This window comes from Muscardinus avellanarius, assembly GCF_963383645.1.
Source record: "Muscardinus avellanarius genome assembly, chromosome: 8".
NCBI classification, from domain to species: Eukaryota; Metazoa; Chordata; class Mammalia; order Rodentia; family Gliridae; genus Muscardinus; species Muscardinus avellanarius.
The window spans coordinates 117,160,665-117,447,135 of NC_137794.1; the positions used below are offsets into that span (position 1 = coordinate 117,160,665).

The 286,471-nt window shown below is 51.1% G+C and overlaps 1 protein-coding gene across 2 annotated transcripts; it reads left to right on the forward strand.

The window, feature by feature from the left end:
* Positions 1-80,979: 80,979 nt before the first annotated feature.
* SMOC2 (SPARC related modular calcium binding 2) lies at positions 80,980-219,574 on the forward strand (the record flags this gene model as incomplete). Of its 2 annotated transcripts, none has more annotated exons than XM_080699836.1 (13): positions 80,980-81,063; positions 126,256-126,427; positions 138,833-138,939; positions 139,910-140,009; positions 148,340-148,387; positions 151,570-151,653; positions 153,078-153,152; positions 177,402-177,588; positions 183,257-183,339; positions 210,410-210,512; positions 212,495-212,769; positions 217,310-217,347; positions 219,557-219,574. In XM_080699836.1, the coding sequence occupies 13 exons, from the start codon at positions 80,980-80,982 to the stop codon at positions 219,572-219,574; spliced, it is 1,374 nt and encodes a 457-aa protein (XP_080555962.1). The 2 variants fall into 2 exon arrangements, with proteins under 2 accessions (XP_080555962.1, XP_080555963.1); XM_080699837.1 differs by having other exon boundaries at positions 151,603-151,653.
* Positions 219,575-286,471: the final 66,897 nt, after the last annotated feature.

Sequence of the window (286,471 nt, forward strand, 5' to 3'; positions counted from 1 at the left end):
TAAATATCTCCTGTAACACTGTTTTTTATTTGTTTGCTTGTTTTTGTTTTTTGTGGTACTGGGGATAGAACCCAGGGGCATTATACCTCTGAGCTCCACCCTCAGACCTGTTTTTTGTTCTTTATTTTGAAAGAGTGTCTCACTGAGTTGTAGAACGCCTCACTAAGTAGCTAAGGCTGTCCTCCATCCTCCTGCCTCAGCCTCCCAAATGCTGGGATCACAAGTGTGCCCTGCCATGCCTGGCTCCTTAGACGTTTCTGATGCATTTTATTGTGTAGTCTTTTAAAAACCCGTCATCTAGCAATGAGTCTCTCTTTCACCTGTTTTTCTATCAGTATGGTCTGCATGTCAGGTCTTATTTGGTCCACTCTGCCCGTAATCTAACTGCCTCGCCATAGCTCTATCATCTGCCACCAACCTCACTCGCCCCGCAGACATTACTGCTCAGCCTCACCTCCATCCACTGAGCCGCGCTCTTCAACCCGCTGCTGAAGCACAGCCGGCTCCTTCTTTGCTTTTTCAGGACGACAGTGAAGCTACAAAACTTGCCCCGGGACTCCGGGCCTTTGCGCTGGTTTCGTTTCTGTCAGCTGTGTTCTTTAAGACGGGATTTCTGATGCTAGTGGGTGTGTGTAGTTTCATCTTAATATTGTAAGATTATTTCTCATAAAGCATAGCGTCACTAGCAATCAGTTAGAGGGAAAACCCCAAAGCTTGTCTTTTTGTTGACTGTTTTAGCTTTTTTGTTGTTGTTGTTCTGACCAGCAGAGCTAAGAGGAAGAAGGTTTACTTGGAGTTCATGGTTTCAGGGTCAGTCGATGACCGGCCTGCGGAAGCTGACCCGGCTCAGTGTGGGGTGTGGTGGTACCCGGGAAGCAGAGGAGGAGACGGGCCAGGGACGGGTACAACCCCCCAGCCAGGCCCCAGCTCCAATCCTGGCTGCATAATCTGACACACAAGCTTTTAACAGGGACATTTCATATCTAAACTATAGCCCTGACACTGAAGTACCTTATTTAACCATTTTTCTCACTTTGACTGGTAATGGTGCCTCAGATTTACTCAACATCTGCACATATTTCTGTATGCTCATGGGTAGCTTTCCCTTCTTCCACCGAGAGCTGCTGCCCACTTCCTTTCCTCACTGGCCTCCGTTCTTGGGGGCTGTGTGTGAGGCCACCCTTGGATGGACTGTGTGCTCCACGTGTCTCCCCAATCTGCGGTTTATTTTTCCCATGTCGTGGCACACCGGACGTACTGGCACCGACTGCTCGCCTCTCCCTCTGTGTCCTCGTGACTCTTGTCTTACCGTAGGCGTCCTCTCTGGCCTCCTCTAGGAGCGTTTTCTCTGATGCCGCCTGCCCGCTAGTGGTGTGGCTTGCTGCTCATCCACCCAGAGTCTGTTTTTGTAGATGGTGTGAGCTCGGGCTCTGAGGGCCTCCTGTGTGACTCCTGGGGAACCTTTGCTGCTTGGTAACCATGCTCCCTGTCCAGCTGATTTCTTTCTTAAGTATGGTGTGTGTTTCTGGAGATCGATCCCAGGGACATTCTACCACTGAGCTACACCAATAGCCCTTTTTATATTTATCCTGAAACAGGGTCTTGCTAAGTTACTGTGTGCTGGCAATCCTCCTGGCTCAGCCTCCCAAGAACTGGGATCACAGGTGCGTGCCACTGTGCCCAGCTCAACTAATTCTTATCTGTGTTTTTATTTTCTATAAGAACTACCTGTATAATGCAATAAAAGGTCTAAAGACTAGTGACTCTTCTTGACCTACAAAATAAAAGCTAACAGCTTAGTTTTATCTTAAAGCCCCTCTATTGTACAGTAGTCAAGACAATGTTAAAAGTGAAGAAACTTGTAGGTGTTCTTTGCCCAAGACTTGATAAAGAGGATAGTAGCTTATTTATTTTTATTAAAGGAAATGACACATTAATAACATTATAGCTAATATACATTGGCTTCCAGCATGTTAAACCAAGCATATTAAATCAATAATTATCGTATTGCTGAAGGCAAAAGGGGATTTAGCAATTAGAGACTGCCTACATTTCACCAATCAGCAGGTGGCTTTCCTTTATGTATAGAATGACCTCCTAAGTGCTTCTGTGTCTCTGACTTCCTCGCCCTGTGGCTGAGGTAGGAAGGCTCAGTTCACTACCGTCTGTGCTGGGCTCCGGGCATGGGGTGCTCCGGTGTGCAGGGCTGCTGCCGGTGCTGAGGAGGAGCCGGGTGGCCTCCCTTACCCGCCACGTGGCGTGCCTGGTGCAGGCTGGGGCCGGCTCTGTGATGGAGTCCGCTGTGGCTCTGCAGAGACAGGCGTGGAGACCACGCTCTTAGGCAGCCGAGGCGGCCATTGTCTCATGAGATCCATCCGTTTTCATGGTGTGTGCCACGTACGATCCTGGTTTGGTTTTGCAGAACAAGCCAGATGAACTGCCCAGTCTGAAGCCCCATGTAAGCCCCATTTTGCCCAGTCGGAAGCCCGGTGTAAGCCCCATTTTGCCCATTCGGAAGCCCCGTGTAAGCCCCATTTGGGCTGGGTTCCCCGCGGATCCTAATGATCCTGAGACCTCGTGAAGTGCTCGTATTTTGGGTCCTCAGTGTCAACTGGGCTGAAGGATTCAAAAGTGGGTCTTGCCATCCTCCTGTCCGTGGTGGGCGGCCAGAGGCCGGGGCTCCCACAGGCGCAGTTCCAGGGGACCACTCCAAAGCCTCCCACGAGGATCCGCGGGGCTCCAGGCCGCTGGCGCCCAGGCGGCTCCTTAGCGGGAGCAGGCGCGGAGAGGCGTGGCTCAGATCTGCCCTGGGGTTTGCCTGAAGCTGCAGAAACCTCATCCAGTCACAGGGCTCCTCACGCCCCGGGGTTCTCAGCCTTTTCTCTGGACCCCAGTGCGGAGATGTAATGAACGTCTGCGCGATTAAAGCGGCATTAATACGGTACTGCGACGTGGCCTGCTGTTTGTTTACCACGGGACGAAGCCTTAGCGCAGCCTCTGTCCTCTCTTGGTGTTCCTTCTCTATCACAGCACTTAGCCGACTGTGGCGGGATGCTTCATCTTAACTCCTTTCCTGACCCCCCGTGGCGGACCGAGTGACTCTCCCAAGACCTTTGAGATGCACACCACACGTGGGAGGGCCGCAGGGGCCTGTGCATGCCCCCACGGGCGCAGGTGGCAAGATAATGCACACTTTCGTGTAGGCGGCTGGAGAGATTGCTGTGTGCATGTGAGTGTGTGTGGTGCATGTATAGTACACGTGAGCCTATGTGGTGTGCGTGCATGAGTGTATATGTGTGTATATGTGTGTGCTCCACTGTTGAGAAATAAAAGGACACAGTATGTCCTATAATTGAATGGTAATGCATACTAATTATGTATTTAAATGTTTTAGGACTATAATAATAAATCTACAGCCTTTCCTGAGGAGGGACCGTGATTAAGATAACACTGCCTCCTGTCTTCAGCCGCACTGTTTTACTATCTGCACATGTGCTCGGGATGGGGAAGAAGACTTTGCACCTGTTGTCCCTCTCTATTGGCAATATTCTGTACGCTTCCAACTGCACACTGTGGGGCAGAAGGCCCGTGGCTGCCCATGTCTATTAGAGGATGCACAGCTCTTACGAGGAGATATCTAGGGGTCTACAGAAGTGTCACAATGCCATGAGTCAGCTGTGGTTCCTAGGACGTGCCCACTGCTGCCCTGTGACTGTGATGTCCAGGTGATGTCTGTGGCCATGCCACGGAGACAGCTCCTGGGAAAGCCGAGATGATCCCTACTCGGTGGCTGGGCTCATGGGGCCCAGCAGCGGCCTCCCTGCTCTCCTGCGGCCACCAGAAACATTTCTTGTCTGTGCAGGAATGACCACATGGACAGTGGGGAGGGCCACCTGAGAGCGCGCTGGCAAGGTGCCTCCGCAAGCACGCCTGCTCCACGCTGGCCTTCCAGAGGGTCCTGTGCGCATAGGATCATCGTGCAGATCTCGTGGCTCCTCTACATGTTTTGCTACCTTTCCCACCTTAGTGCGTGGTACACACGGTGCCTGGCATTCCATTCGCACTTGCACAGTAGCTAGTCAGTGGGCCCTCTACCGATGGACATGTACATAATGGATTACTTCTCACTATTCCGAGCCATCACCATACAGGTGCTGGTCACGCTCCTCCTGGCTCCAAGGCCTCATCAGTACAGCGTGTGACCTCCAAAACTTCCCCAGCCTCAGAGGACTTTAAATTAGTGTCCAATCAGAACATCATTTCAATGACTGTTACGTACTTGTGAATTTTCTTTGGTAGTTTTCTGTCTGAATCTTTTACAAAAAGTTTAATTGGTGTGAAGCCCTAAGCTGAAGTCCCAGGACCACTAAAACTATCAGCCCAAATAACCTTCTCTCCTTCAAGTTGTTTCCGCAGATCCTTGTCACAGGATGAGAAGTTGTCCAACAGCGGGTGAGGGCGGTCTCCCCTTCCATCGTCACGTCCCCAAACCACGGCACGCGTTCTGCTTCCCTTCCTGATGTGGTGTTTACCCCATTTGTGTTTGCTCATCTTTACGAATACCTGAGGACAGGTACCCAGGCAGGGGTGTAGGTCAGATGCAAAATAGCAGCAGGCTTAGCTTCCAGGATTCTAGGCGACGTGTCCAGAGACAGGCTCTGTCCGTTATGAATAGGGATTGTCTGCCCCTGAGTAAATGTGTGCTGTTGAGGGTCTTCTCCTTGCTGTCACCCTGCTGGAAAGCTGGAGGAGAAGGTGTTAGGTTGAGTCTCACAGACCCTAACTGGAGCTTCCTGGAAGGATGGGGTGTTAGCTCCCCTGTGCCATCTATGACCTGAAGCAGAGGCCCCACAGAAGTTTCCAAACAGGAAATTCTTACTGAGAGAACATATTTCCTTTGCTTTTTGGCTCTTCTATAGCAGCCAAATGAATGGTAAGAGATCATTTTGTTTTCAAAAATTAAGTCAATAAATTAAAGTAATTTCCTCATCCTCCCCATGTTTCCAATGAATATTTTTTCTTTTGTCAAAACACATGCAACATGAAGTTGAACCTCGTAGCCACGCCCCCGAGCACAGTCCAGTGCGTTTGGTGTGCTGACATTGCAACGTCTCCCTGGACAGAAGCTCTTCCCCTTCACCACCCCTCAGCCCCGGCTGCCAGCGCAGTGTTCACTCAGGAACCTTTGCTGGGTTTTTGCATGGGGGAGGGTTTGAAGAGAATAATTGAGGTGATGGAGAGGTGTCAAAGACAGAGCGGTGGGTGCCTGCTGGAAACAGTGAGGCTGCGCTAGGTGGGCACTGGCACAAAACGCGGTCCAGATCACTTTCAAACCCTCTTCTGGCATCAGTCACATCTCTATCCCAAGTGGGGCTTGAGACCTAGAAGGTGGCCACCGTGGAGCAGGGTGGGGGGGGCACGGGGAGCACTTTGACCGTCTCGGGAGCCATCACTGGCTGGAGAGCAGAGGAGCTGCTCCTTTCCTCCTGTTGATGGTTGTACAAGGAATCCATCTGATGCAGCAGCCAGGGCCACGGATTGGCTCTCATCAGGGACATTTCTGAAGGAAGGGCCTGGGTCTCTGGCTGGTCTTTGGGTCACTTTTCTCCTGGTCAAGGAGCCAGACTCCATGCGAGGTTCCCGTGGGGAAGCCATTCCTGGGCTTTGTTCTCTCCTCATCACCCGAGCTGAGCGTGCAGCCCACAGGTTCCCGCGAGGGGAGCGACCTGCTTTGCTCAGCCCCTCGGGGTGGGCAGGCCCGCCCAGCGCTAGGCCTGTGCTGGGCGCCCGGGTGGGGTCTCCAGGGCCCAGGACAGTGCCAGCCTCCTCCAGAGAAGGCAGAAGAGTGTTGGGTTGACGGGCCAGGGCCACGCCTGCAGGCGAGCTCCTTCTGGTTCCCACAGGGGCGCGACCTCCTCTTCCCCTTGGTCTTGAGTGGGGAAAATGCTCTTTGATGAAGCAGTGAGCTCGTTCACCAACCAACACTCTGGGGCCACGTTGGGCCCTGCTCGGCAGGCCGAGTGCTTATGGACTCCTGCTCTTCTGCCAGAAGAAACACGCCTGCTAGCTGGCCTCGGCTTGGATGGACTCTCAGGTGCAAAGAAGCAACAAATGTTTAGTATTTTATTTTTTATAGTACTGAAGCTTGAACCCAGCGCCTCCTACACTGTTACAGAGCTATACCCCAACTCTTAACCTCAGTTTAAAAAATATTTTGATAGATACCTAGTAATTGTACATCTTTGTGGATACAATGTGATGTTTTGATAGGTGTGTGCATTGTGTAACGGCCTTATCAGGGTAATTAGCATGCTACCAGCTCAAGCAATTATCATTTCTGTATGGTGAGAACATTCAAAATCCCCTGTCTAGCTGTTGTGAAATACGTAGTACATGATCGTTGACCGTGGTCACCGCCAATCCAGCCTGACCTCAGGCCTGTGCAATGCTCCCCACCCTCCTGCCAGATGGTGAAGGGAGAGGCAGCTCCTGAGAATGCCGGACTGTCTCTCCTGCCCCACGCCCACTGGTTGGGGCCCCTCTGCTCCCCAGCGCATCCTGCTTGGGGGAGGGCACCCCGCAGTGGGTGGCCATGGGCCACCTGTCCACCGGCCTGTGGACTGTCTTCACCTTAGCCATGGGCAGAGCCCACGTGCAGTCACAGCCACAGGATAGAAACCGAGTGCGCACGAGCCGGGCAAAGGGTAAGGTGCTCTGTTCCCACTGCTTCACAGCATCTCCTCAGTCCCAGTGGACTTCGAGGTCCCATGTGGAGTGAGCAGGCCGCGGGGTGTGGTCCTGCTCCCCGTGCCAGTCATGTGGGACTGGAGCAAGGCCCAACCGGTCTCGGCCTGCAATCGCTGGGCTACTTCTAAACTGACCAAGCTCCTTGCTCCCAGGATTTCACCAGCTCCCTGCTTGGGAAGGGCCTGTGAGTGGTCTCCTTTGGAATCTCTGCTGATCTGCTGGGGCATGGGGAGTCACCCCTGCTGGGCCACTCTGCTGAAGATTGACACTGTCCAGGCCTGTGCCAGGCCCAGGTCTTCCCTCCCATGAGGTCCTGGGAGCCCAGACCTCCAGAGGGCCTGAGCAGGGCCCGTGTCTGCCCTGAGAGGCGGCATGACCTCCCTGCGCATCCCTGCCCTGTGCCTGAGCTCCCTGCTGGGAGATGCTGGCTTCCTCAGGGTAATCAAGCTGCCAAAGCTGTTCATTAGTTTTGTTTCGAAGGTGTTGTGAAAGCACCCAGAGGCGTTCCAGCCAAGGGAGTGATACTTTATTGATAAATAAAATTCTGGAACCAGCCACCGTGACCCAGGCCTATGGCTTAATCCAGCTGTGCAGCTTGCCCTTAGGCGACAGGGCCTGGAGTCCTGGCCCGCCCGGGACCAGCGCGGGATGGGGAACTCCAGGAAGCAGCACAGAACTGCAGGAGGGTCTCCAGGTGAAAAGCCTTCCTGTTTCTTAGGGTTATTATAAATGATGGTATTCTCCTCTCTCCACCTCCCAGAACAAGAAGGAATTATTTTATGAACCAAAATGATTGAGCCAAAAATATTTATCCTGAGCCAGCATAGACATTCCAGGTAGGGGGCTCTTCTTGCTGGCTTGGAATCCCAGCACCGACACTCCCCAGTGGCAGGGCGATAGGTGTGTGAGCAGACACTGAGCTCATGGGTGGTTTTGAGGCTTGAACGGCTCGGGCAAGTGCGATCCCGCACGTGGCGAGCTCTGGACACACATTAGCTGTTGTGAACACGTGAGCATCGGGCTACAGTGAAGGGCGGGGCCATTGTCCTCTAGGGGTCCTGATCCAGGGAATCGGGGAACACCAGCAGCAGCTGGTGCTGGTCCTGGGTTTGCAGTCTTAGTAAACGATCTCAGGTGAACAGAGACCAGGTGGAGCCAAGCAGAGACCCAGGGCAGGAAGGGCACAGCCAGGCGGTGGGAGGAGCGGCAGGCTCAGGTGGAGGAGCCCTGGGGACAGGTCATGGGTGGGCCCTCCAGGAGGCAGCTCTGGGGACACGCGGCCCCCCTTGGCCAGCATGAGAAGAGGAGGCTCAGAGGAGAGTGTTTGGAAGGAGCTGGAGGGGGCCTGTGGGAGCGAAGTAGGGAAGGGTAGAAGCAGAGCCCCTCTCAGACGCCTTCCCAGTGATGCTGATGGCCAGCCTGGGGAGCTGGGTGTGAGGCCCAGCCTGCTGGGATTGATGGGGAGGGGTCCCGTGTTTCAGAAGAGTTCTTTGCTGCTGAAGTTTCAGAGATAACTGAACAATGGGAGCTTTCACCGAGGGGAGTAATTGGGCTTGGAGGAAACTGTCAAGTCCAGAGCAAGATGGAGCTCTCTGCTCGAACACGAACACATCGACCAGCCACTCAGAGAGCAGCGTGGGCGCTTCCTCCACTCGGCACCAGCCCAGCCACCCTCTCACCTGGCCATCCCGCCCGCCTCGGCTGGGCTGCCCAGAGCCTCGGCCGAGCAGGGTCTCCCAGAGGAGGGAGAGACGCCATCAGGAGCCACAGGTCCACGGGAAGAGCTGTCTGCCTGGAGACAGGACACAGCACCTCTGTGAGGCTGTTCTGTGAGCCCTAATTTTTTAGGATTTTTTAAAAAATCTAAGCCAGGCATGGTGGCGCACACTTGTAATCCCAGCATACGGGAGGCTGAGACTGGAGGATCGCGGGGACAGCCTTAGCTATTTAGTGAGGCCCTCTGCAACTTAGTGAGGCCCTGTTTCAAAATAAAGAATAAAAAATAGGGCAGGGGATGTAGGTCATAGGCCGAATGCCCCTGGGTTCCATCCTCCGACCCACAAAAAAATCCAACCTTTACCTTACAACAGTTTAATCTCTTTCATCATATTCTCTTCTTTCTTTCTTTCTTTCTTTCTTTCTTTCTTTCTTTCTTTCTTTCTTCCTTTCTTCTTTTTTTTTGCCATACGAGGGATAGAACCCAGGGGCATTCTACCTTTGAACTATACCCCTAGCCCTATTTTTTATTTTGAAACAGGGTCTCACTAAATTGCAAGGGCCTAAGTAGCTGAGGCTGTCCATGAACCTGGATCCTCCTGTCTCAGCCTCCTGAGTGCTGGGATCCCAAGCGTGCGCCCCCACGCCCAGCTTCAGTTTTTTATCTTTTCAGAATATTCTAGAAATCTTATTCTACTTAGGTCTGCCTGACCTTGTCAGGGCTCTCAGCCTGCTGATGGAGGCCTTCTTGGGGGTTTGCTCACCAAAACTTGTCCTCTCCTGGGCCTAGTGGTTTTAGGTCGTGACCCTGTGTCTTTGAATTTGACCTGAGGAAGCTGTCCTTTGAGAGAAGTTTCACTTCCTGTAGCATTGTCTGCTGGGGACTGGGGAGCCTGCCACCCAACACCCTCAAATTACATGTTGGCTTTGTTTTTTCTGGCCATGTAGGTTGGACTCTGAGAGTGAAGCCTGCCTGATCTTCTGCTTGGCCTGGAGCCAGTCACAGCTGGAAGGCGACCATCCTCTGGCCTCCCTCTGCCTACTCTGGGTCCCAGCTTTAAAGCTCAGGCTTTAACTCACGCACTCGGCCCCTCTGTTATGGTGTGGATAGGATGTACCCTAAAGGGCCTGTGTATTGATGTTCAGCGGTGATATCGGAAATCAGGAAGGTTCTAATCTCATCAGTGGATGAATCCATTGTATAAATATACTGGGTGGTGACCTGGGCAGGTGGGGTGTGGCTGGAGGAGCCGGGGCACTGTGGGTGTGGTTTGGGGATTGTAGGTATGTCTGTGGAGCCTGTTTAGCTATCTCTGCTTCGGGCCTCTGACGTGAGAGCAGAGCCGTTCTCTCTCCTCTCTGTCTGCTTTCCACTCCCATGCCCTGAGCTCCAGAGACTACCTGGCCTATCGTGGACGGAATCCCCGAAATCTCCAGAACTGTGAGCAAGCAAATCTTCCTTCCTCTGAGTTGTGGTTGTCAGATTCTTTGGGTCACAGCAGGAGATCATGACTGAAACGCCTTCCATCAGGATCTCCTCTGGCTTCTCTGCCAGCCAAGGTGACCCAAGTAAGGCTACTTCTGTAATTTACGGGAGGAAAGCAGTATGTATCTCACATGCTCTCTCTCCTCTTTTTTTTTTTTTTTTTTTTGGTGGCACTGGGGTTCCTGGAAGCCCTTCTACCTCCAGGCTACACTCCCAGACCCATTTTATATTTTTATTTGGAAACAGGGTCTCTTAAACCAGTGCGGCTGGTTTCTAACCAGCGCAATCCTCCTGTCTCCACCTCCCAAGCGCTGGGATTACAAGCGTGCGCCACCACGCCCAGCCACACACTCTCCTTTTACACTGCACATCTCAATCTTAACACATCTGCCCCACACCTGGGGAGGGGAGGCTTCCCAAGAGCAGCCAGGAGAGTGGACTTCATAACCAGCACCGCCCTTCCACTCAGCAGCTCCACACCAGGCTCCAGGATGTGCTCCTGTAAGAAAGCACTCGACACCGTTTCCCTTCTAGAGAGAAGGTCCGCAGGGGCAGAGGAGCCCAAGGCAGGCTCTTCGGCCAACACCAACACCGCTGAAGATGGAACTGAAGGGCATGGCAGATACTGATGAGGATTTCCTCACACACAGGTGTGACTTTAATGGAGAAACGTTAACTCTGACAGTGTCCAGGAGCATCACTGGCCCACCAAAGCTGTTCTGGTGAGGGCTGTCTCTTTCAATAGCATCTTCCCCCAGGTTTCAGGTGGAGGTGCACTGGCCAGCTGCAGGTTAAGCACGGCCCTGGTATCACACCCACCACGCAGTGCAGCGCTGGCCGGGGAGAGGAACGGCACAGCCCAGGGAAGTGGTGCGCCCTTCCTTCCTCCTCAAACCATGCAAGCAGATGAGATTCCCCAAGTGCTTGCTTCTGAATGCAAAGTGTTTCTTTTACCAGAGCATAATAATGATCACAAAATAATTTCGGGTGAAGTTTAAAACAATTACATTGATTTAAAAATAAATTACTTGGGTAGAGGGGTGACATCAAGCTATTTAGGTGTGGCCCTGCTGATGTGGACAAGCTGACGGGCATCCTGGAGGGACGGAGCGCCCAGCACGATGCCGGTTGATGGTCCACAGCTTGAGAAAGGATGTTCGCTCATCCTCACACACCCAGAGCTGGGTGCCCAATGCATGGTGTGCACATTAATGAGAAGTGTGTGGAAAATAAACATTCAGCACGGTGTCACCCAGAGGGAGAGACCCTTGTAACAGTGCTGTGCTGTTGCTCAGAGGCAAATGACCTTCGATTCAAGGGTTTCAAAATGATTAATTCACCTGTATTTTTACAGAAGCCTCTTGTGTGTGGGGGACGATGACTGTGGTACTGGGGATCGAACCTGGGGGCATTCTACCTCTGAGCTACACCTCTAGCCCCTTTTATGCTTTTTATTTTGAAACAGGTTCTTGCTAAGTTGCTGAGACTGCCCTCAAGCCTGAAATCCTCCTGTCTCAGTCTCCCAAAAGCTCACAGGCACCCACCACCATCTTCTGTTAGGTGTGGAGTGTATTGCGCCCACTTAACAAATGGAGACACGGAGGCTAAGAAAGGTTGGATCTTTGCCCAGGATGCCTCTGCTTGCCACCGATGGGCCTCCCTCGCCTGCGCTGTGTTCCGGACCCCACACACTCGCCCCATTAGGGCTTTACCTCCCTGCCTGCACAGGTACTCTACACAGCACTCTTGCTGAAGCAAACTTAAAAGTACAAGTTAGTTTTGGTAAGACAATATTCAATAGTTTCATAATAATGCAATTTAAGGTGTATTCTTAAAAATCATAAAATAAAATATGACCATGTTTTATTATTTTTTCTTTTTTTCGTTTTTCTTTCTTTCTTTTTTTATGGTACTGGGGTTCCTGGAAGCCCTTCTACCTCCGGGCTACACTCCCAGACCTATTTTTACATTTTTTAAAATTTGGAAACAGGGTCTCCTAAGCCAGCGTGTGCAGCTGGCTTCGAACCTGCGTGATCCTCCTGTCTCTGCCTCCCAAGCGCGGGGATTACAAGCGTGCGCCACCACGCCCGGCCTATGACCATGTTTTAAAGCTCCCCAAAGGAGAGATGGATGCTCACTCTTGGAACACACCACTATTTCAGCTGGTGTTCCTCTAGCTAATTTCTCAGTACCTGAATCTCACGTCTCTGCAAAATCGAGGCAGAACATTTTCAGCCCGTGCAGAGGTGGTTCCAGGTCCTCGTGACTGCACCGAGGTCTCCTGAGTGGGGCCGCAGCCGCGTGTGCCCCTCCAAGACTGGCACACTTCTTGAACTCTGCCTATTAGAGATGGCACTTTGATGGCTGTCCCGACGTATGATCTTATTTTCATGTGTAGCGTATTTTTCCTTAGGTGAGATTCCTTTTGTGATTTACAAGTAAACAGAAGTGAGTATTTCTATAGCTCTTGCAATCCATTGCCAGCCGTCTTTGGGAGGCAATTGTCCAGCTGCTGGACATGTCAGCCAGCAAGATGGTGAGGGGACGGGTTTCCTGCCATTTGTCTAGAGAGCATGCTGTGGTTTTTAAAACGTTCTTCTAATTGATGTCAAAGATAGGGTTTCAGTTGCACCTCTATCGCCTGTCTGGGAATGTTGGATTTCAATAAAACCCTGAGTTAATGGGAAGAGAAGAGGGAGGGCTTTAACTTAGCATGGTGGCCCGAGGGCCCACCTGCCTGTGCCGGGGCTGAGGGTCCTGATGGTGCTCAGCACTGACCACCTGCTGTGGGGCTCCCACAGCCCCAGGAGGTTCTCCTCCCTTCCTTTACAACACCAGAGGGGCTCCTCTCCCGGCACCCTGCACGAGTCTCCTGCCTGGAATCCTGCAGTCTGAGTCGGCGGAGACGTCGGAGCACGTACTTTAGGACCCAGACACCCTGCACAAACTTGCTTCCCAAACCCATGCTGAAACTACCAACACTTTGAAATCAGGCAGAAACCCGAGTCTTAGGCCGGCAGGGCCACCCTGGGGTGCTTGGTGGGCCTTGGCTTGCCTTCTTCTCGGGGAGTTTTCTCCTCTAGTGGGGACAGAGTGCCCCCTGGTGCCCATGCGGGAGGCTGCAGGGTCTTCAGAGCCTCGCACTAGGAAGAGGAGCAGCTGCAGAGAAATCTCCCCAGAGAGACAGCAAGAAAAGCCTCACTTTGAAAATTAGAGTGAAACTTCCATGTCCCCAGTGCACTACAAACTGGGGGGGTTTCAAGCCGTTTCCCCGCTGATGGGCACTGCGCTAGGAAGGGGTCCGCCGGCTCTGGGCTTTGGGTACCCCTCTCTCTTTCCCATTCTTCCTGCACATTTGGGCTCAGATGACCATTGTGTAAATTCAGGCTTTGACAATAACGGTTTTCCCCCAACTGTGGACAAGTTTCTTAAGCCCTAAGCTGCGCTTTCCCAGCTGTGATGAGGGTAGAAAGGGTGAGCTTCGCAGGGACCAAAGCAGACCCAGCGGGTCCGCGGCCCAGCGGGTCCCTGGGCGGGGGCAGCCCTCAGCAGGGTGTCCCAGCCTCTTGGGTGTTGTCATAGCCCATGTGGAGGGAGTGGAGACTTCCAGTATGGCTGGCCTGCTGCTTGCAGAGCCTGCTCTCCAGCCACCGCAGGGCGAGCCAGACTTTTGGTAAGGCTGGAAGGGGGAATAGACCTGGGTCAGCACCACCCAGAGGCCGACACACCGCAGCTGCCAGCCACTCCCAATGCCCACTGCGATGCCGTGAGTGCCTTATGACCAGCAGAGCGGGCTCCTCAGTTCCCATCTATTTGCTGGCCTAGCTTATGTCTACACTGACTAACTTTCCTTTATGATAATTAAGATTGGGATAGGCTCATCTATGGTGAAAAATAAGCTCGGGAGGAAGATGGTATAATTGTATCGAGGTGGTCTTACACTCGTGGGTAGTTCTAGAAGAACAGTCTTCCTGCACTAGTGCAAAGGACCTCAGGCTGCCTCTAGGTGGGTCATGTTGGGCAGAGGTGTTCCCTCAGCTCCACACTCATCACTCAGAAGGAGTCGGCTGTGCGTGTGTGTGTGTGTGTGTGTGTGTATGTGTGTGTGTGTGTGTGTGTGTGTGTGTGTGTGTGCGCGCGCGCACATGCAGGAAAGACAGGGCTGTGTCAGGATGAGGAAGGCGGTGCAGGATCCACACAGGGGTTCCTCTTCCCAGGGAAGAACAAGGTGGTTGCCTAGCAACCCAGGCAGCCCCAGTGAACCGCAGGACCTCATCAGCCCCATAGCACCCAAAGGAGAGGATGGCCGGGGTCTACCTGGGCTAGCCTTCCACTCTGCTCTCAGTGTGGACACAGTTTGGCAATCTCAGATAAATGTTCATTAAAACAACAACAACCTGGTTGCTAAGTTATTGTTATTACTATTAAGTGGTTTCTTTAGTCTGGCTAACAAATACTATGTGTGTGAGACAAACACTCTTCTGATTTACTTATCTACTCTGCTGAGTTATTTCTCATGCACAGTTGAAAAAGTCTGCACTGGTAGGTGTGGCCCCATGGAACGTTGGCCTTCTGTGGGTCATCTGAGAACAGTTCATATCCATGCAGGCTTTTGCCCCGTGCTGGCTGGCGACTAGGGCCTTTGTCCACCTGTCCTGGAAGCGCTAGCCACATTTCCAGTTAGACCACATGTCCTGGGTCCTGAGCGTGGGAGGGGATGGTGTCCAGTGGCTTGGTAACTACATCTCTAAGTAGCCACTCTGTTGTGTCCAGTGGAACTTTGGATTAATTGCAGGGACTCCACGGCTCTTGGGACCTAGTAAGAGGGAAGCAGGTGTGACTGCACCATGGCAGGAGCCCAGTGCTGCCACTGTGGGAGGCCTCAGCATGTTCACCATGGGGCCAGAGCACTTTGGAAGGGGCCCCCACCCCATTAATTTGGGCTATGAAAGGTCCCCAGAAAAGCTAATGGGGTGGGCATGCAGAAATGGTTAGGTGAAATAATTAAATAACCGATAATAATTAAATCAGGACTCTATGAATTAATCTATTCCATGGATTAATAGCTTGAATGGATTTACTGGGCGGTAACTGTGGGCAGGGGCATGGCTGGGGTGGGTCACCGGAGGATGGCTTGGAGGACCCTCCCTGTCCTTGGCTGCCTCTCTCCTCTTTCTCTTCCCCTTTCTGCGATGGGCCGACAAGAGTTGAGCAGCTTTCAGTCCACCACACACTGCAGCCATGATGCTACTGCCTTGGAGCTGGCCAGCCATGGCCCGAACCTCTGAATCCATGAGTCACATAAACCCTTCCTCTTGAAGTTGTTCTTGCCAGGTATTTTGGTAACAGCAACAGAAAATCTAAAACACAGATCATAACCAGAAATGAGGAATCATTAAAAAACAAGCTCCCCTTACTGAAGTCATCTATTTGAAGACTTGGTTGAGGGGAAGTCAGGCAGCTCCTCTCCCGTGAGGGATTCTCTCTCTTCACACTGGTAGAATCCAAAAGACCTGACCACACATCTTAAAGAAAGGAAGAGCTCTGCTCACAGTTCTTTGGAGGTTCTGCTTTCAGTCCATGTGAGGCCGGGGTCTGAAGCTCAGGGTCTGGTGAAGGGCAGGGGAGAGAGAGAGAGAGAGAGAGAGAGAGAGAGAGAGAGAGAGAGAGGGAGGGAGAAAGGAGGGAGGGAGGGAGGGAGGGGGAGAGGGAAAGAGAAAAGAAGAAGAAGAAGAAGAAGAAGAAGTAGAAGGAGAAGAAGGAGAGAAGAAGAGGAAGAAGAAGAAGAGAGAGAGGAGACAGAGGAGAGAAGGGAAGAGAAGAAAGAGAGAGAGAGAGAGAGAGCACTAGCTCAAAACTCTGTTCTCACGTCTGGCAGCTGGAAGCAGAAAGAAAGTAAGGAAGACACACAGAGAGAGAAAAACCAGAGAGCAGAGAGAGCAGAGAGAGCAGAGAGAGCAGAGAGAGCAGAGAGAGCAGAGAGAGCAGAGAGAGCAGAGAGAGCAGAGAGAGCCTTTAGAAGGCTGGGGGACCTTCTAAATTCAATTTTTTTACATGTTAAGAAAGAAAAATAATCTCAGCAGGTGTGGAATTCATCAACTACTCTTGATCAAAATAAATACAAGTTCATACAAGCTAGAAATGGAAAGTTTCCTCAGCCTAGTAAGGGGTGGTGTTGTGTTTAAAATTTCAGGTTAAAGCTTTATAACAAAGTTCTATGAGAGTGCAGTGCAGTGTAGTTGCTAATGAATAAGTTTAAACTTTAAGTCTATCAGCTAAGGGCATCCGCCCTAGCTGAGAGCATCTGCCCAACCCAAGGTCTCATACCGTAGATAAGAGACCCTCTCTCAAGTAACCTTCTCTCATGTGACCTGTTATCTTTGGAAACATCTGTGTGCTTCCTGTAGCTGCTCTAATGTATAGAGTTGTAAATGCTAAAAGTCAAGGCTGATGTAATAAGAATGACTTTGCAACACAATAGTAGATAAGATACCCCCTACCCCTACCCTGCTATCTTAAAAATGCCCTGTACAAGTTACCTTTACTTATTGGATGGAAGCTATAAATTCAAAAAGCATCATCAATGATGTAAAAGAATTGTTATGGGTTGGGAGAATATGGTTGTGGGGAAACTGTTCCCTGGGAACCTCTGCGAGGGTCCCGGGAAACACTTCCCCCAACCCATAACAAAACCCAAAATGACCAAAAACAAAAAAACGGCGGGTTCTTGTCCTAAGCTAAGAATAAATATGCATAGCTTGGATAGTTGCTGAAGATTTAAAGAAGTTTATTAAAAAGATAGAAATACAGAAAATAGAAATACAGAAAATAGTTATAGCCCCATGTCAAAATGGCATGAGGTGGGGAGGGTGGCCCAGGTCAACTCACCACTCCCCAGATACAGCACGTGGACCGGGATTTTTATACCCATGACCTCCATCTTGTTTACGTGATTCTGACGTAGTGAATGTCCCTGTAAGGTACCTCCCCTTACCTTGTAAGGTGCCTCCCCCCACAAGGTGCAGCGGTGTCTCCTTTCATGAAGGTCGACCCTCCTACCATCTTAGCTGGCTTATCATGTAGATCTGTCTTTGGATAGAGAAAGGCCTAGCTCCCCTCTCCTATTGACTTGCTAATTACATTTAGCTAAGTCTACCTAAGTTTCAATAGCTGTTTGCTTCCTGACCAAAGCCAAGCCTTTCTCTCTCCAGGTCTGCTGCCATTTTGACACAATTATTTTTGAAATATATCAATAATCAGAGCTTTCTCAAAACTTCCTGGGCCATTCCCAATACTGGCCCATTCCCCCCTTTGTCTAGTAACTTCCTGACACCTGTCAGGCCAAAGGTAGATACAGAAAATACATTTTGACATTTACAATTTTACAAACATTTAACACGAGCTCGATTTACATTAATTTTCCCCCATTTCTATCGCATGAATGTACCCCTCAGGAAAGGAATAAGGACATTGAGTCAGTCATAAACTGCTTCAAGCTGAACAGGGGTGAAGTTGGGGGGCCCAGCTTTAGGGTAACATTCATGCATGTAGTTGGCATGGGGGAATCAGATGGGTCCATGCCGTGTGCATCTATGACCATCCAAAGGGCCTCAATAGATGCCTGTCAGGTTCTGTCTGTCAGAAAGCTTTAACCCTATGAGACAACACTCACAATACAGGTCAACCATGAAAACCTTAACATAGCACTTAAATGAGAAATTAAAACCTATTTTGCTGACTTAGGCTGAAACACACAAGGGTGGGATGTATTTAGTTTATTTTGTGCAATGTGAACCCAGAAATTAGTGCTGTGGAGACCTGAAATAGGCTTTGGAATAAAGATTTTAGATGATTTGATGAGCACCAGGTCACCTGGACAAAACAGAATTTACCCTTTTCCTCTGGCACTGTTTGAAGTTTACTTAAGACTTGCTGGTCAGCTGACAATAAGGTAACATTGTTATCTAGGACTATGTCCCAGTCAGAAAAGACCTAAAAGCTTCCCCTGGCATGAGTGAAACCAAGCTGCCAATCTTCACCTGGACATGTCTCTAGATTGCTTGCCTGGTAGACTTAACACGTTTTTGGAATTAATTTCTAAAGCAAATTTCAAATCCCTGTATGATATGACTTAGTCTCCTGTAACTTTTTTTCGGTAAGCAACCTTGAAGCCAGTTTTAAAGAATTATTACAGACTTTGGGGTCTCCCGATTTCACTGCCAAAACTAATCCTCTAGCCTTTCTATCCATAGTGCACCCCTGCTGCTGAACCCTAGCGCTTTTCTCTTGGGAATACATAAGTGGTAGGCTTATTAGAAACCTACACCCTTTTAATAATCCATCTTCATCACATATGCAAACAGACATACCACAGACCCTCTGCAACTTACCACAAACCTTCTGCAACTTGCTTTAACCCTCTTGATTTTTTATCCTGGTCCTTTCTTTCCCATTTGGGACAATCCTAGGATAAAACTTACAAACAAACAAATATTCCATCAATGCTTTACAACTTACTTTAACCCTCTGAATTTTCTATCCTGGTCCTTTGTTTCCCATTTCGGACAATCAGGATAAACCTTGCAATATGCTTTCTTAGTCTCACAAAATTTCCTTTCTCTGTATTTACCAACATATAAAGAAATACACCTATAGACTCTCTACATCTGTCTTTTGTTGTTACATACAAGCAAACCCAAAACAAAGCATACCATTTAATAATGTTCATATACCAGCAGTTAAAGAAACCCATTTAAAAGATTTAAGTGTTACTTTAAACCTTATGAAGTTAAGAGCATTTTAAAGTATTGCATTTGGCATTTTCCTAACTTAAAAATTAAACTATAGATAACATGGGGAATTAAGACATTAGATAAATACAACTAGCACCTTAAAACCTTAATTTTGCAAAAGGCATATTAAAGACAGTGTATATTTTATTTGACCACACACCTAAAAACTGTATCATAAATTACCATGGAAATCCACTACATCATAAAAACATCCCTAGTGTCTTAAAACATTGATTTTGTCAAAAGAAAATAACTTTATTTAACCACATCTCACAGGAGTCTAATTGGACAATGTTTCTGAAGTTACCAGATTAACTAAGGCTGATTGAGATAAAAAAATGTATCTTTGAGCAATAACTTTAGTGCAGCCAGCAAAAGGGAAAAAAAAAAACCCCTTTTGTTAGCAGAGGAGCTGACATCTCTGGTATGGCTAGGAGTGGGAGAACAGAAGGTCACCTTGGACTCAGCAGGCTAATTCTTGAGTAAAGAGATGGCTCAGGGCTGGCCTGATAAGCCCCCCCCCCCAAGCTTTTGGACCCTGGGCCAGGAAAGAAGGGCCTTTTTTTTGGCCTCCTGGTTGAGAGCATCTACTCCAGAGATGCCCTTGCTTTCCACCCTCAAACAGACTTGAGCCTAGGCTTCTGCATTCAGCCAGAATTCTTAAATGGCTTTTGTCCGTCTGTCTTTCCCTTTTCAAGTCCCCGTTAAACCAAATTGGCCGCCTGCAGTATTAGACTTTGTCTGAGGATGGCCTTCCATTCTACAGGGTTAAGATTTAAGAATGTCAACACCTATTGTTTGAGTTGATGATATCGCTCTAAACTCAGCCCATAAAAAGAAGAAAAAAAAACTGCATATGGACAGATTGAACTTTAAACTCTTCCTCCCCGTACTACTGTAGCCAAGGCTGCCACAATTGTCTCAAAGCTGGAATCATTAAAGAAATCTGGGTGGTCTCTGAAGTTAAAGAACAGCTGAAGATAAGCTACTTTAAACCTCCCTGGCTGGGTCAGGTGTCTTTGTCCCCCAGCGCATACTGTGGCCATACTTGGGTGCAGAAAACAACAACAACAACAACAACAACAAAAAAAAACCACGAGAGCTTTCTTAGCATTTGGGATCCAGCTTTTCCTCCGCTTTGGAGAACACATGTGAGTGGAGATCCATCCGACATTTACTTTGGATTGCTGGGATCCCCCTTGAAGAGACAGGGTGTGGTTCTAGTGGCCTGTCTGGGCAAGGTCGCCTCCAACTTCCCAGAGCCTCCCACTCAAAAACCAATGAATTACGAAGCATTTAGGATATACCCCTAGAGCCAGTGGTCCAGCTGGGGGCGTCCAGCGTGGACCGCATGGAGCAATACTGTGGCTGTACTGCCCATCAGAAAACCGGGGCAAATATGGAGTTAAAAGCCACCTCCTTCCTGTTATGCCCACGGACTTTCACAGTACCTATCCTGTCTCTCAATGAGGTTTTCTAGCTGAAAAGATTACTATTTTCCAAAAAAAATTGGTCTTATTAATTTTCTTCCTTGTATCTATTTCACTTCCAAGGGGCCTCCGAGCTCCCAGCCACCAGCAGCCGGGCGTGGCCTCCTCCTGAGCTCTCTTTCCTGAGGGCTTTTCTTCCTGCAAATGGAGCTGTAGCTGTCTGTTGAATGCCAGACAGTGTCCCCCCAGGTGTGGCCATTCATCTAGCAAGACCTGCCTGGCTGAAACTTTTACAAGTTTTTTTTCCTTCTTGAGCTGTTGGAAAAGCTTACTCATTATGGCTTCCACTAGTTGCCAGTGACTATGACCTGCCATAGCGACCAACAGGGTGCACGTGGCTGCAGTTGCTAATGGCCACGCTTCCTAGACCCTGCTGCTAAAAACAAACTTATCTTCTGCTGCTATAAACAAACTAACTTATCTTCTGAGAACCTGTTTCTAACCACTGGGGGAAAAAAAAAAAACTTACTACCATTTGCCATTTGCCGGCTTGCGTCTCCTGTTTGGGGAGCTTTCTCTGTCCATTCCATTTACCCTCCTTTAGCTTATTTCCTTAGAACCTGTTTCTCATTGCTGGGGGAAAAACTCACTGCTGTTTAGAAATGGGTGCTGGCTAGCGCCTCCTGTTTGGGAATTTTTCTGGAGGTGGGCTATGGGCATTTCTTAGATTTGACCTTGTATAGGGCTTTTAAAAAGAGTATCCCATCTGTGCTGTGGACAGAATGGATGGGCACTCATTGGGCCTATCAAGCCTATGCTATTTAAAGGAGTTTCTTCCTGGAGGGGATTCGACCGCAGGCTAATTCCTTGGCCGGGGGTTCCCCACGAAGCAGAATTGCCTCCCAGGTGCCGGAAGATCACAGTCATTCTGGGAGAACTCCTTAATGCTCCAGGAAAGTACATATCTTTTGGGGTGCAGTGGTACTGGGACCACTGACGAGATGCCCTGGAAGTCACTTTCAGAGATGCCGTGATTCAAAGGCTGCTCCATAGCTGTTTTAAAGCTCAACAGCTGGAGCTAAAACTGCTGCTGCCCGCCAACCCAAAGGCCAAAAAGTCCCATGAAAAATACAGAGCCACGGGCCCCACGTTGCCCCACGAAGTTGGGTGCCAAAAATGTTATGATTGGCGCCCTTAGAAAGAGGTAAAGCTGGAGCTTAGAGCAACGCACCACGCCAGAGTGACGTAGTGGGATAACCCAAAAGAAAGTTAGCCCCATGCTGGGCACCAAATATGTTACGGTGAAATGTGTTCAGTGTGTGTGTGTAGAAGTAATTCCCCCAACACCATCACTCAAACAGAACAACCGTGGATTTTTGTCCTAAGTTAAGAATAAATATGCATAGCTTGGACAGTTGCTGAAGATTTAAAGAAGTTTATTAAAAGATGGAAATGCAGAGAATAGGAACAGCTTCATACTAGACTGGCATGGAGGGGTGACTCGAGTGAGTACACCAAAGGGATCACACGTGGACTCAGCCTTTTTTTATACCCATGACCTCCATCTTGTTCGCATAATCCTGACATAGTAACCATCCCTGTAAGGTACCTCCCCTTAACCCTGTAAGGTACCTCCCCCAACCAGGTGTGGCGAGGTGTCTCCTTTCCTGAAGGGCAAGGTCAAACCCTGCTCCATCCTCCCTAGATCATCATGTAGATCTGTCTTTAGAAAGCCAAGTCCTAGCTCTCCTCTATTGACTTGTTAATTATTTTGATCTAGGTTAATTTACATTGGAATAGCTGCCTGTTTTAGGCAGAAATCAAGTCCTTTCTTTACCCATGTCTGCCGCCATTTTGACACTACTATTTTTGAAATATATCAATTATTTTCTTTAGAAATATATTATTAGTCAGAGCTTTCTCAAATCTTCCTTGGCCATTCCCAGTACTGGTACAAGAATGGCTTGCAAACTGTTGTACAACTGTAAAAGAATTCCCCCCAAAGGGCGATCTTGGCCCTTGCCGCTTTTGTGGAGACACATGAGCTTGGGTCCAGGTTTGAACTGATAGGGTCCGAGAATCGCCCCCAACCCAAATAACGAAGAACACACCAAGGATGTAAGGTACAAGCAGGGTTTATTGTGCTGCAGCTCTTTACTGGCAAGCCAGTGGTTGGAACTCCTTCACAAGCCCATCTGCCCTAGGGAACCTGCTGGCTATCAGGAGCTCCGGGGTCTGAATTTATAGCCCCAGAAGGGAGTAGTTACACACGTCAGAGCCCACCAAAATTGGGACACGTCAGAGCCCGCCAAAATTGAAATACAACCAATCAAATAAAAAGGTAAACAAGTACAACCAATAATTTCAAAACATGCACCCACACACTTGAATCACAGCAAATGATTTTAAAAGACAGCCTGTCTACATCACTGTCCGCCAAGGACTGCTTATCTACCTTAAAGCAGTTACACAAGGCACACAGATGTTCTGGAAGATAACAGGGTCACAAGAGAGAAGGTCACTTGAGAGAGGGTCTCTTATCTAAGGTGTGAGACCGGTTGGGCAGATGCTCTCAGGTAGGGCGGATGCCCTTAGCTTTTCCAGGAATTCTCCTGTAAGCCTTTTCCAACTTAGATGCCTGCCTGCGACTTAAAATTATTACACACAATATTATTGATCAACATTATTAGTTTGAGCAATTTCTTAGCAACTACACCGCACTGCACTCTCATAGCACACTTTGTTATAAAACTTTAACCTAAAATTTTAAACACAACAGAACCTGTAATAAAGTGTGGCTTGACGGACTAATGATTGGTTATGGACAGTTATTCTTGCCCGAATACACTACAACAGTGGGGTGAGACGCTCCAGGTGACCCGACATGGGTGCTGAACGGCTGAGTGGCCCCGGGCCCGGGAGATGCCACTGACGCTCTGCGCCACGGTGCCCAGCGCCACGCTGAGGTGCTGGCCATGACAAGGGTGCTCACCGTTTCTTACGTCATGCCATTTTATTTGTATTATTTCCTCATAAATAAACCTGGATGGGATGGAGTGTGCCATTTTATTTTCAGAAAAGAAAGTGTAATGGAATCTATAAATATACTAGAATGAGTATTTGGCAAATTCCAGGATTTGAGATCAGTATTCAAAATAAATTCTGTTTCTATATGCGACAACAGATACTGAGAAATTGAAAGAGAAGCTGAAATTCCATTCAAAGAAATAAAACCCATGGCATACTGAGGGATCGGCTGACAGTACAGGCAAGGCCCATGCACAAAGCTGCAGGACTCCGGGAGGATGAGGCAGACACTGCAGGAGACAGGAGCGGGCGCCGCCTCCCGGGAACCAGCGCCCAGCGCTGCGCCCCTGCACAGCATCAGCTCCTGCTCCCCAGCGGGCTTGTCTCCAGCAGGCAGTTGCCTATTGACACTGACAGGGCGGGGCTGCGGGGTGGCCAGCAGCACAGCAGAGCTCACAGCCCATAGGACAGCTCCCGGGGAGGCCGGCTAGTGGAGCTCCAAGCCTGGAGAGGGCTGGGCTGAATAAGTCCCTGGGCCCACGCACTCTAGCAGAGGCAGGGCGGCCCCTGGATGGACACCCATCAGCCCCGTCAGGGGCTGGGTGGAGCGGGCAGTGGGGTGCCACCCACCCATCCTCCATGGTCCTCCTTGGTAATCGGGGCAGGGCTCAGGCTGACCGTGGCAGCTGAGCACTTCAGAGACCTGGTTCAGTCTGCCCAGTTGCACCTCCATCAAGCTAGAACATAATAGCAATAATATTAAAAACAGTTATCTGTAACAATTTTTCCATGTGTCTGCTGTCAACTTAAAATATAGTCAGTTTTTATTTGTTTTCAGTTTTGACATTTGCTATCTTTTTAAATTTTCACTTTATGTATAAAGAGGTATGTGCTTCTCAAATCAAAAATCTCTCTCTATCCCCACCCCTTGTACCCAGTTCCTTCCCCTGCCCAAAGGTCATATTTTTTGGGGAAAAAATCTTGGTTTCTTTTTGAATGGATTGTTTTCATACACACACATGCATGCACACACACACGCTGCCCCGCCATGCCTGGACACCTGGTGCGGGCGTCGCGGTGGGGGTCAGAGGCCTGGCTGTGACTTGCCAGGCACTGTTTGGGCTGAGGCCCCTGCTGGCACCAGCCCGGCTGGCCCACCGCGCTGGGAGCACCCGGGTTGATGCTTCACCTGTTCAGCCTCCTCCTGCAGGTTACCTCCTGCCCCGGGGCTGCAGACGCTCCCCTGGGGACTCTGGCCTGTTCCACCCAAACCCTGGGTCCTGCCCAGGCTGCATGGTTCCTGATCAGCAGACAGCCATGCGTGCCCAGCATGGCTGAGGGGGCCTGAGCACTCTTCCTGTGGCCTTATCAGTACCCAGATCCAGACCCACCTGTGCACACCTGCCTCTCCTCTCAGAGCCACCCCAGGCTACCTCCCTCTCTCGCCCGAGGCCAGGGCGTTTCCTCTGAGGCCTTGGGATGCTCTTTCTGCTCCTTAGGCCCCAGGACAAGGTGGAGCTCAGGAGCTGACTGACTTCCTTGAAGGAAACACCTTTGCCCCCTTAATACCTGGCCTGATGTCTGTACATTCCCACCTGGTAGAGAGAAAGAGCTCATGTCCTTTCTCCTCCCAAAGTACCCGTGACCCACTGATCATTTAAGAAAACTTAAAAAATTTATTCAACTTAATTTACTAAATTAACTAATTTAAGCTGGGTGTGGTGGTACAAACTTGCGATCTCAGTACTTGGGAGGCTGAGGCAGGAGGATCGCAGGTCCATGGCCAGCCCTGGCTACTTAGTGAGGCTCTCAGGAACACGGTGAGACCTTGTTTCAAAATAAAGGATAAAAAAACGGCTGCAGGTATAGAGTTCAATCTCTCTCTAGTACTGCAAAAAAAAAAAAATTAATTTAAGAAAATTAAAAACTAAGTCAAGTCTGTCATTTTAAAACTTCTAATGTCGCAGTCCTCAAGTAAAAACAGCTAGAGTGGATCAGGGGATCGACATGATTATCCATCTGTCGATTAATCAGTAGACACATACAGAGACAGGGATGGAAGGGAATGGAGACGAGGGAGAGAAAGAGAGTTCATCAGGGCCAGTATGATGAGCCGTCGATCGATTATCAACAGACGCACCAGAGAGACAGTGATATTGGGCAGCGGAGACAAAGAGGGAGGGAGACAGCTGGATGGCCCTCGGGGCCTCGGGGCCTCACGATGCTTCAGTAAAGACCCGCTGGCTGTGAGCGCGTCTCTAAGCGTACACGGTAACAGAAGACATTCCCAGAGGACCACCGAGAGCAGCCCTTCCCCAGAGTGAGGAAAGTAAATAGAGCTTTCCTGGACGGCAGGGAGCAGCGTCCCTTGTTCACATTGTGGGTGGCTCCCATCCTTGGAAGTGGCCCGTGCGCGAGGTGATGGACTGGTGCTCTAGGGCAGGCTCGATGTTGGTAGAATAAAATAGGCTTTGTTCCTCTAGAATCATTCTGGCATGGGAAGTTGCTCTTTGTTTAACATATTAGATGGTGTTGGATTAGTCTGGCTTTAATGGGGAAAATACTCCATGTGAGAAGGAAGAGCAACCCAATGCCACAACCCAGAGGGGAATGTGTCCTCTGAGGCCTTGGGATGCCCCACAGAGCCCAGGACGCAGTAGGCGGGTAGGCCAGGCCTAGAGGCATGGAGCCAGGCCCCACAGAGCCTAGGCCCCGAGGTGTCCCAGTCCCCACAGAGCCTAGGCCCCGAGGTGTCCCAGGCCCTACAGAGCCCAGGCCCCACCGAACCCAGGCCCCACAGAACCCAGGCCCCACAGAGCCCAGGCCCACAGAGCCTAGGCCAAGAGGTGGGGAACCCAGGCCCTACAGAGCCTAGGTCCCACAGAACCCAGGCCCCACAGAGCCTAGGCCAAGAGGTGAGGAACCCAGGCCCTACAGAGCCCAGGCCCCACAGAGCCCAGGCCCCACAGAACCCAGGCCCCACAGAACCCAGGCCCCACAGAACCCAGGCCCCACAGAGCACAGGCCCATAAAGCCCAGGCCCCACAGAGCACAGGCCCACAGAGCCCAGGCCCCACAGAGCCCAGGCCCCACAGAGCCCAGGCCCACAGGGTCCAGGCCCCACAGAGCCTAGGCCAAGAGGTGGGGAACCCAGGTCCAACAGAGCCCAGGCCCCACAGAGCCCAGGCCCCACAGAACCCAGGCCCCACAGAGCGCAGGCCCATAAAGCCCAGGCCCCACAGAGCCCAGGCCCACAGAGCCCAGGCCCCACAGAGCCCAGGCCCCACAGAGCCCAGGCCCACAGGGCCCAGGCCCCACAGAGCCCTGTCCCACAGAACCCAGGCCCCACAGAGCGCAGGCCCATAAAGCCCAGGCCCCACAGAGCCCGGTCCCACAGAGCCCAGGCCCACAGAGCCTGTCGGGAGAATGCAGGGGCCTCCTCCCATTCAGAAGGGCTGAAAGCAGAGCTCTGAGTTAGCCAGGCCCAATCGGGACAGGCACACCTGCAGCTATTTTGGGGTGATGAGGCCTCGGGAAAGTCCCCTGAGGTACAGGCTCTAAACATCTCTCTGCTCTGTCCTTCTTTGTCATCCTCTCCCCGTTTGTAGGCCCACTGCGACTTCTAGGACAGAACCAAATTCAGGGGAGACAGCAAGCCGGGAGGTGGAGGGAGGCCCCACCACGCACTATTCGCTCCCAGGACCATGGCTATTCTGCTTTTTTTTTTTTTTTTGGTAGTACTGAGGATGGAACCCAGGGGGATTCTGCCCCTGAGCTATACCCACAGCCCTATTTTTTATTCTTTATTTTGAAACAGGGTTTCACTGAGTTGCAAAGGGCCTCACTAAGTAGCTGAGGCTGGCCGCGAACCGTGATCCTCCTGTCTCAGCCTCCGGAATGCTGGGATTACAAGCGTGCGCCACCACGCCTGGCTGCTATTCCGTTTTGAATCACCTGTAACCACACAGGCCCGGGACAGGCATGGCTGCCGGTGTTGTCCGTCCATGGGATCCTCGCAGTCTTGACACTCATGTGCAGTGTATCAGTCACTACCACTCAGCCCCAGCACCAGGCTCTGGTCCTCCTGCCATGTGTCCGGTCAGCCAGGACTCCCTTGTCCTGGTCTCACTCACAGATTCCTGGGCCCACCCCTCCCCCGTGCCCAAGATTCCTGTCCAGCCAAGTGCACGTCCCACATGGCCTCGTTTCCTGTCCCCCTGCCATGGGAAGAGGGTGTCTTACCTTGCTGTACCCTGCATCCCGCAGTGCTGGGCCTTGAGGGGCTGAGGGGTCTTTTTTTCCTGAAGGAAGAGCAGGTGCGAAGCCTGGAAGGCAGTCTGCTGCACCTTCAAATGTGCCCTCTGTACTTAGATGAAGAACACACACGTAGTAGCTTCTTGCTTATACTCTGAAAGGCTCTTTCTTTTTGATATTAGCACTTGAACCCAGGCATTCTTCTTCTTCTTTTTTTTTTTTTTTTTTAGCAGTACTAGAGATGGAACCCAGGGGCATTCTACCTCTGAGCTACACCCTGGCCCTATTTTTTTTATTCTTTACTTTTGAAACGGTCTCACTGAGTTGCAAAGGGCCTAAGTAGCTAGGGCTGTTCTTGAACCATGATCCTCCTGTCTCAGACTTTTGAATGCTGGGATGACAGGATGCGCCACCACTCCCAGCAGAACCCAGGGGCATTCTACCTCTGAGCTACACCCCTAGTCCTTCTTATTTTTTAATTTTGAAACAGGGTCTAAGTTGCTGAAGCTGGCCTGGGACCTGGGGTCCTCCTGCCTCAGCCTCCCAAGTACTGGGGCACTGGTGTGCGCCGTGGTGCCTGCCTACGGCTTCCAGCTTTGCTCTGCCGGTGTGCAAGCCACGCCAGCACTGCCGTGCCCATGAGCGCGCCCAGCTCGCACGGTCCTGCTCTGAACGGAGGCCCTTCTGCACGTGGATTCCCGTGAGCACACTCTGTGGCATCTGTTCCTGAGCCATACAGTCCAGCGACTCCATGCAGCTCAGTGTCACGTCAGAACAAGGAGCCGCTCAGCTGTGGACCTGTGCGTAAGCTCAAACACACACTTGGAGCTACTTTGCTGATAACACGAAATACTGTCTCATTATTGCAGCAAGGTGCTCACGAGTCAGGTGAGCAAAGGAAGAGCATGAGGCCTCAGTAAAAATTAGTGAAAACATGTCTGGAGGTGGAAGGCCCAGTCTTGAAACCTCCTTCAGGAAGAACTGTGGACGCTCCTGGCTGGGCCCGGCTCATGTAGCACCCCAACCCGCCACCAGGGAGCGCCCACAGCCCACGCTGCACCAGGCCCGAGCCCTCAACCTGGTCCCACCCTCCACTGCTGATGGGGCTGGATGGGGGCTGGAGAGCAGGCCTTGGGCCGTCTTTCTCCTCCCTTTGCTTCTGAAGGCCGGCTGGCACGAGGCACGCCAGGATCTGCAGAGCTTTATGGTTTAGACAAATGCCACACAAAAGAAATGTTATTTTGCAAAGCTGGCTTGTAATGAATACGTTGGTGAGAAATGCAAGGCTGGCTGACCTCCTTTCTGTCATTCTAAACACAAAGAGGCAGAAGCCAGGCTTGGGCCAACGTGGTGCCCCTGCCGGAACGTTTGCAGCAGGTGGACTCAGGGGGAGAGAGGCTCTCTCTAGAGGAATGTGTCGGGAACAAGCCCCGCCCCACCCGGACCACACCCCCACTGGCTTTAGAGCCTGCTACACTGCTACCGCAGAGACCCCAAGCTTCAGCAGCAGGGACTTGAAGGTGTGGCCCTCAAGTCCCTGACCGCGGACTACAACGCCCCTCCTGCTGGTCCCTGACTGTGGACTACAGCGCCCTCCTGCTGGGCCGAAAACTTGCAGTTGTGTATCAGCCTGGTTTCCAACAGGGACGCCTGCGGAGCAGCTAGTCTACCTTAGGGCAAGCGTCCTCCTCCTATGGCCCAGACTGGGGGATGATTGAACCTAGTCACTGTGTGTGGGGCTTGACAGCCAGGTCACTCCCTTCAGACGAGGAATACGTGCTCCATCTCTCCTTTCCCTGGTCCTCACTAGAGCAGCGGCCATCCTGACACCATGAGCTACTCAGAAAACCCTCAGTTGTCAACAGGCTGTGGCCGTTCCCTGGCCCCAGCTCTGACCCGGAGCTGCATCCCCAGGCCAGCGTGTCTGTCCACGCTCTTCCCGGCTGGTCACCACAGCCCTGTGAGGAGAGTCCAGTAGTCCTGTCCTGGCCTTTATTTAAAATAAACGCTGAGTATTTTATCATGAAGGTTTGCGTTAATTTAGGTTTTATTTATTTATTTATTGCGGTACTGGGGATGGAACCCAGAGACATTCTACCTCCTAGCGATACCCCCAGCCCTATATTTTATTCTTTAGTTTGAAACAGGTCTCACTGAGTTTCAAAGGCCTCGCTAAGTAGCTGAGGCTGGCCACGAACCTACACATTCCTCCTGTCTCAACTTCCCAAATACTGGGATTACAAGCGTGCACCACCACACCCGGCTTAATTTTGATATTTTAAAATATAGTTTAAATGTCATTTGTCATGGGCATGGCTTTTTCGGGCAGCATGTCCCAGTCCTGTGGCGCCTATTTCAGCTTCTTCAAAGGCTGATGGTGGACAGAGTTCTGTCATCTTCCCCCAGTGCCCCCTTTTATGATGCTGGGATGCTTACAAGAAGAAGAAAGCCAGGTCCTGCCAGGCCTCCTTTGGAGGCTGGGCCTCTCCTGGGCTGTGCCAGGCCTCCTTTGGAGGCTGGGCCTCCCCTGGGCCGGGCCAGGCCTCCTTTGAGGCCAGTCTCTCCGGGGCTGCTGAAGGCCCCCTTCATCCCCCAGCTCAGGGCGAGAGCAGGCTACTTCTGCCCGTTCCCCGCGGTGCTCGTCCCGGGAGGCTCCACCAGCCCCTCTGGCCTCCGTGCTTCCCTCGAAGGCTGGTCTCAGTCCCAGTGCAGCCCTCCTGGGACACGGTGGCCCCACCTTCACTGTGTCCATTTCACAGCGTCCAGCAGAGTCACCAGCAGGAAGAGGACGTGGACAGCGGGGCCGCTGCCTGGCCAGGCCCTTGCCTCCGCTCTCGCACACGCGCACCGCCGCCTGCTCCCGTGGGATCCTGTCCACTTCACTGCCCTGTCAGATTCTGGTGACGGTCACCGGGCTCTGACAGGAGGCAGAGCTGGGCTGGGTGGCCCTCAGGGCGGGGCCGGCTCTCTGGGGCCAGGACTCTGCAACCCTGGGCTCTAGCCCAGGGCGCCAGGTGCTCCGTGGCCGTGGCTGCATGGTTCTAGCCTCTGCCCATCTCCCCCACAGCCTCCAGTGAGCATCCATCTCTGCGGCCCGCCCGTCCTCTTGGGATACCTGCTACTGGTCAGGGCCGGCCGGACACCAGCGTGGCCTCACTTTACTTGGTGACACCTACAACGACCCTACTTTCAAGAAATATCGCATCCACAGGCGGGGACTTGGACTATCTCCTGGGGGACACAATTCATCCTAACACGGGGTCCGCTGCGGGGTCAGGGCCTGGGAGGGCGTCCTCTGTCCTCAGCGCTGAAGCCCGCAGCCTGCAGGAGCGCGCCTCTACCGCTAGATGGCGCCGGCGGCCAGGGCCTGGGGCGTGCGGCCCCCTCTGCGCAGAGGGCCACTGATCCTGCCACAGCAAGCCGCTCCCTGGCGGACTGCCCGTGCTCTGCTGCTCTGAACCAACGAACGGCCACAGACAGGTGTGTTTTCCTGTCTTGATTCTGAAGAGACCCACAGGCCGCCGGGGCTGGGATCCCGGGGTCTGCACACAGGGCTGGGGATCAGGCTCGGGAGCAGCTGGGGTCTCTGTCTCCATCTGGTGTGGGCGGGAGGGTGGGCATGCTAGAACTCCTGTGGGAGGGAACATGGCCGCCAGACAGGAGCAGCAGAGCAAGGGCCAGGAGGGCCAGAGCCAGTGGTTCAGAGGCACACGGCCACAGGGGCGTCACACCCCCATGGTGCACACATGTACACGTTTGTGGCACCATCCACACGCACCCACCCTGCACACCACCAGGAGGAGCCTGGCTGTGGCAGTGTCACCAGCCCGGCTGGGTGTGTGGCCAGGCACTGGCCCGGGGCTGCGCTCGTGGTGACGAGATGGCGGAGCACAGGTGTCCTGCTGGGGCGCGGGCCTCCTCACACCTCTGGAGTCTCTGTCTCCATGGGGCAGGCCAGGGGTGGAGCCAGGTCCCCTTCTCTGTGGTCTTGTCTCCTTCTCCAAAGACCAGCCTCATGGGAAGTGTCCTGACACAGGCCGAGCTGAGCAAGGAGCCACGGCCGCTCGGTCCCCTGAGGATCCAGGAGGCTTTGCGTGAACATTTGTGCCCGGGGCCACGGCCCCTTGGCCCTGCAGGCAAGCACAACCCTCAGAACCTGGGGCAGCTACTCTCACATCTTAATTGCTTGGCAGGTGCGGGTAGCTGGACACACTGGGCCTGGCGGGCGGTTATTGATAAGGAAGCGTGCGCCTGTCAAGTGGCAGGTGATACTTCCTCTTGCTCTACTGGGGACGGGCTCAGCTGTGAGCCGAAAGGAATAAAAGGAGACCATTGTAACTGGGAAAGAAAACAAACCATCGAGGCCTCGCAGCAATTCAGGAACACCTGTGTTGACTCATCCCGGCGGGCGGGCGTGAGAACTGGTTTTCCTCTGGTGCGATGATGCTTTATTTGCCTCGAAACGCCAGTGTCTGCAGCTCCTGGTCTTCAGAAAGCTGACGGCAGCCACAGCAGCGCCTCACGGTTGCCTTCAGCCTAGGAAGGTGCGCGAAAGTCGCTGTTAGGGAGACCGCTGTGCTCAGGTTTGGGGTCTGACGTGACCCACTCGGAAGGGCCTGGCTTCCATAGAGGTGGAAACGGAGCTGGGACTGCGCCTGTGCTTTCCTGCCCCTCCCGAGGTGAAATCCCTGGAGTGTGATCCACCTAAGAGCACGACTCTGTTCCCAGGGCTGGCACCGGGCTTCAGGGCGCCAGCCCCTCCTCCAGGGCTCGGTCTCCACCTTTGAGGCAGAGACACATCCTGGGTCTTACACCTGGCACCGCCCTGACCTTTGCCACCCTGAATTTATCTTCAATGTTAGTTGCAAAGTCATCGCGTCTCCTGATTTCTGTTATATATTCTTTGAGCTTAGCACAATGGCAGAGTGCAAACCCGGACCCCTGGAAGCTTCTAGACAATCTCTGTGGGCAGGTTCAGGCACATTGCGTGGCAGACATGGCTCGAGTGTTCTTTCAGTACAGTGCTTGAAGCCCAGGAGGAGAGTTTGGCGTGGCTTTTCCAGCAGCGAGTGAGAGAGATTCGGGGGAGGAGGAACAGACCTCAGGCGGGACCAGGCACGGCCACCCGCTGGTCGCTGGGTCCCACGCTATGAGGCCCTCCCTGAGCAAGCCCGGCCCCCAAGTCCCAGCCCAATGTGGCATGAATGGCCATCAGCTGGGGCTCAGCGCAGAGCGTCCAGCACAGGCCCACAGGTACTGTGCCGTCATGAGAAGAGAGCCCGCCACGGTGTGGGGTGCCAGGGCCGTGACATTGCCTCCTCCCCTCCCCTCTAGAAATGGTACTTTTGAAAGGGGCCCCTCCTCACAGGGTTGGTCATCTGCCCCAGCGTCTCCAGAATCCCAGTTTCCCCCTCAGAGGCTGGGGCAGGGGACTGGCCGCTCCCAGGGACTAGCCCCACCTCGGCGGGGCCAGCCCCACACCTGTCCACTCCCTCTGGGCCCAGTGGCAGCGTCCGCAGGGTGGCTCAGATGCTGAGTGTGTCCTGGCCTTCGGAGGCGCCGAGGCTCCACCAACCCTGCTGCCTCCGTCCCCAGCTGCACTCCCTGCCTTGTTTGTTGGACTTTATTTTTTGGTACTGGGCCTGGGGTACTCTACCTCTGAAGCAGGCTCACTAGGTTGCTGAGTCTCACTACTTGCTGAGGCTGTCCTAGAACCTGTGACCCTCCTGTCTCAGCCTCTCAAGCGCTGGGATTCTAAGTGTGTACCACCACACCCGGCTTACTTGTTGGACTTTTAAAGAGTAGATTTTGCAGAATGGTTCTGATACTGAGGAAACTGAGTCCAGTGGTTTGGCCTCCTAAGTCTGGACCTCAGTGGTCACTGGTGCGCTCGGTCCCTCCTCCTGGAGTCATGGGGCCTGAGTGGACACCAGGCTGGCTGTCCCACAGGAGACTCCAGTGGGTGAGCAGGGGTGGGGTCAGATGGGGGATTAAAACATGGATTCTATGACTTTCTAGCTTTGAGAACAGACAAATTGTGGAGGCCCCGAGGAAACTGTGAAATGAAGCTGATAGCACCCTGCCTGGGGGCGAGAGTTTGGGAGCCATGCTCCTGCCCAGCGGTGGCATGGGGTGGGGCGGCGGCCTGAGCACCTCCCTGGTTGCCTGGTCCTGGAGGCCCCCGGCCTCTGCCCCTGCTGGGTGGACACATTGCATCTTCCCCCAGGCCCTGGGCCGGGGGGACGGGTGGCAGCAGACCCTGTGCCTTTGACAGCACAGCCAATGACCCCTAAGGTGACAGAAGGCTGGACCGCTCCGTGGGCAGCCGGCGCCTTTGTGACGCCGAGTCAGGCCAGCGCGGCCGTGGTAAGGTGCTCCAGGTCAGCGTGTTCTGCCCGCATGGGCTCAGGGCTCCGTTCTGGTTTGAAAATGGCCATGGGTATGGAGCAAGAGAAAGCTTAGAGCCGGGAAACCGTATTCAATCTTGAGCTCTTCTCAAATTTTATTTTTTTGGTGGTACTGGGGTTCCTGGAAACCCTTCTACCTCCAGGCTACACCCCAGACCTACTTTATACTTTTTTTAAATTTGGGGGGACTTCCGGGAAGATGGCGACCGAGAAAAGCGGGGCTTAAGAGTCCCGCTAACAACCAATCTCCATTACCACAAAAAGAGCGCCTCTCATAGCCAGAAAACACCATCACCAGAAAAACAAAAAAACCACCAGGCTCCAGAGAGAAAGCGGACTGAGAACAGAGCTCAGGGCCACAGAGGAGACACACGCGCCCGAGGACGCGGCAGCAGCGCCATACTGCCGGCGGCAGCGGCGAACTCAGCGGACTGCTACAGCAAGCCGAGGTGAGCCGATGCGGAACAGCCAGGCGGGATCTTTCGGCGCAGACAGCATTTAAAGCTCCCAGTGGCTGAGCTCAGCACACGCTGCAGGAATTCAGAGTGGAAATCAAAACCAGAGAAGAAAAAATACGCCAGCCTCATGGCCGAGGGCGTGGCAGAGGCGCCATATTGCCACCGGCGGCGGTAGCAGCAGTGAATTCACCGAATCCAGTACAGCTACATCTGCGTACTCAAGAACAGTGAGTCAAATTGCGGGCCACAAAGGAGAAATCCCAGTATTGTGCCTCCTGGGACTTGACCCAGTGAGGGAGTGGTGGTGGCAGAGATATCACACCATAGGAGAGCGTGCAACCTGGCACCCCCCCATAGTTTAAAGCAGCCTCTATTCACTCCCTGGGTCGGAGACTCTGTGATACAACCCAGTAAAGGAGTAGTAGGGTCTGAGATAATACAGACTCGAGATCCAGAGCACCTTAAGTGAAGCCATAGTGACCCAAGGGAAGAACCCAGAGAAGGCACAAACCTCCGAAATCATGGGAAAGAGGAATAACACTGAAGTAATGAATGTGCACAACCCCACAACATCAGAACCTGATAAAACAGAAAATCAGAGATTTCTAGAAGATCAAATCAGGAAAATAACTGTAGAAATAATAGAGGTGCTTCGAAAAGAACTCAGAGAGAGCCAAAAAGAGATAAAGGATGCAATTAATGAAGTAAAGGCCTCAATTCAAAGCACAAACAACCGATTAGACCACATGGAGAACAGAATCTCGCTCTTAGAAGATGAGCAATCCAAAAATGAATGCATAGTTTCTAATCTAGAAAAAGATATCCAACAGCAGGAATCTGACATTGAAGAAATATGGGTCCATCTTAAGAGAGCTAACCTAAGAATAATTGGAATAGAGGAGGGAAAAGAAAGTGATACCAAAGGGATCAACAATCTCTTCAAGGAAGTAATAGCAGAAAATTTTCCAAATATAGAGCAAGAGGTTGATACACAGATCCAGGAAACTTATAGAACTCCCTTTAGACAGGATCCGAGAAGAGGATCCCCACGCCATATAATTGTCAAAATGACCAATGTGGAAGCCAGGCAGAGAATCTTAAAGGCAACAAAAACAAAGGGCCAAGTGACATTCAGAGGCAAACCAATTAGAATCACTCCAGACTTCCCAAACCAAGTCATGAGAGCCAGAAGGGCTTGGAGTAACATATTCCAAACTCTGAAAGAAAACAACTTCCAGCCAAAAATTTCCTATCCAGCAAAACTTTCTATCAAATTAGATGGAGAAATAAGAAGCTTCCATGACAAACAGAAACTGAAGGAATTTATGTCTTCAAAACCAGCGCTAGAGAAAATACTCAAAGAGATTAACTACAAAGAAGAAATAGGTAACACTCACCAGAACCAGAGAAACAAGAGTTTCCATCCAACAGACAACTAAGATTGGTTATCTGTGGAGATTCATTATTTATGTTAGTCTTTTACCTATCTCTAAATTGTATTGTTTGCCTTTATTGTTGTTAATTTTTAGGCTTTCTAGTTGGAATATTAATATACCTTCAGATATAGCATTTGGAAATATTTTATCCAATTCTATTAGTAACTTTTAACTCTGTTTACATTGTCTTTGGATATACAATATTTTCTTTTATTTTTTAGGGAGTTTGTATATTCTTCTGTTGCCTGTGCCATTGAAATCATATCCAAGAAATCACTGCCAATTTCAATGTTGTGAGGTTTTATGACCCAGATTTTCTCCTAAAAGTTTATAGTCTTATGATTTATATTTAGGTCTTTTATCTAGTTTGAGTTAATACTTGTATGTGGGATTAGGTAAGGGTCCAATTTTATTCTTTTCCATGTAATTATTATTTTTCAACAATATTTAGTTAAAAGATTATTATTTCCACCACCAAATCTTCGTGGAAACCTTGTCAAAAATAACTTGACAATATAGGGAAGAAGTTAGCTCTAGGCTTGTATTTAACTCCAATGGTCTATATATCTGCCTTTAGAACAGTACTACACTGTTTCAATTATTGTAGCTTTATATGGTTTGAAATCAGAAAATATACATCTTCTAGCTTTGTTTTTGCTTCGAGATTGTTTTGGGTATCTAGAGTCCATATTCCATATCAGGACAGATTTTTTTCTGAAAAATAAATATATGATAGTTTCACCTAAAAAAAAGAAAAAAATATTCTCTGGTAAGAAAGAAAGCAAAAAGAAATATTGAAATGTTATCTTTAAGTCATCAAAAGCTTGGTATCAGACAAATGAAACTGTTATGTGAGATTATCATTTGTAATTTTGGATAAATTGCTATAATACTAGATGTCAACCACTAAGCCAAGCATGGGAGGGAGGGATGGGGAGAGAATGGGGTGGGGATCGGGTGGGGGCTGACTGGGCGATGTGTGCATGTATGTCTACAAAAGTTTGTATCCCACTATGATGTATGAATACAGTGCACCAATAAAATAAAATTAAAAAAAAAAGTAAAAAAAAAAAAAAAAAAATAAATAAATAAATTTGGAAACAGGGTCTCTTAAGCCAGCGTGGCTGGCTTCGAACCTGCGTGATCCTCCTGTCTCCACCTGCCAAGCGCGGGGATTCCAAGTGTGCGCCACCACGCCCGGCCTCTTTTCCATTTTACCGGTGGGATTGTTCCCTGGTGAATCAATGCGGATGAGGGCCAGGTACAGCCTGGCCCTCCCTGGCCACTGGCTCCTGCCTGGGGTGCCGGGCTCTGAACCCGGAGTTCAGTGTGAGAGCAGTGAGGAGCCTCTGACTCCGAGGCTAGGGCCAGATGTGGACTCTCCGCCCATCTGAGCGTGGAGGCTCGGCCCTGAGGTAGCTCCGACGACCCCTTTTCTGGAAAGTCCATCGTCTCCTCTGCCTGCCCTACATTAGCCAACGTAATGGTGCCCGCACGTTGACAGCCTGGTGTGTCTAAGCTGATAGAACCGTTCCAGAACCCCATAAAGGCTGACGTCTATTATTTCTGTAGTTACAACTTAAAAGTAAAAGACTGGCACAGTGGAGGCCGTCACAGACACACGTGGTGAAAGACCCTTGTGCAGGAAAGGCCTCTCTCAGGGGTTTTTGTTTGCTTTGTTTTGGTTTTGGTTCTGCATTTTCGTACCACAAGATGCTAAGTAATCTGCTGATGTAGTGAAGCATGTATTTACTCCCCAGAGAAAACTCTAGGGAGGGTTGGCCTCCTGAAGCCACAAGGCAGGGAACTGAATTAAGGAGAAAGGCCCTCAGGCTCTCCAGCCGCAGGCCCCACCTGGGGCTGAGGGACCACACGCCCAGCCTGCTGGGAGCGTCTTTGCTTAACTCACCCCTTACAGAAATGGCTGGAAACTCGTGTTCTGGGTGATGAGGTGTGTGACACGCAGGCAGAAGATCCTGAGCTTGCTGGGTGTGGTGATGCACACCTTTAATCGTAGTACTTGGGAGGCTGAGGCAGGAGAATCACAGTTGGGACCAACTCCACAACCTGGAGAGATCCTGTTTCAATATTTAAAAATTACAAACATAGCCGGGCATGGGGGCGCACGCTTGTAATCCCCGTGCTTGGGAGGCAGAGACAGGAGTATTGTGCTGGTTCGAAGCCAGCCTTGCTTGCTTAAGGGACCCTGTTTCCAAATAAAAATATAAAAATAGGTCTAGGAGTATAGCCTGGAGATAGAAGGGTTAAATCCCCAGTACCACATACACAAAAAAATTACAAACACACACACACACACACACACACACACACACACACATACACACACACCCCAAATAAATAAAATCCTGGGCTCACATTTAGACCATTCACTGTTTACACTGTGTATGTTAGTGATTTCTTCTCTTCTCACCAGCCTGCAAATTTCAGAGACAGAATCAGTGCTTTAAAGTTGGGCATTTGTGGCTCCCCTCAATATGCCCTGGGCCACCAATGGTGCCAAGTCCTGGGAGCCTCCTGTCTGCTGGTGACAGGCAATGTCTCCGTCCCTTCTCGCGTCCACGGGGGCCCAGCCAGGCCCAGCGGGGCTTTGTCTCTGAATCCCACGCTCGGCATCATGGGAAACTCAGCATCTTGGTGTATCTCTCCCTGGGAATTCCTTATCTGCGGCCTGTGTCTGCCCCAGGCCCTGCAGCCGCAACATGCGACATTGATAGAACCGTCCCGAAGCACGCCTGGCCTCTGCCGCGAGGGCAATCACCAAAAGACGCTCGTGACATAGGCCAGGCCGCGGGCCTGCGCCCTGCGGAGGAGGTGTGAGAGTCCGCCCCCTCCTCGCTCAGCTTGATGGATAGGTCTTTCAGGTTTCCGCCTGTGCTGGAACTAAACACTCCGCAGACTCTAGGGCCAGAGTTGCAGATCCCCTTAGAGCCCAGTGGGCTGCACCGCCTCCGAAGGCTTTCATTCTGACTTTCCCAGTCTCCGCTCACTCCTGGCCTTGGCGTGGCTACTGCACCCCAGGTGCCTCAGGGGCTCAGGGTGAAGCCAGTGGGCGCCCCTCCAGCCCCTGGCCACTCCATGGGCATCGTCTGCACAGGCCCAGGGGCTTCCCAGTTGTCCTTCGGCTATTGAGAAAATGAGCACGGGGCCGAGCGCTCTCCTCAGCTGCCGGAGCCTCACCCTGTAACAGACCAGCGTCCTCTCGCTGACTCCCAAGTCCTTCTAACATACCAGGTACGTTGCTCAGATTTTCTCAAGTGAAATGGCACGTCTCCCAGGGACGTAGATCCCAGCGTTCAGGGCCCGATCTTGTCCAGTCCCCAAAACACTTGCCGGAGGGGGACTTTCTCAGGAAGATGTTGCTCTTAAAAGACACACAAAGAGGCTTTCTCTTGTCCACTCAGTTTTTCCAACTCGATACGATGCTGTGTCCCAGGGCTGCCATGTTACTCTCTGTCTGGAAATTTCTCCTGGGAGAGCTGGGGGCCTTCAAGGGGATGCCATGCGGCTTCTCCTGTTTGTGGTCTTCTTCTGTAAGGCGTATGAGTTTCCTTTTGTGGTAGTGACGAGCTACCACTGACATGGTGACTTAAGATAATAGACTTGTTATCCTGCAGGTCTCGGGATCAGAAGCCCCAGGTCAGCTTCACCGGCTAGAGCTGGTGTCAGCAGGGCGGCAGGCTGTCCTGGCTCCCTCGCCTGCAGAGGGCCACGTGTCCTGCCGTCTTTGCCTTCAGAGTGCTCGCTTCAGCATCTGCCTGGGATGTGGCTTCTCCTGCGCGCTTGCAGCCAGCATGGCTCTGCTGCTCTCTTTCTTGTCTTACATGTGGGGCTGCCCGGAGCATCCAGCTCATGATTCTGAAGTTGGTCACATCTACAAAGTCCCTTTGGCCATAGAAAGCCACAGTCCCAGGACCCAGGGGCTCGGGGACACCTTTGGGGGCAATTATTCAGCCTTTCACACTGGGTCATCTATTCTCTTAGTTAGAATGAAGGCCGTGTGTATTCTGTTTCAATCTGCCATATTAATTTCGTCATAGCCCTGGAATTCCAGCAGTGGCTCACCCAATACCATTCTGGTGGTGATAATCAGGTGTGCTTGCTGACTCCAGCCCTGGATGTGGCCACGTGTCTTCCTGAGGTCAAGTCTGAGGAGACTTATTTAGAAAATTACCTGCTTCTAAGGTGCTGGGCTGTGGGCACTTCCCACAGCCGCCAGTGACCCTCACAGAGGAAGAGCAATGAATCACTGCTGCCATCACATTTACACCACCCACAAACACTAGGGTCACTGGGCCCCAAGGAGCTCTCAAATAGCAATGCGAGTCAGAGTCCAGACTATTTTCACCTGCAGTATTCCAGGGATTTGGCCTGATGACAACCGCTGTGGCCTCGAGGCTGCAAACACACAAATGGGTTGTGTCTACATCGGACTCGGCGGCCTTTAGCTTTGTTCCATCACTTGTTGTCTGGAGAGAGACCAACACTGAGGCCTGAGCAGGGCTGGTGGAGGTGCAGTGATGATGCAGATAAATCAAGCACGGCCCTGTCTCTTCTGCCCGTTGGTGTCTGAGTCCTGGGCTGCATTGCTTGGCCACTGTCTCAGGAGGACCTAAATATCAGTAGGTAACTTCTCCTGGGATTATTTGTATGTTCAAAGGCACCATACAGAGATGGCGACAGAGAAAAGTGGGACTTACGAGCCCCGCTAACAACCAATCTCTATGACCACAAAATCAGCGCCTTTCATAGCCAGAAAACACCATCAGCAGAGAACACAAAAAATGAAATTACAAGGGACAGAGAAAAAGAGGGCTGTAAATATGAGACACCAGAAAGAAACCAGACTGCAGTGCTGTGGCCAGACCCGTGGCACGGAGCGGCGGGCGCCATCTTCCCTTTCCGCACCAGGCCCCAGAGAGGAGAGGAACTCAGAACGGAGCTCAGAGCCACAGAGGAGATTCGTCTTCCTCACACCCGAGGACACGGCAGCAGCGCCTTACTGCCAGTGGCAGCGGTGAGTTCACCGGGCGGCTCTAGACCAACCACTCAACAGCCCACCAGGCACCAGAGAGGAGCGGCGGACAACGAGCCGAGGTGAGCCGCTGCGGAACAGCCGGGAGGAATTCAGCAGATTTTTCAGCGCAGAGAGCATCTAAAGCTCCCAGTTGCTGGGCTCAGCACACTCTGCAGGGACTCAGAGCACAGCTCAAAACCAGAGAAGAAATATGCCAGCCTCATGGCCGAGGGCGTGGCAGCAGCGCCATATTGCCACCAGCGGCAGCAGCAGCAGCAGCAGCGAATTCACCGAGTCCACCACAGCTCTATCAGCGCACTCAACAACCGTGAGTCAAATTGCACCCCCTAGAGGAGAAATCCCAGTACCGCACTCCCAGGGACTTGACCCAGTGGGGGAGTGGCAGTGGCAGAGATATCACACCATAGGAGAACGCCTAACCTGGCACCCCCCCCATGGTCTAAAGCAGCCTCGATTGACTCCCAGGGTCTGAGACTCTGCAATACAACCCAGTAAAGGAGTAGTGGGGACTGAGATACCACAGACTCGAGATCCAGAGCACCCTAAGTGAAGTCGTAGTGACCCAAGGGAAGAACCCAGAGAAGGCATAAACTTCCGAAATCATGGGAAAGAGGAATAACAATGGAACAATGAATGCCCAACCCCACAACATCAGAACCTGATAAAACAGAAATTCAGAGATTTCTAGAAGATCAAATTAGGAAAATAACTGTAGAAATAATAGAGGTGTTTCGAAAAGAATTCAGAGAGAGCCAAAAAGAGATAAAGGATGCAATTAATGAAGTAAAGGCCTCAATTCAAAGTACAAACAACTGATTAGACCACATGGAGAATAGAATTTCGCTCTTAGAAGGTGATCATTCAAAACACAAACGCATAGTTTTTAATTTAGAAAAAAAAATCTGACAGCAGGAATCTGACATTGAAGAAATATGGGCCCATTTTAAGAGAGCTAACCTAAGAATAATTGGAATAGAGGAGGGAAAAGAAGGTGAAACCAAAGGTTTCAACAATCTCTTCAAGGAAGTAATAGCAGAAAATTTTCCAAACATAGAGCAAGAGGTCGATACACAGGTCCAGGAAACTTAGAGAACTCCCTTTAGACAGGATCGGAGAAGAGGATCCCCACACCACATAATTGTCAAAATGACCAATGTAGAAGCCAAGCAGAGAATCTTAAAAGCAACAAAAACAAAACAAGTGACATTCAGAGGCAAACCAATTAGAATCACTCCAGACTTCCCAAACCAAGTCATGAGAGCCAGAAGGGCTTGGAGTAACATATTCCAAACTCTGAAAGAAAACAACTTCCAGCCAAAAATTTCCTACCCAGCAAAACTTTCTATCAAATTAGATGGAGAAATAAGAAGCTTCCATGACAAACAGAAACTGAAGGAATTTATGTCTTCAAAACCAGCACTAGAGAAAATACTCAAGGAGATTAACTGCAAAGAGGAAATAGGTAACACACACCAGAACCAGAGAAACAAGATTTTCTATCCAACAGACAACTAAGATTGGTTTTCTGTGGAGATTCACTATTTATGTTAGTCTTCTACATATCTCTAAATTGTCTTGTTTGCTTTTATTGTTGCTAATTTTTAGGCTTTCTAGTTGGAATATTAATATACCTTCAGATAAAGCATTTGGAAATATTTTATCCCATTCTATCAGTAACTTTTAACTCTGTTTACATTGTCTTTGGATATACAATTTTTTAAAATTTTTTTAGGGAGTTTATTTACCCTTCTGTTGCCTGTGCCATTGAAATCATATCCAAGAAACCACTGCTAATTTCAATGTTGTGAGGTTTTATGACCCAGATTTTCTTCTAAAAGTTTATAGTCTTAAGATTTATATTTAGGTCTTTTATCTATTTTGAATTAATGTTTGTATATGGTGTTAGGTAAGGGTCCAATTTTATTCTTTTTCATGTAATTATTATTTTTCAACAATATTTAGTTAAAAGATTATTATTTCATCCACCAAATGTTTGTGGAAACTTTGTCAAAAATAACTTGACAATATATGGAAGAATTCATCTCTAGGCTTTTATTTAACTCCAATGGCTTATATATCTGCCTTTATAACTACTATACTGTTTCAATTATTGTAGCTTTATATGGTTTGAAATCAGAAAATATACATATTCTAGCTTTGTTCTTTTTTGAGATCGTTTTGGGTATCTAGAGTCCATATTCCATATTAGGATAGATTTTTTATAAATAAATGTATGATAGTTTCACCAAAAAAAAAAAAAGAAAAAAATGGGAAGGAGGGATGGGGAGGGAACGGGGTGGGGATCAGGTAGGGGCTAATTGGGCGATGTGTGTATGTGAGTCTACAAAGTTTTTTTTCTTTTTTTTTTTTTTACCCCATTATGATGTATGAATACAGTGCACCAATAAAAAAAAAATTAAAAAAATTAAAAAAAAAGGTACAGTATGGATGTCTACTCACACTGGAGGGCCTGTGGTGATCCCGGTAGACCTTGCCGTGCGGGCTCTGGGGACTCCGCTGGTGTTTGCTGCCTTGATTCTTTTGCTTCCCTGATTGTCTCCTCCGAGAACCATGGCCGTCCCCAGCCATCCTTCCAGCTGCTCTGCTTCTCCTAAAGCCATGCCCCCCCAGGGCCACCAGGGGCTCCCTGCCTGCTGTGGCTTGGATGATAGTTCCCCCCCAAACCCTGTGATGGAAATGTGGCCCCCAGGGTGGGCTGTTGGGAGACGGTGGCGCTGTTAGGAGGTGGGACCCAAAGGCAGGTCCTTGGGTAATTGGAGCAGCACCGTCAGGCTTTGGGTCTCCTTTGTCTTCGCTCCCTGGTTCAGAGGCCAGTGCTCCCTCCAACATGTGTTCCCCACGGTTACTGCCTGTCACGTCACTGGGGGTCCAGATGGGTCGGCCTGATCATGGACTATCACCTCCCAAATGGCAGTTCAGAAGAAACATTTTCTATTGTACATTAATTATCTGAGGTATTATGGTATTGTGATCGAAAACTGATTAACACAGTAATTTTTTCCAGGAGTGGGGTTGTTGGCTTTGTCTCTATCTGACAGTGCAGAAGAGCCGGTGGAATTGGTTTACCAAGGAGTTTTAGAGTTTGTAGGAGCAGGCTAAAGAAAGCACAGAGTGCTATATACTCAGACCTAATAGGCAATTCTGGAGGGGACTGGAAGATCAGAAAGCTGATAGAAATGTGGACAGAAAGACCATGCTGGCGAGGTTTTGGGTGGAAAAGAGCACTCCTTTGGGCACTGGACTGGTTGTCATCTTTATTACACATGGAAAAGAAGTTGGCTGTACTTTACTCATCCCTGAGAGTTAGTAGGAGGCTAAGCTTAAAAGTGATGGACTAGTTTATCTGGCTTAGAAAATCTCTAGGAAGCATAATATTCAAGCAGTGGTGTGGGTATCATTAGATGCTTTCAGCTGAATTTACAGCAGTAAAGATGATCAGAAATAAAGAGGAGCAGGGAGAAAGAGCTAAAACATTTTCATATTGGTCAAAAAAGGAGCCTATGTAAAAGTATAGCCAAGCAGTTGCATTTGAGAGTGCCAGTAAAACGAAGCCAGAGGATTTGTACTGGGATATAGGAAAGATGATTCAGATTGCCATCACAGCCTAAAGGTGGAGAAATGCAAATTTTTCAAAGACCTCCCAGGGCATAATTGTTCCAGAAAGAGCCCCAGGGTGCCCTGCATGCCCAGGATTGCCCAAGACTTGGATTGATTTCCTGTGTTCAGCCAGTGGAATGTTCCAAGGCCATTGCAACCCAGGTTCAAGTGGCCCAGGCACAGCTCCGACTGGTGGGACCTCTCAGTGCTGTCCACGTGGGATGCAGGAGTTGTGAGTCATAGAAACTTCTAACAGCGTTTCCGAGGAGGTCTGGCAGCCGAAATGTATGGCAGCTGTAGGCAGGCGGTATGCATAGCTGTGGGTGCATGCAGCCTCCCCGGGAAAGACTGCAGATAGCAGACTGAACCAGTACAAGACAGTGGCTGCGCCCAGCAGGCTCATGGTGCAGAGCTGCCCAGGCCTGTGGAGCCAACGTCCTATCACACTGCCCCAGAGTTGGACGTGGAGACAGCATTTCATGGTGCCCTGCTTGGTTTGACTTGCTCTGTTGCAATCCCCCCTTCTGCTCCCCATTCCTCTCTTCTGGAATAGGAATGTTTACCCTGTGACCATTCCACCATTATATTGGATGCACATATCTTTTATTTTTGGGGGGCTCACAGCTGGGTACTCCTTGGTTCTTGGAGGAAATGATGAATGTAAGCTTCTGAGCAGTGAGAGAACTATTAAGACGTAGGGGCCTCCTGTGGATGGTCAGAATACATTTTGCCCTGTGAGATGGACTGAACATTTGGAGCAGGGGTAGGGAGATAGAATTGCCAGAGTTTAGCCAAAGGCTCATGTGTTAAAGGCTTTCTCTCCAGGGTGGTGGGAAGTGGAGAAGTCTTTAAGAGGTGGGGTCTGATTGTGGGGCATGCCCTTCAAAGGCGCTGGGCTCTTCCTCTTCCCCTGGCTTCCTGGCCACTAGGAGAGGCGTTTTCTCTGCCTGTGCCCCCAACATTGCCATCCAGCCCCCCAGCGATGCCCCAAGTGATGGGCTGCCTGATTTTGAAGGAAAACCTCCAAAACCATGAGCCAAATGAAGCTCCTCACTTCTGTCTCCCTCCCTCCTCTGCTTCCTGCCCTCCCTCCTCCTCCCACCCGTCCTCCTCCCCTATGTGCGATACCCTAGCCTGCCCAAGCCTCTTTTCTTATGAACTTACTATCTCCAGTGTTACAGTGATAGACAGCTTCCCCACACAGAGCTTCCTCTGCCTTTTAAGAAGGTCTCAATGCTCCAGCGTGAGGAAGGGCATGTTCTACTCACTTGAGTATTTTTAATGGCACCCCCCTTTTCTGTTTTTAATCAGAAGACCTTCACTGATTAGCTCTAGAAACAAAGAGAGTGGGTTCACGGAGTGTGTGGTGGACGGTCCTGTGTGAGGGCCTCTGGGGATGCGTCTGTCAGACTTGAGCTCTCTGTCAGGGCAGAGAGAACATGTTTTTCCAAGTCTAAAACCACTCACAAATCATGGGTTATAAGTTACAAGAACAACAACAATTCTGTCCTGTCCAGAGCTGAAACACGTCCCTCTTCTGCCTCATAGATGATCTGGGGGCCATTTACAGTGGGGCTCTGGAAACTGGAGGAGACAAGTGCTTGGGGCGGGTGGTGGCTGTTGCGGCTCAGGGCTCCTGGGCCAGCCCAGGGCACCAGTAAGAACCCAACCACCAGCGAGTGCCAGGGGGGCCACAATGGGGAATCAGAAATGCATGGCTTACATTGCCCTTAAAATAAATATCTGCTGAGGAATTAAAGGGAAATGTTGTTGGCCAAGTGCATTTGGGTTTTAATCAAACCAAAGTTATGTGAAAAACAGCCTGAAATACTCAAGTAGGAGGCCACAGACGGTGCCCGCGAGTGTCCTTGGGCTGAGGCGTGGACGGTGATACGGACCCAACTCTGGCCTGCACGTGGCCTGGGCCTCCTTCTGCACCTTCTGCCCTGATGCACAACGCCCAGCCTGATCACTAATGTATTCACGCTTTGGCTAGGGACCGAGATGAGTTTATATATCTGGATCTGAAATAAACATACCCACCAGGAAAGATGTTTTTCCCAATTTTCCTTCAATCAGAGAGGCCAAATATAATCCTTTTGCTAAACGGAGAAGATTGCACACAGCCTAGAAAGCACCGGATGAGGGAGACAACACTTAGTGCAGACAGCGCCCACTGGACCTGAGATAATTATACAGCCAACGGAGGACGGGGCTAGCTATAAGTACACGGGGAGGCATGGGCACGCCGGGCGGTGCCTGCGTGCAGTGAGAGCCCGTGCTGATTTGCCTGGAGACCTGGCCCCAAGAGGAACCGCTGTGTGTGGGAATACCCCAGTCATCCTGCCCTGAGCCCTCACCTGTCAGAAGGACAGAGGTAGAACATGGTTCCGACTCTTCGGTCCTGGCTTTGCTTTGGCACCAAGACCTAAATGAGGTGAGATGTTCCCGCTCACTGGGAGTGGCTGTAACATTTGTAACCCCGGCATAGCCCCCAGGAAAGGCCTCTGCCCTGTCCTTGGAAAGCCAGACAAATACCTTGATTTATATTTGAGATAAGAACCTGTGTGGGTGGGAGAAGGAAGTAGCTTAGACACAACCGCCCCGCAGGCAGAACACCACCCCGCTGTGGCTGCTGGGCTTCCCAGCCTCAGGTCCTGCAGAGCAGCAGAGCCACACCAGGCTGCGGCACCAAGGCTCCTCCAGGGAGGCCAGCGGGGCCGCCTGAGAGAGGCCGCCCAGGGGTGCGGCTCCTCTCCCAGCCTCCAGGTGCAGCTTCTTCCCGACTTGAAATGACATGACCGGGCTGCCCTAGGTCTCTGAGATGGGGCAGTGTCCCTCATTCTGCTGAAAGCGGCCCATTCCCCGTGTGGAGCGCGTGAGAACCCCTGCACCAGGGTGTGTGTGCTGAGCGGGCGCTGGCTCTTAGAGCAACCAGCAGGCCCTCGGTTCCAGGCTCTGAAGAAGATACACCGGGGCCTCTGGCCCCGAGCTCGGCAGCCCTGCCCAGGCTGGCCTGGGTTCGCTGGAGGACTCTCACCCTTGATCTGTGTGAGTCCTGGGGGCTGGTGCGAGGGCACAGGCCCTCTTTGTCTCCGCTGTGGCTGGCCTGGCAGTGGTTCCCAGCACCTGGCCGGCCTGCCACACACCTGGGCTCAGCTACTTCCTTTTTTTTTTCCAGGAGGGGTGAGGCCAGAGAAAAGGCGAGTCTTTCTGGGAACCAGGTGAACCCTCTGCAGGGCGGCTTCCAGGGTGCACTTGGAGGCGGCGTCATCAGTGCTGCTGTTATTATCGAATGCCGGGCTTTCTGCGGGATTTTGCCTACTTCATGCAGCTGGGCCGCCTCGGGCATTTTTCTGTCGGTTTTAACTTGTCATATATGTGTATTTTAAACAGCAACAGCAACAACAACAACAACAACAACAACAACAACAACAACAACAAGCACTGCTGGCTGCTGCGACTGCCTTGCCTGGAATGTTTGCACAGACCTAAGGTCCTGGCTGCTTCTGAGCGGAGCTGCGGCCTGGCTCTGCCTCCCTCTTCAGAGGTCCTACCCTGCACAATTTGGCCCATCCTGCATGCTCCTGGTTCCCCTGGGTCTCGGTGCCCCTCCCAGAGCTGCCTCTTAGAAGCCTGTGCTGAGGGCCTGGGGTTGTGCTGCTCCTGCTGGAGAAACCTGAAGCAGGGCAGGCCGGCAGGAGCCACCACCCCACCCGCAACCCACAGGGGGCCTTCCTGCCTTGCCTCCACCCATAGCGGCTGGCCATGCAAGACAGCGGCCACAGGAGAGGCCCAGTGTGCTGGCCACAGGAGAACCGCGGGTTGAGGGGCGCATACTTTGTAAAACAGGCCCAAGCCCAGGGCTTCTCTGTCTAGCCGCCATTCCCAGAGGAGGGTCTCAGGCCTGGGGCTCCACCTGTTGCTTCAGGAGCCCCTCCTGGCTCCAAGTTCCCCCAGGAGGCTTGGACGGCCATGCTCTCTGCCAGGCCAGCTCAGAGAAGAGTTTGCTTTATCATTTCTGTTTACTTTTCTGGGCACATTTCTTTTGAAGAAGGAATCTGTGTCTGATGCTTAAAAAAAGTAGTGTTTGGAAACCCTTAGGCCTCAGTTGGCTGCTGTTACTTAGTGAGCTTAAATAAACACTGCTTCGCCCCGTTCCCTCTCAGCTGAACACGCATCCCCATCTGCTCCACCCTGTGACAGCGGCTTGCTTGTGTGCAGGGATCCCAAGTGCACGGGCATCCCAGTGGGGAGGCTGACCATGCCCTTTGGGGGCCAGGAAATTCAGCTATGTGAACTGAAGCCCAGGGACACTGCCCAAGCAAGCGACTTTTGAGTAGACAATAAAGGTCTAAAGTATTATCAGATGTGCAAAATGCACAGGTCACATATAGAGATAAGCAAGTGCCTGGGGGATTTGACGAAGCCAACATTTTATAAGCATCCACCATATGTGAACCCTTTTTTTTTGTGAGTCGGGGGATGGAACCCAGGGGCATTCTACCTCCAAGCTACACCCCCTGCCCTATTTTTTATTCTTTATTTTGAAACAGGGTCTCACTGAGTTACAGAGGGCCTCACTAAGTAGCTGAGGCTGTCTGTGAACCGCGATCCTCTGGTGTCAGCCTCCCGAATGCTGGGATTACAAGTGTGCCCAGCACGCCTGGCTGTGAACCCTCTTGATATCACAAACAAAAGTAGCTTCCATGCCCGGGGCCTTTGAGATGTGAAGGATGGTAAGAATGTGCAGGTATTTAAGATATTTTAGTTCTCTGCACAGAATCAGTGTGCATAAATGTGAAACTAGTGATTCCCAAAAGTTCTCGCATAGTAAACTCTGTCGGCCTGCCTCCCTCTGACATGCACGACTGTGAGTATGCTGCGTGTATCATGCCAAGCACCATGGCAGCAGCCTGCAGGGCCCACGTCCCCTCAGCGTCCTGGGGCACCTGGGCTGCCTGGTGCTCCTGGCCTCGTGGGGCGGGCCGGGGTGCCTGGAAACAGCCCCGGAGTGATGTTCCCTGGTCTTGAGGAACAGCGCTGTGGCCTGCGCTGTGCCTGGTGCCCAGAGCCCCATAACACTGTTACGGCTGTGCCACCTGCCCATCCCCACCCAGGACCGCCTCCCACGTGGAGGGCTTTCACCCAAACCCTGGATTTTGGGGGAAACTGCAGCGAGACAGTGAGCTTTGTGCTGTTTACACAGCAAGTCAACAGAAAACAAAGGGACGTCCAGAGGCTGAGCAGCAGCCTGTCGGCCCCACCGTGGGGAGGGCGCAGGTGCCCCACACCCTCTTTATTTAGTACTTATTTTATGGACTATTCATTTTCTTATTTATTTAGCATTTTGGTACTGGGATTGAACTCAGGGGCATTCTATCTCTGAGCTACACCACCAGCTTGATTTTATTTTTTGTTTCGAAACAGGGTCTCACTAGTTTGCTGAGAATCTCGCTGCCTGTTGAGGCTGTCTTTGAACCTGCCGTGCTCCTGTCTCGGCCTCTTAAGTACTAGGATTGCAGGCGTGCACCATCATGCTCAGAATACATGTTTATTTAAAAAGGGAGAGAAAGCACAGAAAGGTGTAATGGAAAGGAAGAAGGAAGAAACGAAAGTGGCTTCATATTCTTGACACCTAAAGACTTCTTACATTCTAGTCCATATACTAACACACAGGTAGGCCTGAGCATGCACACACACACAGGCACACACACACGCACACACACCAATGTGCTCACATGAATATACATGCATACATAGCTACGGGAACATGGGTACACACCCATACCTGCAAGGAACACACATTGTATGCACTGCACAGGCAAGCACATGGACACACTCACAGATGTGTGTACACGCATGCATATAGGACACACGCGAGTGCGATAAGAATTCTCCAGAGCAGTGAACACACGTCAGTGACGTTAAGCGAAGGCTCAGGGTGCCGCTCTTTCTCGGGCTCAGATGCTCGTGCTGAAGACCGGCGATGGCGGCTGGTCCTCCAGGGCTTCTGAAAGGCCAACAGGAGGGCGTACAAAACACTTCAGGCTGCCTGTGTCATAGAAGTACCAATGAATACCAGGGCTTGTGTGGAGGTGCGCACTGTGAGTGTGTGCAAATATATATGAAAAAACAACACAGAGGCCACACTCGGGCGGCTTTTTTTGGCACGGTGCTTTTAAAATTTCCCATGTATTGTGAAGTCAGTCCCCGATCGTTGGGGCAATCTTGCACGTTTCTCTTGTCCACGAGCCTCAGGAATCACCTTTGTCATGAATCACTGTGGAGATCTCTGGTGATGTCTTCAGTGTGTGGACTTTGGAGCTGTATTCTTCTAGCTGCGGGGCTGCCTGGTCGTGTCTCGGGATTGATTTCAGACCTGAATTCCATCGTGACTCTCCAGGAAATGGTGTTCCCCGACATTCCCTCCTTTGCGCCGTAGAGACCCGTGCCGCCCTCTCCCTTTTCCACCGTTTAAAATGGGGCTTGACGTGGGGGGCCACGTGGGCCTTGTGGATGACCGCTCCTCACTTCGTGTTGACTGGTCCTCCTCTCTGGACCCCTTCCCAACACAGGCCCTTTCCTCCTCATTAGAACCACAGTTTCACCTATAGGTTATTATTATTTTAAATCTAGCAATGTTGATAATAAGGAAACTGAGCTTGGTAGGTATTGTCATCTGAGACACCTGATTACCTTCCTCCAGCAATCTAGAATGTAGAATGAGAAATGGCACTCCCTCCGGTGTCGGCCCTGCCACTCATCACGTTTGGGGATGGCTCTCTCCTGCTTCTGCGCCCAGCAAAGCTCTCCCTGTGATGGAAGAGTCAGACAGCGGGAATGGGCTCAAAGCACTAGTGTATGGTGAATAATTGGGCCACCAAGGGGAGGAGGCCGCGTCTCCTGTGGCTTCGCCTGCCCTCTGTCCTGGGTGCTGTGGGCACTCTGTACCTAGCACCCTTGGAGGGTCCTCTCACGGGGCAGGACGAGTGAGGCCACCTCTGGTGCTGGCTGGTTGTGATGGATGGTTCCATCGAGGTGGGGCATCGACTCTCCCCACGGTCCTGCCCAGTGTCCTCTTCCCAGGTGCGTCTTCTCCTCCTTTTCAGCTGTTCACCCTCCTTCCTTTGGGACCATGTCCGGGAGCAGAGGGGTGCAACGACAGCCTGGGAAGACGTGTGTCCAGCGATGAGGTGGCCTGGGCCATCTGCTGTGGGACGCATTTGGGGGTGCATCAGTCCTGCTGAGTGGGCGAGGATGGACGAGAGCCCCGGGAAGCTGTGTGGCCGAGCACCCTGCTGCGTCTGCTCCTCGTGGCGTGTTAGAGAACGCAGCCTGACCTGTAGCCAGTCCCGCTCCTGCGCCTGGTCTCAGCTGTCCTCCGCATGTGCGTCCAGAAAGCGGCTAATATAGCTTCTGCAGGGGCACCTGCTCAGCGGGGTGGGCCGTTCCTTCCTGCTCTAGGAGGCGCTGGGAGGAGCTGGGATGGGCCGCGCCCACCTGGGTCAGAGCAGACTCCCAGGCGCGTGTCCAGCGTGGACTCTGATGTTTGGTGTTGTTTCATTCTAGACAAATCTCAAGGCTCTGCTCTTAGGAAAAGGATTCAGAGGCCGTTAAGATGCATCTTTGGCACTAGCTTTAACATTTGAAGGAAGCAAGTGTAGCTCAGTCAGAGTCAGATGCAAGGCCTCAGCTGGATCCACCACTTTGAAAAGGGGGGGCTGAGTGCCCGGTCAGAGAGCGTGTGGAGGTGGAGGAGAACCAGGGTTTGCATCACCTGTAGTCAAATGGGATGCACACAGGCCAGGCCTGGGGGCCCGCCTCTCCCTGGAGCATCACAGACAGGAGCGTCTGCCAGGACAGTGGTCCTACTGAACCCCCCTCGTGTCCAGCACAGGGCCAGCCCCAGTCCAGATGATGCTCTACCTGGGTAGGGAGCCATGGCAGTCGCTTGTTCTTGATGGAAAGTAGATTTTTTAAAATCTTGAAAAAACGAATATCCCTTTTCGTTTTTTTCTTTCTTTCTTTTTTTTTTTTTTTTTTGGGGGTCTAGGGATGGAACCTAGGGTCATTCAACCTCTGAGCTACACCTTCTGCCCTATTTTTTATTCTTTATTTTGAGACAGGGTTTCACTAAGTTGAGGAGGGCCTCACTAAGTAGCTGAGGCTGTCCGTGAACTGTGATCCTCCAGTCTTGGCCTCCCGAATGCTGGGATTACAAGCGTGCGCCACCGTGCCCGGCTTCTGTTTTCTTTTGATGTCTCTAATTTGCAGTAATACTGTTTGGAAGTCACTTTAAAAACTGTTAGAAGATGCTGGGGCGGAAGGCACCTTGGTAAGGTGGCCCAGTTCTCAACAGCGGTCCCGTAGTCTTTCTGTCCCAGACAGGGGTCTTCAGCACCTGCATGCAGCCACCTGGGTTGTTCAGCTGGAGCCTGACTCCTCCCAGGCCTCCTTACCTATTGTGCCAGTTTTGTGCTCGGGACTCCAGAAAGAGCATTTGAACAGGTGTCCTAGGTAATGGGCCCCAAGAACGTAAGGACCCCTGACCGTGGCTTGCGGAGCCCTTGGGCTCACTCTCCTTACAACCTGTGCCTGGTGTTGGTGATGTTGGTGCCCATGTGGGTCGGGGCCAGGCTGCCTGTGGCTGGGCAGCCATCAGCAGGGGGGCTTGGCGGTGCATGCCAAAGGATCCCCATGCCCATCACAGGTTGGTTTCAGAATAGAATACACAGGCAGATCTGGTTAAAATACTAGATCTCTCCCAGATTAGTTATAATGCTCTGGGCAAGTCTCATTTCTTTGAAGCTTCTTTGGTGTTGAAAGAAATAGCAGCATGCTTTTACAGTCCGTTGTAAACTAGGGACTGTGTGTGAGGCCCATACGGAGCCCCTGTGCCAAAGTGAGCTCCAAACAGTGGAAGGAGCCAGTGTGGAGCGCGTCCTCCACACCGAGCCTGGAGAGGCTACCAGATTCCAGCCAGGGCCAGAGTGGATTCTTTAGTAGATCCACAGTGTCATAGAGTCACCAAAACAGTGGTAGCCAAGTGAATTCATCAACAGATGAGTGATCTAGTGACAATGTATTTACCAACAGATTAACAGCTTCCTGGATTCACCAGAAGATTAATAGTGTCATGGATTCACCAACAGACTACTAGTTGTTCTGAGCATTTGGTAAGATAATGGTTATAAAGTGCTTAGCTCTGTTGTTCTGAGCATTTGGTGAGATAATGGTTATAAAGTGCTTAGCTCTGTTCTGAACACAGGGATATCAGCACACTCTGAGAGCTGGTGAGGCGTTCTGGGGCCGGTGCCCCGTCCCCATATCCACATGCAAGTCCCAGGCTGCTGTCTAGACTTCTCTTTTGAAGCCCTGAGCATAGACAATACAGTATAAACTCTTTAACCTAATGTCCAGTCACTAGACCCTCATTGTCATCCTCAGGGAACTTCTGCCTAAGAAATTCTTAACAATGCAATTACTCCCACACAGTTCAGTCATGGAAATAAAAATGTAATCACGGGCTAGGACCAAATAAAGATAACACATCAAGGGGACCAGATGTGTCATTACACTGAGACGAATGTGTTAAAAGCAAGTCTTGCAATGAGCCAGGGGAGGATCAACTGACCTCCTCTCTAAAGGACACGTGGAAAGGTCCCTGAGATGTGGCCTGCACACCATCTACGTGGGAACATTTCCTAGTGACTTTTCCCCAGAAGTATTGATATCAAGCCCCAGACATTTCCTGTTAATAAAAACCCTGAAATGTGTGTAACTGGTTCCGTTGGAGCAAACAGCACGAGTTACTGAGGCCAGTGGAATGATGCTCTGAGGGCCAATTCTGAGGGGCCAGAATCCAGACTGCATGAGGTCAGGCTCTTGCTGGACATCTCAGAGCCCAGGTGGTGGGAGAGGAGTGTGCTGCAACGCCCGGGTGTCGTTCTGAGTGCTGCGCCCGGAGCCCAGTGAGCACATCCATGCCAACGACCGAGATAACTGTGTGTGCCCAGGCACAGAGACGTCTACTACCCTGCCAACCCATAGCACAGTCCTGCAGGGAGAAGCCAAAGAAGATGTGTACATGGATTCGTCTTCACTTGGGTGTGGGCTCTGGGGCTTTCTGCAACTGCAAAGGTGGCTGTGTTCATTCGTTTATGTGCTCTCATCTGATGTCCTCTGTGGTAAGTAAAAGGCCTTTTCCAGACCAGTGGTTGGGGTTGGAAATCAGCCGAGGACCAGAGAGAGTCTATCTGTCTTTTGGCAGTGCATCCGAGATGTTATAGGAAACGAATAAGGACTGGTTCACCTACCCCAACAACGAGCACTCAGTTTTATACTTCAACCCAGCAATAGGCCAACAGGCCTTCCCCAGAGGGCTAGGTCTGAGCCTGTATTCCTCAAAAGAGGAGAGACTGCCCTCCACCCCTTGGGCCCTCAGCAGCAGGGGGTAGAGGGCCAGGTGCATTCTGCCATCTTCCTGGTCTGCTACAGAAGGTCTGGCAGCAACTGCCCTGGCTGCACAAGGTCCTATGTCAGGAAAGGCCAGCCTGCCACCGCTGTAGCAAGACACCTGAGCACTGAACTTGGGAAGAGGAAGGGTTGATCTGGGGATTCTAGCCCGTGACCGACGGGCCCCATCACCTTGGGCCTGCGGAAGTAGTGCCTCATGGTAGGAGTGGGCGACAGAGAAAAGCTGTTCACTTTGTAACCAGGAAGCGAAGCGGAGGGAGACAGCAGGGCCGTCTAGTCCCACCCAAGAGTGCCCCCAGCGACATAGTCCTCACACCAAGCCCCAGCTCTTACAGGCCCCACTGCCTCCTTGCAGAGCCAACCTGGGGCAGGCTTTAACACACGAGCCCGGGGAGGACATGTCAGATCCCAACTATGCAGAAATAACACAGCCTCGCATTAATCTTGGTCAGTAAAGACAGCCTAAGTAATAGATTGGAGGTAGCTAAGGGTTTGATTAGTAAACTTTAAGACAAAAGCCAGATTATTTCTCAGAACAAGGACTAAAAATACAGAGAGGGAGAATGTGAAAAAAATGTGAAGCAGCGTGATCAGTCAAGCCAGGCCTGACAGCTCCCCCTCAGAGCAGCCGCGGGAAAGAGCAGGGCCCAGGTCTCAAGAGCGCACATATCAGAAGAAAGACTCCGAGCTGCAGCACATCACAAACACCAGGGCCAGAAGGACTCGCTGAGTGCAGAACACGGTCGACTGCAAAAGTCACGCCACGTTGCAGTTGGGCGAAGCGTGGATTGACAGACATGATCGGAAGATTCCAAACACGTTCGGAAAGAAGAAACCACGCCAATTACCAAAAAATGGGAATCAGGCTTGCAAAAAATCTTACCATAAAAATCCCGTGCTTGAGGGAGTGAAAGAGAAATTTCCCTGAAATCATGAGAGCGAGTGTTTCTGAGCACAGACTTCAGCACCTAAATCAACCGCTCGCGAGTGTAAGGGGGCGGCGAGGAATTTCCAGCTGAGAATAATAAAAATTCACCTTGTGCACGCACACTGATCGAAAAGGAAGGGTTACCTCCAGCAAGCCACGGAAGGAATCCGAAACACAAGATGTAGACTCAGAAAGAACTGAATGAACCCAGGAAGGCTGTGGAGGGAGATGGTGCCAGCTCTGGGAGCATCCCCACAACGCCAGCTGCTTGGAGTGGGAAGCGGGGCCCTGGAAGGAGGCCTTCGAGGAGGAAGCGGCGTCCCGCCAAGCACTGAGAAGGACAGAGAATTTGCAGGTCAGCCGCCGCAGGCTGGAGACCCAGGAGGGTCGAGGGTTGCATTCTGGTGAAGAGGCTGGCAGGCTCCGGGCCTGGACCCTGGAGGAAATGGCCTTCCAGTTTGAGTTTCAGCTCCGTATTCACGGGAGCAGCCCCTCCTGAGCTGCCGTCTTGCTCAGCCTTCAACGGATTGGATGAGGCCACCCATTTTAGGGAGAGCCGTCTGCTTCACTCAGTCCTTGGATTCGAGCACAGGTCTTGGCCCAGCACCATCAGAGACACTCCTCAAATAATGTTTCACACATATTTGGGCACCCCAGAGCCCCTCTGGTTGACACATACAGCTAACCACAAGTTCACTCCTTACGAACACGGTCCTATACACCTCTCCTCAAACCTTCTCCAGTCCCCAAATAAAGATCATGATAGGGTTATAATTCCGCCCACGGCGACAGAGCTATCCTGAGTGCAGCCTCCTTTCCAGGGAGTCTTAGTACTGACGGCCGCTCTCCCCCTGCACTCCCCGTAACTCAAGAGCATGATGGGAAATTAGCAACACTTAAACACTATGATCTAAAGTTACTTAATGGAACAAGAGAGAAGAAAATAAAGATACTATAAACATATATTATGTAATTATATTTAGCACAATATAATTATGCATGAATTAGCTCCTTACAGATCTATCATAAGGCAGAATTTTTACCTGATTATCTTCATTTTGGAATTGTGTTTGGCTCAGGAGGTGTGTGTGGGTAGCGAGTTGATGGGGGAATGAATTGGGGTTAATTCTTTGTGCCACCTTGAGGGGCTATGCATGAACGTGTACACACACACACACACACACACACACACACACACTGGGACGGAGGGCTCACAGCAACCCCAGTCCTGGCTTCCGTCACGGCTGTGCGGTGCGGCACCACACCTGTCCTGCACGTGTTGGCCGGCAGGAGCTCCTCAGTGGCCCTGGCTCTTGACCTATGGGGTGAATCATCCTCTGCCCTGAAGGGTCTGGTGCAGCCATAGTCCTTTCTGGATCAGGTCACTGAGGTTTCTGTGGACCTAGTCCCAGCTGTGGTGACACTGAGGTGCCCCACGGGTCTCCTATATTCCACACACATGCTTCCTTTCCCCCGTCCCTGGGGTGCAGGGCCAGTTTCCCCTCGGGACTCGAGACAGTCACTCAGCCAGTGCCGGGCTCCCTTCTCACGTGGGTCAGAGGTGCAGAGAGCCAGGTGACACGTAGCATCATCACTTGCAGGTTGATGGAGTTGCGGCCGCATCTCCTGGTCTCCCTGCAGAAACACTCTTTCTTTGGAAACTAAGACCTCTAGGTCAGAGGACCGCAAGGATTTGGGAACAGGGCCAGAATGTTTCTTTCTTTTCTTGCCACTCCAATTTCCACCCCTTGGTTCCTGGACCTGTGTCCTGGCTGCAGGAGGGAGCGCACCACATGCCGGTCACTGGCTGCGGGAGGACCTTGCCCGTCTGCAGGTGCTCGAAGCACAGCTTCAGGGGTCCACACTGCCCTTGTTCAGCCAGCTGCTGCACGCTCACTGGCAGTGACGGGGTGGCGGCTGGGGAGATTGCTGGCTGGTGTCCCCAGAAGGGGCCAGCCCACCCTTCTGGGTCAGCTCGCCCAATTGTTTGGCGGAGTCATCCTCTGCAGAGGCCACTCTTTGGTGGAATTGAGATGTGATGCGGTGTCTTCCCACTTTTGCCCTTTCAAGGTGGTTTGGGCGCAGAGCACTTCTTGAGATTTCCCTTTCCCCAATTTCCCAATCACGTTTCCCCCCATGACCATCTGGCTGAACCACTGGGTACAAGGCACAAATGGCTGTACATTGCAGGTCTGCAATCTCTCCTTTCAAAGAACAGCGGCCCTCCCTTCCCCGCGTGCTGTTTGCGGGGCATTTCCCTTTATTCTGTCTCTCAGGGATGCCCCAGGGAGGGGCTGGAGTGCTACATCTCCCCACTCTTGGAAGCCCCCTGCATATTGGGCAAAACTGTCTGAAAACCAGACAAATGGTCTCAGTGCTGGCCGGGAGAGAGAAGGCTCTGTTCTCTGGGGGTCGGCTCTGTCCTGTAACACTCGTGCGGCCCAGGCCTGGCTGCAGCCATGCACACCCTCCCCTTGGTGGTATGCTGCTGAGCGCAGGACTCTGTGGCTTGAAGGTCAGGTAGCCCATCCATGACTGGCAGCTCAGGCTGCCTGGTGAGTGGAGGCCCCAAGTTCAACTTCAGCAGCTGCCAAGGCAGGAACTGTTCCTGGAAAGAGGAGTAGTTATCACCAAGGACAGACGCCCCGCCTGCACGAGCTGACCTCCGCACAGCGCCTGCCCAGCCTGGCACCTCTAGCACCATCAGACCTCTGGATCCTGTGGCCAAGTGACTGGATCTGCACCAGGCTCTTGGCCTGCGTGGGCCTCGTTCTGGCCCACAGTAAGAAAGAGTTGTCGTTCAGGCCCCTGGGAAAATGTTAACACACCCAATGAGGAATGCGTTGCCTCAAACCTCAAGGGCCCGCTCAGCATTGCCACCCCCTCTCAGCCGTAGGGTGTGCGAGATGCCCCACCCCGCGGCACCCCAAAGCCTTATCTTTGTAGGAGCCCCTGAACTTTAATCACATGCTTGCCTTACCAGTAATTCCAGATGAGCACTACATCTTGCTTGCCGGGGCCACTGTGGTGGGCCAGCGAGAGGTCTTGTGGGGGCAGTGGAGATCTCTGTGGGTGAGGCTGTGATAGCTGGCTGCAGGAGAATCGCTGTGCCCTGGAGGTGGGGCAGAGACGGTGTGTGCTGGCCTGGCTGGCTGAGAGCAGACTGCTTCTGGCAGGCCGGGGAGCAGGCGCGGAGAGATAGGCATGCATGTCTGAGACAGTGGACGGGGATGTGCTAATCTGCCCCAGCAAAAAGACCGCACAGGCAGAGCAGCTGCAGCGGAGGTCAGCACCTGGCTGGGCTTCTGCTAACCATGGACACCCTGCAGACCCACCTGTCCACTGCACAGGTCACGTGGGAGATCACAGCATACTGGAAAGGTGCGCCCGTGTCCAGCCAGGGACCTGGCCCCTAGAGCCTGGATTCACTCGGTGTGCAGCCCCTCAGGGCCTCTTGAGCTTCTGGTTTCTTGGGCAGAGCTGCTCCGCCTCCACTTGGCCTCCCCTAAGCAGCCTCCTGCTCACCACAGGGAACCGACGCAGGGCTGGGGGTCTATCAGATGCTAAGTATGTTTATTTCAATTATGCCTTCTGGTCCAGGGGTGGCCAGGGCCTGGACTCAGTCTCGCCGCCTCTCCTTACTCAAGGTGGCCTGGGTCTGTGGCCTGGCTCAGGCCTGGAGCCCTCGTGGCGGCTCTGCTCAGCGAGCACAGCTGCAGCCTCTGGGATGGCTGCTAGAGCCTGGGCGCACCCCTGAGGCCTCAGAGGCCAACCCTGCCCACCTCCTTTCAGCCTTGGCTTCAGGAGCTGCGACCTACCCCAAAGGGCCTGCACCTGCCTTCTGCGCCCTGCCTGAGCGCAGCCCTGCTCTGTAGAACCTGGGGCGAACGGTGAGTGGGGCGTAGCGCCTGCCTGCAGCTTGTAGTGCCCGCTCCTGGCTCGCCACTGAGGCTCAGCTAACGGTGGCGGAGTGCAGAGCACACTAAAGCTCCGAGAGGACCGAGGAGGGCATCCGCCTGGCCTCGGCGACGAGCTCCTCTTCCTCAGGTGTCTCGTTTGGGTAGATTGTCAAACGGCGTGACTCCACAGCGAGTGGCCTCCGCGAAACAACAAGATATAAGTGACCTCTACTTTCTTGGTGTTTAGAATCAGCAGAATCACCTTCTGGAAGAGGATAGGATGGGTACATATAGTTACACGGGAGGAAGAAGGGAAGGGAGGGAGGGGGGAGGGAGGAAAGATCTGACCTGCAAAAAGGACAGGAAGGGGAAAGGAAAGAAGTGTGGGCCACTCACTCCTTAAACTGTAAGATGGAACCTAAAGATACCATCTACAGTTGAGGTGTTGGGGAGAAAAAGCTGTGGCCCTTAATGTAAACATGTTAAATTCCTTAACTTTCATGTGTCAGTAGACAGCATATAGAATCAATCTCATGTAAGACAGAGGGTTCTTCTCCTCTGGAGGGCAACTGGGAAATATGTATCAAAGGCACAGGTGCATAAATATGCACTTCCCTCGCTGCCCCACCTTCCGATTTCCCCTGGACCCTGCAGGCATGTGCAAAGGTGTGCAAGCACTCAGGGAGCCCAGACTCCAGCACGAGGGGCTGGCCGGAGACCTCGGCAGGCCCCAGTGGCACATCAGGGGCTGTAAGAGGAAGGAGCAATGTCACAGCAGCGGCGTGCAAAGTTCTCTGAAATACACTGTTAAGAAAAAAGCACAGTCTTGAACCGCAACAATATTGTGCCATCTTTAGTGTGAGAGACTGAAGTAAAAAATCTGTACTTGTATTTGCCTTCTATGCCCAGGGAAGCTGTGCGTGGGGCAGAGTGGGGCGGGCTCGACTGGGGGGCGGCCATGGGTCCTGGACAGGGAAGGCAATCTCACCATCTCCATTTGTTTGGACCTTGATGACATATTGTCTCCAAGTTGCAGACTATGGCATCAAACCTGGCATCCTCCGGTCTCAGCCTCCCACAATAACACTTTATCTATGAAAATGATCAAACAAAGATGACAGCCGCTGCACTTGGTCTGTGAAGTACCCACAGGCGTGCCAGCCAGGATAGAAGCGCTGCCTTCCACGCTATGCTCTTTGGCATCAGCTAGGATTTTCTTAACTCGTGTTCATTATTACTTTAATGGCTTTAAAAAATTGGAGTTGCCAATGCATAGGGACATCTAGTTTATGATTTGTCCGCTAGCTGTAGTGCCTGTTCCTCTGTGACCCACAGACTTCACAGAAAGGACTCCCGTGTGCAGTGTGCACAAGCCTTGCCTCTGCAGCCACCGCCAGGAGCAGGAGCAGAGAAGGTGATCCTGTGATGCTTTGAGCCTGGGAATGGTCCTGGGGGAAGCCGCAGGGCCAGGAAGCAGAAGGCCTGTGGGCTCTCTGCCAGGCCTCTGCACACCCTGTCTCACCGCCCTCCCGAGTGGCCCCAGCTTGGGTGGGCAGGGCCCAGGGGTGGCCCTCAGTTCAAGGGCCTCTGTGGGTCTCCGTCCATGTGGAGGGCACCGCACTCTCCTGAAGGGTGCTCACGGAGTGACTCAGCCTGGTCAGGAGCTGTGTGCTCTCTTTCATACAATAGGAAAGCTGTTCCTTTCCTTCAAAGAAAACAAACTTGCGGCCGACTACTTAGCAGAGCTTGTCTGTGTCTCCCAGAGCGAGTGTTGTTTACCCACGGGAAGGGGGCGGCCTGACCTCCATCCCGCAGGCGTCCGGAGCCAGACGCTCACCCACACGCTTCCTCAGACGTGCGATCTGAACACCTCGGCCGTGTTTGTGGAGCTGACAGGCTTCGACTCTGGGAGGGAGCCCTGCCGGGCCGGGCGGCCTGCTGGCGGCCAGCAGGCAGGAGGGAGAAGAGCTGTGTCCTGGCCGCCCTAGCGGGTCCAAGCTGGCCTCCTCCACACACAGCCTTCCCCAGCCATGGGTCCTTGTTCAGAGCCCCAGGGCTGGCACCTCTCCTCCCTCATGAACACAGTGAGGGCCAGTCCTCCCATAACTGGATAACGCCTGGGGACTGTAGGGGCTGCTGGGGTGGTGGCCCGACCACCAGAACCAGAGGCTGGGATTTGAGTCTCAACACAGAATGGGAATCATTTCTTATCCTTGGAAACGACCACAGGTCATCCAACCTCACAGTGTACAAGGGTGAAGTGAATTTGATGCAAGTAACGTGCTCACAACAATTGTTCCCAGGCGCACGCCATCCAGGCTCCACGTGGGCCCTCTGCACCTGGCATTGCTTTGGGCTGGGCACATCCTGTGCTCAGCACACACGGTGGGAAGGTGCGTTTGCTTCTCCTTCCACAGAGAGGTGGCTCGTCCCAGACCCAGAACAAGGGTGGTGCTCAGCCCCTGTGCACAGTGGCAGCAGCCTGGCTCAGGAAGGATTTGCAATCGTTGTTTCGCACAGAGGATGGGCTACATGGTGCTGAAGAGCAGCTGGGTGTGCAGGGAGGTGTGTGCAGGCAGCGCGGTGTGAGGCCCCTCAGGCCAGGTGAACCATGGGAGTCTGCGTCCCAGGGTGGAGGAGCACTTGTCCCGGCCCCAGGGCCGGGGACAGCTCGGCATGGAGAGGGTGCTGGGTAGCCTGGAGCATGGCCAGAGGGGATCCCTGTAGACAGAGCTCTGGTGCAGAACACACCGTCTACTCACTGTTCTCTTGTCCTAAGACATAAGTGTTACTTTCTTTCAGGAATCTGCTTGCCTCTCCTTCCATACTGCAATTCTAAATCTTTGCACACAAAAAAAGGCAAGGGAGAAGCTGTAGCTGAGAAGCCTCCAGGTGAGGACAGTACAGAGAATGTGGCCAGTGGAGCAGAGGTGTGGACAGGAGGGGGCCATCAGCCCCTGCACATGGCCGGTGCAGCTGTCCATACTGTGGGGGTGGGTCTGGCCATTCTTGGGTGCCCTCTGGGGTATACCTGTAAGTTTTCTTTTAAGTCCTGAAACTAACACTGAATGATTCATTAAGAGGCTCTGAACCATAATTATAGAATGAATCATATGACATTTTATAAAGATTTAACTCAAATATTTATAGGAAAAGCTAAAAATATGCTCAAAGCTCCAGTGTGGTCAGAGATCTAGTCAGAAGGCAAACAGACAATTGGTGCCATGAACCGGAACCATGGCCCGCCTGGGTTGAGCTTGGTGCCAGCCCTCCGTGGGCCCCGGGTCTCACAGGGACTCAGCCCAGGCCGCAGGTGTGGCTATCCTGCCGGCTCCCTCCTGCCTGGCCAGGCTCTAGCAGGGAACTCGAGCTGGGCTGTGGCCCTGGGGTTGGCGCAGACTGAGAAGTCAATGCCAGTACAGGTTGCATCTCTGTCTTCCGTGGTGTTGGTCTTATGTTTAGCAAAATAGAGAAGCCGGGGATGGTGGCACATGCTTGTAATCTCACCATTAGGGAGGCTGAGACAGGAGGATCACAGTTCTCCAACAGCCTCTGCTACTTAGGCCCTTTGCAACTCAGTGAGACGCCATTTCAAAATAAAGAATAAAAAATAAGGCTGGTGGTGTAATTCGTAGGTAGAATGTCCCTGGGTTCCATCCCCAGTATCACACACACATACAAAAGGAAGAAAAAAAAAGAAAAAAGAAAATAGAGAATATTTCCCCCTACAAAAGGCCCATCTCAAGTTCCCTCCTCATATGGTAAGCATGAGATTCAATTCTGGCTTTCTGGGAGTGTGACCCAGAGAGGTGATTTTCCAAGAGAAATGATCCTGGAGATGCCCCTCCCTTCCTTCCCGTGGTCAAGCTTTTCATGTTTGTCAATGGTTATGCTCAGGTACTTGAATACAGAAGATTCTTTTGGGAAATGAAAGAGGAAGAGGCAGCTTCCCAGCACCACAGGTCTCTTGGGAATGGAGGGCTGGGGTATTGTCCTGCTTTGACCTCTGGGACATGTAGGGCCCACCACAACAGGGCGCCTGGGGGCTCGGCCCAGGTCAGGTACAGATGGCCTGGCAAAGCTGACCTGAGACCCAGCTGTCTGCTCCCAGCACCACCTGGATCTTCCTGTGCTGCGCTGACAGTGCGCCCCAGCCATGTGGCTTCCACAGACGTTTCTGTTCTGGGCTTAAGAGGCTGGGAGTTTGCAATCCAGATACCGGCCACTCTGGCACCTAATGAGGCTTCTTCCTGACTCCCAGGCCCTGCATGAGGCTGGGTCCGCATATGCCAGGCCTCTGTCTGCAGAGAGCCACTGCCTACCAGTGCTGGAGCCTCTTCCTCTTCTATGAGGAGCTCTGAGGCTGGAAGCCGGACTGGCACAGCAGGTGTAGGGGCTGGGTCCTCCCATCAGAGTGCTCCCGGGGTTCCTCAGTTTCTGCCTGTGCCCTGCAGCTCTTTCCCATACCCGAGCCCCTCGTAGTAGCTGTGGCTTTGGGAAACCCAAGCAGAAATCAAGGCCTGGAGACCAGGGCCTGGCCATTCACTCTGCTGTGTGCTTGGCTGATAGTTGGTGCGCGTGTGCTTCCCAAGGCAAAATTACCTTCCCACCAAGCGTTTGAGGTGTGGCACTCGCCGTTCATGGAGGGTGAGCAGGGATGAGGCTGGCACAGGGGGAGCCGCCGGTTGATCCCCACCTCCAGCAGAGCCCTTCCTCCCCGTGGCCGTGCCCTGTCCAGCCACACTCTGCTTGGCCCTCCCAGGAGTCCCCCCAGGTGCCCGCTGAGGCTGCGGGGTGCTGCTGCTGCAGTGTAGACTAGGGTACCCAGAAGGCCACCAGTATCCCCAGCAGTGCCCGCAATGCCCCAGGTGAGCCTGGACCCCTTGGCCTTTGAAGATTCTACCCTGAAACTCAGCTTGGCCCTCTCCCTTCCCCCAGGGCTGGATGGAGAGGCCTCTGCTGTTTGAAACGTTTTGGCTGCCATTTGCTTTTCTGTTATCCTTACCCCTCTGACTGTATAGTTTTGAAAAGTCCCTCTACTTGAATCAGTTGTTTTAGAGAGAGAAAAATTTTAGGTTTAATCCAATTTCGCCTTGCAGGTCCTTGGTATATCTTTGTGTTTGCTTCTGGGGTACAGTGACGACTCTCCTGTTGTTACTCCAGAGAGTAGCATTCTAGCTGCTTCACAGGCGGTTCTGAGCCTCTGCTGCGTAGCCACCACAGCCCTGCCGTGGAGGCCGGGCTCTGAGCCTCTCTGCTGCGTGGCCACCACGGCCCTGCCGTGGAGGCCGGGCTCTGAGCCTCTCTGCTGCGTGGCCACCACAGCCCTGCCGTGGAGGCCGGGCTCTGAGCCTCTCTGCTGCGTGGCCACCACAGCCCTGCCGTGGAGGCCGGGCTCTGAGCCTCTCTGCTGTGTGGCCACCACGGCCCTGCCGTGGCACGAACATGGCCAGGACCCCCAAACTCACGTTGAAGTGGCCTGCCTGGGGCATGGTGGAGGTGGGGCTGGGAGAGGCACCAGGGCCTGTGGAGAAGTGAGTGTCCTCATTCTGCCGAGGTTGATTCCTGAGGCAGGAGTGAGCCTTGTGGCCTCTGCGCTGGCTCAGGGACCTGAGGGCATGTACTGTCACGTGAAGCCACCCTCGTACCTCTGTGCCTGCGGTCTCTGCTGCCCGTCCAGCTTGACCATGCTGTGAAGTAGCCTGAGGTCCTCCCTAGACAGAGCCTCTGATCCAGGCCTCCCAGCCTCCACCACTGTGAGCTGAAATTAACCTCTTTCCTTTATAGCTTACACGGTCTCAGGGATTTTATTACAGCAACAGAAAATGGACTGAGACAAAGCCCAAGTCCCTCTGTTCCTGCACCTGCTGGGTTTCCTCCCTGTTTCCTGGGCACCCTGCTGTGAGGAGGGACTGCACAGCCCTGGCTGAGGCCACACTTGGGAGAATGAGCGGATCTGGAGGGCGCAGGTAATCACAGCACAGCCTCTGCTGCCCTGGGGGCTGTGGGGAGGGGCTCTCAGGACGGCCCCTGCCTGGGCTGCCCTGTGTCCCGGGCACCTCTTACTTTGCCACCACTTAATATCCACGAGGAATTCCCAGCCTCACAAAGCAGAATCGGCTTGGGAGTCTCCAGGACATTCTCTGTGTTTGGGGAGAGAAGCAGAGTGTTGTTGGATACAGAAAACGACCATGTCCACGGATAACCCGGGCAGTCTGCGAAGAGCCCAGACGTTCCTCGGAAGCATGTGAGTCGAAGTGATTCGGCTCTACCACTTAACAGGAATGTTGGAGAGCAGAGGGTAATTTTTAAAAATTCCCTCTCCAGTGACTCAAAAGTAAAACACAATTTTGTTCAGTCTTAAACATTCACAAAAATTACCTCTTTTGGAAAAAAAAAGAAAAGAAAAGAAAAAAAAACAAGTTTAAGTAGCTTCAGCCAAAACGTGTTCAGGAAGTCAGGGCTCCTGAGTGTGGGTTGGTGCTGAGCAAGTGCAGAGGGAGGCGCAGGAGCCGGCCTGGCTCTGTGTGTTTCGCACACCGGCACGCCCTGCTCCCTTTCCTGGCCTCAATTGTACCACGACCCCGTCCCAGGAAGGGGCGAGCTGACCAGAGTAGCACACAAGCTGCAGCTCCTATTCTGGACTAAAGTTTGCTCTTAGCTATTTAAGATGCTGTTTGCAGAAGTCTAAGGGCTGGGGGGCAACCCCATGCTCAGCCTATGAGTGGCCAGTGCTCCCCACCCATCCCTTGACCCAGTCCTACCTCCTTCCCCAGGAGAAATGACCTCATTTCGTCCTGTAGTCCTTGGAAAGGACTGTCAGTAGTTCCCTTGGAAAGGTCACACGTCCCTCTTTACAGCTGCTGTGACCCGTCCTCCTGCTGCGGGAGCAGTCTGCTCTCGGCCCTGCGCAGAGCCCAGCAGTGCCTCCTGAGGTGGCCCTTGTCAATAGGAAGGCCACAGCTCTGGGTGGGGGGACCTGCCTTCACTGAGCAGAGATGGCACTCCTGGCCTTGGTAGGCTGGTGCTGAGCCCCACCCAGAAGCTTCAGGGGCGGCCCTGGAGCGTCACAGAGCAGAGGGCTTGCTGGGTTGTAGAGCAGCTGCAGTTCTGCGCAGGCTCCCAGGCCTCGGAGGCCCTGCGGCTTCACACAGCCACGTCCAGTAGCCAGAAAGAGGACGTGTGGCCTGAGGTACAGCTTCACGAAGACTCGAGGCCCCAATCTGCACCCCAGCACTCACGGAGCAGGGCACGGCTCGCCCCTCTGAACCACAGGGGGCACGGGAGGGAGCAGGTGGACCCCACCCGCACGCGGTGCTCAGACAGGCACAGGCTTCTCGGAGAACAGCTGGGGAGCCGCCGCCAGCCCTCGGGCTCCCCTGTCCTGCTGCTCTGAGTCTCCCGAGTCTCCCTCAGATGCCAGGCTCACATTCTGGACTGGCTCCTGGACCCCCTGGAAGTTTCTGGCATGGCGCCAGAACCCTGCGCAACACACGCTCAAAAATCCTGACCTGGAATCACATTACAGGCTCTTGGCAAAGAAGAAATGCGCCTTCATGACAGAAATACAAACAGCTCTTGGCACACAAAGTCTTCATTAGATGTTTATCAAATAATTAAGAAGCTGGCTGGGAACAGTGCTGGTTTACCAGACAGCTCCCTTGTAGGTGATAGAAGAAACTCGAAGGCTGAGAGCCTGAGATGCCACTGCTCCATCTCTTGCCCGGACGAGGGGCTTGTCTGGAACCCCACATGCCCCAACAGTGCCACTGCCTGGCCCTGGATGCTGCTTGCGACCAGTCAAGACTCCTGCCAGCGGGAGCAAGGACTGGCCCACGGCCCTGTCTCCCCTGTGCAGCCTGGGGCTGTGCTGGGGTTGGCCTCATGGACGGGCCCTGCTCCACATGTAGGAGGGAGGGGAGGGTCCTTGGCCAGGGAAGTCAACAGAAGCAAGGGTGCCGCTATAAATGGAACACCTCTTGTGTAGTTTCACGCTACAAGTTGACACACCAACTCCTTCCCATCTGCCCTTTGACAAGAGGGACGCGACTTCACTGGGGATGAGTTCAGCCTTTATTTTTGAAGGGTTTCACGGAGATGCTGGTGCTGCCGCAGGTGCAAAGAGGCTTGCCGCCAATCCCCCTAAGTCTCTCCTCGCTCTGGCTGGAGGAGCTGGTGCTCTGGTGTCCTGAGACCTGGGAACAGAACAGCTGCGGGAAAGGTAGCTGGTTCTTGGCATCATTTTGAATCTACTAAAGAAAGCATTGTGGCCTCTACACATGGCGTCCACTCCAGGACGTGCACAGGGAGCCCCGGCAGCCCCGCTGTGGTGGACTCAGACTCATGCTGTCCAGGCAATGCGGAGGGGAGCGTCAGGTCACTCTAGAACCCTAGAGAAAACACGTGGGCTGCAGCGCTGTAGACAGTGGGCCGGGCTGGCTGGGGCCCAGGCCTCTGTGGCTGCGCTCGCCCCACTCCAGCTGTGCGGACACAGGCAGCCCCGGTGTGCGGCCCTGCTCATGAATCCTGCCTTTCTCATCTGAAACTACCATCAATTTTGCAAAGCAAACTTACTTTGAGACATGTCAAAAGCTGTACATGTCCCAGGTGGGCCAAAGAAGAGGCAAAATTGGTGTAAAAGGAGCCAAGAATTTTCATTTGTTGATGAAAGGTAGAATTACGTACCTGGCAGTCGCCGGGCTGACTGAGGGTGAAGCAATGCTTTCTTCGGGACTGTTCTGAATGCATTTGCTATGCTGGGCTCCAACAGAGATGCTATTCACATCTGCTGTGGCAGACCTGCCTTCCACTTTCTCTGGACGTGCTCCGAAGCCTGGGCTGCAGTCCTGAGTCCCCGGAAAGCCCCGGCCCGATTCCAAAGAGATTGCTAATATTTTAGCAGGGAGTAAACATCTTTGGATGTCTTTTGTTGTCTAAAGCCAAAAAAAAAAAAAAAAAAAAAAGGCACCAGAGCCTTCGAGAGGGCCAAGAGGGGGAGAAGGGAGGAGCAGAGGCCGAGAGCGAGAAGACTCGGAGTGGGAGAGGCTGAGGCGGCGGCGCCTGGCCCTGCTGCAAAGGCTGGCGCCTGGGGAAGCAACAGGTCGGCTGCGGGGAGGCCGCTCCTGGGCTCCTATGAGCTCTGCTGCACGAGATGGGGATGCCAGGTGAAAAGTCCCCTGTCTGTGGGCCTCTTGGCGTTCCAGTGCCTGTCAGATGCTCGTCAGTGAGGTTTCAAGCTTTTCTGATCTTTGCCAGAGTAAGGTCTCCTGCCTTCTCCGCATCGACCCCAGCCCAGGAGCCTTGCCTATCCTTCCCTTTTCTGTGTCTCTTTTATGTCCGTGCATGACAACTGTACCCACTCAGTGGCCCAGAGTCAGGCTAAGCCCTTCACTGGTGCCTCCTGTCACCTTCCTCCTTATTCAGTCCTCCAGCAAGTCCTGCCCATGGCCCTGCACAGCTCTCTCAACCCTACTCCTGGCCCAGGACAGCACTAGGTCTGGCTGGGACATTGGTGGGTCTCTGGTTGATTCTGGCCCCTTGATGATGCTCAGAGCCCAGCAAGATGCCTCCAGTTCCTAAGGAACAAGTGCCTCCGTCTGTCCCTAGGGCCTCATGGATGCCCACAGGCCTGCCTCGCCCACCCTCCCCCAGCCAGACAGGTGTGCTGCCCCTGGCGGCCTCTCTTGCAGGACAGTTGTCAGCCACCGTTATTAACAACGGCTGCCACACTGTACCGTGGACTCCCAGGACTGGCCCCTGCCTAACTGACCCCTGAGCAACGGCTTCCCATGCCAATCCTCATCCCCACACTCCAGCCCCTAGAGGCCCCCGCTGAGCTCCCTGCTTCTGTGAGCCTGACGTTTTGGATTCAGTGAGGTATTGTCCTTCTGTGCGGCTCATTCGCTTAGCATAACGGCCTCCATGCTCATCCACGTGTCCTTCTTTGTGAAGGACGCACACGGTTCCATTGACCATATGCGCTGAGTCTTCAAGACTTGCCTTCATCTGTGGACGGACACCTCGGTTGCTTCCATATCTTGACAGCGGTGAACATCACTGAGGTGGACTGGAGCACTCGTTAGGACTTGGGCTTCATTTCCTTTGGTGTGTACCCAGAGGTGAGATTGTTGGGTGACGTGATAGTCCTAGTTTGGGTTTTGTGAGGAGCCCCACACTGTGCCCGTCCTGGTGGTACCAAGTTACATTCCCATCCAAAGCACACAACGGTTGCTTCTTCTTCTCATCTTGCCAACACTGAATTGTGGTAATAGCTGTCTTAACCGATGCCGCATAATACCTCAGAGTGGTTGTGATTTGCTTTTCTTGATTATTAATGACATCGATGGCTTTTAATATGCTTGCTGGATATTTGTCTTCTTTTGAGAAGTGTCTACTCAGGAACTTAGACTATTTTTAATTGGGTTGTTTAGAGTTTTTGTTTGGTTGTTTTTGCTACTGAGTTCTTTGAGTTCCTTAAGTATTTTATATATTAACCCCTTACTGGATGTATGTTTTAAAAATATTTCCTCCCATCCATGACTTGTCTTCTTTGCTCACCGATCATTTCTTCTGTTGCGCAGACCATTTTGCTTTTATGTCCTCTCATTTGTCTAGTTTTTATTTTGTTGAAAATTTCATGGATGGACCTATATCCCGAGGCTTTTTCTAATTTTCTCTTCTGGTAGCTTTATGGTTTCAGGTTTTACATTGGATTTTTTATTTGAGTTGGCTTTTCATATACTGTGACATAAAAGTTCAATTTATTCTTCTGCCTGAGAGTATCCAGTTTTCCCAGCACCATATACTTGAACTATCTGAAGTGACTCTTCCTTTCCTTTTGTGCGTTTTTGGCACCTTTGTTGAAGATCTTTTGGCTGGAAATTGCCAGGCTTTCAATTATATTCATTTGTCTACTTTTATGCTAATGCCACACTTTTTATTATTACTATGGCTTGTCCTATAATTTGAAGTCAGGAGGTGTGACGCCTCCAGCTTTGTTCTTTCTGCTCAAGACTGCTGTTCCAGTCCATGAACATAGGATATGGCTTCATAGATTACTATCTTCTTCAGGTTCTTTCATGAACATACATCTATATATTTAAGATTAATAACTCTCCCAATGGCGATGGTATCATGATTGCATTTGAGGACTGTGAAAACTTTAAGAAGCTTAGATGACTGTTCTGTGCAGGATTGAGACACGGCCAGTTGAAAAGAGAAGAACTGAGTGATCAGGTTGACCCAGGCCTTTCGTATGCCATGAAACATCTGAGCAGAAAGACGGCAGATCCCCACAGCACACCTTGACATGAGGTTAACTTATTTTTATATCTAAGTAGATGATATCCACATAGTATAGGGTTAAAGAGGCGCAGTGGAAATCAACCTCTTCTCTGCGGTGCTGATATGTTAGTGATGTGCTACGTCTCTGTGATGGTGAGCAACAACATTCAATTTGGGTCTAACAGAGGGATAGGCAGAATAATTCAGAAAAAAGAGTTACCAGGGAACGAGCATAATGTGCGTGAACAGAATGTATGTGACCGATTCAGGCACTCATTTGTAAAGCTTCTGAACTCGGTTTGTCGGTGTGTGGGACCTTCTGGGCCAGGCAATATCGTCACAGGTGTCTGTAAAAGCAGGTTGTAGTCAACTCTGGAACTACCTTCCTTCCTTCCTTCCTTCCTTCCTCCCTCCCTCCCTCCCCCCCCTCCCTCCCTTCCTCCCTCTGTCCCTCTGTCCTTCCCTCACTCCCTCCCTCCCTCCATCCTTCCTCTTTAGTTTCTTCTTTCTTTCCTTTCTTCTTAGCTTATAGATATTCAAGTGCTCTAGGACTCATAATTAAAGGGCTATTCTTCCTCCACAAATTAATTTTTTTCTTTATTGAAAATCAGTTGGGCACATTTTACCAGTCTATTTCTGTGTTCCACGGAGATATGCATCTATTCCTCCACCAATACTGCCCTGTCTTGAGTAATATAACTAGCAGGCTTACTGCTGAGTTGAGGGATTCCTCCCAGTTCCTTCTTCTTGATCTCATGTCTTTCCATATCATCTTATAATGAGATTGTCTATTTAAAAAAATTGTTGGTGGTTTTTTGAAAGTCCATCATATTAAACCTGTAGTCGAATTGGGATGACCTGACACCCTTGCTGTGTGGCGTCTTCTGATCTATGAACATGGTATGTACCTTCATGGCTCCTGTGTAGGACTTCTTTGTTTTACTTTATCAGCATTTTATAAGTCAAGGATACAGATACTACATGTGTTTTGTTAGATTTTTTTGCCAAATATTCATTGCATTGCTTTGGAGTGGTTATAAATAACATTTTTATTTCCATTTTCACATTTGAGACTAGTAAATAGAAATGTGGCTGATTTGTGCATGATGATCCTACATACCACGAGCATTTTAGACTCCTTTATTAGTTTTGAGGATTTCTTTTGTAGTCCCTTGGGATTCCCCATGTCCACAGTCATCTCATCTGTCACAGGGGAAGCCCGCCTTTTTTCCCCATCCTCTAGAGCTCAGTCTTTCTCTCTCTTATTAAGGGGGCAGGAACTTCTCATGATGTGCTGGAGAGAAGTAGTGAGAGCCGACATTTTTCTTTAGTTTTGATCAAGGTGAGTAAGTGTTCTTCTGTTCCTAGTTTGCTGAGTATGTTCACCACAAATAGTTACCTTTGTTTTTACTGCTATTTTAAAACCATGGTTGGCTGAGTAAGAGTTGGTTGATGACTAGTAAAGCAAGTCCACTTTGCCTCAAGTACCAGACAAAGCAGCACTACTCCTGTTTTCCCTCTACTTTTAAATCCCACAATATTGAACGCCAGACCTATGGAAAATTCTCCCTTGGAGCTAGGATGCCAACAAATTGGAGCCAGAAACACAAAGCCTAGAATGAAATATAAGTAGTGGCATGTAAATGCTAAATTATGAGTATGTATTTTCAGTCGAAAGTATAATAAAGTAAGCACGTACCAATGTGTAGAAGAAGAGTACTCTAGCACTCCAGAGCTCCTTCCCGCCCGGGTGTTCCCTTCCCTTTAGAGACCGGCAGGGTTTTGATGCCTCTGGTGCCCAGCACCTTGCTGCACTCTATGAGACCCACCCACATCGTGGAGGGTCATCTGCTTGTGTCCCTAGACATCGAAGCTTCAGGTTCTTAATTTCTATATCCTTACCCTTACACACACGCACATACACATTAGTACATAGCTTTACCATTCTTTGGCTATTACAGCTAAACTTACCTAAGGGTTGTAAGATGGAATGGGAGTCATTGAAAGCTCGTGGCATGCTGAATTACACCTTCTCATTCACCCATTCTTTACTTACTTCTAAATGTGCCCAGAGCACCAGCAGGACGCAGCCTTGAAAAGATACTTTCAGTCTTCCTGCCCTCCCTTATGGAAGCCATCAAGCAGAGGGGAGCGCAGAGGATACACATATCCACGGTGGAGCTGCCACTCTATGAAGACCTCGATTTCTTATCTCTCTTTGAAGGTGGGTCCAGAAGCCTAGTGTTGCATTTTTCTTATTTGGGGCAAAAATAACAAAGCGAAGCTTAACCTATCACCGGCTCTTGCTGTCACTCCAACAGCACAGAGCTGAGTGTTCTTGAAAATTCAAGCATGCTCCTCTGCGCTGTGCCCTTCCGCATCTCTGGGATGGAATGGCCCTGGAATCTACTTGTGAAAAAGTGTTGTGTCCTAAGTTAATTGGGGGCATTTTTTTCTTTTCATCATGGTGGATGAAACGATGGTATACTTTTTATCAATAGCAATTTATAAATGGCAACGTTTTCCAAGTAAAAAATAAGTAATCCCAGTACTTGGGAGGCTGAGACAGGAGGATTGTGCAGGTTCAAAGCCAGCCTCAGGTACTTAGTGAGGCTCTCAGCACCTTAGTGAAACCCTCTTTTCAAATAAAAAAAATATAAAATAGATCTGGGAGTGTAGCCTGGGGGTAGAAAGCCCCTGGGCTCCACCCCCAGTAGCACACACACACACACACACACACACACACACACACACAGAGTAAATAAATAAGGGGCAGCAAATTGACAATGGTGAGGCTAATCATCACTAGTAAGTAATAAACAAACCAAGCTCCAGCGTATTCTTCTTGGACCAGGCCATTTGAAGCACACTCTCTTTCTGACAGTTGTCCAGAGGTGGTGCAGTGTCTGGAGCCCTAACCCAGCCACCTCCACGATTAAGCGCTGAGCTGACGCTGACGCTGGAGATGCCAGAACATCACTCTGTCGTCAATTAAAGCGCAGATTTCTTTGCTGTCCATGAACTAAACAGGCTCCTTCCAGAGAACAGTCAGGATCTGAGTGCTAATAATTCTATTTCCTTCTAGGAAGCCAAGATATACCTCCACAGAATTCATTTTTGAGTTTTTAAAAATGCATCTCACATGGTATTGAATAGCAGGCATCTCGCCCCGCCGTGTCATCTCAGTGCTGCCATGCTGGACTGGTGTTATTGTTTAAGAAAGTACCGAAGATACTCGGCCATGGAAAAGCAGACTTGGGACACAAAGAAAACGGTTCCAGTGCTGAGCAGAGGAGAGGGCACCGAGGAGAGGGGCACAGGCGGAGGGCGGCGGCTGTGGCTGCCACCGCACCCCTGCCACGTCCACAGCAGGTCACCTTCAGGTGCTGCGCAGCTGCAGCGCCCCCAGCGCACATGCAAGCCCATCGAGTTCAGCCATGGCAAGCCCACGTGCACAGCCGTCACGGAGCAGCCGCCTGCAGGTTTCCTCAGCCTGCGTGGATGTCATCTGTCCATTCAGGTACTTTATGGGAGAATAAAGAAAGAATAAATTATTGCATTTACAGTGAAGTGTCACAAAAAATAAGAAATCAGATGCTTTTCTTAAAGTGCAAAATATTAGGGAGAAATGGGTGACAGGAGGAACTCTAGATGAAGAAGGGACCCTCTAGAGGAGCAGTGAAGGTGACATATGTGAGGGGATAAGAGGGAGGATAAGGGAAACTCTTTAAAGTACTCTTTAAGTATACATGATGTACTTAAACATATCAAAGTCAGTCAGGAAGCCAAGCATGGGTAGGAGGGAGGGAGAGGGAAGGGGTTAGAGGTTGGGGAGGGGCTGATTGCGTGGTGTGTGCATGTATATCTCCACAAGTTTTTTTTTTTTATCCCAATGAGATGTATGAATACAGTGCACCAATACAAATTTATTAAAAAAGAAAGAATAAATTTGGAGGGAGGGAATGGGGTGGGATTGGGGAAGGGCGAAGTGAGTGATGTGTGCCTGTACGCCCCCAGCATCTTGTACCCCATCAAGATGTATGACTACAGTGCACCAATAAGAATTAACCAAAAGTTAACTAGAATGGTGATTAAATATCTTTAAAATATATAAATCTGGTTTTCTTTGGGTTTACAGAACTAGGAATAAAATGTTCTGAAAATCACTAGCTGAATCTCCACTTTAGGTACTGTTTTCTAGGGACAAAAGGCTTTAAAGAACTTGCCCAAAGCAGCACGTGGTGGTACACGTCTATAATTGCAGTACTTGGGAGGCTAAGACAAGAGGATCACAGGTTCCAGAACAGCCTCAGCAACCTAGAGTCTCAGCAACCAAGTGAGACCAAGAATATAAAAATGACTGCACATGTGGCTCGGAGGTAGAATGCCCCTGAGTTCAATCCCTAGTACCAAGGACAAAGAAAAGAACTTTCGCGGGATGGAGACAGAATTAGCCAACACCAAGAACACCAGGCAAGCCCCTGATGACTGCAGCCCGCGACAGAGGGGTGGAGGGACAGTCCAGTTGGTGGTGTGAGGCCTACAAGCAAATACTTTCGCCTCGTTCTATTCACAGCTGTGGCCCAGGCGTTGGTCTGAAAGGCCTGCAGACTTCCCTGCTTGCAGGATGTGCTGTGGTACAGGATCAGGCCAGGGGGAGGGCGGCCCAGGAGGGTTGAAGGAATTCCATCCTGCCCAAGAGGGGCAGGGAGGTGGTGGAGGAGGGGCCTGAAGGTAATTGAAAGCTCTCTTTATTGGAGTATCTTCTTACACTGTTTTCTGTGGGTGTAGATTGTATCTGTGTGGTCCATGCTATCCCGAGTATTCCTGGCAAGCTGCATTTCTGTTACCATTTTAAAACGTTTTTTTTCCCCTCATATGAAGAAAAGCCTAAGAAGAGACTCCTGGAGTGTGTTGAGGAGGAGGGAGGGGGTCAGAAGGCAGCGGAGGTCGCTGAGTCTAGGGCGCAATGGGCTCTGAATCCACTCGGGGACACGCGTTCATCTCCTGTTACTTTCTTTCGGTGTGTCTTTTTCACTTGTTCTGGAGTAATGCTCTCCCTGTACGTCATGTACTGAACGAGTCTGTTCACCAATAGAAAGCAATCACGGCTCTGTTCCACCAATAGAAAGCAATCATGGCTCTGACCGCGTGACAAGGCTTCCCTGGCGCGTGGGCTGCGTGCGTCTGATGCAGTTGCTACGCGTCTGGACTCTTCCATCCCATTGGTTATTTGGGCGGATGTGTCTCCCGCAGCAGAACTCTCCCCACAGAAGGTGCCAGCGTCTCCGGGTCTTTAGAGGGACCATTCTCCCTGTGAGTGTGGTAGGTTTGTATCTGATTTTGTGAAGCAGGGCTTGCTTTGCACACAGTAAGCCTTAATTTGGAAAACACTAGGACAGGATTGAAGCATTGGTCACGATCAGCTGCATGGTGCTGGATCCTCTCTGATGTGCCAAGCAGTGGGTACGTCAGTGCACATGCATGCATGCGCGGGTGTTTATGTGCATGTGTGCGCGCGTGTGCATATGTGTGCATGTGCATGCACATTTTTGGGATGAAATATCATAGCTTTCATCATACTTCCAGTGGGTTTTGATTTCAGAAAGCTGACGAGCTGACTGCCTCATGACCAGGAGCAGACGGTGGCCCAGCAGTTCCGGGCTCCCCCACAGGGCCTTCCTGCAGGGTGCTGCAGGAGACCCTGAGCACAAATCCCTGAGAGCTGTGCTGCCCTTTCTCCCTGTGCAGCTCTGCGCAGGTCCTCTGACCTTCTGGGTTTTATAATCATCTGTGAAATACCACTTTTCAGAGTCCCCGTGGTTGCGAATTAGATCAATGCGGGTAAAACACCCGGCACATCTGACTGTTTATTAAAAATTCCCACCAAGTGTCATCATGGAGTCTGTCATGGGCATGTTAAGAGGGAGGAGAAGCTTGTTCCTCGATTCATGACGGAATCGAGCCAGAGGCCACGTGGCTTCTCTATCTCATGTGTCCCCAGCTGGAGAATGGCTCAGACTTCCCTGCTGTTTCCCAGAGCACAGCACCGTCCTGGCCTTGGTGGTGCGGGCTGGTGCACTCAACACCCGTCCCGGCTTGTCCTGTCCTGGCCAGCGCTGTCAGGGTGCTGGGGTTTCTGGTGTTGTGGACTTTGCTCTAAGAACCTGGGGTGGACGAAGGGGGCAAGTTAAAGGGAGGTGCGGGTCCTGAGAGGGGGCGGGCGTAGCTGGGTGTGGTAGCACACGCCTGTAATCCCAGGACTTGGGCGGCCGAGACAGGAGGATGGCAGGTTTGAGGCCAGCCTCGGCAATTTAGTAAGACTCTGTTTCAAAATTAAAAATAAAAAAGATTGAGGAGATACCTCAGAAGTAGAATGCCTCTGGATTCAATAATCAATTGCACAAAAAAGAAGGCAGAAGAAAGAAAAAGAAGGAAGGGAGGGAGGAAGGGAGGAAGGAAGAGACTTCAGAAACCCCAGAAGCTGACAACCCTCTGGTTCATTTCCCTAAGGGAACCCCAGTGAGCTGAGAAGCGTCCCTCCCCAGGATTAAGTGCAGAGAGACCAAGACACGTCCAGGGGAGGAGAGAGCGGCAGCGGCGGGGACAAGCACGGTGCTGTGATGTCAGGGCGCCCTCGCTCCCACCCTGTCTCACTGGACACAGCGACGAGGCCATAACTCTGGAAGCCACTGAACGAAGGGGCACGGGCTTAACCTCATACTCAGCGTAGCCAAGTGGGCCACTGTCTGACAGACATCTTCTGGCTAAACACACGCAAGCCAGAAATAATAAACTGTATCACATCGACAAGAGTAAAACCCCTTTGCAGTGTTAGCACAGTAAAATTGATTTTGAAAGTAAGCCGCTATTAACGACTGGGAAGGGACAGTTAGCTGAGAGTGGTTAGGGGAGGCCGAGTTCTTGGTAATTAGCTTCTCGTGTTCTTTGTCCTTGTAACTCCACCAGGGACAGAAATTCAAACTCTGGACCCATAAGCCCCTTTTAGGATGGGCCTGGTGTCAATTCTAGATTTAGAACCACATTTTCAAGAGAAGGGCCTCCTTTCTGTCCCCGAGTGTCCTGGGAAGGCTGGAAGTAGTCGCTTCCTGCTTAGCCCTGGAGGATGAGAGGCTGAGGGGCCCTTGCTCAGAAGCCTCTGACCTGGCTCTCACACCAGCAACGACCTCCTAGGGACTGCCCAGGACAGGTGTCACTGCTAGTGCTTTGTTTTTCAGGACTGGGGACGGAACCCAGGGACATTGTACTCTGAGTGACACCCCTGGCCCCATTTCTTAGTCTTTTTACTTTTGAAATAAGGTCTCACTGAGTTGTGAAGGGCCTTGTTAAATAGCTGAGGCTGTCTGTGAACCGTGATCCTTCGGTCTCAGCCTCCTGAATGCTGGGATTACAAGCGTGCGCCACCACGCCCGGCTAAGACTGAGACTTTTGAAGACCCTTTCAGCCCCAGAGGAGATTGTGCCAACTGAAGGCCAAATTCCATTTTCTCAATGGCCCTAGAAGTGGAGTTTGGAAAGATACTTAGTTTCCATTTTCATGGGGAAAAGAAGAGGTTTATTAAAAGCACTAGCAAAAGGTTGGGCGTGGTGGCCACGCTTGTAATCCCAGCATTCGGGAGGCTGAGACAGGAGGATTGCAGTTCGCAGACAGCCTCAGCTACTTAGTGAGGCCCTCTGCAACTCAGTGAGACCCGGCTTCAAAATAAAGAATAAAAAATAAGGCAGGGAGTGTAGCTCGAAGGTAGAATGCCCCTGGGTTCCATCCCCAGACCGACACAAAAAACAAAAAAGTCCCGGTCTTGCCTCCTCTGCCAGTGTCTTGGTCAAATCACTCCGCTCTTCTCCCTGGAATTCCCCGAGGTCTCACAGTGGACTCAGGGGAGATATGCCGAGCCTCCTGCGCCAGGCATTTTCTTCTGCTATCTGTACTTGCAGAGGAAGGGGCCAGGCCTGCCAGGACCGAGTTTTGGCCTTTGGATGCTATTCCGATCGTGTGGCTTAGAGCTAGCGGAGGCCTGGGCCTGCTTGTTCGGCTCCGTGTCTGTGTCTGTGAGATTGGAAGGCGTGGGTGAACTCCTGACCGCCACCCCTTGAGTGCTTGAGTGCGTGAGTACTGCAGCCCTCTGGGTCCTGCAGAACACCGCTCATGGCCGTGTGTCAGCTAGCTGAGGGTGGCACTCCAAAGTAGAATGGAAAAACATCTTTAGTAGCAAATACTTTTTTTTTTTTTTTTTTTTGCAGTTCTAGGGTTGGAACCCAGGGGCATTCTACCTCAGAGCTGCATCCCCAGCCCTATTTTTATTCTTTATTTTGAAACAGAGTCTCACTGAGTTGCAAAGGGCCTCACTAAGTAGCTGAGGCTCCACGAACTGCCATCTGCCTGTCTCAGCCTCCCGAATACTGGGATTACAAGCGTGGCTACCATGCCCAACTGGCAAATGCTTTTAAAAAGAGGTATGCCAGCTTCGAATGTCATTTTCTTTCTCCAGATAAAATTGTAGAAGTAGTTAGTGGTAAGCAGTATTTGGTTCTTTTAGTTTGACTTTAATTTTTATTGGTTTCCTAATAGAGCCTTGTTTACTTAATCATTCCCAGCTGTGAGCTCACCTGTCTCTCTGGGCTCAAAAGCCGTCCCCGGGGTTTTATTATAATTTCCTTCTATGTCCTCAAACCAGCAGGAATGTGTTGAGGTGCTTAGTAGATTCCCTGGGCTTTGGAATTTGGAGGAGAACTCAGAGCACCCCTCTTGGAAAGAGTCATTTCCTCCCGTGGCTGAGGCCCAGGGCCACCCCTCCCCAGGACAAAGGGACCTCTCCAAGGCCCCTGCAGGCTGGACAGCGCAGCCCGCAGCAGGGCTGTGCCTGGCCCTCCCACACCTCTCGCCACACAGCAAGCCTGCCACCGGATGGCAGCTCAGGTGCAGCCTTGTCCTTCGGAGCCCAGGAGTCCAGCCATTCATTGTTCTCCCAAGTCTTCACACTGCTGGCTTTCTGTGCGAGACACAGGACCTTTTCCTGTAAAGTTACAAGCCAAGGCTAAACTATTTCAGCAATGCTGTCTGCAGTGGCTGCTGTCCAGGGCTTGGGTGTGCGGAATTCTCTCAGTTCCCACTGCAGTCTCCACGATCTTTGTGAGCCCCACATAAACACCTGGCTCTGAGGAGCTGTTGAACGCAGCCTCTGTCCACCCAGGGTGCTGGACGCTGCCACCACATCCCCATCATGCGGTCTGGGATCCAAGCTCCTGGTCCAAGGCAGACCCCTCCCAGACCCAAACTCCCCAGGAGATTGACCTGCACAAAGCAGCGTCCTGTATGGCCTTCCTGGATGGCATGGCTTCGCAGCTACCCAGGGAGCGCCAGCTGCTCAGACCTGGGGGAGGGCTAGATTCTGGTCTGTGGGAGGTGTCCCTGGAGTCAGGAGTCTGGGGAGCTTGTGGCTTTGGGGACCCGCCGAGCTTCACCGGAGTCTGAGCCCCGGTGGGTGAGCAGGGCCCGCGGCAGGCCTGGCCTCCGCAGGAGGAGCAGCCCCTTCGGCCAGCCGCCAGGAGCTGCGGGGCGCGCACACGTGGGTTGAGTGTGCCGCACACGTACAGTGAATGCGCCTGTGCGCCCTGCGGGCTCGAAGCCAGGCGGCAACGGCCCGGGCGCCCAAGCCCAGCCCCGACCCCGTCCCCGCCCGCGGACCCTCTCCCCTTCCTCGCTGCTCGTGGAGGGAGCCGGCGCCGGGAGGTGGGGCTGGGGGCGGAGAGGGGAGAGGCGGGCGGAGGGCGGGTCCCGGAGGCTCGGAGGGTATTTGACAGCGGCTGGGCCGCCGCGGAGAGCTCGGAGGGCTGGTGCCGGCCGAGCTGCCGAGGTCGCGCCCGGGGCGCAGGGAGCGAGCGCGGCCCTGCCGCTCGGCATCGTCCGTCCGTCCGTCCGTCCGTCCGTCGGTCCGAGGGCACCATGCTGCTGCCCGGGCTGTGCTGGCTGCCGCTGCTCGCGGGGCTGCTGCCGCCCGCGCCCGCGCAGAAGTTCTCTGCGCTCACGGTAAGCCGGCCCCTGGCGCTCCCGCGCGGGCAGGTGGCGGGGAGCAGGTGGCCGGCGGCCTGGGGCCGGGGGCTGCGGGCGGGCGGCTCTGGGTGGGCGCGGCCGGGGGCAGGCCTCAAGGCGGCCTGGGGACCGACGCCCACCGCGGTCCGCAGCCGGGCCTGGAGTGCGACGCGCAGGGCCGCCTGCCCGGGCTTCACCCCCTAGAGACCCTCGGGGACCCTGCCAGGGGAGCGATGGCGTCGAGACGGCTCCTTTTCACGTGTCCACGCGCTGACAGAGGGCACAGAGAGCACCCTTGGCCTCCTGGGTCCGGTCCGCTCCTCCGCGGCGGCGGGGCGGGAGGCTGCTCCCCGCGGGCACCCATGTCAGCCTCTCCCAGCTGCAGCCTGCTCGAGGGGCGCGGGCCAGAGCCCAGGCCGAGCGCCAGGGCTGGGAGGTTGCAGCGCCCAGCTCGGTAGACCTCTGCGCCTGCCATGCCTGCGAACCCGTAATTAATGCAATCTGCAGAAACGAAAACATTCCACTTAAGTGTGTTTTTGAACAAGTGCTTGAGAAAACACGAAGGTAAGAGAGAAGGCCGGTGTGGACAGGGCCTATCCAGTGGCTGGGCGGCCCAGGGTCACTGCTCGGCAGACAGGAGGATACCAGGGAGCTGGTTCTGCTCCTCGCAGTGAAGCTGTCTGGTGCTGCTGCTCTGGCTTCCCTCCTCGTTCTCCTCTCCTCCTCCTCCTCCCCTCCCACTCCTCCTCCCCTCCCACTCCTCCTCCTCTCCTCCTCCTCCTCCTCCTCCTCTTTTCCATTTTTCTTCCTTCTTCCTCTGCTTTCTGCCCCCCCTCCCCTGCAGTGTGAAGGGGAAGGCGTTAGTGAGTTCATGCTCATACCTAAAATCCCTCTGGGACAGCCCAGGTCCCTGCCTTGTGCCTCACGAATGACTGCTAGATTAGGACGCGTAGCTGGAAACCGAGCCTGCTCACAGGCTCCATCTTCTAAGCCCCAGCAAGGACCCAGGGAGAGTATTTCCTGTGTTTACACAGGTGCATGCCTGCATCTGCGCACACTCGCACAGGTAGACTTCTGGACACACACTCACTCCTACACATGAGCAGAGCCCCTCTTAAACTGCATTCACAGCAGCAGTGAGGAAACAGGACAGCATCCCCCAGAGCTACAACGGCTTCCTGCAATGGCCACAGACTTTCTGAACGTGAACTGTCCTTCCCTTGCTGTCCTGGGGTGGGGCGCGGGCTGCTGGCGAGTAAAAGGCTCAGCAGCTTTTCTTGTTTTCTTCCCCCCTCTCACCCTTTGCCCCCTGGGCTCCCCTGAGGACTTCCTGGGCTGCAGCATGCCAGCTACCTGGGGGGTCCTTGCACAGGAGTGGAGCTCTCCCACACAGGAGTGCCCATTCACTGGGCTCCCCAAGAACACCACTTAACATCACATCTGCATCAAAAGTGCTGTTTCCTTTGCATCCAGGAGAAATACTTAAAGCTATAAACTGTTTGGCATGCTAAGTCAGAAAAATCACGACGTTGGGTAGCAAAGTCCCAGGTGGGACTGAAGCGTGATGGTTGGTCATGGGGAGATGTTAGCTGCCCTGGGCTTTCTGCAGCACTAATCCCTTTCCATGTCACCTTTTGGGTTTGGAACGTCCCTTGGGTTCCTGCGGCCTCCACGCAGAGCCTGGCCCTGCTCTACACGGTTCCCACGAGTCGCAGGCTGGGTCTTGATGTGCGGCCTCAAGCAGTTCTCTGATTTCTCTAATTTTCAGTTTCCTTATCTGTGCAGTGGGGATAATGTGATGATGTTGCTTAGCATGTAATGAGGATCCAAGACAAGGCCTTTGATGTGCTCCCTCTAGCCCATGCTCCAGGGCCCACACTCTCAGCTCACACCTCACTGAGGTGAGCGTGTACCGGGCAGGCTCTGCCCTCTGGGCACACCACTGGTGCTTCTGTATCTGCCAACCACGGTGCGGTGAGGTGAGCCAGCTGGGACGACCCGGGCAAAGAAGAGCAGATGCTCGGCCTCAATCTCATCTAATCTCTCCATGGCCTCACTCAGAACCAGGAAGACCCAGGCCTCTGTTCGCAGGCTTAGAGTTTGCCAGTCCTGGGCCCCCACTCCTGGGTTGTGCCTTCTGCCCCCAAGGCAAAGGCACTTTGTGGGTATAGTGCTGCTAGCTCAGGCCCTTGGTGCCCACCCCATCACCTCACAGACGCTCCCCAGTGAGCCGGTCGATCTACTCGGTAAGTAGGCATATTTCTCCCATCAAAGTCACTCTCTAGAAATGGCACCATAGGCCGCTGTGTCTTCACTCCGTCTCCATCTTACTGATAGCTCGCATCGCTTCTGGCCACCTCTCAGACGTCAGGGCTGTTTCCATCCAGCAGCTGAAATGACATTCTTAAGTATTTAACGTGCCCTTACCTGGAGCCGCACTTGCGTCTTTCTTGAAGAAGTAGGTATCTTCCTAGGCCAGACCACGTCCACATTTCATCTTATTTCTGCAAAGGACTAAGACTGGGGAGTCACTTCTAGGAGAATTTGTGGTCACATGCAGTTACCTTCACCAGAGACTAGACACGGCCACAGCGGGTGAGCTGGGCCGTGGTGCAGGTGTGGACTTGACGGGCCGGCCACGAGGTCCTTGTGGGCAGGGCGCATCACTGCAGTTCTTCCCAGGAGCTGTGGTTGGAGCAGGCTGATTCCCTTTAGAGTTGGCTAAATGGTGTTTAGCCCACACTCGGGGTGCCAAGCCGAGTCCTGCCTTCTTGTGCCTTTGTGCTCAGCCATGGGTGACGTCCAACTAGGTTCGTAGCCAGGGAATTTAAGCTCTGAGAGGCTCCTTAAGGGCCCTGGACTCTAAGCTGGTCTAGATGCTCCTGAATTCAGCCTGCAGTTACTTTCCTTCCCTTAGAGGGCGCTCCTTGCATTTCTTTTGCGTTGCCTTTAGGAGCCATAGGACCCCACCTGCCTTTTCCAGCCAAACTCCACAGGACTTCCAGTGTGGACATCAGCTCTCGGGTGGGGTCTGGCACATGGAAAATGCCTACTAGCGTAGCAGGAGTGTTGGAATGGTGGCTCTCTACCCGTCTGCATGTGTGTATTTTGGAAGAGAAGGAAAATTGCATTGGCCCACATAGGAGTTAGAAGAAAGCCTGACTGTCGGCCAGTCTAGGAGAGGAGCTGACCCAATGTCCTGAGGGCCTCCCACACCCAGGCAGCTGTGGTCTGGCGTGGGCCGGCTGTTCTGTTTTAATCTCCTTCCTCGATACCGGTTATCCAAAGGGATGGTGCGTTGTACCTTCTTTTCCCTGAGCGCTCAGCGCACATTTGGTGCTCTGGGAAGACTGTTTCACTGGCCAGTGAAGACAGACCACAGAGGTGGCTACGGAGGAGGGAACTTGGCATGGTCAGGACTTGCCAACTTAGAAACCCACTCCACAATGCCTACACACACGGGCAGTTTGAAATCAAGATAATAAATGAAATTATGAACAAGCTCAAACCTAACAGACTGTGCAGTACAGGAGCAAGGCTGTGGCGTGGCTGCGAGGGCCAGGGCAGAGCAGGTTTCCAGGCGGCTCTGCCTCCCATAAAGCCCGGTGATGCCCCAGGATGGGGCTGCGGGAAGATGGGTCAGGGGTTGGAGGTCAAGGGTAACGCTTGTAAGGGTTTGAGTTCAGAAGCACACAATTCCACACACACAAGGCACGGGTTTTCAATGATGGATTTTCACTAGGATCTTGAAGTTAAAGAAGATTTAAGAAACGATTTTCTTTTCTGTCAGAGTTAGTCTAGAGAAGATGAAAACTGCTACTGATGTATTTCCTCAGTTGCCGTGCTGGGTACTGACTGAGGCAGGATCCCACTGTTAATTGCTGTATGTCCTGAGGGTATAAGAAAATGTTCATATAATGAATATTCAGCTGGAGCCCCCAGGAGCAAAAATTTCAGAATACGAATTATTTGTTGAATCCCAACTTCATATGGCTAAAAAGAAATTAAAAGTGAAAAATCACAGACATTCTTATGTGGTTTTATGGGCGCAGGCTGAAAACCAAGGGGCAAAGATCGTCATAAAACACAAGTAAGTAAAACCAAGTGAACTCACATTTGATTTTCTGGATTTTGAAAAAAAGAAATTGTAAGTGGAAATTTCATTCTACAAGATCTGGGCAAACTGGACACAGAGGTGTCCTGGTGCCCTCTCTTTGGTCCACCATAATTATGCTCAGACTTTCGTCACGTGCACAGCGTGGCCCCCGAGAGAAGAGCGGGGGCTCCGCACTGCTTCGCTCTTCCCTCTCTGTGGTTCAGCGCCTGGCTTGCTTTCTCTTTGTTGCTTCTGCCCAAGTCACAGCCGGCTCCTCCTGCTTCTCCTCTCACCATCTGCCACCATTATTGTGGTTATTCCTAACCGTCGCTGGAGTCCCTCTGGAAGTTCCTTGGTTCTACTTTTAGATTCCCTCAGGGCCCTCCGCTGGGCTCTGTCCTGGCGGGGACGTACTCTGCAGGAAGCCGTCTCAGACCTTCCTTCCCCAGCCTCAGGGTGCCGACCCCTCAGAGCAAGCCCCCGGGCCCAGGGCAGCTTCTGGGAGGACCTGGACAGTGCTAGGGAGGAGGTCCCAGGGGCCCGAGAGCTGTAGGTGACCCGCGACCTCTGCACGTTGGCCCAGTGGCCCAGGCTGTCCCTAGGACATTCTCCAGGAAGGCCATTTCTCTTGGACATCCGGGTCTGTTGGGTATCGTCACTTCAGGGTGAATGAGTTCATCAGTTTGTTGAGGAAAAGGTGCCGTTGCGTTTAAGTTGAACTTGTCCTCCCCGGAAGTTGTTTATCCTTTATTCTGATTTGCGGCCAAGGTGCTAAGAATAAAGGAATCTGTCCTGTGCTCCAGGGGAGGGCTCCCACGGGGACAGTCTTTCTTGGGATTCAGAAATCCCTTGCTGTCCCAGATGTTGCCTGTGCAGCTGAGCCCACAGTGGGCCAGGAAGATGGGGTCCCTGCCCCAGGCAGGCCCGGACGCCCAGGACTTGTGAGTGAGGGTGGGGATCAGCAAGGCTGGGAAGGGCGGAAGAATGGCCGGGGAAGAGATTCCTGGGATGCGCTCCCTCCTGGTGCTCGCCTGGGCTGGTGCCAGGAGGGGGAAGTGTGCTGGGCCCCTCCCTCCCAGGAGGCTCAGAGGCAGAAGGTAACTATGGGCGCCTCTGTTGAGAATGCCCAATCACTTTTTAAAGTAAAACAGAAATTTCTAAATAATTAAGGAAATTTCATCATTGCTTATCATTTTAAAATAAAACTCCAGGAATTTGAATAAAAACAAGCAGAGTTTAGTGGATTGTTGATTTTTGGTAGCAGATGAATTCATTCCGCATAGGCCCTGGGTGTGTGTAATCAGGACTTTTTTTTTAAGAGCAATTAAAATTAATTCTAAAAATGGGCCTTTGACAAAAGCTCTTGGTGCCCTTCCCTGGTGTGGGGCCACAGGCTTGGGACTGTCAGGTGAGTGGCTTTGTGCATGTTCACAGCTGAGCTGGGATCCAGGCTCCGGCAGGCCTGCTCCTGCACATGGGGCACTCATGGATGTACCGGTAGGCTTTAGTAACTTTAATATAGCTGGAGACCTGTGACGCCAGCCTCACCGTGCTGTCACTCAAAACAATCTGGTTGAGCATTTTGCTGAGCCCACCTCCAGGGTCCGTGAAGGCCCCACAGGCACGGCTGTATTGGGCCAGGCCGTTGCTGTGTCCCATGGGCCACTGGGCTGGGGCGGCCCTCCTGCACCCCAGGGGCCTGTGAGTGCCGGGGGGGACAGAACACAGGTAGACCTAGATATGCTTGTGTATCGGGAGCAGGGCAGAGAAGAGCAGAGAAGAGGAGAGAGAGGAGGACGGAGATAAGAGGAGGAAAGGGAGATGAAGGTCAGTTCCACCTAGGGCAGAAGCAAACTGGTCACGTGACATCTTGGGCCTTTTCAAAGGTGGTCCAGGCCAGGGGTCCTCTGTGTTTGGGAACAAGTGCAGGTAAGAAGGCTGTGAACTTTAGAAATGACAGCCAGTGCAAACACAGAACGTCCCGTTCTCCTGCCTTTCACGATGGAGTGACACTTGTCAGAGGCTTCTTCAGGGACCCGAGTAGCAGCCACCATGGGCATGCTGCGAGGACCGCAGCGCGGGCGGGAATCACTTGGTGTTGGGTCGGCCCAGTAGCGGGTTAGCAGGACCTGGCACCGTGTGTGTTCCAAGGGCCCTTTGCTAAGCATTTCAGGGTATGCTCCAGACCTAGGGGCCTCACCCCTCCTCAGGTGCACCTCCCTCTAGTGTGAGCCCTGATTCTGCTGTGCTGATGCATGCGGGGACACTGTGCCCCACTTTCCCCTGCCATCCCACCTTAAGGAGTCAGCTCAGGGCGAAGGTGTCCGGCTCCTGTCCTCCCTCTTGACCTCTACCCAGACCTTACAATCCTCATCTTTAAAGCGTGTGGCCCTTGACACTAGACATGCCATTCAAAAGTAGTTGTCACTGAATAGCAGAACATGGGCTTAGGAGATGGCGTCAGCTCCTGGTTGGCTAACAGTTTTAAGTGGCTTTCTGATCTGTGATGCTGGTAAGCTGGTCAGCCCCAGGACTGGCTGAAAATCTCTGGACCCACAGGTGGTGCTTTCTGTACGTTCCTGCTGGAATGAGGTTTGCTCCTGGGTTTGCTCCTGGGTTGGAACTGTCCGCTGGGGTTGCAGACAAGTGGCGGGCGTTGGCCTCCTGCACCCTCGAGGTGGGCCTCTCTGGGACTCAGTCCCCGGGGTGAGCAAGGCATTCCCATGACTATGTTGTTACTGCCCCTGGAAAAAGGTCCAGGAGACTTGGCTGGGTGTGACCCTAACCCCATCAGCGATTTAAAAATCTTCATCTAGAAAATGCCAAATTAGACTCCCAGGTCCACATAACTGGGGATGCTGGTCTTAAGAGCTTACACTAATCCAGTAATTGACACTGTGGTCAGGCCGATTGCCCGCCGTGGGTGCTCTCGCGTGCGCTCTGCACCGTCTCCTCCTCGTGGGGACTCTTGCAGAGGCGGGAAGGCATCCTGCTCAGCAGCAGGACCATTGCGGCCGGCACCTGGGCTCTGGCGGGGTGAGCTTCCTGACTCTTCCCCTCTTCCGAGCTGCGGCGGGCCGGCTCTCTGCTCCTGCACGCCCTGCCTGCCTGGTCCCCAGTGCCCGCCAGTGGCTGGCAGTATATCCTGCGCATCTGTAGTGTAGATTTTTGGAAACGCCTCAGGGTAAGGAAGGTGAGTGATGGCCCGGCCTGAACATACATGCTCAGGCTCCTCCAGCAGATACAGATGGTAATCAGTTCTCCATTCTTAAAAGCTGTATCTCTTGGAGGGGCTTGCCAAAGGCAGATCTTTCTTTCATCCAGGTGGAGGTGTGAATTCTGCTTTTGAATTCTTGGCGGCTCTCCTGCCTTTCCACTCTTCCTGCCCATCCAGGTGCCATCCTGGATGGTTCTTTGCAAGATGTGGTTTCCAAGTTCGCATGAATCAACCACAGGAGGGCGCCCCGGGATGCCTGCTCTTCAGGGAGGGGTCTGAAGGGGGCGCTGGGGCTCCCAGCTCCAGCGAGTCCTTGCCCATGAACTGCAAAGTAGCCCAAGGGTGTGCCACTCATAAGGTTCAATTTCCCAGTTTTAGAGAATTGACTCATGTGGCATAAAACGCTAAATTAGGGAATTAAAAAACAGGGTCATTTTAATTCGATGTTTCTAGTGACTTAATTTAGATGTCTGGGATATGCATGTTAAATTTAGTATTCATACCCAAATATCAGATAAGGGTGTTACGTTATTCAAGCAGAATTTTTGTTTTAAAATAACTCAACTCAGGGAGGGAGCGGGAGGGGGGTCTGCTCAGCTGAAGGCTCCTTAGAGATGACCTATTTTCTCTCTACTGTAGTCAGTCCACCCAGGGGAGGGGACTCTATTGAAGGCAATGCCTGAAGCTATTTTATTGGATAATTTAATATTATATTTCACTGCTTTTCAGGGATGAAAGTCCTCAGATATGTCAGTTGTTGATAGACTTTTAGCCCAAACCTTAGCAAATCAACATTCTATGCTCAGGAGTTTGAAACTTCTTTCCTATCAGGCCTTTCTGAATAAAGCTTCAAGCATGCGTTATGGACATACTCTGGAAGGATAAACTGCCGGCTTCCATTTCTATTTAGATACATTCTTTATTAAAATTAAGATTGTGTGTGACGGTGCGATTAGATACATTCTTATTGAACCATTATTATTGAACACAGCCTTTTTGGACATCTCCTTAATGCGTACATTATTTCTAGTTACATTCTTATTGGGTAGATGCTTACTGGGTGCATTCTGCTGGAGTACTGATTAGCGTTTGGCTCACAAACCACTTATATTTCTCTGTACACCCAAATCAGAAGAAAATTTAAGAAAAGACTAGTGGCCTTGTTTAGGTTTACATCACTGCCCTTCGCTCATTCCTACAGCGTTTCTCTTTCTGCTCTCTTCCGGCACATTAGTACCAGACATATCTGCAGAATATTTGAAAAGAATCATTGAAATGGCCCAGAACCCAATTCAGAGTCCAACCTAATTGACTTTAGACTTTTTAACCACTTCCCCCCACCCCCCCAGTTTCCTTCATTCAGAACTTGAAGTAGCCACCTGTAATTTCACAGAAGTAGGAATGGGAACAGGATTGACTTGAGAACATCACTGGCTTGCGAGTCCCAAGAGCAGGGCTGGCCAGGGTCCAGGGGCGGGTTTGCAGGTGAAATCCCAGGCTGTTGAGAGCAACAGCCTGGCAGGTAGACAGTCTGCCTCCAGCCTGGGGCTTTGTTAGTTTATTCAATGGCGTTTGCTAATGCAGAGACCTTTCTGCGGCCTTCACCTTGACCAAATGGAGCCAGTCTGATTTGGGCGGCACAGGGTCTCTCCCGCCATGTCCTCGGGGGCTCTGGGGCTCGCGCCAGCCCTTAGTGCGGGCGTCTCAAGGGAACGGTTCTCACTAACACTTGGCAGCAAAGCTCTTTGGGTGCCAGGCCTTCCTGTTTAGGCAGTGGGCCTGGGCGCAGAGCGGCCTTCCCACCTGAGCCTCCTCGCGAGTGCCCTGTCCTTGCTGGGGACGTGGTGGATGTGGTCAGAGCAGGTCCTACGCATGCACATGCGCCATGAGAAACCCACTATTGCTCCTAAGGACCTGCAGGAACACAGACACTCGCTCTCAAGTTCACGGTGCCTGGCGAGGCTTGCTGTGTTTCAGGGTCCCCTTTAATACTTCTGGACAGAAGACACTGTCGGGGGAGCAAGAGTGGGCTTTCCAGAGAGGATTCTCCCTGCAGCCTACCAGGCGGGGAGGGAAGCATGTGTTGGAGGAGGGAGGTAGACACCTCTGTGGTGCTGGGAGCTGTGGGGGCTCCGTCATCTTGCTTCTGCCTGAGCTGAGGGGCTCCGTCATCATAAGCTCTGGGGAAAAAGTAAGCAACCGAGCAAAACAGGCGCTGTGGGAATTTTTAAGGACCGTGTACAGGCCAGTGGACACGTGCTGGCAAAACACTCAGTTTTTCCTTCTGCCCTTAAGGTGCGATTTGGGAGACAGGGCTCAGGCAGGGCCCCTCCTGCTCCTGAGATGCTGTACAGGGGCCGGGTCCCTCCAGCTTGCCCTGTTTCCTGCAGGCCTGGGTCCTTGAGGGGTCAGGGGAAGGCATGTAAACACAGATGGAGGGACAGGACTACCTCAGGTAACCCTGTCCACACCGTGTGGTGCGTGGGTCAGAGCAATCCTCCACAGCAGCCCGGCACCCCCACCTGTGATCCTGCACCCCTGTGACCCTGGGGCTGCAGACGTCCCGCCCGACTCTACTCTAGATCCTGGGTGCAATGGTCAGTGCAGCTTGCTTGGGCTTACTTAAGTTTTTGCTGTGCCTAGCGGTGTCTCCTAACCACCAAGTGCCTAGGCTACCACTGTGCCCAGGGCTGCAGTTGCTAATCACATCTGTGCTAAAATAATCTTCCCAGGAGCTGGGCAAGCGAGGCCTAGGACAGGTATGCCAGGCAGGGGACACCTGGCTGCAGGATTGAGAGGCCCCCTGCCCGCCCTCTGCCCTTTGCTCTGAGGACAGTGAGGGCAGAAATCCGTCTGGCTGTGGGCGGGAGGGTGGCAGGCGCACTTGACAGTGTTGGGGGCTTCCACACCATTTTCTTCCTCCCCCCTCTCTGTCTAGGCATAAGGAGCATGCCCATTCTGTTTCCCCTTCGTTTTGTAGCTCCTCTGCCATCTTTCCCTGGTGAGAGTCAGCCGGGGCTGGCCTGCTCCATCTGCCCTAAAATGGAACTCAGTAGCCCTAAGTACGCAGTCAGATGTGGAATTTAGTGTGAAATGGGCCTCTTGGACTTTCTCCAGGAAGACTTAGCAACTGGAAGATTGGAGAGACTTCCCTGGCAGGTGTGGCCCCAGGCGCACGGGCGTCCAGGACAGAGGACCTGGCTCAGGCCACCTGCTCCTGGGTCCTCAGGGGGTCCCTGTGGGCAGCTCCGTGGGCTTCCTGGTGGATCACCTGCCTGCCAGGCCTTGGGCCATAGGGCAGTAGCTTCAGTGGTCTCCCCTGGGCCCAAGGCTCCCTGTGGGTTGGACCAGCTATCGGGTCTCAGTCCTCCGTGCCATGACATGGGAGAATGTCCCCTCAGCCACCATCCTGGTGACCTTGGTCTGCCCTTGTCCACAGCCCTAGCCTTTATTGCCACTGCGTGGATGGAGTCTGGCCTCTTAGGGGAAGGACACAGGTTCAAAGAGCCCTGGCACTTTTGGGCTAGTGGTATTTGTTTTTATTTTTTAGGTTTATTTGGAAACAGGGACTCACTAGATTGCTGAGAGCCTCACTAAGTTGCTGAGGCTGGCTTTGACCCTGCAATCCTCCTGCCTCGGCCTCCCAAGTACTGGGATTACAAGCGTGCGCCGCCACGCCCGGCTTGGCTAGTGGTGTAGGCATGCCCTCTGCCCGGCTCACCTAGGGGTGTGTGGTCAGGCCTTGTAGCTGCGGCCCATTCGCTTTCTGCCCCTCATCCTCTCCAGAAGGCTTCCTGGCTTGGTGAGGTCTAAGTGTCAGTCCTCCTGTGCAGGAGCAGAGGGCTGAGTGTTTAGTTAGGCAAGTCACTGTACTTTCTCCCTGTAAGATGATTAAAAGCTAACTGGTTTTGTGAAGTGTGCCTTGCAGATGAGCATCACACGGCAGGACAGTGTTCTGGAAATTAAGTGTTCTGCTCTATAATGGTGGAGACTGGGCGGTGACAGTTAACAGTTGCACAGTGCTAAGCCGGGCGTGGGGCCACACTTGTCATCCCAGCCCTCGGGAGGCTGAGACAGGAGGGTCGCGGTGCGTGGACAGCCTCAGCTACTGAATGAGGCCCTCCGCAAATCAGGGAGATCTTGTTTTAAAATAAAGAATAAAACATCACAGGGTGTAGCTCGGAGGTAGAATGCTTCTGGGTTTCATCCCCAGTACTGCAAAAAAAAAAAAGTTATACAATGTTAAGTATACTCTGTGTCCTGTTCAAAATGGCTCAGCCATATTAGCTCCTGTTCCTACCCCAGCCCTCACAGGAGACATGCCATCATTCCCATTTTTCAGGTGAGGAAGTTGACACACAGATGGATTAGACGGTGTGCAAGGTCACACAGCCACTGGGTCCCAGGCTGGGTGAACTCCTGGCCCAGTGGCGGTGGGAAAGTTCCAGCAGACAACTCTGCATAGGCGAGGAGCTGAGAGCCAGGCCTGGACCTTGTTGACAGTGTCTAGAGTTTTGTGGACACCGTCCTGTCGAGGTCATGAACTCCTCTGGATTCATGGTGGAGGAATCTGGGTCATTGACAGGAAGCACCCCGTCCCAGGACAACCTGGAAAGGATGTGCCCTGCAGCATCTGGAGGGAGCATCCTCAGGACACTTGGAGCACGAGCAGACTTGTCATGCCTGGGGAGACCCGAGGGAGAGTTGAGGAGAAGAGCCCTGGAATCCTGGCTGTGGGGGCGGGGGCCGCCATGCAGCCTGGCTGGCCCGCCTCTCTGTTTCCCATACACTTCATCTCTGAATCACAAGTTTTTCTTCCAAGTGGTAAAAGTTTGGCTTCTGTTATCTTGACCAATTGATGCTTCTCTCACTGAAAATTTGAACTCTTTGGAGACCCTTCGAAGATACCCTTCAATTTTGAATGAGATAAAATTCCTGTTGGCTGCTGGGTACCTCAAAAATTGTCTCAGGGTGTTTCATTCACCCAAATGGAGATGGACACACTCACGTGATAATTAAACACTTGGGTGAGCATGTGTTAAGTGACCACAGAGCCCCCGGAAGTGGCAGGCATCTAGAGAGCATGTGGGGCACCCTCCAGGGAGAGTGAAGGGATTCTAGAAGCAATCTAGAAACAGAACAGACATCTGGGAAATAATGGTGCGTCCCACCATGCTCCCACTCAACATAACCCTCTGTCTTTTGGGATATCCTCTGCAAGATTTTTGCTTGCATGATTTTTAAATATAGCTATTAGAAGAATGTACACCAAATTATCTTTTTTTAAACCAAGTAACATTTCCAGGTAAGACAGGTGTAAGGGGAAGGGTCTCTTCTAGCATTCGCCCCACTTCTGGAGCCTTAGAAGGAGTTTGTCATCTGCTCAGCCGTGCCTGCATCTTATTATGGGAAATTTGAGCCCTGGTGGTGTGGGGGAGCCAGGTCAGGCCCAGGTGCTCGGAGTGAGGATCGCATCAACTTGTGTGGTCAGTGCCCCCCTTTGATGTTGACGCTGGCCATGATCTTAGCCTGGGAACCCTCGTGGTGCCGTACACTTATTACTGTGAAGGACTTACCTTGGTGAAAATGTGTTACTGAAAAATAGCTTTACTGGTGAAACTAAAAATGCAGAGTAACGCTGACATCACTGTGGAGTTTTCTGGTTCAGATGCTCTGCCCTGGGTGGGCTTGGGAAGGCGGGGGTCCCAGGCACAAGAGGGGTGCTGAGCAGAGAGGCCCAGACTGGGCCACATTCTGGTAGAAAGAGTAATCAAAGGAGCAGCTCATCCCAGGGTGAAGTACACGCTGTGAATTGCGGCTCGGTCGCTTGGTCAGTGTCCGTTGGGTATGTTTTATAGAATCCTAAGAAAGCAGCTCAGGAGGAGGCTTTACATGTTTCCAACCTTTTGGCTGAAGACAGCAGTCACTGCTGCGTCTCCCGTGGGTCTCATGTGCGACGGTCTGGGTTCTCCTGATACTGTCTTTCATTTTGCATTTTTCTGTAGTATGACACATTTTGGGTGTTGTCTAAAATCCTGAATATTTTTTCCTCTGGTAGCACATTGTGTGTGTGTGTGTGTGTGTGTGTGTGTGTGTGTGTGTGTGTGTGTGTTAGTTCCTAGGGATTGAACGCAAGGAGTGTTCTCGCCCTGAGCTGAACCCCAGCCCTTTTTATTTAACTTATTTATTTATTTATTTATTGTGATACTGGGGATCAAATCCAGGGACATTCTACCTCTGAGCTATAGCCCTTCCCAGCCCTATTTTTTATTCTTTAATATTTTTTTTATTCTTGTTTTTTTGAAACAAGGCCTCACTAAGTTGTGGAGGGCCTTCTAAATAGCTGAGGCTGGCTACAAACCTGCAATCCTCCTGTCTCAGCCTCCTAAGTACTGGGATTACAAGCATGCGCCACCATACCCAGCTATATTTTTCTTATTACATCTCATTTACTTATTTATGTATTGATACTGGAGATTGAGCCAAGGACTGCTTTACCCTTGATCTATACTTTCAGCTAGCCCTTTTTATTTTTTGTTGTGAGACTGGGTCTTGCTGAGTTGCTGAGGCTGGCCTCGAGCTTGCGGTACTGGGATGACGGATATGTACCACCATACCTCCTTCCACATTTAATAAGATAGAATCCTGCAGGTTGACATAAATGGAGACATAAATGGTTCTTATAATCAAATTGGGCAAATCAAAGCCCAAACAGACACGTGGATGGCAGCCAAGTGGCGGTGTCCTGGTGCGCTCGGCTCTCCATCACTGCAGCTGGGGCACCGCGGGGCTCTGTCCCTGAGGTCCCCAGGGCTGCTGGTATCTGAGGAGCCCTGTCCTCTTCAGTGGACAGTTGGCAGGCACAGTTCACACAGCAGCAAGGGGACACCTTGGTCTCAGCTCTTCACCCTGACCCTGGCCAGCTGGGTCTTCTTTCCGACAACAGAGGATGGTCCAGAAGGTCCTCCTCCTTCAGGCAGCCGAGTGGAGACCAGCGTGATTGTGCAGGGAGGGGCTGTGGGGAACACTGGTCCAGAGTGAGGGAGGCGTGAAAATGTGGCGCCAGGTGTCTGGGGTGGGAGGCAGGCTAGGGTGCTTCCGGGAGGGACCAAAGCCTACGGACGGCTCAGCCTGAGGAAACGCATCTTCAGGGCCTATCTGGACTGATCTCTGGAGCTACCCTGCGGGTTTGGCGGAGTCCAGGCAGTGGCTGGGTATTCTGGGGGTGGCAGGTGGGCTCCCAGGGGAAGAAGGGATCTCCTGTAGGAACCCCAGCTAAGGTAGACCTGGGATCTGCTTCTGTGTTATTTAAGTTTTACTAACATTTCAAATCTTCCTTCACTTGGATAACCGCGCTGGTCAGTGGGCTCTCAGACTTCCTCAGACTACTAAGGGACAGGGTTGTCCTGCTCCCAAGACCCCAGGGGAGGTCTTCCGATACGTTGTTCCCACGCGAGGGGTAGATGAGTTCTCTCTAGGAGAACTCTCATAGAGTCAGATCTGTGGATAGTCGTTAGGTTTTTTCTCCTTTTTTTTTTCTCCTCCTCCTCTGTGTTCAATCCCCAGCACCACAAATGATGATAATGATGATGGTAATAAGAAGGAGAAAGGGAAGGAGGAGGAGGAGGAGGAGGAGGAGGAGGAGGAGGAGGAGGAGGAGGACTTTCTCCCATTATGTAAGAAAAACTCAATAGTAAGAAAACAAAAACCCCAATAAAAAAATGGACAATGAATCTGAACAGATATGTCTCAAAAAAGACATACAAATGGCCAATAAATATATGAAAAATGTCAAACATCATTAGCAATCAATGAAATGCAAACCAAAACAACATTGAGAGTCCATCTGAGCCCAGTTAGAATGGTAGTTGCCAGGAAGGCTGCACCGGGCATGGTGGTGCATGCTTGTAATCGCAGCACTTGGGAGGCTGAGACCGGAGGATCGCGGTTTGCGGAAAGCCTCCGCTACTTAGTGAGGCCCTCTGCAACTCCTGCAACTCGGTGAGACCTGGTTTCAAAATAAAGAATAAAAAATAGGGCAGGGGCTGTAGCTTGGAGGTCGAATGCCCCTGGGTTCCATTCCATCCCCATATCTAAAAATAAAAAACAACAAACAAACAAACAAACCCCCCCCACACACACACACAACAGTAACTCTGGTGAGGGCATGGAGAAATGGGAACTCTCGTTTAGTGCCGGGGCTGCAGATTAAGGCAGCGGTATGGAGATGAGCAGGGGAAGGAACGGCGGTATGACCCAGCCATGCCACTCTTGGAGATTTTCCTCAGCACTGAAATCAGATTACTCTAGGGCACACACTTTATAACAGCTCAACTCACGCTAGCCAAACTATGGAACCAGTCTAGGTGCCCATCGATAGATGAGTGAACTATGAAATTATGGTCTATACACATGGTGGAATTCTACTTGGCTATAAAAATTACCACAATTATGCCATTTGCAGGGAAATGGGTGTAAATCGAGACCACTCTGCCTAGTGAGGTCAGCCAGTCATGGGAGTGAAGGCCGCGTTTTCACCAATATACGGCAGCCGGAAAGAAACTGGGAGACAAGAGGACCTCAGATAGGGAGTGGAGACCCTGGAACAGTGCGGGAGGGGGCGGAGCGGGGCGGGGAGGGCGAGCTGATGCATGAACTGTCAGTCATCCTCCGCTCAGTCATGAAGTTGCTTGTATGGATGTAAAGACCACCTGTGGGCTGGGGGAGGCGGGGGAGGCGGGACACACAATGAGTGCTGTACCGTGTACGTGCTTGTCACTCCGAAACTCACGGCGAAACGCGCATGTATAATTACAGCGCAAACCTTTTAAAGAAAAGTTTGTGGGAGTTTCCTTAAGGCAAAGCCATTCTGGATTATAGGAGAACAAATTGAACAAATTATTACTTGGTGATTTTTTATTTATCTATTTTTGTGTGTGTGTGTGTGTGTGTGTGTGTGGTACTGGGGGTGGAACCCGGGGGCTTTTCTACCTCCAGGCTATACTCCCAGACCTATTTTATACTTTATGTGGAAACAAGTTCTCATGAAGTTGCTGAGAGCCTCACTAAGTAGCTGAGGCTGGCTTTGAACCTGTGCGATCCTCCTGTCTCAGCCTCCCAAGTGCTGAGATGACAAGCGTGCGCCACCACGCCCGGCTTATTATATCTTTTTCTCCAAAGAATTCTTTGTTCAAAGAAGCATTCTGTGAAAGGCGGGGTTGGGATGGAATGGGCGCTCTGGAAGGTGTGCTGTCCTGTGGCACCGTGGGAGGGGCTGGGTGGCGAGGGCTGTCTCCACCCTCCCCTTGCTCTTCTCAGAGTGCTTAGAGCCCCAGAGTCTCAAGCAGGAAGCATACGTGCCATCACGCTGGTGCACACGTGTGGTCAGGCTGGGCTCTCTGCATTTGTCCCAGAGGACAGTCTGCAAGCCCTGCTCAGGCAGGGTGCACCTGAGGAGTGTTTACGTCCATGGGCCGGCGTGGGAAGGACCAGGGCGAGAGGAGGCCAAGAACAAGTCACCCCGGACGCTTGGCTTCCCGGATGTGTCTGTTGGCCAGGGATGGTGACCGGTGCGGTGAGACTGTAAATCCTGTGCGGCCAGCGGCCTGGCCTTCCGGACGCCTCTGCTCTGAGCACGGAGTGAGGCTCTGCTCTGAGGCCACGCAGCAGACTCCGGCCCAGCGGCCTTGTGACCACAGCGGTGGACCTCAAACGCTCAGGAGCTCCGGAGCATCGGAAATTCTGAGTGCAGAGTGAACATGATTACCACCCAGATGGACACAATCGAACTGAAGTAAATATTGTACTCCCTGCCCAGTGAATTCTAGGGCATGTGAGCTGTATCTCAAGAAGGCCATATAAAACAATGTATTTTATCTGGATATTTTCCCAGTTAACTAAGAAACATTTCCCATTCGATGGTCGTAATGTGGATTATTCTTGCTTAGATTTATTTAAAATATTTTTTTGTGGAACTGGAGATTGAACCCAGGGGCATTCTATCTCTGAGCTACACCCCCAGCCCTATTTTTTATTCTTTATTTTGAAACAGGGTCTCACTAAGTTGCAGAGGGCCTTACTAAGTAGCTGAGGCTGGCCGCAAATCTGCGATCCTCCTGTCTCAGCCTCCCAAGTACTGGGGTTACAAGCGTGCACCACCACACATGACTTTTTAAAGATTTCTATTGGTGCGTTTTAATTGCACGTGACGGGGGACTCGTTGCGACTCATTCACATATGCACTTGACCCTGTTATCTGTTATGAAAGGGTTTACTGCAAAGGAAGTGGATATTTAGCAAAAGTATAAATCCACCCTATTCAGGGGAGGTCTTGATTTCTTTTTAAGAGATGCTGACTGCCTCTCGCTGACCTTGGCCCTCATGAGAGCATCTTCCAGAGGCTTTGGTTTCTGCTTCTGCGCGTGCTTGGCTCAACTCACAGGGACACTGGGCGGCGGAGCACGGAGGACTCTGGCAGATGTGGCCGCAGCGGCGAGGGGTGGAGGGCGGGCGCTCTGCTGGCTTCAGACACTCTGGAGCATACACACTAGAGCAATCCCTCACAGCCTTCCAGCTCAGAGGTTTACAAAGCTTTCAAGAAAAGGAGCCCTCTCTTCACCAGGTGCAGAGCCCCTCAGGAAGGACTTAGCACCTGCCTCTGCCCCTCCTATCCTCTGTGGTATCATTTAAACATGATTCTGGCCGGGCGTGGTGGCGCACGCTTGCAATCCAGCATTTGGGAGGCTGAGACAGGAGGATCGAGGTTCACAGACAGCCTCAGCTGCTTAGCGAGGCCCTTTGCAACTCAGTGAGACCCTGTTTCAAAATAAAGAATAAAAAATAGGGCTGGGGGTATAGCTTGGAGGTAGAATGCCCCTGGGTTCCATCCCCAAGTACCGTAAAAAAATAAAATAAAATAAAGAAAAAATAGGGCTGGGGTGTTACTTGGAGGTAGAATGTTCCTGGGTTCCATCCCCAGTACAGAAAAAAAAAGAAAAAAAGAAAGATGATTCAGTGCTGACCTTGGCAATGGCATTTCAGTCACTCGGCGATGTGCCAGGAGTCCTGGTCTCTAGTATACAAGGCATGCTGTCCTCCCTCCGCAGTAGCTGGGCTGCATGCAGCAGTGCTTGGTGTCCTGTGGGCACACCGTCCTGCTCTCTAGGAGGGGCAGCAGCGCCTCCCAGCACTTCCCGTGCTCCTGGATCTAACGGGAGTCTGAGTTTGTCCTTCCCTCAGGGCTCCAGGGCTGCTTTGCTTCCCTTGAGGGTGGGCTGGGAGATGGGGCCTTTGTGCAGAGACAAGGGCTGCCTCCTGAGGGGCCGCCATCTCCTCTGGCAGCCGTGCAGGGGCAGGAGGCAGGCTGAGCGGAACAGCGGGAGCTTTTCCTTCCTTGGAATTGTCCTGGCTGAGCAGTGTGTTTGGCAGCAAGGAGCGTTTGCAGACTGAAATGAGGGCAGCCTTTGCGAGGGGTAATTTGGTGTCTTGTAATCAGGTGTGGGTGTGCGAGTGTACATAAACAGGAAGACTTGTTGAACCGAGGGTACCCATAGAATTCAAAGGGTCAGGATGGGGTGCAGAAGCAATTTTCTAAACCTTACTGTTTGTAAACGGCCTCAAAATCAATAAACGTCAGCCAATGAACTCATCATACAGCTCCAGGTCTGTTCTGGGAGCCGTCGCATGCCTTTGTGGTAAAACAAACCTGTGGTTCTGCCCCAGTGTGCCTGGTCAGTGCGGGTGAGGTTTAGAGACGACAGCCCAGACGCCCGCTGTGCAGTGGGCTCCCTCGAAGTGCTTCCGTGTCTACGCAGAAAAACTGGATGGAAATTTCCAGAGCCTTCAGTGAGTGTACATGTGTTGTTCCTCATTTCTGGACTGGTGGACTGAATTAGAAACAATAATTTTCTCTGTTTGATCTGTTCAGAGAAAATACATATGAAATCTAAAGAACATCCATTTCCCCAGAACTGGCCTTTGTACGTGGATTTGAAGCCAGGCTCATATCTGTCACCAATCCCAGTACTTGGGAGGCTGAGACAGAAGGATCCAGGTCTGAGGCCAGTCTCAGCAACTTAGCAAGACCCTCGGCAGCTTAGTGAGACCATGCAAAAATAAAAAATAAAATAGGTCTTTGAGTGTAGCACTGAGGGACAATGCCCCTGGGTTAAATCCCCAGCACCAAAAACAGTGACTATAATTTTGGTGGAGTCGAGGCAGCCATCCATCGGCACTGCCCTGGGCGGATGGACCCTTGCTCCGAGGCCCGCCGTCCTCCTCCCCAGGCCCGCGGCCGCCCTCCCTCCCTTTCCTCCTAGCGGCTTCATGTCTTGACGTCTGACCTTCCATGTGTTTGAGCTGATCTTTGAGTCGGAGAGAGGTAGGGCTGATTTCACTCTTGGCTGCTGATGGAGCCCAGCGTGCTCTCCTTCCAGTGGGCCTCGTGCCGTCTGCAGGCTGGCTTTGGGGGTCTACACAGCAAGCCCTTCAGACACAGGGCCCCACTCCCACTTCACAAAGCATCTTTGCTTTCTCATGAAAAGGTCTGCTGATTAAGCTACTCGCCACTACCTATGTAATTGTTATATTCTTTTAATATTTTATCTGGAAACAGGGGCTCACTAAGTTGCTGAGGGCCTCACTAAGTAACTGAGGCTGGCTTCCAACCTGTACGATCCTCCTGTCTCAGCCTCCTAAGCGTGGGGATTTCAAGCGTGCGCCACCACGCCCAGCTCAAATTCCAATTTTTAAACTTGATCTCCTTTGACGTCGTATTGTTCTATATTTGAACAAGGATAATCATATTTTAAGAGGATATTAATTCCTGGATTCCATGAGGATTTTTCTGATGTTTTATTTCTTAATGGAATCATATTAGACTCACTGAAGCACAGATGCCCAAATACTGACAATGAGCAATTTATTCAGATTATTATCCACTGTCATTTGAGCCACTTCTGTGATAGTTTTTACCAAAACACAAGACAAATAAGGGCTATCAGATGTGAGATGCTGAGTTCCTTATGTATACATTGTTTTGACTAAATTTTAAGTGATACTGTGATTTCCACATCCACAAGTTATTCATTAAAGATTTTTGTGTGTGTGTGGTACTGAGGGTGGAACCCAGGGGCTTTCTATCTCTGGGCTATACTACCAGACCTATTGTATACTTTATTTGAAACAGGGTCTCACTAAGTTGCTGAGAGCCTCACTAAGTAGCTGGGGCTAGCTTCGAACCTGTGCGATCCTCCTGTCCAGCCTCCCAAGCGCGGGGATTACAAGCGTGCGCCACCATGCCCGGCTAAAGAATTATAAAATGGAGGCAAAATGCACATAGGCTCTGTCATGTTATACACTTCTTCACTGTCACAATTTCTAGGTGGGTGGTTCAGTGTTATTCAGCGCATTGCTGTTGTGCAGCAAGACCCAGGCATTTTGTACTCATTAAAAAGGATTCTCTGTCTCTCCCACCCTAGCCCCTAGACCTCCAGTCCCACTTTCTGTCTCTACAGTTTTGACTACTCTCGATATTCATGTAAGTAAGTGTGTTTCAGAATTTCCTTCTTTATAAGTGCCGAATAGTACTCCACTGTACATGCGAGCCACCTTTGTTTATCCATCCCTCTGTCAATGGGCACTTGGTTGATAATGCCACTGGGATACTGGATGTAAACTCTCCCCTCAAACGCCCATTTTGGTTCTTGTAGAGACATGCTCAGAAGTTGTGTTCTGAGTCACACAAAGTGCCCACGCACAGTTTTCTCTTCCCGTCAAAGTGGGTAGGGATTCTGGTTTCTCCGTGTCTTCCCCACACTTGTTACTTTTCTTTTCCTTTTTCTTTTGGTTAGTGGGCATTCTGATGGTAGAGCAAGGTGTTCCCTCTCAGTGTGGACTTAAGTCGCCGAGTGACTTAGGATGTTGAACATCTTTTCATGTACTTGCTGGCCATTCACATACTATCTTTAGAGAAATGTCTGTTCAAGCCCTTTGGTGCTTTCACTGGGTTGTACGTGTTGCTGCCAGTTTATAGGAGTTCTTGGCACACCCTCGATATCTGCCTCACTCAGATATGCGATCTGTCGATTTTCTCTCCCACTCCGTAGGCTATCCTTATTGTGTCCCGTGCTGTGATCCAATGTGTCAATTTTTCTTTGATTGTGCTTTTGGGGTCATATCCAAGAAATCATCGCCAGATCCAGGGTCATGTAGCTTAAGGTATACCAGGCTTCCGTGCGGGTTTTTCGCATTTAACTATGGGGAAAATCCTTACCTCTCATTTTGAAGAACTAAACTGGAGCGTATATGTTGAACAGGCATCAGTGACCTGTTGAGAAGCCCCCCGCTTCTCCTTCCCTGCTGTAGACCCCACACCAGCAGGCCTGGGCCAGGAGGCGAGCCTGTGACCTCACAGCAAGCTTCCTTCCAAGGCTGGAACCCCTTTGTGCCGTGGAAGAGGCTTTTTCAGGGTTGAGATGAGTGAGATCGAGCTTAACCCTTGCGTGTGCGCCTGTGCAGGCTCTGCCAGAGCAGGGTTCTGGGGAGGAGGGTGGGGACGATGGAGACCACGTGGGCTTCCTGGGCCCGGGTAGGCACAGGGGAGCTGGACCATGTGGGATCTGGAGTTGGGTTAGCATGACTGAAGGCACAGATGTTGGGGGAGGCACCGCACAGGACCCCGTCCAGCTGCCAGCTTCTGGCCAGCCAGCCCCAAGCCTTAGTCGCTCCTTCCACTCGGGGGTTGAGTTCTTATAGGACTTGTTTTATTTCTAGCTGACACTTACAATGCTGCTAACATGTAGTAACATGTAATGTAAGTAACATGTAGGAAACTAGCTTCTGGTACTAGGACTCAGGATTCAGAAATACTTAGAAAATAAAAGAAGGAATGGGAGATGGATTTCACTAACGCCAGACTCAACCACTTGGTAGTGAGTTCACAGACCTGCCCAGGTCTGCGGGGTAGCGTCTCGCCCTGGGAAGCTGTGACCTGGCCCGGCGAAGGTCAGAGGCTGAGGTCAGGCGTCGGCACACTCATGACGTGATGGCGATTTTGGGGGTACACATTGATCCTCAGCTCCCATCATATCTAACTAAGAACTCAGCACATAGCACCAATGATGTCTGCACCCACTAAATGGGACATGGAAGGGGTGGTTTCTATTTTTATTGGATGTTTGGAGAACTTGCTATTTTTTGAAGAACTAATGCTTTTTTCTTACTTTTGTACAGATACATAGCCTCTTGGGTCAGGAACACATTGGCTTACACTTTAGTAGGTCTTAAATATTTTAGAAGTTAAAACATTTTTAAAATGAGGTGTGTGAAAAATGAATGATGTTTTATTTTTGTTTTATTTTTTATTTTTTTGGCAGGTTTGGGGATGGAACCCAGAGGCATTTGACCTCTGAGCTACACCCTCTGCCCAATTTTTTATTCTTTATTTTGAAACAGGGTTTCATTGAGTTGCAAAGGGTCTCACTAAGTAGCTGAGGCTGTCCGCGAACCGTGATCCTCCGGTCTCAGCCTCCCGAATGCTGGGATTACAAGCATGTACCACCATGCCCTGCATGAATGATGTTTTAAAAGAAAAATTATACCGGCCTACTGTAGAAACTGTAAGAGCACCAGAAAGCAAGCACAGACCTCCTGTAGTACCGTTACCCAGAAATACAGGGCTCTCAGAGCTCTGTAGCCCTGAATATTTCACAACTATTTTTTTAATCTATGGGGTGTGTGTGTGTGTGTGTGTGTGTGTGTGTGTGTGTGTGTGTATGTACAATATATATAAAACTGAGGTCAACTTTGCATTTTGAATATTGTTTGACAACATGTGATAATTATTTTCTACATTTTATATGATAGTCAATGAATGAATATATTCTGACGTATGGAATCGTAGTCACTTATTTAGGTAAACCTTGATGGTCTAACTCTTTTTCTACCTTCCACCTGTTGGAGCGTGAAAGTGTCTGTTGGGCTTGCAACATGGTTCTCAGCTATTAAACATGTTCAGATCCATGTCAGGCACTTACAGCTTTGCCTGGAAGGCACGGCCAGTGGCTTTTCATGACTTCTGTTTTTTACTTAGAGAAATGACAAGTCTGGTGGGAAGGGGTGTGTGCAGGGTGGACCTTTTCCTTTCTCCTGCGGAGATCTCAGACCTCAGGGACTCCAGGGGAGTTATGGGCCAGCATTTGTTTTTCTGTATTTCCCCTTTCAGGGGTCAGACATTCGAGACAAGACCATTTAAAGGTAACAGCACACATGGGGAATATCAGAAGGTGAGCACACATGCCCAGGGGAGGTGCGGCTCGGGAGAGACCAGAGAAGGCCCAGGGAGAACTTTGGGAGGTCCTCGGCACTATGTCGGCCTGTATCCATAAGCAGTAAACACAAGCACAAAACAGAAGAGAGCAGAGCTCAGGGAGCAGTGGAAAAAAGAATTTGATTTCCAGAGTTATTATGTTATCAGATTCAAATGTCCAGTTTTCAACAAAAACAAAATCACAAGGCACACAGAGAGGCAAGAATGCCCCATTCAAAGGAAGAAAATGAGTCAACAGGAAAAACTGTCCCCAATAGCAGTTCTCCTTGGCAAAGGCTTTAAAACAACTGTCTTAGAGATGCTCAAAGACTAAAGAAGTGTGGACAGTCAAGAAGACAATGTAGGCACAGCATGGAAAGCCAGCGAAGAGGTCGAAGACCTAAGGAACCCAGGGAAGAATCCCTGGACTTGAAAAGTAACAGATGAAAACTTCACTCTCCAGATTCTAAGGCAGATGAGATTTGAGCAGCCAGAAGAGAGAATCAGCAGTCAAGAGGACAGAACAAGGAGTGTGTTGGCCCTGGAGAAAACAGAACACGGAGTGAAGGAAATTGAGCAGGGCCTGAGACACCTTCAGGCGGGCCCGCAGGGCACCAAGGGCCCCAGGAGGGTGGAGAGTGGGCCGGGGGCAGAGAGAGCGTCTGAAGAAATAAGGGCTGGAAACTTCCAAATTCGACAGAAGATGTGGATACAGGCGTTCAAGAAACTCAGTGGACCTGGGTGTGGTGGTGCAGGCCTATAGCCCAGTACTTGGGAGGCTGAGATGAGAGGATCGCAGGTTCAAGGCCAGTTTCAACAATTAGACTCTCAGCAAAAGATTGCTTCAAAAAATAAAAAGGTCTAGGGGTGTAGCTAGTGGGTCGAATGCCCCTGGGTTCCTCGTTACAACAAACAAACAAACAAACAATCAACTCAAGGAACTCTAAGCCAGAGACAGACACTGAGACACCTCATGGCCCAGCTCTCGAAGGACAAGTTGAAGAGAGAATCTTGAAAACAAGGAGAGAAATCACCCTCACATACTGTGTCCCAATGAGGTATTCAGCAGATTTCTCACCAGAAACTTTGCAGACCATAAAGCAGTGGGCTTATATTGAAGTGTTAAGAGGAAAAACAAAAATAGAAACAAACAAAAAACCCACAAAAACCTGTCAACCAAGAAACGTATATCCAGAGAAAGATCCTTCAAAACTGAGGGAGGAAGTGAGACATTCTAAGGTGAGCAAACAACGGAGGGAACTGGTTATCGCTGGACCCGCCAGGCGAGAAAATCCAAAGGGGGTTGGCAGGCCAAAGCCCAGGGCCGCGGGATGGTACTCAAAGCTCTGTGCAAATGGGTTTCAGTGAAGGTCTACACAGGGCACCTAAGCTGATGTTACTGTAACGTTTTCTCTACATGATTTAAGAGATAGTAGATTTAAGGCCGGGCGTGGTGGCACACGCTTGTCATCCCCGCGCTTGGGAGGCGGAGACAGGAGGATCGCGCAGGTTCGAAGCTAGCCACGCGCTGGCTTAGGAGACCCTGTTTCCAAATAAAAATGTAAAAATAGGTCTGGGAGTGTAGCCTGGAGGTAGAAGGGCTTCCAGGAACCCCAGTACCACCAAAAAAAAGAAAAAAAAAAGAAAAAAAAAGAGAGAGACTATAGGTTTAAAATTATTAGTGTAAATGCCTTCAGGTTTGCTTTGTGACTTGGCTTTTTATTCTCTACACAATTCAAGTGACCAGTGCATTAAGAGTTACTAGTCTACGCTTTGTTGCCCACGGTGTGTGGAGATGGGGCTTTGTAACATCAGTGACTTAAACGAGTGGAGACAGTACTCAAGGGTTTGTGTGCTACTGAAGTTGAGCTGGTGGACACTTACATTACAGTGTTTTAACTTTAAATCTCCCATGGTAATCACAAGAAAAATAGCTAAACAATATACACAGAAGGAAATGAAAAAGGAGTCTAAATATCTTAGTACCAATCATCAACTACACACAAAAGAAGCAGGGAATGAAGGGGAAAATCGCTGCGAGACGCCGAGGAGGAGATGTTAGAGTGAGAGGTAAGCCATAGCATGGCAGGCACCACTCTAAACGTAAGGAGTGAATCTGCCCCACCAAAAGCCGTGGTCAGCAGAATGACAGAAAGAGTGGTCCAGAGGCATGCTGTTTGCAGGAGATTTACTGAGGAGCTTATGGCACCCGTGTCCAGAGTCAGAAATAAACTGAAAAGGAAAACTTGAAAAAGATGTTCCGAGCCAATAGTAACCCAAAGAGAGTAGCAGAGACTTACAGATGCAGTAAAACAAGCACAAAGGAGGGGATTTAGCGATAAACACTGGACGAGTAGGAAAGACCTAGCAGCCTGACAGCACAGCTTAGGAGCTAGGAAAAGAACAGACTGAATCCAACACATAAGGAAATAGACAAGACAGAGAAAAGTCAGGGACGTTGAACAAGTCGGTTCTTTGAAAAGATCAGAGAAACTGATAAATGTGTAGCTAGATAGACTGAGAAAGAGGGTAGAATACACAAATTAGAAATAAAAGCAGGGGCATTGCTACATGGATAAAAGGATTCTATGATCGGACTATGAGTAATTGAAACCAACACATTGTATAACCTAAATAAAATGAATAAATCCATAGAAACACAAAACCCGCCAACACTAAATTATGAAAAAATAGAAAATCTGAGTAGACTTATAACTAATAGAGATTGGTCAATAATCAATATTTTCTATCAAAGAAAACCCTTAAGCCTAATGCCTTTACATGTGAAGTTTGCAAAACATATAAAGAAAAACTGATAGCAGTTTCTCTCAGACTCCCCCAGTTTAAGAGGGAATATTTTTGACCCATTTTCTGAGACCGGCATTATCCTGATACCAATGCCAGAAATCTACAAATTATATATTTTTAGTCATTTGATTAAAATTTATTTTAACAATTATGAGTGTTGAAAAGCAAAAAATACTTTGGTTAGCAACATTCTTGGATTTCAGGAGAATTTGGAATAATAGGTCACTGCAACGATCTCATAGCATTTTGCAGATACAGAGCAAGGACCCCCCCACCCCCCGAAGATCTCTGCCTAGCGTGGCGCTACATCTTCTGTATCTTAGCATCTTCTATTCTGTGTGTGTGTGTGTGTGTGTGTGTGTGTGTGTGTGTGTATGTGTGTATGTGATATTTTTATACTTTTATTGGTACACTGTAATTATACATCACAGGGAGGACTGAAGCCATGTAAACAAACATGCACGCCGGTCTTGGTGTGACTCCCTTCAGGTCCTACCCTGGGTCCACGTTAGTGAGCGCGACCCCTCTACTGTGGGTGTAGCGTATCTGAGCTGTCTCTTCCATTGCTCTTTTCTCTTCTTCCAGAAGGACTCTGCCTCTCCACACCCCTGCTCCTGCATGGCCGCTCTCTTCCTCGTCTAAAATGGCGTTTGCTTCCCTATTCTCTCTGGCTTCCACATTTGAGGAAAAACATTTGACCCTTGACTTTCTGAGACTGGCTGATTTCAGCATAATACTCTCTAGTCACATCTCTTTTTCTGCAAGTGACATAATTTTGTTTTTTATGACTGGAAATCCCATTGTGAGAACACACCTTTAGTATTTGTTCATTCATCCTCGACAGGTGCCTAGGTTGGTTCCTTGACTGGCTATTGTGAATTGTGCTGCTGTACACATGGCTGTGCAAGTATCACCGTAGTACTCTGACTTTAATTTTCTTGGAAAGATACTAGTGAAGGGCCTCTGTACTGATCTCCATAATGGCTCTACTAGTTTGCCATCTCACCAACAATATATAAAGGTTTCTATTTCTCCATATCCCCACCAGTATTTGTTATTATTTATATTCTTGATGATTTCCATTCTAAATGGAATTATACAATATTCTTTATAATTGTGATGCTAAAATTTTAACTAAGATTCTAGAAAGCAAAATTCAGTAGTATATTAAAGGTATTACATATCATGATCAAGTGAGATTTATTACTGGAATGCAAGGATGGTCCAATGTATAAAACCTGATCATGCAATATAACACATTGGCAGGACAAAGAATTGCAAAAACACACAATCATCTCAATAGCTTAAAAAATGAATTTGCAGAAGTGTATCACACTTTCATGATTAAAATATTTAACGAATGAGGAACAGAGGAAGCTACTCGAAGTACCTTATATACACTTTCATGGATAAGACATATCTGAAAAATCCCATTGAGAACATCATCTTTGGCACAAGAATAGAAGATTCCTTCAAGATCAGGAGCAAGATGGTGCATCTGTTTTCACTGTGTTTGTTCAATACGGCGTGGTGGGTCCTGGCCAGAGCAGTTAGATGAGAAAAAGAAGCAGCCAGCATCCACTGGACAGAAGTAAGATCTCCTCTAGTCAGAGGATGTGTTTTTATATGAAAATATCCCTGAAGAGTCCACCAAGGCCCGTCAGAGCAAATGAGTGAATTCTGCAAAGTTCCCAAATGCACATTTGAAACACAAAACAACTTGCATTTTTATACATTAACAATGAACACCCTGGAAAGGAAATTAGAAGAACAATTTCATTTATAACAGTGTCAAAAATAATAAAATATGCATGAATAATTTTAAGGAAGATACAGTGAACATTATTAAACAAGACTGAAAGAAATGAAATAATACATTACTAAATGAAGACATCTCATGTCCATGGGTTGTAAGAAATGGCATTGTTATGATACCAATAAAATCCAGTGAAATTTTACAGGTTTAATGCAAGCACTGTCAAAATTTTAATGCCTTTTTGTTCTTGTGGAAGTAGCAAAACTCACCCTAAAAGAGACCCTGAATACCTAACACATTTTTTTAAAACAAGAGCACAGCAGGAAGACATTGCAATTCCTTGATTTAGACTTGCTACGTAGCTACAGCAATCAGTCAGTGTGGTACTTTTACAAATGCAGGTGTGTAGACCAAGGGACTAGGTTAAAGGGCCCAGAAATATGCTTCGTATAGATGGCCAAGTGGTTTCTCTCAAGGGGCTCAAAGCCATTCAAAAGGGGAAGGACAATCTTCAATACATGGTGCTGAGGAAAGTGGATATCGCAGGCAAAAAACAAAGTCGAGCTCTTATCTGCCCCATATGTAAAAATCAACTCAGTGGCTCAATAGCCTGTAAAAAGGTCCCGAACTATAATATCTGAAGAAAACAAAAAAAAAGCTTCTTACCACTGGATGTGGCCTTGATTTCTTCAATCCAATGTCAAAGGCACAGGAAACACTAGAAAAAATAGAGAAATTGGGTTTTGTAAAACTTTTTAAAAATGTGCATATCCAAAGACTGCCAACAGAGTAAAAAGGCACATCACAGGATGGGAGGAGATATTTGCAAATCATAAACCGGATGAGAAGTTAATATCCAGAATATTCCCATAGCTCCTAAATTCCAATAACACATAAACCACCTGAGTAAATAAAAATGGGCAAGTGACTTAAATAGACATTTCTCAAAAAAAGATCACAAAAGGCCCTAAGCTCATGAATACTCAACCTAGCTAATCACTGGGGAGATTCAAGTCATCTACAGTGAGAGGCCACCTCACCCATCGGCATGGGTGCTGCAGTCGGGATACAGGACTTCAGGTAATGGAGGGGACACCCCGTGGCGGGTGGAGGAGTCTGGGGATCAATGAGGACACACTTTTCCTGGGGCTGTGTACACATGTGAGAGCACATGTGCCAATCTCCTTATCATGTGCAGGGAAAGGAGGGAGGGACAGGGAGAAAGCTTTGCGCCCTCACTACATGGTGCTGGAAGCCACAGCGCAACAAGGAAAGGATACTTAAACACAGAACAGGCGTGGCGTGGATGCGGGCACACGGGGACGGGCCACTCTTGGTGGGATGTAAAGTCGGTGACCACTGTGGAAAGCAGGTTGGCAGTTTCTCCAACCGTTAAAAATAGAACTCCTGTGTGATCCAGCAATTCATCTTGTGTGTGGACTTGAAAGAGAGTTGGAAGCAGGGTTTTGGAGGGAGATGTGTACACGCGTGTCCATGGCGGCGCTCTTCACAATAGTCAAAACATGGAAGCAATCCAAGTATTCACCCGCAGATGAGAGGATAAGACAAATGTGTTGTGTATGAACTGGGGAATAAGTCCAGCTTTAAAAAGAAAAATAATCTGACCCACGATATGCCACGGGTGAAAATGCTGGCATTATGCTGAGTGAAAGGGGGCCATAGTCACAGAGAAAAGTGCTTGACTCCGCTTGCACCAGGGGCTTCAAGTCCCCACAGTTATACAGACAGAAGGCAGATTCTGGCGGCCAGCGGCTGCAGGCAGGGCACCGGGGAGCCCATGTTTGATAGGTGCAGAGCTTTAGTCTTCCAGGATAAAAGGCTCCAAGTTCTGCAGGTGGGTGGTGTTGGTTGCTGCATAGCTTTATGACTATATTCAATAAAATGCTAAGCTATGTGCCTAAAATGGCTAAGATGGTAAGTTTTGTGTGATGTATACTTCAGTATGATCAAAATAATTGGAATACAAACCACACTGAGATATCACTTCAAACCTACAAGAATTAAAAGTCAGAAAATAACAGCGTTGCCGGGAGTGGTGGCGCACACTTGTAATCCTCACGCTTGGGAGGCGGAGACAGGAGGATCGCGCAGGTTCGAAGCCAGCCGTGCTGGCTTAAGAGATCCTGTTTCCAAAAATAAAAGTATAAAATAGGTCTGGGAGTGTAGCCCAGAGGTAGAAGGTCTTCCAGGAACCCCAGTACCACCAAAAAGAAAAGAAAAGAAAAGAAAATAACAGTGTTGACAAGGATGTGGGAAAAATCCTTGCACACTTCGAGAGAAGTGTAGAATCATCCCAGGGCTGTACAGTACAGGTTGGAAGTTCCTCAGAGTGTGATTAGAGTTGCCTTATGATCCATTCCTGGGTGTGCACCCACGAGACTGGGAAGCGAATGTGCACGCACAGACACGCACACGCATGTTCACAGTAGCGTTGCTCAGAGGCCCGAACCATGGAATCAGCCTGAAATTCATGCATAGATAAATGCCTGAGTAAAATGTCCAAGGCAATGGAATACTATTTGACCATGAAAAGGAGCGTGGCGGGGACGCACAGTGCCACTGGATGACCTCAGGACCCTTCTAGGGTCCTACGGCTCTTTGTCAAATCCATAAGGCCTCTGTATAATAAAGGCGATGTACAGCACTCACAACTGAGTCCCAGAGAATACAGGGAGACACGGGGCTCCACCCAGGTCTCCCTCGCAGCTGCGCACCTCCCTTGGTGGGCGCCTTGTGCTGTCATGGCAGCTGGACTTCTTGACTTTGGGATGTGGGGACTTGAGTGTCCGTGCCCTGGCCCAGCAGTTTCTGGCAGAGGCGGGGCTCTGAAAGCAACCGGTGTGGATGAGAGGCCGAGTGGGTCCCTCAGGCGCAGCATCCTTCCCTGAGTCCCTGGAGAAGATCTAGGAAGAGTGCCGGGCCGCCACTCCCCGAGGGGCTGTGCGCAGTGTGTGGGTTGAGGACAGCGCTTGCTCCTGTGAGCCTCTGCCCGGCTCTGGCCGCTGCACAGTCCAGTGTTTCCAAAGGACCCACGCATCCCCTCGTGGAACGAAGGAGAAAGTAACTACAAAAGAACAATACGTGTCTCGCTATGCCTTCTCAAGAGCTGGGGGCACCTGGGCAGGAGCGGGAGGCCCCGGTGTGGCTGGGCTGTGGACGGCACTGGAGCTGTGGACCAGCCTGGGGCCGTGGACGGTGCTCTCCTCACAGGGCTCCGGGCTGCGCCGAGCCCCCCTTCTGGGAGCCCGGCCAACGCGAGCTCTTCCAAACCGATGGTGATTCACTGATCCGGCTTTGGAGGCCGATCTGTGGAAACCCATCTGCCTTGCTGTTTGTTCACTTTCTGTTGTGGTTCTACAGCGCTTTACAAAGAAAATATTGCTAATCCCAACTCCCTGGGCTTCAGCGCCAAGCCCTGCAACTTCTCCTTGGGAGTGAGGGCTCAGGGTAAGACCTCAGCCTGCGCAGAGTGCCTTTCCTGGAAGAGAACACCCTCCAGGCAGCATGGCCCTGCACCGGGCTCATGCCCGCCTCCAGGACTCTTGAGGAGGCCTTGGTGGCCTTCAGGTGTCAGGCCAGGCTGGCGGTGGGTGGTCTTGCTCCGGGGCACCCCTGGGAACACAGGGTGGACCAGAAGGGTCAGCTGGATGCTGTGGCTGAGCGCAAGACCCGCCCCACACCTGGGCCGCGCCCAGCTCAGCCGACTCTTCAGCCACCTCCCGCCTGAACTTGTTTGTGAAGCGGATTCAGGCAGTGGATTGAAACTGGGTTCACTGCACCCTCGCCCTGTCTCCTCATCTCAGTAGTCCCAAGAGCTGTTGCCCTCCAGAGCAGAGGCCGATCTTCTTGTCCCTTGCAGAACCTTCCAGACACACAGGACCCCGGAGGCCATGCTAAGTGGGTGGCCTTGCAGCAGTGGCCTGGACGAAGCAGCGCTGGTCCTCCAGTGGCTCGGCTAGCTGCCTCTCTGGGCCTGAGGGGCCCACCCTGCTCACCATGCCTCTGATGAGCTCTGCTCTGAGAAGGCCCCAGTCCTCTCCTCCCGCTCCAGGTGTCCCTGGCCGTGGGCACTTGGCCCGCATCCCACCTCCAGCCGTCTTCTCCTGTGTTCTGGGGCCATTTTCCCCTTGCCTGCCCGCATCTGTTTTCTCTTCTTATGTGGACACTGGGCTTCTGCCTGTGCTGTGGCCTCTGGAACAAGCTCTCCATGGCAGTCCGCGAAGGGAGAGTTCAGGCTTTGGACTCGATGGACCTGACAGAGCCCTGGACACAGCCCCTAGCTTCTCAGGGACTGGCTGCTCCTACCAGGTACATGGCCCTGCTAGAGATTTGAGGTCTCAGGTCAGGAGCCCCGGGGCCATGCAGGAGTGTCTGTGGGGCCTCCCTTGGGATGTTGTCCCTTCAGTACTCTTCCCAGCCTGCCAAGCTCACTGCAGCTGAACCCACGAGGTCTGGGCTGAGGCTGTGTTTGGGACTGCCGGTCCTGCTCACCACCACGCAGGTTCTCGGGGAGTGCCTGCTGCCCCACTGCGCAGGCCCCAGCACTCCTGAGCTGCAGGCAGCGCTGTAGGGCCCAGGGCCATGCCTTCCCTCTGAAAGGTCGACCCTCACTCAAGCTCTGGATAGGTCACCCCTGACAGTGGGAAGTCTTTCTGGGGATCCTGTCCAGCTACAGTGGGCCAACCCCCTCCACAGCAAAGGCCGTTCCTGGCCGGCCTGCCTTGCCCTGTTTGCAAGGAATGCGGTGATTTTGATCTAGGTCCAGTCAAAGTTGGTGAACTCGAGGCACAAAGAGGACAGCACAGATGAGGCTGAACACAGCTTGAGTTGCTTCCATTATAATTACAAGTTAGCTGGAGAACCAGTGAATGTAAAGAAAATGTGAAGATGCTTCTAGAACAGCTGAATCGCAGCGTGCAGGTGCGGGTGCGGGTGCGGGGAAGGAGGAGGCGGCTCCAGGGGCCCAGGACGTCAGCTGGCCCGGGTGGGTGGAGCACAAGGCCTGATGGGGTTTGGAGCCTCAGGGACACCCTCCAGGTGGACCCTTTAAGATGAGGATGAGGAATCCGTTCATGGCTGGCGTCCACTGAGCATCCCATGTGCACCGAAAGACCAACATGACCATTACTCACCGCAGCAAAACATTTGATGACCATTTGGAACACAAACTAAAATTGATTCGATGCTCTCATGAGAATATTTATACATCCAAGCTGTAGGAACATTCTAACCTCCTCAGACGCAGATGCAGAAAAGCACTGAGTTTACTTAAATGGGATTTTACTTTTGTTTTAAAGAGACGCTGCACAGGGCTGTGTGGCCAGCAGCAGCATGCAGTGGAAAGCCGGGGCAGCGTGACAGCCGCGGGCAGGCCGGGGACCCAGGCAGCAGTGACAGCCCGCGGGCAGGCCGGGGACCCGGGCAGCGTGACAGCCGCGGGCAGGCCGGGGACCCGGGGCAGCGTGACAGTCGCGGGCAGGCCGGGGCCCCAGGGCCAGGATCTTCTTGTGTCTGTCTTCTTTGCAATAAGTCTGGTTTTTGCTAACTAAATTGGAATGCTCTTGTTTTCTTCTAACAGCTAGTTTCCATGTTCATAGATACATTGCACAAATACACTTTTGCTTTAGGTATAAAAAGGTCCACCTGCACACAGACCAGGGCTTGGGTCAGCTTGGGGAAGATGTTTTTGTTTTGTGGTTTTTATGCAAATAATAAAAACAAGTCTCCTAGGAAATGTGACTACTTTTAATTTAGTCAGAGACTGGTGAGAAGCAGAGCTCTCATAAGATTTCATGTTCGATTGGGTTTATGGCACACTTCAGTACTGCGTGGTGATCACTGTTGAATTTCACTTTTATCACTAGTTTTGAAACATCAGTTTACAATTAAGATGTCCATTTTATATTATTTTATCAAAGAGAAACTTCTGGCCTCAATTCTTTCCAGTTGGAAGGACATTGGAAAAAAAAATCCCAACAGCTTCATGTAAACATCACATTTTTCAGCTGGACCACAAGCTCTTATTCCGGACACAGGCTCCAGTGATCCATTTGTAATGAGCAGAATACATGGTGTTACAGTTCTGAATCTCACACAGGCCCGATGACCAAGTCCTTGCTCTCTGGAAGAAAGCCCTAATCCCACTCAACTTCCAGTAATGATGTTTTTACAGATCAATCTAATAATTATGGGTTTTAGTTTCTTTCATAGTTTTGTTTTTGGCACCAAAGTACGAGTTTTAGCATAAAAACCCAAGTCAAAGAAAGAAGCAGCTCCCAAAACTACTGGCTTTTCAGATGCTGTAAGTTAGTGAAACACCACGTTTAACTGTTCTAGGGCTACTTACCAGTTCTTTTCAGTTCTTCTTGCATGAGAGGGTCAGCTGCCACCATAGAATCCCATGCACACAGCCCAGCACCTCTGGCCCGCTCCAGAAGGCCAATGAGCCTGCTTAGACAGAAGACTGTCTCCCCAATTTTTACTTGTGAATGAGAAGTTGCAGGTCATATTTGAAGGAGCAATTTTTCATGGGAGCAAAACTATGAAGCTACCTATTTAAACCAGAAAACTTCTGATTTAAATTGTATTTAGCGCCCTCTCTCTCTCTCTCTCTCTCTCTCTCTCTCTCTCTCTCTCTCTCTCATTCTATCTCCTCCTCCTCCTCCTCCTCCTCCTCTTCCTCCTCCTCCTCCTTCTTTTTCTTCTTCTTCTTCTTCTTCTTCTTCTTCTTCTTCTTCTTCTTCTTCTTCTTCTTCTTCTCCTTCTCCTCCCTCTCCCTCTCCCTCTCCCTCTCCCTCTCCCTCTCCCTCTCCCTCTCCCTCTCCCTCTCCCTCTCCCTCTCCTTCTCCTTCTCCTTCTCCTTCTCCTTCTCCTTCTCCTTCTCCTTCTCCTTCTCCTTCTCCTTCTTCTTCTTCTTCTTCTTTTTCTTGGTGGTACTGGGGTTTGCACCCAGTGGCATTCTACTTCTGAGCTACAGCCCTAGCCCTATTTATTTATTTAATTATTTATTCACTTATTCATTTTTGCAGTACTGGGGATGGAAGCCGGGGGCATTCTGCCTCTGATCTGTACCCCCAGTCCTATTTTTTATTCTTTATTTTATTTTATTTATTTTTTATTTTTGTGGGTCTGGGGCTGGAACTCAGAGGCATTTGACCTCCAAGCTACACCCCCTGCCCTATATTTTATTCTTTATTTTGAAACAGGGTCTCATTAAGTTGCAGAGGGCCTCACTTAGTAGCTGAGGCTGTCCTCGAACTGCGATCCTCTTGTCTCAGCCTCTCAAATGCTGGGATTACAAGCATGTGTCACCACGCCCAGCTTTTATTCTTTATTTTAAAACAGGGTCTCACTGAGTTGCAAAGGGCCTTACTAGGTAGTAGCTAAGACTGTCCTCGAACCACAATCCTCCTGTCTTGTTTTTTATTTTGAAACAGGCTTGCTAAGTTGCTGAGGGGTTCACTAAGTTATTGAGGCTGGTCTAAAACCTGGGATCCTCCTGTCTCAGCCTCTCAAATATTACAGGTGTGTGCTGCCATGCTCAGCTGGCTTACACAGACATTTCTTTTGGACATGAGGTTACAGTGGCCCTTGGGATAGACAGTCAGAGGGACAGATGCAGACGGTGGCAGGGCACGCCTGCATTCTGACTTATCTTGGTCACTGTGAAGAAGCGCTTTCCGTGGGGTGGGGCGGGGTGTTTCCAGGCCTCAGCTTCCCACTTGCACCGGGGAGGGTTTGCTTTCCCTGGCCCCAGGTCAGTCAGGAATGAATGAGATTTGTGGGAGAAGCTTTTGAGTTCCGGCTCCACAAGTGGCACTATAAGACCGGCTCTTGCTAGCCCTTCGGGACCTTGCAGGGGGTGCAGGGGAGGAGCTCTAGGCTGCAGTGTAGACAGCTCTGGAGGTGCCGTTGCACTTGCAGGTGACCTTGCCACAGAGCGGGCCCCAGTATGGATGGATGTTGGTTCAGAATTCCTGGAGCCCACAGCCCTCCCATGGGGGGGTATGGGTGGTATCTGCCCTCATGGAGAGATTGTTTGAGAATGATGGGAATTGAGGGACAGGTTTCCAGAGCCAGAGGAAAGCTTTTACCCAGAAAATGATAATAAAAAGGTAAAGACCAAATTGCCTTTAGAACAGACACCCGGGGTGAGTTTGGCTCTACAATAGCATTGCAATTAAAATTGTATTAGTCTGGCATATTAAAATCATCAAAATGTGAGGGGTAAGGCTAGTGCCTGGGCCAGTGAGGCCGGGATCAGAGCCTGCCAAGAGGCAAGGCTGGTGCTGGGGCCTCCGAGGCCGGGATCGGAACCTACTGAGGGGTGAGGCCGGTGCTGGGGCCAGCGAGGCCAGGATTGGGGCCTGCCATTTGGTGAGGCCGTAGATGGAGCCAGCAAGGCCAGGATAGGAACCTGCCTAAAGGCAAGGCTGGTGCAGGGGCCTCTGAGGCCGGGATTGGAGCCTGCCATGAGGCAAGGCTGGTCCTGGAGCCAGAGAGGCCAGGAACAGAGTCTGCCGGGTGACCAGGCCGGTGCCGGGGCCTTCGTGAGTGGGATCAGAACTTACAATGCAGCATACACAGAGAAATAGCAAAGAAAAATAAAATATCAGATGCTCTCCCTAATATGCAATATATGGGTAATAGGAAGGAATCTAGTGGAAGAAAGGGCCCCATGGAGGCACAATTAAGGTGACCAGTCGGAGGGGATGGGAAGGGGGAAGATGGAATCTCATTAAAACGTAAGGTATAAGTAAACAAATACACCAATGCTAAACACTAAATCAAGCATGGGATTGGGGGGGGGGAGGGAGTGGGATGGGGATTGGATAAAGGCTAATTGATGATGTGTACTTGGATATCCACACAAGTCTTGTATTCCATTGTGATGTTTGATTACAATGCACCAATAAAAATTTATAAAAAAATAAAATCATCAAAATGCTAGGTTGTAAGTCATAGTTAAACTTAGCTTTGGACAAACAAAGCTGACAATGTAGATATGATTGTATTTTTTTAAGTATATAAATCATTTAATGATGAATAGAAAAATCTATTTCACCTGATTATTTCATCAAACATCAGACCAGTCAAAAAACAATTCTTTATTTTTCTTTTCTGGTATTGAGGATCGAACCTAAGGCTTTGCAGGGCAGGACCTATACACCGAGCCACATCTCCAGCTAGACCTGTCTAGTTTCCTACTGTCTTGATGGCTGTTACTATTTCAATTGGCTTTTGCCAGCCAGTCTTTGGACAAGCACTTCTGAGAAGTGGCCCGGCGCAGCATGACACTCTGCTCTGCGCTCTAGCCGTTTTCGTAAGCCCTGCAGTATCCCCTGTGAGTTCATATCCTGAAGTGGAACCGCCCCAAGCCATTGGAGCCATTCCGAGGTGGCGCAGTGACTCAGTTTCCATCGTAAACCTCATTGTTTTCGTGGCTTGACACGATTCCAGGCGTTTTGGTCGACATCTTGGCAAGGTTGTTAAATAGTTTTAACAGATGTTAAGAGTAGTGTTTCCTCTTAAGCGTTCTTAGTAAATACATTAATCAGGAAGCGCAAAACCCCCAGGGGGACCAAGGCACTGCGCAGGTGGGACCTGCAAGCACGGGACGCACACCTGAAGGGCCAGCGGAAAGCGGGTGCAGAAAGCCGTGTAGCTCCCCTCTCCCCTCTCTTCTCCCAGCTTTCTAAATTTAACACCCAGAATGCGTGTTTTATGGACCTTAATCGATGCCTTACTCGGGTGAAGGGCCCATGGAGGTCCACTGGAACTGTTTCCTTCCGTGGTGATGATCGAGGGCAGGAGATGAGCCAAGCTTCACAGATGCAGGCTTCGCTCCCTGTCCCTGAGGGCTGAGTCTTCTTGACTTACCCTCTTGGAATTTCACTGATTTCCTGGGGCGGGGAGCCCTAGGACTTGGAGTGGACATAAGTGGGGAAGTGGTTTGCTGTATGCTGATGTTTTCACATTCTTTCCCCAAGGACAAGATGAGCCCAACCCCAGCCCCAAGCAGCTGCACGAGGGCAGGGCACCGATGCCCTCCGGTCCCAGGTCTCCAGGAATGGGGACAGGTGCTCAGCCACAATCGGAACTGCTTCTGGCTCGCCCCGTGCCCCCAGCCAGTGAACCCTGTGGGCGGGATAGAGCCTCTGCCCTTCCCAGGGCCCAAGTCATGAGCCCGCCCGCCCAGCGGGCACTGCTAGGGACCGTGGAGTGCCTGGCTCCAGCAGTGCCCTTCTCTGGCCTCCTGGGTGGAGACCATGCTTGGGAGTGCGGGCCTGGTGTACGGGGCTGAGGAAGGCAGACACTTTTCACCACAGTGCCACATGCAGGTCGTGTGAACTCTGTCCCCACGGGCTCCTTTTCTTCTGGAGATAGTCCTGGTGCAGACCTGACTGAGGAGTAGCATCTGTGGCCACTAGTTCCCAAAGCCAGCCTGCGTCCTGGGACAGCACGGATGGCTCCGGGTCACAATCAAGGGCTGCCCATGCAGGGCTCTGTCTGGGAGGGTGTCGCCCCCCGGGGCTGCTCCCCGGCCTCCCTTGGGGGAACCCAGTGCCGTGGCGGTGTCCCTGGCCTGGCAGGAGCCCCAGGAGCTGGCCCTTCTTGGAGCTGCCCAGGGGCTTCCCCATCTCCTCTCTCTCCACCATCAACTTCTAAACTGCTTCAGGAGTCCTGGGGACGCTCTTTGTTCCTTCCATGAAAAGCTCTACTTTCTCTTCTTCCTGTGATTACTTTCGATAACTCTATAATTAAAAGTGCAAGTATTAATACTAATTTCCAGCATCTTGGGTTTTTTTTTTAATTGTTGGGCTTCCTGGAGCTGATTTTCACAGGCCTCATTATGACTATGCTTTTCTTCAGCACTTCATGGAGAAACCCTGGGCTGAGGGGCAGGGGGGCTGAGGGAGCGCCCTGAGGAACAGAGGGGCAGGGAGCACGCTGAGGGGCAGAGCTACCACTTAGCTCTAAGTTCCCGATTGCTCTCTCTAAAAACCGTTTCTGTTTTTTTTTTTTTTTTTTTTTTGGTGGTACTGGGGGTGGAACCCAGGGGCTTTCTACCTCCGGGCTATACTCCCAGACCTATTTTATATTTTATTTGGAAACAGGGTCTCACTAAGTGGCTGAGGCTGACTAAGTAGCTCAGGCTGGTTACGAACCTGTGCGATCCTCCTGTCTCAGCCTCCCAAGCGCAGGGATTACAAGCGTGCGCCACCACGCCCGGCTAAAAACCGTTTCTGATGCTGGGGGTTTTGAAACCGACTCAGTCTAGCAGGTTTGTCATGGCCATGGGTGGCCGCTGAGGACGTAGCATGCAGGCACTGCTAACCCGCAACAGAAGTTAAAACTTGATTTCACTTTAATTAACTTCAGTGTGAGGGGCAGCATCTGGCTCAAAGTTTCTGTACTGGACATTGCATGTCCAGGCAGATGATTCAGCTGAACTGCAGACGGGGCATCATGACCCCAGCCCTGGAGTTCTAGCTAGAGAACCATGAATCCTGGCGGAGCCGGCGCCTCGCAGCAAGAGTGAGGGGGCCTGAGGGGTGTCTGGAGGCCTGCAGGGGCTCCCAGCGCCCCACCTGTCTAGCTTTGAGATTTCGTTCCTGCATTCTGTGGTGGCCACGGTGCTGGGGAGGGGTTGCTGCACAGGACTCTGCTGCTTGATGTCTGAGAGACATTCCCTTGGAAGGATTCCATGCCTGGGTTATCACACGGTGTAACAAAGAAAATTCCAAGAATCTCTTTCTATATGTAAACAAAGTCAGAGGAGAGCTGCCCGACATACCCAGCACCCATCTCTGCCGGGGAAGAGCTTCAGGAGGGCCGGGAGCAGAGGAGCTATGCTGAGGGCGGTGGCAGGCCCCCAGTCCACCCAGGTGTCCTGTCCAGGCCCCCTCCCATGCCATGCCGGTGAGCTGAGACTGAGTCCCGGAGCCCCGGCTGGGGAAGAAGCCCAGCCCAGCTGCTCCTGGAAGGACCCTGGCAGAGGGGAAGGGCGAGCCAAGTCCAGTGCTCTTGTCTGATTCTCCTGACCTCACAGTACAGCTGGACCACCTCTGGAAGCAGCACTGGCCCTCGGTGGCCCCTGACTTCTCTCAGTTGCTGTGACTGAGCCATGGCCTCAGCCCCTTGACAGCGTTCCTGCCTGAGGGGCAGCCTTCATATTATCCCGGCGCCTGTGAAATAGAAGTTTGGGCACTTTTGGGGGGATACTGAGGATTGAACATAGGAGTAGTCCACCTCTGAGCTATACTCTCAGCCCTTTTTATTTTCTTTGTTTTGAAACAGTCTTGCTAGGTTGCTGAGACTGGTCTCAAACTTGTGATCCTCTTGTCTTAGCCTACCAAGTGTTAGGATTACAGGCATGAGTCACCACACCCTGGCTCTGGGAACTCCACTTTTTTGAACCCAGGAACATTCTACCTCTGAGCTACATCTCCAACCCTATTTTATATTTTTATTTTGAAGTATGGTCTCACTAGGTTGCAGAGGGCCTTGCCAAGGTGCTGAGACTGGCCTTGATCCTCTGATCCTCCCGTTTCGGCTTCCCAAGTACGGGAACTGCAGATGTTCTCCAACCCACCTGGCTCAGAGGCCTTTTTTTATCACAGAAAAAGGATTCAGATTTCCCCTGGATCTGCTCCTCTTCTGCTCTGTGGTGGTGGCTGGCTGTGCTAGGGTGAATCTGGTGGGGAGGGACCTTCCTGCTGGAGGTAGGTGGCGGAAGCTCTGTGGTGGAGGCCTGGAGCCCCTCGGGAACTCCAGATTCCAGTGAACACACGAACTGGACACTGCCCAGCCTTTGTTCAGAGACCAGAGACCCCTGACCTTTTCAGGACATGTCCACACTGTAACCGGACCCGCAAAAAAATAAATAAATAAAATGAAAGTGGACACCGGCATATGTGAGTCTCACAGCCTCCGCCCCTTCCTCTCTGGCCACCTCCCAATGTGTTTGGGTAGAGAGGGGCTCTGACTGAGCTCAGGCGTGGTGTCCAGTGAGGATCTGTTTCTGCTCTCAGTCCTGCAGTTACGGCTCTTGGTGGCAATGACCTCACTGTATAATGTGGTCTCCTCTGAGGCTTGGCACAAAAGCAGGGTCCGCATCTCAGCTTTCAGCTCTGCCCCTGGCTTCCAGGTTCCTCTAATATTCTCTAACATGTATTTTAGTGTAATTTGCCCTAAATGCTTTGAAATGAGTAGGAGCCGTATGAGAGAAACTCGGCTGAGTGCCCTTGAAATGTCATTTTGTCCAGATTGCCTGTGATGGTCCTGGAAAGTGAGGGCAACGGAGAAGATGGTGCCTATCCCTTGTTGGTTACACTGCCCCAGAAAGTACAGAGGCCAGCAGGGGCTGCATGAATTATACATTGTAAACACAGAGAGCTCTTTCTTAAGTAGAAAAGATCATCGGGGCTGCGGGCTGCTGCTGTTGGATAAGACAGTATTTCCCCATCTCTTCCGTGTTCTGGTCCTGCGGCCAGCAGTGTGGTCTGAGCCTTTGAGTGTACGGCCAGGGCTCCTGGGGGTCACATCACCTTTTTTGCATGCAAAACTTCCCAGGTTCTCCCGAGTCTACTGAACCCAAGACTCCAGGGTGGAGAGCAGGAGCCTGCGCCCCAAGGCCACTGTGGTTGTGGCCGTGTGCAGGCTGGGTGCTCTGGAAATGGAGCTCGACTTATGCTTATTCTCCAAGTTGATTTCTCATTTGGAGGCACTTTTGATTGTGCCTCTTTCCCCTGGTCACTGGGGATCCCTCTGCGGGTCAAGTGCTTGATGCCTGTGTCACTGAAGGTGGGTCCATCTGATGTTTCAGTATTTGTCAATATGTGTCAGTATTCGCCTGATGCCAGCCTAGAGACCCGTGGACCATGCATGAACTGCACAAGGCTGTCAGAAGTCAGGCTTGTTTCTCCAACACAGTTCCTGCAAGAATTCCCATGTGTGTTGCTACCTGTAGTGTAATCCCCCTTCACATGTAAGCAAAAAGTGCTTACCTGTTCCCTTGTCTATAGTTTGATGTGAATCCTATTTTAATTCACTTATTTTGAGGTGTCGTATAATCTTCGACACCCCAAGTAGCTGTGGGGCTCATTTGCTCATGGGGATCGTCCACTGTGTAGCAGGCAGAGCCCCGGCCTCTGACCTCTGCACGTGCAGCCAGAGTCCTGATTAGAAAGCCATTTGCTTCTCTGTTTCCGCCTGTGTAAACTGGGCTAAGAGCACTGGTGCGGACATTCTTGGACTAAGGGAGATGACCACATGGGCAGCTTCCGGCCCAAAGCCCAGCAGCCTTAGCTGCACGGAGGTGCTCAGGCTGTGAGCGGGGCAGCCTAACAGATGAAATCACAAGAGGGCCGAGGAAGAGGGCAAGCCAGGGAGAGGATGGGGAGTGGGAGAGCGAGCCCTCTGTGCCAACGCTGCTTTCCCACTTGGTATTCCTCATCCTCACATTGGCTCAGTCATATGGCAAGGGACAGCGTCCCGTGGGGCCCCTGCGGCTCCCATGGGGTACCTGCTCCCATCTCCCTGAGGCCCGGCTCTCCCTTGGACCCTGATTCCTATGTTAGTTTTCACACCATGCTCTGTAGCCCCTGACACAGGCCCTGGCCATTCCACAGTCACTGGACGTGCTTACGTTAGCATAGCTAGCTCGAGGTGAAAACACTGAGCACAGCCAATGGGCTGGCAGGGCTTGGGCACCCAGGGCCCAGTGATGGGCCGCTCAGTCTCCTCCCTAGAGAGGCTTCCCTCCAAGGGCCGCAGCATGGCTGCTCGAGAGGCTCCCACCTGCTCTTGCAGGCTCCGGACCGGGGGCCTTCCTAACGCTGCAGCTGGGACTACGGGAGTGGCCAGTGTTTGTCTGACAGTCCTTGGACTCTCAATGGGGTCTTAGATAAGGAACTGGTTCCTTCAGCTAAGCTGCTGAAGATAGTACGCATGGCCCACCGAACCTGTGCAGACGCTCCCGGTGATCTGAAGTGTCCACCGAGACCTCGGATCAGAGCAGCTCTGGCCTCTGGGTGGAGGCTCCGTTTCACTATCCTGCAGCGTGTCTGTCTAACTTACATGGTACAGACACCTCTCCTCAGATGTGTGAGAACGGTAGCTGAATGTTGAGTAAGGCTTTTCGTTGTTGTTGCTGCCAAAGTTAATTTACTTGGATTAAGGTAATATCATCCACATTGTATCTTACTAGGAAGAATGTAGAATAGCAAAGTTCTTAGTACTGAATCTCAAATAAACATAAATCTGGATAATTATAACCTGAGAGTTTCCTTGAATTATATCCAAGAAGAGCTACCAAGAGGCAAAGATATACTTTGTCATCACTGAAATGAATATAGACGTGGAGACAGGGAAGGGAAATAGATAAAAAGAAATGTTTGGGGAAAGAGGAAGAGACTTGCAGAGCAAGAAGGCCAGCCAGACACAGGCCTGAGCCCAGCTGTGGGGTCGGGAACCGCTGGCTCGCGTTCTAGGATGGGAGGAGGACGGCCAGCTGGGGAAGGTTGGGTCAGGGCACCAGAGCCAGTGCGTGCTGGGGAGGCACCTAGAGAAGGCTGTATGGCCTCAGCACGCAGCAAACGCAATAAGAAAGAGAAGCCCAGCCACGTGCCCCGGGCTTGTCATATTCCTGTCCTGAATCTGAGCGTGGTGGCGGCTTCTCCCTCGCCAGCTTGTCCCTGGAGGCCTGCTTTGCAAGGTGGGATTCTCCCTGCACTGGGGCCCAGAGGTGGCGCCCGCCTGCCCTGCCCTGCGCGCCCGACATCTCCAGGTGTTGGGATCCCTGCCTGCTGGTGCCGCCTCCAAAGCCCCCATGAAGACTTCACTCCCTTCACGACCTCCTACTTCAGCTCCCTTTCTCCTGCTCGCGGTGTTCCCACTGGAGTTGACCGTGGCCAGGACGGTCACTCAGGCCACGTGGTAGAGCTGGAATTCCTGTGCGCATTGGACGGTGTGCAGCAGGAGGGCCCAGGACTCTGGCAGGGGAAGCCTGCTGGGTGGGTTGCCAGCATAGCACACCAGTGCCCGTCCCTGGATGCCTGCTCCGAGCACCCGGCGTGGATCCTGGTGAGGAGCTGCCCCTGGCCAGTCTGTCCCCCGGGTGATGGTGGGCGCTCGGTCCTTCCCCCTGCAGAGCGCTGTGTGGTCTGGGGCACAGAGCCATCGAGAGGGAGTGGAAGGTGAGCGCTAGAGAGGGTGTCCAAGGAGAAAGGGCAGAACCAGCAGGGGCTGCTCCCGATACCCCATGGGTATCAAGGATATAAAAGGAGAAAGCCAAAGATCAGACAAGGAAACACCTGGGCCCGTCCATGGAACTGCGCCCGGAAACCGTCTTGTGGGACCCTGGGGCGAGCCCTTCTGCCCATCTGCAGCGGGCGCCCCAGTGTTGTCATGGAAACATGCCAGCTCCCTTGGGGGCGTGGGGTCACTCATTTATACACCAAGCACTTGTTCAAAACCAATAATGGACCCACACCAGGACACAGCTGGGGGCCCCGGGAGTGTAAGTGAAACTGTGGTACCATTTAGGGAGGAGGAAGGCGGCTCTCCAGTTCCAAGCAGGGCATCATGCCGGACTTTTGTTAGGTCTAGAATAATGGAGCAGTGTGGCCGGCCAGTCCTGAGGTTGACTAGCAAGGCACACACAACCCAAAGGAGAGCCACGGCTGCTCAGACCCTGGGGAGCAGATCCTCCCAGAGACGAGGCCCGCGCCGCCACTCTGCCCACAGCAAATGCGGACCCAGGCAGTTAGCAAAGCAGTGAGGCTTTTGACACGGCGACGTCTTAGAATACTTGAAGACTTGTGCCTGGGCTTCCTGCCTGAGGTGGACACGGGAGGGCAGCGTCCTCGCGGTTCCTTCTCGAGCATTTGCGTGGTGGCCACAGTAGGTGACCTTGTGCTTTGGGCTCCTCAACAGAACACTTCTTTACATTTTCTTACATTTTTTTCTCTCTCTTCCCCAAGTTTTTGAGAGTGGATCAAGATAAAGACAGAGATTGCAGCCTGGACTGTGCAGGCTCTCCTCAGAAGCCCCTCTGCGCCTCGGATGGAAGGACCTTCTTATCCCGCTGTGAATTTCAACGGGCCAAGTGCAAAGACCCTCAGCTAGAGATCGCTTACCGCGGGAACTGCAAAGGTAAGGGGTCTGGGATCTGCTGGGTTTGACTACCCTGCAAAGAGGGCGAGGCGGTCGTCACAGAGCACGATGTGCCATTTATTTATTTATTTGTGGGGCCTGGGGATGGAACCTAGAGGCATTCGACCTCCGAGCTACACCTCCTGTCCTATTTTTTATTCTTTATTTTTAAACAGCGTCTCACCGAGTTGCCGAGGGCCTCACTAAGTAGCTGAGGCTGGCCGCGAACCGCAATCCTCCGGTCTCAGCCTCCTGAATGCTAGGATTACAAGCGTGAACCACCGCGCCAGGCTGTGCCATTTATTTTTGTATTTGTTACATTTTAAATCTAAAGGCTCAAGAGTTTTATATTTGTAAGGATAAAGAGCAATTTCTACAAATTTCAAAGCAGAGTCATTTAGAAGAATTGTTTAATGCTCCTTCTTCGTAAGTGGTTCTTGCTGTCGTGAGCGAATTCACGTGCATTTCAGGGCCTTTCCCCCAGTGCTGTGACATTCTTACCCAGATTTATCGTGTTGTTGTTGATTTCGGCTCTTCCTCATTTTTCACTTTGGCATATGCACAGATGACCTGTACAGTTTGGTGCTGATTCTGCCCTGGTAGCTTTCAATTTTCATGAGTTAGGAATCCCCCTTAGATGTGACACTCATGCTTAGAGCAAGCCATTGAACCACTTTCCACATTAATGACCGGTTTGACTCAGCGAAAGACCCGGGTGCTTCAAACACAAATAGAACCCTTTCACAAAGCCATCTACCTTCTTTTTCTTATTCCCTGGGAAACAAGACCACACAGGCTGAAACTGCCTGGGGGGTGTGCTGGGTTGATGGGCTATTAGCCCCAGCGGCCTCTCAGCTAAACACACTGCAACCCGCTAACCACCACCACGCTATGTCGGGCTCCTAATTAACCCGGCTTGGAGTAGTTTTCCCCTCCTTCCACAATGCAATATACTCGGTAGACAGATTGGGGCTACTTTTTAGATGACAAGACAGAATTTTGCCAGGTCCTTTAGCCCCAAGACATTCTCTGATGTGGTCATTTGAAGGTCATGTACTTGTAGCTGTGGCTTCTCAGCACAGGGGACAGCTAAGGTGGCCTTGGCCTCTGAGCCTGGCCTTTGCACGGCAACACGCCCTCCCTATGCGCACACTGGCTGCCCTGTCCACAGATGCCAGATCTGGCGCCCAGATGTCCTCTTGGTACGTGCGTGCAGCTCGGCCCGTGACCCATGGCTGCACGCTATCCGGGGCTTTTCCTGCCATTGTGGCGTGTTCAAAGGCAGTGTGGGAGTCAAGTAGCACTTTGAGGCTACAGGAAGGCCAGGGCTCGAGCCAGGTGGTCAGGCATGTAGACCCTCCAGGAAAATTCCAGGAAGGTCATTCTACACCTGGAGGTGTGGAGAGAGTGGTGCTGCAGGGTTAGACTGGGTAGGAAGAAGCTGCTTCTCAGATGCTGTCAGGTGATGGTGTGATTTCCCTCCTGTGGAGGTAGTCAAGGGTCCCAGGGCTGGACCCAGGAGGTCCTGTAGGGAGCCGCAGGTGGAGCCAGGTTCTGAAGGGCCGGAGTGTGGGCTGCTGGGGTTTGTACTCACCTTGCGGCCAGTGGCAGCCATAGGAAGGTGTAGGCGGGACCTGGGCAGATGCACATTTAGCTGGATGCTGAGAACGCCCCACAGTGGGCCACCTGACCACACCTGTGCTCCTTCCTCCTGCCGTCCGCTGTGATGGGCTGCAGGTAACTGAGGTAGTCACATCCAGTCTGAGTGCTAAGCTCATGTCTGCTTCCAGGGGAGGAAGAGAGCAGCTACTCTCAGGTGGAAATATCGTTTTACTTCGTTCACCAACCTCCATATGTTCCTGGATTTGCAGGGATAACAGTGCCGTGAAAACATATTTTATCCATACTTTAAATAAACACACAGATCCATTCCAAAGCCTCAAACAAAGTGTGAAGATGTCGAGATGCGCGTCTTGTGCAGGTGGGCAGAGCCGCACGGTGAGCGGCCAGCCCAGGGCCTGGGGAGCTGGGGCTGCGGAGCCGCCTGCCAGGGCTGAGGGAGCCCTGCCCCTTAGAAAGGGCCGGGCAGAAACTCCAGTGGCAGTTGAGAAGACCTGGCACAGAGAAACGGAGGCAGATAGAGGAGATTTTCACCAAACTTTAACCACCTCCACATAATAGGGCCTCGTGTAACCCGTGAAGAGAAGAAACATCGCTAACTAACAACGGTCTTCACAAATTACACACATTAATTTTATTTTTTTTTGGTGGGGGAAAATAGTTTTAAAATGTTGAAATACAGATGTAAAGTGCTTTTGATAGAAAAGTTCTATAAAATAAAGATGAGTGTAATTCAAATTAATAGCATTTGAAATTATCCTATCAAATTATATACTTGTATATACTTTCTACAATAAAAATAGATTGGAAGCTGGGCGTGGTGGCGCACGCTTGTAATCCCTGCGCTTGGGAGACTGAGTCAGGAGGATTGCCCACGTTCAAAGCCAGCCTCAGCTACTTAGTGAGGCTCTCAGCAACTTGGTGAGACCCTGTTTCCAAATAAAAAAATATAAAAATAGGTCTGGGAATATAGTCTGGAGGTAGAAAGCCTCTGGATTCCACCCCCAGTACCACCAAAAAAAAAAAATAGATTGGAATTTGAAGTTTAGAGGTTGCAATACTCTCTGGCTTTCCTTGTGATGGGAGAGGAACATACCATTGAAGATACATGACTTTTTCTTTTTTTTTGGCGGGTCTGGGGATGGAACCCAGGGGCATTCTACCTCTGAGCTACACCCCCTGCCCTATTTTTTATTCTTTATTTTGAAACCGGGTCTCACTGAGTTGCAGAGGCCTCACTAAGTAGCTGAGGCTGTCCGTGAACCGCGATCCTCTGGTCTCAGCCTCCCGAATGCTGGGATTACAACATGCGCCACCACTCCCGGCTAATAAATGACTTTTAAAAAATTATAAATTATTTTTTCATTTCCTAACCACAACAATAAGCAGAAAAACACCAGGCGTGGTGGCACACGCTTGTAATACCAGTGCTTGGGAGGCTGAGACAGGAGGATCACACACATTTGAAGCCAGCCTCAGCTACTTAGTGAGGCTCTCAGCAACTTGGTGAGACCCTGTTTCCAAATAAAATATAAAATAGGCCTGGGAGTATAACCCGGAGGTAGAAAGCCCCTGGTTCCACTCCCAGTTTCACACACATGTGAAAAAAAAAAGCAGAAAAGAATTCACTGAATTTCATTTACTGGGAGCTATATCATTATTTTGTTATTATAATGTTTTTCTCAGTGGCATTTAGGACTTAATGTTATTTAGTTTTAATTTCCTTGGTGAATACTTGAGGAGAAATCTCACATTAATTTGCTGGATGCATACACATGGCACACACGTGCACAGACACACACAGGAACGTGCGTGCACACATGCACACACAGGTGTGCCCACTCATTCGGGCCCCAGCACCAGCAGAGCTCACACAGTCCTGGCGCGTTGGGCTGAACAGCCCAGGCCCGCAGGCAGCTCAGCGCTCTGTGGTTCTGACCTCATACTGTGGGTCCTCTGTGAGCTCTCCCACGGGCTCCGAATGGGGTTCTCAGCACTGGTGGGTCTAGTGGGCTCCCAGTCTTCTCTTGGAGCAACCCCTTGGATGTTCCCCTGAAGAGGGCATTGTGAGCTTCTCCTCAGACAGTCCTCAGGACGGCTTTTCCTCCTTGGTTGCTCCTGGGCTGCAGTCTCCAGCAGCGTGGGTGTCAGAATTCAGGGGCGCTTGGGAATCTACCTGTCATGGTACCACCTGGAGGCTGGAGGCAACTGGCCCCTTAGTGCTGGACACAGCCCTGAGTGCCATCCCAGTGGACCTCCGGTGTGGGGCTTCCTGGGGTGCTGGGTGGTGGGAGCAGCTCGGGGGCACAGGGCCGGGCGCGGGTCCTCGGTGGGCGCGGCGAGGTAGCCTGATCACCCAGTGCCTGATGGCGGGCATTGTGCACCGTCAGCGTGGGGCCCCAGCGCCTGGGCTACCGGCCCCCATGGCTGCTCAACCCCAGGGAGCGGTTCACTTTCCATTTGACAGAGAATGAGTCTGCTGGCTTGTTTGGTCTGAGTATTCACATAAGGAGCATTTCCCAAACCCAAGGGCCCAGCGCCAGGAGAAGTGGGGCGCTCTGTCCCACGTCTTCCTTTTGCGACCACAGCAGTCTCCTTGCTGCGCTCTCCTGCCTGCCCTTGCTGGGAAGGACAGCTCTCCTGCGGCCTGCGGGGCCTCTCCCCTTCCTCAGCCACGTGGGCTCTGATGTAACTCTGTAGACAGCTTCCAGCTTTTCAGCCTTCCCTGCCGAGGACACAGAAACAAACAGTGGAAGAATAAATCCAAACAGAGAGGGTGCATTTGGGAGAAACTTCTAGAAGCTATTGCCTGGGCAGTCTTACCTGTGAAAAAAGATGGTGCTGTGGCCATAGCCTCCCTAAGCCTGCTGTTTAGACCCTTCGCTTAGGTTTCCCCAGCTAAGAGTGCAAGGAGTTGGCCGTGAGGTTGAGCTGAAGCCTGGGCCTCGGCGTGGCCTGCTGAGGACTCCCTGACGAGGCCAGGCCTTCGTGGGCCTCGGGGTGGAAGTCCGACCCTGGGCCTCCTGTCTGCCATCTGTTGAGGTGGCATCTCTGGGCCTTGGACTTCAGATCCCTGCTGCAGCTCCTCAGGGTGGGAGCTGGACTCCTCTCCACAGGGAGAGAAAATTTCACTTGAATACAGATGTCATTCTTGGTGGGTCCCTGGTCAGTTTACTTTTTCACACCTAGCTTAGTTTCTCTGGATAATTCCCTTAATTGGAAGTTTCATACCATAAACCTGTGACTCCTAAACATGTGGCAGGGAGAAGCAGGCAAACAGAAGGCTTCCCTCCAGGTTTAAGTTTAGCTGAAGTCAAAAGGGTTATGGTGGCCAGGCGTGGTGCACACTTGTGATCCCAGCAGCCGGGAGGCTGAGATGGGAGGATCGCACTTTGCGGACAGTTTTGGTGACTTAGTGAGGCCCTTTCCAACTCAGTGAGACCCTGTTCAAAAAAATAAAGAAAAAATAATAATAAAAAAGGGCTGGGGTATAGCTCAGAGGTAGAATGCCCTGAGTTCCATTCCTAGTAACACACACACACACACACACACACACACACACACACACATACACTCACACACACACACTCACACACACCCAGAATTATGGTCAAGGCAGTGGGTCTCAAAGCCCTGTTTCTTTAGGCCCCACCCAGGTGTGGAGCGAGCGTTAAACCTGCTTTAAGATGTTGGCTTGCTGTCGTGCTCTTGGGGATCAATGGCACCGTGCTCCTCTGACGCTTTCAGCAGGCTGGGGCTGGGGCTCTGAGGAGTCAGGCTCAGCCCTCATCTTGCAGGTGACAGACACCTTGCCACCACAAAGGGCTTCCGGTATGTGGCAGAGGTCTTCCCTCACCTGGGTCCTGGTCTCCGTGGGGACAGGAGCTTGTTATGGGGGTGGGCTCCTTCCATGGACTGTTTTACCCTAGCGAGTGTTCTATCCGATCCCCTAAATCCAGCGTTTAGCACCCGCCACCTACCCCAGTGCATCGCAGGACCAGGGGACAGATTGGGCGACACTGCGTGGAGAGACCCAGGTGCCAGCCCTGGGGCTGCGGGACTCAGCAGCTCCTTCCTGGTGTCTCCTGAGAGCACCACAGTGCAACAAGGCCCAGGCTGGCACTCCCTTGCAGAAGATGACGGAGGAGCAGGAGATGGGGCTGGGCCTCGCCTGGCCTCCTGCGCAGCGGGCGTGGCCGCCCACAGTCCCCAGTGGCCCTGGTGATGGAGCCGAGCCCTCCCGCAGCACCCAGGGCAGGCACAGCCTGTGTGGGCATCTCACGTGCTCGGCGGTGACAGTCTGTGGGCTCGTCTCTTTTAGATGTGCTGGCCTGGATACAGCAATTAAAATGTCTCGGTCCACATTTAATTAAATAGGATTAAGATGTTTTATGGCTTCATCTGATGATCTAACCATTGGCCTTGACGGAAATTGCAGTGGTTTGCCCGCATAGATTTTTTCTCATATTTTTATAGAAATTTGTGGAACTTGTGTTTTCAGAACTCAGCAAACACATTAATATTTTTCTTTTGATCTGAGACCAGTGGAGCTTTCTCTTCAACAAAATCTCTGGCATCGAATAAAAAAGAAAAAAAAGTCACACCCCCAAGACCTTGGAACTATTTTGAGATTTCTGGAAACAAAATCATAACAGATATCTGACAAAGCAACTTCCCTGGAGCCCTCTGGACACAGAGCCCCACAGTGAAACCCCGTGATGGAGAGTGGGTGCCACCGCTTCCGGGCCCCCCGGTCAGTGTGGGAGCCCCAGGCGCCCAGCACCTGCGCTGCATGTGCTGCTGGTGGGCGAGCCCTGCGGGCAGGTGCACAGGGATGGCGCTGGGGAATGGGGAAGGAGCGGGCTCAGGAGGAGGTGTGCGTTCTCGCCCTTTGCCTGGTGGGCCCAGGAAATACCTCAGAGAGTTCACAATATGTGGAATCCTTACAGAGAGGTGTGCGCTGACCATGGGGCTGTGTCCAGGTCTGCTTGAGGGCCTAGAGCCAGGCTGTCCAACTCCAGACCAGAGCCAGGTGTGGCTGGCCCCGGGCGCCATGCTGACCTCTCTGAGCTGGGCATGGCGCAGGGGTCTGCGCTGGCTCTCATCCTACGGCCCGGAGCTGGATGGTGAAGCCCTGTGTTTCTTTTTTTCTTTTTTTCTTTTTGGTGGTACTGGGGTTTCTGGAAGCCCTTCTACCTCCGGGCTACACTCCCAGACCTATTTTATATTTTTATTTGGAAACAGGGTCTCCTAAACCAGCGCGTGAGGCTGGCTTCGAACCTGCGCGATCCTCCTGTCTCCGCCTCCCAAGCGCGGGGATTACAAGCGTGCGCCACCACGCCCGGCGTGAAGCCCTGTGTTTCTAACAGCACAGAAACAGGTCAGAGGCCGCAGCATCTGGTTGTTTCCTTTGAAGGTGACGGTGATGTGGGAGGTCCCCAGCCACTCCTTCTGGGTCCTGGACCCAGGAGGCACCTGGCACCAAGTGTCCCTCAGCTGTTATCCATATTGGGCCTTCAGTGAGACCCGCGTCTCTGTGGGAGAGGCATGACTGTGCACCTATGCACAGGCATGTGTGTGAACTCTGCGTGTGTGTGTGTAAATGTGTGGGTGTGACTACAGGTGTGAGTGTGTGCCCGTGTGAATGGGTAGCGACTTGTGTGTGAGTGTAAACTGTGAAGGGGTATGTGAACTGTGGAACATGTCTGAGCATATGAGGGGCTTGGTGTGTGTATGAACTCTGAGTGACTTGTGTGTGGGTGTGAGCTGTGTGAGTGGTGTGAGTATGTGGTGTGTGTGTGCGGCTGTGTCTGTGTGTGAATGTATGGGTGTGCATGTGTGGCTGTGTCTGGCCTGGTGTCAATGGGTGAGCAGGTGCACTGTGCAGCAATTCTCCCTCTGCACACCAGGTCAGTGTGTGGCTGTGCACTCCCTCCGTCCGCAGACGCGCTGGCCTGCCGCGCTCGGTGTCCAAGTGGTGACCAGAAGCACAGGGCTAGCCATGGTGGGCGTGGAGGGTAAAGGCTTTTCCGGGCGCTCAACACGCCCTCCCTAGAGACAGAGCACCCTCCCAGGGATGGGCGCACCTGCTGGTCGGTCAGGGCTCTGAGATGGAGAGCGCTTGACTTGTGCTAAAGCTCAGGAGGTGCCCTCCCCTGTGCCGAGTCCGGCCCTCAAAACCACGAATGGGCCAGGTCTGGAACCTGTGGAGCTCGGTGTCTGCCTCCACCACGCCTGTCCAGGCACGGCCACCACTCTCAGGACGGCCATTTCAGAGCCACCCCGAGGAGCACACCTCCCTCGCCACATGCTCCTGCGCTGGTGCTGAGGTGGGCCCCTGTCCAGGCCCGCAGGGGGTCCCGGAAGATGGACTTGAAAACTGTCCTGGACTTCAGAAAGCGCACTTGACCTCAGCCCTGGCTCTACCTACCTGGTGACCGTGACTCAGTGCATCCGAACCTCCATGGAAAGATGTCTGATGTGTTCTGTCTTCTCTGCTTTCCAAGTGTGACATCAAGTCCATCCAAGTGTGACTTCTGTCCTCAGAGTCCTGCCTACTGCCACAGGAAGCTGGGGCACCTCGGCTAGGGTGACCCGGGCCCCCAGGAGGCGCAGGAGGACTGGCGTGTTCTGGGCCCCCCGGGCCCGGGCTCCTAGTTCCCTGGACTCCCATGGTTTAACATCGGGTCTTAGAAGCTTCTAAAATCTCCTATAACTGGTCCTTTGGATTGCTGCACTACAAAATTTCCTGTTAAGTGTACGGCCAAGCCATCTCTTCTGATCATTGCTCAATACTCTTTTGAGAGATTTCAGCAAAGAAGAAAATGATTTGCTGCCTCTTTAAAAGAAAACCATCCTCAGAGCCAACCTTCATAAAACTCTGCTGTCTTAGGAGAAGCAGGCTTGGTAGTGAGCACACTGGCAGGTAGGTTTAATGACTGATGCTTACCGGTTGTACAAATCCTGCTGTCTTATTAGAATCTATTTTACTTTGCAATTGAGAAGAAAAAATACCAACAGGTAGAAAAAAAGTCAACCAGGTAGAAATCAGCTGCTTATAAAACTCATTCATATTAACAAACATTCATCAAAAAACTCTGATAAAGTCTTGTTAGTGATACTGAACCTTAATGGATTCTTTATTTATAAGGTCCTAGCTCTTTCAGGTAATAGCAAAGGTTTATAAAGCATTTGCCCAAATTTGTATCAAAGAGGTTTTCTTTGCCTTAGTAAAGAGTAATTGTAATTAATCTTCCATTAGAAGATTAAATCAGTGCATTTACCTGATTAGAATACTTATGTGATTTTCAGTTAAGGTGAATTTCCCTAGGAGACAGACATTCGCCATAGCTTAAAATGTACTGTGAACCAAAGTGCTGTGATACCCCAGGAGAGGTAAAGCAATTTTAAAAAGGCCAGATAAGTGTCAGGAAGATGTGGAGAACTGGAGTGCTTCTGCTGTGTTTTGAGGATTTACAACTCTAACAGTTAGAGATAAAATGTTCAGAGTAAAATCTTAGTAAGCTTACTGATTGAGAGTTAGGGATCCTCCTAATTTTTAATTTAATGACAGGCATAAAGGATAAAAGCAGGGTATACATGTATCATCTATAAATGAAATCAAGGTGGGGATGTTGAGCCTTCCTATCCCATTTTCTAAAGAGTACAAAATAATTTTGGGATAGACACACAGTGGAATTCTGCTCAGCTGTAGAGGACAAAATTATGCCATGTGCAGCAAAAGGACGGAGCTGGAGGCCATTAGGCTGAGAGCAGCCAGTCACGAAGCACAGGGCTGTGGGCGTTTCCTCAGACGCGGAGTAACCGGACACAGAGGGTGCAGAGGAGGAGGAGCAGCCCTCGGCAGGGACAGGGGGCGCAGGGAGGGCAGCGTGGGGAGGGGATCTGATGGAGGAAACAGTGCAATCGACGCTCCCCACATGCGCAGAATGATCAGTGCCAGGCTCAAAATCAAGTCTGGGGAAGGACAGGGAGAGGACCCGGAGCTGGGAGAAGCTCACCGAATGCGGAGTGCGTGCCTCCCTCGGGACTTCATTGTCACGCAGGATCACAGTGCACCGATAATATCTTTCAGAGTTTGGGAAGGTGGATAGTATTTAGATTCCTTTAGAGGAGGATGTCCACACATTACACACGCGGTGGCTCCCACTGAAACCAAGGCTCCGAGGAGACGTTCTCACTTTTGCGCTCCCCTCCCCTCTGGCTGTGCTGGGGTGGAGGGGGTCCGCTTGTCTGTTCCGGTTCTTTTCTGGAGTGAAGAGGCTGCGTGACGGACACAGAGCCCCCGGCGTGAGGAATGGCAGGAGGTGGCCGGGCCGCCTTAGGCAGGCCCAACACCTGGGTTTCAGGTGGTGACCCAGATGCCTGCTGAGGGCGGCGGACCAGACCCTGTCATTTATGCTGCTCTCTCCATTGTCTGCTTTGAAGACGGGTCTGCCCCATGCTAGAGCAGACTTGGAATTCACTGTCCCGTCAAACACAAGAGCTGCAGGTTCGAGACCTGTCTAACCAGTGGCAAATGTGAAGTCTTTCAAAGAAGTCCAAGCCAACAATCGAGCCCAGGAGTTGTTTGAAAATTTTAAGCTTTTAAAGTTTTTTGCCATGTCCCACGATAGTTAAAATATTGGGAATAATTTACGGCTCCATCCACACCTTAGCAGGCTGGAACTTGTCACTTTTCCTCTTAGAAGTTGAACCACAGGTTATCCTAAAAAGTGTGGGGAGTCCACAGGCAATGATCTTCCTCAGCTGATGAGAACTACACTGAAACCACACACTGTTGAGTGGGAATCCAGCATGGACGTGAGGCCCAGGCCCGGGTAGAGGAGTGCTCCTCAGCCACGCAGGCCTGCAGCACCCATGCAGAGCGCCCAGCACTGCCGCCAGGGCAGGAGAGGGGCCCCACAGAGGCCTGGTGGGCACGCAGACTCCGAGTCCCTGCCAGCGCCCCTAACCACAGCACATGAGGAGGTGTCTGGAGACCGAGTGGACAGCGTGTGAGAAGGCGTTCTTCAGAGACCTGGACACTTGTCATCCCAACCTGGAAACACTCACACCATCGGGAAAGCCACCTGCCAAGGTTGGGAATCCAGAGCGCTGTGTCGTATGATGGCCCCAGGGAGACGGGCTTGGGCTCTCCACTCCTGGGCGTGTAGCCTGGTAGTAGGTGTTAGGACCTTCTCCCTGACAGTGGACTGCCTGTCCCCAGGACTCTTGCCACCATGGCAGGCATTGAGAGATCGTCCCCGTCACTGCTGGACCCAGGGCTCTGCTCCTTGGCTGCACCTGAAACCAGTGCCAGAGACCGAAGTATCTGTGGCCCTCCGACAGCGTGGAGCCATTCCGACGGCACCCGGGGTGCAGAGAGGTCTGCTCTGGGGCCCTGCAACTGCCCTCGCGTTCGGACTTTCCTGCCTTCGCAGTTCCTTCTCAGTATTTTCCAGAGCAAGATTCTCCTTTTTGCTGTTGAGTCCTGGGGGCCACTGGGCAGCAGGGGGCACGGTGCGGCGGTCCCAGGACAGGCACTGCGGCGCCTCGTCCTCACACTCCTGGATTGACTTGTAAGAACACGTTCATTGTGCACTGTGGTTACACATCCTGGTGAGGGTCAGGCACACGGTGCTTGGTGGACTGCCCTTCATCAGCCCTTCCCTCTCTTTCCTCTCCTGCCTCCCTCCCCAGCCCTCCTGGCCTCACTCGACACATCGATTTTCCCTCCAGCTTCCCCAGCGAGGGGCACCGGCCTTCTGAGACTGGCTGATCTCACTGGGCATCGCATCCTCTGCCCCAGCCACTATCCCGCTGATGCTCAGCCTTGCTCTTCCTGTGACTGAGCAGAGTTGCATCATGGGTATAGATACACGTCTTTAGCCATTCATCTGCTGATGTAGGTCAGCACCACAGTTTGCTGTTTTGAGTGGTGGGCTCTAAACACAGGTGTGCTCATGGCACTGTGGCTCGGTGACTGTACTCCTCTGGGACACACGAGGAGCAGGGCGGCTGGGTCACACACATGCTGCTTCTCTCCCTGGTCTTCCGAGGAGCCCCCGCTGACCTCCGTGGCGGCTACACGAGCTCGCAGTCCCAGCGCAGTGTAGACGAGTCTCCATTCCTCACACCCTCACCAGCATTTATTATTGTGTGTTCTTGACAATTTCCAGCATTTATTATTGTGTGTTCTTGGCCTTAGGCGGGATATCAGTGTGGTTCTGACTTGCATGGCCTGCGCAATGCAGGTGAGCACCCGGGGTAGGAAGGGGAGCTGGGAGCCAAGTCAGAGGAGGCAGGGGCTCAGTGGACCGCAATCCCATCCTGGGGCGCTCAGACACGGTAAAGAGATGGGGCCGCACTGTGGGTGAAAGGCCCTGACCCGCGGCTTCCGCACACCCCTCCCTCTAGATCAGTCCTGCTTGGGTGGGGCTATGGTCTCCACACTCATCCGGCTTGCATCTGGCATAGCCCCGTGGGCCCAGGACATTCCGGAAGGCTCTGACCGCGAGCCTTCATCTCCAGGAAGCGGCCCACTGCTTCCCACAGGCATGCTTGGGAAGTGTTCCTGGCCCCAGTTTCCCTCTCCTACAGCCTACCCTGCGCGTCTCCCCTGCAGGCTACTGTCGGGGTGAGGCCGGAGTGTGTGGCCAGAGGCCCTGCGGTCTGCCCAGAAGCCCCGCCACGCTGCCACGCCTGACCCGCACCTCTGCCTCTCATGCGGTCTGTTCTGCCCTTCCTGGCGCGGCCTAACCCTCTGCCTGTTCTTTCCTGCAGATGTGTCCAGGTGTGTGGCTGAGAGGAAGTACACCCAGGAGCAAGCGCGGAAGGAGTTGCAGCAAGTGTTCATTCCTGAGTGTGACGCTGATGGCTCCTACAGCCAGGTCTCCAGCTTGCTGGGGCGGTCGGTGGGCTGAGGAACTGGGAGGCAGGAGAGGCTGGGGAGGAGGTCGTCTTTCCTTGGTTCAGAAGTTAGTTCCTAGGGAGCCACGTGCAGATGGAGGGGCGAGTGGATGCCATGCCTCACATGGCGCCCTGCCCACCCTGCAGCCGGCCCCCGCTGCTCCTGGCCCGCCTGGCAGCGTCCTCAGCAAGGCTCCCAGCCACACTGACTGCCTCCACTGAGAACTCAATTCTGGCTGAGTTGTATGCATGGGCAGCTGGCGCTGTGAGCCTCCCTGCCAGGGCAGGCATGGGCACCGAGACGCAGCAGCTCATGGCTGGTGCCAGGAGCTCACCAGGCCAGGCCTGAAGGGCTGAGGGCACATCAGCCAACAGCAGCCTTGATGGTAACTGGGTCTCTGCTCTGTCAGGACTGTCCTTCCTTACCACGGAGCCCACAGCGATTGGTGGGAGGACAGGAAAGGACAGGGCAGGGCCCTCTCTCGGTGACAGTTGAGTTTCATCTGCTCTACCTGACAGGGAAGAGCGCGGGAGGTGGGCAGGACGAGGCCGTCCCCCTGGCTGTGGCCCTCTCAGGAGGAGCCCTGGGGAGACCCAGAAGGCACCTTGGAAGAACATACTGTCTTCAGCACTGCCATGGCCAACAGAGGAACCCCAAGCAGCAAGTCTCCCCACTTCCTCAGGCCTCGGTTTCTCCACTTGCGAAAGGCAGGCCAGGGCTGCATCTGGAGGGCAGTGAGTTTCGTTGGGTCCTCCCAGCACTGAGCAGGGCTCAGGAAGCCCCACGCTCAGGTCCCCTCAAAGTCTGCACACCCCCTTCTAGCCAGGATCTGCAGGCACCTAAAGAGGCTTGGTGGCCGGGGCTCTGTGTGAGGGTCCGCAGAGCCCTTGGCCCTCAGCCGGGCTCCACACCCATCCTGGAGCGCTCACCTTGCTGTCCTTTCTCGGCAGGTCCAGTGTCACAGCTACACAGGGTACTGCTGGTGCGTCACACCCAACGGGAGGCCCATCAGCGGCACCGCCGTGGCCCACAAGACGCCCAGGTGCCCGGGTAGGTCCGACCCCATCGCTCTGGGGAAGACTGTGTGGCTTCTTCTCACCATCCTGTCGTGTGTGCTTGCTGTTCAGTTTGGGTGGAGCTGAGCCACGTGGCAGTGGGCTTAGGTTACCTGACAGAGTCGTGCTTACACAGAGAAGAGAAGGAAAGCCCTGGAGCGCTGCGTGATTTGTAAGTCTTAATTTTAAACAGCCACAGGGACTATAGTCACTGGTAGAAATGACACGGTGTTTTCTTTAGCGAAGAAAGCAAAAAATTTCAGGGTGTGTGCATGCATGTGTGAGTATGTGTGTGCATGTATACACACATGCATATGTTTTCAAAGAGAAAGCGGGTCATTCTTCATAGGTCAGTTTCCACTTATCTTATTACTCATAAGAGGTCTTGATGTGCTGAAAATGATAACATTGGCAGGATAATACTCTCTAAACTGGTCGTTTCTCCATTAATATTTTACCAAAAAGGCTACAAATGATTCAGATTATTTTTATTTGAAAGCGATCTAGAGCCCACATTCAATTAATTTGTTGGGAGACCAATCAGATCTAGGAAACTATTTCATGAGCTAGCCATCAAAACTCTTAGGTTATACATACGAAATAGGCAAAACTTATCATTGTATGATGAAATAAAGGACAAAATCTTTTTTCACTTTTCCATGTAAAGTTTTGAAGCATTTGCATTTAGAGTTTACTCTGAGACTTTCTTCTCTTTAATGGCAGGCATCTTCTAACAGAGATTCTCTTAATTATTAAGGGCACCTCTGGAGCTCATCGAAGTCAGAATACAAGTCATGGCCACGAATGGTTTTGTAAGGGCAGCAGTAGTAACAAGCAGCAATACAAACCGCGCTATTTCAAGTGATGAGTTACTGCTTAGAAGCCTTGTGGAGCCGAGCGTGGTGGGAGGCTGAGACAGGAGGCTCGCGGGTTTGCAGCCAGCTTCAGCAACTTGTGAGGCCCCCCCCCAACTTAGTGACCCCATTTCAAAATAAAGAATAAAAAATAGGACTGGGAATATAGCTCGGAGATAGAATGCCCTTGGGTTTGATCCCCAGTTCCATAAAAACAAACAAACAAAAAAGCCATGTGGAATGTGTTATGTAGAATTCGTTTTTTTCAAAAGAGTTTTCCATCCAATGTTTAAAAAGTGCTGAAAAACTATTTTTAGTGAGCTAGCATTTACATGTAGCTGTTCTTTTCAAACTCATGGAGGAAATGAAAGAAAAGGACAGCATTATTGAGTTGGCTTCTGTGCGAATCCCTTGCTTTCAAAAACATGTTCACGTGCTTTTAATTTCATCCACGCCGCAGCCTTCGGAGCGGAGTCTTACTTACAAAGGGGAGCAGAGGGAAGAGCCATTCCTGTTTTCTTAGTGATACTGTCTGAGAAATTGAACAGTGCCTGAAAGACCGTTCTTAGAAAACCATGTGTGAAACGCGGTGATTTTGTACAATGTCAGCGTGATGCTGTTTGTAGAATCCCGTCACTGGACCATTTACTCCAGTTATTCTTCCTAACCAGGTATCAGTAACATTTGACTGCATGGAAATTCCCCATTCTTCACTATTTCCACTGATTTTGGGTCTGAGGAGTGGATCAGGGAGGAAAGTATTCTGTCCTTTTGTTTAAATGTCTGATACTTACTATGTGGAAAATGCCACTGAGTAGGAAGCAGAATGTTTTAGATTAAAGGTGCAATTTATAGGGGGCGTGTTTCCCTGGAAAATGGCGTGTCCTGTGGGAGGGTGTTGACTTTCTCCTGGCCTGGCTCTGTGCCTGTGTCCCCCCATCAGCTTGGCCAGTGCCATTCACACCTGGTTGGTGTGACCAATATGTCCCATGAGTCCCCCGGAACTATGGAAAAATTCCTCTAATCACCAGGCCCATTTCATGCTTTTATTCTGAAAATATGTGGGTGGGAAGGCCGGTGGCGAAGCCAGCGCTGTGGGAAACCACAGAGATGCAGGACTCGTTGACAGTAGCTTGGGATTTAAGGGCGAGTCAAGGGGAGGGATTGAGTGTACCTACCCCTCGCCAAGAATTTAGGATCCATGTTTGCATAATATACTTCTTCCTTCCCACCTATTGACAGTCTTCAGAAATAATGCAGAAAAGTGGAGTGAGGGGGTGAGGAGGACATCATGTGGCCTGTGGCTGCTGACAGGCCTCGCGGCCCGGCAGCCTTCCCGCTAACACACGAGCTCTGAGCAGGCAGCCGACTGCCGAGGCCAGCATGCACGCCCAGCCCTCCGGACGTGACGGAGCGATTCCCTCGCATCACGAGAAGTGGGCAGCGTCAGCTTTCAGCAGGGTCTTAAGTTTACACCAAGTTTGCCATATGGGTACACTCCATACAAACTTGAAAAATCAGGAAACTAGGTGAAAAGTGAGGGAGAGGCAGCAGCTGTCAGAGCATGAGTTTATTAGGAGCACACACAAACACGTCATAACGGGGCACGTGGGGAGCGGGGACGTGTCACGGGGGAATGCCCTGACCCACGTCCTCCGCCTTCTCAGGCGTCCTGGAAGGCCCTTAGAGATTGTGGATTTTTTTTTCACAACTATGTATTTAAGCCATGAATGAAAATACTCGAGTTCCTCCCATTCTGTAGCTCACAGAGCATTCTCATGAGGGCTGCCTTCATGGGCCCACCTACTGCCTCCTGGTCGTTCCTGGCGCTTTTACTAGCAGCACTGGCCAAACTAGCAAAGCCAGTGCTCTGGCGTTTACACTCGACACACGTTAAAGGTGGCCAGGAGCGTGACAGTCACAGAAGCCACATGCAGAGAGAGCCTCGTAATATGGCCAGGAATATCCAGGGAGGCATCCTGGAGGAGGCAGTGCCCACATAAAGACTAGCTGTCCAGGCACGGGAAGGGGCAGGACGTTTCATCCCATCATTTACTCTGAGAGAGACAGGTTCCTAGCCACCGGTGCCATGATGCTTGCTCCTGTATCCAACGTAGGAACCAGGGAGGGAGGATGGCAGGCGGAGGGTGCCTGTAGAGGTGTGAGGACCCAAAGTCACTCTGGGCTGTTCTAGGTGGACCCGCTGCCTGGCCTCCCAGAGCCAGTCTGTCTTTACACACTCCCCAGAGCCCTGCCGAGGTAGACCCACTGGGTCTGCAGATGGCTTCATGTTCAAGGTTTCCCTTCTTGGCACTGAAAATGTTCAAGGAAGATTAGACGGCAGGGCATCCGTTAGTACGCCCTCCGTGTCCTCCGTGCGGGGAGAGGCCGGCTCCAGGTGCCCCTCTCAACACCCAGTTGGGCTTGATTAATATGTACTCTAGGGATTCCCTCCTCCTCCTTTCCTTCCTTCCCTTCTTTTTTTCTCTCTCCTTTTCAATTTTTTCTCTCAAAATTTGAAGACTAACATTTTTGGGACAGGAATAAAGCCCCAAATCAAAAGGATTTCTTTCCTCAAGGGGAACTTTTATAGCTAGCCTATTTTCTGTTACTTGGAAACATCTTCAGGGTTTTAACCTCATCTCTGTTCTGTAACTGTGTTCCCTGGCCAAGAGCCCATTCCTGGCCTGAGTACAAAATGGTTTGCAATATTGCAGGCTGAACCTACGTGCAGGCATCTCTCTCTCTCTCTCCTCTCTCTCTCTCTCTCTCTCTCTCTCTCTCTCTCCTAGAGATTGAACCGAGAGACATTCCACAAATGACATGAAGTAAGCTACCTCCGAGCTACACCTCCAACCCTATTGTAGTTTATATTTTGAGGCACAGGGTCTTATTAAGTTGTAGAGGCCCTCACCAAGTTTGCTTAGGCTGGCCGCCAACCTGCAATCCTCCCGTCTTAGCCTCCCAAGGACTGAGATACAGGCCTGTGCCACTGCTACCACTCCCAGCAAGAATTCTTAATATCAGACGATTCAATGAATCTGAGTTATGATGTTGAAATCGACTCAGATTTGGAGTTAGAAAGAAATAGAGAGCTTGGTAGATGCCCACCATGAGATCCCACCCTACCCCTGCCTAAGATAAGGCCCTGGCCCCATGCAGATCTGGCCTGCACATCAGGTGTGTGTGGCCCCTCATCACAGCAGAGAGAAAGCCAGCACTCACCCTTGCAGTTGGTTCTCTCTGCTGAATCAAAATTTAATTATGTACCAAAATTAATAACTAGGTTTATTTCCTGAAGTGTTAAGGAGTCTCGTGCTGGGCTGGGCAGGGAGGTGGTCCTGTGAGGGCTCTCCACGCTGCCTGTCTCTGCTCGGCAGCCCACTTCTTACCCTCAGGGAGCTCTACTTGTGAGTTTGGAAGGCCCAGTTATAAATGACAGAGGATCCTGAATTTGACTGAATAAGCTTTTGATATAGTATGAACATTAACTACAATTCCTGCATTTTTCTTCAATGCCTAAAGTGTTGGCCTCCATGAGACATGATGGAGCGCCATTCTCGTGGGAGAATTCTCAGTGTTCTGTGAACAATTTTGCCTCAGAAGGAGAAGTCACAGGGGTCTCCTTTCTTATTCACAAGCCTCTCCCACACTGGGCTAAGGACTCGACGGAGCTGAGGCACTCAGACAAATATCCAGAACGGGTAAATCCCCGGACACTGAAGTCGACAAGACAGCTGTGGCTGGTTTCTGACTTTTCCAAAGTATTTATAAAAACCACTAAAGTACAAGTTTGATATTTCTTTTCTTGAAATTTTTTTTATTCCTCCCTCAAAATGACCTTTTTTTTTGGGGTCTAACAGTTTTCTTCCTGCAAAGTGATATTCATTAAAATTAAATATTTCAATACATTTTGGCAAATAAATGTAAGGACAAGCAACTTTAGCAAGAAATAGAAAACGTATCTAAGTTTAACCCCTTTTTGGTAGAATGAAAGCCAGGGAGAAATGAAGCTGGCAAGTCTTCAGTGCAGACTTCAGGAAAGGCCCGAGTTTGGCTCTTACTTGTATTTTATGTAAAGGGACTTTGTTAAAGGCAAGGACGTGAGTTATATGTGCTTGTAGCCTGCCTTCTTTCTATGCATCCTCAAAGACCCGGGGAAGGTGTGACCGGCCAGATCCGACGCCACACAGGCCGCTCACCAGAGGCTCCAAGGTGCGCGCAGCCTCCTGCATCAGCTCAGTGGCTGCAGGGAGCCAGCTCCCTCCTTGCGTCCTGGCCCCTGGCATTTACTTAAATAAATCTGCGTAGGCGCAGGCGCAGGCTGGCCCTGAATGCAGGAGCTCCAGCTGGGAAGGTCAGAGTCGCCGCCACTGGGACCACAGGATAGCTGAGCCCGGTGCCAGTTCTAAACTTCCTTGACCCCAACATTGCTGAGTCCTCCTCCTAGGATCTGGGAGACAGCCACGTAGTCAGGTGCTACCCTGATTTAGGAGAAAACCCAAGCCACACTGCTGGCCTCGGTGACTTCAGCCTGTGACCTTTAGGCGCCCTCTCAGTGGTCTTTTGACAGAGGAGTGTCATGGGTGGCTGGCTCTCGGAACTCTGATGGCACCTGGTCCCCATGCTCAGTGGCTCCGTCGTCCTGGTCGCGTGTCCCCACACAAGCCTCCCATGACTCCCTTGTCACCTCCGGGCTGTCCATGCCTTGTGGAGCAGGTGTCTGAAGTTGAGCCAGGACTCTGTGACCTATCGGGTGTCTTCCGCAGGCCTCCTGAGACTCCACCCCAGGCCCTGGTCCTGCCAGGCAGGTGGGTTTTCAGAAGGACCTGGGGTTTTCAGAGGAAGCTCGGGGGCCTGGGGTGCCCTGCTGCCTGTGTCCCGGGACAGTGGCGCTTTTGCAGGCCCTGCCCCTGCTGCCCACGCCCGCTGTCCACTCCCGCCTGCTCTGTTCACTGGTACCTGCTCAGAGTGGCCTTTCTACTCTCCAAACCCAGTGAGCTCCTGAGGGCTGAAAGCACACAGAGGCCGTCCAGAGCACTGAGTGGCCTGCGGTGCGTGAGTGGTCAGGATAGAGCCTGGCGGGACGAGGAGCCTCACGGTGTCAGCCGGGCACAGGATCATGCTGGATAATTTCTGTGTGGCTCCTCCCCCAGGACGAGGTGGAAAGCCCTGGCCAGCGGCTCACGGGCATAGGAGTTGGACAGTTGGACGGACGGGTGGACAGATGGTGGATGGATGAATTGTGGTGGCAGATGGGGCCAGGGATGGGCCACTGTCCCCCCAGTGGCTGTCAGGAGTTGACTCCTTGCTCTAAGTGGAGACAGCAGCACCCCTTCCACACTGTCCCCTCTAAATAAGCACACGTGCAGGGAAGGCAACTGGATATGGCTCTGTGCCGTATTTAAGTGACCATGCAGCGCCACGGTAGGCTCTCTCTGCTTCACTGACCATGAGATGTTGTGAACACACCTTATCTGGGTGCTACTGAGGAACTTGAGGTTTCAAGAGCTGAGGTGCCTGGCCGGATGGCGGAGCGGGGGCCGTCCATCACTCATGGTATCCATAAAACCTCTCCCATCACTCTCATGCCACGCGGGATAGAGAGTGACAGGGCTCCAGGTGCGGCTGCAAAGAGCCAGCATCCGAGAGATGCTGTCCAGACGGGAAGAACCTGGGCTCGCCTTCCTCCCTTCCTCCCCACGTCTACCTCAGAGCTCCATTTCCTCAACAGCTTGTGGTAGCCTTCAGCTCCTTGGGCAGGACGCCCCCCTCGCTGGCCGCTGGCCACTCTGTCCCCACTGCCCTGCTGGAGCCAAAGCAAGCGCCAGGACCGTGGGCCGAAGGGCTCCCATCCCGGCTCCCCTCCCTGCCTTACTCTGCATTTGTGCAGCCTTCCCCTGCAAGGTACGCACGCATTGCTAGGCCAGCCTTCACAACGGCGTCTACGGGGGACAAGAGCTTACAAACGGAAGAGCTCACTTGTGGCTGCCGGGATGCTGGTCTGAGGCGCATGGCGTAGCAGGCCCTCCCCTCCCGCCAGGTCTTCGAGGCGTAGCCGTCCAGCCCACGGTTTGGCAGAACTGTTGCCCGTCTGCACAGGTCATACATCTCTACCACTCCTGTTTTAGGCCCTTTGCCTAGAATCCTGCCAGCTCAAACACCTGCCTCTCAGCAAATTCCCGTCTCCAGGGAAGCACCAGGAAGAAGAGCTGTGCTCCGGGTTCTAGGTCCAGGCTGTGTGCAGGGTTGTGCTGTGCGTGGTGACGCCGCGCTGGTTCCGAGCCCTAGGCGGCAGGAGGGCTGGCGGTCTTTGTCCCAAAGCCATTGGAAGACCAGGGAAATTCACTGGCAAGCCCAGGTTGCCTGCAGGGACACGTGGGCAGGGGTGTGCTCAGGGACACTTGGTTCTGTCCTGAAGTTCTCTCGCACATATGAGGAACAAGATAGAGTTAATTTTGCATGGATTTATTTAAGTAAATGCTGGTTGTATTTAGGAGTCTGACCAGCGGACCCAACGTTGGTTGGCTCAGAGGGAGAAATATCTCTGGAGGGCAGAGTAGAAAACGGTCTGTGCTGCCTTCTGAGCTCCGAGTCCTCCGGCTTCCCCGCCGGCAGCGTGCAGCGTGTGTCTTCAGATGACAACACGTCATCTTCATCCGGCCGAGAGGCTCTCCTGGGGGGCGGAGGCTGCTTATTATTTCATCTGTACATTCCACTCACAAATTAAACCTCGCATACTTGTGTTCAGTGGTATTACTGAAATTCTACCATTTCCAGTCAAAAGAAGGAAATTCTTCTGGCTCATCACAGCAACACATGGTACAAATAAACAGGACCATTGAGTAAGAAGGTCAACTCTGTAGGAAGTCTGGATCTGTGAAGAGATGGCACATGAGAAGGAACCAGGGTGTGCAATTATCTTTAGTTGCTTAACTTTTAATTATTTTATTTGGTACTTGGGTTTGAATCTAGAGGCAGTCTACCTCAGAGCTATATTCCAGTCCTATTTTATTTTTAATTTGGAAACAAGGTCTCATTAAGTTGAGGATGGCCTCAAATCTGCGATCCTCCTGTCTCAGCCTCTCAAGTACTGGGATTGCAAGTGTGGGCCGCTGTGCCTGGCTAGCTTTTAGTCATCTTAGGAGACATTTCTTTGTTTATCTGATTTGCCTGGCACCCTGCATGGTGTTTGTAGGTTATTGGACTCTTTTCGTGAGACACCATCACCGGTGGGCTGTCGGGTGTCACCTGCCTGTCTCTCAGCATCGGAGTGGGGCCTAATTGGTCTTCTAGTCCAGGGCTACTGTTTTGTAGCAGTGCAACCTCAGGGTTCTGGAAAGTGCGTGTGGCTTAACTAGAAAGCGCCAAGCCTGGTGAACTGACCCCAGTGGAATGAAATAGCTGTGTCTTAAATATTAGCAACCATCTGATAGTGAAAGTAATTTCCTTTCTTAATTTCTTATTTTAGGTTCTATAAATGAAAAGTTACCTCAACGGGAAGGCACAGGAAAAACAGGTAACTATCAAAATGAATTTTTATGTTGGTACAGAAGAGTTAACCAATCCAGACTCTGTAGTAACTTCTCAAGTTAAAATGTAAATGTTCAGTAACAGCAATGAAAGCTGAAACAGCCAGCTACTTCTTTACTTATCCAACAAGCTCAGCCCTTGCTCTGTTCCTGTGTCCACCTATGCCCCTGCCTTGGCTCCTGGGGGCACCTCTGGGGTGTGTTGGGCACCCAGAGAGCCCAGGAGCCCTCAGGCTATTGTCATGGGTTTAACAAAAGTAATACCCAAGATTAAACAACAGTGCTGGTTAATAGCTGAAATGAGACATTTAAGAGACTCCAGTGGAGGGAAAATGAGAAGTTCCCAGTGCTCTGAGATTCTGTTTTGTTTCCTTGGTGCCAGCTGTAGGGTGCCCAGGGCTGCTCAAGGCACAGGAGCAGGTGCCTGGCTGAGGACACCGCTGAGCAGGCAGGGAGGGGCCTGGGGTTGGAGTGGGGACAGGCACAGGCTCCTTCCCAATCCCTGGGCCACAAGTGCATCTGCTCATCCTGGGAGGCCAGGCCCTTTTCTAATTGCACAATCATGGAGCCATGATTATGGGACCCCTGAGGCCCAGAGCAGATAGCTGTCTAGACATCTGCAAAATACACACCAGCAATAACGTACCCGACTCTGCCATGCCCAAAGACCTCACTGTATCATTGAAAGACTTATTTAGAATGCTCTTTTTCAGTTTGTAGAATATGTCTGAGATATGTTCCTTATTTCATCTTATTTTATTAAAAATGGAAAAATAAGAACAAAATACTCTAGTTGTGACTGAAAATGCGGAAGCATGTGTTTTGGTGGTTTTAGGGCAGCAATTTTTAAAAGATCATTCAACAATAAAGATTAAAGCTTTTTGGTGTTACCCTTAATACATTTTATAAAATCCTTCACTTTTATTCCGCAAACTGGGAAAGACAGTGGAGTCAGATACATGGACATGGGGGCGGGCCCATTTCAAGAATCTAGACCTTGAACGTACTATATAACAGGATGATGGGGGCAAGGCAGGGGGAGACAGGGGCTGTAGTGCAGTAGTGATGCCCAGGGCCCTTGAGACCTGCACTTCACTCAGCCCAGCCCAAACCCCAACCCTAAACCTAACCCAAACCCTAACCCTAACCCAAACCCTAACCCTACCCTAACCCTAAACTCAACCTTAACCCTAACACTAACCCTAACCCGAACCCTAACCCTAATTCTGACTCTAACCCTAACCCTAACCTCATCCCCAACCCTAACCCTAACCTCACCCTCACCCTAACCCTAACCCCAACACCAACCCTAACCCTAACCCAAACCCTAACCCTAACCCTAACCCTAAACTCAACCTTAACCCTAACACTAACCCTAACCCGAACCCGAACCCTAAACCTAACCCTAACCCTAACCCTAATTCTGACTCTAACCCTAACCCTAACCTCAACCCTAACCCTAACCCTAACCATAACCATAACCATAACCTCAACCCCAACCCTAACCCTAACCCTAACCCTAACCCCAACACCAACCCTAACCCTAACCCAAACCCTAATTCTAACCCTAACCCCAACCTTAACCCTAACCCTCACCCTCACCCTCACCTTTACCCTCAACCTCACCCTAACCCCAACACCAACTCCAACCCTAACCCTAACCCTAACCCTAACCCCAACCCCAACCCCAACCCTAATCTTAACCCCTAACCCTAACCCCAAACTTAACCCTCACCCTCACCCTCAACCTCACCCTAACCCCAACTCCAACCCTAACCCAAACCCTAACCCCAAATCCAACCCTAACCCTAACCCCTAACCCCTAACCCCTAACCCCAACCCCAACCCCACCCTCACCCTCACCCTCAACCTCACCCTAACCCAAACTCCAACCCTAACCTAAACCCTAACCCTAACTTTAACCCTAACCCCAACCCCAACCCTAACCCCAACCCTAACCCTAACCCCAACCCCAACTCTAACCCTAACCCTAACTCTAACCCCTAACCCCTAACCCCAACCCTAACCCCACCCTAACCCTAACCCTAACCCTAACCCCTAACCCCTAACCCTAATGCCAACCCTAACCCTAACCACACCCTAACCCGAACCCTAACCCTAACCCTAACCCCTAACCCTAACCCCTAACCCTAACCCCAACCCTAACACTAACCCCAACCCTAACCCTAACCCCAACCCCAACCCTAACCCCAACCCTAACCCTAACCCTAACCCCAACCCTAACCCCTAGCCCCTAACCCCTAACCCCTAACCCCAACCCCAACCCCACCCTAACCCTAACCCCAACCTCAACCCTCACCCTCACCCTAACCAGGGTGCTTTTCAGTGCATCAAGTCAAGATCACTCCCCTGACAGGTGCCTTCCATGCAATGGGTGTGGCCCTCCCTGTGGCCCACCCTGCCCACTGCACCTGTCTTACCCTTCGTCCCCCCCACAGCTCGGCTTCTCCTGGGTGCTATTCATCTGTGTCATCCTGCTCATATCTCCTCTGTGTGGGGCCTGAACATGAACAAAGATACAGAGAGTCATTGGGCCCCAGTTGCTGCCTTTCTTTTTTTTTATATACTGGGGGTTGAACCCAGAACCCAGGGGTCTACCTCTGAGCACTACCCCAACCCTTTCTATTTTTCCTTATTTTTGAAATAGAGTCTTGCCAAGTTGCCGAAGGTCTCATTAAGTTGCACAAGCTGGCCTCGCACCCACAATCCTCCTATCGGCTTCCTGAATGTTGGGATTACAAGCATGTACCACCATGCCCAGAGTGCCTTTCCAATTAGCAAAACAGGGGATGTGTGAAGCTTGATTTTAGCTGCCCTGACCCTGCGCGCTCTCCTCTAATACACCCAGCGACCTGAGTTCATGACTTCGCTGGCTTGGGTCTCCGTCAGGAGCCAGAATCCGCACCCCCGATTTCCCCTCCCTTCTCCCCACCCGGCCCATGGCCTGGTGTTGGTCCCTGGTTCGGAGCCACACCCCGTGTTTCTGGCAGGGGCAGGTGTAGAGTGTGAGGCGCCAGGGCGTGGTTCCGAGTTCAGCCAGGCTGGGCGCCAGCGTCCCACTTGTACTGGGTGGCGGGGGTGGTCTGGGGCTGCACGTGCTGAGCTCATCCCGTACGCACACTTACGTAGCTTACTCTCATAATTGTAGTCTCCTTGCAAATCTTTTCCGTTCTGAATTCAGATGATGCCGCGGCTCCGGCGCTGGAGACACAACCTCAAGGAGATGAAGAAGGTGAGTCGGGAGAGGGCACAGGCTGGGCGGGTGCGGAGCTGGGTCAGGGGGAGCCAGGGTGGCGAGGGTGCCCTCGGGACGGGTTGTGGTGTGCCAGACACACACGCACACTCTGTACAACCTCACTTGTGTATGGAATCTAGACAAGCCCCAAGCCCAAGCTCAAAATCAGAGTGAGAAAGTAGGTATCAGGTGGGGGAGTCGGGAGCCTTAGTCAAAGGAAACCCATTGCATCCCTGGGGATGAAGGCGTCCAGGGCCCAGCGCGCCGCCTGAGGACTCTGCTTGGCAGTGGTGCGTTGAATGCGGAGCGTTTTCAAGACAGTAGACTTTTTACTGCAACGTACTCCCGTGTAACTTACGTGAGATGGTAGATGACCCTGATGTGGAGGTTAAAGAGAGCATTTCCCCACATGTCTCGGCACACCCTGCTGATGGCTGTGCTCGCCAGCTCCCGAAGCACCTGCTGTTCCTCTGGTGATTTTAAATGCCGTGGTGCTTCATTCAGCAGAATGCTGGGCGAGTTATTTCCTAGTACAAGTTTGTGAGTTGAAAGTTTACAGTGTGGATTTTATGTCATGTATATTTCAGAAAGGAACAATAAGTCCCTGCTCACATTTCCTATCTTACTAAGTAGTAATCACGAGGATAGATATCTTATTTTGCCTTTACTAATTGTCTGAGACATTGACCAAATTTTGAGGCCCAATGGGACCAGAGTTGGAAGAAATGACTGCGTTATACGCGCACCGAGGCTGGCGTGCGGCACAGCACCAGGCCGGGCTGTTGTGACGACCGCTGTCTCTAGGGCACAGGGCCGGGCGCCTCTGCTGCCTGCACCCCTCGTCCTCGGTTCCCACTCCACAGACCGGAGCTCACAGGTGCCCATCCGGGTCACCTGGATGGTGGCAAAGGTCCAGCCAGGGGCCCTCAGTGCCCTCAGCACAGCCGCTGACCCCACCGTAATTACTCGGTTATATCTGCTTCACAGTTAAAACAGTGCATTCTTGAAGTCTTACACAAAAATCACACTTTAGGTTTTGTACTTTGTGTCAACTCTTTCAACTGAGCATAAACCTGCATATTATATGAGTGACTTTCTTTCCCTCATGGGATATATCTTTTGTACATTGAGCTATTTTCTAAAATGCAGTTCTTTTAAAGTGAAACCTGCCAGCTTTTCAATAACTTGTAATTACACTTTGGGATAAAAGATATGCTAAAAATAATATTTTAGGAGGTATTTTTATCATTTCTTTTTGTCTCATGCCTATGTGATCTTTGCAGCTTTTAAAAAGATACCATGTGCCCTTACTTATTACGCTGATTATTTTTTTACTTTTAAGCTAGTTGCTGAAATCTTTGAGGAACCTTGTGCTTTATTGATGAATTAAACATACTTTCCCCTTTGTCTCGATTAACCAGATATTGCATCACGTTTTCCTACACTCTGGACTGAGCAAGTCAAAAGTCGACAAAACAAGACCAACAAAAATTCAGGTAAAGTGCAGCCAGAGTTCATTTTATAGAAAGAAACAACTTAGGAGTTTTAAGTGTATTCTTGTCCTGGGCTATGAATTGTGGAAGTAAATTTTACATCTTGACCACCAAAATATATTAAAAATTTTGGTGTTTTTATTAAATTAAATTTTCTAAATTCTGCAAAAGGGTTCTCTATAGATGCCAAGCAAGCTGTAATTATAGGTATAAAAATGGAAATGTTTATTAATAAGTATTTGCTTCTGACCTAATTTTAGGGATGGCAAAACAATGGCTAATTTAGTTTAAAATCCTCCAAGTGTGTGGCTCATCTTCGCTATGAAACCATGTTTGACAGAACCTTTGACTTTTTGAATCGACTGTTTTGACATTTCGTAGACAAGTAGTGAGTTGTTTCATCCGTGGTTAGTGATCTTGACCGGTTTCATGAAAACCGATTCCTTCTGTAACTTTTACTGACCTTTGGTTGATGGTCTAACCTTGTCCAATGGAGCGTCCGCACATACATTTTGGAAGGCTCAACCTTCCAGACTTGTGTAGCTTGGTGACTGAGCATCGGCGACCCCGGAGTCCCCGTGATGTCTTGATGAAGGATACACGGGGACTCCTCAGAGCCGGCTTCCTGTCTGTGTGGGCCCTGGGGCTCTGTTTTTCTTCAAAGTGTATCTTAATACCCACTCCCAAGAATGTAAAAAACTTACAACAGTCCAGGATGGTAAGAGTGTCTGGACGCTGTCTCACCCACACACACCCCAGGTGTGCATTTGGAGAGGACTCAGGAGCATGGGGCTGGTGCCTGGCTGCCACCTGGAGCCCAGGCAGGGCCTACGTAGGGCTGTTTGTGGGCCAGGACGGTGCCTGGATGGGCCCAGGGTGTCCTTTGTACCTCATTTCTATCCCACGATGATCCCAATCTCTGCTTCCAAACCCTGAGCTCTGACTTGCTCTGGCTGAGACATCTACCTCTGCCTCTTGGCTGACCCCAGAAGGGGCAGAACGCAGAGGTTGCACCACTGAATACGTGTGTATAAAGGCAGGAAACTAAAAGCCAATTTAGGAACTTTCCTTTTTATTTTTTGTAGAAATGATAATTCAAAACAAGTTATCTTTATTGTATAAAATATCAAACTATATATTTCTCTCATAAACTTTAGAAGCTGACTTTGTTCCATTACGTTATCTGATTTGCTTCTGTATAGTACGATTAGCAGATGGGAAGATGATTGCAACACTATTTCAGGTTTCCTGGTGGGTCTTCACTGTGGCGGTGCCCAAGCTTCATGTGCAAAACAAGTGATTTTAGCAAATACTGTCACTGGAAATGTACACTTTTACAGCCTGTTTAATTGCCAGTAGGATCTGGCAGATTAAGTTCCAGGAAGCCCAGAGAACATGTCTCCCACTGGCCCAGCCAGCTTTCTAAGCCGTCAAGTAGCCTGGCAATTACAGTTAACCCGTAGGAACAGGACAGGTTTCAGTATGGAATGGGACTGGAAATAATGTTTCAGGAAGCACTAGTGTGCATAGTCACCCAACACCATCATTTGATTTAAACCTGCCACACACATTTGATTTAAACCTGCCAACATGGACACTGTGTGGACTTGGTGACACAGGGCAGGCCATCTCTTGGCCATGTCGTGTTTACTGCCAGTCATCTAGGTATAGCTTCTTTCCGAGGGTCTGAAGAAAGTCAATCCGGCTGGTATTTAGGAACTAAAAATAGCATTCTACTTATTAAATTTAAACTGAAATGGAAACTCGCCATCAGGATTTCCACAATGACCATGGCTGTCATTCAGATTCCAAACGTCAGAAGAGTTGTATTTGTGTTTATTTTTTATTTTTAAAAGCCGCTTATATTGATAATCATTTGGGGTAAACATGAGTACATTTACTTAACAAAACATAAAATTTCCTCACTTGTTCATCAGTCTTATTTTGAAGATTGTGTCATTTGTCAGTTCTTTGATAGTTTTTTACGGAAAAGGCCAGCCTGGAAGTTGTTGCTTGTTTTTCTTCCAGTGTGTCTTTATATGGGCGGCAATAGGATTTCCCCATGTGCTTCCAAGAGAATAATGTGACATTCCCGAGTGTGCTGGGGGGGGGCGCGCAGTGCGGGGGGGGGGGCGCGCAGTGCGGGGGGGGGCGCAGTGCGGGGGGGGGCGCAGTGCGGGGGGCGCGCAGTGCGGGGGGCGCGCTGAGCTGGTGTGATCAGGCAGGCTGAGGGAAGTGGTGCTGGGGAGGGGCCCCTCTGTAAAGAGACCCGAACTGCTAATCCGTGAAAATTCACGCCTTGTAGTTACTCAATAAATATTTACTAACTTAACTATTTTACCTTTGTATATTCTATGGACACTCTGAGAATACCGCTGCTCTTTTTTAAAAAATAAGCAAAAAGTTGCCAGGTGGATCTGTAACTAGCAAAGACACAAGCTAAGTACCATTACATGTTGATTGCTGTAATTATATTGATTGAATTCAAACTTAATATTGACACATGTGTGATTACTCTCCTCTGGTTCATTTATTGAGAAAAGCATCAATCTTACTATGTGAATCGGTGTGCACTAAATAAAAGATTAAGTCTGAAATAGCTTTTTTTTTTTTTTTTTTTTGGTGGTACTGGGGTTCCTGGAAGCCCTTCTACCTCCAGGATACAACCCCATGGGCCACACTCCCAGACCTATTTTTTAAACTTTTTTTTATGTGGAAACAGGGTCCCTTAAGCCAGTGAGCCTGGCTCCAAACCAGCGCGATCCTCCTGTCTCCGCCTCCCAAGCGCCGCGGGGATTACAAGCGTGCGCCACCACGCCCGGCTGAAATAGCTTTTTAATTAAGAGCACATTCAGCTTCCGTATCCGTGTGAAGTTGAGAGTGTTAATTCTTCATATCTTGAATCATATTATATTCAGATTTATTATATTTAGAAGGTACACAAATTAATTACAACTTTTTAGTCAGATAGGAAGCTTTTCAAGTTTTTTTTTTTATGGTATTGGGGTTTGAACTCAGGAGCATTCTACCTCTGAGCTCTGCCCCGGCCCTATTTTACTTTTTATTTGGAAACAGGGTCTTACTAAGCTGCAGAGGGCCTCACTAAGTTGCTGAGGCTGGCCATGAATCTGCCATTTTTCTGTCTCAGCTTCCCAAGTACTGGGATCACAAGTGTGTACCACCACGCCGGGCAGCAAGATTCTCTTAATTATGGAAATCTATTCACCTACCTATTTATTAAACAAATATAAATCGTATCATGCTCTCTCCTGTGACATAGTCAGTGATTTCCAGCTCTCTGCCGCACTTTTAGAACCAACCGAGCATCTTGAAAGAGGAGAGTATAGTCTTTCTTCTGGTTGGACAGTGTGTCAAGTGCATCCCAAATAGGGCTGCTCCTGAACCTCACATACCAGTGCGCTTGGGGTCCTGTGGCTCAGCAATAATGGGCAGTATTTCCTCTAGAAGAAAGGGAGAAACTCATGACATGGAGACAAGGCGAGGAAGGCGGGCTGAGCTCACGGTAGTTGCTGAGTTCTGGGAGGAGTGCAGCCGGACTCCAGCTGCCGGGATGAGGATGGCGGGGTGGGAGGGAGGAGCCGCAGAGGGAAGGCCAGCCTTCTGAGTGCTGTGGGAAGGTCATCCATTGGGAACAGTGGACTGGACGACTGTCCTTACTCAGGCTGCGTTCACACTAAGTCTGTGTGGCACAGCCCCTTCCTACCGGGGCCCAGCATCTTTTGCAGAAGAAGAGACGAGATCCAGACTGCTGCTATCACATCATTTTCAGGTGCCACAGTCTCTTCCAGAATACCAAGAACCAGATACCACCCCCTATTATTTTCCTTAAATTCATGCCAAAAACTGCATCTCGAGTTCCATGGATGAGTGTTTGGGGATCCTGCTATGGGCCGTTTCCTCCTGAAGGGAAGGTACAGGGCATAGGGACCACATGTGTGGACTCAGGAAGCATCTATGGAGATTTCTTTGCACCAGAATGTTGTTCTGAGTCGTGCTTTGGGCATCCTCCGTGGAAGGTGGAGAGGTGAGGCTGGGCATGACTGCCAGGGAGGGACGTGGGCATCCCACAGCGGCTCCCCTCAGAGAGGAGACAGTCAGCTCGGGCCTGCACAGGCCCCAGAAGTCCTGACACCTTTTGCCGATGATCAGAATGGCGTGTGCTAGCCGTGGGATCACACCCTGCCTGCGGGGACCTGAGCTCCCTTTGGCCTTTTGAAAGGACCGTCATGCCAAGGCAATGAACATCCGTGGCTGCTCTGCCCCTGGGGAGCAGGCGTGGCCTTCGCCAGCGTGGGAAGCCCCAGGTGGCCCCGCTGAGTGCTGGCTCAGGACTGAGTCCTCCCCAGACCTCCTGAAATCACCAGGCAGGGAGGACCAGAGACCAAGGGGGGGGCTCCATGATGGGGAGGGAGCCATCACCATAGGTAGAGGAGGAACTCATGAGCGAGGGTCCCCGGCCTCCCGTACCCCTTCCTGGGTCGGCGCTCCCTGTGGCCGGCCGGTACCTCTGGCGTGGGGGGTCCTGGGTGACAGTGGGGCTTGCAGCTGTGGTCACTGAGGTGGTCAGGACTGGCCCCTTGCCCCTGCTCAGTCTATGCCCCACCCTTCCTCCTCAATCTCTGCCAAGTCACCCTGCTCCAGCCCCCACTGTCCCCAGGCCACGAGGACAGATGTCATGCAAGCTGACCTCACTCACACGGAGGCAGTGCGGGCTTCCTGGCGCCTCCTGCAGGTTTGGACATCCTGGGATCCGCCAGCCAGGACAGAAGTATTTTTGTCAAACCTGGGCCACGATCGATTCAGACTCACACCTGCCACCCCACACTCCCCGTGGAGACGCAACCGCAAGGCACAGGGTGGCCACGGGCTGGTGGGCCGGGGTCTGCTTCCAGGTGGCTTATCCAGGTGGGCAGAGAGGCTGCATGGGGTGCCGTGGGTGGACCCCTCCCTGCCCAGAACTTCACTCTCTCCTCCCCTCTGGTGGGCACCAAGTACTCCGGAGGGTCCCAAGCAAATGTGGGCAGGGTGGGGGTCGGGGCGCCTCTGTCTGGTGCTGAGGGGGTGGTGCCTCGCTCTGCCAGCCTGAGGGGAACATGCCCCCATAAACAGGCCAGTTCTCTGCAGTGGACGGTCCTGCTGGAGGGGTGCTGGTTACTGTGGCCTCACCATCCTGCTCGCCAGACCCTGCTGTCAGCTACTCCAGGCAGGGTGGTGTGGAGGTCAGAGCCTCTCCCCTCAGGCCCCACCAGAGGTGCCCTGCCTGGGGCCCACACCTGTGCCACGCCTGGGCCATGGCTGGTACCCTCAGCACAGTGTGGTTCGGCTGTGCAGGAGGGGTGGGACCCGGGCACCGGGCGTCTTAGTCTTATAGCATTGTTATTTTAAATCCAAAGCTGGCGATGGCCCCGTCTGCTCTCTCTCTCTCTCCCTCCAGGGCTCTTCCAGAGGAGTTTTCTCTGGGAGCCAGAGGACTGAGCCTCTGCAGACCTCCCAGGAAGGGTCTCTGCCTCTCGCTGCAGCCAGGACACGGGGCTGTGCCGCCCCCATAATCCTCTGTCTTTGTCCTTTCATTTACTGTCTTTTTTTTTTTTTTTTTGGTAATACTGGGGTTCCTGGAAGCTCTTCTATGTCCGGGCTACACTCCCAGACCTATTTTATGCTTTTTTTATTTGGAAACAAGGTCTCTTAAGCCAGCGAGGCTGGCTTCGAACCAGTGCGATCCTCCTGTCTCTGCCTCTCAAGCACAGGGATTACAAGCGTGAGCCACCACGCCCGGCAACTGTCTTTTTAAAGTTTGTTCACGAGCTGGAAAAAAATATATATAGAGGCCCCTGGTTTTGTCAGCTGACAAAATTGTCCTCCTATTTGGGAGAAAAATCTGCTTTCCTCCCTAAAGCATTAAAAACAGCTGCTTTATGTCCAGGAGGAGATCCTTGAGGTCCAGCGTGTCCCGCGGTTTTATGGGACCCCCTCCATGAAAATATTTTTCCGCCTTATTTGGGGTTGATAATTTTTGTTTTATTACACATATTAATACTAGTGCCAAAAGATAATCATCTTTTAATTCTGCTTTAAATCATGCTAAATTGCATTCCCTCATGACAAATAATACAAATTACGTTTTCTTTCTTCATTTCTAAGTTTGTCCTTGTTCTGTTTTTCAAACATAACATTATAAAAACATCAAAATACAATTAGATTCTCATGTTATAAAGTATGGTCATCTTGAGATTAAAATATGAAATCAAATCGTTCCTCTTAACTGTGGACTGCAAAAAGGTTGTTTAGAGCATGAATTACTCTACTTAAGAAACGCGATCACTGAGTTTATTCTGTTTGCCTAACTGTAGAAGGAGGTTTTAATTTTGGTCATATTTAATTTTTCAGATTTCAATATTCAATCAAGCTGTGGTTAAAAAGTCAGAAGGCAGCATTTCAAGGCAGAATATACGAAAACTAGGTGGCAAAGCGAGGGATTACATCCTCCCCCGGGAGCTCATAGCTGCCCACCACCACAAAGGGCATTGGACTCCATCCTCTGAATGGAGATGCGCTTCCACTCACCACTGAGTTCGTGACTGATTTGAAGTGTCCTCTCTCTAAGCACAGCCAGGGTATCTAAAGTGTGTAGAGATCCTTACCCGCAGGGCAATCACCGCGTGCTTGAGCACCCTCACCGACTCCCCGAGATGACTGGGTGAACCTGGAGCTGCCCTCATGGGCGAGCTCAGTTTCCAGACTTCGAAGTGGCTGTGTGGAGTTCAGCTCAGACCTGTGCGTCCGTGTCTCCTGGCACAGGTAGGACAGGCAGGTTCATTGTGAAGCCCGGGGCCTCGCCTGCCCCCAAGACCCGTCTGCCCGATGTTGAAGAGGCCGCGCCTGCATCTGCCATGGGGCTTGTCCTGGGAGCTGGCCTCTCCCTCCTCCAGGCCTGCACTGCAGGTGGGAGGTGGCTCTGGCAGTGGTGTCCACTTTGGCTCCTGCAGGAGAGGCTGTCCACCTGGCTGTCTAACTTGGGAAGGCCACACTGACCATCCACAGGCCCAGCCTGAGTGAGGCTGCACTGGGAAGCCACCTGCACAGCCCCGCCTCACAGCACAGAGGAATTCAGCAGGCCCAGCAGATTGCAGGGGGCGTGCTCCTTCTCTGAGAGGGTGTGGAGGGATCCGAGCCTTCTGTAACAGGAGCCCGACTGTTGTCCCTCAGGGCCTGCCTGTCCGGCGGGGAGGGCCCTGGGCTGGTGCTCACCATCACTGGGACACGGGTGCAGGCATTTATCTCTGGTTTCAGCCCTTGCGGCTAGGATGGCAAGATGCGGCTGACCCGCAGGGGAGCCCAGCATGCAGGCCCATCGACTCAGTGACCCCTGTCAGCCTACAGGCACAGGACTGATCACCAGGTGCGCACAGACAAGAGTGCAGGCCAGTGGTGGGGCTTGTTGTCGTGAATCAGCAGATGATTCTTCGCCATTGCACAACACGGACTGTGAAGCCGTCCCAGGGAGGAAGAGATGGACGAGGGCTCTGCCGAGCAGGCGGCTGGCAGGCAGGACGCCCATGCTGTCCACGCCGGTGAGGGCGAGGATGAGTTTTAGTTGAACTCTCTGAGCCGGTCTCAAAAGGCACCTCTGCTATCAGTGGCCGGCTGGCTCTCGATTGGTCTTTAAGCCAGCTGAGGGAAAGCCCAGAGAAACAGTCACAGCGGGATCTGCTCAGCACCTGGCCCTCCTTCTGCCGAGTGGTGCTCCAGGTCTGTTCTTCTGAAATACTCCGGTGAGATGGGAGCCGCCTGTGGCCTGTGAGGGTGATGGCTAGGGAGTCCCGGGGGCCTTCTCACCCACCCTTGACACCAGTTTCTTTCCGCACGGGGATGGAGCTTATTCATGCATGTGAAATGCAGTCTGAAGCCCAGAGTGAGAATTTCCACCCCTCCCACAGTTTAGTGATTGTTTTCATGGCCAAAGATATTTTATATAAAGTAGTTATTTTTCATCAGTGATTTTTTTTTACTATTTTTTATGAAAACCAGGCAAGTGCAATTTAAGTTGACAAAAAAAGTGTCTTATGAGCCGCCAGCGCTGTGTGTCACCGCCGCAGGACGGAGGACGCTGCCTCTGCACGTGCTCTGTGCCCCCTAGTGACTGCCACGCTTCCCGCTGTGCCCTGTGTGACGGAGTCCGTGCTTCCAGCACGGTTCCGGCAATGCACGCTGCTCATAGAATGTGCCATTTAGGATGTTGTAACAAGCCCTTGTAATAGGCGATAGGCCTTTAATTTGCACATCTGTGGATTTAGCAGGTCCAAAGTGGAAACGCTGAGCTAATGAGCGTCAAAGGGCTTTCCGCAGTAGTTATTAATGTTCGATCGCATGTAGGGCAGCTTTGGCTTCGAGGAACGTAGGCTGTGCGGTGTCTGTGCATCACTGACGGGAAGACACAGAGGACCAGGCGGTGCTGCAGTGAGGAGGAGATGCCTGTTTCTTGATTTATAGTGAAGCCTTAACCAGGGAACACGCCCTCCCGCCCTGTGTTTTGACTGCTCATAACTTCTGGACTCAACTGGAGAAATAAATTTTCCAAGATTACCCTCAACTAAAAGGCATTTTCCCCCCCTGTGTTGAGAAACTTGGAAATAATTTTGTTTTTCTGTTTGGGCATGACTCTGAATTAAGAAAAAGAAGGACACTTCATTTTAGAAATCAATTTGGAGGACTGAAAAAAAAATAAAACAGTTCTTTTCAAATGCTTGGTTGAAAAGACATTTTATGAGCTCAAGTTTTTTTTTTTAATTTAAGTGTTTTTCAATTATTGTATTTTCCCATGAATTCTAAAATATTTTATTTAAAGCCATGGCTTTAGTTTTTAAAATAGCACTGTGTTAGAACCGAACTCACATAACATGCCATTAAGGATGTATATGAAATCCTAGGTTGAAGCGGCGATGAATCACTGTCGCTTAAGGACTTTGTCCCACGTCTCACCACCACTTTCAAACACTACTGCCTTCTGTTTCCCATTTGTGCTTTTTATTTGTAAAGTAAATTAAAGTTTTTCTGGTGAATTGTAAATTCATGGTAGGTGCTCCTAATATAAGTATCTATGAGTTCCTACAGTGTTTTGTAACATTTTAAGCCATTTTTATAATTGACTGGGTGCAGACTTAGAGTCTGAGCCAACTGGAAAGCGGGGGAACCGAAACAATTTAAGGGTGCAGTCGCTGTGCGCGAGTGATCAGTCAGAATCGGATGTGGAAGTTACATTTTCGTATCTTCTTCAGATGTAGGGCAGCATTTTATTTTGAATTTCGTGTTTTACTTTGTGGGGCAGCTCTAACTTTGTAGTGAGGTTGTGCAGGGGCCGAGTTCCTAGGCGTGCTCCCCGCGGCGTGCACACTGCCTGGCGTGCTGGTGTCCCAGCTGGCCGAGCGAGCGGTGGCTCAGTGGGCTAGCTCCATGCAACAGGGCTCGCTCGGTGTGCTGCGCTCTGTGGGTGCGGCAGGTGCACGGGCCGTGTGGCGAGGCACTGCTGCCTGGACGTTGGTGTTCCACCTGGCCCTCCTCCCCCTGGACACCGCTGGTGTGTTTAACTGTTTCACATTTGCCTTTTCTAGAAAGTCGTGTGGCCGGAATCTTGTCATACATCGCTCCGTTCGCTGGGCGATGTGCACTTAAGACCCCCTACCTTTCCATGGCTCAATACCTCGTTTCTCTTGAGTGCTGAATGATGCTCGGATGTCCACATGGGACAGTTTATCAACTTACCTTTTGAAAGACTTCTTGGTTGCTTCCAGTCTGGGGCAATTATTAATAAAACTGCTTAAGTATTCACATATAAGCCTTGATGGCAAGGACATGAGAGGCCAGGTATGTTGTAGAAGCTGTGGGAGAGACAGCCAGGGGAGCTGGATGGAGTCCACACCTGGCCACAGGGTCCTTCTGCATCGATTTTTGACTCTGGTGAGGAAGGGCCAATTTTCCCCAGTTCCTTTTTTTTTTTTTTGTGGTACTGGGGTTCTGGAAGCCCTTCTACCTCCGGGCTACACTCCCAGGCCTATTTTATATTTTTATTTGGAAACAGGGTCTCCTAAGCCAGCGAGTCTGGCTTTGAACCTGCGCGATCCTCCTGTCTCCGCCTCCCAAGCGCGGGGATTACGAGTGCGCCACCATGCCCGGCCACTTTCCCCAGTTCTCAGTCTTGGTCGGGCTGTACTTCTGCTCCTCTGGAAGGTGCCCTTTGGAAAGGAAGCAGAGGCATTGGAGAAGGTTACGAGTTGAGTCAGCATGCCTGCAGTGGGCAACACTTGTAACAGGACACTGTGGGCATTTACAATAGCCTGTAATGTCATAATCTTGAAAGGGATTGGAAAAGAAAATATGGGGAGAGGGAGGAATGGCTGATAACATCATTTCAGTGACTGAGAAGTATATTCTAAGCCCTTTTCTGCCACAGAAAATCTGTGTATTATCAGCAGGAAAATCTCTAACCTTTCCTGGCACTTCTTTGTGTCTTATGTATTTGTGTGGATGCAGGCAGCATGTTGTTAAGAAACGCTGTTCTCTTTTCTCTCTTCATCTCCATCTTTTTTGAGAGCGCATAGCTTGCGAGGACGGTGGTGGCTGGTTGAGCGAGCCCTACGTTGGCGCTGGACGAGGGAGCCCGCTGCTGTGCAGGGCCAGAGGACCGACGCGAGACATTTGCAAGAGCCTGAGAACGAGTTTTGCATAAGCACAGATGTTCCTGTGTTTAGAACAGCAATCGAAAGTCACTTCTTGCTTAATACAAAAGTTATAAGTGTTTATTTAGAGTATGAGGAAATCCTAGCAAAGGAGGGATGTGAGCAGAAGGTCTCGTGGCTCCAGATGCAGTGATGACTTGGGGCTGGCGCTGGTGGAGACCCTCCCAGCAGCGGCGCCAGCACACAGTGTCTGCATTTACCCTCCCCATATCATTTACACTTCACCTGCAGTGCAGGCATTTGTCCACACCATCTGTATTTTTCTGTAGTAGTGTTTCTTAGTGTGGTCCATGCACAACTGTCTCAAGTTGTTGGCAAATGCAACTTTCCACGCGCCGTCTGCTAAGTCCTCATCCTGCACGTGGGTGTCAGAACTTTCAATTTTTGAAATGTCCTCCAGATACTTCTTATATTTTGGAACTATTTGTGAGACACTTCCCTACAGTATTTTACTTCTATGGCTCCATTTTAAACCAGTGTGTGATACAATATTGCAATTTCTTGAGAGTAGATTCTTATTATAATTCTAAAAGGACTAAAGGCAGTGGGCGGGGTGTCACTTTCCATGGGGCTGTGGTTATCCTGGGCTACATGGGCTGAGGACCAGGTGGAGCTGGCTAGGGGACTCGCAGGGGAGAACTCCTACTGGGCCGTGTTTCTCCTTCAGCTGTGGCGCTCTCCCCACCTCTCGCTCCTGCTTCTCCTCCGCTCCCCTCTCAGGCCGCCTTCTCCAAATCCCACCCTGCCACAGCACAGGGGAGTTTTCTTTTTTTCAAGTAAAAGTCCCAGGTTTTATTTCCAGTGACTGTCTTAGGTCATGGCTCATTCCTGAACCCAGGGATGAGCAGAGGGAGGAGAAATGTTTCCTGGCTGTGGTGGGGTCACAGGCCCCTCCCTGGAGTCAGGGTGCATGGCCTCAGGTCTCACCATGGGGACAGTGGCTCCCTACCCTCGAGGATCAGGAAAGGATGCGGGGCAGGAAACACAGCCATGTTCTCTGTGGACAGGGGATGTGTGGCTTGAACTGGTGTCAGGTTGGCCCAGCTCCTGGCACCCAGTGCTCAAAGGCAGTGGCCTGTGACTGGCTGCCAGAGCAGCCAGACTTCTGGGTGGGAAGACCATCTGAGGACCTGAAGGCCTGGCTGGTGGACAGAGAGCTAGACAGGCAGGACTACAAGACACCCGGGACATGGGACAGAGCGCGGGCAGGTAGGGCATGGATGGCCAGCTCAGCGGGCCGGGGAGGGCTCCTGAAACTGCACTCCCCGGGAGCAACGTCCCCACGGAGCCCTGCAGAGCTGGAGGACCTTGCAGTGTGTGTGATGTCACAGAGGTGAGGTGTGAGGGTACTCGGGGTGGTGGGGGAGCCAGCATCCTGCATGCACTGAGCTCAGAGCCACCCCTGAAGCACCGATGGCCAGAGGAAGCAGTAGGCCTTGGCTGCCAGCGGTTGGTCAGTGGGCCTCCTCTGCCTGGTCACAGCTGCCCGCCCGGGCAGTCCTTGAAGAGGGCACAGGAGCATCTGTTTGGACAGGACAGAAACGAGGCCTTATTAGGGGGCTGAGCTGGGTGTTTTCACTGCACGGCTGCTGAGCCACAGAAGTTAAATATTTAGGATCTGCCCTATTTGAGCAGTTCTTCCTGAGCTTTCTGTGGTTTTCTCCCTTGTCAGGAAGAGCCTCCAACCCGGCCAGGCACTCAGGCCCAGCAGCTGGCTGCTGTGGGGCATGTGCAGCGACACCGAGGGCGGCCTGGCCGTTTTGGGCAGGCTCACCCACCCCAGTGTGGGTTTTCACAGGGAGAGGATTCTGCACCGCCGCCGTGGCCTTGGGATAGTGGCATCCCTCGGCAGCCTTGGGGCCTTGGCCAGTTGCTCCCTGCTGTTCCCGGGTCCTGGCCAATCTGTGGTTACTCGGCCCCTAGTTTGCTTTTCTGGTGAATGGGGTCAGGGATGCGCAAATTTACACAGCCATTCCGATGTCTGGCTCAGGCTCCAACACAGCGCAGCATCGGACCAGCACCTGTCCAAACCCTGTTGAGACCTGGAAACTCCATCCCAATGTCCCCTGATGGAATCCAGGACTGAGAGTTTGGCTTGTGGAAGGGCCCACTCTGGCCACAGCTAACCCCATCCAGTCACTCTTTCTTCAAGTCCTGTGCTGCTTGGGACGAGGAGCAGCAGGGACTCCCGGTCAGGAGTTGGAGGCTGAAGCCGTCTCCATGGGAGGCCGGCGGGTGGTGGTCCCTGTTCACAGGCTGGTAGGATGACTCCAGGGAGCCCGCCCATGGTCCTCAGCAGCTGCTCTGCAGGGTTGAGCTGAGGGGCGTGGCCAAGTGGGGTGCGCTGTCTGTGCCCCTTGTCCGCGCCTGTAACACAGCAGTAGCGATAGCAGCTAGGAGCTGAGATCTAGCCAGGTAGTTGAGGCTAGCTCTCAGACACTGGTGCTGCGCCCACGAAGCCTGCAAGGTTCTTGAAATTTTCCTTGAACGAGGTGGTGAGCAAGAGGACTCAGGTGGGAAAAGGCCCACAGAAGTGGTTCTTTGGATCCAGAGACTCGGGAGCCTGGTACGGATGGTCCCTCAGGGCCTTTTGACTCTAATTTCACTGGAGTCTGGCCGTCTCTGGGTCACCTCCTGGCAAATGGAGCATGCACCTTTTCTCTGTCCCCTTTCTAAGAGAACAGCCCTGGTGCAGGGCTGAGGGCTTGGGGACTTCTTTTAGAATAAGTGACACTTTCCTCAAGCACAAAAAGGGCAGCACTTGGTGTTTTCCAAAAACCCAGAGCTCCTCCAGAGCTGACAGACCCCTTCCCAAAGGCAGGCCCTGCTCTAGGGCACCTTCACATGAATCTGCTGAGCTCTGTCTCAGCATGCACCAGGGTGACTTGAAGCTGGATGGTGCATTTCTCTTCCTGCTGTGAGTGTTGGGGTCTCTGCAGACCTCCATCCTAGGACACACGTCTCCTGACTGGCTTGCCATACGCTCTGACACGCTGCAGAGAGGGTCCTCAGGCTCCACGGGCCGGGGGGGCATCCTGCTCTGCCTGATCCTACAGTAAGCTGGAGGTTGGGGCTGCTGTCCTCCTCCTCCTGACTGGCTACAGAAGGTGAAGCCACTGGTCTTGATGAAGGACTTTTCTAGAAAGTGGGGAGTGTTCTAATTCTCTCTGTAAGGCATCCAAACATAAAATCAGACTGCTTATCTCAACTTTCTTTAAATAGGACCAGTCTCCTGACTACAGAATCGGAAAGGAAGAGAACATAACCTTTCTGTGATACATTTTCAGGAGAATTTTGTGCTTACCTCAATAATCCCTGCCCTTGGGTGAAAACAGACAGTGTGGTCAGGTCCCCAGCGGTGCGGCAAAGACCGTCCCACTCACGTGGACACAGGCCCCGGGAAGGACATGGCCATCCAGGTGGAGTCACCAGGAGGGTCTGCTGCCCCTCGGCGGGGTGAAAGATGGTGCCCGGGCCTGCAGGGGCCCCATGCTGGGGCGGTGGCGGCGGGGAGTGGAGACTTGGAGCACCATGAGGATGTGGCTGAGTGAGCACGGGAGAGGGTAGGGATGGCTCAGAGGCCAGGTGACACCCGCCCCCTGCCAGCCATGTTGGTGATTCGCATTGGCAGGAAATGTCGAAACGCGGATGTGATGGTCCAGAAATGGAACATCCTTCAGAGAAGGTCACGCGTTGGCAGTGCAAAAGCGTTCAGGGCGAAACGTCTGAATCGGGGCTCTAACCTCGTTGTGGATGAGTCCATTGGTTGACTGCTTTGTGGCACTGTGGTGGTTGGGGTGTGGCTGAGAGGTGGACCACGAGGGGTGTGGCCATGGGCACTGTGAGGCTGGCCCTTCCTCCCGCTAGCTCCCACTGCACCCTGCCACCATGTCGTTTCTGCCTTGGAGCTGGCTGACCATGGACAGAACCTCTGAAACCAAATAAATGTTTCCTCCTCTAAGTTTTTCTTGGCAGATATTTTAGTCCTACAACAGAAGAGGTAAGTCAAGCAGTGAGGACCTTCTGCAGGTATTTGGGAAGATGAGGGTAGGCTGGGGGGAGAACTGTGATCTGGAAGTCCCACGCTGGCAAAGGGATCTAAGAACCTTCCAGGAAGGTTTGTCTTTCTCTGTCCTGTCTTCATAGGATATTCTGCTCTTCTCTCAAGGGTCCAGGATTCATGTTTCAGATTGGAGACACTCTATAGATGGGTGACGTCTTTAATTCTGGGTTTGTAGCTATGAGAAATAAACATGGGAAGAAATAAATCAAAATGGACAACCACGGTTATTATTTTCGTTCCAAAGAAACTAGATCCAGCATTTTATTCAAGCCTTTACTTTTTGGAAACCTACATCTCATGTGAGCATCCCACACTGCCTAACTTGCCGTTTCCTGAGTGATCCGGAGCAGGACCAGAACTCAGCCTCCCCAGCTGGGAGGGCCTGGTGCTAAGTGAGCACCTCTCGGGACCTCCCCAGGCGAGTGGGCACCCACGCCGTGTGTCCTGGCTTTGTGCTCCTGAGTGGGAGGTGGCCTTTTCTGAGCCTGGGGCTCCTCGCTGATGGAAGACCTGGCTGTGAGTGTGCTCACTCTGTCATGCAAGGGGCCGGGAGAGCATGTAGGCTACTTGGTCCTGTGCCCGCCATGCATGCAAATATGACAGCAGTGACCTCGGATTTAAAACCTGATCTTAAAATCTTTCTTTGCAATTAAATTATAAGCAGAGCATGCATACCGGCCGCATGCACACAAAGCCTTGGTCCTGTAAAGGTCACTTTGATCTTTTATTGAAAGTGGACATGTGAAGAGTTTTATTCCATTAAAACTTTCAAGGCCTCCCACCCCACCTTCATCTGCCATTTCTAGCAAATCAAGATCTAGAGGCATTTCTTTTTACTTTACTTTTTGCCTCCTTTGATCATCTCACTTAAGTGTTGTATAATTAAAAAGAGAACCACAAAAGCCTCCATGACTGATGAAGGAAACATGTAGAGGAGTCAGGCTCTGCAATCAGTCCCAAACGACGAGGAGCCGTGTGGGGAGGTTGGCGGCAATGCGAACGCAACTTTCCTCCTGCTTTATCTGTGTTTGTGAGAAACTTGAATGGCGGGGCCTCTCCTCGGGCACTGCTGAGAAACCTGGAGCCTAGGCAGCAGGGGCAGAGGCCTGCGGATTGCCCGCTGCTCCTGTCTGAGACACTGGTTCTGTCAATGCCCACGTTGCAGAGTTAGTGATAACTCGATGAATAGCCATAGTCAGTAAGCAATGGCCACCAGGGGTCTGAGAGCTGCCTCTGATGAGGGAGAGACTGTCACTTGGTGCTGGACTTATCAGGGTGTGTGCGGGCTTTCCTCGTGTTCAGGTTTGGGGAGGAGAATCCTCCTGCTGAGGGGCTGGCCTGGCCCGTGGCCCGCTGCCTCTCACCCATCCCAGTGCGCAGCAGCCCACTCCCATGACCCCAGTCCAAAACAACTGGCCGCACAACTTAGAAGGAGGAGATTTCCTGCTCCCAGTGTTGTGGAGATTCCGGTTCAACACGCCAGGCGGGGTCTGCAGAGTGCAGGCCACCGCCGCAGGAAGCAAGGAGAGCGCGAGGCTCTGCTCTCAAATCACGGAGCCTGGAAAGGAGGTCCAAAGACACAGCGCATCTGCAGGGCCACACGCCCAGGCACCGCATTCGCCAGTCACACCCCACCCGCCTAGCTGAACACCCAGATAGATCCTGGATTTATCCCTGATGCGATTACAACCCTCATGACTTTGCGTGTGAAGCCTGAGCTCTTCGGGGACATTCTGCGTCTCACCCTAGTGTCTCTGTCCGGTTTGCTGCTTACTGTTTATTTCCTGGGGTCATCATTAGAACTCAAGCTCAGGAAGTGAGGTGAGTTGTCGCTGTCGCTGCGTCCCAGTCCTGGGCGGAGTGGGAGCTGAAGTTATGTCCAGGGCTGATTTCTGCACGCCGCAGCTCTGTGCTCCCCAGATCCCGCTACCGGCAGCTACCCTGGAGAACTGGTAGATTGCTATGGCCGGCTCCACCGCCCTGTCGGCTGCCCACAAGTACAGAGGACAGCTCTTGTCTCGGAGGTTCCTTTGACAGATTGGAGGAATGAGAGGCTGCTCAGGAGGGAAGGTCAAAGCTGGGGAATGGTGATGGGATCGAGTGTGAACCAAGACAAGGCAGAGCTGGGGCAGGGCCTGGGAAGAAGCAAGGGAGAAGCCGGTCTTCACCTGCTTAGGATATGGCAGCTCTGAGGATGCATGCACCGGGGCGTCCAGTCAGGGGACATGGGCGTGGCCTGGGCCAGCTCTGAGGATGCACACACCAGGGCGTCCCATCAGACAGGTGGTGTGAAGCCCCTGGAGCACCCGGGGAGGAGCAACGGCTGCCAGGAGAGGCGTGGACTCCACGGCGCGGGCCTGTAGAGAACTCATGCCGGCCTGAGGCTGGGGCCTCCATTCTGGCTACAAAGACAACGGCCAAGAGCAAGAGCCGCTCTGTGCCCAGAGCCTCCTGACAGCGAGCAGCAGGCCTGATGCCAAAGGCTTGGCCTTTGCTCAAGCCCCTCTTCCTCTCTGACCCTCTTTCCCACCCAGTCTCTGCCCATTCCTCAGAAGCTGCCCTCAGCGCATCCAGCCTCCCACGGTGCCAGCCTCCAGCCTCTCCTGCCTTGACAGGCTTCCTGATAATAGCTGGAGTCAACAGCATGGCACAGTTTTGAGTGCACAGAGCCAGGCTATTTGCCTTTAAAATAAAAACATTTATAATTGTTTGGGCTTTGTTGCATCAAAACTGGTGAATGCCAATGGAAGAACATTTGGAAACAGAAGCAAAGACGAGGCCGGTGACCTGATGCTTGGCCCGGGCAGTGGGCAGTCATGGAGCCTGAGGCCCTAGCCATGGCCCGCTGAAGTCCACCGTGCCTCTCAGTCTCCAGGGCTGGGGCAGGGAAGAGCCTCAGCTGCTCTGAGCCCCCTTCTCTGGAAAGCATGACAGTGGCCCTCCTCGCAGAGGCCACCTGCGATTAAATGGACCGAAGAGGGAGAGGACGGGGTTGGAAACGCCCAGGGACATCATCACTGGCCGGTCTCCCCATACCACTTGCGTGGGACGTGCAGGTGCATCAGAAAAGTGTTTACAGTTTCCGTTTAAAATATGAAACCCTTGTTAAACTTCAGAATACGTCACAGACCTCCCTTCTACGTAGCAACCAAACTCTTAGTATCTGTGGTGCAACCAATACATGATTCTGGTATTAAAACAGTTTACATTTTTAAATCCCAACAGCATGTGTTTATTTTCAAGCTAGTTTCACCAAAGTGCAAGACTTGACGCTTGTTTAATTTCCTGACAAGGTTAACGTGTGTGGGTACTTGGGCACTTGGCAGGGGAGTCTAAGGTGCCCAGCCCTCTGGAACTCTGTCCTTGCACCTCCACAGTGGCTCCAGACACCACTGCTGTGCTCTAGCAAGTTATCTGTGTTTTGACCTTGATCACCAACGTCTGTGTTGTCCTGTCCTGTGCCTCCAATTGGACGAGGCTGCCATCGCGCCTTAAAGACAGTTTAGAATGGCTCCTGTGTCTGAAAGCGTGCTACCGAAGTTCTAAAACACAGTCAGGACGGTGCTGCTGAACCCCGTCCCCTGGTTCTCCTCTCCCCGCTGGAGGCCCTTGGTCTGGCTCAGGCTCAGTCTGCAGATCCGCTTCTGGCCATGGACCTTCCCTGCCGGCCCTCAGTCCTGTGCTTGGCTGAGGGCTTCACATGTGGTGTGGGCTGGACACAGCTGTTCTGGGAGCAGGACAGTTGCACGTCAAAGGTGCAGGCCATGTGGCAACCAGGGAAGAAGTGTCCAGAGGATCGGCACCCATTGCTTCATTAGGAGCCTTGTCTGAGAGAATTTAGAGATTCTGTAATCGATGTGAAGAAGACGATGGGACCTTGGTCTTGTCCTCTGAGGCTCGTTATGGGATGACTGGCGTCAGACAGCTATGCCTTCCTGTCAGTCAGAATCTCAGTGGGAAAAGCGGCCAGTATTCATTTCTCCTGCACCTGCCCAGGTGGGCATCTCTGCTGGAGGCTGAGGACCCCGTGGGATCTGCAAGAAACATGAGCAGCATCACTTGCTGCTCATGTTTCTTGCAGGAATGAGGATGCTGGGGGATGCCTGCCTGCAGCAGTAGCTGAGGCCCCAGAAAGCAGGTGCCACAGGCCAAATGACCAGTCCCAGCTTGCCTCGGGTGCAGACCCACAGCAGCCGTGGAAGGCTCACATGCAGAGGCCAGAGCCTCGCTCGGGGTGGGGAAGAGCGCCCAGCCTCTAAGGGTAACCACCGAACCCATGGAGCCGGGGGCTCATGCAATGCACTTATTCCTGAAAGTTATATCTGAGCACAGTTATTCTGATGGGAACAAGCCCAAGGGGGGAGGAAGAGGTCCCTGTAGTGCACCACTGGGACGAGTGTGGGTGCAAGCTGAGCAAGCAGTGCACCTCCCAGAAACTGAGACTGGACAGGGGCCCTGGGAGGTAAACAGACTAGCGCACACACGTCAGACTGTGAGAACCAGGGAGTCTGGCCCGCTAAGGGCAGCAAGACGTCAGGGGCAGGGAAACAGGCAGGCCACCAAAAAGCTCGTCAAGGATGCCGAGGGAGAGGGATATAGGAGACCCCCAAGACTGTGCAACCAAGGCCGGTGTACCTGGAAAGGGCTTCCGAGTCAGACCTGGTGCACATCCACACCGCGTGAGCCAAGTCCTCTGCACCCAGGGCCCGGCGGGTCTGACGTGCTCCGGGGGTCTCATTCTCACCTCCTAAGGAGAACCTCCTTTGCCAGTGCAGCCAGCACGTCGGGCTGCTGCTGTAAACAAAGGGAAACTGTGTCTGTAAAGTTAAAGTCAGCAGTGACAGCGATGTTCACATTCCCTTCCCGACACCACGGTCACGGTAAGAGTGCTTTATCCGCAGCGGCTGTGTGGTGGCGCAGGGAGCCCTCTGGGGACACGGCAAGAACGGAATGGCTTTCCTGGGCACCGCTTCCTGGGCGGTGTGCTGCGTGTGCCGTGCGTTTCTGTGAATCTGAGACTCTCCACTGCAGGCCATGCCAGGAAGGAATAAATAATGCCAATTAAGCGGTAATGAATTTTTCTTAGAATTCCCATTTTATGCTAAAATAACCTTTTCAGGCTTATTTAGAGGCTGGTTTTGTTTATTGGCGATATATATGCAAGAAGTGGGGGATGACCTGGGCATCACGTATGCCCAACCAAGGGAGACAGCACTCCCTGGCTACCAGGACCCCCACCCCGCCCAGGCCCTTCCAGTCAGTGCCTCCCCACCACTGTTTGGATTCTCGTCTCATACACTGCTCTCCCCTATGCTAGAGTCCCATGTTAACGGAGCCACGCACTGTGCACGCCAGTTTTTGTTTTTTTTAAATCAATACAGTGCTTTTGAGAATTATTCATCTGCCATTCTTCCTTGTCTTCTAATCGGATTGCCCTGGTGCCTCACCAAATGCTAATTAGACATAGTTTTGAGGCCTATTTATAGACTTCTTATTCTTTTCCATTTATCTGTTTGTTTATATACCACTAACATACTGATTGGGTAACTGGCTTTTTAATAATTTTTCAAACAGGATGTTTGTCCTTTGACTTTACTCTTCTGGAGGAATGTCTGAGCCTTCTGGATCTTTTGCATTTCTCTCTGTATGTCTTAGGATCAAAATTTCATTTTCTATTAGAAATCTTCCTGGAATTTTGACAGGAACGATGTTGTATCCACTTATCAATTTGGGAACTGACTTTATACAACTGGGAGTCTTTTCCATTAATATGGTATACCTCACTGAATGCCGATGATCCGTTTCAATTCCTGTCAGCTCCTTGACTTAGGCTTTTATTGATGCTGTAGGCGATTAGGGCAAGTTACCATGAGCATGGCTGTGAAAGAATCCACAAGTTACAGAAAAATCCAGCATTCCCTCACTCTATTGCAGGATGTGTGGCTCTGACAACATATACTTACATGACATTGAATATGCAGGCGGTTTTCTTTGGGTTACGGCTTGTTTTCCTTTGTGCCACATTTTGCCGTGTGTCAGGAGACATATGAAGCCTCTGTGCACAGCGCCCTGAGAACATGCCGCTGACCCCCTCAGTGGCTGTGAGGTGGGCAGGACGGGTGGCAGGGGCACTAAATCTGAGGTGAGGCTCCTGCTTCTCTCAGCAGACTGCTAATTCAGGGTCTAGAAGAACAGCTCGGAGCCTCTGGCTGCGGCTCCAGCACTTGACCCTTTCTTGTAACAAAATGTAGGCTCAGAAGGCTGTCCCGGCTTCGGTAGCTATACGGGGCGACTGTCATTCATGGCCTAATTCTGCAGGAGTGAGATCTCACTGATAGTTACTTTTAATTAATTTTTAAATATATACAGTCCATTTTTACTAGAAAGAAATCTATTAAGTTCCATCATCAGTTCACAGTAGCATCTGAAGTTACCTTTCGGGAGCGTGGCGTAGTTTGCAGCGGGGTGATCTTTCTTGGATTTAGTGACTTCTTTTGATGTCTGACCCCTCTTGGATCATTTGAATATCCTCAAATTAAAATCCTTTCTATTCATGTAATTTTATTTTAAAATATTTCTTCTTTATACATTAACAGTTCAACATGTTCAATTAGAAGAGAAGATTATATAGCTCAGGGCCTTTTGAATAGACCAGAAGTACAAATATTTTCATCTGATATATTACAATGAAATATAACCAAAAGAGGTTTATTAGTATCACACAGGGTAACAATCTTCATTGCTCACAATGTTTAACAAACACAGTGTTTCCTCTGCCTCTGTTATAATATTTTGATATTTACAACATACTTAGCACATTTTAAGAGGTTGTTGACTTAATCATATTTTGCTCATGAAAAGCCTTCACGTATGACATAAAATACTCAGAAGAGAATTTCAAGAGTATTCCAGGACCATTTCCACAGACACAGTATGTCCTTGGATAGAACAAGGAAAGGATTTTGTGGCCAGATAATCACACCATAAATTCTGTCACTAATAGGAGTTTTGACAAACTGCCAAGCAAACACGATAGTGAGCCCTGAGCTTCTCGGAGATGTCGTCTGGAAGATCAGTTCCAGCCACTGGCCAGTGCTCTCAAAGGGGACTGCCACAGAGACGGCGCCCATGGGACACTCACAGAGAAGACTGCCACGGGGGCACTTCCTGCCACAGAGGGCACTTCTGTCCACAGGGAGGATTTCCGTCCAGAGAGGACATCTTCCCAGAGGGCACTTCCTGCCACAGAAGGCACTTCTGTCCACAGGGAGGATTTCTGTCCAGAGGACATCTTCCCAGAGGGCACTTCCTACCACAGAGGGGCCTTTCTTCCATAGAGCTGCCAGTTGCCGCCAATGGAGCTCCTTCCATACGGCTCAACCGCGCCTTCATTAGCTTTTCCTGCATGGTCTAAAGTAACTCACAGGGTAATTTGGAAAGAAACAGGAATCATTGCCATTTTTATTTCATGCCAGTTTCTGATTTATAGTTGGGAGATGCCTCTTTAAGACAGCCATTGGAAGATGGAGTAGACTGTCTGTATCCACGCGTTTGCTAAGCGTAACTAGAGACAAAGAGAGTTCAGAGCTTGTGGGAGACGGCATGAAACTTCAGTCAGTGCCCAGCTTCTTGCTTCCTCTGTGTGTTCACTGGACAGGTTTGCACAGTAGCTGTGAGGCTGGAGCAGTCCCTGGGCCTTCAGGCCATCCCACAGAGGGCTCTGGACAGACACCTGCTGTAGCTTTCCAGCGTTATCATCCCCTCGTTCAGTCTACAAGCCACAGAAGGGAAAATCATTGTTAGTTCTTTCTGAGTGAGAGCGAACGAGATAATAAAAAAGATAATTTTTTCTTCAGTGAATACATGCAAATTATATGCTTTTAAAAATACAGTGGCAACATTTGTTAATACAATCAGTAGATGGTCAGACCATAAAATCACAAATGTGATCATCTTCACATTTTAAGTGGGATGGCAGGACAAGCCAGATTCCATGAGGCTTTTTAACTACTGATAGCCAATCTATTATTTGTTATCTCAGATACAAAGCACTGCTATTGAAAACTGCCTCTCCCCGGGAAGCGGGATCCCCATCAGCCCAGCGCACGCTCACTCGCCCTCCCAGCCTGCGTCTTTCAGCCCGAGGGGAGAGGCTCCTTGTGGCTGCTCCATCTGAGGACCCAGCTGCTGCACAATGAGTTAGGGTGATCTTTGTTTCTAGAGGCCTGCTGGTTTGAGCCTGGACATGGGCCAGTCAGACAGAAGTGTGTGTGTGTGTGTGTGTGTGTGTGTGTGTGTGTGTGTACGCACATGTGCATGCAAGTGTGGTGTGTCTAACACATATGGGTGGATGCAGGTTGGACACGTCTACATACAGAGGGAAACTGAATTTGCTGACTTGAGATGAAATGAGCTTTTACACACTGCAATCCATACTTCTGGGATCATTTTATTTTTATTTCATTTTTTTAGGTACTGGGGATGGAATCCAGGGGCATTCTACCTCCAAGCTATACCCCCAGCCCTATTTTTTATTCTTTATTTTGTAACAGGGTCTCACTGAGCTGCAAAGGGCTCACTAAGTAGCTTCACATTTTAAGCAGGATGACCGTGAAACACAATCCTCCTGTCTCAGCCTCCTGAGTGCTGGGACTACAGCATGCGCCACCATGCTCGGCTTCCTGGGATCATTATCGTTTTATTTTTGTGTGTTTTAGACTTCAGGCATCTTTGCGTGGGCACAGAACTAAGATGCTGGCCTTTATTGTTCTTTACTAGTTTCCTGTGGCACAGCCTGCTTAAGGGTTAGTGAGTGTACCGTTTGGGGCTGGTCACTCACCTGCTATAGGATGGCAAGAGCCCGTTCTGCTGCGGACCCCGGGAGGCTGTCCTGGAAGAGGGGATGTTTTTTCCAGCACCCTGCAGGAGGGTGTGAGCAGAGCACTGGTGGAGGGCATGCTAGGAATACAGGCAAGGGGGCTGTACACGCTCCTGCCTGGAGCATGGATGCTTCCCAAGTCTGTGTCTGAGGAGGGGAAGTGGTGCCCCCCAGGCCTGGCTCCCATGGACACTGGGACTCCTGTGGCATGCTGCATCCACCTGAGGATCGCCTGTCCCAGGGGACTGCTGGGGCTGCCTGTCCAATGGGAAGAGTGTCTGTCCACTCTGTGCACACTGCTGGCAGAGCCGGGGCCACAGGACGGGTGCACCCATCCGGAAGTGGCACCGCCCTGGGGCCCCTCTGCTGCCAGCAGCCGTCGCGCCCCTGAGGGTCGGCAGCCCGCCTCAGCCAGTTCTCTGCCTTCCCGCTGTGCCTCTGGGCAAGCATCCTGTGCACCACACCAGTCACCTGCCTCATCCTTCCTCTTCTTCCCTGCAGCGTCCTCCTGTGACCACACCACTCACCTACCACATCCTTCCTCTTCTTCTCCACAGCATCCTCCTGTGACCAGGAGCACCAGTCCGCCCTGGAGGAAGCCAAGCAGCCCAAGAACGACAACGTGGTCATCCCCGAGTGCGCCCATGGAGGCCTCTACAAGCCAGTTCAGTGCCACCCATCCACGGGCTACTGCTGGTGTGTGCTGGTGGACACCGGGCGCCCCATTCCTGGTACGTCCACCAGGTAAGGTGCATCCTCACAGGGACAATGGGAAGCAGGCGCGCGGGCCGCAGTGCCGCGGACCTGCGCAGTCCTCTTCCTCCATGCCTGGACTGCCTTGGAGGCGTGGCTGGGCCCTCAGGAAGCGGGGATGACCCGCCACTCGCGGTCAGTGTAGGGATGGCAGTAGCGCTTAAAAGCCCACACGTTAAGCACAGTCCCCAGACCACACGGCTCAGCCTGGCTTCCTCTGACTCCTGGCTTGTAGCAAAGGAGACGAAACACGTATGTGCTTGAGACCTGATTGCCCAACATGGCTCTCAAATGTTTATCCTAAAGTTATCATTTTATTTTATTTTTGCATTACTGGGGATGGAACCCAGGGGCATTGTACCTCCGAGCTATGCCTCCAGCCTTATTTTTTAGTCTTTTTATTTTTGAAACAAGGTCTCACTGAGTTGTGAAGGACCTCGCTAATTAGCTAAGGCTGTCCATGAACCACGATCCTCTGGTCTCCACTTCCCGAATGCTGGGATCATAAGCATGCCCACCACATCTGGCTTAAAATGATCATTTTAAAAAGTGAATGAGAGTGGGGCGTGATGGCGCAAGCTTGTAATCCCCGCGCTTGGGAGGCGGAGACAGGAGGATGGTACAGGTTTGAAGCCAGCCTTGCTGGCTTAAGAGACCCTGTTTCTAAATAAAAATATAAAAAATAGGTCTGGGAGTGTAGCCTGGAGGTAGAAGGGTTTCCAGGAACACCAGTACCACCACCACCACCACACACACACACACACACACACACACACACACAAAAAAAAAAGTGAGTGAGAAGGTACTAAAGGCAAGAGCTGTGAAAGTTACTCAAGATCTAAAAGAGAAAAAACCCTCTCATGTTTCCTGTTAGCTGGAGCCAAACCAGTAACATCCTATCACATCCAGAGAAGGGCTACTGGTCCAGGAATAGCACGCTCTGGAGTCAATACATTTTAACACTTGTTTATTATATGAATTGCCTTTGATTTTTCCCAAATGTACATAAAAGAGTTAATAGATATATGAAAAATTTTCAAATGCTACCATGTTGGGCCTCCATTTTTTCCTCCAAAGCCTGGGATGAGCAGGGGTGTTCTGAACCACACCCACAGCACCAGCTGGACAGAGGGTCCATTCAGGTCCCCAAGGCATGACAGGGTCTGGAATCAAGCCTGTTCTGCGTGGCCTGGAGACAGCATTGGTCGTCTAGAGGTTTTGATATGAAAAATGTTTTGGTCCCTGTGCAGAGCACACAGGGAGCACTGCCTCCAGTGAAGCCTTCCTAGGAAGCATCTTTTAGGACTCTGGCTGGGTTACTGTGTGCACAAGCTGCAGCGTTCATGCCCGCGCTGGGCTCAGGCCAGCCACGCTCCGGCCCCTGCTGCACAGGGGAAGTGTCCCTGGCACACGCGTTCTTAGCGCCAGCCAAGGGAAATCTTTGTGCTCTCAAAACCAGAACCCCTCACCCTAGCCCAGGATGATGAGGTCAGCGCTCACAGCTTTATCCCCAAAGAACCTGTAAACATTTTTATGTTATGATCTGCCAGAACCTAACACCGCTCCCTCCACTTCATCCCCAGCTGCGCTCTGCCAGGCTTCCTCCAGGCTTCACGCCAGAAAGGAGAGTCTCACAGCCTCCTTGTCCCCCTTTTCGCCAAAGGGGTCCCTCCGGAAAGCCCCTCTGCTCTGTTTCAGGAAAGGGCGTTAAATTGAGCCCGGTGGAGAGGGCACGCAGAGCCCGCTGCATTTTTATCTGCATGACATTTTCCTTCAACACAAGTGCTGCTGGTCAAGGACCTTCAGACGGCGCTCCCGGGTTGAGCCCGGGCACCGAGGCGGACACTGTCCCGTCTCTCTCGGGCTTAAGTTCTCCCTGGGGACTGGCTGCCACGGGCAGTCCTCCATCTCTGGTCCCAGCAGTGAGGATTTGGGGGTTCCTGATGGCTCCAGCACCTTCTAGTCCCTCCCAGCTGCCAGCTGCCACCTGGCTGGCCCTGGGGCTCGCCCATGCTGTGCCTTCCAGAAGCGTCACATGCAGCTGTAGCAATGAAGTTTGGCAGAAGAAAGTCTCTTTTTAACAGCAATTCCTCGCTGACCTGGCGGGTTTCCCTTCTCTCCAATTGGTGGGGATATTGCTGAACTCAGACCCAGGCCCGTGCTGTGTACCAGGACGGATAGAGGAGGGCTTACTGTGGTCCCTTTATCAGCAGGAGGGCTGGGCCAGGTTCTGGCCTAAGAGAGTCTGGATTTTATGAAAAGGAGGAAGGGGAGGGCCACTTGCAGTACCTGCCAGCCCTGCAGAGCCCAGAAGGAGGTGGAGGGCTGGCGGCACGAGGTGTGGGCAGGGAACGTGCAGGGCCGGGGGCAGTGCTGGTCCCAGCTGCGTCCAGTCTCCAGGCGAGGCCCAGGGAGACGAAGTCCTAGGGAGATTGCGTGGCCTGCTTGCATGGGTCATCTCACACAGGGTCCCAGTTAGGGAGCCCCTGGAGTGGAGAACAGCATCTCTGGAGCCAGGGCTGGGCTCCAGCTCCCAGGACAGCTGCACGTGGGGGACGTGCAGCCAAGCCGCGGTGCTGCGTCTCAGGAGTCCCGGACACCGCTGGACTGCATGCGCTCCTCCAGCCAGCGTGAGGCCCGGGTGACCCAGGCAGTGCCCAGGAGCGGGGTGGCCCGTTCAGTCAAAGGAACGAAGTGAGGCTCCCACCAAGCTCTCCTCCTGAGGGAAGGAACGAGGAACCACAGACCCGTCGGCCCGGCCCACGAGCTGGAGTATGTAAACTACTGTATGGTTGGCTGGTTCCTCCAAAGGCCTCGGAGGAAGCTGAATGGGAGCTGGGGAGGGGGCGTCCGCAGAATGACTTGGGGACCCCTGAGACAGCGCTGGAGCCACGGCCTGCAGGAGCCGGCAGAGCCGGGGTGGAGGTCCATGGGGCACGTGCTGTCCCACTTCACGGGGTCCCTGGGAACTGGACCAGAAGCTGACCCGCAGTCAGGCAGCCTCAGGTTTTAGGTCGTGCGATGAGGAACCAAGCCATAGGCATGGATGCGGTGGGGCTGGGTGGTCACTCGGAGGCCCGGGGTATGGAAGCTCAGCTTCAGTCGATGCTTCGGCTTGGCAGTATCGCCTGGGACATGGAGTCACTCGTGTCTGATGACAGGAACCCTGTGTTGGCCTTGACCTCGGGCAGGTTCCCTCCTGCCTGCCAGCTGGCTGCACAGATCCAGCCACCCCATCCGGATGCCACAGTGCTCAGGAGCACAGGAGCTGCTCTCTCTCCCAGAAGCCCTTTTCCTAGAGGACCCCTGGAACACTGAGTTCCTGGATCACCGGACAGCATGGGGTCGCCTGCCTAGGGTTAAGCCAGCCACTGAACTCAGAGTCGGTTTAAATCGGCTCCAACTTACGATACGGAATGCTGGACACCTGTCAAATTGCCCACATCAGCAGCAGCAGGTGAGCAGAGGCCAGCCTCGCCCTCCCACTCCTGCTGCCCCCTGTGGCAGGAGGAGCAGCCACTCACACGCAGGAGGCCTCAGCACTGCCGCACTGGGGGCCTGCGGCCCCTCCCTGGGTCCTGCAGTCAGGCGATCCCTGGGGAGGCGCTTGTCCTCTGGATTCACACTTGGGTAGAGAGCCCAAGCGTTTGTTTGCCTCAGCACCCCCTGTAGGCCTGATGGGGAAGAAAATGTAAACATCACACATGAGTGCACGTCAGTGAGAAGCGGCTTTCTGTTCTGTGCATAAAAATAAAAGAAGCCCGACTTTGTCATGGATTTGAGTCAAGCCCAGTTAGCATGCAACCTGCCTCCCTGGTCAGAGCCACTTCTCCCGCCAGGGCAGCGTTTCTAGCTGGATCCTCGGCACAGACGAGAGGGGGCATGCTTCTGCTCCTCCTGGTCCTCCCTCCTCTTCTGTCAAGATCAAGTCTTGGCCAGGTTTGCAGAACTCTGGAGGATGGAGCCCATGCAGCCAGGGGGGTGGGGGGTAATCCACCTGGGAGCAGAGGGGTAGGATTCCACTGGGCCACTAACCAAGGCGGGGGTGGTTGGAACAGGCTGTGGTATCAGTGGGTCAGCTGAGGGCCAGCTGCTGCCTTACTGCAGAGCAGAGACTCCCGGCCACCTCGTGGTGCAGACGAAGGCTTTGTCCACCTGTGGAGAGGCAGCGGGACCCCTCCTGTGCCAGGGCAGACTCTGGGTCAGACTCTGGCTCGCTGACTCCATATTCGTGCTTCTCCCTGGAAGTCAGCCTGGTGTCTAGAGCAGCCAGGCAGCCCAGAGGGCTCCTTTGTTTCTTATACAAATGAATTAAAGACTATTAAAAGGAATGAAGACCAGTGCCAAAGCTGAGTCCTGCTTTATTTTAGGCACAGAGTATTTCTTGAAATTGCTATTTCTGCAGAAGATGAGCACTTCACGACCCTGTTTCAAAGGAGAACACTGTCACTGGATGCGAGGAATTTCAAAGTCCCCATGCTCCAAGATCTAGCAGCTGTCCGGATGCCTCGCTTATGGCTGCTCCAAGTTGAAAGAGTCAGCACTGGGGGCTGGAACAGCCTCGGCTCTCATCACCCATGTGAGTGATACCAGTGCTGGATTCTGAAGCGCTCTGGATGCTCCGCCCAAGCTCAGACGACGAGCTGGGCTGCCCGGCCCTGGGGAGCAGCCCGGCCCAGGGCGCACCATCTGATGCTCTTAGATGCACAGTGTCCCTCCTGAGGTCCTGCCCTGTCCATCGTGGCTGGGATGCCTGCTTGTCTTTTTATATCTCGTTCTTCCTGGAGTGTGTGATCTACAGAGAGGGGCTATCAGGGCACGGCAACAGAGCGGCCTCTGGTCTCCCAGGAGTGGCCTTCCCACAGCATCCAGGCCAGGCACCACTCAGAGGTTGCCCGAGAAGCAGGGGCCTATTGTCTGCTCCTACTTACACCACCTTGACCATCTGCTAGACGTGACTAGGCCTCCTGAGGGCACAGGCCTGCAGCCCATCTGCACACCCAGCTCCACTCAGGGGCAAAGCGGTGTGTCGGGGCCGTTGGGCGCACCTTGCTGGCTGGCCCTGCAAGTGGTGCGTCTGGGTTTAGGTCCCAACTGTTGGGCAGCTGAGCCCGGCTCACTTTGGACTCAACTCCAGATGGAAGCAGGTGTTATTTTTAAAGCACTGGGACAATCATCTGTAACTTCATTGGATTGGGTGAGTTAATCTTTGAGTAGTGTGTCAGTGTCAGTGGGAAATCCTGGGTCCCAGAGACTCTATCCTCTCCCATAGGGCTGAGTGTTGCCCCTGCCCTTGTCCCTGCACGCAGTCCTCCTTTCTCAGGCCACACCCAGGACCCTGGGATTCAGGGCTGGCCTTTCATAGTGTCCATGGCAGCAGAGGGGCAGGGGCAGCATTTGGGAGCCACAAGACGCAGGAGTTCAAGGTGGAGCCGCCCACCTGCGCGCTGTGGCGGGCGCCTCTTCACGTTGACTGACAGTGACCTCACCAGGTCGCATGTCCACCACAGTGACTTAGGTCCTGGAAGCACAAGGACGGACCCCACGCACGAGCGAGGGCTGAGGCCACCTACGGCTTGTTACAGGATGCTCAAGAAATAGGAGCAACCCCTCATCTCAGGTCTTAAGTCAGCTGTTTTCTCTTCCTCACCACTCCCAGGTACGAGCAGCCCAAGTGTGACCACACGGCCAGGGCGCACCCGGCCAGGGCACGGGACCTGTTCAAGGGCCGGCAGCTGCAGGGTGAGTACTCAGGCCGCTCCCGGGCGGTCTGCGCCACCTGCTGTTTTACTGAAATCCTAGTGCTTTTGAAGTGGACAGCAAGAAGGATCCCTTGTCTATGTTACCTGAAGGAAAGCTGCGATTCCAACATATTTTCTGGGCATTCCTTTAGCACTGAAATTAACACTTAGGAAGTGGGGGAGTGGTTTTACTAAAACATAAGTTCAAAACCAGGCATGGTGGTGCACACTTGTAATCCCAGCATTTGGAGGCTGAGTCAGGAGGATCGCGGTTCACTCAGCTACTTAGTGAGGCCCTTTGCAACTCAGTGAGACCCTGTTTCAAAATAAAGAATTAAAAAAATAGGGTTGGGGGTGTAGCTCAGAGGTAGAATGCACTTGGGTTCCATCCCCAGTACTGCAAAAAAAAAAAAAAATCCCATACCAAAACAAAACAAAAAACTATGAGTTCAGTCTAGTATCATGCGAATTTAATTGCATCAGACTATTTGAAATGAAACAGAGACAGTGAGTTTAAATTTAAATACCGATTAAAGCTGGGTGTGGTGGCGTATACCTGTAATACCAGTACTTGGGAGACTGAGACAGGAGGATTGCAGGTTTGAGGCCAGCCGCAGCCACTTAGGGAGAGAGCTTCAACACCTTAGCAAGACTCGGTTTCAAAATAAAAAAATAAAAAATGCTGGGCATAGCTCAGAGGTAGAATATCCCTAGGTCCTATCTCCTGTACCAACAAGAAAAGAATGTACTGATTAAAACTGTGTTCATAGAAAGATGCTTCTCAGAGTTGACTTTCACCAAAAGCACATGCTGGTGATGCACCAGGAGCCATCACTTCACCAGGTAAACCTAAGCTTCAGGGCCCACCCCTGCAGAGTCCTGCGAGGTTAGCTCCAGAGTCGGAGCAGCTCCAGGGCCTCCCACGCCAGCGCCAGGCATTCGGAGTCAGAGTTCTGAAGTCCTGGGGTAAATGGATGCATCAGTAAGAGGCTTCAAAGCTGCTTGCTACTTAGTTTAATTTTGATCCTGTTTTTTTCTTAAATATCTCCAGATTGCCGTGGGGACCATGAAAATCACGCTATAATGCCCCCATGAAGGGTGTGCTTTGATCTTGGTCTTAGATGGTCTGGATACCTCCTCTTACAGAAAACGTTTCTGGTTGCTGTATGATTTGCTCTATTATTGATTAAGGGAGCCTTCACCTTTGAAAAGTAAAGATGTTTTTCTGCTTATAAACAAAGTTGGAGAAGAACAAAGTATCCACAATATATCAATTCTTCACTACACATTCCATATCTGCGCAACAGCATCTGGGCTGAAAATAGCTAGTTTAGGGCCAGCAATGGCAGCCGGCCTGGCTCCCGGGAGGCAGACACACTTTCCCTCGGCACTGAGCAAACACCCCATGCACTGTTCTGGAGGGCCCGGGCTCTGGCCGCGGTCCCCAGCTATGCCTCGCTGGATATGCACAGGTCGGAGGACTCACTCGGTGGTCCTGTTTTAGCACCCTGCGTCCAACTGTGTGGACGACGGGCTTGCTTTCTGTTTCCCAAAGAGGCCTCTGCATCTTGGGGGCGCAGAGGCAGGGAGTGATCGTGAAAGCGCAGAGCCAGCACCCCTGCACCTCCCGCTGAGCGCCTTCTGTACCGAGGATGGCTTACGTTAGCAGGTACTCAGTTCCGATGGCCTTCCCACCCCAGGAAGGTATTTCCTTCATTACCCAGTGTAATCTCTGGCCTCTGAGTTGTTTGTTTGTTTGTTTCTGTGCTGGGAATGTAATGCAGGACTTTGTGCATGCTTAGAAGTTCCCTGCTACTAAGTTTTAAGTCAGGTTTTAATTTAATGGCTGATGTGTTCTTTGTGTGTGTGGTACTGGGGGTGGAACGCAGGGGCTTTCTGCCTCCGGGCTACACTCCCAGACCTATTTTCTATTTTATTTGGAAACAAGGTCTCACTAAGTTTCTGAGCCTAAGTAGCTAAGGCTGGCTTTGAACCTGTGCGATCCTCCTGTCTCAGCCTCCCAAGCGCGGGGATGACAAGTGTGCACACACGCCTGGCCTGGATGATGTGTTCTTTAAAGAGATGATGAATTTCGCATGTGTTCCTTGCATGGAAAGCCCGCTGTCAATGTTGCTGGCCTTGGCCGGTCTTCATCATGTCACATAAACTCAAGAGTCAAGCCGGGCGTGGTGGGCACGCTTGTCATCCCTGCGCTTGGGAGGCAGAGACAGGAGGATTGTGCAGGTTCGAAGCCAGCCGCGCGCGCTGGCTTAGGAGACCCTGTTTCCAAATAAAAATGTAAAACTAGGTCTGGGAGTGTAGCCCGGAGGTAGAAGGGCTTCCAGGAACCCCAGTATCACACAAAAAAAACCCAAAAACAAAAAAAACCCAGAGTCCTTTGCCTAGAACACACTGCCTAAAGGACCTAAGACATGTCATTTGGTTGTTGTGGTCTCTTGGGTTGTACAAAGGGGTGTAACTTCTAAGTGAGGCATTACTGTGGCTTTCACACACACGATATGAAGGTAATTATTGTCCAGCAAAGCTTTGCCGTCTGTTGGTAAAAGACCGCTTTGTTTTCTATGCAGAGAGTACATGGTAGGAAAGTGTGTTCACAGCAGAACCTCACACTTTAAACCTAGATCAGGACTCTTGATTTGAAGGTTGAACCTCCTTTGCTACTGATAAATGTGAAAGGGCCTCAGGGTGGGTTTATCTGCATGTCAGACGGGTCACTCGGGGTCTAGCCTGGGAAGAGGGGGCCATTGGGCCTCACAAGGAGGCTGTGCTCACATCCTGAGAGCAGAGGCCAGCTCAGGCGAGCTGTGCAAAGGTCAGCTTACGCCACACTCCCAAGATGTTTGGGAGTGCACTGTTCATGGCCACTTCATCATTTTCACTATTTGGAGATAATTATCCTTATTAGGAAAAAACTGAGCCAGCTTTAAATGAACTCTGGGATACAGTCTGTTCCTGATGGAGAGGAGCAATTTATTTCCAAAATAATACAGCAACGTGGGGAAGGGAGGACGTCAAACCAGATGCGTGCTGATGTCTCTTCTGAGGAGGGGTGCTGTCTGTCACGTTTGCTCTTTCAAAGTTTTGGTCATGAAGGACCTGCTATTCTCCACATCAAGCTAATAAGATTTCACATATCACATAACCACTTGTTGGAGGATTGTCAGCTGCCAAATACTTACCCATGTCCTCTGTAGAAGAGTCAGGCTTTCTGGCTCACGGCGACTGACAGGGAATGGGGACCGGGTCTTTGGAGGCCAGCGTTCTGTCTTGTGATCTGAGACGAGATCCGGCCTTCTCCCTCAGTCTGTGTGGGATCCATGCGCCTTCTGTGGACATGTCAGGTGCTGTCCTCCAGGAAGGGAGGCGAGGGGTGGGGTCATCTCAGGGGCCCTGGCCAGCCCGAGGGCAGCTCCTGTGCGTCTTGTCTTTACACCAGCGCCATTCCTGGGCCCATCGCCCGCAGCTCTGGTTATGCAGCCCTCTCCTCACATCGCTGATGGGCCAGCCCTCTGAGGTAGAGTTAGTCACAGCGCAAAGCTGTCCACAGCGCTGACGGCTCTCCCCAGAACCTCCTGCAGTTCCAGGCATAGTCTAAGTTTTGGCTCCAGCACAAACTCTCAAAGCATGCCTTTTTTTTTTTTAAGCAATATCTTAGCACCGTTCTGAATTACTTAAGAATTAGTGTTGATGTTTAGAGGGAGCATAAAGTCATCCCTACCTTTCTGTAAGCGTGGCTGGTCCTGAGCCTGGTTTGTGCTAGGTGTTGCCTGGTGGGTAAGGCTGTTGGTGTTTATCTTTCCTTCAGGGAGGATGGGCAGTGAGCGTGTTCTGCAGCTCTGTCCCTGTTCCACCTATTAAACATGTCAATCGGGAGGGTTTCTGCTGTCTGCTGTGCTTCTGCTGAGCCGGGAGCAAGGTCCCTTTCCTCTGTGGACAGAGAGCCCTCAGGCCCTGGGGCTGGGCAGCTTGGAGAGCCGTGCAGGACTCTGCCCACGGCAGGCAGCTCCTCCTGGCACCTGCCCTCCGAGCGCAGGGCCGGGGTGCGTCTCCTGTGGCCGGTGCTGGCTGGTAGCCGGGTGGGCGTCTGGGTGTGAGAGGACTTTGCCCTCAACCTGTGGTCAGCAGCTCACCACGGAGCCCGCTCCGAGTCGCTCTTCCAGTCCCAGTTTGACCTCCAGATACAACAGGGTCTAGTGGCAACGCTCGGAAGAGGGAGCCTTCAGGGTTTAATTGTCGAGTGCTGAGCTTGATGACTAAGTATGAAATTAAATTTGTGAATGAATGTGGTCACTAAGCCTTCAGAGACTGTTGCAGCTTTTGCAAAGCACGGAAATCTAAGGCACTGGCTCCACTGTGGGGCTGCTGGGCCAAGGCAGGTCACAGAGTCGCCTGTGCAGCTTCCATCCCGAGGGGCTCAGGAGACGGGACCACGGAGGCTGGAGAGCCAGAGCCTCGCAGGGGAGGCTGGGCCCTGCGAGCGAGAGGGCAGCTCTGCGGGACGGTGGGCGCCACCCACTCACAGCTGACTCATAGGAGCTCCGCACGGGACCAAAGGGCCTCACAGACGTAGGTGCGCAAACACACAAGCCCTCTGACGATGCTTATGTCCCCTAAACAACAGCGGCAAGCAGCTGGACACGAAGGGGTTGCAGGGGGCTCTGGACGGGCAGATGCTGCGGAGGAATAGCTGTGCAGCCGCCTCAGGGTTCTTAGTGAAGCTCTCGTTACAGGAGCGTGTTTAGCCCACGGCCCTTCACCGCTTTTGGAAAAATGAGGAGATGCCTGAGAGGTATGGGGAGAGGTTGCAGTAATCGGCTGTTCACAATAAAGAGCAAATAAAGGGAAGTTAAAGAAACAGTGATCCCCTCCCCTGATACGGAGGAGAAGGAGTAACGAATACAACTGAAAACCAAGTTGCTTACAGGACTCATCAGTGCCTTGACAACAGGTGAATGCAGGGGCTGCTTCTCCGCTGCCCTGCAGAACCGGAGGCATTTTTGTATGTGTTTGACTGTGCCCATGGGTGCTGAGAAGGCCAGATTCATGAAGATGTTAAGTATGGGCTGCCATGCAGGCGAGGAGGCCGGGCGCGGGGAGCTCGCCTCTGCCACGGCTTTCAAATGAGCCCCCGGAACTCTGGCGAGCCGAGGAGCTCCGTCCTGTCTGTAGCAGGTCTGCTTGGATGCGCCCTGCCTTTCTGCATCCAGATCTCCCAAGTCTGGGGCGCTTCCTCTGTCATCCGAGGTACAATGAGTGCACCCGATCCTGTCCACCAAGAAGGTGGCCAGGTGCTCGCAGGATGGCTGGTGAGCATGTGTGGAGCCTGCCGTGGCCAGGGCAGACTTCTCGGAGGGCTGCCGGTGGAGGGGGGCATGCCCTGCAGCCCCTTGCTGCGATGCTCTGTTTCCCTCCAGCATTCTCTCTGAACCCTGAAGCGGCCCTGCACAGCCACTCTGCACAGGGCCCTACTAATGAACTGGCCACCATTGGTAGTGACATTTTACAATTCATTTGGCATGGGATCCCAAAGGAACCAGAAGACCAGCTGTGGAGTAAGGACTGGCCAGCGAAGGAGGACGTGGGCAGGGAAGGCTCGCAGGAAAAAGGTAAGGATGCGGGATAGGAGTGCAGACGCAGGCCGGGCCCCACGCAGGCCTGGTGGAGCCCCCAGGCAGGCCCACAGCGTCCCCCTCTGCAGCAGCCTCGGCTCCCATCGCAGGGCTGGAGTGCCGTGCAGGGCAGGCAGCCTGGGAGGAAAGCGAGTGCCCTCCTGTCGCAGAGGGATGCTGGGAAGCCAGCATTACTAACATAAAACCTCACTGAGAAGTTGTTTAGAGTGGTTAGTGAGTTTAAAAAGTTTCAAATTTCTAACACTCACAGGGTTCAGTTTGTTTTCCTGTTTCCCAACATTTTAGTACAATAAACACCTGAATCTCAAAAAGATGGCCAGGAATTTGCCGAAAGAGCCCCGAGTGGAGCATCGGTGTCAGGCTGCCGGCACAGGGACGCTGGGCTCTGCTCAGCCTTACGGTCGGGTTCGGGGCCGGCACCCTGCTGACCTTCTGTTCCATCACTCAGAATCACTTTGGAATAAATGTGACTTGTGTTGGTTTTATTGTTTCCTTTGAAGCCAGAATGTTAGATCTCAAGGACAAATTAAAATTTCTCTAAGACAGCAGGGACGTTATCAATTATATCAAGATAGTGAGACCCCGGCTCATTGGCCTCTGCTGCTTTGGGAGTTATAATTATGCACCAGAGAGATGGAATAAAGTTTAGATCTGTATTAATTTTGAAAAATCATCCACTGGACAAATGAATCGTGTAAGCAATATCTCAGAGACAGTTTGAGTTACTGGAGAACACACTGTCCTCAAATACCACCAAATATGTTAAGTTTGTTGCCGAGCAATTATCATCCTATTACAAACAATTCCTCTCTCTTTATTGAAGCAGTTTATCTGAAATAATTAACCACTTGAAAAAACCTTCCAAGCATGATATACACTTGAAAATAACAAGTGAGCCTTCGCCGGCCGACAACTCTCTTGTCTTTCTTTAGCCTCTCAGCTTGGCCTCCTGCCTTGAACTCGACCATAACCAAGTTCAAACCCCCTACAGCACAGGATACCTATTGATCTCAGCAACTGACATAGACAGACTGCCCAGCAGGATGGAGCCTTCTTTTTCAGGGCAGCTCTGTTCCAGGAGGGAGGGCCTGCGTGAGACCAGTGCAGAAGTCGAGACCCCGGATCTACGGCTCTTCCGACCATCTGTCTGTCTAATCAGCCAGAGTGCCCCATGTTGGAAGCCTGCAGCTTTAGTTTTACATTTTCTGCGTCTTTTGGTTCTTATTGTAACAACTACTGTACCCAGTCTTGCCTAAGCCCAGCCTGTTGGTTCCTAGCTGGGCTCATTTCTTGGGTCGACTCAGCTCCGCCGGGGCCCTGTGTCCTTGGGTCCGGGGCTGCTGAGGCTTGGGGGCCTTCGCGGTGTGCACACACCTCTGCCGCTGGTCTCCACCTCCCCGGGTGAAGCAGCTGCTCTGACTGTCTTCAACTGTCCCCAGGTCATCGCTGCTGTTTCTACCTGGAAACTCTCACCCTCCCTGTTCTCCTGTGTTTCTAGCTGCAGAGCTTCTCAGAGCCTCCTCTTCCTTATCTCTGTAATTTTGAAGTTTTCTGTTAAATCTGCTAGTGAATTTCCACTGGGGAGGTGGCCCTCACCTGGGCTCAGGGATGCAAGGCTGCGCGGACCCTGTGCTGTTCTCCAGGACCTTGGATCTTGCACCCAGATATGGACTCAGCCTCTTACCCTACAATTCACACCCTTAGAAACCAACATTGGTGGCAACTAGAAAAACTAGAAAATACAGACAGGTGTATACCAAAATTTTCCCTTTATAGCAGAAATATTTTGGCAGAATCCTTACAAGCTTGCTTTAAGATTTTGTGCTGTTATAGAGAATAGCTCACCCTCGCCCCAGGAAGTGTTGTGAGTGGGGTTTGCTCTGAAGTGGAGGCACCGAGGCTGAGAAGTTTTGGGGTGTGAGGGGCCCTCTGCAGGGTGGGATGGCAAAGCCGGGCTCTACAGGCAGCTGTGACCAGGGCCCGGGGCTGTTTCTTCCAGAGCAGGCAGGACTAAAGGGAAGGAAACAGCTGAGAGGGATCTGAGTCATATTCCTCCTAGAATCCAAATTCTCTAAGAATTTACTTGGTCAAAGTAAGACCAGCGCCCACACGCATGCACCTGGGCCAGGCAACTCCAGCAGTCCTGGATGGCCCAGATGTCAGAAAACCCCTCAAAGCCTCGTCCACGGAGCACGGGCCCTGGATGCTTCTGGACAGCGCAGGACTGATGTTTTCCTAGTTCTCTCCTGACTTGCCAAATAAGGACAGTCATTCGGAGACTTTAGGACTCTCCCTGCCTGGCAGGAAAGGAGGACTTACCCATCGTGAGCTAGTGAGCTGGCTTCCAGAAATGCCCGCCGGCTTGTCTGAGAGTCATTTCCAGCAGCTGCCTTTAGAGCTTCTCCTCCCACCCCACTTGCCCATCTTTTCTCTGTGGCTGTGCTCAGTAATTAGCGTGTTTAGAACACGTGGCCAGCTCACTTGCAGAGCGTCTCAGCCTCCCCTCTTCCCCAGCAGAAGTCTTGCGACCGGGCAGGTGGACCTGGCATGGCGTTGTATTGTTGTATTCCGGGTCCCTCAAAACCAGGAAGGGATCTAAGCTACTGAGCAGCCCACCGCCTCTGCCGTGACACGGCGCCTTTGGGGCTTTCTTTGGGAAGCTGTCCAAGTGCGGACATTGGTGTTTTGTTTAGCACATGGCATCCTTAGCTATTAGCCACGCGCTGCCCTCACCAGGGGAAGATGGTTGGATCAGTGCAGCTGTAGGAATGTCGTCTTTGCATCTTCTCTGCAGGAGCACCCTTTAAGAAGCAAAGCACAGAACCACCAGGCACCTTGAGAACATGAAACACTGGTGCGCCGCACCTGCTCACTGGGCTCCTGGGGGCCAGCTCCAGCCCCTTCCCAGGAGACAGCTGGCCCGGTTTTCCTGGAGGGCCCTGGGTGGAGAAGGCTCCGGTGTCCGTGACTCCGCCATCTGCTTTTACACCGCGAGCACAGGGGGAGAGGCTGCTTTAATGATGTCTGGTCCACTCCCCAGCAGCCAGGCCATCTCTGTAGGAATCCCTTAAATAAAAGAAGCCACAGAAGTCGGTAGTGGAGCGAGCTGGGGCAGTGAGGGAGCTCTAGATCAGAGCATACTAGACGGCCACAGGACTCGGCTCATGCCTGCTAAGGAATTTGAACTTTATCTTGTAAGAGTTTGGGCTGAGAAGTGAATAATATTTTTTTAATGAAAAAAAGTCCCCCCGGCAGCATCGTGGAGCCTGAGCTGGAGACACCAGGACTGGGCCTTGGGCGGGAGTGTGTGCGGAGACGCATGTGGGTTCGCTGGGACCGTGGGCGGCGGCTGATCAGCCGAGGCGGAGCAGCGCAGTGCTGGGTGGCCCTGTGGGGGAGCCCTGTAATGGACCGTCTTCATCTGAGGGCTGGTGGGGGCACAGCCAGGGTCCCGGCAGGCCTCTGGTGGCCGGGCAGCAGTCCAGACCGCAAGGCGGGCACTGTGAGAGCTGCGGTGGGTGGGGCTTCTCCTACCTGGCTCATCCAGGACCCTCAGCTACGAGGGGCGCGCACGCAGGGTGCCAGCCCTGAGCACTCATGCCTCACTCTAGGTCCTGCAGATGGCAGACACCGATGGGGTGCCATGGCCAACTTGGTGGCTTGACAGGCTCTAGGTTCTGGCTTGGGTCTGGCTTTCCTACTCAGCCATGAGCGCCATGTTGCTGGAATAAGAGCTGCCGTGCTAGGAAGACTGAACCCGACTGCTTCTTCCGACTGGACACTCCTCCACGTGGACCCTGTGTGGGCTCAGGACACGGATACCGTCCCGTGAACGCACACGCGCTGGCCAGAGAGCATCCTGTAGTCTGATCTGGAGGAACTTCTTCTCTCTCTCTCTCTGCAAGGGAGCCACTACCGTGGGCTCTGTTCAGAACAGGCCTCCTCAGAGCCGTGCCAGACGCTCCTGCCAGCTCAGGGCCTGGTGATCCCAGGCCGTGCGTGGAAGTCAGGAGGGAAGGCGGAGCGCCTGGCTTCCCATTAGCCTCTGCTCCCTTGCCACGGCCAGGCGGGCAAGGGTTCTGCAGGTGGCTGGGGCTGCGGGAGGTCCCCAGGCAGTCCAGGGCCCTCCCACGTCAGCTGGGGCCACGCATGGTGGCGCTTCAGACGTCTGGAAGCCAGTCACTCTGCACCTAGGGGTGATGGTTTACGGTGTTCAGTTTGCAAACCCCTCTTGCCACCTCATGTGTGCCCTGGGCCGTATTGTCTGGAGCGCTAACCTGGCCAGGGTTAACTTGGCCTGGAATATGGTTACAGAAACCCAGGACCAAGGCTGCCTGCTTCCATGTGCCTGAGCCGGAGCCAGGCTGCATCCTGAGGGGGCCGGGCCTGCTGGATGCCCTGCGAGGAGGCTGTTCCCTCTGGGTGCGCCTAGCTCAGTTCTTGAGACAAGTGAGGGAAGAGAAAAATTCCAGGCCCTAGAGTCCAGGAGGAGCAGGTTAGGTGTCAAAATCCAGCCCGAGGAGAACATTTATAAAAAATGTCCAGACATGCATGGTGGTGCATGCCTGAAATTCCGGAACTGGGGAGGCTGAGACAGGAGGATTGCAGGTGTGAGACCAGCCTCAGCAACTTAGCGAGATTTTAGCAACCTAGTGAAACCCTGCTGCAAAACAGAAACTTTTAAAAAGGAGGGGCCAGGGATGTAGTGTGACTATAAAGGCCCCTGCACTCCATCCCCAGTACCACACACAAAGAAAAAAGAAATGAAAAGAACTTTCATGCAGATGTGTACACGTTTCTGACCCTCTAGCCTTCTGACTCCGGCTAGCACAAGCCGATGTGCACTTAGACCGCTGGCCTCCCCGCTCGTGAGGCTGAGGCCGGGGCATGCTCAGGTCTGCAGCTGAAGCCCGTGCACAGCTGTTTGTCAGGAGGTGGGGCGCACGCCGTCCCCCCACTGCAGCGCTCTCATCCCCGAGACACAGGGAGACCCTGCTCCTTGAGCACCGAGGATGGCAGCGCTTCCTGATGCTTACTGCACTCTCTGCTGTAAAGGCAAGAGCTGCCCTCCCTACGGGCTGCTGGATCAGCCAGACGTGTGGCCGCCTGTGTCCAGGGCTCATTCTGTGTGTTACCTGAGCGCTCACCTTCTGCCAAGTTTGTCAGTCCTCATTTGTTCTCCCTTCTGATTTCTTTTGCTTTTATTTTACATTTATGTTTTTTTATTAATTTATTTTTTAAATTGGTACATTGTAGTCATATATCAATCACATTGGAGTACAAGACTTGAGAGGATATACAAGCACACATCATCCAATTAGCCCTCCTCCAGCCCCCATCCCATTCCCTCCCCCTCCCTCCATCCTCTTCTTTGGTGATTTACTTTGATACATTTGTTTATGTACCTCCTGCGTTTTAAAGAGGCTCCGTCCTCCAGTATTGCATACCCTCTGATTGGTCACATTAGTTGCTTCACTATAGGGCCCTTTCTATAGCTCAACCTCTTCCTGTTGCCCTTTTCCTCCTAGTTATTGCTGATTAAGAGAAGCATCTGATTTATATTTTCTGCTATATTTCTCTGTGCATGCTGCGTTGCAAGTACCGATCCCACTCTTGATGGTCCCAGTAGTAGCCTGGCTACTCAGTGGACTGATCCAGACCTCGCTGGCTCAAGCAGTGGCCTTGCCTCATGGGAGGCCCCAGTTCTGGTCTCGCTGGCCCCTGCATTGGTCTAACCCCTAAGCTGGCTTTGGTCCCAGCCTTGGAGGCCGCAGGAGTAAACTTGCCTCACGCCAGGCTCCGATGCTGGCCATTGGCCCCTGCACCGGCCTAACCCCTCGGCAGGTTCCGTTCCCGGCCTAGGAGGCCCCAGCACTGGCCATGTCTGACAGCAGACTCTGATGATGGCCTCGCCTCACGGCAGGCTCCGATGCCAGCCTCGCTGGCCCCAGCACCGGTCTAGCCCTTCGGCAGGTTGTTATACTGGCCTCGAAGGCCCCAGTACCGGCCTTGCCTTGCGGCAGGCTCTGATCCCGGCCTCGCTGGCCCCAGCACCAGCCTAACCCCTCAGCAGGCTCTTATCCTGGCCTCGGAGGCCGCAGTACCGGCCTTGCCTCAAGGTAGGCTCCGATCCCAGCCTCGGAGGCCCCAGCTCCGGCCTCACCCCTTGGCAGGCTCCAATCCCGGCCTCGGAGGCCCCAGTACCGACCTTGCCTCATGGCAGGCTCCAGTGCCGGCCTCGCTGGCCCCAGCACCGGCCTAACCCCTCAGCAGGCTCCGATCCTGGCCTCGGAGGCAACAGCACTGGCCATGCCTCACAGCAGGCTCCGATGCCGGCCTTTCTGGCCCCAGCACCGGCCTAACCCCTCGGCAGGCTCTTATCCTGGCCTCGGAGGCCCCAGTACTGGCCTTGCCTTACGGCAGGCTCTGATGCCGGCCTCGCTGGCCCCAGCACCGGCCTAACCCCTCGGCCGGCTTCGATACTGGCCTTGGAGGTCCCAGCACCGGCCATGCTTCACGGCAGGCTGCGATGCCGGCCTCACTGGCTCCAGCACCGGCCTAACCCCTCGGCAGGCTCTTATCCCGGCCTCTGATGCCCCAGTACTGGCCTTGCCTCAAGGCAGGCTCCAATCCCAGCCTCGGAGGCCCCAGTACTGGCCTTGCCTTACGGCAGGCTCCGATGCCGGCCTACTGGCCCCAGCACCGGCCTAACCCCTCGGCAGGCTCTTATCCTGGCCTCGGAGGCCCCAGCACCGGCCATGCCTCACGGCAGGCTGCGATGCCAGCCTCACTGGTCCCAGAACCGGACTAACCCTTCGGCAGGCTCTTATCCAGACCGTAGAGGCCCCAGTATTGGCCCTGCCTCATGGCAGGCTCCGATGCTGGCCTCGCTGGCCCCAGCACCAGTCTAACCTCTCAGCAGGCTGTTATCCTGGCCTCGGAGGCCCCAGTACCGGCCTTGCCTCAAGGCAGGCTCCGATGCTGGCCTCGCTGGCCCCAACACCGGCCTAACCCCTCGGCAGGCTCCGATCCTGGCCTTGGAGGCCCCAGCACTGGTCATGCCTCATGGCAGGCTCCGATGCCGGCCTCGCTGGCCCCAGCACCGGCCTAACCCCTCAGCAGGCTCTTATCCTGGCCTCGGAGGCCCCAGTACTGGCCTTGCCTCAAGGCAGGCTCCAATCCCGGCCTCGGAGGCCCCAGCACCGGCCTTGCCTCACGGCAGGCTCCGATGCTGGCCTCGCTGGCCCCAGCACCGGCCTAACCCCTCAGCAGGCTCTTATCCTGGCCTCGGAGGCCCCAGTACCGGCCTTGCCTCAAGGCAGGCTCCGATCCCAGCCTAGGAGGCCCCAGTACCAGCCTTGCCTCAGGGCAGGCTCCGATGCCAGCCTCGCTGGCCCCAGCACCAGCCTAACCCCTCGGCAGGTTCTTATCCCAGCCTCGGAGGCCCCAGCACCGGCCTTGCCTCACGGCAGCTCCGATGCCGGCCACGCTGGCCCCAGCACCGGCCTAACCCCTCGGCAGGCTCTTATCCCGGCCTCGGAGGCCCCAGCACCGGCCTTGCCTCACGGCAGCTCCGATGCCGGCCACGCTGGCCCCAGCACCGGCCTAACCCCTCGGCAGGCTCTTATCCCGGCCTCGGTGGCCCCAGTACCGGCCTTGCCTCATGGCAGGCTCCGATGCCGGCCTCACTGGCCCCAGCACCGGCCTAACTACTCAGCAGGTTCCAGACTCAATCTTGGAGTCACCAGCACAAGCCTTGCCTCATGGCAGGCTCCAATGCCGGCCACGCTGGCCCCAGCATCGGTCTAACCCCTCGGCAGGTTCCAATCCCAGCCACGGAGGCCTCAGTAGTGGCCTTGCCTCACAGCAAGCTCCAATGTCGGCCACTGGCCCCGGTGCCCGCCTAACCCCTCAGCAGGTTCCGATCACTGTCTCTGTGGTTATTATTTCAAAGGTTCCAGGTGTAATGTATCAGATCTCTGCCTTCCCTGAGTATTGGCCACTGGCACTGCCACTGCCTCCACCGTTTCAAATCCTTCCCAGGGTGCTGCGCGCAGTTTGGCCCGGGGCCCAGGGTCCCGCGACCCGGGCCCCGGCTGGTGTACATTTATGTTTTATGTTACGGGATACAGTGCCACGGGATCCTTTAACCTCTTCCTGGCGCTGAGTGGGCAGCATCGCCTGCACAGGCTTAGCGCTGCAGAGACGCCTCTCCTGCGCCTTCCCAGGGAAAGCTGCGGCACTCGCTGTCATGTAAACAGCAAAGCTGTAGGCCGCGGATCCAGAACTGTGAGGATGAGAGGGACGCTGTCACCCAGAGGGAGCTGCCTGTGCTGCTCTGTGGGCAGAATATTGAGACGTGTGTATTCAATGACGGAAATGAGAAGTACAAGCTGTTGTGATTCTGACAGCTCTCAATGCAATGGAGGCCAAGTGCAGGGCTAGATGAAACAGTGTCCTCCACGCGGGCTGACTGGAGACCTGCGCACAGTCACTCCCCTCGGGAGGGCAGCTGCGTGCCAGCCTGGAGAGGCCTCTCGGGCCTGCTGTGCTGCCTGTGAGCTCCCGCGGCCGGCAGCCTGGCCCGGCTGCGCTGTCCTTTGCTGAGGAAACCAAGGGCCCCCAGACTTGGAAGTTCCAGAACACAGAGCAGTGACGTCCAGCTCCTCTGGGAGAAAAGGCCTTTGTGCCCCTGTGGCCGCCTCCCAAATAGAGATCTAGGCTGAAGAAAATACACCTGCTATGAATTAATAGGACCTGAAAAATATAAATACGCACTAAGCTGAGCGAAAGCTTTTCATTCCAAGAGAGGACTGGGTTTCCGTCTCCCCGTGACAGGAAGCGCTGTGGAGTCTGTTTAAAGGAGTCTGTGGGGCAGGTCTGTGGAAAATCTGCAGGAGATAATAAACAGAGTCTCCGTCTTATGGAGCAATCAGTGTGAACTCCGAGGAACAGTCTAAGTTTGAGAATGTGAGCCGGGCGTGCCTGGCCAATGTAAATTACACTTCCTTTGCACTGTATCCTCCTCAGTCCTCTTCCTCCCTGCCTGGCTCCTTCCGTCTGGCTCGCAGAGGGCTCCATGAAGAATGTCTAGACCCAAGTGGAGTCCTGCGCGGGCCGCACTGACGCTGCCCTCTGCTCTCCTGAATCCCTTCCTGGGAGCAAGATCCCTGTCCAGCTCCCCGCCTGGCCCCGCAGGGCAGCCCCGGTGGAGGCAGCTGCTTCGAGGACACTCAGCTCCGCAGTCCACTCTCGGTGGGGTTGCAGCCTCTACTCTCCTGCCGGCTGACAGGGCATGCGTGGACACAGAGCCATCCCCTGGGGGGACATCCCCTGGGGGGACAGAGACCCACCCTCACCCCAGCTGCATGGTGGGAAGGGGCTGCCATCTATTTCCACTTCTTTTGCACGGTGAAGGCAGTCTTGGGGCCGAGCTTGCTTCCCAAGCTCTAAAGGAAAATTGCCCAGGGCTAGAAGAACAGCGTTCGTACTACTCTGCTGTCTCCTAAAGTACTTGCCTGCTGTGTTCAGTCTCGTTCATCCTCCTGACCTCCAGGAATGGGGGGGGGGGTATCCTCTCATACAGCTTCATGCTGAGGACTTAATTCCATGTTTTCCTCCCTAGCCTTAGTTTCCCTAAGATATCCATACTGCTCTCTTTTGGCTTTTTCCCAGTGAGAAAAAATACCAAGATGGGAGAGGTGCCTGCAGACGTCGCAGAGAGAGGCAGTCTCCAGATGGGTCCACCGCTCTCTCAGATAGCTTCGGGTCTCTGTGTGTGATCTTGGCAGAGGTCGGGGCTGGCGTGTGGGACGTCAGCTGCCTCAACTCTGGGTTCTGAGGATTCAATAAGTTGGTCTACTGTCATCTGGGGGCTTTTGATCTAGCTCTGATTACTATACACATGGCAACACATGGCATTTGGCCAGAATTTCCATAGGAAGGGATCACTGTTGCTACACATCACCGTGTGTGTGTGTGTGTGTGTGTGTGTGTGTGTGTGTGTGTGTGTGTGTGAACTCTGCGTGAGCACTGCCCTGGGGAATCTGAGCCATCAGGAAACAGAAAGGATCGTTCAGTCCTTTGTTAACAGACGCACTGCTGAGTGGGCAGCTGGGTCTGAGAGCAGAGGACGATCTGGAGCTGCACGTGAAGGTGGGGTTTCCGTCCTGTGTGCTGGTTTGGTGTAATGCGATTTCCTTGCCGTCCTACTGAAGTGCAAGTGTTGCCTGTGTCTAAGGAGCTGACTTTACTGGACCTTCTCTGCCACCAGACTCTCTCTCAGCCCATTCACTCACGTGGAGTGAGCGTGTGACACGGTGGAAGCCCTGACATCATGGGGCTGCACAGGTGTGCTCCGAGGAGGAGGATGGACAGCTTCTGCTCTTGCTCAGCCACGAAGCCCCGGATCTCGGCTCCATGGCCTCAGGTCCTCGAGGCTGGGCATCTCATAAACCAGTGCGTGGTTGCGGTGTCTTCCTCTGCAGCTCAGGACACTGTGGTACGGCTTCCTTCAGTAGCTCCTGCTTGCTAACGATTTGTAAGGTAGAAAGAATCCAGACAGCTTGGTCTGATTTTCAGAACTCAGCAAAATCCTATCCTGGCAACATCATCGTACACAGCTGGGGATGAGCTGTGTGGGGTTTGTGGCAGTGTGTGGGCGTGCCTCAGTTGGCGATGGCTGGGACTGGGAGGACAGGGAGAATATCTCCGTCAGCTGAGCAGGCAGTGAGTGTCCCCAAGAAATGGACTTTGAACTAGGAAGACTGGGAAATACGTGAGTAGGCAGAGGGTGGATGAGATTCCAGGGGGGTGAATGCCTACAACGACAAAGCAGAAATAAGAAGGAAGGGTTTTGTAGCTAATAAAACCAACAACGTGTGTTTTGGAAGAGCCTGCATTCAAGTGATTCAGAGACTGGTTGTTTTCGTCTATTTCCCTGTGTGTCCTTGTATCATGGTTGATTTTAAAGGAGGCAGGATTGCCCTCAACAGTGATGAAGTGTGGTCCATCCAGGGGACACATCTCCACAGCTCTGCAGATGACCCAGGCCTGAGCACAAAGGAGTCCAGGCAAAGCTGGGGCAAGTGGCCTGTTCAAAGAGCTTTCTAGGACATGTGTGGTCTGTGTCACAGCCCCGGCAACTCCCAAGAGGACAGGACCAGCCCTCCAGCTCACACAGTTTGAATTCTAGTAAGAAAGTGGAAAACCAGGTGTGGCGTATTCGGCAAACATTGGAGAATGCCCCAGAGGGGACAACGCAGAGCCGAGGTCGGGCAGGTGCAGGACTGTGGCCCAGCTGGTTCCTCCGTTCCTGGTTCCCACTGCGTTTTGTATGTTGAGTGTGTGGCTGAGCCATCGGCTTTGCAGTCAGCCTGGTGAGCGGATTTCTGGGTCCTGAGTTTTGTTCTGTAACCCACTGCTGCACTGTCAGCTTACTCAGTAGTAGACATAGAATGATACAAATTCCGCACTCTGCGGTGTGGCTGTGGGATTCAGTACGACCTGGTCTGTAAGGTTGCTTGTCTCAGGGCTTTGCGCAGGTAATATTACAGACCAAGCGCTGACTTGGTAAACTTGGCGGCTTAGGCTGTGTTATGGGAAGATTCTCCTTTGGGAGTCAGTAGACTTAAGAATGGGCAGCAGGTCTCAGGAATGGCCCCTTCCTGGCGGCATGAGGCTGTGGTGGACACCTCAGAGGGTCACATCAAGCATGGCACCTCAGGAGGATGCTTGTCCACTCAGAGTTCAGTGAAATGTGTCATTACATAAAATCAAGGTCATTAGCGCCCAAGTATGACTTGTGAGTGGAAATTACTTTCACTGTAGGATGGAAGCTTATTTTCTATGATAGACGTGAACAAATTTATAGAAGTTTGTGATTTTAAAAACATACACACGTTCATCTTGTTAAGCATTATGTTCTTCCTTAAGCTCCTTATTTGTTGTTTTTATTTTTTTGGCGGTTCTGGGGATGGAACCCAGAGGCATTTGACCTCTGAGCAACACCCCCTGGCCTGTTTTTTATTCTTTGTTTTGAAACTGGGTCTCACTGAGTTGTGGAGGGCCTCACTAAGTATCTGAGGCTGTCCGCGAACCACGATTCTCCGGTCTCAGCCTCCCGAATGCTGGGATGACAAGCGTGCACCACCACGCCCGGCTCTAAGTTCCTTATTTGAAAAAATCCAAAGTGCTAATATTGTACAGCAAACCGCTGACAGTAAAGAAAAGTGAGCTAGGAGTTTTGAAAAAGAAGTTTGTTTGGCTTGAAAGCATTCCTGAAGCCACACATGCTGAAAGAAGAAGCGGAACGCTCACCCCTGGCCATCTAGCAGCCCACAGGCAGCAGTCTCTCAGCGTTCACCTTGTGGATATGTGGTGCCTTGGCCAGGAAGAAGCAGCGCTGCGTTCTCTTTCTTCTCAGCCTTTGCAAGCCTAGGAGTCCAGGGTGATGACCTCAGGGCCACTGGGTGGCCAGTCCGTGACTGGGCTGTGCCGCCAGAGGACACCCCTGATCTGGCCAGGTGAAGAGCTTATATCGAACACCGGTCCACACAGCCAGCCTCCAACAGTGGCAGCCGGAAGCCCCTAATCCACTGGCTCTCGGGTTTGTAGTAGCATTGTTATGTTGTTATTGTCTCTAGAGACATCAAAAGCCTTCTATTTAGCAGCTGTGAGCACAGTGGCCAGCACTGGCTTCTCTCCTAAGGGAGGTGGTACTTGGAGAAATGCCTAGAAAAGGTGACCCAAAGCCTGCCTACTCAAAGGCAGAGAATTTCTGGAATTTTGATTGTAGGAACCCTTGGACATTTAACAGATTAACAGGAGGGACAAGCTCAGGCCACCTCTCACCCGAGCCTGGATTCTGTCATTTCCATGGCCCATTTGCACCAGGGCGGGCCATGGGCAGGCTGCTGAGAGGCCAAAGGGAGGGCCTGAAGACGACATGTAAGACATGTGCTTTACAGGAGGGTTTGCAAGACCAGCAAGTGACTGGTGGACATGGCACCTCCGTCCCTCACGGTGCTCCCAGGTGCAAACCTCCTCTCCCTCATGGTGTTTCGTCCAGTGAGGCTGCTGGATGAGGGCTTGTACCCTCTGCACAGTGCCCTCGGCTCCACACTCGTGCCCATGCAGAGAGGGGTCTTGTGTGGGAGGCTGCAGAAGCAGGGGCATCATCAGCACCAGCTTGCTTCTATGACCAGCACCCCAAGGGGTAACTGTCCTGCTGCATGTGTAATGAAGTGGTTTTCTACAGAAAACGCTAACTTACCAAGTCCCAGCACGTGTGATAGGAAGCCAAGGTAATAGTTTCTGGGCTTTCAAGCACAGGCTGGCTCTCATTATTCCTCTGACTTGGCTAGATTTTGGAACAGAAAGGGGCATTCGGGGACATGGCATTTTACTGCCCCCTTTCTTTAGGAAAGACACAATTTAACTTACCTGATCACTGCCTCATTCCCCGCCAGATTCCAAGTTGTCTGGGGCCACCACCCCTCGTTCGCAGGATGGGAACCTGAGAGGCCAGGGGCTTGATCTCTTGTGCACTTGAAGCAGTGTGATGACAACCCAATGCATGTTGACTGTGGGCACCATGATGGTCCTCCTCCACCCCAGCTAGGCCACATGGAGTTCTCCAGTGGAACTGTCTTCACTTCTCCACTAAATTCAAGTGTGCCTGCAGCCTCAATTTTTCTCTCTCTGTAATATCAATGTACTTACTAGTTTACCCAGTTGTTGAGAAGCATGGTGGTATGTAGAAGCTGTGCATTGGAGAAGTGTGTACAAAATCATTTGTAAGTCTTTACACAGGAAGATAGGATGCTCTGGGCCTGCATCTCCAGATCTCTCACCCTAGTGGCAGGCCCTGGACCCCATGGGCCAACATGTGTTGTTGGAGAACGTATAAAGAAAATCTGTGCTTGAAAAAGTCTAAAAGTTCAGCACATAATAGACAAGAATGCATGGAGAAGGAAAAGAATATTCTGGCTGGGTATGAAAATGTGAGACTGCACTGCTATTCAGTTGGTAGCCACGTCATAATCCGAGATAGACTTTTCAAACAACAAATGTCAACGAGCTCAGAGTTCAAAGCACAGCATCACCTATGCTTGTGGGAGCTGGCTGAGGACATCTTATTCTTCTTTGTTTCTCATGTACCCTTCACTGTGAAGAATGAAGGTATTAATTAGCTTTCTGTCAGTGTGACCAGAATATCTGACCAAAACAACTTAGGAGAGGGGAAGTTTATTTTGGCTAATGATTTCAAAAGTTCAGTCTCTAGTCAGCTAGCTCCAAGGTGCAAACATCATGGCAGCAGGGCAGAAAGAGAGAGAAGGGGCAGGGACAGATACAGTCCAAGGCCAGCTCCCAGTGACCCACTTCCTCTGGCCACACCCCACCTGCCTATAGTTACCACACAGTAAATCCATCCACTCAAATTATTAGTTCATCAAATAATCTACTGATGAGGTTAGAGCCCCCATTATTCAATAATTTCATCTCTGTATATGCTGTATTGTGAGGTTTGGGAGGACAGCACAGGTCCAAAGTAGAACAGAAGGCTTGTCTTTTCTTTTTATTAGATTGTTACATTTTAAACTGTAAGGAGGAGCATCCGTGCAGTTTTATTTCTAGTTTTTCTATCCTTAATGAACAAAATGAAGGTACAAAAATTTGATCTCATAAGCAGATGAAAAGAGCTTCCTTCCAGGAAAGAGTTCTTTGCTTGGTATACACACAGAGCCTCCTTCTAAATAAGGCATAAACAGTGCTTAATGTCAGAGAGAAGTTCTGCTTGGACCTGGAGCTCTTTCCAATCATTCAACCCAGAAGAAATACACCAAACCTTTGTCTTATGTTTAATATCTACTTTTTTTTTACAGTGAGGTAGAGATGATCTTTTATTACAGGGTGCTGAGTCAATTCCAAGTCCACGTGAAAGAAATGAATCTGGAACCCCCTCCCTCAAGCCATATACAGAAAAAAATCTAGATGGTTTGCAGATTTATTTTTAATTTTTTAAATTAATTATTTTTAATTTTTATTGGTGCATTGTAATCATACATCACATTGGAATACAAGACTTGAGAGGATATACAAGCACACATCATCCAGTTAGCTCTCATCCAATCCCCATCCCATTCCCTCCCCCTCCCTGGATCCAATGCTTGTTTGGTGATTATCTTTGATACATTTGTTTACGTACCTCCTGAGTTTTAAAGAGGTTCCATCCTCCCCCATCCCATACCCTCTTATTGATCACCTTAGTTGCTTCGCTATAGGGCCCTTTCTATAACTCGACCTCTTCTTGTTACCCCTTTCCTCCTAGTTATTGCTAATTAGGGGAAGCATCTGGTTTTTATTTTATGTGATATTTCTCTGTGCATGCCGTATTGCAAGTTCCAATCCCACTCTTGACGGCCCCAGTAGTGGCCTGGCCACCCCGAGGACTCTGATCCCAATCTTGCTGGCTCCAGCACTGGCCTTGCCTCATGGAAGGCCCCAATTCTGGCCTCACTGCCCCCCCCCCCCCGCACCAGCCTAACCCCTCATCTGGCTCCAATCCCGGCCTTGGAGGCCCCAGCACTGGCCTTGCCTCACAGCAGGCTTCAATCCCGACCTCGCTGGCCCCAGCACCAGCCTAACCTCTCAGCAGGCTCTGATCCCAGCCTTGGAGGCACCAGCACCAGCCTTGCCTCATGGAAGTTTCCAATCCCAGCCTTGGAGGTCTCAGTAGTGGCCTTGCCTCACGGCAGGCTCTAATCCTGATTTCGCTGGCCCCAGCACCGACCTAACCCCTCAGCAGGCTCTGATCCCGACCTTGGAAGCCCCAGCACCAGCCTTGCCTCATGGCAGGCTCCGATCACGGCCTCACTGTCCCTGGCACCGGCCTAATCCCTCGGCAGGCTCTGATCCCAGCCTCCGAAGCCTCAGTAGTGGCCTTGCCTCATGGCAGGCTCCAATCACAGCTACACTGGCCCCGGCACTGACCTAACCCCTCGGCAGGCTCCAACCTCGGCCTCAGAGGTCTCAGCACCAGCCTTGCCTCAAGGCAGACTTCGATTCCAACCTCGCTGGCCCTGGCACTGGCCTAATCCCTCGGCAGGCTCTAATCCTGGCCTTGGAGGCCTCAGTAGCAGCCGTGCCTCATGGCAGGCTCTGATCCTGACTTAACGAGCTCAGGACCGGCCTAACCACTTACCCCTCGGCAGGCTCCAATCCTGGCCTCAGAGGCCCCAGCACCAGCCCAACCTCTAAGCAGGCTCTGATCCCGGCCTCGGAGGCCCCAGCACCAGCCTTGCCTCATGGCAGGCTCCGATCCTGGCCTTGCTGGCCCCAGCACCAGCCTAACCCCTCAGCAGGTTCTGATCCCGGCCTCGGAGGCCTCAGTAGTGGCCTTGCCTCAAGGCAGGCTCCAATCCCTGCCTTGCTGGCCCTGGCACTGGCCTAACCCCTTGGTAGGCTCCGATCCTGGCCTCAGAGGCCTCAGTAGCGGCCTTCCCTCATGGCAGGCTCCGATCCCTGCCTCATTGGCTCTGGCACCGGCCTAACCCCTCAGCAAACTTCAATCCCAACCTCGGAGGCCTCAGTAGCGGCCTTCCCTCATGGCAGGCTCCAATCCCAGCCTTGTTGGCCCCGGCACCAGCCTAACCCCTTGGCAGGCTCCGATCCCAGCCTCGCTGGCCTTGGCACTGGCCTAACACCTCAGCAGGCTCCGATCCCGGCCTTGCTTGACCCAGCACTGGCCCTGCCTCATGGCAGGCTCCAATCCTAGCTTTGCTGTCCCCATCACTGGCCTCACCCCTCGGCAGGCTCCAATCCGAGCACCCTCTTCACCCAGCAGGTTGTCCCACGTTCCCAAAGGTGCGTGGTGGTAGCATTCTGCCTCTGGGGTTATTATTTCAAAAGTTCCAGGTGTGATGCATCAGATCTCTGCCTCCCCTGAGTACTGGCCACTGCCACTGCCACTGCCTCCACCATTTCAAATCTTTCCCAAGCTCTTTTCCCACTCTGCATGTTTTCCAGTGTTCCTAAGCATGCATGATGGTAGCATTTGATGTTTGAGGTAATTTCTCCAGAAGATAAGTTTTGGTAGGATCATATTTCTGCCTCTCCCAAATACAAGTGTCTACCGCCATCGCGGTAACCGCTTCCAACAACGCCTTCCTCCTAGGTCTCCACTAAACTCTCTCCTTACAAGTGATGTCCAGGATTCTTAAGGATGTGGAGAAGAAGCAGTCCTCCTTCACGGGAAATTTTCCCAAAAGTTCCAGTTCAGTTGGATAAGTTTTGTCTGCATCTCCAGTATCCTGGCAGCTGCGGCGGCCATCTTGACCCCTCTCCGATATTTTTCTTTTCTTTTCTCTTTTTTCTTTTTCTTTTCCTTTTTTTTAAATAAAAGAAGACAGTATGTGTGGTTTGAGGAGGTTGTGGGATCAGCCACTCGGTAGCACTGCAGCCCAGGCCCTGGTTCTTCTGGGGGTCCGGCTTGCCCCGTGCGACCCCCACCCCAGGCCCAGGGTCCTGCGACCCGGGCCCCAGTTTTTTCGGTGGTCTGGTGTGCCCCCTAGTATCTACTTTCAAGAAGAAGTAATTTAGAAGGAATACAAACTACTTACTGCTTAGAGTGTTACAGACATTTTGTGTTCAATGTATGTAAAGTCTTGGTGTCTGAAATTTCTCCCAGAGTTTGCAAGCTGAAGTTTCCACTGATCTTTATGCAAACTTGAGAGACTGCGGGAAGTCTTGTTTTCTAGTTCAATTGCAACTCACAGTTCTCCTATTACCTTGGAGAAATGGCACAAAACCAGCCTATTCTTGAGTTTCTGTAATAAATTCTTAAAGTCATGGGAGAAAGACTGGCCTAGTAGTGCATTTGAAACCCGTGGGAAAAAGACTTTTGACGGAAAGAGAAACCATAGTCCTTGTTATGATAAAATTCACAACCTTGGCTTTTGGCATTGGACAGAGAATTTTCAACCCACTCGGGTCCTTCTCTTTCTCCTTTTTTTTTTCTTTATTTTTAGGCCAACACATGGGGCCCAGAGAGTGCCCAGTTCCTCCAGTAAGGTTCTGACCAAGTCTATAAAAATATGACCCCTCCAGACCCCAGAGGTTCTGGGCTGAGAGTGGAGGGGCATGGAAACCTGCACCTGCCTCTCCCCTTCCCGCCTCCTGAGATGCCCGGGGATATTTCTGCATAGAGTGTGGGAAGGGTTCCTGGTCAGAATCCAAAGAAGCACATTTCTGTTCCTTCCCAGTGATGGCCTTAGCCTCATGGGTTACATCCCTTGGATGGATGAGCCAGAGCACAGCTAAGTATTAGAAATCACCTGCCTTCCAGTTCAGAGGAGTGAGACCTACAAGTGGTGAACAGCTGATTGTAATGGCATGAGTGCAGGTGGGTCCCACACATGGGCCAGGCCCAGATCTGGGAAATTAGATAAGGGTATTATTAACTTGGGCAAATTAGATAAATTAGATAAGGGAAATTAGATAAGGGTATTAAATAATTCCTGTGTATTTCTTATCTGCATTATTGTTCTCTTCATTTGAAATAATACACATAAAAACAGGTGGACGAGGGTTTCGGCCACTGCTCCATGCTTCAAAGCTAGACTGGCGGTTCTCAGGAACCCCAGACGCTCACACAGCAAGTCGCAAGTGCAGCCCGAGGCCTCTCCATGAGGCAGATCCCCACCCGTCCCCCAGCACGCAGCCCGCGGGCCTCGGCCCTTCCCTGTGCCGCACTGGTGAACGTGGGCGACGATCGTGTGATCTCTCCTGTCGATCACTGTTTCAGAACACACTTCTCTGTTTCACCTTCTCTTCCCTCAACATTTTGTTTTCCTTTTGGCAAAGATATGGAGTAGCCGATCACAGCAAAAAGTGAAAGTTAATCACCAGATTTGAAGAGGAGGTCTGAGAGCTACTGGACAGAGTTGCCTGGAACACATGTCAGTTTGTGTTTGAGGGGGAAAAGAAGAAACACATCAGACCTTATGTAATTCAAAAAAAGTTTTTGTTTTTAAGATAAAGGTGTTTTAACAAAGTGGCTCACAACCGTAGACCTAGCATTTAAGAGGCCGAGACAGGAGGATTGTAGTCAAGGCCAGCCTCAGCACCCTATTGATACCTGGTTTAAAAAAAAAAAAAAGAAATAGGGCCAGGGTGTAGGTCAGTGGTAGAATGCTCCTGGGCTCAACCCCCTGTACCAAAAAAAGTAAATAAATGAATAAAGGTGTTTGAAGACAGTGCAGAATACATTCATTCTGAAAGATTAAAGTCAAATACTTTTAAAGCATCAGCATATAAACCAGGTTCCTAAGGAGATAACAAGGTTTATGGCGTTCCAGGGACCAGCAGGTACATCGTCAGGGTGAGGACTGGCAGCAGAGCCCCAGTGTCTTCACAGAAGCCTCGAGGAGTGGCAGGCACGTCTCTCAAGTGTTGAGGGTGCATGGGGCAGGGAGCATCTGCAGGCAGGCTGGCTGTCCCCCATTGTTACAGGCTTACGACTCCACTGGTGTGATACTTCTCCCAACTCTGAGGAGACGCTTTGGTGTCCTTTCTCGCCCTGGATTTTTCTTTAATGGACTGTTTATTCCTCTCTGACTTCGAGCCAGGCAGGAGGGCAGCCTACCACACATGCAGGCATTTTGCTGTTGTTTTGGTATTGGGATTGAATCCAGGAGCATTCCACCTCTGAGCTACAGCCACAGCCACAGCCCTTCATATTTTTATTGTATTTTGTTTTAAAAATAGGGTCTCACTAAGTTGTGAAGGGCCTCACTGAGGCTGGCTTTGAAAGGAATCCTCCTGTCTCATCCTCCAGAGTCCTGGGATTATAGGTGTGCACCACCACGCCCAGCTTACATGCAGGCTTTTAGACAGCGCCGTGCACATTCTGAGTGCAAGGTTTGTGACCCTGGGCCCGGAATTTCTGAGTTTGGCTTGATGTTCAGCTGGAGAATATCCTTGTGGCAGAAGTGTCCTGTCTTGAGGGCTCCGTGGCTTCTTGTCCCAGGACTGAGGAGTCTGACAATCGGGTCTTGGCAGCGACCTTCTCACACTAGGTCTGGAAGCCATCTTGCCAGGGTCTGGGCAGCTGAGCGAGGAGAGGAGGTGAGCAGCTAGGACTTCCCGGCGCTTCCTGCCACCCTCCTCTCTCCTCCTCAGCATGGGGCTTTCAGACCACAGAGTGGGAGCATGGTGCACACACAGAAAAGGCCCAGAGCCCGCAGGTGCTGGTGTCCACAGCGGATGGGAAGGATGACCGCAGGGGTGTGGACATGGGAGCTGATGCCAGAGCTGAGTCACTGCGGGGAGAAATGGATCATTCTGAGTTTAACTTGGGCAAACCCGGCAGTGCAGCCATGCCCGTTGGCCAAGCTGTGTCAGTCCTCTTGACCGATTATGGTCAGGGCAGGTTCCGGTGCTGGTCTCTGCCCAGTCCTCCATCCCTGAGATGGGGTCAGCCCACCACCACCAATCCTGGTTCCACTGCCCTGTTGTGAGCCCAGCTCTCATCTGTCACGGGACTGAGCTTTCTGTCTTGTCCACTGTTTTGTGTACCCTGATCAGTGTGTCGGTCTCCTCTGCATCCAGAGGACATCACAGCAAGGAAGCCGCATGGTTTGGCCATCCTGGGTGGACAGCTGGGGTGCTGTGCTGGGGTGCTGGGGGCATAGTCACAGAAAGGAAACACCCCAGAGTGAGGGGCGGCTCTTGCTTTATCCTGAATGTGAGCTGGGGAGACTGCCTCAGACACGGAGGCACAGGCAGGAGAACGGGGAATCAGATGAGGGTAGGCTGGAGGGAGAGGGGTCTGGCGGTTGAGGGCACTTGTAAGATGCACGGCAGAACAGTAACCTTGGATAGACTGGATTACGTGAACTGCGGAATTACCCCTGGACCCTGAGAATCCACAGACGGTCGGCTCTGGGGCTTGTCAGCACCGACTCCCACTGAGGGCATCAAGCTGATGGAAGTCTGTGGATGTGGCACCCACGGGACTGCGGTCCAGGGCCATGGGGCTGCTGGGCCCTGGCCCCGCTCCCCTGGGCTGCAGCGCTGGCTCCTCATCCTCTAGCGGCAGACCTTGCTGTGCTTGTCACCTAAGGTCAGCTGCCTCTGGTGTAAGACCGGGGTAGTGACGCCGAGGACTGCTGCTTTAACAAATGAGACACTGCACCCGGAAGCTTAGTCTCACGTACCAGTTCAATAAATGTTAGCTATTGCACTGATTCAAAATTAATGCTTACACATCGCAGTGTGCCGGTGTGCGTATTCACAGGAAGGTAGCCCCACATACTAATTTCTAAATAGAAAAACCTTTTGTCCATTGCAGAGAAAACTCTTTTAACTGATGAATTCTGTGAATAATGAAAAAAGTATACTTTTGTGGTTTTTTTCCAGGTTGTCCTGGTGCCAAAAAGCACGAGTTTCTGACGAGTGTCCTAGATGCGCTGTCCACGGACATGGTCCATGCAGTCTCTGACCCATCCTCCACCTCTCGCAGGTACACTAGGCTTCGCTGCAGAGCTAGGGACTGGAGGAGACCTGGAAAGCTCATAGTCAGCCTCCGCAGTAGGGAGTCGAGCCCGGGTACCTGTTTGAATATAACAGGGTCTAAAAGAAAGGAGCCTACCCCAAAACCAGGAGGTTGCTTGGCAGAAGCTGAGGCTTGCAGCTTCCTTACCAGGGGCTTCTGGGGCTCCAGGAGAGAGCATGGAGAGAAAAGTGCCAACATTAGATGCCCACGTGTTTGGGATTGCATTTCAGAGTCATCCATCAGATTTGAAATAGTTTTGATGAAATGATCAACTCAAAATTCTCAAAAGGTGGTTTCTTTATGGTGGCAAAAATAGTCAGTACAGAAAGTTTACCCTCTTATAGATTTGGTGGCTTCAGTCAGGTGAAGTCTTCAGATCTCACAGTGGTTCTTTTGCCTGCACTACAGATCTGCCTGCGGAGTGCTACGTCACAGCCACATCCGCACGGGGAGCCCATGTGGCTCCCCACCCCACAGATAACCCAGGGGGGGCAGGGGCTCCCCAAGTGGTTTCTATGGCAGCCCAAGTATCCGCTATCACCCCTGATAAGCAATAATGTATCTGTATTTTAAAGACATCTTTTCTGGTGGAGATTTTAGCATTTCTATTTTTTTGAAGTATTGGTCTTTCCACCCCCCCCACCTACCCCCAAACGATCACATCCCCATCCTCCCAAGACTATATAAACACTTTGATCTCCCTAGCAAAAAGACCTTTATCTTGTCTGTGTGCTAAAGGAGACTCCAGGAAAAGGCAGAGCTAGTGATGTCATGACTGGGTAGGAAATTAAGTCAAACAAATGTTGCCTGGATTGCAACTTTGCATCTCAGATTTTTGGAGAAGAGGGTCTTACCTGAAAACTGAAGTGGAAGGCAGTGAATTAATTGCTGCTGTAGAATAGAATAGAATAGAACAGAACAGAACAGAACAGAACAGAGGAGGGAAGGGGAGGGGAGGGGAGGGGAGTATAATACAGGAGAGGAGCCTGGCCCTGCCTAGGCTAGGAGCTGCTCTGAGCACTGGGAATCAGAGTGCCCGGATTCCAGGAACTTCTAGCTTCTCTCACTTGTTCTTATCTTGGGAGGGGGGAGCTCAGGACTACAGAGTCCAAGCGCCCCCCGGGAAGGGCCAGCAGCAGGGCACCCCTTCACCTTGGTGAGAAGGCACTGCTGCCAGTCAGCAGTGTCGAGGTGCCACCTGAAGCCAACCCTCCAGGGGAACTTGGACTTAGTTCTTAAAATATCCAGCTTTATTATTATTATTATTATTATTATTAGTAGTAGTAGTAGTAGTAGTAGTAGTAGTAATAGTAGTAGTAATCATTCAAGTGAAGTTGTCTAGTTTTTTTTGTGTGTGTGGGTCTGGGGATGGAACCCAGGGACATTCAACCTCCAAGCTTCACCCCCTGCCCTACTTTTTTATTCTTTATTTTGAAACCAGGTCCTTACTGAGTAGCTGAGGCTCTCTGTGAACCATGATCCTCTGGTCTCAGCCTCCTGAATGCCGGGATTACAAGCCTGTGCCACCACGCCCGGCTCAAAGTTGTCTAGTTTTGACCTTAGAAAAATCTAGTCTGCATTTGTATATGCCTTCTCTATTTATGCACCTCTACATCCATGGCCTGTGATGACCACATTGAGAGGGTGGACACTGTGGGTCAGAGGTCACAGCAGGGTGCAGGTGGCGGAGCCCGTCGGTGCTGTGGTATCCAGCCCAGGACAGACGCTTTGTCCTGCAGACTCGGCCATGCTCACGCCTGCTGTGCACACGTTTACCATGGCAGACCATCCCGAGGCCAACCTGAGAGATCTTTGCTAGACCACTTTCCCTAAGTTATCGTGAAGTTGGCCTGTACACCGGTCAGCTGGCAGGCTTGGGCAGCAGGGCCAGAAGGTGGCAGCAGGGAAGTGTCAACCCTTGAATCCTAACACCGCTCTGTTCCTCCCAGGCTCTCAGAACCAGACCCCAGCCACACCCTAGAGGAGAGGGTGGTGCATTGGTACTTCAAACTGCTGGACAAGAACTCCAGTGGGGACATCGGCAAGAAGGAGATCAAGCCCTTCAAGAGGTTTCTTCGGAAAAAATCCAAGCCCAAAAAGTGCGTGAAGAAGTTTGTTGAGTACTGTGATGTGAACAACAACAAGGCCATCTCAGTGCAGGAGCTGACCGGCTGCTTGGGGGCCAGCAAAGAGGAGGGGAAGGCCAGCCCACAGAAACGCCACAGTAAGCCCTCCACGCCCGCGCCTGCTCCCACGCCCTTCCCCCAAAGCCCTGGGGTTCACTTTGGATTCTATCAAATGCCTAGGGTCTGAGGGTGTTGGAAATCTAAACAAGCAGACTATTTGCAGAAACAGTAATGGGCATTCAGCGGCTTGCTTCTGTCCAGGAGAGTGACAGGTGGCCGGGCTGGGGCTGAGTCTGACCTCCTTCCAATCAGGGCTGGTCCGTGGGCACCGGCTTTCCAAACAGGTTTTGCCTTTCAGAAGTTTGAAGCGTGAATCTGGTAACCACAGGGATAGCTCAGCCCACTCATGAACTCCGACCACAGGTTCAGGCCAGCTTAGAAGCAGCAGAAAAATAAGTGAGGTTGTCCAGAACCAGGATTTAGGGGCCTTAGCTGGTTAGCAGAGAGTGTCTTCCTGTATTGGCCTGACCCAATAAACAGCTGTCACCGGGAGAGAGAATCCCAGAGAGCCGGAGGCAAGGTTCTCAGCAGCAGGTGTGGGAAAGTGGGGTCTGAGCCTCGGTGCCCTGGTCCAGGAGGGGCTGTTGGCACAGGTGCACACTAGGAAAGCCACTGCCCCTCCATGGCCCCACCATCTCTACTCTGCTCCGCACTTGTTTTCTACTCAGCACCACAGCCTTCCATATATTTTACCTTTTTTCTTCTTTCCTGTTACCTCCGCCCTGATGGTGTCCTCCTTTGGGCAGAGCGTGCTGGTGGGATGGGAAGACACCTTGCTGGCACAGAGCTCTGTGAGTCTGTGATCAGCGAAGTGGCACACCCGGCGTTCAGTCAGAAAACTCCCTGCTGTGACCCAGCACACCGGGTGGCTACAACTCGGAGGAGGGAATGAGTCTCTGCTCACAGTCCTGGGCTTTCAGAGGGTGCAGTCCATGTCGGGCCCAGGGAGCCCAGGGCACGGTGCAGGAAGCAGAGACAGAGCGTGAGCGCTGGGGCCCCACCCTCACACCATGGAGCTGGAAGCAGAAATAGTGAAAGTTCAGAAAAAAATATTCAGAAATGGATTAATTGAAATATTCTAAGTATCCAAATTGTTTCCAGTTTCTGTTGTTTCCTGTAGTTTGTTCGAAGTATTCAATGGTGCACTTTTTATTCCTAAAAAAGAGTAAGGACATAAAATAATATGTGATCCTACTCTCAATGTCAAAATATTGCCCTGAACATAACTGCAAATAATATGCACTATAATTTTTATCTATAAGATCATAATACATATGCTTTCTAAATTAATTACACAGACTCTAAGGAAATACAAAAAAATTGCAACTGAATTACTCCAACTAGACATATTGGGAAACTTGTTCTAAATGTTCACTATTACAAAGACTGATAAGAGAAATAGTTATCTGAAAGTGAGAGAAAATTACAAAGCCTTGAAAGAATGGATTTATGAAGAACTTATAAAAGGTTACAATGTAATTTCATAATTCTCAAAAAATTATCTTTGCACAGAACCCAGTGATCAGGAAAGATTCATTTCTGACCAAAGTTTCTTTTTGAGAGTATAGTCATGCTAGCTGCATGCCAGAGGGTGGGCTGCAGGACAGCCCGGGGCCCTGGGACCCTCCACTGCCTGTGGCCTGGTGCCTGGCTGCACTGTGCCGGGGAAGGGTCCTGTGCATCTCTGTTTAGCCTGCTCCCCTGGCTGGACCCTGAAAGCGATTTGTATTGATGTGGCATCGCTGCACATTTATTTTGATAATTTACATTCTGTTCCATTAAGATCAACTAACAACACTGTTTTTCTGTCCTTCACGTATCTCACATAGTGACTTTTTCTAATGTATTTTTTTCTAACTGTATCTTGAATAGAGAAATCCACCAGACATCATTAACAGAATTTATATCTCTTTTGATACAGCAAGATTTTTTTTCTTCGTATCTCACATAGTGACTTTTTCTAATGTATTTTTTTCTAACTGTATCTTGAATAGAGAAATCCACCAGACATCATTAACAGAATTTATATCTCTTTTGATACAGCAAGATTTTTTTTCTTACATGTAAGAAAATTAACTTTTTCTTACTGTAACTCACCTTTAACCTAGTGCTACCTCTAAGTACTGGGGGGGGGGGGTTCCACAGGGACGAAGAAACAAAAGGTGGCGAAACCGCCAAGTCTGCGCACAGTAGTTTAAAGAACTCTAGTATTTAATTTGAATCATTGCACGCAAACTCCTATTCTTTTTTATTGTCTTGTAAAGTAGTTATTTCAAGCAAAAAAAGAAAGAGGGCAAAAGTGTAGATTATTAAGACCTGTAAATGGAGAAAGGAAAGCAACTTGCTGTTTAATGTTTTTGCAGTTTACTAAACGCCTTCGTATCTTGCCTTTCCGGGCTGTGTCTTTGTGCCTCAATATGGCAAGAGAAGATGGAGTTTGAAATTAGAATAACTGTGCCTTTTATTGGGTTTTGTAATGGGTAGCTATAAATCAACCATTAATAAAGGACTTGGGGCCAGCCAGGCTGCCTGCTGGATGCTTTAGTCTGTGCAGAGCGCCCCTGTCTAGTACACTGCTGAAACAGCTCAACATAACAGACGCAGCCCGGGCTGCCCAGGGCTTCCATTTTGGTGTGGAAGCAAGAGGGCAGGTAGTGAGAAGCCACCGTATAACTGGGAGGATGGGGCATGAACCCAGAACATGCAGGGAGGGGTGTGCGAAGGGCGAGGCCAAGAGGAAGCGCACAGAGCCATAGGTTAGGGTGAAGGGGTGAGGACCGCTGGGCAAGTGCCCAGCACTCCAGGGCAGCTGACGAGTGTGGCACTGCGGGGGGGATGGAGCACCCCAACAGAAAAGAGCAGGCGTGTGGATGTCAGAATGCACCCCACGCGCTGGGCAGCTCTTGCTCTGAACAGGAGGTCATTGCAGGGCTGAGTTTGGTGGGATCCCTGGCTGCCCTGCAGGGTGGACCACAGATGGGGAAGGGCCATATCAGTTCAGGGCAGAGCAACGTGGTGCTACGAAGTGGGGACCCCAGAGAGTTCCCAGGCTCTGCCCTGGCATGAGCCAGCTGAGGGAAAAAGCCGTGGGCAAGCACGCGGTGAGGTGGCCCCAACTTGCCCTGAGAAGCTCAAGGACCGGGCAGGGCTGTCCAGGATGTCGAGAAGGAGGTGGCAGGTGTCGGGGTGAGCAGAGTCGGGGGTGACCTGTTTCCCGTGAGTTGCTACAAGATGCACTTGGCCACAGCGCTGGTGGCATCAGAGTCTGATTTGAGATGCTCTGTGTGGTGGCACACACTTGTCATCCCAGCACTTGGGAGGCTGAGACGGGAGGATCCGGGTTCGCGGACAGCCTCAGCTACTTAGTGAGGCCCTCTGCAACTTAGTGAGAGCCTGTTTCAAAATAAAGAATAGAGCTGGGGATGTAGCTTGGAGGTCGAACGCCCCTGGATTCCATCCCCAGTAGCGAAGGGTGGGGGGAGAACCTGGGTTGAGGACAGAGGTCCAGAGAGATCCTGGCGGTCTGTGCCCTGGCCACCATTGAGGCGTCCATCTTGTTTGGGGCTTCGAGGGTAAAGAGCCCACTGGTGATTTGGTGAGGGAGTGAGGGGGCCAGGGATGAGGCTGGAGTCGCTGGGGATGCAGCAGCTGTGCAGGAAGGGAAGAGGAGGAGACAGCGGAGATGGCCCAGAGTGACGGAGAGCCATCTGGAAGCTGGGAGAAAGAGACACTTCCCGGTGGGCCAGGAAGCCCACTGAGAAGCCCAGAGCACCGGGGACATGGAGGCAAGAGGACTCCACAGCGGAGAGTCCAGGGAGATGCTCTGAGAAGGAAGGAGGAAGAAGAGGCCCGAGTGTTGCGCCAGGGGCTGGGCGGGGAAGACCCAGAGCTCAACATGCCTCTCCCGGCTGCTTCAACTCTACCTGAAGACCTGGGAGAACGCACTCTGAAGCAAGCGTGAATCGTTCATGATTTTAATAGCAAACCCAAACATTTCAAGGTGTGCTGGCACGTGGCTCGGGGCTTCCATCACAGAAGCCGCTTTCCTCGGGGAGGTGTGTGGAGGCCCTAAAGGAAGTTCCCCATGGTCAGGGCTTAAGATATGGAGTGGAAACAAAACAAATCATCTTCTTGAGCCGGGAGTGGTGGTGTGTGCTTGTAATCTTAATACTTGGGGAGCTGAGATCGGAGGATCGCAGGTTCAAGGACAGCCCCAGCAATTCAAGGGAGGCTCTCAGCAACCTAGTGAGACCCTGATTCCAAATAAAAAATAAAATTGGCCTGGGGTTGTAGCTTAGAGGAAAGCCTCTAAGCCTCTGGGTTTAATTCTCAGTACCACAAAAAACAAAACAAGATTTTTTTGAAGTTGGACTTGAGCATTTGTATTGTTAGAAAGTGTTAGTATAGTGACTTTTGTGACCCACTACTCCTAATCTGTGCTTTATATGTATACTTTTATGTACACAAGTCTGCCAGTTGGCTATAATTTAAGAGTGAATGGGTCCTTCCTGATACTGTATAGATCCTCCCGTTAAGTGAAGATTATCTGACTTATAATTATGTGTTTTTTTCTGCTAGCCCCCAGAGGTAACGCTGAAAGCTCTGCGAGTAGACAGGTGAGTAGTCTATATTAGCCCTACTAATTTGCCGATTTGCTTGTAGACAATACAAATTTAGAGCGGCAGTCTCTTCCAAGGAGCCCCATGGGCCTGACAGGATCTGGCCAAATCTCATCTGAAATCACCAGTTTATTGAATCATTAACCTAATGATTTTGCCCTCTCCTTTATTATTTGAAATTTCAGTTTTGATTTTTAAGAATTCCCACGCCGTCCTGTTCTGTGGGAAGGCTGTTTTTAATGTAAGAGCTAGGCACACTAGGGGACACGCTGTGCGTGCCAGCGGCTCTTACTTCACCGAGACCCCAGGCCAGGGATGAGAGTGTGGCTCCCAGAGGGACTTCCAGCTTCCTGCTGTGTTTATAAACATACCTTGGTGTTTCTGAATCCACAAGGCTGTGTTTGCAATTGAAGGATGCAATTATGGTGCCTCTCTCCAGCATCCTGCCGCAGCCGAAGGGGGAGCGTTTTCCAGGAGACAAACATGGGGGACTTACCTTTCCCTCCCTCAAAGCCAGGCACAAACCTCCTTTCTTTCAGACCACCAGTCAGTTTGCTGTTTATTTTGCCTGCACCTGTTTGATGTCAGGCTCTGCTCCCTCAGGCCACGCGCTGCGTTTGCTGTGGGTTTTAAGTGGAGACCTCCAACACACACCTTGGATGCAATTTAAAACCATTTCATTAGGAAAGATGTGTGAGTCGCTTTCCTTTGTTCAGCAAATGTTTATGGTTTTAACTTCTTAAATACTGCTGCAAATCACTTACACCTGAATTCGGGACTGGTCTGCAAGCAATTACCGCAGCTGAGCTTCACACACTTGCAAGGGATGTTTTCCTTAGATAAAGGCAATTACTGGCACATGTGAGCTCTGCTTGATTTTTTAACAGGCACAGCTCTAAACATAGGCCTTGCTCCTCAGCTTTTGCCCAGAGAAGGAAAGCAGAGCAGTTTTTCTCATGGTACCAGGATGTGGAGGCTGGCCCGACGCCATACCGGAACAGCTGTCCTGCACACGGCATCCAGGGAGTCAGGGCGTGTACCCGTGACTCCAGTATGACTTCACTGTTGGAGACCATAACTGTTAGAATAAGTTATGTTTGGTGTCTGATGACAGACACCAAAGTCCACCACTGCACCACCACAGGCAAGACACGAAATGCAGGGATGGCGGGACACTCAAACGGTGTCCCCTCTTCCTCCAGCGGTGCCGCCATCTTCAGTACCTGGCGAAATGCCTGGAGGAGCATTTTTATTCATAACCAACTAAAACAACACATCCGTTGGCTCAGCGTAGGAGTCAGCTACCTCTTCCCGCCACCTCAGAGCTTCGTCAAGAGAATGAAAGCCAGCCAGAAGCAGCCCACGCGTCAGAGTTCAGCTAGCTCATATAAGACAGAGGGATGGGCCAGTGCACACTTGTAGGACCGGGTACACTGGAGAAAACGGGTCGAGGAGGTGGCCTGTTGCCATTCCTTTGCGGTCTAAGTCCCTGTGCCTCGACGATCTGGGCGCTGAACTGGAGCGCGCATGAAGGCAGGAGAGACGCACTTCAAGCTGTTTCTTCTTAGGCAAAACAGTGAATGGAAAAGACCAAAAGGAAGATTAGATCACCGACTGTGCCTTCATCAAATTTGGAGCCTAAATTGGATTATTAAAACCACTTTTGTGTAATGAATCCAAGGTGGTCGGAGATGCCATAGGACATTCACTTACAGAATTTGGAATGAATGTTAATTTTCTCCACTAGTGTGTTTTTCCTGACATACCGATCATTTCAAGTGAGGACATGTGGAGTTACTATCCAACAATCTTTCAGTAATGACCTCTAAGCTGGGCATGGTGGCGCACACTTGTAAGCCCAGCATTCGGGAGGCTGAGACTGGAGGACCGCGGTTCAAGGACAGCCTCAGCTACTTAGTGAGGCCCTTTGCAACTCCGTGAGACCCAGTTTCAAAATAAAGAATGAAACATAGGGCTGGGGTTATAGCTCGGAGGTAGAGTGACCCTGGGTTCCATCCCCAGACCTGCAAAAAAAAAAAAAAAAAAAAAAGAAAAAGAAAAAGAGAAAAAAATAATGGCCTCTACACCACTTAAATACTGCTTCTCATCTCTGAAATAGTGCTTCCCCTCGTTCCCAGGGAGGTTTGCTCCATCCCCAGATGAGTCGTGCAGACTTCTTACCATTCCCCTGTCTCTTCTTTTTCAGCCCAGGAAGCAGGGATGAGCAGCTCACGGACCCACGGCAGTTTCTAGACGTGTGGGCATCTCCCTCACCAATTAAAAACAAAACAAACATATAGTATTTGCACTTTGTACTTTAAATGTAAGTTCACTTTGTAGAAACAAGATATTTAAACAGACTGTTTAAATCTGTGGAAATGGCAGGCGGCTTCAGAAGATTAATCACATACAATGTATGTGCCCGTTCGACCTTGGAACCCGGGGCTTGGCGGAGCTGAGTGCCTCTGAGCACCTTCTGGCCTCGGGGAAGCCTGACCCTGGGCTGGAGCTTCTGCGTCCACGGAACATGTGGCGTCAGCTGGGGACGCCGCGGCGCACGGAGCGGCCTGCTGCTTGAATGTGCCGTAGTGTGTTTTGCGTTCCAGATCCTCACCCGCCCAGTGGACCTTGCAGTCAGGAGCGTGCCACAGCTGCAGGTGGCACCCAGAGGAGAAGCACCTAAACGACTTAGCAGTCCCACCTCAAGCTTCTGTCTGAGCTTTGCCCTGGCTTCAGATTACCCTGCTGTTAAATTCTCACAGTCGCCTCTCCTTTAGAAAGCAAGCCCTAACTGGCAAGATGGCTTAATCCTGCCGGCTCGCTCCCTGGGCCACCTGCTTCTCCAAAGTGTCTGTCCCATCCTACCCTGACGTGCCCCAGGGCCCAGGGGAAGGGAAACTGTCTCCTAGACATATTGCCAGACTCACCCAAAGAAGGCACAGCCTGGCTACAAGCTGCGAGGGTGTGGCTGCAGCCAGGGTGGCCACGGCTCCTTCAGTCCCTTCCTGGTGTTGAAGCCTGGAGGGCAGGAGGGACTTGCTGTGGGAATCCATGCCTGTGGCAAGAGGAGTGTTGGGAACCGAACCCCACCGAAGCACCAGAACTGGCCTGCTGTGTCGCTGGCTGCCGCCTCAGCCCTGGGCCCCACACCTGCTGGCCCTGAGGGACCGTCTGGAGGATGGCCTGCAAGCTCCCTGCAGGGAGGTGGAATGTCATCTCAGCTAAGACTTCTGGTTGGGAAAGTCTTTATGGCCTCCAGATGCCCAAGTATGTGGGGCTCAGCGACCGTGGATGTGCCTGGGGGTGTTTCATGAGGGCGTTTGCTTATTTAAACTGTGCAAAGGTAAAAAGTGAGCTCTGGAGCCCCAAAGCAGCTCATGTACAGGGCAGCATCGTTTAAGAAATGGTTGTTATCCTAAATGTTTTGGGTACTCTTTTATATTTCTGAACTTTGAATTTAATCAGTTGTTTTAGGTTAAAATAAAATATGCAATAAAGCCATATTTGGTCTTTTCTTTCTAGCTAACTGCAGAGTTTATAATTGCTTCACTACTCAAAAATCATGCCTGTGAATTTCATACCTGAAGTTTTGTTTACATTATTAAGGCTAAAAGTATCAACATTTTTGGAATCAACATTTAGAAATGACTAATGTCATAAACTGCCAAGTGGAAAATCACATCATTCAAGCAACAAAGCCACTCCGGAATGACAGTAAAAATGTATGCCAAGCTAAATTCAGGGTCTGGGGTCGTGGTGGAGATCATGATGGTGGTGATGGTGACCGTGATGGTGATGACTGTGGTGGTCACGGTGAGAGTGGTGGTGATAATTATGGTCATGATGACGGTGGTGATGATGATATGGTATTGGTGATACGGATGGCAGTGATGTGAGTACGTGGTCGTGATGGTTGTTGTGACAGTGATGATGATGGTGGTAGTGATGATTACGGTGATGATGATGATAGTATTGGTGATAGTGGTGGTGGTGGTGATAATGGCAGTGATAATATTGATGGTGGAGGTGAAGATGATGATGCTGTTGGTGACGTCATGGTGGTGTATGGTGGCAGTGTTGGTAATGCTGGTGGTGATGCTGATGGTGGTAATGATGGCAGTAACAATGATGATGGCGGTGATGGTGATGATAATGGTGATGTTGGTGATGATGTTGGTGATGGTGAGAGTGATGGTTACGATGATGATGATGATGGTGGTGTTGGTGGTGCTAATAATAATGGTGGTGAGGAGGAGGAGCATGATTTTCTTCCTAATACCACACACTACAACATAGACCCAAATTTGAAAGCTTTTTGGACTGGCCATTTTAGTTTTTCTTCATTCTAGAAACTTATGTTAACCATCTTTTACTGTAATTCTGTGAACAACCCATCCCAAAGTCAGAAGCTTACAGCACTCATTCTTTCTTGCCTGTGCCTCTGTGTGCTGTCTGGGATGGCCAGCTAGTTTGGATATGCCTCTGGTCTGCTCTAGGCTCTTATCCTTCTAGGATAGAGAATCGTCCAAGGCTCTTCCTGCATGGCAGTGACGGAAGCACAGTAGCTCAACCTCACAAGCACATTTTGAGCCTCCGCTGTGACCTGCCTGTGATCTGTCACCTGTTTCTGCTGGCCACAGCTAGTGGGTGTGTTCCAGGAGACCATGGCAGAGTCTGGATTCTGAATGTTATAGTAATGAAGACTTGCCCCTCAAATCCAGTCTACCACAGTGTATAGTGACTGTCTACTAACACAGCTCTGGGTTTACTGGTATACCTGTCAGTCTAGAAGGGAAGCATGCTGGTATGCAGAATTAGTGTCCAGATCCTTGTGATACACAAGTGGACTGAAGCCACCAACTTACTGACAGCTTCTCTGCTACAGGTACTTTACCTCCTCAATTTCAGCCTTTTATCTAATGAAAGATAAAAGATATTTAAGTCTTTCAGAGTTATTGTGTGAAGTAGGAGGCCATGCATATAAAACTTCTGGTATAAATAAGCATTCGACAAATGGCAGCATGAATTAAAGATTAAATCAAGATTGCACCAAATGACTGCATTCGCCCCTCAGCGTGTACAAAGGACAGGGAGACCTGAATCCAAACACCAGGTTAAAAAAGTGCAAGTCTTACTACCAGCATAAGAAAACTCCCTAAAAGTAGAAATTAAATTTTACTCTGACTCCTTGACTGGCTCATTTATGAGAAGTAAAGTTGAATTGAAACAAAATCGAGTTCATTTCTAAGAAATAGATACTAGAAAACCAAATTACAGTGGTCAAGGCATGCACAGGGATCTTCTCAGTAATCTCCGCAGGCAGCACCCTGTCCTCATCGGCTGGCCCCTGGGGTCCTGTTGGCCTTTGCAAAGGCCAGCTCTGGCCCTGAGTGGCTCAGGGGAGCCCTGCACTCCATGCCTCAGGGCCCTGGTGACCCGCAGGAAGAGGCCAGAGGACAGAGGTGGAACCTGGCACATTTCACACTTTCTGAAAAGCTTTCTGGAGCCCCTGCTAGTAGAATCTCACTGAACGTACTGGCCACCCGCTCCTCCCCTCCCCTCCCCTCCCCTCCCCCCTCTCCTCTCCTCTCCTCTCCAGCCAGCATGTGTACCAGGCCGCCCAGCTCAGTTCAGCTCTGTGGTGCGTCACCCGCATGTCTTTACTCCTGTTCTTTTGTGAGACAAATGCCTTCCCTTCTGCCCACTCCCTGCACATCTACAGACTCAGTGCTGATCAGTGAATGGGATTCATGTGGATCACTTGGCAGAAAGATTTTGTACATCTTCCTATACATTTTTAAACTTCAGAACAAATGTCCCACTTCCTTAAAGTTGAAACCACTATCAGTAAGCAGATTGCTTCTTTGTTGCAAAAGATGGCATTTTTGTACTCCATCCCAGCCTAATCTGAAATGCCCGGCTCAGTCTATGCCTTTACTAGCTCCAGAGACAGCTGTTGTTTTATTGTTTCTAAAGATTTGGCAGTGTGTCCTGGATAAGTCTCTGAATACTTGAGTTCAAATTTATAGACACAAGATACCCTAAATATTATGATAGGCTTTAAAAATATCTGAACCACTTACTTTTCCATCTAAGAAAATGATTTTCTTATTGGGTAAATAACTTATTGACTGAGCTGACTCATGCCTTATAATAAAATCTATTATTATTATTATTATTATTATTATTATTAATTATCACTATTTTATGGTATGGAGATTCAACTCAGGGTCATCCTACCTCTGAGCTACACCCCAGCCCTTTTTATTTATTTATTTATTTATTTATTTATTCATTTATTCACTTTGTTTTGAGACAGGCTAGGGGCCAGGTTCCTGGGAGTCTTGCCACATTGCTGAGGCTGTCCTTAAATCTGCTACCCTCCTCTCTTAGCCTCCTGCGTACTGAGATTATAGGGCAATGAATACACTTCTACAAGTGAAATCAGACAATTTAGATGTGTTCTAACACAGGGTTAGGAAAGTGGCTTGATAATTTAGCTAGCTTCACCTCCAGAAGGAAGTGGCACTCCTGTTCTGTGGGTCTGGCTTCTCGGGACACTGGTGACAGCAAATGGACTCCTCCCCACCGGCTCTGCCCCAGGCGGGGCGTCTCAGCCGCATCTCCAGGAAGCGCCCGGCCCCTCCACCCTGGCCTGAGTCTTCATCATCCCTGTTCACGTTCTCTCCTGTCGTGGAAGGAGACCTTTCTGCAGCCCCACTCTGCTTCCTGGGACCTACTGGGAGCACGCTAGATACCCTCCATTATTTCTGCTGTCCCTGAAGCAGAGCTGACAGCTTGAACATTTTCCACTCCCCGGGCTCCTGACCACACCAAGAAGGCACTAGGGGTTATGGCATGAACGTGGGAGTGCAATGGTTCAGCGTGTCTATCCCGTGAAAACTCAGCACAGAGAGTGGGTTTATTCTAGGAACATATGTTCCTGTTCATCTCTTTTTCTTCTAGACGTAATTAGATATTTTGGACTTTTTGAATGAATGAATGATTTCATTCATGAATGAAATGATTCAGCATGTCTATCCCGTGAAAATTCTGTATAATGAGTGGGTTTATTCTAGGAACATGTGTTCTTATTCATCTCTTTTTCTTCTAGACTTAATTAGTTATTTTGGACTTTTTCAAATATATGTGTCTTGAAAATGTGTCTGCTAAATGAAATATTGAGGATTGTATCCGTCGGGTGTGCATTACTGTGATTAAATACCTGAGGCAGTCAACTTTGTAAGAGCAGAGGTTTACATAGCTCACAGCTTGGGGTGCTCAGAGCCCATGACTGGGTGGCTGGCTGGTTTGGCTCTGGTGAGAAGTGAGAGCAGATGGCAGTGCTGAGTGAGCATGTGACGTCCCCGCAGTGGCCTGGACCTGCCAGGCCAACAGAGGCCTCTGTCTGCCTCCAGTGCCGCCCTGGGACCAGCCCTCGCTACACGGGCATTTGAGATGTGCAACATTCAAACCACAGTGAGGATTAAAATGCATCCTGGTATTAATAATTATTTCCAAGACGCATTCCAGACCGCAAAGAACAACAACAATAATAACAGCAGATGTTCCCGGGACCTGGTCAGAGAGCAGCTCCCGGCTGGTGCTGCCGGGGATAGTGGCTCTGCCACGGTGGGTCTCAGCCCCTAGGAGGCGGAGGGCTCCCTGTGTCCTGGACACAGGCTCAGGGGTCGCGGCACTGCTTAGACCTTGGGAAGGTCGCTCGTTGTCTTGGGACTTGAACAATACTCCCCAGCCCTTCCCCAAACCAGCCACTCCCAGAACGTGCCATTTTTTATTTGTCTATTTTTGAATCACCATCTTCCACAGGGGCTGGAGAAGGCCTTTCCTTCTGGGCTCTAACAGGATGAACACATCCGTTATTTCATGTGTTCTTTCTTCTTTATGTTTGAGAAGCCACACGGCAAGTGTGTATATGAAGATTATACTCCTAGATGCCCTGGATCACATTTTTGATAAATACTCATTATGCCATTAAATAAGGTCTCAGCCATCATTACAAAGCCTCAGATACAGCAAGGCCTCTCTGCCTCTCAGCTCACACTGAATACAGAGCTCCCTCTTGATTGGATAAGCGGCTTTCCCTCTCAACCAGTTATCTTCACTGTCTTAATGAATAAAAGCTCCCTGAAGTTTCCTTTTTCATCTTCTGATTGATTGTGACATGCTAAAGCCATCTAATAATTTTGCAGTGGGCATACAGTTTTTTGTGGTCTTTTGACTTTCATGGCTGAAGGAAACCTAGAGGAAGTTATCTTTTGTTAGCGTCTGAGCTCCAGAGCTTCTGGAGCCTGCTGCTCTGCAGAGGAAGGGCGTGGAGGCTGTGTTCCATCTTGATGAAATGCAGATTGACTACAGGAATCCCACTCACTTAAATAAGACCTGGGAAGGAAGCACTTTGACCAGTCCCAGCGGCTGCCTTTGGGGTGCTGAAAGCCTGTAGATGGATACCCCTGGCAGTGAGCCCGGTGCACTCTTCTTTTGATTGCATTTCTAATCGATGCTAGCATTTCCACCGGGCACTTTCTTTTCTGGGTCAGCTCCCATGTGTGATGGCGAGGTGAGCCTGGTCTCAGCCTGGCCTCTCCCTCCTCCAGTACCTTTCCAAGGGCTCGCTGCCAACATTCCTGAGAGCACACGGGATCCTGGACGCGTTTCCAGCCTTTCTTTCCCTTTTGCAGCCACCAAGTTTTCTTCGAGTTGTTTTCTCCATTCCTAGCTCCACTGTGGCACATACCCGGGTCCCCTCCATGGGTGTGAAATCAATGGTAAAGGTGAGTTTTCAAGGAGAACGTGGCAGAACCCTTTGTGCAGGCTTGACATGGATCTGGGAAGGGTGTGGGCCCCAGATGTGCTCCAACCATCTGTGGCCTACGGCAAGTTATTTAGCCTCTCTGATGTTGATTCCCCCTGGAGAAACACTAATGTCCATCTCACAGGACAAGCCACAGCCAGGCTCCAGTGCAGGGGAGGAGCGGTCCTGCTTCTGAGCGCCTCTTTCCCACAGTGCTCCCCTCCCCTCGGTGGCCGGAAGCTCCCACCTGCTCCCCGTCTCCGGGTCTGCCCCGCAGGCGCCGCTGTCCAGTGACTCTGCCCGGTTGCTCCTTCTCCCAGGCGCTTCAGCTCCTGGCTGTGCTTTTCCTCCTTATCTGTAATGTTTTTGCTATTCTGCAATTCTTTAACCTCCTCTGTGATACTGAGCTTTTCTGCTGGGCTTATCCCTCCCTGCCCCTGACAGACCCTGCTTCCCATCCCGCGTTCCCTCCTTACATGCCAGGTGAACTTTGAATGACCCGCCAGTCCACAAACACAGGGGAGCAGAACTTCTGTCCTGGCATTCTCTGCAGGCTTTGCCGGGAAAACCCAACATAGAGTGAGCCCGTCTCCTCTTCCTGTCTTATACCTTTTCACAGAGCATAGCATCAAGGAAATTGCCAAGTCAAGCCCGTGAGTGGCACTGTGAATTGCCGTCTCGTGCCGAAGGGGCCGCGGGGCCCACGCCTCTCTCCCGCTCTCTGACTGGCCCTTTCTGTGTTCTGTGCCGTGGAGTTCTCTCGCTCTGTGGAGTACTGCACATTTGCACTAGCTCAGTGAGTCATTGTTACTGTTCCTGGTATCCCCCTCTGCTGCTTAAGACGATGCCATTCTTCATCTTTGCCCACAGGAGTCGCTAGTTCCAACAGCAGAGCTGGCATGTCACAGGCACTCAGCAGACACATCCTGAGCGTGTGGATGCGCGTGTCTGGGTGGGTGGGCAGCTGGGTGGTGGGTAGGAAGTGTTCAGCATGGTTCCTAGTGTCACCCAGAGGTCGATAACCGGCAACTATAGTTACAGTGCTCAGCACTGTTATGTAACCCCTTTGTTATTCACTGGGTTCTTTTATCCTGGAACAAACACCATTTCCCGCCTTACAAAGAAATCTATATGTTACCAACCCGGACTCAGGATTCTCTCTTCCTCTTGTTCTGTCTCCTGCAGAGGGTATGAGACAGTCCATGTAAACTTCCTTCATGGACTCCTGACTGTCCCTGCTTACTCCATCTTATTCTCTTACATAGTCCTATAATAGATTATATGAACAAGTAGCAAGTAGAGAAGCATCCGCCCCGCGCTCCCAGAGCAGCTGGCCGGTCAGCAGGCAGCCCTCTTCGCGTTCTTGTCCAGAAACAGAAAATACGCTGAATGTCCCCATGACCCTGGGGTGCGTTTTCTGCAGGCTCGATACTACTGAGATGGCGCACAGTCTCTGGCCCGACAGGGCAGAGGGCAGGATTTGCTGCTGTCCAGACCTGGGGGTCCTGGGGTCACAGCGTGTCCATCCGCATAACCACAAGCATATGGTATTTATGCTCATGGTGCTGAGCCAGCTGTATGGAAAATCATAAAGCAAAATGTAGATGCAAACCTTTTCTCCAAGCACTAGCGTAAATTGATGCTTGGCCTGTGAACATACTCATTTGTAATGCCACGTTTGCTGGGTATAGTCACACACTCATTATGTAATCTAGCTATATATACGTGTATGATATATATGTATGTATGCTTTATTGGTGCATCGTGGCCTCCCTTCATGACGTGGCTCAGGGTGATGAGGACGCGCCTGCACACAGCGCGTGGTGAGCTCCCGGCCCCTCCCCAGCCCCCTTCCCATCTATAGTATTGAGGTTCATACTGGGATCTTCACACAGGCACACGATGTCTGTGGCAGTGCTTCCTTGACTATATGATGAGGCTCTTCCTCCATTGTCCAACGCTCCTCTTCTGTCCTGACTAGATGACTCCCCGCTTCCACCGCGGAGAGAAGACTGTGGCCCTTCGCTGCCGTGACTGGCTCATCTCACCTGACATAGTCCTCCAGCCATCCATTTTCCTGCAGATGACGTAACTGTGTTCTTCTTTAGCTGAGTCTAATTTCATTGTGTCGCTATCCCATAATTCTTGAATGCATTCATCTCTTGATGGGCACCCAGGCTGGTTCCATGGCTTGGCTGCCATGAGCCTGGGTATGCACATATTGCTCTAGATCTCTGATTTCACCCCTTTGGAAATACGTCCAGGAGTGACGTCGCTGGATCATATGGTGGATCCACTCCCAATTTTCTGAGAAATATCCACACCCATCTCCATAATGGCTGCACTAATTTGCAATCTCACCAGTAGTGTAGAAGAGTTTCTATTTCCCCACATTTCAATTAAAATAGTGAACTAAGATTACTATTAGTAATTTCACTTTTTTACATATGCCAAAACTGAAATTTTGATTTTTCTTTCTTCTACTGAAATCTCTCCAATATATTCTAAGGAAAACAAAAGAATCGTTGTAACTGGAAGCATGAGGCCCTTCAAGTACTGGTTCCATATCCAAATAAAGAACTATAAAGAACTGCTATAAAGAACTACTCCTACAATTGTTTTTCACATGTAGACTTGAGCCGCCTCCAGCAAAATTATCTGTTCTGGCTAGGTACAGAATGTCCCCTGAAGACCTCATGTGCTAATGTTCCGAGTTGATATAAGTAAGTCGTGAGAGTTGCAATTTTATCAGTAGATAAACGATGTTAATAGGTTTACTGGCGGGATTTGGCTAGAGAGGGTGCGCCCTGGGTGTGGCCGTAGGGACTGTGCTCTGGTCTTTGGGTCCCCTGCTACGAGCTCTCTGTGGATTCTAGCCTCCCTGATGTGAGAGCAGAGCCCTTGTTGCTCCCTCTTCTGTTCCCCACCACCAAGCCCTGAGATACACATATCCTGCCTCACGTGGACTGAACCCTAAAATCTCCAAACAACAAAGAAATCTTTGGACAAAGAAATCCTCCTTTCTCTAAGTTATGTGGTCAGTTGTTTGGGGCCATTGTAGTGATACTGTTGATGGAGAGATAATTTTTTATATGTGACAGTCGTCTCTGTCCGCATCAGATTTCATGACAAATGCACCCAGGGTCATCCTCAGGAAGACAGAGACAATTGTCCTGTGTTCTGTTTCATATTGTGTGAGCAGGGGCCTATGCGGGTGGTTTGGGGCATTAGCAGCCTGAGGACCTGTGTCCAGCAGTCCTGAGGGAGTAGTAAGCAGAGGGTGCCAACCTAATACATCTCAGCTGGTGCCTTTATGACACATGCAGTATTAGGCAAATGACAGCTATTGCCCTTGTAGTAATTAATCAGAATCAACATGTGTTTACCTTGTCATGCCAATCTACAGGATATTGACATGATTTTAAGTGGTGTCATAGTTATTTACATGAAAATGTCACCATCTTATGCTCATCTCGGGCCTAACCTTGCTCTGCTGCTATTGCTGAGTGGACTGGGTGGCTTAGACTCCTGGAACTCACTTGACCAAGAGGCCAGAACAGCTGGTTCTGGGATAGGACCATCTCCCGGCTTGTGGATAGTCAGTTTGTCACTGTGACTTCTCATGGTGAAGAGACATGCAGCCAGCAGTCTGGGGTTTCCTCTTATCAGGTGCTAATCTCTTTAGGGGCTGCATCCTCGTGACCTCATCGAAGCCTAGTCATCCCAGAGGCCTCATCTCTAACTGCCTTATGCTGGGCATTAGACTTTCAACTACCTATGACTTTGGGGTGACACAGTTCAGTATGAAGCAGACTTTATGTGTGGACCATTTGACTTGAACTCATCAAAAAATAAGGAATTATAAGGTAAGCTTCAGAGGGCAAAGTTTGTTACTTAAGTAATGAAACTTCAGAGGGCAAATTTTATTACTCAAGTAATTATTGAGTAAATATTACTCAAGGATGAAATTTTTGAATAAAATACTATGCAAAAAGAAGACAGAGGCAGATGAAGGCAGGCTGAGGGAGTCAGCACACACTGCTGATTGTAGTCAGGAGCTGCAGGTGAATGCCGGAGGGGAGAGAGGAGGAGGAGGACGGCCAGCAATGTGAGATGGAACTTGCCCATGGAACTGGCCGCCTGCAGTCCCACGCCAGGAACTTCCTCTGCACACGCCTGAGAATTCAAGGCTTTTCTTCCCTGTCCTGATCCTGATGACCCTTCAGTGCAAGTGTCAGTTGAAGGGAAGATGGCCCCAGTGTCACCAGTACAGGCCGGTGAGGTAATGTGCAATAAAGGGAGGAGGAGCCAGGATGCTTCCACATGGACATCAGATCTCAACAGAACAAAAGCAAACCAAAACAGAGGTGGATTTACCTTCTTATGTTTTATATAGTAAGGCTCTAAGGAAAACCTAATTCCATAATAATTTTATATTTTGATTTCATTTCCTTTAACAAAAGGCCCTTTGAAGATTTGACTGGTAAAGAAAGTAGCAAAGTGTGCATTTGATGTGTGTGTGTGTGTGTGTGTGTGTGTGTGTGTGTGTGAGACTGCCAAAAGTGTTTGGTCTGTGTAGCTAAAAAGAAAAATGAAGCCCACTTCTTGAATTAAAGAGCAAGTTTCATCATAAATCATCTCACCAAAGAGCTGCCAGAGGGGCGCCCGCCTGGGTGCCTGCCGGACCGAGTGCCTGCTCTATTAGGAGCTGTGGCTGAGCAAGATGCATTGGCCACTGTTCCCAAATAATTGTCTCCATCTTTAAAACTCTTGTCAGCCTTCAAAGCCAACAGCAAAGCTCAAAGGTTTAGAGCTAGTCTCTGAGGTAGCCCATCCATGTCTGGAAACTGAGGCCAGACTCGTGGGTTCTGGGGTTAAATAGGATTTGTGCAGACAGCGTTTGGCAAGGTAAGAGATGTGTCGTAACCAGGGAAGTTAGTACAGCCGTTCAAACATCACCCCTGCTGCTCAGGCCTCCCAGGCCTCTGCTCACACCCCATCCAAACCCACCCGTGGGGCTGCACATGTGCATCTGGGTGAGAGGGAGACACAAGCTCAGGGTGAGCGTGGCTGGCATTGATCACGGCTCCCTAACAGACAGAACTTGCATTTCAAACCATTCCTTCGGCTGACAAGGTCCACCAGGTGGTAGGATCTTCGCTGACTTCACAAAACCATGAGAAGGTGGAGCCTGCATCTCTGTGGCTGCTCCCGGACCCGGAGCGGTCACTGCTCCCTCTGCGGCGGTGGCTGAGCTCCTAACACCTTGCTGCGAGGCTGCAGGAGGAGGAGGTGCGGACCCAAGGCGGCTCTCTATGTCCTCCGTGGCTCACGCCTCAGAGAACTGCCCAGAGAACGGCCTGACGACATCAGCGGACCAGTGGGCTGGTAGGAGGGGGCGGGCCTTCCTCAGGGTGGAGAATGGACATGTCCCATGAAGACCAGCCTCTCAAATAAGAAGAAGATCAGGGACAAAGGAGGGCACGCGGAGGGAGGCGGGAGGGAGGACACTAGAGAGAAGATAGCCTGCAGCAGGCCTCAAAACACAGGCCACGCAGCTAGAACTGGAGACGGGCTTGGCTGGAGGAGGGCTCACGGTGGGCGTGGCCTGGATGGCTGTATCTGTCCACGGAGCCCTTCTGTCTCTGCTTCCTGGCCACTAGGAGATGAGAGGCCTTTCCTCTGCAGGCCAAGGCCCTGCTGCTGAGCGGCTTCTTCCGTGGAACCAGGCAGCCAGGGACTGAGCCTGTGGACCTCTGAAAGCCGGAGCCAGTAGACGTTTCTTCTCTAAAGTGTGCTTGTCTGATATTTTGGTGACAGCAAAGAAAAACACCAGCATTTTCAGAGCCGAAGGGAATCCCGGTGCCCTGGGCTGTGCCCGCACTCCTGCGCAGGGGCCCTGCCCTCCCTTGTCTCGTCTTGCACTCTGCCCTGAATCAGGACCCAAGTCCAGCCTCCCGGGTGCTACAGCATCTTGTGCAGACCTTGAGCAAAAGCTCGGCCAGGGGACCCACAAAGGCTCGAGTTCCCCACAAGAAAAACTAGCCTTTTTTTTTTTTTTTTCAAAAGAATTATTTTAAGCTGGGCGAGGTGGCACACGCTTGTAATCCCAGTAGCAGTGTCCTCGTCCTGGCCCCAAGCACACGCCAAGGAGCCCGAGAGAGGCGCTCTCCTCTGCAGCCCGGGCCAAGGTGCACACAGGGCGCATTCATAGGCCTGGCCGCCTGGAAGGAGCTGGCAGAGGAGCTCGGGCCACCCGGCTGCCCAGCAGCGTCCACCCCGGGGCTTCTTGGCTCCCAGAGTCTCCAAGGCACGACAAATACTGGCAACATGAAGGCCAAGTAGACTCAAGGTCGGGGCCCTGGCCACGTCAGAGTCTAAGGCTCCCAGTGCTAATCCCTGGGAACGCAGGCCCGCACTCATCTGTACCCCTGTGCCAGGTGGGCGTGGGCAACTATACTTCCTGGGTATAGGAGCCGAGCTCCACCTCAGAGAGAAAGAAGTGAAAGGCAGTGCGGAGAGGGCTGACAAACAAACACTTTGTGCCCACACCATTTCTTTTTCTTTCTTTTTTCCTATTTATTTATTTATTTACTTACTTACTTATGTGTGTGTGGTTCTGGAGATTGAACTCAAGGCTTTTCTACCTCTGAGCTACATCCCAGCCTTATTTTATTGCATTTTATTATTATTTTTAACTTGGAACAGAGTCTTGCTAAGTTGTTGAGAGTTTCATAAGCTGCTGAGGCTGGCTTCGAACCTGAGATCCTCCTGTCTCAGCCTCCTGAGTACCAGGAGACAAGAGGGTTATAATCCCAGAGTGAAAAAATTCTCTGTAATGGGCTTACCTGGGTGTGGGTCCCTGGGGTGCAGCCCTGGGGGTGATATGTGGTCCCTCCTCCACCTGCTCTCTGGCTCTTGCTTCTGGTAAGTCTCCATAAGAGGAGCTCAGCCATATGCTCTCTCTCTCCCACTCCCCGCCACCACACCCTGAGATCCATGGTTCCCAGCCTCACATGGACTGATCCCCAAACTGTAATAAAGTAAATCTTCTTTCCTGCCAGGCGTGGTGACACATGCTTGTAATCCCAGTACTTGGGAGGCTGACACAGGAGGATCGCAGGTTCATGGCCAGGCTCAGCTACTTAGTGAGACCCTCCACAACTTAATGAGACCCAATTTCAAAAGAAAAAATAAAGAATAGGGCTGGGGGTGAAGCTCAGAGGTAGAATATTTCTAGGTTCCATCCCCAGTTCCAAAAAAAAAAAAAAAAGAAAAGAAAAAGAAAATCTTTTTTCCTCTAAATTATGTGGTTAGTCTCTTAGATTATAGCATCAAGAACGCTGAGCAGAGTGCCATGGGACAGTAGACAGAAGGCAGACCTCGCTTGACCTCGGCTGTGGTCCTGTTTGGGATGGGCCCTGGCGCCCGGGGCTGCAGCCATCCCATCCTGCCTTTGCCTTTGGCTCCTGGCGAGGCCCCACAGTCCAGACTCACTTCCACACCCCACAAAGCAGGCAGCTCCCCGTCAGATGGGCTGTCTCTGCAACTGAGTGAGAGAGACTGGAAAAATAAGGGCTCTGAGTAACAGGTGCATGTGGCCGGGGTGGACACAGGGACGCGGTGCCGTGTGTGAGCCAAGGGAAGGTCCAGGTGCTGGGCGCTGGTCAGGGTCTCTCTGTGGTCTCGCCTTCCACTTGGTTGCGTTTGTGTTGCTTATTCACTTGCTCACCAGTGGTTTTTACTTTAATTCCAAGTCTTGTCCTGTTCTCCTCCCAGGTCCTAGGGCTTCCGCTTTTCAAACTTACTGCAAAGAAGCAGGGGACATCAGCCTGGCTTCCAGGGCTGCGTGCTCAGGTGTGTGTACCTCTGTTTGTCCCACTTTGAGCAGGAATTAGGAACGCACAGAAGGGGTTGTGGAGTAAAGCAATATTGATGCAGAGACCTATTCAGGATAAACTAATCAGCAGCAGAAATGGAGCTGCAGGACCGGCCCCTCTGTTTATCTTATTACATGTTAATTACATACCTATAATCCCAGGATTTGACTGAGACAAGAGGATCACAGATTCGAGGCCAGCCTCAGTGACATAGTGAGACCCCGTTTAAAAATAAAACATAAAAAGGGCCAAGAGGGTAGCTCAGAGGTTGAATATTCCTAGGCTCAATTCCCAGAGCCCCCAGAAACATATTTTTAAAAGTTTGATATAAGCCCATAAAAGGAAAGCATTTTGTAAATAATAAATGGTTTTAAAAAGATTTCATTATCTCTTAAATTGCATATTCATGGAATCTCTAAAATAGCTCTGATTATCTTTCATCCAATTTATTTTATGCCCCACCCTAAATGTCTCTTTTCTTTTCTTTTTTGTAGGTCTGAGGATGGAACCCAGGAGCATTCGACCTCTGAGCTACACCCCCTGCCCTATATTTTATTCTTTATTTTGAAACACTATTTATTTTGGTCTCACTAAGTTGCAGAGGGCCTCATTAAGTAACTGAGGCTGTCCACGAACCGTGATCCTCCAGCTGGTCTCAGCCTCCCGAATGCTGGGATTACAAGCGTGCACCACCACGCCCGACTCCTAAATGTTTCTTGTATAACCATTATTAGTGTTTATCCCCTTTTACTCTACAGCTTTGGACTTTATTCCTTGGCCCTTTATCCTAAGAATGGATCAATCCGTCTACACTTGGAGGGAAAGGCGGAGTCGGGGACGTCGGGAACTGGGCAGAGCTGTGTCGGCCCACAGAGGGGCAGCGTGGCTCATCACTGCCTGTCAACCATCCAGGGTTAGGGTTTCTGCTACTGATGGGTCTGAGCAGGCAGGAGAGTCACCAAAGCACCTGTTCTCTGGGAAATAAGATCTGAAAGCTTCTCTGAGCCAGCATTATAATTTCAGAGTCTTGGCTCAAGAATTCTACCTGTAGCATCTTGGCTTGGCACAATGAGTCATGGAGATTGCCCTTATCACCGGCAGGCACATTCTTCCTACCAGCACTGCAGGTCCCAGGTATGCATTTGGGCTCATTTCAGTCAAGACTCTTATCAATCGTGTTTGCACATTTGACACAGACTGATTCCTAGAAGGAGGGTGGTAGAGATATATGCCTCTTTCGGGTAGTTTCTACTTCAGTGTGAAGACACACATGTATGTCATCTGCTCAGTGTATTTAATGGTATTTAACTAACACTATTCTATTAACACAGTGCATTAATGCTTAGCCCCTTTTCATTACTGAGTATTCTGTGAGCCCGGTCATCATCCTGTAAGGAAAAAAGGAAGACTAGGAAAAATAGGGGAGGCTTGTGCATGCAACAAGTCTTTGGAGATGTGTAGACTAAAGATTCAACGGGTTAACAAGTGCTAATGAAATGTACCAAACCAGTCATTCTTTTGAAGCAAAAACTATGATAAAGGAATCTTTATTGTCATGAAAATGAATGACTAATAGCAAATGTTTCCCTCTGTCTTTATCCTACCCAGGTGAGCCACTGGGTGCGTCCGTGGATGGAGCATGCTGTGTACCACTCATGAAGTAACACCAGCTTCTCTTTTCAGCACCTTCCTGGACATACTGCAAACCCATAGCAACTTTAGATATCAGATACAATTGTGCTAAAAAAAAATGGCCTCACTCAGAACTGAGGCTCCTCCCAGTGCCTGGCTACAGGAGAGAAGCACCAGGCCATGAGTGGGGAGCTGTCTCTCTGCTCTGCTCTGCTCTGCTCTGGTGCAGGAGGCTGAAGGAGAGTGGGGATCTGCCAGGGAGCCAGGCCTAGCAGGGCCTCTGCCTGACATAGGCGTGGCCTTCTGTCTAAAGGCTGGGGAAACCAGCCAGCAGCCACGGATGGGAGCTAGGGAGCAGGGCACACTCCAAGGGCTGGGAGGCAAGGTGTGCAGAAGACTCGGGGCAGAAGGACGCTCCAAGCCCACAGATGTTGGCTAAGGGGCTGGGAGGACAAGGGAGCCCGGAGCGGAGGGGAAGGAGCTCGCTGCAGGAGAGTCCAGGGGCTTGGGAGTGCCGCTCACAGTGACTCACAAAGCCCTTCCAGCAAGTCCCCTGCACACTGTCAAAAGTTTGCAGACCTCCAAACAGTAATCTCACCTTTGAAATACCTGTGTTTGAGATCCCCCAGGAGAGCCAGTGGGAAGAGCATCCATAGAATGATCCAGAGGAAAAGACACTGGTGGGATCTCCTCCTGGGAAGGACTGGCCTGCCCTGGGTCTCCGCACTTCCTTAGACTTTGAGCAGGTGGCACTGATCCGGAGCCACCCCTCTGGCACAGGTAGAGCTGTACTTCTGTGGGACCTAGCCAGGACTCAGCACTAAACATGGCCTCCCGCAAATCTAACAGGGCCCCAAGGGCTTCTGCACGGGTGCACTAGCTGAGGCTGAGGGGTAACCAGCTAGCACCCGAGGAAGGATGATGGCACTTCTCACTGTGCCTGCAACTTCCCTGTACACTAAGAGTGAAGAGGTGAGTGCAGTGAAAAGACAATATGAGATAAACACGAGCATTAGTGCAGAAAGGGTAGACAGAAGGCTGTGGCCGCTGAGCAAGCCTTGAAGCTCCCAAGGCTGTAGCACCACACAGTATCATGATGTTGGAACTTGGCATGCTCTTCATGCTATCGAGTCTTTGGAACCCAAACCAGCACATTCCTGAATTAATCACTGGCTAAAGAGGAAATCATAAAGTCAATTGCAAAATATTTATAACTGAATAATAATGGAGACTAGCTATCAAGACTCATGACATGCCAGCATGAGCAATTACCCTTGACGCACACGTGAGGAAAGAGGGGGTGCAGGAGGCGAAGGAGGCTAAGTCCGTCCTGGTGGTTGGAAGTGAGAACTCCATAGCCATCTGGTCGCCCCTCTCGGCTGTGCTGAGGGAGCAGGGCTCCGGGACTCCAGGTTTAAGTGCTCATCCTGGGAGCACAAGCCCGTAACCCACCTGCCCAGCCCAGACCCCAGCCCGGAAGCAGGCCTCTGTACAAAGCCATGTGTTGCCGTGGTGGTTGTCTCTCTTCTTGGATAAAAGGTTGATGATGGTTCTGTTTCTACCTTTACCTGGCTCCCAGGGAGCTCGGGCCTCCTTTGTGGCTATCTCAGCACTACGGGGCCTCCTTTGCACACGTTTTGTTCAACAGCGCCCTCCTAAACATTATCTTAGTTCTTCTAAACTCATCTTCTGTTTGTGCTGATTTCTAACTCATGTATCTTTACCATGTTATACAGGAAGCATTTTGTAAGTTATGAAACTTTTTCAGTGGGACTAGCAGCGATGCACCTTAGGCCAAAAGGAAAACTACCCATAAATGTTGGTTACATCTCAATTCCCCGTGTTAATCTGTTAGAGAGGAAAGAAGGGTCTGGCACTTTTTTTTATTCTTCAGTTATTATACAGCTTTTCTGAGTGCAAATATGCAAAGTCACACAAAGGGATCGTGCGTGTCCCCACATCACATCTCGATTCCTGTTGGCTCTGGGCAGGCAAGCTAAGCCATGCATAAATTTCAGACTCTCCAATCGCGGTTTTATTTGCATGGCCCGAATGGGGTTGGATAAATGCTACAAACTATTTCCCCCCAAGTGTCCTCATTATGTCTTAGATATTATGAATTTAGTAAGCCCTTGAATGTGTTTAACTAGTCAATATCACTCTGCTCATTAACCTTTAAATTCAAGTGGGTTTAAAGGAAATTATGGGTCATGTGTTTCTAATTCCTTTATTCTTACTGAAATTTATCTAAACAACACTTTGTAATAGTTATCTGATGTCTGAGAGTTTTGAACTTTTGATTGTTTCCCCTTTGCCAGGACCCGTGTTTGGAAAAGGTTTGCAGTAAACCCCACACATTTTAACTCTGAACTCACGAGGTTGGAAGGACTTTGTGCACCAGTAAATGCCCTTCTCTGAGGAGGGCTGAGGATCAAGTCACCCAACTATTTCCTTGGAGCAGGAGGCGAGGACAGAGAAATGGGTTTCTTGAGGCTTTGAAATACTGTGGGTGAGAAGGGGACACAAGGGCAGCCAGCCGCCCATGGCTGCTGGGTCCAGCACGGCCATGGTGGGTGGCCTGGAGCTGCCCCTGGACTCTTTCTCCCAAGTGCAGAGAGATGCTAGCCCCTGGCCCGGCAGTGCTGGGCTGCCCAGCTTCCCAGCTGTGTTCACCTGGACTTCCTTGCGGTAACTGGGTTAGAAGCCGCCAACCAAGCTTGCAGACCGGTCCCTTCAGGAGCCTGTGTGCAGAGGCGGATTCTTTGTTCTGTGGCTCCTGCCACAGGAGCTCCCACTCTAATGAAGAACATGGTGGGTTTGCTCCTCCGATATCTCCAGGGTCCCTGCTAAACCCTCCTCTCCCCGCTCCTCTGCCAGGGCCCGAGCTTATATCTGGGTGGAGAAATGAAGTAGCGGTGGGGCCGCAGAAACAGATACAAGCTCAGTCCCCAGACCCGTGTCCAGGCTTAACTGGGCACCCGGGGCAGAGCTCCAGAAAGAGGCTGGGCGCTCAGGTCCAGGTGCCCCAGTCGGTAATCCCGTGACTTGGGCACATAAACCAAACCTAGGAGCCCTGGGTGTCCCCATCTGGACAGTACAGCGGTCACACCTACCCACCTGACTCAAGATGGATTTGAAGAGTATTTCAGAAAAGACGCAGCGCCCCAGCTCCTGTGGGATGCAGGGCTGGGCGGGGTTCCCATCTGCACCCAGCCCCTGCTCCCTGGACACCCCTCTCCTGTGCAATGGCAGAGGCGGGCGCTGCTTCCCGCCTGCAACCTCTGCTCACTAGGCACCCCATCGCAGTAGACACGATGAGCGTGGGCAAGTTCACACTGCAGCTGGCGTCTGTGGGGTGCTGGGGAAACGCTGGCGGCAGAGGCAGGGTGGCCACTGGAGGCAGGTGGACCAGAGCCGGAGTGATTCCCCCACTCATCCATCTGTGCACTCCCGTGAAATTCTAGTTGATTGATTTAGTCCTGAAGCAAAAGGAAGACACAATTATAAGCCAAGAGCCGCACACCAAACTCGGACCAGGAAAGCAGGAGGCAGGACAGAGGGAGCAGCTTTCCCCTCCTTCAGATGCAGGGTGGTGGTTTCCGGCTGGGGCTTGTTTTCTCCACATGGGAGAGGAGACTGAGCTGACCCTCCAGGGAAGAGCAACTCTTCCCTGTGTGGGGAGCCATTAAGACTTTCCCCTAAAAGAATATTTCTGACTCAGCTGACTGTCCTTCGCCCAGAGTCAACAAGGTTTAGGGTCATAGAAAGTTCAAAGTTAAAGGTCTGTGAGAAGATCAGATGGTGATGGCACCAGGGTACTGATTAACCTATCTTTAATGTATGTGCTTTGGATTGGTCTTTATTGTATTCCGGTGGTGGTAGCACGAGGATGTTGATTGACCTGTAACTGTATAAATACCTCTGGAAAAACAAACCCAGCATCGGCCCAATGGAGAATACTAACCCAGGAGTAGTCATTGACCAGTAGAGCTATTGACCCAGGAGCAGGGGTCGGCCAGTGGAGATAGTGGGCTGGCGCCCACCCCCACATTAGAATAAATTAAATATTCTGAGAATCAAATTCTTAGGGTTGAATCCTCATCCTCACGCCTCTCTTCGGAACCCGTACTTTGCCGGCTGGCTCCGGCAGGCCTGTGCACTGCAGGTGGCTGTTTACTTCTGAGTGTCGTGTGATGTTCCAGGGGAATCTGTGAAGCAATGGTTGCCCACTCTCTTAAGCCCGGTGCAGGTCACTGTGCTCATCTGAGCTGCTACACAGAAATTCCTCTTGAACACAGACCTTTGCCCAAATCTGGGTTTTCCCAGTTCCAACTCAGGGGAAACTACAGACCTTCTTTAAAAGCACTGAATATTGCCCAGAAGTTATGGCTGGTGTGGGATCCTGTGGGAATTCGAGTAAGGCTTCATGAATTCTTCATAAGTGCTCGCTCTCCAGCCAGCCAGCGACACCACATCTTACTTCATGAAGAGACACGTTCATGCCCTAGGAACGTGTCTGCCGGCCTCTCCCTCTCCAGGTGCAGGTCCGGCGCCTACACCCGCTTCTGCTCTCACTTCAATTGTCCTTTGGAAATTAGACTGTCTTTGGAAAATTGGAGGTGAGTGCTCCAATCACTTCTGGGTTATTCTCAAAGAGAGTGTGTGGATCCACACTGTGGGGGACCTCGGGGTCCCCTTCTGTCTTCTGGGTGCGCATATGAGAGGGGAGTCCATGTTTAATATATATGTATGTCTGCATACATGTGTGTGCATAGATAATAGATGTGGGTATGTTTATATTTCAGTATGTGTATATAATACATATAACTGAGTATGTATATCTGTGTGTACATGTCTGTGTGTATAAATATATGTGTGCTTACATATGCACACATACATATAGTATGTGTATATGTGGAAAAATATCTGTGTATATGTTTTTCTCTATACAATATATGCGTGTGCATATATATGTATGTGTGTGTGCAGTGTGCAGTAGTCTTTCTTGTTCTGAGTTTTGAAAAGTTTCAGTTACCTGGATTCAACTGCAGTGCAAAAATATTGAATAAAAACTTGCGGAAATAAACAATTCATTAGTTTTAAACTGCATGCCATTCTGCGCAGACAATGGGCTCCTGTGCCACCCCATCTGTTCTGCCTGGGTACGAGTCCCCTCTCTACCCCGTGGATCTACCCCACAGGCACCGCCTGCCTGAGTTACTGAGCAGCCTCTGGGCTAGCAGGTCTGATGTCCTGGTGTCACAGCGCCCGTGTTCATGTGACCCTTCTGTAAGGTTCTGGCGCTCACTCTGTTGTGATGTGCATTCAACATACCTGGGCTCATGATGTAGGTGGTGCCATCCACAATACGAGAAGGGAGGGCCCAGGAAAGTAAGATGTTTTGAGAGACAAAGAGAGAGACAGAGACACAGAGAGACACACACACACAGAGAGAGAGAGAGAGAGAGAGAGAGAGAGAGAGAGAGAGAGAGAGGGAGGGAAGAGAGAGGGAGGAGAAGTCTACATTCACATAATGTGAGTTGCAGAAGGTATTTGTAACAATTCTGTTAGACTGTTCATTATTGTTTTAATCTCTAGCTGTGCATGGTTCATAAATTGAATTTTATCAAGGTACAAATGTTCTGGGATCCATGTTATCTGAGGCGTGAGGCAGGCAAGGGGTGGTGGGCCGTGTGCCCTGGGCAAGGAGGAGTGGCCACTGTGGTTGAAGGTGTGCGGTTGCAGGTGCTGCCGGCCTTGCTGCATCACTGTTGGTGGTCATCACCATGGCGACCACTGAGCTGGCATCCAAGGGTGGTGTGCAGGGAACATCCATCCACCTATGGCATCCACACTGAGCTGGTGTCTGTGGGTGGCGTGCATCTACCCTACTGTCCACACTGAGCTGGTGTTTGAAAGGATTGTACGCAACATGTCCAGCTGACATCCCTGTCTGTGGGCTGATCCTGTGTGAAGCCCTGTTTCCTCCTAGAATGGGTGAACTCAGTTTTAGTCAATGACACCCCTGCATTTGGAAAATGCCTACCCAGTAGCTTGGAAGCAATTCTCTGCACTGTGGTTCTCTTCTCTGTCGCCTGGGGACTCTGCCTTCTGGACAGTTTACTGGGCCATGCAGGCTGGGCCAGGCCAGGCCTCCAAGGCCTTGGCTTAAGAGGTTTCTTCACTTTCTGGCACACTCATCCACCATACGTCCTCTGTGGTTTCAGACCCTGTGGCTGGCCCCGTGAGATGCGGCAAGGAACACCCTCTTGAGGCCCAGCAGCTATGGCGGGTCCAGAGAGGCTCCTCCAAAACGGCTAGCCAGTGGTGCTCTGGACGTTTTGCGTGGTCTCATGTTAAGCTTGGTCTTTATTTCTACGGTTTTGACTGGAGTCATCTAGCAATGTTGAAGCCCAGAGCAAAGTCACCAGACTTCATCTGACATTATTGCACATGGTTCCTGAGGTTTTGTGGCTTTTTCATCAAACTTGCAGTTAAAGGTTACAAAATGAAACCATAAAAACTGGGTCTAGGAAAAAATCCACGTCTCTCCAGAGGCGCCAAATGCACTTTAGGGCTAAACGTTGGGGCAGGCTAGAAAAGGTCAGCCTGTGGATTAGTGAGCTCGCCTGGATGGGATGCTAAATCCAGCAATTACAGTGATTCTAGGGGTTTTCAATTTTGAAATAAAAATAAACATTGCAAAAAGGACCTGTAGAAAAAACAGTGCCTGTCTGACTATTCTGACACGCAGAGGCCAAAGGTTGGATTGCAGCCGTGACAACATCCAGGGAATAACTGGACAGAGCGACGGCTTGCTCAAGGGTGGAGAAGCAGAAGAGACTTCTGCATCGACCCCACCCAGACTGGACACTGGGGCAGGTGAGGGGGACGCAGGGCAGCACTCTCCCACCTATTGCTGGACACCGGGGCAGGTGAGGGGGATGCAGGGCAGCACTCTCCCACCTATTGCTGGACACCGGGTCAGGTGAGGGGGACGCGGGCAGCACCTCACCCGATGCCTCTGCCTCATCTGCAAGGTGGACTCATTCATTTTATTTTAATTAATTAATTTATTTATTTTTGGTAGTACTGGGGTTCCTTGAAACCCTTCTACCTCGGGGCTACATTCCTAGACCTATTTTTATACTTTTTAATTTGGAAACAGGGTCTCTTAAGCCAGTGAGGCTGGCTTCGAACCTGCGGGATCCTCCTGCTCCGCCTCCCAAGTGCGGGGATGACAAGTGTGCCCACCACGCCCGGCTTTGACTCATTCATTTTAACACTGTTACTTTTGCAAAGAAAATGTTGTGTTTATTATTCCAATAACTCTACCAAGTGTCTCTAGAACCATATCTGCTCACTGCCTATTTTGTTAGCTCCCAGCAAAAAGCACTGTGAGCAGGTCCCAACAGCTGTGCGGGGGAGTGCTGTCTGGCGACCCGCCCCGGGTCAGCTCGTCAGCTGTGCGGGGAAGAGTGCTGCCCGGCGACCCACCCCGGGTCAACGCATCAGTTTTGCCCAGGTCTGTGCCGCGGCTGCTCGTGTGGTGTGGTAGGTAGGGCATGTGTGTTTCAGCTCAGGCTGGAAGCTCCGGGAAGCCTTGGCTCACTGGCTGGATAAAAGACAAAGGCAGGTGTCAGGGCCCCACCCAAGACGAGGCCAGCACCCTCCCAGAGCTTGCGCTTCTGGGGCCAAGAGACCCGGGAGGAAAACAGGGGCTGGGGGCAGGCGGCTGGGGAGGGTGTGGGCAGGCTATGTGAGGGAGAGGGGTGGGCCACGGCCACATGCAGGATTCCTGTTCTCACAGAAAGGCAATTTGAAAACATGTATTTTAGATAAATAGGGCCTGAAATCTCAGAGTAGATAAATATCTATATTTTTAGTGTCTTTCCAACTTCTGCAAATAACTTTTGGGAGCTCTGCAATGTGTTGGGAGGGGCAGGAGGAAGTCAGTACCCAAAGCCAGTGTTACTCATGGTGCCCCATCTCCCTGTCCACAGCTGGACCCCGGGCAGCACACCTGGGGAAGGAGAATCTGAGGTTGGTGCCTTGATCGGGGTGGGTGGCAGGTGCTCGTCACGCCACCTGGAGGCTGTAAGGTGAATTGGCTGAGTTAGCGCCCGGACTCTGAATCAGGAAGCCTTCCTGACTGACCTCAGTTAAAAGCTCACAGCAGACGCCAATCTCTGTGAGAAATGAACTTGAACTGGACCCTTGGGAGGAACGCCATTCAAAGGTCATTGCAGAAGCTGCAGTCGGTCCTTCTTAAGGTCTGATCTTACGTACAGTTTGTTAGATCAGAAGGCAGGACCCTGGGCGGCCATCTGAGGTCCTTGGTTGTTGATGCCCCATGTCCATCGCACGGTGAAGGTCTCATATGCCCAGGCCCATGGAGGGAGCCCGAGGGGGAGGTGTTGAGACAGACATGCCTGTCCACACAAGCCCATACTTCAGGAGTGTGGAGATGTGCATGTGGAAAGGGCTGGGCACCATATACCCAGCAAGTGGAGAGGGTAGAGATGTAAAGAAGACAGGTTCAAGGAGTCTTTGCGGATGACCTGCCCTTTGAAGCAGAGACAGAAATGCTCTCTCAGCATTCTCTCTGGCCGCAAAGCAGCGCCCCTTTTGTGCCAGCAGTGGCTACTGTCCCACACTGGCTACGCAGCTCCGAGCTTGTGTCACTGAAATGCAGAGCTCTAGTGAGCCATACTCTGTCTGCAGGTGCCACATTTTGAATCTGAGCTGTCTTGTCATCCCAGTGCATCAGTGGACACCCAGGGCCACCTGGTTAATAAGGGACTCAGTGGATACTTGCGCTTGGAAACATAATTATTTTTTGACAGTGGATTTCTAAGAAACCAGTTTCACATATAAGAATAAACAATGATCATAGAAGTAATTAGGTCCCATAGTTTCGAACATCATCACCACATCACTCTCCAACCTTAAACGGAGACTGGAGTGCACGGGCCACACCACACGGGAGCTGGGACACGTGGTTGGGGCTGGTCTTTCTCACCTGCTCACTGCTTTCCAGAACTCCTGGGTACCTGAAGACTCCCCAGGATGTGAGGGGCATGGTTTGGAGCTCTCACTCTAATTAATGCTCAGGAAAATACTAAAACCTCTAACACAGCCTTGAATGTGCACCTGGGAATAGCGATTTACCTCCCTCAGATGTGCCTCTGCTCACACACACATCTGAACACACCACAAAGGAGGAGAGGGCTTCCTGAGAAGGCAAGATGAGGCTCTCCAGGACTGCTGGGACGCAGCCAGTATGAGCTTCATGAGTTACACAGTGAGACAGTTCTCAATCCATCTTCTCAGACTGGGTGTTAGTAGCTATGAAAATGTAGTGAATCGCTTAATTTTACTGAGCTCAGGTGCTTTATACAGAGCCCTGTGGGACATAATTACCAAGTGTTTTAGTCAGCTTTTCCATTGCTGTGACAAAACCCCTCCAAGCTCAGTATAGAGAAGGAAAAGTTCATTATTTGCTCACAGTTTCAGAGGTTCATCCCCTGGCTTCCCAGCTGTAAGGCAGAAACCACACCAGCAGGTACGTGATGCAAAAAAAAAAAAAAAGTCCTCAGTTATGGTAGCAGAAACTAAAGAGAGTGAGAGGAGAGGACTAGGAACTTGTAAAGTACCCAAGCCACATCCTCAGTGACCCAAATTCTCCAGCCACGTCCCACCTCTAAACCTTCCTGTACTTGGAACCATACCCTTGACACATGAGCCTTTGGGGACACTTCAGACCCAAAATATAACATCCTGCCTGTACCTCTCCCAAACTCGTGCCAATTCAGAATACATTTGGTCCATCTCCAAGAGTCCCCATAATGGTCCAGCATTGCTCAAAGTACAAGTCCAAAGTCTCCTCTGAAATTCAAGGCAAACTCTTAACTGTGAGACCCTATAAAAATAAAATAAGTTACATGGTTCTAAAATAAAATGGCATAGAGTAAATATTCCAATTTTAAAAGGAAGAACAGGGGCATAGAAAGAAGAAATTTTATTATACCAAGACTAAAACCCAGCAGGTCAAATGCTGAGTCCTGTAGATCCATGGCCAGCATCTGAGCTAACTACGAAGGGATTGAACAACTTGGGATAATTAATCTTCTTGTTGAGGAGACATTCCATATTCCTGGCATCTGTTATTTCCTGGGATCTCCACAGCAGCCTTGGGCTCACTCTCACAACTTCACAGATTGCCTCCTCGTGGCCTGCCCATGGGGATCCAGATGCTGATACCTGCTGCCTATCATACCAGGCCTTCCTTAGAAATCTCAGTGGAAACTTTCCTCTGTGACCCCTTAACTCCAGCAGCCCACATTTCTGCAGAACCTCAATGATGCCATGGTCTGCCGCCAGCTCGAGCAGTAGCTGGGCCCCTTTGGATCATGGATGCCCCAGTTTCTGAGTGTCTGGACAGCTGAGCACAGTGAAATAAATCCTAGGGAAACACCTCCTAGGTCCTCATGGAAGAAGGGCACCCTCAGGACTGCTTCTATCAAGAGGTCTTTCAATCAAGTCCCCAAAGTTATGTTTTCCTTGAACCTGGGATTTGTGGGGTCTTGGCTATTCCTGAGATGTCCTCAAGGCGTCTTTTCTATTGTGTCTTCAGCAAACACACCTTTATGGGCCCCAATTTTACCTACTTCTGACCAAAGTATAACTTTTAAAAATCTTTCCTCTGCTTTCTTCTCCCTTTTATCATAGTACATCTGGTTAAAATCTACCAGTGATACCCACACTGCTGACTGAATGCTCTGCCATTTTGAATTTTTTACTACCAGATTATTCCCACCAAAAATTTGAAAATTTTTTCATTGCCTTTAAATGCACTATTATACAGGTCTCAGGACATAAGCAAAATACACAAAAGTTCTTTGCCAGAATATAATACAAATGGGCTCTAGACCAATTCCCTATCGAGTTCTAGCTCTCATTAGAAACCTTCCGAGAAGTCTTTATTTTCTGCAGTTTTATTTACACTCTGGCCTTCCAGGCTCCCACCAGGATTGCCCAGTAGGCTCTGCTTAAAACATTCTAGGTCTTCTCATGCCTGCATCTTCAGACCTTTCCAAACTCACCCCATAAGCCAGTTCCAAAGGCTCCCCAAAAGCATGGTCAGGTCTAGACATAGCAACATCTCCATTCCTAAGTACCACTTTCTGTTTTAGTCAGCTTTTACATCAATGAAAACAAAATACCTGGCACATACAACATAAAGGGGAAGGGTTTATTCGTCTCAGAGCTTGATGGGTTCAGTCCATGGTTGGCTAGTTCCAGGGCAGAAAGCACAGTGGCAGGATGGAGCAGAGAGAAGCCACTCTGGCTTATGAGGACTGGAAGCAGAAGGAGCGAGGGGTGCAGGCATACATCACCCTCAAGCTCCACCCCAGGGGCACACCTTCACAGGCACGCCCACTTCTGGACCTTGCTATGGTAGGGACCGTGCTTCCAACACACGAGCTTCTAGGGGCCATTCTAGACCCGAGCCATGCCACCGAATATCTGCACTTGCCATACACTCAGTAAATCTTGCAGTGATTAGGAAAGAAGGATGTTGCTGCTGCTGCTGATAAAACAGAAGAAGGCTTCAGGGCATGGTGGGCACAATTGGAATCCCAGCATTCGGGAGGCTGAGACAGGAGGATTGTGGAAGTCTGAAGCCAGCCTCAGCTACTTAGTGAGGCCTTTGCAACTCAGTGAGACCCTGTTTCAAAATTAAGAATAAAAAACAGGGCTGGGGGTGTTGCTTGGAGGTAGAATGCCCCTGGATTCCATCCCCAGTACCACAATAAATAAATAAATAAATAAATAAATAAATAAATAAATAAACAAACAAACAAACAAACAGGAGAAGGCTGGTGAATATGAAGATGTTGATGAGAGAGAGGAGAGAGAGGTGGAGACGAGGAGGGGACAGCAGGAGCGGCGTCCTGGCGATGGCGAGGACCTGAGGCAGGCATGCTGTTCTTTGTATTCTTCATCCTTCACCCCTAGCTCATCCAGGACCCTGGGCAGGGGGAGCAGCCATGCAGGGTGCTGGCACCACGTTTACCAGGCCAGGTCTGCTGGGCTGGCAGAGAGATGTACAGAAAAGCAAACTTGGAAAAGCCCAGCACTGAGCTGACTGACACTTAGGTTTTATAACTCTTTTGTGTGGGATTATTATTTTAACCAAGTGTGACAAACTGAGAAGGCAGGAGCAATTCTATTTTTAAAGTTAAGGCCCTTGTCTTCATTTTCAAGTTCCCTTTCTTTCTTTCTCTCTCTCTTTCTTTCTTTCTTTCTTTCTTTCTTTCTTTCTTTCTTTCTTTCTTTTCCTTCCTTCCTTCCTTCCTTCCTTCCTTCCTTCCTTTCTTTCCTCTTTCTTTTTTCTTCTTTCTCTCTTTCTTTCATATTTCTCTCATTCTATCTTTCTTTTGTCCTAGAACTTGAACTGGAGTCCTACCATCATGCTATATCCCCAACCCTTTTAATTTTTAAATTTTGAAACAGGATCTAAGTTACCAAACACAGAATGTATCTGGAAGAAACTTGAATAACTTTTATTTCTGTCACCCAGAGAGAACTATTTCAGCTTTTAGTGTAAGCATTTGTGTAGCTACATTATATATACTATTAACATTCTGTTTCTCCACTCCCCCACTCAGTACTGGGGAGGCTGAGTCAGGAGGATGGCAGATTCAAAGCCAGCCAGAGCAACTTAGTAAGAACCTCACCAAGTTAGTGAGGCCCTGTTTCAAAATAAAAAAGGCTGGGAGTATAGCTTAGAGGTAAAATGACCCCAGGTTCAATCCCCGGGTGGGGGAGGGGAGAGAAAGAGAGAGAGAGAGAGAGAGAGAGAGAGAGAGAGAGAGAGAGAGATAGAGAGAGAGAGAAGGAGACGGAGAGAGAGAGAGAGGGAGAGGTTGCTTTATGGAAGGCTAATGCCAATGAACCAGTGCCTGCTCATATCGGAGTCCCTGGCCGCCAGTGAACACCATAACTGGAAGTCTAAGTGGTAATAGCCTGCACCCAGGACTCTGGTCCAGATGGAGCTTCTTGTGCGGCCACCAAGGGCGCCCTCACCTCTAACCCAGGCCCTTGAGGCCTCCTCCTCCTTCCTCAGGCCCGTCCCTCTGAGATCCTGGTGATCTGGAATCTCCAGCATGCCCTCTGCCAGCTGGGGTCCTGCACCTTTGCCCTGGAGCAGTTTTCAGTGAGGGAGTGGGAAATAGCTGTTTTGTGGCGTGTTTTCAAGACAGCCATGTGAGGATGGGACAGAGACAGGAGGGCTGCAGCCGTGGCCATGGACAGCCAGCCAGTGGCCTCCGCTGGGGCAGGAAGAGGCAGCAAGGCCCCTCTCTTGGGGCTCTTGAGGACGCCTGGCGTCTCACACCTTGGCCTGCTTCCTGCCTCCAGAATTGCTGGAGAACAAACCCCTGTCATTTCAAGCCCACTTTGCTCCTGGTCATTTTTGACTGCAGTTTGGACCATCAAGGGGCATCCTACATGTATGCTTCTGGGCCTCCCTCACCCCAGTGCAGGCCAGCAGAGTCCACCCCCAGAGCCCAGGATGGAGACTCCACCCTGTCCTGATCGACCCTGGTAGAATGTAGGCTGGGCAAGCCTTCCTGAAGAGTCTTCATGCCAGACTTCCACCAGGGGAGTGACACCTGCCAGCAGCAAGCGGTGTCTTGCTGGGTCCACCCAGAAAGGTGTTCTTCTACACGGCCCGCGAGGCATGTGTCTACTCAGAGACTGCACATTGGACAGAGACTTCTGGTCCTGGCTGGGGTATTATCCCTTCTCACCTGGAGAGTGAGTAGACTGCTTCATTCAGCAGAGAACAGGAACCACACCTTGAAGCTGGGGAAGTGGAGGCAGAGTTGAGTTCAGAAGTTGCTTGCTGAGTCAACTGGGGACATGTCCTAAAGACTCCGAACCTCAATTTATTCATATGGAAAAGCAAAGAATACTGGGCAGGAGCACACAGCCCTGTCCACGCCTAGCCTCCATGCCCCAGAACTGCAGGACTCGTGTCTACTGTTTGAAGCCACCTGCATTGCTTTGGCCTGACTGCAGAGCCCTGGCAGGTGTGGGCGGGACGCCCTTGGCCTTGGCCTTTCTGGCCCACAGTTCTTAAATGCTAAATAGCCAAGATGATGGGCTGTAGGCCTGTAACGGGGAGCATAGTAAAAGTTGGAAGATACACAAACCTTCTCTAGCAGAAAGACATTTTCTAAGACTCCTGAGGATACAGAAGAAGACATTTAGCCTGTGAGAATATTGTGTAACTACAAATTTTCACCATAGAAAAAATCTTTGTCCTTCATAATCAGTAAAAGAGTCTGCTTTAGATGAGCGTCAGAATGAAAACATAATTGAAAAGTTATCCCAGGGCTCGAGTCTCCAAAGAGTACTATAAATTCAAGCTTTGGAAACAAAATGTGGGACTCGAGCTGGAGAAAGACAGGAGAAAACAGGTGTGAGCTAGGTAGACAAGAGGACGATGGCTCCGCTCCCGGAGGAGGACCGCGGACTGCCAGTGTGCCTGTGTCTGAAAGCTCAGGACGGAGGAGAGCGCGGGACGTCCTCTGGATGAAGGAGGGAACGGGACGTCCTCAAGATGGAAGAGAACACGGAACTCCCTCAGGACGGAGGAGAACGCGGGACACCTTAGGATGGAGGAGAGCATGGAATTCTCTCAGGATGGAGGAGAACACGGGCGCCTGCCAGGGGCTGAGTCACAGACTCCGGGACCCAGGCTCAGGGGCCACGTCACGTGACCTGTGCTGCTCTCAGGCCACGTGGGCAGTGTGATCAGCCACTGTGCACCAAGAGGTGACTTCCATGAGCAATTGCTGGGGGTCCTTGCTTCCTGACCCAAGTGTGTTGATTCATGTAGACACCAGCAGGTGTGCAGGGATTAGGGCCAAAGAGGAAGGAGAGCTATGCCCCACAGGCCACGGAGGAAGGAGAACTGTGTCCCAAAGGCCAAGGAGAAAGGTGAGCAGGCATGAGGGTCAGGGAGCATTCAGCCCCCACTGCCCAGGGCTCCAGCCTTAAAGCCCCAACTCCAGGGGGGATTTAAAAATAGCCTTTCCTCAAACGCACCCCTCCAGACACTTTGGGTGGGCAATTGGTTTTCTGAAGGTCCATAAGAGATACACAAGCTGAAACAGAAGCGTTCATTACCCAGGCTAGCACACAAGCCAAGAGTGAGCAGAGGTGGCGGGGCCGGGGCCCTGAGAGCAGGCCTGCAGCACGGGCCATGGGAGGGCTGTGAACTTCAGGCAGGGCCGCTTGTCTTCACACTAGACTGCATTGACCCACGGCACCCCAAGTAGTGACACGATAGGAGGTTCAGAAAAGAGCAGCAGCCCGCCTCGGGAAGTGCGCCTCTGAGTGTGACCAGAGCGCCCGCACGCTGTCTTCGTGGGGTCCCTCCACCCCCCTGACCACTGGGAGCCCCACCATTCATGTTTCATCTTTGAGATCTGCTGTAGGTCAGCGATGAAAAGTTTGTTCTCAATGGCAGACCATCGTGAAATGCCAGCTCCGGCTGCGTGGACAGCCTGCTGAGAGATTCCACAAGTGTGCGCAGCTCCGAAGGCTCTGGAGCGCCTTCCTGACGGTGCGGTTCATGGGCAGCCGTGTGATACCATGGAACCTCACCCTGAACAGTTTTGCAAAGATCAGGTATTTCTTAGAACACACTCAGCGGCTGACGTGACTGGACCCTGGCCGTTCTGCCCCCCCATTCCCATCATTTATTAGTGTTGCATCTAAATCAACCACACCACACAATGCACTAGGTTATAATGTGAGACCATAATGCACCAAGTATAAAACGTAAACCAACTCTGCGGCCTCGCTCTGGAAGACATGCCATATTTCTGTTGTATTACTGTGTTATTACTCTTGTTTGTTTGTTTGTTTGTTTGTGGTACAAGACTGGCGTGGTGGCGCACGTTTGTAATCCCAGCATTCAGGAGGCTGAGACTGGAGGATTGCGGTTCTTGGATAGCCTTAGCTACTTAGTGAGGCCCTTTGCAACTCAGTGAGACCCAGTTTCAAAATAAAGAATAAAAAATAAGGCAGGGGGTGTAGCTCGGAGGTCAAATGCCCCTGGGTTCCATCCCCAGACCCGCAAAAAAAAAAAAAAAAAAAAAAAAAAAAATTATTTGCGGTACTGAGGATGGAACCCAGGGACATTCTACCTCCGAACTATACCCCCAGCCCTATTTTTTATTTTTTATTTTGAAACAGGGTCTCACTGAGTTTCAGAGGGCCTCACTAAGTAGCTGAGGCTGTCTGCAAACCCGGATCCTCCTGTCTCAGCCTCCCACATGCTGGGATCACAAGCGTGCGCCACCACGCCCAGCTGTTATTATTCTGTGACCACTGCCTTTGTGGGCTTTTGTTGGCAAGCAGTTCACGCTGCACCCTGCTGCTCAAGGAGTTTTCTGTAAATAGCCTCCTAGTGAGTAGGAGAGAGAATGGCCCCAGATCTCTGTTGCTCCCACTCAGGGATCCTGGTGAGTGACAGCTTTCTAGAAGATCCACACCCGTCCCTGCTCTGGGCACAGGAGAGGGCAGATGCCCTAACTGCCAGTGTTGACAGACGAAATGCCCATCCCATCGGCCAGTGGGCGCCGAGATGGACACAGTGTCCTGGGTTCATCTGCATTCTTGGTCTCCTACCACAGTCTCCTGGCACCTCGCACAAGCCTCCCTTGCCCTGGCACATTACACCACGAGCACAGTGTGAACGTGGCCCCTTTACATGAAACTGAGGGCAGAGGGCCAAGGTGCCCGGAGCCTCACCATGGGAGAGGCTCCCAGCTCCACGCCACGCTACCCAAGGCTGGCGAGGGGCAGCACAGCCTTCCTGGGTCCACTGGGTGAGCCTGCAGCTGGCACCAGGGGCCTGAGTGTGCCCAGGAGATGCCCACAGAGGCACGAGCTCCTCCAAGGAGCCAGCACCCAGCTCAGGTAAGTGGCCCGCAGCACAGGCCACGTGGTGGCCACAGCAGACACGGTGCCGGGAGGAGGACGCCGCACGGCCCAGCAGATGCAGCTTAGCGCCGCCAGCTTGGGTCAGCGGAGCAGCCTGCTGCCTGATTACAGGGAACGTTCTTCTGCAAATTAAACCACGCTGCACAAGCCCCAGATTGTCCCGGGCCAGCCACACAGGCGGCTGCTCCTGGGGGCTGCGGCCATGAGGCCGGGAAGACCACCCTGGGTCTCTGCAGTTTCTGCGCCTCCCTGGGATGTGTGGGGACCAGAGCGTGCCCGTGAGCCACGGGCACGGGTAGGAGGGCCGGGCTCCCTGCCACACTCTGTTTACCCTTTCTCACCCCATGTGATCTGAGTGGGAAAAGCAAACACGCCCACTTGGCCAGGCCTTCTCCCTTTCCTCCTTTGATATCCCTTCCCTTGCTGAGAGCCAGCCACAGCTGACCATGGGCCCAGCTGGGGAGCCAGCTTCCAGAGTGCCCAGCTCCACACACTTGGTTTCCTGGGCCGAGCCGGTGGGCCCGGAGCCGGGGACGGCTGGCAGAAACGGAGGGATTCAGAAGCAGAGGCAGGCCGCAGGTGGAGGCCAGGCTGACATCTCTTCTTTAGAACAACTCGCCAAGTAACTTTCTGCTATCAGAATGGGATTGACGCGCCAAACATCATCATTGAACTTGGCAGCAAATGACCGGCTTAAAGAGACCCTGGTGCCTTTCCTCAGGGGAGGTCCCGTGTCAAGCCCCAGGGCCCACACTCCCTGCCCTGGGCCCTCACCATGCCTAGCCCTCTAAACTCTAAGAGAAATGAGAGCTTGGGGTGAGAATAATCTTTCTGTCACAGTACCGTGTCCGAGACGGCTATTTCCCCCAGGAACTGGAGTGATTTAGGTGTGCGTATGGCTTAGAGGTGCCGTATATCTCACTGAATACAGCAGTAGTGTGCAGGCACCAGAGACAGACCCTGCCCTGGGGCTAAGGCTCGCCATCCCCAGTCACCGCGGCGTGCAGGACAGCGAAGGTCTGCCCCCTCCCTCAGGAAGCCAGGTACCAGCTGCCCCCAGAGCAGGGCTTGAGGAGAGGAAGCCACGTGCCGAGTACAGTAGCAAGGGCCGCCAGGCAGTGCACTGCACCTGCCGGGAGGGAAGGGCCAGCCTGGTGGATTCCCTGGGCCTGGGAGAGGCCGGCGGGGGTGGGGGGCTCAGAGATGCATTTGGGAAGAGGACCACAACCTGACCCGCGTCTTCTCGGGAGGGAGGAGAAGGTGCCACACGTGATGGCACACAACCGTCATCCCAGTACTTGAGAGGCGGAGACAGGAGGATCACAGGCTCATCAATTTATCAAGACTTTGTTTCAAAACAAAAAAAGGGAGGGGGAGGGGGCGGGGAGGAGGACTGGGGATGATGTAGTGGAGAGGTTGAATAGCCCTGGGTTCAATCCCTGGTGCAAAAATTAAATAACTGAGTAAGGGGAGGGGGCACCCCCCCACACACACAAGTCCTGGTGAGGGTTTTGCTGAGCTGTTCCCTGCCCACAGTTGCGTGTCATCATGTGATAGGGCCGCCCACAGGCAGAAGCGAGGCTGGCTCCCGTGTCTCTCCTGTTCTCCCCAAGAACCACAGTGCGCCATGTCTGCAGTAATCTAAGACAGCACAAGTCAGGCGGGCTGGGAGCCGGAAGCCAGGAGCCCTGCGCCCTGCTCCCTCGGGCGCCCTGTTATTTGCGCTCAGGCCCATCTGTGCTGGAGAGCCGGAACTGCCGGTGGTGCTCCTAGCTTGTGGACACCTCTGGTCACCCTGTGGCTTGCTCCAGGTCCTCTTGGGAGCCCCCACCCCCGGCCAGCACTTGTGTGTGGTGCCGTGGGCCCGGCTTGTAGAACCCCAGTTCTGCTGCGGCCACAGCCCGGACCTCTGCAGACCACCCGGACCTCAGAGCCTCAGGCAGGTTAGAAAGAGATGAGCCTCCTCCTCCAGTCGGAATCCAGGCTGCCTCGGCGGTGAGTACTGGATCACACTCCCAGGGACTTTTAGGAACCTTATATTTTGAGAATTTCTGCCTAAACAATTGGGAGTTACCTTTGCATACCGATCTTGTCTGGCTGCCCCATGAGCCCTTTAATGAGCACCATCTCAAGGACGCTGGCTCTCAGCCTTGCCGGTCAGGACGAAGTGGAAAGTTACCAGAGTGATACGCTGACGAGGCCAGAAGAGGAGCAGGGGGAGCTGGGCACAGAGGAGGCTCAAAGGAGCTGGGGCACAGAGGGAGATAAGGCACCCGGTGCCTGCAGTGCCTCACACCGCCAGCTCATAGCCAGCCTCGACCTCGAATGATAATTTTGCAGGACATTCAAGATAACCTCTGGAATTGTCAGGTGTAAAGAGCTGATTTTTGCAACTATTTCAAAAGCTTTTTAAAAATGACACAAAGGAAATCTCTATTCTCCAGAGAAGTGGGAGGCCACCCAGCGATGACATGGGATATGCCCCGCACTGTCTCTTAGCACAAAGATGTGAACAGAGGGTGCTGGGAGAATGGGTGTGGTGGCGCACACTTCTAATCCCAGCACTCAGGAGGCGGAGACCGAAGGATCGCGGTGCGCGGCCAGCCTCTGCTACTGCTTAGTGAGGCCCTTTCCAACTCAGTGAGACCCTGTTTCAAAATAAAGAATAAAAAATTGGGCTGGAGGTAGAGTTCAGAGGTAGAATGACCCTGGGTTCCATCCCCAGTATCACGCACACACACACACACACACACACACACACACACACACACACACGACAGCCGGGAGGGGCCGGAAAGTCAGTGACTTCTCTGCAGGGATGGAGGTCGTCACTGGACGCACACCCAGGAGGCTGCTCGGAGGCCAGCTGGGCTTGCTGGTGTTCAGGACGCTGCCTCCTGGTGCTGGGCCCTGGAGCACGGTACATGGGGAGGAAGGAATCCTCCCTTCCCCAGCTGCACCAGCCCTGGACAAGAAGAAGGAGAGCTGCCTCCGGGCCCCAGCCAGGACCGTGCATGACCAGCACCTGCCCAGGCCCCCAGAGTCTCGTGCCCTGGGCTGCAAGCAGCAACCATGTTGCCCGGCCCGGAACCAAGTGCCCACCTGGCTCTCAGCTCGTTGTTGCTGTGACACCGGGAGCCAATGTGCTTTCGGGGACTGCGGTGTGTGATAAGGGTGGTGAACACACAGTACTTCAGCTTCACAAAGTCCTTAAGATGAGAAAGGAGAGGTTGTGCATGCGTGTGTGTGTGTGTGTGTGTGTGTGTGTGTATTGGGGATGGAACCCAGAGGCATTCTACCTCTGAGCTACACCTGCAATCCTATTTTATTTTTATTTTTATTTATTTATTATTTAATTTACTTATTGGTGGTAATGGGGTTTCTGGAACCCCTTCTACCTCCAGGCTACACTCCCAGACCTATTTTTATATTTTTATTTGGAAACAGGGTCTCTTAAGCCAGCGCGGCTGGCTTTGAACCAGCGCGATCCTCCTGTCTCCATCTCCCAAGAGCGGGGATTACAAGCATATGCCACCACACCCGGACTATTTTATTTTTATTTTGAAATGAGGTCTTGCTTGGTTGATGAGGGTCTGGTGACTTGCGGAGGTTGTCCTCAAACCTGAAATCCTCCTGTCTCAGCCTCCCAAGTACTGGCTGTTGTGTTGCTTTTAAAAAGAGGAACGCAAGTTCACGCTGTGCATGTGCTGAGACCTGCCTTTGGGAGCTAACGCTGAGCAATGAGGAATGCTTGCTTGGACTTCAATCCCAGTGCTGAGGAGAGTAGGCACGCCCTTGGGTGCTGGGATCCAGGAGAGTAGGCACACCCTTGGGTGCTGGGATCCAGAGAGCGCAGCCCAGCCAGGAGGCTCAGACCCATGGGTGCCTGGTGCAAGGCGGCAGGTGGGTGTCATGCAGGGCCCACCAAAAGGCATTTCAAGTGGTAAGGAAAGAAAACTCAGCTCTAATAGTCCGATCAGCATTGTGTGTACTTATTTGAGACGTCCTCTGTGAAGGACTTCTCGTCACGATGAGGTTAGAATGTCTTTTTATCACCGAATGTTCGACCAAGTGAGGAAAAGCTTAAATACTTCCATGCACATTTGAAGAAAGGATGAATATATGTTTGGCAAGCTACCCAGAAGCTCAGTGGTCAAATGATGACGGGGCCATAGGAGGATGTCGGGGCTTGGGCCTGAGGCTCCACGGAGGGGCAGGGACACGGAGTAGCCCCTCCCTTCAGTCTTCTGGCGATATTTAATTTCTGTGGTCACAAAATACCATGAGGAGGCTGCAGGAAAACAAAAGAAGTCGGTTCTGTGACGGTCTGGAAGCCGCGGCTTGACAGTGCTGGGCTGCAGGGCACTCTCCCCTGGGGTGGCCGAGCAGGACCCTTGCCGGCTCCCCAGCTCTCGGTGGCCCGTGGCCCCATGGCTCCGGTCTCTGCCTCTGTCTTCCCTGGCTGTCTCTGTGCCTCCCTTCTCCTCCCAAGGGTGGTGCCTGTTGGGCTTCGGACCCTCCCGAGTGGGTTTGGCCTCTTCGTAACTAGATGACATCTGCAAAGACTCCACTTCCAAATAGTCACATTCATGGGGAGGGTGTGTGTGTGTGTGTGTGTGTGTGTGTGTGTGTGTGTAGACTGAGGTACTACCTGCAGTGCTGCCAGTCCCCCAAGAAGCGCCCCTGCTGGGTATCACACTGGGCCTGGAGGAGGAACGGCAGGCGGAGATGTTGGCTCATGTCCCTTGCAGAGGGCAGTGATGAACGCAGAGCCCAGGCCCCTCAGGAAGAGTGCAAGGGAAGCTTGGCTTAAACCATCCATTTAGTAAAGCAGGGACCCGAGAGCCGCCCCCAACGCTGGCCCCTTCAGCCTCTCTTCCCACCTCCTCTGACTCCCTGGACTTCACATCTCTCCAGCTAACCCCAGTCCAGCTGGATCGGCAGGCGAGTTCAGCTTCCTCCCCATCTGCACCCAAATCCCCAGCCCCACCTGACCTCTTGGTACCCAGAAAGAGCCTTCAGGTTTGAGGGGTTCCGAGGCAGTGAGGCCGAGACCTGGCCATGCCGGCCCCCCAGCTGCACCCGCCTCCGCGTCCTCTCCTCCGAGCCCGCTCCTTCCACTCCGCTCCCTCCTGAGAGCTTCCACAATTCAGAACCACTCCTGCCTCTCCTCTGCCCAAACCTGGGCCAGGGCCTGCCCACCCAAACACAATTTGCATCCAAAGGCACGTTTTAGAACACCATCGCCAACTGCTAAGGTTGTACACACACCCATACCCAGCTACGGGGAAGCTGAGGCGGGCGGGCCAGGCGTTCCCAGCTAGCCTGGGCCACTTAGCAAGACCCTGTCTCAAAGAGTAAATAAACAAAAATTAAATAGGGGTTGAGCTCAGTGGTAGAGTGTCTGAAAGCTCAATTCTAAGAACCAATTAATGAAATAAAACAACAAAATAAATACAAGATTCTATATTGCATTGCCTATGAAAGAGAAAGACCCGGTGTGGAAATGCGAGCCACTGTGTGCTCTACAGGATGATGTACAGGTGCATCCACCTACGTAAACGGCAGGTGCCGCCGGAGGAGCGGGAGGGTCCAGGACTCTGACTGGAAACTGGTGAGGGGGTGAAGAGAAAAACCGCAACAGGTAAAAAGCTCCGTGAGAAACGGGTTGAACGCTTACAGTTTCAAAGCACGCCTGACAAACTGTTTATTGCTCCAATAAACTATATTTCTCCCAACCACAAATATTTTCCAGTTCAATCTGCATTCCATAGAAGACCAAAAGCAAACGTATGTGGCCAAATAGAGAAACTAAAGGTGCTCTCCCACTGCTTAAGAAGACTTGGGTGACGAGGACTCAAACAATCCATAGGTTGTATGAATCTCCTCTTTGAAGTTCTTGCAAGCGGCAGGCGAATTCAGTCCTCCACAAGCCACAAAGACCACGGGCAGCCGCTCGGTGGCCCAGGAGGCAACTCCAGCGTGGGGCTGCAGAAGCCTGAGGCCCGAGTCTGACCATGGCAGCAGGCCTCCCTCCCTCCTGGCCAGCCCCACAGTCAGCACACAGTCAGCAGCACTGGCGAGGCTCTGAGCTATGCATTCATTTATCCTTTCAAAATCTGCTTCCCTGGAGACTCCCAGGCCCTCTCTAGCCTTTATTCATGTTTGTATTGATTTAAAAGTAAATGAGGTATGCAAACCAGAGGGTGTCCACCAGAACGGGCAGGGCCCAGCCAGGGTGGGCCTCGGCGCGCTCGGGCCTGGCCAACGGCAGCTATGAAAGGGGCCCTGTCGCAGGAAGCAAGACATGGCCACTTTCCCAAGCCTCAAAGGAGTGGGCAGAACCAAGACCACAAAGCCGATAGGTCTAGATTCAAGGACCCATGAAAGCCATTTTTTGGAAGCGAGTATAGACAGGTCTTCACCAGGATTGCTTAATGAATTGCGATCTTGTCTGAAGTCGGTGAATAGGCTTCATATTTTGATCGTCCAGTTAGAAATTTCGGGGCTGCATGACATCGTCATAAGTGGAGACCGCAATCCTACCAAGAGCGAGTAGTTACCTTTACTTCTTGCAAATGCTCTCTGGGAAAATGTGATCCTGGCTGAGTATTTTTGAGTCTGTTCTCTAGAGAATTTGGGGGATTATTTCCCAGGAGTGTAGGATTAGGTCTGGCATTTTAAAATTTCCAATTCACGATATAAATATGTGTTATGTTCAGTCTTTCTTTAACTCAGAGGATATAATAGAAATAGTGATTATAGCATTTCAAGTTTGATAAAGAGGAAAATCATTAGGGCATAAAGATGGTAGATAATAATGATTACTTAAATTTGAGATTTCAGACTCACAGTTTTCTAATTTGAAGATAATACATGATTGGTAACCTGATGTATAATTGCCAAGTAAACATCATGAAGAAATATCCCAACCTAATAGCATCATTTCATTAGGGAAAAAAGCCAGAAGGCAAGCGGGATACATTCTAAGTGTTGACTGTATATTTATCTTGAATTTGGCACTCCTTTGCTTCATTTTGCTATAGACAAAATAAAATGCCATTATGTATTTGTCAGTGCAAATGAATTTGAATTTGGGATTTAGTTGTGAGTTTGGGCCTGGCTATTTATTACCTAACCTGACCTCGGGTAGTGGTCAGGTAATGGTGAAGGTGTTACCTTACCGAAAGCAATAGTTCAGATAATGATCTATACTGAAAGTCTCTGAGGTTAATTCTGCCTATCAAATTTGGTGTGAAAACTAACTGAAAAAATGTCTGTCGAGGTGACTAGCTCATGGTGGGTCTTCTGAAATGTAATTTTTCTTCTCTTTCACTTCATTTTGCCAGGGTCACACATGGGCTGAAAGCCATTATGATAAATATCTTAGAATCATTTACTTTCATTATTTTATATTTTTGTTATCATTATAAATTCTCTGAAACAAAGTGTTTTGAATAATAATGTGTGCTTCTTCTATTAAGAAATATTATAACTTTACATTTTGAATGACTTATATAATTATTGTCTCCAAATAAACATTTAACATTTTTGAAGAGACAAAACTTGTTATCATGGTTCGTTATAGAGAATATTGTTATAAGGAGCTTTGTATTTCCACCTGGTCTGGTAAGAACTGTGGTTCTTCTGTTTGCTGTTCTGACTGCAGTCTTCGTGAGGGACCAGGCAGGCAACACCGTCTCAGAAGCGAGTCCTGGATGAGCAGGGGTGGAGGAAGCCATCTTCCTTCCTTTCCTTTCATTACTGTGTTTTCCCCCAGCCTGTCCCTTGGTGGCTGGAGTCCGGCTCATGGCAGAGGTACCGGGAGCCACAGAACGCACTCATCTCCCTGCCAGAGGCCTGGGCAGGTAGGAGTCCAAAGAGCATGGGAGCTCCTCGCTCACTGTGCGTTCCCTCCTGTCTGCGAGTGGTCATGGTTCAGGATCCCTGGGCCCTGAGACGTAGCCCATGGGGGCTGCATGTGGGGAGAGAGCCCAGTGAGCAGACCACCTGAGGAGGAAACTGCTGATGGGTATGGACTGACAGGGTGCAGAAAAGACTCAAAGTGTCATTGTGAAACGCCAGAGTCTGAGCACTGAACGTGGACATGAGCTGGGCCTCGTCCTGACCACCTCCTGACAGCCAGTTCCTGGGGCATCTTCAAGCGACAGAGCAGTGTGGTGTGGTCCTGAGGGGGAAGGCTGCCCATGGAGGTGAGAAAGTCTTTACCCAACTGGGTTGACTGCAGGTTAAGACAGCAAGGGCTAGGTGAGTAGCTCAGTGGTAAAGCAATCCTTCCTAGAAAGCATGGACCTTGGGCTTCATCCTCAGCATGGCAGAAAGCAAAAGAAAAATTACAGACAAAACAGCAAAATTTAACATTTTATAGAATCCAGAATTTTATAAGATATATTAATATGTCCAGTATAGAATAATAATAATATAATCATTATCATAATCATTATGTCTAGGATAGAATTCAAAATTATTTGACTAATAAATAACTAAGAAGTTGTGAGTTATACTCACAGAAAAGGATGACCAGCAGGTGGAATTATCAGACTCTAAGACAACTGCATTATAGCATAGCTATACATGTCCCATAAGAACAAGATCAACACTCTTGGAATGAATAAAAAGAGAAACTGTGGTGAATATTAAGAGAGGAAAAGCAAGCCCAAACAAAACAAACAGAACAAGGAGAGAGAAATTCAGGACTGAAAAATCCGAAGTTGAATTAAACACTCCATCGGTGGGCTCACTAGTGAAATGCTAATGGTTGAAAGAGAAGAAGTCACAAACTCCACAGACCAAGGTACGTTATTCAGCCTGAGTAATAAAGAAAACACAACTGGAAAAATGGACAGAGCCTTAGGACCCTGTGGGGCACTATAAAAGGGCCTCATTTCCAGACTAGGATTTTTTGAGAAAAATTATTTGAAGAAATAATGACTAACACCTTCCCAAACATGATTCAATACAAAACCATACAGATTCCAAAAGTTCAGTCAACCACAAACAGGATAACTCAAAGAACACCATGCCCAGACATACCAGTTAAAATAATGAAAGCTGGACATGAAGAAACAACTTGAAAAGGTGAGAAATATTAAGTTTTCACTGGGCTCAGATGAACAAAGTGTTCTCTGTTGATTCAAGTTTTTGTTTTAATTTGGTATTATATTTTTCACACAACACATTTAAATCAACAAAATGAAGGAAAGGGCATTTTGGCTCTGAAGAGAATGAGTAAAACACAAAGGAAAATAGAAAATAGTGAGCAAGTTATCTAAATATTTGGAACCTCAGACAAGCATTTGAGTTGATTTTTGAGGCAAATAAATGAGTCGGCTGCTTCTTTTTTTTAATCATCTTGTTCATTGCTTGGTGATGACCAGATAATGAATACATGGTAAGAAGGGCCTTTATCAGCCAAGAGAACATCTGAAGAAATTGCCCATCTACTCCTGAAAGCCAGGGAGCCTTGGAAGCTTTTTAAAAAAATTACCATAGGATCATTTTTTTAATTTTCTATTTTATTTGATAATAATATTTCTCATTTGATGTTTGCATCCTGGTATGAAATTCAGACTTAAAATTTAATTAAACTGGAAATCTCGTATGTAGTCCTACATATTTGGTCAATCTATTTAACCAGCTCACATCAAAGAGTCACCCCTGCCTGGAGATCTGTGCAGTGGTGAACTCCCAGGGGACTTGGAAGTGTGATGCAACACACGTCCAGCCTGGACAGTCCCAACAGTGAGTAGAGTGGTTGGGCACGAGTGTGTGAAAGAGTTCACCCTCTTGATCTGAGGCATCTTACTGGCTCATGTTCTTGGTCTCTTTGAAACTCTAGTTTCTAAATTTCTAAAACTCATTACCAAAGAGAATAGCATTTTAAGATGAAATTTGAAAAGACAATTAAAAATGAATTAGAGGAGAGCCTTTGTTCCTGGCAGTGAGAGAAGCAGAGGTTGACGCATTCTTCCTTTGTGCTGGGTCTCATTTACAATCTTTATGTTGAGTTGCAGATCTCAGGGCTGCTTTGCAGCACCCTCACCAACCGCAGCTGTGCTTAGCAGTGTGTGATCTGCCTTTCAACACATGAAACTATGAAATAAACGGAGTTATAACCAAGACCTGCTATCATTAAGGAGGTAAGATTCACAATAAAATGTTACCAAAATCATAATTAGTGTTTACCAAAATATCAGAGTAGTTATAGTTTGTCATGTCTTTATAGAATTTTGAAGTAAAATATTCATGTATAAAAATACACCTTTCTAAATACAGTTTAAGTTCCTTGTTATCAAAATGCAGTTTACCTATGTCCTAATTTCTTCTTGAGAATTAGTTGCTCATAGCTATGGGGAGGGCGAGAACATTTTATTTATTTTATTTTATTTGTGGTGCTGGGAATTGAATCCAGAAACATTTGACATCTGAGTTACACTCAGCTCTATTCTTATTTATTTTATTTTTTTTAATTTTGAAACAGAGTATCACTAAGTTGCTCAGTCTGGCTTCAAATATGCCCTCCTCTCTCAGCCTCCCAAGTATCGGGTTTACAGGCATGCATGATCATATCCAACTACATTTGATTATCATATAACTTAATTTGCTATTATCCTTAAAGGTATTTTATAGTAAAAACAACTAGAAATGAGGACATTCAAGAATACTTGGGTATTTCTCATTTTTAATTCTTATCAATGAGAATATCTGAATAAGAACTTAATGACTATCCCCTAAATGAGTAAGAAAAACTAAGAATTTTATGTTTTTTATGGGAAAATCAGAAATGCTTGCGAGCCTTGACTTGGACATGGCATAATTCACTCTCCCATGGAGGAGAAAAAATGACAGTCTTTGCTCAATTTTTCCCATCATGCTGTTAGAAATAAACACAGTATTTTAAAAATATTTATGCATCAATTATATGACTTTTGGAAACTGTAAACTTTCTGCCAGCTAGTTAATAAGGAAAACTCATTTTACTTATTTTTTCTTTTTTCCCCAGTCCAGAACCAATATATGTACAATTACGCAGCACTCTACACTACTCATAAAAAGTTAGAGAATATGAACCCAGGAATATGACACACTATTTGTTCCCAGGAGTTTTCTAACTCTATAAATACAACTCAAATATTTTAGCCAAGTTTGTCATTTGTATAAACTTTATAATTCTGGGAGTCATCTCAGTCTCATAATCATTACTCATACTAAATAAATCTGGGCTAGAGTTTTTTTATCCATGAATATCTTAAATTTCAAAACCCTATAAAGACATACAATAAAGTATAAATAGTGTGATATTTTGGTAGACATTAATTGCAATTTTGGTAACTGTTTATTGTGAAAGAACTCTTCTGATTTATGTATTTGTGCATACAGATACATATATGAGTATGTCTTCAGTTCCCATGGTCTGTAACCATAGGCTGGCACTGCTCAGGGAGAAGGCTTTCAATACAGAAAACTGTGAAGTCTGGAGAATACATCACACGCAAAAGTAGGCTATTATTTATGAATTTGGAACCAATTTAAAAGTGTTAACAATGTTTTAGACCTCTTGAAACCATGATTTAAAACTTACTTGAAATATTTCTTCTGGTCTAGTGTATTGGAAGAGCAATCAGAAGAGACGTTCCAGCTGTTAGCAAGATTTCCCGGCAGGATGGAGGGCCGTCGGGCATCCTCGGTCTGCGGGAACTATGGGCACCGCAGGTCACTCACACAGGAGTGAGAATGCCCGTGAATCGGATGCAACACCAGTGTGCCCAGGCGTGTGCCACTGCAGCCGCCAGCCCTGGCCCAGGCTTGGAACTGCGTGTTCTCCTTCTGCACAAGCCCAGCTTCCGGGAGGGCCCTGGGCAGCACCGGCGAAGACAGAGCACAGCATCGCTCACTTTTAAAATGAGGGTGAAATACTTCCAGGATTGTGGACGATTGTGACAGGGCGCACTCAGTGTGCAGAAGCTTTGACCACTCAGCCAGGAGCCACTCCCAGGGGACTGTGGCATGGAGCTTGGGTGGCTGAAGGGCCGTCGGGTCATTCTGCCACCTGGGACGGGCGAGCATTCTCCCAGGATGGAGACGGATGCAGGAGGGAGAGAAAGGCTCTGACGGCATGGGCCCCTGAGCACCCCACCTCACTCCAAAGAGCCGAGTCCTGGTTTTGAGGAGTGGGTGACAGGGACCGTCTAGGGTAGGACAGAAAAACTGCAAGCAGAGGAGCCTTAGCTGCTTCTTGAGGGTCTGTTGCCTATATCCATTGACATGCCCAGTTTGAACCCCTCAACCCAGAATCCCAGCTTTCCAAGGCGGAGATGCTTCCCATCAGGTCTGACACGATGGCCCTCCTCGTTCTCCCGGAGCCTGTTTTCATTGCTGTGGTACTATCTTCTCCTCCCTGGATGTCGCTCCCTTCTGTGCCATTGATGGTGAAAAGGAGAAAGACATCACTGCAGATGGCTAAGCAGCTCTATAACAATTCCACTGTGAATAAGGAGGACATCTGAATTGTTCCTCCTGAGTCAGATGCCTGAACTTCACTGACTCCTTCAAAATTGGAAATCTGTGCCGGGCGTGGTGCGCATGCTGGTAATCCCCGTGCTTGGGAGGCTGAGACAGGAGGATCACACAGGTTCCAAGCCAGCCTCAGCTACTTAGTGAGGCTCTCAGCAACTTAGTGAGACCCTGTTTCCAAATAAAATATAAAATAGGTCTGAGAGTGTAGCCCAAAGGTAGAAATCCCCTGGGTTCCACCCCTAGTACCACCAAAAAAAAAAAAAGAAAAGAAAAAAATTGGAAATCTGTTCATTTATCCGGTGTTTTGTCCTAGAGTTCACAGTATTTGAGAATTGCACCTTTGTGCAAGACAGACCTTAATAATTGAATTAACTTATAAATACTTGGTTACAAAACAAATTCCATGTAATATCATTAGAAAGCACTGGTGGCGACTGGTTCTCGTGTGACGAGGTCACAGGTGCAGGTCGCTGCCGACACGTCTCCATCAGTTCACTTCGTTTTGTAGCCACCATTTCAGACGTGTTTCTAAACAAAACGTCAGTTTTATCACACATGGCTTTCACTTAAATGTTGCATTTACTTTTTAAAGTCCCTCCCCTTTGCCCAGGCAGGATTAAGGAGCCACACGACTGAGCAAGCAAGTTGACAGTATTTGATCTTTGAGCTGTTGGAGCTTTAGGACTGAGGCTTGTCTTCTGGAGGGGCGGCGGCTCCCCCTGGGCCCAGGCCTCCCAGCTCACCTCACCACACGTCAGTTCTTCCAGTCCACCCTTTCCCTCGGCCGGCCTGGCCCCATGCTGCTGAGGCTTCAGCTGTTACTAATTTTCAATGGACAATAAAAATTGAAGACGCTGCCATTAGCACTCCCTGGGCGCTCCGGGCAGCCTGGGCAGGCTCTGGGGGCTGTTGCTACAAAGAAAAATAAGCAATCCCACATTGGGTGAAGCCCGCCCCATCTCTCTGCCAAGACCAGAGGCCGGATGTGCCAGGGACCAGCCTGGAGCCGCCGTGGTCAGGCTCTGCCGGACACAGAATGGTCTTCTCTTCATTCCCTGGGACAAGGACTGACGTAGCACCTGTTGTGCACACAGGTTGTGAGTGTGGACATGGTGTGTGTGCATGTGTGTGTGTACGCATTTGTGTGGGGAACAATTGATGCATGAATTGGTAGAAACAGCGGGAGCAGAGGCTGGAGGTGGGACAGGCCCGCTCGCTCAGCTCAGAGCATGGCCGTCTGGTGCAGCCGGGACGGGAAGCAGTCCTCTGCCCAGCTGAAGACTCCGGCTTGGCTTGGGCAATGGGAGGGCTTCCTTGGAGTGCTTAAAGGAACAGGGCGTTTCCCTAATGTGAGTTTCCAAAAGACCACTAGGGTGCCCCGGGGAGTGATTGCAGGTGCAGGGGGAGGGGGACCTCCGGAGGCCCCTCCCTGGGCCAGTGTGAGGAGGGGCTCACGTGTTATTTTGGAGGCTGAGCCAATAGAACATACGGCTAAATTATGCAAAACAAGAAAGGAAGGACATTAAAAATTAAGTCTAATATTTTACTTGTATAACAACAAAAAGATATTGGTGCCATGTGTCGGTGTGTGGAGGCCAGGGGTGGGGCTGGACTCGGGGGAAGTTAGGGTCTCCAAAGCAAATATCACATCTGTGACTCTCACTGGACCCCTGAGTAGACCAGACAGGCTGGGGATGGTCCGGAGACAACGGTGTCCAGATGGAAATCAAAACCAGCGCTGGCTGAGGCCACTCGAGAGGGTGAGGATCTTGGGCTGCTTCCTCAGCCAGACTGTGAGGGAGAAGATGGCCAAGATTGGAAGAAAACCTAAGTTCAGATGTGATTATAAACAAACAAGCCTGTAATCCCGGACTTGGGAGGCTGAGATGGGAGGATCGTGGGTTTGAGGACAGTCTCAGCAACTTAGCCAGTCTCTCAATAACCAAGAGAGATCCTGTTTCAAAAACAATAACAACAAAATGAAAATAAAAGGAGCTGGAGGTGTAGCTATGAAGTAGAATGCCCCTTGCTTCAATCCCCAGGAACACGCATGCCTGCACACGCACACACAGACACACACACACACACACACACGCACGCACGCACGCACGCACACCCGAATGGGCTCACAGCAGCTCAGCCTCTGCAGAGAAGCTATGGAGAGGGACACTGAGGTGGGGACCTTCAGGAGACCCATGTCTAGGACACGGAGGTCCTAGTGCCTTGGAGATGTGAGGAAGAGAATCCCCGAGATGAGGCCTTAGAGACACCGACGGCGCTTGCGCGGGGGCTTAACAGCACAGCCCGGAGGGTGGGAGAGTGCGGCCTGCCCCGTGTCCATTTCAATCACATCAGAACTCTGGTGTGCATGCTGTTGTCCTGCTCCATAAAATTTATGATACATTTGGGATCTTGTTCTCATTAGAAACCCAGCCTCAAGATAATCTTGTATAATACCACAGTGATAAACAGATGACAGCATCTTGTAGAACCATAACACTATGGATTCTTCAAGTACCGTGAATGCGCTTGGCACCCACTTTATATATTAATCACTAGTTCAACTCAAAATGAACATGTTTCTGTTCTGTTGAATATTAATAATAGTCTTAGTTAAAATCAACTCACTTGCTCAAGACTATATTAAATGCGTGGCGATTTTTCTTGCCTTTTTATTTTATGAAAATAAAAGCTGGGCTTTTAGACTATCATAAAGTAGATTGCAATAAGAAGTGTTCTTATTTTAGGAAAAATACATACTGTGGCACTGTTCTGAACAGAACTGCTAGAATCTCCTTTAGAAACAAGCACAACTTCAGTGACCTCAAAACACACTGAAGCTGAAGATGGGCCTCAGTGCAGTATAGAGAACTTGCTTAGTATGTGCAAGGCCCCGGTTCAATCCCCAGTGCCACCAAAAGCAACCTAAAGATGTGTCTGGCGTCTTCTGTTGGGGAGGTTCACAGGATGCTCTGGCTGCTCATCACTCTGGTCTTCCACAAGGTAGGCGTGGACCTGGCCTCGCCACGTCCTCTCTTGAGTTAGCAGTGATAGATATATTTGACAACGTTGGAAAAAGCAAACTCCTCTATCTTCCTTTGCCTCTCCTACTGCTCCCGCGTGGTCTCTGCAGCTCCGTGTGGCAGGTCTGCGGTTCAGGCAGCACCAGGCACTGTGGGGCCTGGACTCCCTCTCCAGGCAGCCTGGCTGGGGACTTTGAGGCATCTGTGGCCCAGCACATAGGAGGGCCGCAGAGCTATGCCAGCCTTGCCGAGGGCTCCGCCTACTCACTTAGGAGTTGGTCTACACTGGGAGGGAAGGAGGGAAGAATGTAGGAAGAGAGGGAGGGAGGAAGGAGGGAAGGAAGAGACAAGCCCTGTGGGTGTGGGTTTGCATGAAGCACGCTGGCCTCTGAGAGCCAGGCCTGGGCCGTCCTGCTGCTCCTCTCTGTCTGTTGCATACAAGGAGCTACTGTCTCCAGCAAGATGCCATTCTCCCTGGAATGTTTCAGCATGGCAGTGCCCAGGATTCTAAAAATGAATCCATGAATCACTACAGGATAATTGTTTTTCCTACATGATAAGTTTCCTAAATTGTCCTAATGAAGCTTGGACTCTGTCCTCCTCTTCTATAAAGGCCATCTACTTAAGCCACTGTCCAGTGTTTTTCCGTTACCTGTTCTACTGCTGACCACTGCAGGGATTGCTTCTTCAGCTCAGGCAGAAATGGCCCGTCCATTTTAGGGATTTAGAGAAAACATCACGTATGGTGACATGAAACAGTTGTGACTACCCGAGAAGTTACTGCAGCTATGAAACCCCCGCGAAAACACGGGACCGTTCACTCGCCTCGCCAGAGTCCAAGCCCACCTCTGCTCCATCGGCAACCACCAGTCCAGCTTCTTCTACAGCCAAGATGAGCTTTACCTGAGCTTGGACTTCACACGCACGCACACACACACACACACACGCACACACGCGCACACACACACACACACACACACACACACGCAGTCAGGAAGCACTCTTCTGCTGGAGTCCTTCCCTCCACACAAGGTGTATACAGGTTATCTCGTGAGTCACTTATGTCTTTCAGTTGCTGAGCTGAGTCATACCACAGCTAGTCTAGCCACTGCACTGATGTTTGAGTTGTTTCTGGGTTTCCTCTATTACAAATAACATTTCATGAAGTTAGTTTATGCATGAATATTTTCATTTCAGTTGGGCAAAAACATTCTAATGAAGTTTCTGCCCGTTTTCCAAAGCAGTTCGAACACCTTACACTTGAATCAGCGGTGTGTGAAAACTGGAGTTTTCCTGGGACCTGGCTTACACTTGGAATGACCAGTCTTGCTCATTTTATCCACTCTGAAGCTAGTGAAATGGTATCTCATTATGGCTTTAATTGACATTATTTGATGATTAGTTATGTTGAACAAGTTTTCATGTGTTTATTGGTAAGTTGTGTATCTTTCTTTGTGATATGTCCAAGTATTTTGTCCGTTACTAAGAGGGCTGTTTGTCTTTTTATTATTTATTAGCGGAAGCTCCTTTTGTGCTCTGAATATACGGCCCTTGTCAGATGTGTGCTCTGCAGATATATCTCTCCTGTTAGTGGCTTGCCTTTTCATTTGCTTAATTATGCCATTTACTGAGCTAAAATCTTTATTTTGGTGAAGTCCAGTCTATCAATTTTCCTTTCATGTCTAGTACTTTTTTGTATATACTGTAAAAAAATCTTTGCCAGTCTTAAGGATAAAAAGACATTTCTCTGTTTTCTTTTGGAAACTTTATAGCACTAGCGTTTATGATTCATCTTTAATTCATGTTCTTGGGGTTGTAAGGTAATGGTTGAGGTTAAATTTTTTCCATATGCTTATCCAGATGGGCAGACACAATTTGCTAAAAAGATTTTTCTTTCTGCTTTGAACATTTTAGTGGCCATTTTCTCAAATACAGCAGCCGTATAGTAAGCCATTAAGTAACATAATGCAACTGTTCTAACTTTGCTCTTTTTTAAAAAATTGGCTTTGCTTATTTTATGTCCTTTAAATTTGCATATAAATAAATTTAATATCAGTTAATCAAATTCTACAACGATATGACTGTTGATTTGACTGCTTTTGTGTTGAATTTATAGATAACCGTAGACAATAAGATCTTAACAATACTGGCTTGTAAAGTCCATGAACATGGTACATCTGTTGATTTACTTAGTTTCCTTTTACTTTCAGCAATACTTTTCAGGGCGTGGTGGCACATGCCTGTAATTTCAGCACTTGAGAGGCCGAGACAGGAGGATTGCGTGTTCAAAGCCAGCTTCAGCAACTTAGCGAGGCTCTCAGAAACCTAGAGAGAAATAAGAAAAAAAAAAAAATCAGACTGAGGTATAGCTCAGAGGTAGACTGCCTCTGGGTTCGATCCCAGTACAAAAAAATTTTTTTTTCAATGTAAAGTAATTGTAAGTGCTGTATTAAGTTCATGTCAAAATATTTATGTTTCTATCATTTTGGAAATGGCATTATTATTTTAAATTATAATGGTTCACCCGAATATACATAAAATATAGTTACACACCATCACTCCGAGAAACTGTTTTATTCTATCAACTGATTTGTAGATTTCTAGCATTTTTCACAAAACACTTCCATCTTTCTCATATAAACAATTTTTCTTTATTTAATCTTTGTGTTTTCTGTTTCTTTTCATTGCTTTACTTCATTAGAGAGGGTTATCAGGAAGTTTGTGAATGAAACTGATGAGAGAAATTGCTATCTTCCTGATATTGGGAAACAAACACTCACTGTTTTATGTGCGGTGGTGTATAAAATATAGCCATTAAGGTGACCCGTAATCACGGCTAGAGATTTTTTGTTGATTCTTTACATCAGACCAAAGTTGTTCTCTTATATTTCAAGTTTACATTTTTAAAGTCATGTGTGGATATTGAAATTTGTTAAGTGCTTTTTTGGCCCACGATCATATGGGTTTTTACTCCTTTAATTGGTTGCTATGGTACATTACACTGATTAAATAATAAATGTTAAATAAACCTGGCATGCATGAGATGAATTTTACTTAGTCATGATGTATTATATACTTTAGATGTTATTGGACTTAATTGCTTGATAGTTTGTCAACAATTTTTACATTTACATGGCCCTGAATAAGATTTGTCTGTGGCTCTCTCTCTATTTCCTTCTTTTTTCTGTAATATCTGCCTAATTTTCATTGCAAGAAATGCTAATCTCATAAAACAAGTTGAGAAGTGCTTTTCTATTTTGACTCCTAAGTTAGGTTTCTCATACTGGTATTACTAGGTTAATTCCAGTGTTGAGGTTTATCTTTCTACCTGAAAATAAAATATGTAGACAGACAAAATATATAAAAATTATTTTCAAGATATGGGATCGCAGAAAGTGAGAGGCAGTGATTAGTGGGAAGTGGGAAGAGAATAAAATGAGACCTCTGATATGATGTATGAATATAATTCACCAATTAAAAAATTTAAAAATAAATAATAAAATGAGACCTCTGATCGCCTCAGCTCATTGTGGCAAGAACGTCCCAGCTGCGCTCAGGGAGGAAAAGCAGGTGGAGCCGGCAAGATCTCTGAGTTGAGCAGACGGAATCAACAGCTTGGCGAGACCGCTGAAGCGCCTGGGACGCAGCGCGCAGAGGAAGCTCCGCCGGGGAGGGCCTGGAGTCAGGCAGAGTTCTGCACAGCGCATGATCAGGAGACTAAGCAGTGTCTGCCGTCCGCAGGGGACTAGTAATTACATCATCAGCTGCACTGGAAAATTAGAATTTGTGGGTCATTTGTTAGGGTAGTTAGAACAGTTTTCCTTCAATAGCAAAAAATAATTATTAGGATAAAAACCGTTCTTGTTTCGTTGAATTATAAAAGCAATTCTAGAAATGATTAAGCTGCTTACAAATAAATAGCTAAAATGCAGACCAAAGCTCAAGGTTATTCATGAGTTTAAAAATATACAACTCCTAATTAGGAAAGATATACAACGCCTGGCACACACCAGTGACTAGCAGAACAATGATGTCACTCCATTAAAACTTACCCAGAAGGGTCAGTTATTGCAGAATTACCAGCAAACGAAATCAAAACAGTATTATAAGAATTCAAATTTTAAACATTTAATAAAAGACATAAGATAATAAAAAAAGACAATGTCCATCTTAAGGAGATGACAGGTACAATGTCTAAGGTAAGAGAAATTGACTATATTACATTTACATATTACATTTATTGACTCTATAGGCATTTAACTATATTAATGAAAGACTAGACATCAAATTAAAAAGCAAACACTGATCCTAAAGGACTAAAAGCAGAAACTACCCATAGGAAGTCACACACAAGAAAAAAAGAATTAAAAACAAAAAGATTAAGTACTCTGTGGGATAATTTCAAGTGTCCTGATACAGATATAATTGGAATGATTAAATACAAAGGATGGGAAAGGAGAAGAAAAGGACTCAAGTAGCTATCTTTGATATCAACCTCAAGTAATTATCTGTCTGAACAGTGTCTGAATTCACTGGAACCCATGCACCCACAGATCTAAGAAGCTCAGTGGATCCTGAGCACAGGAATTATGAAGACCCTACCACATCACGCTGTAGACAACATTCTCAGAATCTCTGGAGAAGAGGTAGTCCTAATAGCAGCCTAGGAATGTGGCCAACGGAAGGGGAAGAGGAACAGGGTTCTCAACAGAAACCATGCGTGTGGCGCAGCCACTGAAAAAGGTCGTAGAGATGTCTGAGTAGTCACCCCTCAGAAAACAACAAAAATACAAATCAGCAAAATAGGTCAAATTAAACTTTTTCAGAATTCTGTAAAATAATCCAAAGCTTGCAGAATCCTAAGGAATGTTTTATTCAAGAACAGTGGGTGAACCCTGGTCTCATCCCTCATTCCCTTTGAAAAATAAAATTTGTAGCTGTGAAAAATAAAATTCTTAGCAGTAGAATGAGCAGATGAAATTGAGGATCTTTGGATGACACATTCACAAACCTTTCTTAGGATCTGAGCTAGCTGGTAGTTCCCTGAAAGTCTCCTGTGAAAGGTTTGTCTCCATTTGACTCGACTTGGAATTAGTCCAGGGCTTCTCCCTTGGGGGCCTTCATCAAATACATTTAGACAAGTGTTTAAACGCTGCAGCTGCCTGAGGCAATGGATGATATTTGAGGCAGGCAATATATTAGACTAAATGCTTACAAGAAAATACTGGAGAACAGAAGAACATAGAGGCTTTGAAAAGCTCTGACACTTTCTGGGGGTCTAGAAGGCAGACAGAGGCATGAAGCTCCACTCATGCTCCAACTGACCCGAGATGGCCCTAAGATCTGGCCATCTCTGGCTGACCAGAGGTCTTTGTGTGAGTGAGAAGGGAGGGCTAAGGCAGAGATGTAAATTGCCTGACTGAGTTTTGAACGTACTCCAGCATGCACACAGAGGGTCTCATCAAAGACTCAAAGAGGAATTGGTTCCAAGCACACCAGGGAAACTGTCCAATGACTAGCTGAGTACTATACAACCACATGGAAGCTTTAATAGCAAACATGATAAAGAATGCAGTGCAACAAACTAAAGAATCAAACAACTGCAGTGTGCATCAAATCCTGGCAGGAGAAGGAAGCAATTGACATCCTTACACAGCACATGGAATTATTTAAAATATTCAGTTTTATACGAAAATAATTGGGACATAGTCTTTAAATCATCTACTAAAATATATCCAGGTGGCTCAACAAGCCATATCTAGATAATTAAAATATGACATCAAAGTCTCGCAAAATAGAGACTGTCAGTAAAAAAAAATAGAAACTTGGAAAAATTAGAAATTCTGTAGTTGAAAAATAATTAAAATGAAAACTTCACAAGGATGGCCCAGGTGCAGATTCGAGCAGTTAGAAAAAGAATGAGCAATCTTGATTATCCAAAAGAAAACAGGAGGAAGGACGCAAGGAGAGTTTGAGAGCCGCGGGCACCATGACAGCCGCGGGCACCATGACAGCCGCGGGCACCATGACAGCCTCGGGCACCATGAGAGTCGTGGGCACCATGAGAGTTGCGGGCACCATGAGAGTCGCGGGCACCATGAGAGCTGTGGGCACCATGAGAGCCGCAGGCACCATGAGAGCTGTGGGGCACCATGAGAGCTGCAGGCACCATGAGAGCTGTGGGGCACCATGAGAGTCGTGGGCACCATGAGAGACGTGGGCACCATGAGAGTCTTGGGCACCATGACAGCCGCGGACACCATGAGAGCTGTGGGGCACCATGACAGCCGCAGGCACCATGACAGCCACGGGCACCATGACAGCTGCAGACACCATGAGAGCTGCGGGCACCATGAGAGCTGTGGGGCGCCATGACAGCCACGGACACCATGAGAGCCGCGGGCACCATGAGAGCTGTGGGGCACCATGAGAGCCGCGGGCACTGGCAAGTCCATCAACTTGTGCCCAGTGCGAGTTCAAGAAGAGAAAGCAGAAACATCCGAAAATATAACAACCAAAAACCTTCCAAATTTGACAGAAAAAAACCCTTTAATCTACTCAGCCAGGAAGCTAAGCAAACTCCCAAATCTACAACAAAACCATCCACCTTCAGAAACAGGAAGAAAGAGTACACTACGCCTCAGTGGAGGAGCGCCCAGGGGTGATCAAAAGACGAAAGCCGACCAGGACTGAGACGGCGCCAAGGCACTCTCAGGTAGACGTAGGACAGCTGAGGAAACCCAGAGCAGCGAAGACAGAGTCAGGGCTCAAGCTTCTCACCAAGAAACCCCGAGCACACTGCCCCGATGCTAATGTCTACCAAGTATTCAGAAGAACTGAAATCATTCCTCAGCATTGTTTCCCAAAAGATGGCAGCTACTCTGATAAAGGCATGGTGGTTTTTTTGCATTATTTAAGTGCTTAAAAAAAGATAAATCACTCTTTAAAAATATGATTCTGCACTGTGGATTTTAAAAACATGTGTACGTCGTCATCAGAAAAACGTGGGCCATGAGCTTCTGCTAACCCAGCCTGAAGGCCAAGCCCCAGGGTAGCAGTGGGCCTGGGGACCCTGCGCCAGTCTGACCCGCATAGTGCTGAGCCTACATCCGGGAACGAGCTGCCACTGCCAGGTCAGGGGTCGATGGCCTGCTCCAGGGAACTTCTTTGGGAATATGACTCAGGTGGTGAGATTGTCATGGCGCGTTTCTGGGGGACAGGGAGGCGGAACCCACTTCCTCAGCGGTGAAGTGGCCCCTTGGCGGAGCAGCAGAGCAGGAGGGGTTTCTGCTGTCAGAGGCCCTGCGCCCTCGGGCTGAGTCACCAGCTTGTGTTCGTTTTCCATAAAGGTGGCAAGAACAGCCAGCCCGTGGGGCTTGGCCTTCACTAGGAAACTAGATCAGCCCGGCCCGAACACGCAGGCTGGACGTGGCTGCGTCCTTCACACGTGGAGTCTTAGAAAGTGGAAGACGTTCATCACAAGTCTTGGAAGCCATTGGACCGCCAACCGGGGTGAGCGCGGGCGCGGGTGGCTGTGAAGGAAACAGGGTCGGCGCCTTTGGCCCCGGGCTCAGTGGCTTTTTCTGGGTGTGTTTGCACCGCCTCATTCTTCACACCCACCAAATTCTTTCTCAGGCTCATCTGGTTTCTGAAAACTTGTGAAATTTTGTGTGTTTACACTTAAAAAAATTTAATACTGTTTAATATTTATTTTGAGTAAACTCTCCATGAGGGAACACTTGATCAAACAAAATTATTTAATATATAACGCTGCGTACACAGGATTTTCTCACCCTTTCCTAAAACCGGACACATGAATTTTCAATATTAAAAGTGTTTTCTTCTTTGGGATTTGAGTCCACTTAAGACCATGTGGTTTCTAAGATAAAAATCAAACTCCAGTCCTTTGTTATTGCGGTTACTGGGGAGGGTGGAGAAAAAAGGCTGAAATGATTTCTTAGTTGTCAAATAGTCCTAATAAAACAACTCGGATGAGCCAAATGTAAGCGCGATGAAGCACATGGGTTGCATTTTCTGTACTGTACACGGGCTGGCTCAGGGAGACGCTTGGCCAAGGTCTGAGCACAAATGCTTGCAGGAGAATCTAGATAGATTTAATGAAATGTGATAGGGCTTAAGCCAGCCTGGCTGAAACGCTAATCCCTCTCTGGCAGTGCTTATCCAGAGCGCCGGGGAGTTAACGCTTCCAAAATGGAGAGCCAGTGTGTATAAGAAACGAGAGAACTTAGAACCCAATGTGCAAGAGAATAAATAAATCAGAACTGTGCAGAGCAGAAGAGGAGACAGCTTGCTACTCCCTAATCTCCAGCCAAGATACTGTGGCCGTTCTGTGTCCGATGCCTGAGAAGGCTGAAATCTGTTATTGAATGCGTCCAGTAACGGCTGCGATTCGCACACGATTAGAAAGCGGGGGCTCTGGGCTGCTCTGTGCTTCCCTGAGCTGTGACCTGCTGACCCCGGAGGTGGGGCAGCTCACGAGGCCACTAGGGAGGGGGATGCTGCCTGCAGCTCTACAGCCGATGGTTAATAGACTGCTGCCTCTTAATAGTTGTTTTTATGTGTGGAAAGCCCAGTGCATGTGTGTGAGCTGCTATCCTGTTACACGTTCTACCCCCCATGCAAAATAAGGAAGGGAAGGATGACAGACGGTCAGTCATACGCAGATTCTGTCCTAAACCTATGACTTAGACTGATCTTCTGAAAGAAATAAAGTCTTTAAAATGTGGACACAATAGCATTTTATTTTGGGGATCCCTGTGGTTTGAACTTGGAGGCATTCTACTTCTGAGCTATACCCCCAACCCTTTTTATTACATATTTTGAAGCATGGTCTTGCTAAGTTGCTGAGGCTGGCCTGCAACCTACGATCCTCCTGTCTCAGCTTCCCAAGTACTAGGACTCCAAGTGTGCGCCGCCATGCTCGGCTTAACGTTTTGTGTTACAACTCTTCACCCCTGATTTTATAAGTCTATTTATACTTTTTCTCTACTCCAAATGGATTGAGATCATGTTCCTATGACACAGTCTGTGCTCATTCAAGAAACAAATCTTGATGAGAGTGCCTGGTGGACCTGGCTGATGGGCAGGGACCTCTGGGTCTGGCCCAGCGGAGCTGGCCTTGCTGAGCGCAGGCAAGATTGGCAGATCGGCAGCCCTTCCACAGAGCGTGCGTTTCACGCAAGCGCTGCTCACTCCTATCCTGGATGAACACAGATCAGGACGTCCATCTACCACGGCCTCATAATGGCCACGGGACCAGAGCACTCTGCTGGTGATCTTGGCAAGTAACCGACGTGCGTTCCGTTGCCCCACCTGACCAGAGCCGCCTCACCCTGACATCAGGCTCTGCCCAGCAGGCCGTGCCATGCCCCAAGGACAGAGCTCTGCCTTGGACGTGAGAGTCTGCAGCTCGGAAGACAAGCCAGTCAGCCTTTGCCAGGAAGACGAGAACCCATGAGAAGGCGACAGGTGCCAAGAGATACTCAGCCAGCCACGGGCAGTCAGGGGATGGGGGCAAGCAGTAAGAAGAGACGCAGGGGAGCATGTGTGCCAGTCACCGCAGGAAGAGCAGGGACAAGGCACCTGCGAGGACCACCACAGCAGCGCCATGTGAGTTAGGAGGGGAGAGACGGCTGCTCCCCAGGGGCTGCCCTCAGCAGAGCACAGGCCACCAGGGACTGTCCTGCCTCAGCTCACCACTGGTGGGAATCATGCCCCGTCTGCTCTGTGCAGGACACGGTGTGAAGGCCCGGGCTTGGTGCAAGTAACCAGGAGATGCCTGAGGGAGTGGGCCAGGGACAGAGAGCCATGGGGACACCTGGCCCTCCCCTGTGTGTCTGAGGGCCTCAGCCGTATCCTCTGCAGCAGCCTCGCTGGGGAAGGCAGCTCTGGCCAGTTTGTCGTCCGACATGAGAATTCAAGTACATTTTCACGTAAGTCCCACATGATTCACTTCACCCACTTAAGACTCACAATGCAGTGATTTTGTGCACTACAATTGTGAATGCACCATCACAATCAATTCTGGAACATTTTTCTTCTCCCAGGCAGGGACCCCACCCCACTCTGTTTATTGATGCCTGCCTCCCTAGACCCTCTGCCCTCTCCCCAGGGCAGTGACCACTGAGCTGCCCTCTGTCGGCCCAGCCAGAGGCTGCAGGCGGTGTGGACCTGTTGCCTGCCCTGGTCTTAGGGGAGGTGATGGGGTGACTGATGGTCGCTGGTCTTCCAGAGAAGCCTCTGTCGGGTTGGCCCGTGCCCTTCTGTTCCCACTTGACTGCTTTCACCAAGTAAAGGGCATTGGGTTTTGACAAATCCTTTTTCTGTATGGTGTTGTTCTGTATCCTATGGATATTGTGTATTATATCAATAACTCCCAAATATTGAGCTCCAGGCACAGATTTTGCTTGGCTGTGGTTGTATGAGCTTTATACCAGTTTGCTCATGAGTTCTGAGGACTTTTGTACCCATATTTATAAGACATGTTCATCCATAGTTTTCTTTCTTCTGATTGTTTGGTTTTCATATCAAGGTAATTCTGGCATTAAGGAGCGGAGGGGCACTCTCTTTTGCATTCTGGAAGCTTTGTTGAATAATCGGTAATAATTCTTCCCTAAGTGGCATGGATTTGGTGGTGATGAGCCTGGGCCTGGCTTCTCTTGTGACTGCCCTTTGGTGACTATTTTTGTCTCTTCTATTGTAAGGTAACCCAGACTCTTTCCTTGAGTGCGTCGCACGGCTTGTGAGCTTGGAGGTGCTCACCCATTTCACGCACGTCCTCTGCTTTTCAATGCAGTCACGTGGTTCCCTGTTACGCTTTTTCTTTTCACAGGGCTGGCACTTAGATTCCTCTTTTGTTCGTGATTTTCAGCTGTTGGGGTTCCTTTAGAGGCCCAAAGCTCCGGGTCTGTCCTGCAGCTCCTCCAGTGCACACCGTGGCCCTGACCTTTGCTGCCCCTTTTCTTCTCTCATGGCGGTCCCCGCTCTGCAGTCTGAGTTATTTCCCCTCTGTTTGCTTAGGTTCCTCTGCGCTGCTCCGCCCTCTCTTTTCATGGACGCTTAGGTTATTACGTTGTGACCATTTCCTTAGTCATTGTTCCAGGGCTTGCCATATGCATTGAAGTGTATGCTGGTTATATATTGACCTAATGCCAACGAAATACAGAAATGATCGATGACCATGTTTCTCCAACAGAGCTCCATTCTTTACCCCATTGCTCTCAGAGGTGCTCAGATTAAATTTCTATGTGTCACAAACTGTTATGGTTTGGGTCCACAAGTTCCTCTGTTGAGGGCGTGTTCCCAGTACAGTGCAGGCCAGGGGCGAGGCGTGGCTGGGGAGGGGTCACAGGGTGTGGCCCGGGGCCAGGAGGTCCCTGGGCCTTCCTCCTCTGCCTCTTGCCACCGCGTATCGAGTGGCGTTCCATCGCCACGCCTGGCTGCCCTGGCCTCTGCCCTGGGACCAGCGGACTGTGGGCTGATCTTAAGTCTGAGCCCAGTTCATCTCTCCTCTTCTAAGTTGTGCTTGTCAGTTACTTTGGTCACAACAATAAAAAAGTTGATTCAAGCATAAGCATATATATTTTTATAATTCTTACTTTACATAATTTTATATTGTTTGCAGGAACTGAGAGAAAGGAACTAGCGCATAGTCACAGGTCGCAGTACGCCAACCCGCCATTCTTCACTGTCTGTTCCCACCAGTGGCTTCTGCTGGGAGAGCTGCTCCCACTCCTCCACTCCGGCTCCCCTGGCTCCGTCCAGTGCATCGCGCCGTGTGCGCCTCGGGACCCGCGACGCGACCTCAGACGGACAGCTTCAAGCAGAGGAAATTCAAATCAGCAAAGAGACCACGAGGAGGAAATACACATTTAGATGATCTTTTACAATCACAATTTCCTTTCCTGGTGTGTGTGTGTGTGTGTGTGTGTGTGTGTGTGTGTGTGTGTGTGTGCAACAAACCACCATCAGGAGTTCCCTCTAAGGTTAAACAACTTTTACTGTCAGATTGTCCTCCAGCAACAGTTTACTCAGGTCAGTTTCTCCATCTGTGAGTGTCTTTATTTTAATGTCAGTATGGGAGGATTGTGTTTCTGGATGTGAGATTCTCAGTTGCCTGCCTGCCTTCCTCTTTCTTTCTTTCTTTCTTTCTTTCTTTCTTTCTTTCTTTCTTCCTTCCTTCCTTCCTTCCTTCCTTTCTTTCTTTCTTCTTTCTTTCTTTCTTCTTTCTTTCTTTCTTTTCTTTCTTCTTTCTTTCTTTCTTTCTTTCTTTCTTTCTTTCTTTCTTTCTTTCTCTTTTCTTCCTTTCTTTCTCTCTGCACTTTGAGCACACCCCTGAGGCCTCCTTTGCTCCTCTGTTCCTTGGGAACCCAGCCACTGGGAAGCCAGCCAGCCTTCAATCCCACCCGGTAGCTTCCTGGCACACAGAAACACCTTTTTCTCCGCCCTCCAGACCTGGCTGTGACCTTCAGCTTTTGTGCTGTGACCTCACTGGAGTGCAGCTTTGTCGTGGATTGTCTTTGCTTCTTGAGCTTCTAAGGTTTTTCCTGCTTGTCATCAAAGCTGGGAGTCTTTGGTCCCTCGTTCTTCACACGTTTGCTTTGTCCCTCTCTCTCCTCTCTGTAAGTGGGTGCTGTGGCCCGCTTCTTCAGAGAGACCTGCCGACCCCCAGGGCAGCCGGAGAGAGAGCCGCCTTCTCAGGTGTGAACACTCAGAGTGACGCCATTGTGTGCGTTTGATGTGCTCAAAGTGTAAAAGAGAGAAAAAAAGAAATTCTCAACCAAGAATCTCACACCCAACAAAACTCTTTTCTGACACTGAATGTAAAGTAAAGGTGTTCACAGGTAAACAGCCGTGGAGGAGCCCTTGCCAGAGGCCAGGCTGAGGAGGAACCTTGGTGATCAGCGTGGCACCCTCCGGCTGAGCCAGGACGAGTGTCATGGAGACTCGCGGTTCACACTGACGTTCCAGATGTCCCCAAAGGCCGTCTCCTCGCTCCCAGTGTGTCTGTGTGCAGCTCCCAGACACCAAACTGTTTGATTTATGCCTCCCACAGTGCTGGTTGTTTTGCTCCACTCCAGAGGAGGATCCTGGCCAGCCTCTGTGCGTCTCAGGTCACCAGGGCGTGTGCCACAAGTCCTAGCACTTTTTAAATGTTCCTGAGGCCTCTGGCATTCAGGTTGGGCTGTCCCATTCCATCCCCGAGTCTTTCAACATTCGCCTAAGTGACCCTTCTGACTTTAGTCTGGCCCCTCCGGAAACCATCCTCCCCGTGCTACTAAACAAATGCATAAACACATCTCATCTACCTAAGGCTCCGGAGCCCCCCACTGTGGGGCGGAATCCCAGTCCCTCCAGCCTGGAGCAGCCTCACCCAGTCTTATCCAGCAGCGTGCGCACTCCTGCCCTGGAGCCTGCGGCGTTCTCACCCCCTGAACCCCACCTGCCTTTCTCAACCTGGAACATTCTTCAGAACGGAAGCAGTAGCACAGGGCTCCCTTCCCCGGGAGGCCAGGGACTCACTTTTTACGCAGAGTCTATTTCTGCACCAATCTCCTTGGTTGTAGTGTGCCTTCCCATCTATCTCCTGTGCTCCATGTGAGCTCACAAGAGCTGGGGACCTGCCTTTCACCTCTGTGCCATCGGTACCAACACACGGAGAAGCTGGAGAGGGTTGACACGGAAAAGAATGGCTGGCATGCGGCCCGCCTCGTGAAGGCCTTGTCTCGGGGAGGTTTCCACGGGAAGCTCTTCAGTGTGTCGAGTGTCCGGTGCACAGAGAAAAACACACAGATGCTGGTAAGAGGAGGGCAGAGGCACACTGGTGAGGGTATGTCGAAGCTGGATTGAGACAGGCAGGATTTCAGCAGATGGCCTGTGGAAGGCGTCAGAACCTTTCTGGAAAGAAGTGTGGTGTAGATGGAGATGGGGCATCGCACCTCCGTGCTGCATGGAAACAGCAGTCCTTTGAAGAGAGAGCACCATGTCCCAGTGATGGCGAGACAGGCAGCCAGAACTGCGACTCTCATCAGATTGTGCGGAACAGCCCGGGTCCGCTAAGGACAGGCTCTCATCTCTGTATGTGGTGTCAACATGCGTGTAGTGAGAAGCCACAGTCTATCTCTAATGATGCTTTCGTTTGCAGAGGGCATCGATCTGCCCAGTGTAAGGGCTGAAGATGCCAGGAGTGCCCTGTGCTTTATGTAAGATCAGGAACGCAGCTGCGACTGGGAGACTTCAACAGGGTCCCAGCGTTGGCTTGCCCATGCCGGTGAGCCAGGCTGGAGCCAATCAAACTTGGCGCTGGGGTGTGATGGCTGCCCCCCGCTGGCCACGCAGTGTTCACCTGAAATGACTGCACTGCGTGGGTGCTCAGCGCTGGCCCTGAGAGTAGACCCAGCTGAGATCTGCATCAGCAAACCATCTCCCTTAGTTTACATCAACATAAGTTCATCCGGAAGAATCCAAACATGAACTCAGTGGGGACTGAAATGTGGGCATGGAGCTGGGCGTGGTGGCGCACACTTGTCATCCCAGTATGCGGGAGGCAGAGACCTGAAGACCACGATTCACGGACAGCCTCAGCTACTTAGCTAGGCCCTTCACAACTTGGTGAGACCCTGTTTCAAAAATAAAAAGACTAAAAAATAGGGCTGGGAATGTAGCTCGGAAGTAGAATGCCCCTGGGTTCCAACCCAGTACAAAAAAAAAAGAAGAAGAAAGAAAAGAAAGAAATGTGTCCATGGGCTTAAAGTGTGGCTGCTAGCAGGCATCGCAGCATGCCTCGTGATCCTAGAGCTGACGTGGGTCACTAAGGCGAGTCACTTGGACCACCAGACCCAAGGCTACGGCTGAAGGACTGAGAGGAGTTCAGCAGAGGCGAACAGAAAATGTGATTTCCCCACCTGAAATGTTGCTGTCAAAGAAACAGAGCTAATGAAGCTGTCTCAGCGGGGAGCAGATGGGAGATAGGGGCTGGCCCAGGATGAAAGGCAGCGCTTTCCTCCGCTCCCTCGCGCCCTTCCTGGGGACCTGAGGACCGGTGCCAACCGCCCCAGGCCCTCTGGGCTCAGGCTTCCACGCCAGGCCCTGCCTGGGCCTGTGGGCCTGGGCGGCCCCCCTCACCTGGCCCGCGGCCCCACCCGGGTGAGCTGTTTCCCCAAGGCCTGACTCTGTCCCAGGTTAGATCTGATCTGGGGGCTGGCAGGCGCAGGCAACATGTCCCTGCAGAGCTCCATGCACCTGGCCCTCCGGCCCCTCCACACACCTGCTGCTTCATCAGGGCCAGGTCGACAAGATGCCAGGACAGCCGTTACGAGGGATGGGAAGGTTGATGGCCCGGGCCAAGAGCGCTGGAGGGGCCGGGGCAGCAGAGACCCAGCGTTGTGCCACTCCGCTCAGGGCTGAGCCACTGAAAAGTGCTCACACATACACGTGCAACATGTCACCGGATCACGGAGCCTGTGCCGGGGCCTCTCCTTGGGCTCCAAGGCATCGCGCAGAGGGCATCGCCTGCACCAGGCGTTCTGTCCCTGCGGTGACAGTGGGGCAGAGGCCAGCCTTGGCCAGCACAGGGCAGACACCCGGGGCCAGAGCTACCATGCAGAGGGAGCACCAAGTGAAGGCCTGGATCCAGGGGTTCAGGAAGAGGCAAGGGGGCAGTGAGGACCTGGGGATCTGGGTGCAGAAGGGCCCGGGGTACTGTGGGCTAGGGCTGGATGCATTCTGCAGCTCCCTCTGTCAGCAAGATGGAGCCTGCGACCCTCGCACTGCCCTCTGTCTACAACACAGTGGGCCTCGGCGAGAGCTGACCCTGACGTTTAGGATTTAGTTATCAGAGTAGCAAATGAGTTAACCAGGAGTCGTTCCTGCGTCCACACAGCCAGGGCCTGCGGGGTCCTGGCCTCAGAGCCGAGGTCCCAGGACTCAGAAACATGATGGTCCTCACTGTGGGGCACCCAGGGTAGGTGCACAGGCTGCTCCAGCGGCTCCTCTGTGGCCCTGCATCTGTGCTCCACCAGTTGTTGTAACCCGTGCAGGGCGCTTCACCTCTGTCTCCTCATAAGAGCACGTGATTCCCAGCCAAGGTCGGAGGACACTTTTTCTATTTGCAGAAATAGAGTCTCATAAAAAATACCTTCTAAGATATTGCCAGCCACATAACACTCCAACTTGAAACAGTTCGTGTCTTTACGGTTTAGGTTTCACTAAATTAGAACAGGAAATGTGCCTTTAGAAGTTAATGTTGGCCGGGCGTGGTGGCACACACTTGTAATCCCAGTACTTGGGAGACTGAGAGGGGAGGATCACAGGTTCAGAGCCAGCCTCAGCTACTTAGTGAGGTCCTCCACAACTTAGTGAGACCCTGTTTCAAAATAAAGAATAAAAAAATAGGACTAAGGGTGTAGCTCAGAGGTAGAATGCCCCTGGGCTCAATCCCCAGTATCACAAAATTTTAAAAAGAAAGAAGTTAATGTTGTAGATTATCTGATCTTGAATTATTACAAAATTCATCTATTACTCAAGTTCTATTTTATTTTTTTACATTTGTTCTTAAAATGTGTGATGCTGAACTGAGCGTGGTGGTGCAACCTGTAATCCCAATACTTGGGAGGCTGAGACAGGAGAATCACAGGTTTGAAGCCAGCCTCAGTAACTTATTGAGGTTCTTAGCAACCTAGACTCTGTTTCCAAATAAAATTAAAATAGGTCTGCGGGTAGAGCTTGGAGGTAGAATGCCCCTGGGTTCAATTCCAGCACCTACCCCCAAACTGTATATTTCAACATGTGCACATAGTATACAGTGATCAAATCAGGTGAATAGTACCTTCCCACACCATTTCTTTATAGTTGGGGACTTTGAGGTCCTCTTTTCTAGTTCTTCAGAAAATGCATAGTAACTGATGCCGTGCTACAGGGACGCCGCCATGCCACAGAACCCTGAGGGTGGTCCCCCTAGCTCCTGCACCCCCACCCATTCATCCACCCACACCCCACCTGCCCGCCTGCCCTCCATCCTCCAGGAACCACCACTCCACATTCAGATCGATGTTCTAAGCTTCCACATGAGAACACGTGATGCTTGCTTCTGTGTCTGATTTCACTTAACACCTGGCCTGGGGTTGATCCACACGGCTGCGCGGGACAGGATTCTATTCATGGCTGAAGAACACTCCGCTAAGCACACACACCACCTTTTCTCGGTTCGTCTTTAGATGGGGCTCTGGGTGGATTCCCCGCCGTGGCTATAGCGGACAGTGCTGTCCTGCACCAGGACCTGCAGACGTGGCCCAGGTGAGCCATGCGTGGAAGCTTCCGTGACTGCTTTGTTTGTAGTTGAGTATGTATGTGTGCCACAGCTGAATGGATCCACGACGCTATCAGCTCTTAGGTGTAATCTGTGTTCTGAATCCCGATTGTAGTCATGGTTGCACATGTCGATTTATGTTTTGAAAGTTGTAGAACTGTCTGCCAAAGGAGAGAAGGTAGAGTTTGAACAGGATGTCTGCTAGCTACTATTTATAGCTGTACAAATAAAAGCGGCTCTTTTACATAATTGTGTAGCCTCTAAAAATGCAAAGCTAATAAACACTTATGAACTTACAAAGAACTTACAAAGTGCCGAGTAAATCAATTGCACTTGATGTACCTTGAATCGCAACTTGGCAGCAGGTGTTCTTAGAGACACAAAATGCTATGTCCAAGCAGAGTTCTCAAAACAAATAAAAAGCAGGCTTGTCAGGGAGAAAGGTTCCCACTAGCGACCTTGGCTTCTGAAGGAGCAGCTCTGGCTGCCCTCCTGGCAGAGGCCCTGCAGGCTTCCGAAGGCTCGCTGTCACTGTTCTGCCTGGACTCCCAAGTGCACATCCAGCCCAGCCTCCTTCCAGGCCCTCTGTGAAGAAGAAGCAGGTGCCAGGCAGCTCCTGAAACAGCCCCTGAACATCCTGCCTCCTGGCCATCTGCCTGTCCAGCCTCCTCCTCTTCCTGGGCTCCGGGATGGACCACTGTCCTGTGTCCACTTTAATTTTATTTGGAAACAGAGTCTAGGTTGCTAAGAACCTCAATAAGTTACTGAGGCTGGCTTCAAACCTGTGATTCTCCTGTCTCAGCCTCCCAAGTATTGGGATTACAGGTTGCACCACCACGCTCAGTTCAGCCTCACACATTTTAAAAACAGAACAGGAGGTGGT